At 42.4% G+C, this 288,358-nt stretch overlaps 1 protein-coding gene, 2 long non-coding RNA genes and 1 pseudogene across 3 annotated transcripts; 2 read left to right on the forward strand and 2 right to left on the reverse strand.

Annotated features, from left to right (window-relative positions):
• The first annotated feature begins 22,241 nt into the window (after positions 1-22,241).
• LOC116780039 (guanine nucleotide-binding protein G(q) subunit alpha) lies at positions 22,242-230,120 on the forward strand. The gene is made up of 7 exons (XM_032674548.1): positions 22,242-22,377; positions 70,535-70,719; positions 132,113-132,267; positions 203,764-203,892; positions 204,866-204,995; positions 223,778-223,931; positions 229,930-230,120. Exons 1-7 carry the CDS (start codon positions 22,242-22,244, stop codon positions 230,118-230,120), a joined length of 1,080 nt encoding a protein of 359 aa, XP_032530439.1.
• On the forward strand, positions 101,241-111,832 carry LOC116780064. Its single transcript, XR_004354307.1, has 3 exons — positions 101,241-101,367; positions 105,131-105,135; positions 111,822-111,832. It is a non-coding gene; the product is annotated as an uncharacterized LOC116780064 (long non-coding RNA).
• Positions 182,427-187,955, reverse strand: LOC116779959 (annotated as a pseudogene).
• A 41,678-nt stretch (positions 230,121-271,798) lies between the features above and the next one.
• On the reverse strand, positions 271,799-285,381 carry LOC116780060. Its single transcript, XR_004354303.1, has 4 exons — positions 285,371-285,381; positions 282,175-282,178; positions 277,917-277,921; positions 271,799-272,026 (listed from the first exon to the last, which is right to left on the reverse strand). It is a non-coding gene; the product is annotated as an uncharacterized LOC116780060 (long non-coding RNA).
• Between the last annotated feature and the right edge of the window lie 2,977 nt (positions 285,382-288,358).

Consider the following 288,358-nt stretch of genomic DNA (forward strand, 5'->3'; position numbering starts at 1 on the left):
GTGACAGAATATTTGCAGGGAAAATGCTGTGGCAACTCCAGAGAGGAGCAACTTATTGCAGTGTGCTGGGCCCCGGTTACTATTTATCAGACACTGCTTGTCACTAGACATCACCCTTGGGGGGAGGAGGAGGAAAGCAGACCAACAGGCACCGAGGTCACTCAAGTTGCAGTTGAACCAGAGGAACAATCCATGCTGGTAGCAGTCGCCCCTTATACAGAAGAAATCCAAGACCAAATCAGTTCACATAGTGAGGGATGAAGAGGAAGCAGGGTCCTCCCAAGAGGAGGAAGAGGCAAGGCCAGAGATAATCACCTGATCCCTATTCCTGGGTGAGCTGCGAGATATGCAAAAAGATTTCAGCCGCCAGTCAGGTGAGCCCCTGGTGACCTGGATGCTCTGATGCTGGGATATTGCAGCCCATGATATGAAACTGGATAGTAGTGAAGTCAAGCAACTGGGATTGTTGCCTAAAAGTGGCAAGAAACCTCTAAGACTCAGTTTGTGAGTTTTAGAAATCAGGCATTCTTTAATCAGTGCCAGGTATAGACGATGAAGAAATGAGGCTGCACACATACCATGATTCGTTTTTTTGGGATTCTCCACTGAGCTCTCTCAGTGTTTCCCCTTTATCAGGGTTCTTTGGTAAACAGCACCTGGTGTTGTCATTCAGTTAACTAGAATTCCCCAGAGTTTTTGCAAACACTCCTTCTAATCTTCAAGGTGGAAACACTCCCTTTTGATTCTAATTAACTGAATGCAGGTGCTGCTGGCTTAACTTGTTCCCACATCTCCTCCTTTTTTGTTTTGACATGTGGAGTTCATTGCGAAGAGGGCCAGGACCTGGGCTTCTTGCCTTTGGGTTTGTCTGATACGCTTCCAGAGGACTTGAAATATTAAAAACAGACAGATTATTAAAAAACCTACTATTGATGCTGACATATTACCCAATACACAAGGTAGATAAATTTGATCTCACTATTACACAAAATCCTGTGTGGATTTCCAAACCAAACCAGGGAGGAATCTCTTTCACAAGCTGCAGTAATCAAAGAGGAGACACAGATATTCCAAATTATGCTTGCAAAATGCTGCCAAACTGCTGGGACAAAATATGTACAAATATAAACATTGCAAACGTCAAAACAATCAATGTAGTAAAAACAATATGAGGTTTCAGTTCTGCTGCTGGATCATCTCCTTATGGGACACCTACAACAGGAGAAAACTCGGTCCCACTTAGATCTGTTAGAAAGAGGCAGCAGTCTGACAATTAAATTGACAGTAAAAGAAGCCTAAAAGGCAACAAAGGACAGAAAATAACAAAAATACAAAAGTCATTGCAATGTCCGGTGTTTTGACAGTGTTATTCAAATTGGAGTCTGATCCTTGTATATACACCACCTTTGGAGGCCACAAGCTGATCTAAAGCCACTCAGTTCTTGTTAGAGGTGCCTTTGGAGAGCTAGTAACTTTGTTTTACAACAGTTCTTAACTGTGACAGAAGCTTTCCCACAAATGGGTCTTTCTTGTTTACTTACTCCTGACCTAAGCATCTCAAGAATTCTTGTTACAGTCCAAAACTTTTGTCTTGGTGTATCAGATGGTTTAAGGCCTCTTGTCTTGATTACTTCACTTGCAGTTGTTAAGGCATGTTCTGTTATTTGTTTACTTCTTCACGAAGTTGTTTCCATCCATATAACTCTCAGCCTGGGTTTTCTGGTGGCACATCCTTAGAGTCTGTTTGCTGGAATAGACTTTCTGCAAACAGTCACATTCTAATACATTATTAGTTCATGTTGAGGACAAAAACAATGGCCCCTTCTTTTGTTCTGCCACAGCCCCCTGAGCTGAATCAGGGCACGGAGGGCAGAAATATTCACTACATGCTACAAGCCTGGAGCAAACCCTGAACACACAGGGGCCAATATAGATAGTCCTTTATTTGGATCAGAAGGTGGTAATGCTTCCAATACAGCAATTAACAAGCAAACCTCCTCCACCCCCCACTCCCCTTTTCGTCTTAGCCAGTCCAGCGGGAGGGGGGAGGGGCTGCAACGGGGACCGGCTGGTCTATTGGACAGTGCCCCACAAGGCTGGGGTGATAGCCAGTCCTGGGCGAGCTTCTCTTGGGAGGCCCCCTTGTCTTCCCCGTTGTAACAAATATCTTTTCCTGCTTTCGGCACTCTATTGCCATAGCAACCACAGCAAACCGGGAGTAGGCAGGGCGATGACACGGGCGCGGGGGCTGCCCAGGGCCGGACCACTTCTCCCGCCGCTTCCCTCTCCGGGTCAGAGACCAAGGTTTCCGTGTGCCGCCAGACCTGGTCAGTGGCTCCACCCACGGCGGCTCCGGGGGTCTGGGGCCGGGCTCCCCGTCTGTAACGGCGGAGGAAGCGGGGACGGCAGAGCCACTCCCGACATCCGAAGTAGCAACTGTTTTAGTGCTAGCCACAGCTAACCCCCCTTTCGCAGCAGGAGCGGCGGTGCCTCCGTCCGGAGCGCCCGAAGTGCCGCCCGCAATCGCGGCGGCTCCCGCTTCGGCAGGGGCAGCACCCGCCTCTCCGCTCGCGGCGGTGGCGGTGCTGCTTGTAGCGGTCGCGCCCGAAGCTGCTGCAGTGCCAGCTCCTGCCCCCGCTGGTCCCGTGCTATCGGCAGCACCTGGAGGCCTCCCCCGTCATATATTCGGAGCGACTAACAGGTCTAAATACTTGCTGGTCGGGCTACTAGCATAGATCTGACTGGTGGGGGAAACACCTTTCATGATGTTTCCTTTTATCTCCCTCTATGACCTACAATTCTATCTCTACAGGAGCCTTCTCCGTTGGGATCTCTTGTTCTGTGGACTCCATGCAGCCCATAATTAATAACTATTAGGCAGGAAAGAAATGGCAGCCAAAACTTCCAGGCACCAGATTAGAACATTCAGCCTAAGGATCACCAAGTGAGCTCTGTATACTGCATGCCACCAGTGATTTCAAGGTAATGCAGGTTACACAGGAGAAGCCTTAGAGAGAGGGTGTCCCCTTTCTCTTTTGGTCATACCAAGCCAATAAAAAAAAACCAACCCTGAGCAACCAGCAATGGTGTGATCTACGATCCACCGACCCTTCCTTGCCTTACAGAAGCCACAGGGGAGTGTTCCACTGCCCCCCCCCCCTCCTTAACCAAGGATGGGCCAGTCAAACCGCAGCACCCGCCTGGGCGAAATGCAAAGTGGAGAAAAACATCTGGGACTTAGCCACTCCACAAAAGTGGAAAGCTTCCCACTTTCTCCACCAAACAGACCCCTACAGTGGGCTGCCTAGCCACTCTGGGGTCACGTTTTCGCCCACGGACTAGGAAAAACAACTGACTTTCACAACACCTAGAGATCCCACAAGAAAGTTGTACCCCAGTCCTAAAACAAGTACTCCCAATTTCCAGAAAAAAAACACTTTACAGTTGCTAGTAAAATTAACCAAAAAGAGCTGCTCTTTAGCTTACCTCTGTGAGTGGTCCTCAAGAGCTGGGCTTCTCAGGATTGGTGTGCGGGGAATTCTCCAAAATATGCCGGCAGAAGAAGAATTTCTCCAAGGATGAAATTTCCCGATCCGAAGAAGTCACAGGTCCCAAGATTTCTACCTTTTGGGTGCCAGGTGTTGCCTAAAGATCGGGAGCCAAAAAAACTCCAGGCAAATTTAGTAAAGATAATAGAGCAGGTCTTTAATGAAGGCCTTCTGGCGCAAGGAGTATGAATGGCATGTACACCATGTCCAGTGGTTCTACAATTTTATAGTATTGTCCATCCAATCCCAGAACTATCCGCCCCCCAGATCCTCCCCTCGGCATGCCTCTTCAGAATTGAGTCGGGGCGTCCCAAGATCCCTTTCTTCCTCATATTCCTCTTCTTCATGGCACGTACTTTCTTTGGAGCTTCTCCAAGGTTCCGGTCTTGAAGGTTGCTTTGACTATAATGGCATCTTGTTCAGGTCTGAGGTGCAAATGTTCTTAAACAGAATATGTTTACTATAGTCCTGCCTTGAAAAGGAACCTAAACGATCCTAAAGAATTTAGAAAATATGATATGAAATGGGGGATAGTGTTGTTGTTGGGACGGACTATGACATATAATATTCAGCACGAAAGTTTATTGGAAAGAATAAGGAAGCAGCAGCAACCACGAGCTCTCTCCTGCTGCTCCTCTGCTCTCTCAGGATGCATCAGTACGTTGTCAGGACCAGGGCCTCCATTCTCAGCCACCTTCTCGCTCCACCTCAGGGGCTCGGTCCAGCCGAAATTCCCCACAATTCCCCCTCTGTTTTGTATTTGAAGCAATTGCTTCAGGGTACCATACATCATCTCCACAATAGCCTGTCCTGTAGGAGAACGTGAGATAGCCGTAACATGAGTGACCTTTCACAAGGCAAAGAAAACTTGGACAGATTTACAGACACAAGGTAGTTCATTGTCCGCCCACACCTGAGCAGGCACTTCAAATGCAGCAATGACACCATGACCCTTTTTGTGTAGTATATGTATTAACAACCACCATGTGGGAAGACATGCCAATGGACACATGGACATGCTCCAAATTACCAATTTCATTGACTTGAATCATCTGATTGCCAAATCTGTAAGGCTGTAAGACCTCGAGGGTTAGTACTAAAATAGACAGTACAGGCACTACGATAATCTGGACAAGAGACAACAACCGAGCGAGCAATAGAATGAATTAAGTTAAATCGACATCAGAAGGCTTCTGCATGCTGTGCTCTGTCCTCAGCTCCCACAGGGACCACAAGATCATCAGTTTGGAGGAGGCTTTTGGCAAAGCACAGCGTGTTTTTCCCAAAACTCTAAAAGAGGTGAAAAACTATGAAGCTGCACTGGATCGAAGCATAGGAAACCTGCTGAAACAAGCCTTTGCAAAGGAGTTCTTTAGAGTACAAACAACACTTGAAAAATAAGACCTGGAAATGGACAATACAACACCACCTGATCAAGTCACTGTAACAAATTAACAACATATGCAGAATCAGCAATAACATTCAAAGGTTGATTAGGAAATAACTGAAAAGCAAGGGTTACAGTTCGATGCTCCACAAGGTGAGGAGAACTTTCTTGATGAACAATTTGATGCTGTCAGCCAAATTTTATTTTCCACACTACTGCGGCTTTACCTGTCTTCCTCAAGACTGTAAGACCATCTAGGGGCTTTTTTTTTTTTTTTTTAAGGTTGTTCTTGCAACAAATCCCAATTGCCTATACTCTGCCACATAACTTTACAAAACGACTTCTTCAGGGGTCTGAGGCTGGCTGCTATAAGGCTGGCCTCACTGCCATTTAACAGAACTCCCACCAGACAGGTATGAAAAGGCTGCTCGAGCCATGCAAGCAAGGTACAAATGGTGGTTTGGTTCAAGGCCTTCATTAAGGTGACCCAGACATTGCACTCCTTCTATGGACTAATGAATGATAAGAAATTTGGCCGTGGAACCCAGCTAAAGTAATTAGCACTTCACACCACTCAAAGTAATGAGAGTGTACAGGTACAACAATGCGAACTGGATCTCTGCCAGTACTCTCTACGCATCTTTTTCTAGCCTTAATGGTGATTTGAGCTATGTGCTCAAACAATCCAGGAGCAGGTTTTTGACAAAAGGAACTCTGTGATATGCAAAAATGAAAAATTAAACAATTTGACAATGATCAATGTGTGAAACAAATTTAGAATGTAAAGCTTGCTCTACTTGTTAGATGGTTCAAACTGCTCTGATAGTCAGTTCTCTCAGTCTGTTCCCTCAGTTCTTGAAAATTGTCAGAATGTTTGAGCAGGTCAAATAGAGGTGCCAGCTGGGTGTTTGGCAATTTCAAGTATGATGCAATCTAATTTAAAGACCTTAATAGCTACTGTATGTCAGTAAGAGTTTTAACATTAATACCCAATTGAACTGGTTGAGGAATGACTGCTTTTTGTGTACGTGAACCCTAAATATTTCCAGGGTACCTTTCACTGCATCGTGTCAGGAGCAACTACTAGGCCAAAGAATTGTAGATTCTTTCCGGTTTCAGCGTCCAGCACACCCAGCTGATCCTCAGTGGCTACAGCCAGCAGAAATATGATCTATATAATGACAACAAAAGACAGTCAGAAAATCGCATTAGTACAGAAAATAATGTTGGAATCATAAACCACTATGGATAACACTCGTAAGGTTCTGAAAATACAATTTCTCTATCACTGGGGTCTAACTGGATTGTGAAAAAACAACCTGTCAAATTAATAATAACAATAGGTCATTCAGCAGAAAGCACAGAAGGGGCCAATAAACCAATGTTTACATGGTAACCATGACTGCACCAACCCATCTGAGATAAATTTGGAACCGGGTCTAATATTAGTGCAGAAACCAAGTGGTCTGCTCGTGCATTACCTTCAGTGAAAAAACCTGAAAGAAAAGTATGGCTCCTGATATGGAAAATGTAATAAGGATGTGAACGTTTCTGAATGGTCAACCATAAAAGCTTCAGCACAGCAAACAAGAGGGCATTAGACACAGCCCCCAAAACAACCTTGTCAAGTCGTTGAACCAAACCAGCTACATAAGCAGAGTCAGTGACAATATTTACAGGAATATTAAAATGTTGAAAGACTAACAAAACAGCACTGCTTGGGGAACATAATTCACAAAAGGTATAAGTTGAGTTATTTGTGTCTCATTTAGAAATTATCAGTGGTGGATAAGGTATGAAAACTATAGCAACACGAACAAAAGGTCTTGCAAGTGTGCCATTAGAACAACTGATTAACAAGGCACTTAACTCCTGTTGTCTTCGTACAACCCTAAACATTCACTAGTCAAATTATGCAAGCAATACATCTGGTATGAAACAAGCAGCAGTCACAAGTAGTGAGGCTATTTTGCTGAGAACACAGCTGCAATGGGCAGGGCACGTCTTAAGGAGGAAAGACTAGCTGTTTTACAATGAATATTGCTACCAGTTGTTGTATGGGAGGGGTTTTGAAGATAATATATAAGGACTCTTTAAAACAACACTTCAGCTCTGGTCACACTGATCAACGTAACTGGTCTGCTCTGGCCTCCAGCCAGGAGGCCTGAAGACACACTATCCACAACACTGCAGATGTTTTTGAGAAGGCACGCAGGATGGCCTTGACAGTCTGCAAGGGCCTCCCTGCAACAAGCTGAACAAGCAAGGCAGCAACATTGACAACTCCTGATTTAAATCTTGGAAAACACAGAAAAGCTCAAACGACCCTCACTACTGCCATAGTAGATGCAAATGCAATTATTTGATGGTCTAAGGACCCCACCCCAGCACAAGCCTGCATCACCGCACCAAGGATAGTACTTTTTGACAGTCTGTATTGGCATTATCTCTAGCTAGTTGTGTAACTAGCAGCTTCTGTAACTGAGTGTCACAAAACCTCTTTCTCTACAGCATCTTGCAGCTTTTCCACGAATTGTAAGAATGGTTCCCAGGCACCTGGACGCATAGTGGTGCACCTTGCTCTGGGCTATGCTAACCCTGCAGTCCGCACTAATGCTTACTGGCTTATGGTTTTTACTTACTCCAAAACTAGTGGTCTCCTGCACAGCTCGCACAGCTAAGAAACAGCACCAGTGGAAAGATTCCACCTGAGATTTAACTTCCATAAATTTCATACAAGGTTCAAATAGAATACCAAATTTTTGTAAGAATCTCTTATTTAACCTCAGTCCTATCACCTTCTAAAAATCTCGACACCGACGGAAAGTATTTTTAAGTTTACACAGTTACACACTCATGTAGCTTTTCTCTTTCACACAATCTTTTTCCATACACTCTTAGGTGGCCACCTCAGACACTCTCATCAATCACACACACATTTTCAAGTAGCCATTGGCTGTGCACTTATCAGTTTCATAATTCAAAGGAAATTTATGGCATAGCCACCAACAGCAATCTGCAAATCCTGCATAATTCTCCATGTAAAAGACAAATACAGCAAGAAAGAACAGGATATTGGAAATCTTCAACCCTTCTCATAGAGCAATGACATTCTGTCATAAAGGCAATAAAACTATTTCTGCGGGGGCAAGACTACCCCTTTTGTCTCATCATTCCGTCTGCAAACTTTCTACCTGCCCCCGGGGGAAACAGCTAAATTTCATGTAAGAGACGCAAAATGGCGAACTATGGGAAATTTTTAATAACTTTCTGCAATATGCAAAAAGCTAAGTACGGATGTTGCGTTATTTTTAATCTTGCTTCAAGGGATTTTTCGTCAGTCTCCCTTTCTGTTTTCGAAGAAAACGTTTGAGAATGCCATGAGCATGCTGCATGCGTAACACCTATTACTGTAAAAACAGTGCAATCTTATTTGATTTATAAGTTGGGGTATCGTTAGTTTTAAGTTGGTTTTCCCTTTTCCCTTTTTTTCCGTCTTTTGCTGTCTTGTGCCCCCCCCCCCACGCCCCCCATTGCCGAAGGACGAAGGAGGGGGAAGAGGGGACGGGCTCACCCAGAGAAAATCAGCAGAAGGAACTAGCAACTTAATCACAGAGTCTGCTTAAGAAACGACAAAACATAGGAGAGGGAGAAAACAGCTGCAAATAGGTACGTTTCAGAGAGGGGGTGGTTGGTGTAACGAGGAAAAAAGACAAACAGCTTCCCCCCTCCCCTGACTGCACCCCCCGAAGCCGTTGCTACCGTCATCAACTCGCTACTCTAGGAAGAGGAGGGGGACGAGGGAAAAAACATTCGCTGTAAAGAAGGGGAGGGAAACCTACACCTCTTGGGACCATGGTTGTCAGCAGTGCAAGGGAAACAGAACCCCCCCGCCGTCCGCTGCGCCCAGGGCCTCCGGCGTGCACACGCGCGGGCGCACCGCTCCGAACCGAGACCGCGTACGGCACCGCGACCACCGCCACTGCCCCGCTGCCCGGTGCCGCTCCGTAGGCACCCGCCAAAGGCGGACAGACCCGGTGCCGACAAGGGTTCACTTGTCATGGCGGCGCAAGCACCCAGGGCTGTGAACGCAGCCACAACCGCGCGGCGCAGCCCCGCAGCCCAGCTCAGATGAAAAGCAGGAAGTTTCTTAAGGTGGAACTCAGTCGCAGTGTTCGTAAGGTCGTCTCCCAGTCCATCAGCAGCACTTTCATGCCGCAGCCATCGTCCCTGATCGTCCTGGATACACACTGCCGAGACGCTAGTACCGCGTTCATTTTGGTGGGGCCACTCGGCTGTCCCCGGCCCTGCTCCGTGACCTCTGGTCCCGCTCCATCTCCCTTCGGCTCCGCCCGACTCCCTTTTTTTCACGATTTCTCTGTATGATGGTATCTAGTAGCATTCTAATGTCCTCAGACTGTGCTTTAACGTCTTTTACTGTTCCAGATAACAATCGCCAAGTTGTAAGGAGGGAAGCAGCAACTTTTTCTCCCTTAGAGGTAGCAGTAAAGAGCTTATCACTAAGTTCTTTCCAAGTAGAGATAGTAAAGGCAGTTACAGTGTTCACTTCATATCCCTGGCCCTTACACAAAAGTAGCATCTGTCGCAAAGTCAGTTCATCTAATTTTTCTCCCTTTTTTAAGCAGGATAGACTTCCATATAGATGCAACATTAGATCCCTCTTTTGCTAAGAGTTGTCCCCTTGTTCTCAGTGGCTCACCTGTCCAGGTGTCTTGTCTGGTTGGCCTGGCAGCTTCTCCACCACTCTCATGCTACACTGAGCTCCGTCCCCGCGGCAAAACCTCCCTGCCGCCCGTATCGGCTTCTCTGCCGTCCGAAATTTACGAAGATGCAGCATCGCGTCGGAGTCACCAAATGTCGTTGGGACGGACTACGACATATAATATTCAGCAAGAAAGTTTATTGGAAAGAATAAGGAAGCAGCAGCAGCCACGAGCTGCAATTTACAGCCTCTTAAATACAGTTCTTTTGGTACACGTATATTACACAGATAGGTCAATTTAAACACGCAAACTACAATTCTTACAGCCAATAGGTGGATTTTAGTTGGACCTTCTCAGTCCTACTTTCTCACAACATTTCTGTGCACCTGTCCCTGTTTTCCTTTGTTTATATTTTTCTCAGTCACTGTTCAAAACAAGTCCTCGTTCTCATGAGACAGTGTTCCCCGTTCCCACGGGACAGCTCTCTCCTGCTGCTCCTCTGCTCTCTCAGGATGCATCAGTGTGTTGTCAGGACCAGGGCCTCCATTCTCAACCACCCTCTTGCTCCACCTCAGGGACTCGGTCCAGCCGAAATTCCCCACAGGATAGGGTTTAGTGAGTGTTAACTACAATTCTAAAGTGTGACAGACTACATAGCTACTTTTAAATCTACAAAAAGCTAAACATTCTAAAAATATTAAGACATCAGAAGAAAAAAATGGAATGTAAGAGGCATTAAGCAAATGGTAATAACTAGTATCTACAGTTTATAACATAGAATTCAAATAATAAATAGAACTCAGTTCAGTGCTTGAACCAGAAATCATAAAGGTATAAAGAAAAAGTATAACTGGGTACTTTTGCAGGAGAAAATCAGAATTAAAACTGCAATTCATTTTTACTTTATGTGATAGAGGATACAGTAAATTTGTGAATCATCTGAGGTTAAAAACAAATTACTTCTTTATGAACATTGGAGAGAGATCTCTTTAATGAAATCTCAATGTGGGTGTGAAACAGGAGGCTAGACCCAAAAGAGTTAACTAAGAAATTTGGGCTTGCAAACAAGTTACCAACATCCAAAACGATCTGTGCTCGTTCTGTTCTACTTACTGGACCGAAGCTTCAGAGAATAGTACAAGAACATGTAATAGACCTAGAAGCAATAAATTAGAAATATAACAGGATCGGGTAGACATTTGAATAGGAGAAATAGGCCTGGAGCCAGGGCTTTTTCCAAGTTTCAGTGAGCAGGTCAAGAACAATGGAAAAGAAGAAGGGTCAGGTTGAGGAAGATGAGTTGAAGCCCCCTGCCCCATGGAGGAAGGTCGGAACTACCCTCCGAAATGGGGAGTCAAGAGAAGCACTGCCCCAAGCCCCGCCTGAGCTCCACCTATACTCTGCCTATTATTAATATGCATTGATAGATGTTGTAATCATTTGAATATGCATTTAATCACATCTGAAAATTGTATAAAAGTGTTGATTTTCTGAGAAACCGGTGAACAAGTTTTTCCAACAATAACTGGCTTGCTCCCAGCACTGCTAATAAATACCTTTGCTGCTCAAAATATCAAAGTCTCTGAGCAGTTTTTCGGACCTGTTTTTTGGATTCATTTGGTGACCGCGGCAGGACAACTTCTCCACCCGGCTGCAGAGACCCTCGGAGGACGGGACCCCCTGGGCGCCCTTTGGTAAGTCTTTCTACCTGAAGGGGCTCCCTCCTTTGGTGGTCTCTTGCGGGGGCTGGACAAGAACACTGCCTATTGATAAAAGGTATTTATATCTGGTTTCTGGTTTTGTTTATTCTGGTTCTGGTTATTCTGGTTCTGGATGCCCGTAAGTCAAAAACGGGACACTGTCTCTCACAGAGAACATGGGAGAGGACTCTCTTCCTGGGGAATATCCCCTCTGGGCTGGTATGTTCTGGTTTTGTCTGTATTTGGGCTAATAGTGTTTACATCGAGGAAAACAAAGCGCCTAAGTTTCCTTTGGTTGTTCTTTTGTCTATGTTTTAAAGTTATGTACTCTTGGAAAATAGCAATTGTTATAGCAGTTTGTGTGTGCTATATTACTCTGCTAATTTTCTGTTTTCTTGCTTTGTGCTGTCGGCAATTTCGAATTCCTGAAGCCTCTGTTCACCCTAAACCAACCATAGAAACATCTTGTTAAATCTGTATGGGGAGGGGGTCTGAAAAATTGACTGTGAATATACCACACAGCTTAAAACCCAGAATTAAGATCTGTCCATTTTGCAGTTGTTCATTGTATGTGCGTGCTCTATGTAACAACTGTTTTAAGTATATTTTAAGACCCAGATCTTCCCAAGAAATAAGGTTAGGTTGGACTTTAAATTTGTATTGTGTTAGATGTGGAAATAATCAAACTCTAGAGGAAACTAGGTGCGTCCGGTATTATTGTTGTAGGATTCATAAGCCAGTGTTTCTTTCAATACGCCCAGAGTTTTAACATCTGGTTTGGATTTTGTGTTTTGAGTATACAGATTTGTTATAAAGTATGCGCTCAGTGGTTAACAGCAGTATTTTGTGGATTTGTGTGGATATATAGGCTCGTTGTGGAAGCCAGGTGTATTTGTGGTCTAAGGGTGACATCTTGTAGATTTTTGTATTAGTGCAAGTTGGTTACAAGAACTAGTAATTTTTAGAAGCTGGTTATAAAGCTGGTGATTTTAGGAAATCTTTGGTGAAAAGTAATATTAGGGTTTGGTGGTTGAATATTGTTTGGAATACAGTAGTTGTGGTTGTTGGCATATTCTGGATCTAATTCCCTATTTTCGTAATGGGAATCAGTGCAAGTAAGGAGATAAATTCTAAGACTCCCATAGGATGTATATTGAGTCATTGGAAGGAATTGGGAGGAACCCCTGGGGGTAATCTGAGTAAAAAGACCTTTTTAAAATATTACCAGAATTGGTGGCCTTTGTATACTTTAGATGATGGCGAAAAATGGCCTCCACAGGGGAGCATTAATTACAATACCATTTTACAGTTTATGTTATTTCTCCGTAGAGAGCAAAAGTGGGATGAAGTCATGTATGCAGACATGTTTTTCACGTTAAGAAATAAACCAGAGTGGCAGAAAAGTTGTGGAATTAATGTAACCCCCCAGGACCCTCTTGTGCTGGCATTAGAAAGACATCAGAAAAATAGTAAGCCGAGAAAGCATTGCTGTGATGCCTGTAGCATAGGTCAGAGGTGTCTTAAGCTGGGAAGGAGAGAGAGTGATGGAGATAGTATCTTGGATCCTCAGGAATTACAGTCAGCTTATTTTAGAGGACCGGAACCAGCTAGGTAAGGACCAGGCAGCCCGCAGGAATCGGGATTAGGGGCAGATGATTCTAGGAGTATAGCTGAGAGTATAGATGACCCCGAGGAAGGGACAAGTAGCACTCATCGTGGTCAGACTTCGGCACAGAGTGGTAGAAGGAGGAGCGGGGTCAAGACAAGGGCTCAAACAGCAGGGACTGGTCACATGTTAGTGCCTCTGCGTCAGGTAATAACACCTACAGGCATGCAGGCAAAAGTGAAAGCACCCTTTTTGGCTAGTGATTTGAACAGCTGGAGAGAGGAAGCTAAGTACTTCAGGGAAAATCCTGAGAAAGTGGTTAAGAGATTTGAATTAATTGCAAAGAATCAGGAAATAGATTGGACTGATATTGATTTGATGTTATCAGAACTGACAGAAACAGAGAAAGAACTGGTAATAAAAACAGCTAGATGAGAGGCGATGAGCCAGATTGCCACGGGAGTTTTAACAGGGGATGGAGATCAAATTTTTCCATTGCAACAACCTAACTGGGATCCAAACAACTCAGAACATTATAGAATGTTGATGAAATATAGAGATTTGATTAAGGTGGGATTACAAAATGCTATCCCTAAAGCAGTGAATTGAGCAACCGTGTATGACGTAAGGCAGGGACGAAGTGAAACCCCCACAGAGCTTTTGGATAGACTGAGGGCTGCTATGAGAAAATAAACCACCTTAGATCCGTCATCAGAGGAAGGTAAACTACATTTAGTGGGGCTACTGATGGGACAATGTAATCCTGATATTAGAAAACGATTGCAGAAAATAGATCACCCTGCCAATAAAGATTTAGAGGTTTTGATGAATGAAGCCTGGAAAGTGTATAACAACAGGGAAAAGAGGGAAGATAAAAGGCTTACAAAAGCAATGATTGCAGTTTTAACACAGAACACGGTAACAGTTGGACGATATTACAGGGGTCGTGACCAGGGACAAGCAACACGGGGAAGGGGAGGTTTACCCTTCAAGCAAACAGAGATAGGTCAAAATCAATGTGCTTATTGTAAGGAGGGACACTGGAAGAGAGAGTGTCCCACGCGGGGAAATAGAAATTCAGGGGGGGCTGTCATAGCCCATCTCAGAGCGAGGTATTCTACTTTCAAGACTGCCTGTGGGAAAAAGGGACTCCTTCATTTCTGACTGTGGGCATACGCGGTTGCGAGTGGCTTTTTGAACAGTCGGGACAGTCCTGCCTCCCCCCCCGGTCGCCACGGGTTTCTTCCCCCCCACCTGGGGATTTGGGACTTTGTTTTGTTTCTTCTGAAAGTTTTTGATTGCACCATTTGTTGTTTATTCAGATTTTGTTAATAAAAAGCTGTTTCTTTTCCTTTTCCACACTTCCACCTGAAGTCTCTTGATTTTTAAGTTGTAATCTTGTTAAACTAAGACATATAATTGGCGTCTAATGTGAGGCCTGACCAGAAGAAAGGTGGAAAAGGAATAAACCCTCTTGTTTAATCACCTGTGTATTGCATATAGAGACACCATTAGGCATCATGTGGTCCAAATTCTTTTGGCATTTGGCAGTGTATATGGTCTTTCCATTTAGAGATCACTGCTTAAAGACGGACACCATGGCTGCAATAGTTGTGGCTGCTATTAAGTTTGTAAATTGGTACCAGTGGCTGAAAAATTCTGGCCCCGTAGTTCTCTTTTGGAATATATATACATGGATGCATTACTACCACAACCCAGGTTCCTATTTTTGGGGTTTTACTGATAATGGTACCTATTTTGGGGGAGGAATGCAGGCAAATGCTTTTTCCCAACCCTTCATGCACTTCTCATATGGCCCTACCACAGTAGCTTCTGAAGGGTTGAATTTTCCCCTGGACATTAAAGATATTCTATTTTTGATGATGTTTTTGCTGTGTTTGTTCAGTGTGGCCTACCCAGCATTTAGAGACAGGGTGAGGTTGTCTTTGGTAACTGCCCCAAGACCCACCCCAGACACTAGGGACCCTACCCAGGAACCTGTCCAACAGCCTGCCACTGTCCAACCACCTGCCACGGTCCAACTACCTCCCACAGTCCAACCACCTGCCACTGTCCAATCACCTGCCACGGCCCAACAGCCTGCCATAGACATAAATCACTCTGATTGGATGGGAGTATGGGAGGAGATAGGCCAGGTGATGAAGGAATACTCTCCCCCGATTGTTTGGAAGCTTTCCCCTGACCAAACACAGATCCCCTGTAAGGTTGCTGAGTGCCTGAAAGAACATCGGTCCATAAATTTCAGACATGAACAGCTTATAGCAATGTACTGGACCTTAGCCCATGCTTACTGCACCATGGTATGGACTGTGCAACACCACCTACAGTCAGAAGGGAAAGATAGTGGAGCAGAGAAACCAATAGACATCACAAGTGCTCAGTCCCCAGTTAAGCCAGAAGGGAAGTCACAGCCAGTGGAAGTGGCTCCAGTGCAGAGGAAGAAGTATAAAGCCAAGTCAATACACCCAATTAATGAGGACGGTGAACCAGGGCCTTCACAACCAGTGGAGGACCCAGAGCCTGAGGTCATTACCGAATCCCTGTCATATGACCAGCTCCGCAATATGCGGAACGACATTACTCGACACCAAGACGAGCCCATTTTGACCTGGCTGATTTGAGTGTGGAACCTTATGGGTGAAGGCTTGCCACTTGATGGCAACGAAGCAAGGTATTTGGGATCCCTGGCCCAGGATGTGGGTATCGAGTAAGCATTCATGAAGGAGTCAAAGCCCCTTTCTCTCTGGGAGTGACTTCTAACAGGTGTGAGAGAGAAGTTTCTTTACAGAGACTTCCTGCAGAAGCACCACTATGAGATGGCCTGGAAGACCATGGAGGAAGGTATCCCATGCCTGAGAGAAATGGCACTGTTAGAGGTACTTTTTGAAAAGGATGGGCAACCCAGCCACAGCCCCGATGACGTCAGGTGTGCATCACAGATGTGGTGGAGCCTTTCACAGCAAGGGCCATCCGTATACACCAATTTCTTGGCATCATTGCACTTTGGAGGAAACAGAGAGACAGTGAGCTCTGTAACGAATAAACTCAGGATGTACGACAGCATGGTCCACACTCCATTGTGGGTCCATATCTCCACTATAGAGACAGTGGTTGAGAGCCTCAAGGCACTGACTAGAGAAGTAAAAGATGAACAGAAGAAACTTAGAGAGGAGATGAAGGAAAACAGCTTCCACGTGTCACCAGTGCGAACCAGAGCCTCTGAAGTCAGAGCCAGATGTTCCCCAGTTAGAGAGAGCGGACAGACCCCAGGAACCGAGCTGTGGTATTTCCTTGTCGGTCATGGAGAAAACATGAGACGGTAGGACAGGAAACCTACCCGTGTTCTAGCAGCCCAAGTACAAGAGTTGAAGGAGAGATAAAAAGGGAAGCCCATGAGAGTAAGTGCAGTACCGGTATCTCATGGACAAGGATCTGACCGGTTAGAAGGTTCCTCCTGAATGTATTCACAGGGAAAGAGCCGTGATGGCCCTAACCAAGACCGGTGTTAGAGAGGCCCTGCCTTTAGCCAGGTAGAGGCATGGGAGAAGCGTGTCTATTGGACTGTGTGGATCCGATGGCCTGGCACATCAGATCCACAAGAATACAAGGCTTCTTAAACAGAAGGAAGGTCTACCTTGAGGGAAGTCTAAACAAGCTGAGGAATTTAGAAAGTTAGATATGAAATGGGGTAATAGGGTTGGAAAAATGTGTAAACTACTGTGCTAAAGGGTGAGCTAACTACAGCTATTTCTAAAATCTACAAAAAGCTAAAAATCAAAAAAACCCATAGGCATCAGTGGGAAGCACTTTGCTCCCCCAATCCCTGTCTTGCAGTCCATCCACTCAAGAGGTGTGGGAAGAGAGGTTGCCAAAATGAAGACTGAGACAAAATGTTGTTGTGTACCTCAGCCTTCTCCTCAGTTTGTCAGCCTTCTTTGATGTTTCTTTTCTGGTTGACATACCTGTAGAAGCCCTTATTGTTATTGTTTGCGTTCCTGACAGGTTCAGTTCCAGCTTCACCTTGGCCTTCTTTACTTCATCTCTCCACAACTGTACTACTTCTCTATACTTTTCCCAGGTCACTTGTTCTAGCTTCAACAGTGTATGCATTTGCCTCTTGCCCTTTAGTTTGACCAGCAGGTCCCCACTCATTGCCTTCTCTTGCCTTCCTTGCCCAATTTCTTGCTTCTAGGGATCACTAGCTCTTGAGCTCTATGGAAGACATCCTTAAAAATAGGCCAGCTCTGTTCTGCTCTCTTAACCCTGAGGGCAGTCTCCCAGGGGATCCTATTGACTAACTCCTTGAAGAGCTGAAAGTTTGCTTTCTTTAAGTTCAGGGGCCTAACTTTACTCCTTACCTGACCCATGTCATTCAGGACTGCAAACTCCACCAGTGCGTGGTCACTGCAGCTCAGGCTGCCTCCAGTCTTGATGTCTCTGATTAGCTCACTTTCATTGGTGACCATCAGATCCAGTATTTCATCTTCTCTGGTAGGACTGTCTATGACCTGGCTCAAGAAGTTACCCCTCATGCATTCCAGGAGTCTCCTAGATTGCCTACAGCTCACCATGCTACTTTTCCAACAGATGTAGGGGTGGTTGAAGTTACTATTCCCACTTCAAAGAAAGAATAGGAACAGGAAAAAGTCAGGGTTGCCATATGTACCTTGGGCACTGTTCTCTCTCTCTTTCTTCCCCAGCCGGGGAAAGGCAGATGGCAGGGAAGCCGTGCTGCCCGGGGCAGTGGCATGCCTTCCAACTGGCAGGTGGTGCCGCAGCTGCACTGCAGGGGCATGGCACCTCTTCAGTGCCGTCCCTCTGTGGAGACTGGCTTCACTTCTCCCTCAAGGAGGGGCGCCCAGGGGCGCAGGTGTCACCCCGAGGGAGGCACATCAATAACATCCATCAATAGACAACCAGTAGATACAATTTGTTCTTCTAAAAAAAACCAAACTATTAGGAAGACATACTGGAGGGGTAATTTGCTCTACTTGTACATACTGATGGCCTCTGAATTAACTATAAGCACTCAAAACTCAGACATAATTGTGCGTAGCACTGTGAAAACATCTTCCTAATGTACAGTGTCAATCAAAAAGAACTTGTAAGATATTCCATTGCTTAAGATGGGATGCTGGCTAACAATAATAATCAACAATGTTGTTATATATGGTCTCCTGGTTTACTGTCATGTGAATAGCAAGTTCAGATGCTAGTTGCAATTTTTCAAAACATCACAGAAAACATATCTCAAACAATAAGTATGGAAGAAATGAAGACTGAGCTTGCTTAGTACAAAGAAAGATACAAAGATGATAGAGTGATGGTTCCCCAATCTTTTTGAGCTCATGAGCAAGAATACTGAAGGTGCAACATGTTTAATATCATACTTTGCTCCCTCTGACAGTCTCACTTTTAATTTCTTGTGACAGTGAGAAACATTAAAACATCACATTGTCAATGGGTTTGCTATAAGATATGACTACTTGGATAGAGGAATAAGAAATTATTAATGGTACAGGGAAGGTTTATCAGGAAATATGGAATCATGGAATGGTTTGGGCTGGAAGGGACCTTTAAGATCATTTAGTTCCAACCTCCCTACCAGAGTGGGGTGTACCATATCTGTACAGGATTAGGTAACAGTATGCATAATATCTATGGATAATAATTATCTGTATGGGTAATAATTGTATCTGTCATTTACTGACAGGTCTTATAAGGATAAAATATTTATAAAGAATGTTTCACGTTTCAAAACAAAAGCCAACCATTATGGAGATGAGGGCTGAAAATAAATTCCTCATAGGTTTATTATCACATAATTGTCCATTACAGGGGTTCTTCTAACTTCCACTAAGTCACAAAGCAAATGGGTAAAACAGTGTGTAATGGCTATCGAGTGATGCCTGATTCAGGACTAAATGGTTCATATATTAAAAATACAAAAATATTTATTAAGTAGTGATTTTGAATCCAATTATGTCAATGGGAGTGGTACATACAGATTAAATTTATGGGGTGTCTTTTCTCACTAAAAATGCAAAATTAAATTACAGTTTCACATTTAAGGTACACACATCATTTATGCCTTCTACACTGAGCATGTAAAAGAGTTGGTTAAGAAAGCTGAATCAGACTTCATCTACTGGGGAAGGTTACAATGCTGTTTGAAGTATGTAGTTTTTTTCGTAGGACTGCTGTGCCCTCAATTTGGGGAGTGTGCAAGTTTCGAGCTGGCTTCCCACCAAGTCTCCGAAACTTGACAACAGGGTCTGCTTCCCAGAGAGGGAAGAAAAAACCAAGCAGCCAAAGCTATAGCAAAAATATATATTTTACATATGAAACAGATATATACAGCGAGAATATTATATACCTATAACCCCAGAAACCCTAAATAGCTTCCTAAAGGGAAGAGGGGAAGGGAGAAGGGAAAAAGGACAAAATAGGATGAAAAGGGACAAAAACAAAACAGGTCTACACAATCTAAAAACCCGGTAGCCAGCAAACTGAAGAACTGGCAAAATCTCACCACTTCCCTTGAGAGAAGCAGGACGGTTGGACACAGCCCAGCACTCTCCCCTCACACGTGGCAGATAACAGCAGTCTCTGTAGGCCTCAGCTCCAGATAAGCCAGACCAAGACAGGGACCCATTGTTCTCGAACCTCGCCGGAAAGGAAGAGAGAGAGGTCCCTCCCATTGGCTTTATTTATACCTCAAGTTACATAAAGGAATAGCATGGAATACTTCCGTGGTCACCTTTCTAGTTCCTTCCTGGTTACAAGCTGGTCTCCAGGAAGGCCTAGATTGAAAACTATCACAGGGAGGGATTTTGATCAGTTGATTGATATGTCACAAATTCATTGATCCATTCATATCCTTTCTTTAGACTTGATGCCAGATGCTGTTTGCTGTGGACTTGAACTCAGTGCAGCAATGTTTCAGGCACAGAGCAGTCACACATCCATTGCACCACAACCTGCAACACACACCAATTTTCAACTTTTTGGGCCACAACTTTTAGGAGGAAATTCTGATATGCTGAGAATTTATTTCATGAAGAAAAATTTTTTCCCCTTTGGTTACTTATTTTCATTTTTATATTTATCATATTTGTAATTCAATGTATAGAAATGTTTATTACTGAATACATCTGGGACCATAAGATAGAGAAATATATACATATACCTACATACATATGAATTTTAAAATCCCCATCAGGTAAATAAAGCAGATGCTTTTACTGAAATATAATTATTGATTAATAAATAGGATTACAGAGTTCAGAACAAAATTCACATATTCATTTACTGGAATAAACATACTTAAAAATATTCAAAATTTTCTTAAATGCTTTTATACATTATACATAGAAAACTGATATAGATCTAAACAAAAATAATGCATTTTTTAAGTAATGAAAGACATTTTCATGCTCTAAAAACTGAGAACTATATTATTCTATTGACTATTACATTTTAATTTTTAAATTTCCTCTTAGTCTTACACCTTATGGAGGTCTCTACTTAATTCATTTTGTCAACATATATGAACAGTTGTACGAAAGAGCACATGATGTTCAAAACACATGACAACAGGTGCTGGAGAGGACGTCACGTGAAACTAAAAGATGGAGAGTGATGCACCCTCTACCTACTTAATACACTACTATGACTTCCCTGGGAGATTTTGCAATATTCCCAGATAGATAATTTATTATGGAGGTGGGAAAATGCAGGGCAGCTGTGGGAATTTTGAAATGTTTTATAAATCCACAAAAACTAGAACTTAATATGTCCATCAAATTGTGTGCTATCACACTGGGAGCTACTAAAGGCTATGTTAAAGATAGGCTTTCTAGTACTGGAATTGAAGGCAAGCTGGTCTGGGTTTGTGAAAAATGGTGGTAGTTAAAAGCATTGGTTGAATAAAGGTCACAACAACAGAATATAAAATGCAATATGTCGATGCCTTGAAATGACAGAATATTAGGTTCTTACAAGCAAGGGAAGTATCCTACTGTTTTTATCTGTTGCAAACATCTTTTATTTCTTCTATATATGACAGAACTATTCAAATACCATTTTCAGGATTACCGGAATAAAAAAATTTACTAGTGTCTAGTATATTTTTATCCCCTACATTTTAATTTCTATCTGAAGGCGGAGAAGATACTTCTCCCCTCATGTAAATTATATTTTTCCCCTTTCCCTATGAACCGAAGGCATCTCTTCTAGGAAAAGAATTCAAGGGTATAATAAAAGTGTGCATTATCGACTAAAACCAAAGGTGGCAAAAGCAAATAAAACGAGTATGGTCGAGGGCTGCATCCCGGGAATTCCTGGCTCCGCCAGCCACTTATTCCCATCGCGCAGCGGCGCAGGGGAAGAGTGGGAGAGGCAGCGAGAGAGACCGCCATATTTTTATCTCACCACGCCCGCATAGACAAGCCATTGAAAAGCCCGTCGAGCTGGGCTTACGGTGTGCATATCCCAGTCTCTGCCTGCCTTTTCTTCCTCTCTCGTCCCCCCTTTCATACTTTCAGGGCAGGAACGAGCTGCGACAGCTCTTCAGCAGTAGTTCTCGTGAGAGGGGCAAGCGTGACTGGAAGAAAGGTTCACTGTAAGGAAGTTCTCCCGCTAGGAGCACGTTGAGGTTGCCGGGCGGCGGCCTTACCTACTTTCGGAGGAGCCGAACTCTCGCTTTAGGACAGAAGGAGCGTCAGGGAAGTGTAATTAAGAAGGAGGGGAGGGATTAACGGCCATTACCATTTCCGTGGGGGGTGGTTATTCTGGAGGGCGGTGGGGGTGTAGTTTGCGAGGGACACTCGGGCGGCGGTGGCGGCGGCGGCAGCGGCAGCGGCAGCGGCAGCAGCAGCAGCAGTAGTAGTAGTGGTGAGGGAAGGAGGGAGAAGGGTGTCTGTGCTGAGCAGCTTGGCTCGCGTAGACAGCACTAGTGCAGCCACGGCTGCAATGGTGGATTGTTTTCGTGTTGCTTGGTGTATAATTTAGAGGAGAGGAGGAGTTGGAAGCAGCGACTATTTGAGGCAGGGAACGGGGGAATCTGTGCTGCCAGGGGCCCACTCTTTCTCCTTGTACGTGTGTGTCATCGAGGCAGCTCCCTGCCCTTGTCCTGCAGTGCCCAGGTGGGGCTTCCGGGCAGAGAGCGTCTGTGTCCCCCGGGGCTGGTGCTCTGGTGGGGTGTGTGTGCGCGCACTTTTAGGGTGGGGGTTGTGTCTGAACCAGTTAGGAAGAATGACTTTGGAGTCCATCATGGCGTGCTGCCTGAGCGAGGAAGCCAAGGAAGCCCGGCGGATCAACGACGAGATCGAGCGGCAGCTGCGCCGGGACAAGCGGGACGCCCGTCGGGAACTGAAGCTGCTGCTGCTGGGTGAGTGCGGGCCGCAGTCAGCACACACGCCTTAAGCACCACGGGGGGGTGCAGCCCAGACATCGCCGCCCCGGGCTCTGTCCGGCTGGTCCCACTGGTGCATTACATGGCGTGATCGGTTCGGTTTCCCCTGGGCGCCTGCCACCTTTGCGGGGTGGCCGCGGCGATGGTGGCAGTGACCCGCTCGTCATTCCTCCGCCACCGTGTTGTGTATGCACGCTCATGTGCAGGCTTCGCCGAGGTGCTTGTAGCTGGGTAAATAACCGTGGTTCCTATGGGTGGGTTTGATATGGTAGGGAACTCGGTCTTCCAAAATGGAGAGGGAAAGGATGGCTGGTCAGTAGAGGGGGTTTGGGGGGAATATCGGCGATGATGGGTGTAGGACAGTGGTGATAAGGAGCAGATTAATGAAAGAACTTGCAGGGGGGTTTCTTTGCAGATTGATGGTGACAGGCTTTTAATATCTGCATTGTTCTGTGAGTCTTAGGTTGTTGGGTCACCGGTTTCATTTTTTAAATTGTGAGTTTTATTTAATGAGACAAAATGGGATAAGAGGCTTATGCCGAAATTGTAGACTGACTTTTAAAGCAAAATGAGAAAGAAACCATAAAGACCCAGATGCACCCATGAAGCTGAAGAGTAACCTTAAGCATACTGGTGGATTGCAGGATCTTTAATACCTTTGGAATCCACCCACTGTTCAGGAAATAAAACCTATTGTATCATTTATCTTTTATTAAAACAGGTTGTTATTTTGGAGCCACAAGTGTGCAAAGGCAATATTTGTTTAATAGGAATTTGGCTTGTGTTAAAATAAGCTTTTTGAATTAAAACACATTTGTCTGTATCTGATGTGCTCTACTACACTGTGTAGGAGTTGTGGTAATACAGCTTCTGCCGTAAACTAGCAGGCCTTGAAATATGTCTGCACCAGTGTTTGGATGAATGGGAATGTTCCAAATGGATGTGGAGTGTTTATGCCAAAGACTTTTGTCTTGGGTTATGTATATGAAACTAATGATTTATATTGGGGTAATAAGCTGCCTTTTCAGTAAGGTAAGGAGATTTGAAAGAAAGTCAGAATTTATTTTAATGCTTGCTTACTAATGTGTTATTTCCTACTTTAAATAATACAGTTGGTCTTTTGTATATGGAGAAAGGTATTGGGATCCTTAACTGATGTGGAAAAAGGAAGGGTGGAGACAGATACGATGCTACCAGTAATAACATTCTGTCTCATTTTGGTATAATCTTTGGTTGATGGAAGTGTGTGCTGTGGCTATTTCATGATGCAAACCCAAGATAAAATAGAGGACAGATAGCTTACATTTTTTAAATTTTATGGATGTTTAAGTACTTAACTATATGCATTTGCTACAGGAGAGGCAGTTGATATTTGACTTGTTACTCAGGTCCAAATTGTTGCTGCATTTCATGGTCTTCTTGCAGCAATGCTAGAGGTTTCTCCCAAGTTTTTAAAAATGAATGAAACTTACTGAATGGTAACAACATATACCACCCAGAGAAGGAATTCAGAGATTTGGTTCCACAATCAATAGTGCAGATCTTGTATTGTTTTATAAGATCCACCCACTGGTAATGGTAAGGTATGCATAGGTAATGGTAGATTAGGGCCTAATTGTGGCATTACTTTTCGACCACATGAAATAAAGTATTTTCAGGGCAAATAGATAAGAAACCATCATTTAGCTTTGAAGAAGATGCACTGATTACCTGTATGAATGTTTACTGCATATATCAGTATCTGTATAAACCATGCTTCTGAACATGTAAGCATGATGTACACAGAACCGAGATAAATGTTCGGCTTCATACTTAATAGCATATCTGTATTTGAGTAGAAATCAGTGTAGAAATTGTTACTGTGTACACATTTTTTGTGTTGTACGTTGTCAACCACAGTCACATATTTGATTGAAAGTGTTTGTGCACATGCAACTGTTTAACAGTTAATATTGTAAAATGCAGTATAGCAGTAAACCACTGAAGTCATGGGGTTGGATAGAGATTCAAGTTTCAATTTATTAAAAAAAAAAACCCAACCTTTCTAAAAATTTGTTTTAATTAGTGGGTTTCTCTTAAGTGTCTGACAGTACTTTCAGTCACTCTCACTGCTTCCCCAGCAGTCATTTGTTCAGTTCTTAACTCTGTGTTATTTGTTTGAGTAATTCATATGGTTGAGATGGACAAAACCATTTTAAAAATAGGAAAATAATAATTAAAATGGTGAAACTGGGAACATACTTGCCATCCATTTTTTTAATTGACTTGACCTTTACTGTCCCATTACATATCTTTATCCCTCAAAACTTAAAGTAACAGTATTGCTTAACTTTATTTTATGTAAACGTTAGGTAAACATTTTTCAAAAGTGCCAACTTCTCAGTCCCACTTTGAAAAGTGTTGTTGGACTTAGAAGCCTAAGTGGATTAAAGGCTTTTGAACAAGGTATCCTTTTGATCACAAGGAGATAACACGGCTTAAACTGAGCTGTGTTAACTGACCACATGTACTCTTTGAACTTGCTGTAAGTGCGAAGTAAGAGGTATTAAATAAAAAGGTTTTAAGGAAAAATGAACATATCTATGCCACTTTTTTTTCTTGTTTAAAAATTAGATGTACATACAAAGGCACACATGTAGCAAATATAAATAAAAAGTTCTGGGTCAGAATGGAGGATTTTTTCCCCTCTTTAACTTGTAGAAATTATAGTGCTTCCTTGCAAAGTGAAATATTTCCCTCTTAACTGTGTTGGTTACTGTTACTGTGTGACACACATTATGCTGTGTGCAACTTTCTTGTGCATTAATGATATGTTTTTACTTCTCATGGGATCAAAGAGTTTAAAATGTTGAAAATAATTTCTGGAAAACTTTTTGCATGGTAAGATTATTTTAAATTATTAGTTAAAAAATATAACCTCTCCATGATTAAACATTAAAATACCACTTTTAGGTGCTGCATTGAACATCATTGTCCTGTTCTAATCTATTATAAAATTAAACCAAGTACCTCTTATTATTGTAATTCTAAAAAGTGAGGACTAGCATATGCACTGACATGTATTACAAAGACATAGTTATAGCACAAGTTGGTTGTAATGGTTTAATGTACTTTGGAGCAAATTCAGTCTTCCACTGAATCTTGTTTTCATCTCTTATATTTTTGAAATTCTTCTGTATTCCATTACTACTGAACATTTTGTAAAACCTTATGATTGTTCTCCAGAGCATAAAGTTGTTAATAGCCATTTGTTGTTTGCTGTTGTAAATACATTTATTGCTATAGTACCAAAAAAAATTATACGTTTTTAGTGTTGTATATTGATATGCACCAAACACTGTACATATTCTGTGTACTTGTGTTTTAAGCATGTATATACATATTTATTGTTAAGTAGTAAGAGCCATGCACTCTAGCTTTCTATGTATATAATTTTGACTGTCATCAGTGGAAGTTTCACTTGGTCTCAGAAAGCAATGTTTGGACCTAAAAGTTTGTTGCCATAAACCTTAACTACTGGACATACTATGTCTGTACACTGTATATACTTGTGTTATGCATTATTTTCTCATCAGGAGTATCTAAGAAAATAATCAGCAATATTTGGCAAGGTATGTCTATATATCTATAAGCTTTGGCAAAATTAAGTATTGGAGGGCTTGACAGTGTGTTTACTGTTTTGTATCACGCTTGCAGGTGTTGTGACATGCAAAACATGGGTCTTAAGGCAAAGGTGTTCTTTTCATTTGAAATAGCAAATGAATCAGTGAAGCAAGGTGTCAAACATGAGTATCTTTTCATTATCTATATGATAAGTAGACCATTTGAATTTAGCATGAATTGCAACTAGTCTTAAGTGGAAACCTTTTTTTCGTTCTCCAAACCTAAAGGATATATATATATGTTGTGGGGTTTTTTATATACCTGTTGTAGCTGAATGAAAGATTCGTGTACAGAACTCTGTGAATTAGCAAAGACTTAGACTTAACAAACCTTGAAGAGGAAGTGGACCCATCAAGCCAACAATGAATCTTCTTTCCCTGCTGTAATCTGCAATATGTATGCAAATAGACAGTCTCATCTACTTACATAAGTAGATAAACTGATACTACGCATGTTTCATTTTTTTGTGCACAATTTAAAAATGCTGATATTGATTAGCATTTTCAAATTGACTATTTTCTTTGCTCTTTATTAAAGCTGAAAATATAATTATTTTGAAAGAGATTGTAACCTTTTATTATCATCTTGCATTGATCCATACTTGCACTGAACACTTGAAAATAATTTTATTTAGTTACAGCAGTATGTATTTATGATTAGATAACAAGCAAATACTTAAGATATATCTTGATGATGCATGTTGAAACTAGATTGGTAAGTATATCTTACTTTGGAGAAACTGTTTCTAAGGTTATCTAATTTGATTCTGCATGACAAACCCTGATCTATTATATAGACATATACATTCATTTATAAAAAGAACTGGCTTTGAGGAAAACATGAATCATCATCTTGATATCAATGCGATATGATTTCACATTTGCTGGAAAAGAGCATATTAATTTTTTTAATGCATGATAAAGGAATATTTTATTTTCAGCTCTTATAAAGGATTTTCTTTTGGGTTGTTTTGTTTTGGTTTTCCTTCTTTAGAAGTGATCTACTGAAGTTAATGGAAATTATCTTAGAAGCTCAATAGTCAAAGAATTCTATCTTAATTTTGCTCATATGTCAAAAAATCAAGGGACCCCAAATTTGTACTTCCCTTTTAAAAATATTACCGAATTTGTATAGGACGGAAACATATATCCATCCACAAGAAGAGCCAGAAGGAAGATCTGAGAAACTGCAGACTGGTCAACCTGACCTCAGTTCCTGGCAAGGTTACGGAGCAGATCATCTTGGGTGCGATCACATGGCACCTACAGGACAGCCAGGGGATCAGACACAGCCAGCACAGATTTAGGAGGGGTAGGTCCTGCCTGACCAATCTGATCTCTTTTTATGACCAAGTGACCCACCTGGTGGATGAGGGGAAGGCTGTGGACGTAGTCTACCTGGACTTCAGCAAAACCTTTGACACCGTCTCCCATAGCATACTCCTGAAAAAGCTGGCAGCCCGCAGCTTGGACAGGTGTGCTCTCTGCTGGGTTAAGAACTGGCTGGATGACCAGGCCCAGAGAGTGATGGTGAATGGTGTTGCATCCAGTTGGCAACTGGTTGTAGCCAGGTGGGTATTGGTCTCTTCTCACAGGCAACCAGCAGTAGGACAAGAGGGCACAGTCCTAAACTGCACCAGAGGAGGTTAGGTTAGACATTAGGAAGAAGTTCTTTACAGAGAGAGTGATTGGGCACTGGAATGGGCTGCCCAGGGATGTGGTAGTCACTGTCCCTGGAGGTGTTTAAGAAGAGACTGGATGTGGCACTTAGTGCAATAGTCTGATATATCAGACTGAATACCAGAGAGATCAGCACCTCCCTCTCCACTTCCCCTCCTCTGGAAGCTGTAGAGAGCAATAAGGTCACATCTCAGCCTCCTTTTCTCCAAACTAGACAAGCCCAGAGTCCTCAACCACTCCTCACAGGACATGCCTTCCAGCCCTTCACCAGCTTTGTTGCCCTCCTCTGGATGCATTCAAGGACCTTCACATCCTTCTTAAATTGTGGGACCCAGAACTGCACATAGTGCTGAAGGTGAGACTGCACCAATGCTGAATACAGAGGTATAATCACCTCTTTTGACTGGCTGTGTTTGATGCCCCCCAGGATGTGATTTACTCTCTTGGCTACCAGGGCTCACTGCTGAGTCCTATTGAGCCTGTTGCTGACCTGCACCCCCAGCAGGGCTACTCTCCAGGCACTCCTCACCCAATTTATACTTGTGAGAGTATTCCAACCCTCAAGTCTTTAATCTTAATGTTAATTCTCTTGATCATGTTAGAGAACGTTGGATAAGAATGTCTGAAACTACTTCAATCCATGTTTCTGGGTAAATGGGATTCGGCCAGAAAGTCAGACCAGAAGGTTTCCATAGCAGCAAATGCTAGCTTTATAAGGCCAGAAAAACTCAAATGCATTAAAGTTGGGAAAGATGCCATTATTCCTTGTACTTTTAGGAACCTATCAGGCTTGGGAAACTGAGGATCTAATATGGGACCTCTTTTTTTTTTTTTTTTTAACACTCTGATATTGGCTTTACTAAGCATTATGTGTGCCACTTCATCTCATAGACCAGGGCAATACTAGCAACAAAAAGTAAATGCGTGTACTGTATCTGGATGGGATGGAGTTAATTTTCCTCAGAGTAACCTTTATTGTACTGTGTTTTGGTTTTGTGACTAAACTATTGTTGATATCTCCAATGTTTTGGCTATTGCTGTGCAGTGCTTTCACAGTGTCAAGTTTTTTATCTTTTTTTTTTTTTTTTTTCCCACTCTGTCCACACCCTTTCCCCCATTCCCAACCTCAAGTCAATAAGGGGGGAGGTAGGATGTTGTGCTCAGCAATAAAAACTCTGGGAAAGAAGGAGGAAGGAGGAAATGGCATTTGTCTTCCCAAATAACGTTGTATATGCTAAGGCCCAGGAAGTGACAAAGCAGTGAATTTTTGCTATTTGCTTTGCTTACACCTGTAGCTTTTGTTTCACCTATTAAACTACCCTTATCTTGATCCACAAGGGCAAAAAAAGCAGTCTCGAGCCACAAACTCTTACAGACCGATGTGCTTGCACAATTCTTGGTATGTTATAAAAAATAACTTTCCCCTATGAAACATTGTCCCTGTTCTCAGCTTGAATTTTTCCAGATTTGCTTCTAGTCACTTGTTATATTTTGTCTATTTTGACCTCTGATGTTAGATATATGACCCACGTGCACTTAGAAACTGAGACCAAGATAGTTGTTAATGTTTGTATCTATCATGAAGCTAAATTAATTGATTTCCTCATACTAATTGTTGGGTGAATTTTTGAGTTCTTTAACTATTCTTATAGTTCTCTTTTTAATCCTTTCCAACATTACTTCTGAATTACAGACGATGAGAAATGAACACTGAGGTTGTGGGGGTTTGAGACCCCTCATAAATCCAATTTCCAAGCCCTCCTCCCACAATTTGCTTCAGTGTGAGAGGGTTTTCAGATAAAACACAACTACTCAGCATTGGGGGAAGGGGAAAATGCTTACAAGGTTTATTTACATACATATATATAGGTAACAACTATCTCTTCTACGATGAAATAATATATTTACATTAGATTAAATTTCTCTTTTTCTTCAACAAGGACCAGGAAGAAAAGAGAAAAATCTTTGTCACCTTTCAGGTCACAGTTCCTTCAAATTAGTTTCTGTGGTATTAGTTAGTGTCCTTTATTTTTAAGGCAGCAGATTTGAGTATTGCAGTCAGAATCTTTCTGTTCTTACTTTGTGAAAATCCCAATCCCTCGAACCTGAGCCTTTGGGGGACTTCCTTAGAGGCTTTCACTCTTCTCCAGTGCTGCTGCATTTCAGAATTCCCTTCAAATGGAAATCCACCCCTCTTTCCAAAAGAGGGTCTCTAGAAGGGGTTTTGGGGAGATACAATTCAGTCTTACCCCCAAAACAGTCTTCATTGAGTTTGTTCTGTTGCCAGCTCTCCCTCGTTGCAGGACATCTCTCTGCGTCTTTGAGCCTGGCTCCACGCCATTTCGCTGCTGCTGGCTATCTTTCTGGCTTTCAGCCATTGCTGTCTCTGTTCAACTCTGCAAGCAACAGTCTTCTTTCCCCCCCACTGAGGAGGGGAAGAAGGTGCGATCCAGGGGTCTCTCCGATTCTCTCGGAGTCCCCCTCGATCACCAGCCTCGGGGGGGGCTCCACTCAGCTACTGCGCTGCTCCAGGCCTCCCAACCAGGGGCTGGAGGGGAGGGCCTACTGACCCTCCCTCCTCATGGCTCACAACATGGCTACAACTTTTTTCAACTACTTCAACTTCCTTCTCTTCCAGCCTGTGCCATATGTTGATTTTTACAGTAGCAAAATGTAGCTTCTGATTGGCCCTGGCACACCAGGAACACCACCCCCTGGGGTTAACCACTTTTTGTCCCAAGACAGAGGTGTATATATTCTTTACTACAACTGCAGAAGTAAAATTTCTCTTCTGCTAGTTGAGATGCCACTGTTGAGATTTGTACAAGGAATACAATAACCTTTTTAGTTATGACATCAAACTCTTTGGGTTTTGATGACTATCTACCATAACTAAAATATTCTTCAAAATAATTGCTTTTCAGGATGGGTTCATTCACCATTTGCAACCTGCTTTCTCTATTCCTGTATAGTTAACCTTTCATTTAGCTGTATTCAGAAGCACAGTCTCTGTCTGTTCCTGGCTTACAGGTTATTCCAATTACTTCACATCATCATCTCCTCTTTGTAATTTACCAGTTCACAACTTTTGTGTCGCCTACAGGTATTGTCAGTAGTAAGTTTAGACTTTTTCTATCTCGTGGATAAAGATATTTAAGTTTCTTATCAGGATGGGGGTATCACTGGGATCCTATTAGAAACAAAGCTGCCTGAGGGCTTTCTCTTATATAATTTAATATTTACTGCTTCAAGAACTCTAATGTGTGCTATGTTTGTTGTATGACACCAAATCAGTTGCTTAGCGAAACTCTAGTTCCTCAAAACTGCTGCATTTATAAACCAAACCACTAGAACTGTTGTAACCGCATAACTCTTGGTGTGCATACTCTCACTTGTCCCATTCCCTTCCCTGTTGGGTGGGGTTTTTTGTGTATTTCAAGATTTATAAGGCAGAAGGGCTTCTCAGTCAGTTATCTCTTTGATAACAGGTGTCTTGACCTGCTGAGTAACAACAATGTTCTAACTGCTCTGTAACATCTTCACTAACTGCTGTAGTGGAAACTCTTTCATTGTCACTTTAAATATGACTATGTGTGGATTTTTTGGTGTTAATATGAAGAACCATATCCATTTTGTAGAGGACCAATGCTGGTTTAAGTTTTTTTTTTTTTTGGTGTGAAAATATGAAGTTTAAAAAACAACAAAAAAAGACCCTCCCCAATATTTGGAACCCTTTAGTTCTTCATTTGACTTCCCTCCCTCCCCCCTTTAAGAATTTTTAATACTTCTGAAGGTCTTGGCTTACCTATTTCAACTTTGTCTTTTTACATCCCCTCTTATCCAAACTTCTTTTACCGTTTTTCAGGTTTCTTTGTTTTGTGGAATTGAGGCTGTCTAGCTATTTAATGAAATGTTATGAAATGCCTCTCAGTTGTTCCCATTTTAAATTTCATTGCAGTTGTTCTCGCTCCTAATTCTGTCATCTTTTGTTCAAGTATCTCTCATGAAACAAGAAATATTTGTACTACTAGTTTTGGGCTTTTTTTGCTTGCACATAACAAATGTAATCAAGTCATGATCACATCGTCTAAAAGTTACTTTTTACTTCAGTTTTGCCACAAGTTCTTTTTCTTAATATGATAAGATGTATTTCTGTATGGTGCTTTTCTGTGTTAGAAAACTATAATTTTTGAAATACAGACATTCCAAGGTCATTTACTTGAGACTTTTAGCATCAGTTATGTTACCCTGGGTGACTATTACCTCCTTCCTTTTTCATTAAACTATTTAAAAAACCCGACTCAGTTGTCTGTCAAATCAACTGTGACTTGGTCATCTGACATGGCTCTAACTTTTGCGTCAATTCTTTTTATCTATTAGAATTTAAACTTAAAACCTTAAAGATCGCTGGCTAGAAGCCAGTTTTGAAGCACAGAAATGTTAATCGCTGCACTTTGACTCATGTAAATCTTTGCTTCAGTTATACCTCCCTGTTTAAATTTAATCTGTATATGAGCAAGTTTTTGGGTTTACAGCCTACACATCTAACATTTTTCTAGACAGTTGAATTTCCTCTTCAGATTTGATGCTTTTTAAAATTTTAATCTTATTTTTATTTTTTTCTGCTAAATAAGTACACTATTGTTTTCCTCTCATCCTTCTCTTTCAGTAATGAAATGATATTCTGGCCTCTTTGGCCAGTCTGTCTGAATGTTGTTCATTTTAACAATGAGAACTATCCAAACTCTGCAACTTCATCTTCCACATACATCCAGTGATGTTGTATATTCTTTACCTGTCCAGGAATTTACCTTTGGGTGTAGAATAGTTTGACTCTATGTTCTGAGGCAGAGGTTTATTTCCGCTTGAGGTGGGTGCCTCCAGAGAAGGACCCTGAACAAAGAAATCCCTAAACCTTTATACCCTCACAGTCTGTGCACCCGATCTTCACACGCTCTTCACATGCCTTGCACCTGCCTCTTGGTCCAATGGTGATTTATGGTCTGGGGTCTTCTAACACCTCATTGAATTTTCTCCATGTCTGCGTGGGCAGGCCATTAACTGCTCTTATCTTCCAGCTTGGGCCAGTCTTGGGGCCCTCCAGGGTCTCAGTCCTTATCTGAAGGTATCCAGTCTTTCTCTGTTTCCTCCCCTGTTTAGTCATTCATGCTAAAAACCAGTTCATTTAGAGTTCACCTACGCTAAGTTTTGAGCAGAGCCCACTCATGCTAAGCTGTAAGCAAGTTACAATTAAACTTAAACCGACACAATTCCTAACATTCTATAAGTAAACTTCTTTTAATCCCCAGCATTTACAATATGCCTTCTGTCTTTGATCATAGTCTAGCTTTTGGTCATGGCCAGACTTAATCTTACCAAGATGAGGATTTGAAGCTGTGGGACTACACTGTCATATGTGCTTGTGGTAACCAGCAGGTTATGTATTATTTTCAGATGTGAAACCTCTGACTCATTCTGCTTGGAGTGCAAGGATTTTGAGGTTAGTGAGTCCCCAGTGAGCATGCTGCAGCATCATCTTGCAGATGTGTATGAGCTATGTTGTCAGTTCACCCAGACATTTAATTAGCGTGGCTGGAATCTTACTATGCTTCCCCTCACCTATCAATTTCTTGTGTACTCAGATTTAGAAAAGATTATTTTGCAGACACTCCTGGACCACTGTGACTGGCTACCTGAGGAAAATCAATGAAATCCTTGGTTCTGCAGTTTTCAGGGCTTTCAGCACACTTCTCAGGGAATAGCAACCTCTGTGCTGGCAGTCTATCATGTGGGGTAGACAGCAGGATATCTTGTTGTGCTGGTTTAAAAGTTAACCAGCAGGGGAAACCAACCCAACTCAAAAGAGAGATTACAAGTCAGAATAACAATTAAATAAAATAATACAATAAGTACGACCACACGGACAAGCAACCGACCCTAACCCACAAAGCCCAAAAGTGCAACCCAACACCCTGGGGCACAAAGAAAGCGGTACTCCCTGGGCCCCCCCTTGAGTCCAAAGCAAAGGGAGAGGGGAAAAACCTGCTGGTGGGAGAGCTGCTGCAGTCCAGCCAACAGTGGTGATTGCAGTCCAGTTGAGGGTGGTGGTCTCAGTCTGGTTAAGAGCGGTGAGCTGCAGTCTGGTTGAGAGCAGTGAGCTGCAGTCTTCCTCTGGATCCCACGAGTGGTAAAAAGGTTCCGAATCTCCAGGTTTATATACTCTCCAGTTCAGGCAGGAATGTTCAGTCCTCCCCTCAGAGCGGGGAATTCCATAAAAGAGTGTTTAGTCCTTCCCTCAGAGCGGGGAATTCCATAAAAGGGTATGAGGATGCTCATTCCATAAAAGGGTATGAGGGTGCTCAGGAACATCCCCCCCCACACCTCGCAGGTCTCTACTGACAACAGTTTCTGGGAAAATGGCATGGAAGGCTATAGAATACATAGTTTTGGGCTACACCCATCCAGTGATGAATTGGTCCCAACTGTTCTAACCAGGACATTATCCACCCCTTATTCTATGCCGTCCATGTCATGCCCAAATTAACCCCCTTAAAAACCTATGTCTCCTTAAAACTATATACACTTATATATATATATATATATATATATATACAATGAAACATTACAGACCATTCTCACTCAAAACTAGGTCCCCTTGTGGTACACAACGTGTCTCCCCATCTTTTTGCATTACCCACCAGGTGGAACCAGGTCCTTGAGCAAAAACAATCCCTCGGATGGGTTTGCCTTTGCTTGAGGTGGGAGTAATCCAAACAGTCTTCCCTAACATTCCTCTCATATGCACCACGGGGACTTTATCTCCATCTACAGTATGCAAAAGTACTGATTGGGTAGGACCAGCTCGATTGATGGAACCTCGGGTGTTGACCAACCAGGTGGCCTTTGCTAAATGCAGCTCCCAGTGTTTGAGAGTCTCCCCACACAGTGCCTTCAGGGTGGTTTTCAGCAGTCCGTTGCACCGCTCAACTTTTCCAGCCGCTGGTGCATGGTAGGGGATATGATACACCCACTCGGTGCCGTGCTCTTTGACCCGGGTGTCTACGAGGCCATTCTTGGAATGGGTCCCATTATCAGACTCAATTCTCTCCGGGGTGCCGTGTCGCCACAGGACTTGTTTTTCAAGACCCAGGATGGTATTCCGGGCAGTGCAATGAGGCACGGGGTATGTCTCCAGTCATCCAGTACTTCCTTCTACCATGGTCAGTACGTAGTGCTTGCCTTGGCGGGTTTTGGGGAGCGTGATGTAGTCAACTTGCCAGGCTTCCCCATACCTGTACTTCGACCACCGTCCACCATACCATAGAGGTTTCACCCGCTTGGCCTGCTTGATGGCAGCACATGTCTCACAGTCATGGATGACCTGTGAGACAATGTCCTTGGTTAAGTCCACCCCTCGGTCACGAGCCCATCTGTATGTTGCATCTCTCCCCTGGTGACCGGAGGCGTCATGGGCCCATCGAACCAGAAATAAATCTCCTTTGTGCTGCCAATCCAGATCTACCGGAGAGTCTTTAATCCTGGCAACTCGGTCCGCCTGCTCGTTGTTACGATGCTCCTCAGTAACCCGTTTCTTGCCTACATGAGCATCTACATGACTGACCTTCACACTCAGCTTCTCTACCCGACCAGCGATGTCCTGCCAGATCTCTGCCGCCCAGATGGGTTTCCCTTGGCTCTGCCAGTTGGCCTTTTTCCATCGCTCCAACCATCCCCACAGAGCATTGACCACCATCCATGAGTCAGTGTAGAGATAGAGTTTTGACCACTTCTCTCGTTCAGCTATATCCAAAGCCAACTGAACGGTTTTAAGCTCTGCAAACTGACTTGACCCACCTTGTCCTTCAGTCGCTTCTGCAACTCACCGTGTGGGACTCCACACGGCTGCCTTCCATTTTCGGTTTGTCCCTACCATGCGACAGGAACCATCCGTGAAGATCGCATATCACCTTTCATCTGCTGATAGTTTGTCATATGGTGGGGCCTCCTCAGCCCGTGTCACCTGTTCCTCTTCTTCTTCAGAGGATAGTCCGAAACTCTCACCTTCAGGCCAATTGGTGATAATTTCCAGAATCCCAGGGCGATTAGGATTCCCTATCCGGGTTCACTGTGTGATCAGAGCGATCCACTTACTCCATGTGGCATTGGTGGCGTGATGTGTAGAAGGAACTCTTCCCTTGAACATCCAGCCCAGCACTGGTAGTCGGGGTGCCAGGAGGAACTGCACTTCGGTACCAATCACTTCTGAGGCAACTCGAACTCCTTCATAAGCAACCAGGATCTCTTTCTCAGTTGGTGTATAGCTGTCTTCAGATCCTTTGTATCCCCGACTCCAGAATCCCAGCGGTGGTCCTCGGGTCTCCCCAGGCACCTTCTGCCAGAGGCTCCAGGAAGGACCATTCTTCCCGGCTGCAGTGTAGAGCACGTTCTTCACGTCCTGTCCTGTCCTTACTGGCCCAAGGGTTACCGCATGGACAATCTCCTGTTTAATTTGTTCAAAGGCTTGTGGTTGTTCAGGGTCCCACTGGAAATCATTTTTCTTCCGTGTCACAAGGTAGAGAGGGCTTACAATCTGACTGTACTCGGGGATATGCATCCTCCAAAAGCCCACAGCGCCTAGGAAAGCCTGTGTTTCCTTCTTGCTGGTTGGTGGGGACATGGCTGCTATTTTGTTAATCACCTCCGTTGGAATTAGGTGGCGTCCATCTTACCACTTCACTCCTAGGAACTGAATTTCCTGAGCAGGTCCCTTGACCTTACTCCGTTTAGTGGTAAAACCAGCTCTTAGGAGAATCTGGATTATCTTCTCTCCTTTCTCGAAGACTTCCCCCGCTGTGTTCCCCCATACAATGATGTCGTCAATGTACTGTAGATGTTCTGGAGCCTCGCCCTTTTCCAGTGCAGTCTGGATCAGTCCATGGCAAATGCTGGGCCTGTGTTTCCACCCCTGAGGCAGTCGATTCCAGGTGTACTGCACACCTCTCCAAGTGAAAGTAAATTGTGACCTGCACTCTACTGCCAAAGGAATGGAGAAAAAGGCATTGACAATGTCAGTGGTGGCATACCACTTGGCTACCTTGGACTCCAGCTCGTACTGGAGCTCCAGCATGTCCGGCACAGCAACACTCAGGGGTGGTGTGACTTCATTGAGTCCACAGTAATCCACTGTCAACCTCCACTCTCCACTGGACTTACGCACTGGCCATATAGGGCTATTAAAGGGTGAGCGAGTCTTGCTGACCACCCCCTGGGTCTCCAGGGCACGGATCATCTTATGTATAGGGGTCACAGAGTCTCGGTCGGTGCGGTATTGCCGACAGTGCACTGTTGCTGTGGCTATCGGTACCAATTGTTCTTCAACCTTCAGCAGTCCCACAGCAGAGGGGTCCTCTGAGAGACCAGGCAAGGTGTTCAACTGTCTAATTTCTTCTGTCTCCACAGTAGCTATGCCAAAAGCCCAGCAAAGTCCTTTTGGGTCTTTGAAATCCCCACTCCTCAGGTAATCTATGCCAAGGATGCACGGGGCCTCTGGGCCAGTCACGATGGGGTGTCTGTGCCATTCGTTCCCAGTCAGGCTCACTTCAGCTTCCAGTACAGTCAGCTGTTGGGATCCCCCTGTTACCCCAGAAATGGAGATGGATTCTACCCCTAAGTATCTTGATGGCATTAAAGTACATTGTGCGCCGGTGTCCACTAAGACCTTATATCTTTGTGGTTCTGATGTGCCAGGCCACCGAATACACACTGTCCAATAGACTCGATTGTCCCTCTCCTCTACCTATCTAGAGGCTGGGTACCCCTAGTCCTGGTCATGTTATTCATTGTGCTCTTCTTTTGAGTGTGACCTGGAGGTCCCTTCAAGAGGATCAGATGTATCATCATTCCTGTACCGTCTGGAGTCTTGCCCACGAGAGACTGGAGCAGCATTTACCCTTGAAGAGTTCCTTGTGGTACTTGTTCCTCTTTTCAGTTCACATACCCGTGCTGCTAAGGAAGAAGTGGGTTTCCCATCCCACTTCCTCATATCTTCTCCGTGCTCACGGAGGTAAAACCATAGATTGCCACGTGGAGTGTACCTTCTCTCCCTAGCTGGGGAACGCTGGCTCCTAATAGCAGAGACTCTTGTTTGTCCTGGCACGATATGGAAGATCCCTTCCTTAATTTCTTCTCTTAGCTTCTGGTGTCCCTCTTCAATCTTCTCTTCCAGGCTTCAGACATGTTCGACCAGTTTGGTTTCCACAGATGAGACGTGGGCTCGTAATGGGGCGGTGACAGTGTCTTCATAAATCCTGAGTTTACTGACCAACGCACCCACCTTGTCCTCTCCCTCCCTCCATTGCAGCGTTGCTAAATAGCGGGAATACATTTCTGGCCCGAGTCGTGCAAACTTTAACCACATCTGGGATGTGCACTGTACGCCATCTGGACTTTTAGGGAATCTTTCGTCCTCTGAAAAGATTATCTCCAGTACAGCTAATTCTCTTAAGCACCGGATACCTTGTTCCATTGTGTTCCACTGTCCTTGCTGTACGTGGAGGTCCTCCTTACAAAGGTATCGCTCCCTCACACTGGACAACAGTCACCGCCAGAGGCTGAGAGTTTCCTGCCTCCTTCCAATCCCCTGATCAATGACTACATCTCGAGACAGGGATCCCAGTTGTCTGGCTTCACTCCCATCTAGGAATGTATCATTAGCTGCGGCATTCCAGATTCGGAGCAGCCGGGTCACAATGGACTCATTCGCCTGTCGTGTGAACTCTCTCCGGAGCTCATGTAGCTCACCCAGGGATAGGGACCGAGTGATTATTTCTAGCTCTGTCTCCTCCGGTGCATGTGCAGGTCCTGCCTCTTCATCATCATTCACTACACGGACTGATTTAATCTTTGATTTCCTTTTCTGGACAGGGGCGACTGCTATTGGTTTCGGTTGTTCTTCTGGCTCCTCGATGGTTTGTGTGGACACGGCGCCGGTTGATTCATTTCTTTCTCCCTCTGACTCAGCTGTGGTTTGGGTGGACATGGGGTCTGTGGATTTGCTCCTTCTCTCCTCCCCCTGACAGTGCTGTACCATGTCAAGTAGTGTCCGGTAGGCAGTGGTCAGGACCCAGCAGGTTGCTGTGAACTGACCATCTCTGGAGCTGCCAGAGCATTTTCCCTTCACCAGTCTTATCATGCTAACAGGATCCTGCAGTTGTTCAGGGGTGAATTTCCAGATCATTGGAGGAGAAAACTTCTCCAAATACTGGTCGATGTCCTCCCACTTCCCGTGCCACTCAGCATTCTCTGTTCCCAGGGCAGGCGTCCAAACAACCTCCCTAGAAGGCCCTGTTCTGACCCTAAACATGGTGTAGACAGTACATAGCAGACAAAGTAACACTAACAATAACATTATACTGTCCTTAACATCAAAAGGGAACTCAATATTTTCAAAAACTGTTGTAGCAGGCCTGAAAGGGAAGAAGGAGGTGAGAGGCTGGAAGCAACCATTCCCCCCTGTTTCCCCAAAGGGCTGGGTGCGATTTTTAATGAGACCCCAGAGGTAGCAACCCAAACCAGGACAGGCAAACAGGACTGAATACACATTTACAATGAAACTCATTGCTTCTGATGTTATGATGACATAAACATAGTATACTAATAAAGCAATTTGGATCCCTCTCCCTGGTCTTAAAGAGAGCATCAAAACAGGCAAAAAGTACCCTATCTGTAGAAATATGAACAGGTTCAGATACAACATCCATGTGAATGCATCAGACAACATATCCAAATAGACAAATGTTTAAAATGCAATTGTGATTCTGACTTCTCTCTCTGCCCCACGTTGGGCGCCAAAATGTGCTGGTTTGAAAGTTAACCAGCAGGGGAAACCAACCCAACTCAAAGGAGAGATTACAAGTCAGAATAACAATTTAATAAAATAATACAATAAGTACGACCACACGGACAAGCAACCGGCTCTAACCCACATAGCCCAAAAGTGCAACCCAGCACGCCGGGGCACAAACAAAACGGTGCTACCTGGGCCCCCCCTTGAGTCCAAAGCAAAGGGAGAGGGGAAAAACCTGCTGGTGGGAGAGCTGCTGCAGTCCAGCCAACAGTGGTGATTGCAGTCCAGTTGAGGGTGGTGGTCTCAGTCTGGTTAAGAGCGGTGAGCTGCAGTCTGGTTGAGAGCGGTGAGCTGCAGTCTTCCTCTGGATCCCACAAGTGGTAAAAAGGTTCCGAATCTCCAGGTTTATATACTCTCCAGTTCAGGCAGGAATGTTCAGTCCTCCCCTCAGAGCGGGGAATTCCATAAAAGGGTGTTTAGTCCTTCCCTCAGAGCGGGGAATTCCATAAAAGGGTATGAGGATGCTCATTCCATAAAAGGGTATGAGGGTGCTCAGGAACATCCCCCCCCACACCTCGCAGGCCTCTACTGACAACAGTTTCTGGGAAAATGGCATGGAAGGCCATAGAATACACAGTTTTGGGCTACACCCATCCAGTGATGAATTGGTCCCAGCTGTTCTAACTAGGACACTTGTTACTCTTTATTATGGACTCTGTTGGGTAAACTAGGGCTATGTTTCAACTGTGCCCTGAGCATCTACAGGATTGAAGCAGAATGTAGCTTCAAGTAGTTGACTGTAAACCAAGGGGCATTCAGAACTGACCTGGTGTCAGTATCCCCAGTGTGGTCAGCATCATACCAGGCTAGTACCAACACGTCCTGATAAATAATGTTTGATCGTGATGTCTCAGTCTGATGAGACTGGAATGTTTGCTAAAGAGGATGAGTTATGAGATAAACCGAACTCCTCTCTCTCAGCAATTGTAAATTCAAAATTAAGGGACTCTAATCCAGGAAGTGTGGAAAAAACAGAAGAAATAACAACCCTTTATTAAAAGATATATGTATGTTGGTAAAAACAGTAACAGAGCACAAAAAAACCTAGACAGTAGTCCTAGGAAAACAAAAAGTCTGAAGGAATACTTCTCTGTCCTTTAGCGCAGTTCTAATCGTTGCCTGCAGGGGGTGCTGTTGGATTACTAGAGGTGTTGGGCCTGCAGTACCCCTGTCATTGCCTGCAAGGAGCGCTGTGGGATCACTGAAGGTGTAGGGCCTGCAGTACCCTGTCGTGGTCAGCAGGGGGCACTGTTGGACTCACCACGCGGGGAGAGGGGGTCTGAAGGGAGCGGTCCCGACCCATGGGAGAAGCCGAGAAGGAAATGGGGGATCCTTCCCTCAGTGGGGAAGAAAGGGAAGGAAGGCAGTCCACTCCCACGGGACTCACTGTTGTCTCAAGTGACGACGTCTCAAAAAACTCCCCCCTTCTCTCCCGCGGGCATGCAAACTCTCCGATGAAACACAGCAGATCCGAGGAGCGGGATAGCCAGGCAAGTCGGGGCCAGCAGTCCGAGCTGACCAGGATGGGAAACCAGGAAACCAGACTCCCCAGTCCCTCTTCCCAAAATTCCTGCACACGGTTCCCCCGATTCCCTCCAGCAGCCAACAACGCAGTCTGCCCAGTTCTCTGTCTGGGCGGCCAACTCCACCCAGCTTCTGATCACCCATTAGCCAGGCATTCGGCTAGATCCTTTGTAATGCTAATTGACTCCCTTCCCCCTTTTCCACTATTCGAACTCTGTTTCTCTTACAGGGAAAGCAGGGAAAGAGAAAATTCCTCTTTCAGATTTATAACCTAGAACATGTGATAAGAAATTCAGCTCTTCTGCCCAGTGCTCAGAGGCTCACTGTCTACTGCCAGTACATTCCCTTTGGCAGAAAACAAAACCTTTTTTAAGTAACACAAGGTAAAAACATTCTCTTCTCTTTCCTTCTAAACACTCACTAACGTAAGTGTGCTACAAAGTCAGGAGATCTTGCAAAGGACAAGATCTGTCTGTAGGTTCCTTTTTTAATGTGAAATGACTTCTCAGTGCCTTTTTGGTAACCAGGCAGTGAAATCCTTGAAGACAGTTAGACCTCAACAAATAGGACATTTTTAGCCTTCAATTAATCATGCTTGGCTCTTTGCCATTATTTTCTAAAAAGGGTAAGCAGACTTCTTATTTTTCCTTTTATATCCCTGTGTTTTGTTTTTATCTGTAGTGGTCTTCTGAGCCCTCAATCTGTGGAACTACATTGCATCTTGAGCTAAAAAAGCAAATAGCGACAAGTAATTTCAAAGGGTCTCCTTAGCTGATTCCCATAATGGCTACTAGTCGAGTTGACTTTGTGATGCTATACTATTTTCTTTCTGAAAATTCATAAATTATAAGGAAAAATCCATTTGAATACCGGCTTATCTTTTTTCTGTCCTTTTCCAGTAGCCCACTTCAAATGTACTAATGCCTTTGTTTGCTATAAAGATTTGTCTTTCAGTCTCTCTTTCTCTACAGAATAAATTGTATAAAAAAACCCTCCACACAAAATAATTTCCATGTTATTGAATAGAAGAAATGGAAAAAACCTTCAAGATTTAGGTGTGGACTTTTCCTCCAACCAAGTTGTATCAGGGTGAATTTATGCTGATACTTTTGGTCTGTGTTTGGCCCCAGCCACCTGTAGTAGTTTATATTCTCCCTGCCAAATTCACTGATAAAACAGTGAATTCGTCCTTGGAGGGAGAACTTCTGTATAAACTGTTTTAATTGGTGTTCTACTATTGGTTCATTGTCTGCCAAGGGCATTTGAAGGAGAAACTGAAGAGGAGGGGAGGAAGGCTCGACCCCCGACTCAATTAGGAAAGACCCCCAAAGCATACTGTGCGTGCGTTAGGGGATTTCCAAAGTTCTCACCCATGCGCAGAAGAGATGCACTTACATAACCAGAGGGTGGGACAGAGGGCCTCTGACTGGGCGGTGATGACCACTCCTGGCTAGGTTGAGGTCACTCAGTTAATTGTATAAAAGCAGATAGTGCTTTCTTGGAGGGGAGCTAGCTTCACCTCAAGGACAACGTTGCCTTTGGCGGGGTCGCCTGCCAGTTTGTGAACTTACTGACTTTCCAAGGATGCAGTTTCTGCTATTGGTAATTATAGGCATGCTAGGTCGGTAAGATAACTTAATGGGCAACAACTGGGTAACTGGGGAGGTCGTGCTGGGGGCTTACTTCTCTCCTCCTTCCTCCCTTTTGGGTTTGTTCGTTTTGTTGACCACCTCTTGGTAATAAATATTGGTTTTGTTGAGCTTGCAACGGTGTCATGGTTTCAAGATTTCAGTATGTTTCAAACCCTCCCTAATATACAAGTATAGTGATCCTGTTAATTTTCAAATATGTCTTCTATGATGAAGTATTCTAGAATATCACAGGTTCCCTTCATTGAGAAGGGAATGTGGAAGTCTAGTGGGATGGGTTGATGCTGGCTGGATGACGGGTACCCACCAAAGCTGCTCTATCACTCCCTCCTCAACTGGACAGGGGAGAGAAAATATAACAAAAAGTTCGTGGGTCAAGATAAGGACATGGAGAGATCATTCACCAGTTACCATCATGGGCAAAGCAGACTCAACTAGGGGAAATAAACTGAATTTATTACTGATCAAATCAGAGTAGGATAATGAGAAATAAACCCAAATCTTTAAAACACTTTCACCCCACCCCTCCCTTCTTCCTGGGCTTAACTTTACTCCTGATTTTCTCTATCTCCTCCCCCCAGCAACGCAGGGTGATGGGGGATAAGGATTTCAGTCAGTTCATCACACATTGTTTCTGCTGCTCCTTCCTCCACAGGGGAAGGACTCCTCACACTCCTCCCCTGCTCCAATGTGGGGTCCCTCCCATGGGAAACAGTCCTCCATGAACTTTTCCAACATGAGTCCTTTTCATGGGCTACAGTTCATCATGAACTGCCCTAGCGTGGGTCTCTTCCACATCACAAATGACTGTTTTAGGTCACTTAAAGAATCACCAACAAAGGTATCAGCAAAAGCAGGTTTAATATAAAAGTGAAAGCGCAACAAAGTTCGTTTGAAAGGTTCACTCTACTAGATAAAGCACAGAGAGAAAAAGCAAACTAAAATCTAAAACCAAAGTCAACCCAAAAATTATCTATGTAGAGGCTGGGGCGGAGGTGGGGGTGGGAAAGGGTGAGGATGGGAAAGAGTAAGGATAAAAAGGAATAAGGGAGACCTTCCCATTGAGTCACAAGGCTCAGAGTGGAACCCCTTGCCAAACTTAGCCCTGGACTTGACCAACAGTTTATGCCTAGAGGTTTAACAGCATTTCATCGATAGCTTAAGTTAAACAATTTAACAAAAATTCGTATAGAATTTACTATAGCACAACAGTAACTCACAGGCCTAACTTATTTACAAATCTAAAGTACTTTAGAATCTAGGACAGCAACATTCCTAGTACATTTGCTATAGCATATTCACAACTCGCATGCACACGGACCTAAAAGAGTATATACAAGGTATATACCTGTGAAAAATTCAATGGCCGAAGGGTTGAACCTTGAGGAATGGGGATATCAGCCCAGGATCCATCATCATGGAGTAGTGGTAGTCCTCCAAATATAGCAAACTTGAGAGTTCGCTGGCTCTGAGAAGCCCCACTCAGAGGAAGGTTGCTGGTCACAGCCCACTGCAGGTCAGGAGAGCTCAAAGGGTCTCAGGACCGCTGTTTATAGGGTTGCAAGAGAGTGGGCTTTAGTCATAGTAATTTTCCATCCCAACTGCAATTTGAGTCTGTAACTTTCTTTGAAACTTCAATAACAAAAATGTTATTCCACTTGTGTTGTTATTCAGGCAAGAAAAATAAGTTTCCAAGGCTGTTTGTTAAAAAACGAGCTTGTTATCCAGCACTAGTTCCTGGGAACAGAGCGTGTCTGATAAGCTGAAGGGGAGCTTAGTTCAAGTGCTGTTCCTCAAGGCTGAGGCCTAAGGAGCATTTTTCAGATCATAGTGCTGCCTGAGGGGGGGTATGATGCACCACCACACCACAGGGTCCATTACTTCAGGAACGGACTGCTCCAGTGTGAGCTTCCTACTGGGTCACAGCCTCCTTCAGGCATCCACCTGCTCCAGCGTGGGTTCCTCCACAGGCTGCAGGTGGATCTCTGCTCCACCATTAACCTCCATGGGCTGCAGAGGGACAGCCTGCTTCACCATGGTCTTCACCAAGGCCTTCACCACAGGCTGCAGGGGAATCTCTGCTCTGGCACCTGGAACACCTCCTCCCCCTCCTTCACTGACCTTGGTGTCTGCAGAGCTGTTTTTTCTCACATATTCTTACTTCTTTCTCCAGCTGCAATTGTACAGATTTTTTTCCCCTTCTTAAATACGTTATCACAGAAGTGATAACATTGCTGATTGGTTCGGCCTTGACCAGCAGTGGGTCCGTCTTGGAACCGACTGGCATTGTTTCTATTGGACATAGGGAAGCTTGTAGCAACTTCTCACAGAAGTCACCACTGTAGACCCCTGCAACTAAAATCTTGCCTTGCAAAACCAATACATCTAGTAATTAAATTTAGGTTTGTGTTTAGAAATGGTTTCCTTCCTGCCATTGTTCTTTTTAATTTAATTGCCTTACTAATGAATCCTCTTTCTGGAGATTGTAGGTCAGGATCTTTTTCACTCTTTTCCAATTTGGGTAGTTTAATTGAAGAGATTAAATCAATAGGAAGGGGTGACTTAAAACCAGACAGGAAATACTTAATTGTTTCCCTTAGCATTTTCTCTGGGAGCAGAGGGGAAAATGATTCTGAATGATTTTGAAGTGAAAGACCTCCCTGACCAATTAATATTGCAAATTCAAGCTTTTAATGCTTTCACAATAATCTTGTTCTGGATTTGGGCAGACCTTTAAGTCTGTCAGCAAACAAGGTAGATTGTTTTTCTAATAATGCAGACTATTGCAATTCTGTATTGTGACAGAAATGTCACCTAGGAGTGTTTCTTCTTTTCTTAAGCTAACAGTATGTCTGTAATGATAAATATCGTGGGCCTTATCTCATGGAAATTATAGTTCTTCAGAAAAATGTTGGAAACAACACTAGGTTTTGTTCCTGGATCAATTTAATGAATCCACATTCACCATCATTTCTCAAACAAAACACTGATTCAAGCTGATCTAGGTTTTGGGTGTTGGGGGTTTTTTGTGGTTGTTCCCTCCCCCCCCATTTGCTTTATAGTGCATTTGATGTTGTAAATCATCAGATAGTCAGACAAACATTGCTATTTGTCTTTGAACCACTTAATTACTATGGTTTGGATCCCGCTGAATGATTCTGTTTCTAAATGATCAGGAGTTTGCCTTTAACTGAGGACTATAGATCAGTATTTTCATATAATAACTTTACTGTTTGGAAAAGTATCATACTGACACTAAATATTCAAGTTGGGGGAGGAGAGAGAAGATATTACTCTTGTAGATGATACTGTTCCCTATCTATCTTATTGTCCAATTTATAGGTGTAGTGGCTTGGATCTTGTTTTCCCCCCAGAGGTTAAGAAAGTGGTAGACCCCAAGGGTGGTAACCCCTGGAAGTTTTGAAGTTCTGTCCAATGGGCGCTCCTGCAAAAATGTAAACATATCACAAGCACCGGAAGAGACGAGTTGTAGTTTTGGTTGTTAGAAGAAGTAGCCATGTTGTAGAGCCATGAGGAAGGGGGCTCTGAGCCCCTCGGGGCCTTTGGTCCCCCCCAGCCCCCGGACTGGGGGAGTTGCAGGGACCTGGAACAGCATAAAGCTGGGTTAAGTGCCTGTAGTTATGCTGGGAGATGTTTTCTCTCCATCGTGGGTAGGAGTAGCGGCAGACGCAGCATCCAGAGACTCTGACTAAGAGCCAGGACAGATAAGAACTGAACTGGAGAAGCAGCAGAAGCTAGCAGCAGAGCTACAGAGTTCTTGGGGGTAAGAACTGATTCCAGACCCCCCAAAACTCCTTTGAGACATCCGAGAAGGAGGAATAGATGGACTCCTATTTGAGAGGAGCCCTGGAGTACATGCAGCAGCAGAGAGAGAGAGGAGCTGAGAAGCTCGGTCTTCCTGAGAGCTGAGCCAGGATGGTGTGGGAGGTTGGTCTTGGGGGCCCTCCCTTGCTGCAAGCTACAAAGAAGTTCGCAGCCTGAGACAGGGCACAGAGGCCCTGCAAGGAGCTTGAATCTCCTGGAGATACCAGACCGTCACGAAGACCCCCTGCGTCTTCGTGGTATGACGTGGTGAAACGACCTTGTCTGGGGTTACGAAGACCATGGAAGACCCCTTTGCCTGTGTCAAGGGGCCGAGGGAGCTTGGATACCTCCCTCGTGAGTGCTGGCAGAGATCCAACAACAACTGCATGCATGAGAGAGAGATAGACTGCTACTCTGAAGAAGCTGCTGCCCTGAGAGACTGGAAGGGATCTGTCCTTCTTTCCCTCCTGGACTTTTATCTGGAGGGGAGAAGAGATCTGATCCATTGTAAATACTATATGTCATGGTAGAGATAGTTGTAATCGTGTGTATAATGTATTATGATATTTATTTGTACAGTCATTGTAATATATTCCCTTTCCCCCACTTTGAGTCTGGTGTGTTTTGTCTGGAAAACCCATCTCACATTGGGTTGAGATGTTGGAGGGGGAATGGAGCTAGGGAATTGGATTTTGGGCTATCTCAAACCATGACAATAGGTTGATATGGAAAAGAGACAAAGGTACCAAAGTGGTAGCTTTTTCCTAACTTATGTGGCACTAGAAATGCTGCTGAGGAGTAATAAGATTTTTCATGTTACCCAGGCATAAATGTTTGAACTAAGCTTCACATTTAAATATATTGGGGAACTTGTTATAATTCCATTAAAAAAATTACTATTTATAGGGCTTCCTTGAAAGATGCAACAAAGGATATAAATACAGAGATTTCTGCAAACTAGTTTACATGCATAAAACATCAGAGTAATCCAGCAAATATTGCTTTGTAAATGTTTCTGAACTTAGAAATGTTCATGAAGAATTAGACAAAGTTATGTTTGAAATAAGTTGCAATAGTTCAGAAATGAAAGTAACCAAAATCAGGAAAACAAATGTAATAATTAAATATACCTATTAAAAAGTGAGGGGAAAAGAAAATTTACAGCAGTTTGCAAAACTGCAAGTGACAAAAATGCTTTTCTTCCACTTGTAGCATTGTAAAATGTTTTTATTCCACTTGTAGCATTGTGTGGTTGTGTTGAAAAGAACCTAATTAATCAGCAAATCTACTCTTTCATTACACTGTTAACCTAAATTAAGGAAACTTCCCAGTCTCGACCACTCTGAGACTCTCTGGCAGTCACCTCCCAATGTCAGAGACTTTAACTGCTGGGACCAAAGCCCCTCCACAGCGGGCAGCTCCAGTGACACGACGGGTGCCCCGCTTGACTCCCTACACACCCCGCTCACGCACAGAACAGATTTCCCTACCGGTTGACCCTAGGTTTCCCATAGCAGACTCTCAGCTGTCTCGTTCCATAAAGCAATTTATTCACGGTGCAGTAACACAGAAACAGCCCGAGTTGGTGCCTCTGAGGGGGACTCCCAACAAAGGAAACCCCTTGGGGTTTATACCCTCACAGTCTAAGCACGCAAGTCCCGCTCTTCCTCCTGATTCTTAGGCTCCAGCTGTGTCTCTCAGTGTCCATTCACCTGGCCGGCACCACCGGTCTTCGTGCCCTTTGTTATGCAAAGGGTTGGCAGTTCATGAGTTCTTGTCTTCTCTGTGCTCCCACTTAGAGCTCAGTCTACATCTCGAACTGCAGCTTGCAAACTGAGCTACCTGCACCACATGTATGCCTCAACACCTATGTCAGTTGTCTGACCATAGCTATCTTCCACAAGAGGATGGGGTTAATTTTGCTGCAGCTGAAGAAGTAATCCTAGCTTCAGCACACAGTCTGCTGCGCCCATTGCTGGTTCCGGTACTTAGTAGATCCCTCATTTCATCTGTCTAAACTGGCAGAAAACTTCACCCTTTTGTACTGATTACGGAGCGGTACTAATATTTTTGGTGGCACCACTAGTCATTTATTTTGAAAAATCTTATTATGAGATATTCTAGGCTATGCAGTGTGATAAATAGAAACCCAGTCACTTGATTTCCAATTAGAATTTATTATATGATAAAAGCAAAATCAGGCTGGGTGATCAGGGAGGGGTTTCAACAACTCCCAATGTCTATCATACCCAAAGAAGACAGTTGTTCTACATTTATTTCCAACTAATTCATGAATATTCATATACATAAGCATAAAATTACACATGGTTGTCAGACATTCAACAGATGTTTGCTTGTTATCTATACAAGTTATAAATTTTTAAGAAAGGTGCTATTATCTAGCTAACTCAAACAACATTCCTTCACTATAAATCTTACACAAGGTAAAAGGGAGGTAACTTGTTTTATCTCTTTACAGGGGCCCAATTAAGTTTTACGATTTGTTTTTCTTTCTCTCTCCCGGTCATATTGACCTTACACGATTTCTTTTAATTAGCCCGAATCATTTTCTCAGTTTATCACAGCAGTCATACTGGTGTTTGGAAATAATTTTGACTAATATTTTTTAATGTGTCCTGTCACTGTCTCTTCTAATGTCTGTTTAAAAACCACTGAAATTTAATATGTTTATTTCTGGTACATCTGTCTTAATTTACTGGTTCCTCACACGGCAGCTATTGACAGACTTGCACACCTGAATGCATGCATTTATCTCATCATGTCCCATTGGGTAGATGATGAATCTATTTAAAGAGATTCCAGGATTCCTAGAGAGAACTGTGTCCTCCATCAGGGAGCACTTCAGTGCCTGACTTATTTGCCCATTGACCTGGTTTAGAAGCCTAGGTAGAACAGGATTAGTGAGTAGGCACCATGTATAAATAATAACTGTGAGGTCAATGCAGAATCAGAAGTCAGGATTCTGCCTTTGAACAATGGTAATTTTTTTTCCTTTTGTCTGATGATGTTTCCTACTTTTCAATACATGGAAGGAAGATATACTGCAGTGCAGACTGATAGCGAGTTTGCTTTCTTAAGAGATTGAAAATGTGAGTTTGAATTGTATTAGGCAAATGAGAGAAATGAATTAAAACTTTTCCACATCCAGCATGACTCTGCTAAAGATTAAGCTGATTTATGTAGATGTTATTGCCTTCTCTGTATTGTAAAGCTGAGAAATGCCCTCACACTGTATTGTGAGAAATGTCTTGTTATTTAATTTAGAAAAACACAATTACCTGTGAAACAAGGGAACTGTAATGGCAAGGAAAGTTTTATTTGCAGTGCACGCTGGGTGCCCCCTCCACCTAAGTCCAGGGAGGAAGGGACCCTTTGCGTTTAAAATTTCGCACATTTTATAGTTTAACAAAATCCCACCCTTTCATGTCAGCTAATGCATATTAATTTTTGCCTTAAAAAGTTGTTTATCCTAAAGGGGGGACGTTCCCCTCCTCCCGATTGGCTGCAAGGTATCCCCTGTCAAGATGATGGATCCTCCTTTGTTCTCAGCACATGGGGAGAGACCCCTGTGCTCAAATGGCCAAAAAGGTTTTGATTTACAGAGGTTCTTTCTCTGGTCTTACATTTGTCTAGAATTCCCTGCAAGGAGCCCTAGCACCAGGCCCAAGCAGGACTGGGTACCTTACAACTTCATGATACGCCTGTAAGTTTTCTAACATAATTTGTTTGTAATAAAAACCATATTTTTATTTCTCATAGTATGACAAGCTTGCTTTGGTAGATAAAATGTAGAGAAGTTCCTCTGGGAGGCTAGAAGATGTTTTAGTTTATGGACTCTGGTGTTTAAGAATGTGGGATTAAACCTCTTTGTCTTGTCAACAATGGGATGCTTTAGGATGTCAGGAGCAAAATCCTAACCATCTGGGGAACTTTAATGTCACAAACAGAGGCAGTATGGATTTTGCACAGTAGAAATACAAAGCTGCAGAGCAGATATGTAGAGACTTTGCATTTGTGGAGTTGGGCCTAAATCCCAATCCATTCTCTTGTTGCTGTGAAGGAAAATTGAGACTGAACATATGTCTTACAGTCATTCACAAAGGCCCTGCTAAGGACGATCAGTGAAATTCTCAAAAAGAATGGCAGGATGCACATCTGGAGTGTAAGTCAAAGCCTCAGTTAAGAGCCCTAGTTTCCATGTAGAAAATGTGTTCTCATCACATACCTAATGAGTGACATTTTGTAATAGTATGTGTATTTATTGTTCTATCATCTTCTGACTCACATTCAGGGGTCTGCAAATTTGGATCTTCAAATTCTCAACAGACTATCGCTGTACTGCCAAATCTGACTGACAAATCTTTGGAAACCTAAATATAATGTAAATAGATATGTTAAAGATACTTTTGAAAAAGATATTTTGTTAATTGATATCAACACATTCATTACACAATCTTTGGTCAAATTAAGCAAGAATTAATAAATAGAATAAATTAAAAAAATACTACCTGGCATTTGTTGCTTTGGTTTTGTAGCAATGACATTGAGAAGGGTTCAGTTAACGTTTTGGGGTTTTTTTTAAATCCTGGTTGGTAAGTATTAAATATCCTTCTCAGGTCTATGAAAAACTTTTACTATATAAAGGACAGACTTCTACTTTACAAAGTAGTATCCTAAATAAATGTGATAAACAAAGTCTCGAGTTTCTATGTTTCGAATAATAGTTTATTATATGGTAAAAGCAAGCAGTCGGTTGGGTGACAGAAATGGGACCAGTTTCCCAAATCTGCACACCCTTACTACAGGGTACATTTAGTATTTATCTTAGTTACTTCACGCATATTAATTATATCATATACATTCTACAGGTTTTTGCTAAGTATTTAATATATGGGGTTTCTTATAGCTAAAACTAAAAGGGTTATCTCTACAACCAGTCATTATTCATGCATTCTTGGACGAACAGGCGTCTAAAGATTTAAAGTTCTACTATATTTATTCTTAGGACAGTAAGGAGGTTTTAGGCCTCTTGACCTTGTAAGGGTCTGTTTTATTTCTTTATGAGGGTGTAATTAAGTTTTACAATCCATTTGTTTTATTTTGATGTAATCACCCATTTGTTTCATGAATCACAATATTTATATATCACAATAAAATTTTTAAAATGCGCTTCATGCGTATGTGTCAGAATTTTATCACTTTTTATGAAATAAATATGGTACAATCAGAGTTTAATCAATTGGAACAAAGTTTAACAGTAGAGCAATTGAAGATATTACAAATTAATTCTTGTTTTCACTGTTTTCTTTTTGGATGGTTGTTTCAAACCCATTTAGGTACAGAGAGGCAAAGTGTGCCTCTATCCGTAAATGTGGGAAGGAATTTAAGTTCGAATATACCCAAAAGTGAGATTTAGACACAAACGAGGTCAAATGTTGTATCCAAAATGATAATTCAACTTTATTAACTATAAGAGAGGCAGACAGAGAGAGAAGGAAAAATAGAGAAAAGTGGGGAAAGCTAAGAATAATTATTAGAAGCACAGGAAAGAATATTGCCACCACCAGGATTTAAATGTTGGATCTTGTCCTTGGGATGGGGGGGAGATCTCAGTCAGATCGTTCTCCGGTCTTTTGTCTCTGCAGCATGAGTGATGAGTCGAGTTCCCGCAGTGTGTCCTGGGTCCAGTTGGGCTGGTCGCAGTGCTGCGTAGGCAGTGCCTGGGTACGGCTTGTGTGCAGACACTGAAGTGTGTCCACACGGCGTGTGCCGGGTGGCGGAGTGTGTGTGTGTGCCCGCAGTAGTGTGTGTGGGAGTAGGGTTTCCCTGCCTTAGGGTAGCGCAGCCCCGGCTCGCACCGAATGTGGGAAAATCCCTGTAGCCGAGTTGCAGCGTGTCCCCGCGGCTTGTGTGTGGGGTCTGCGCGTCCCCGTGGTTCATGAGGGGGGCAGGGTTCCCGCCTTCGATCTTCCTCGCTGCTTGGCCCGATCTCCAGGCATGTCTTTGATCTCTCCCCAGGCACGTCTTAGGCACTTGTTTACATAGGGTCAGAGATGGCAATGCCTCACGGCAGGTGGCAACAACGTAGCAACGACACGTTTAACATGCACCGCATGAAGGTGCTGCTATAACAGTCAAGACAAACACAGCAATTGTAAATCCAAAATTAAGAGGTTCCAATCGAAGAAGTATGCAAAAGAAAAATAACAACTCTTTATTAAAGGATATATGTGTATTGGTAGAACAACAAAAGAACACAAAAGCAACTAAACAATAATCTTGTAACCAAAAGTCCCCTTCAAAAAGGAAACAGTCTGATACTTCCTGTCCTTTGGCGCAATTCTAACCAAGATCGGCAGGGGGCGCTGTTGGATTACTGGAGGAGCAGAGCCTGCGGTCCTCGGTGTTGGTAAGCAGGGGGAGCTGTTGGGTTCTGGTGGTTGCTGCGTGAGGCCCCAGTGCACGGGAGAAGCCGACAATGGAGATTTCCCCCCCCCATCAAGGAGGGGAAGGGGAAAAGGGTAAAGAAGGGTGATTTCTTCCCACGAAACTCATGCTGTCTGCGACTGGCTGTGGCCAGGGCTCCCCCCTTTTAAAATCTGAGCAGATCCGGGCTGGGGACAGAGTAGAGCGTAGGCAAACCAAGGCTAGAGAGCAGCCAGATGACCAGGTCAAGAACAAAACAGACTCAGAACTTTTCCAACACACACACACCTTGCCTCCCTTAAGGCAAAAAGTGAAGTACCCCCTTTCAAGGACAGGAGGGAAAAAACCCAACTCATCACTGCCCCCCCCACACCCCAGCCTTAGAGAGGGTCATCAGTTTGGAATGCAGTTCTACCAGCTAGCTCCTTTGTGTAGATCAATCACCCAAGGCAAAAAAACCCCTGCCCTCCCCCATTCAACATCTTTCTCTTATAGGAGGGGCAGGGGAAAGAAAATTCCTGTTTGGTTTTTTTAGAACAAATAAACCTATGACATGATTCTTTGTCAGAACATCAGAATAGGGACTGATTCCCTACGTAAGCATATTCTTAAGTATCTTATTCAATAGCAAATAAAAATGATTAGAAATATATTTGAGTCAGTTCTGCAAAACCAGAAGCAAGTATAACTAATGAAAAGTAGAAATGTTGAAAACATTATAAAACAAAAACCTTAATTAGCCCGTAACTTAAGTGAATTTAGAATTTTTCCTCAGATGCAGAGGTTAAAGGAGGATTTATAATGTCAATAATTTACTCTTACGCCAGTGATCAGCTTGTGGACTTCTATTAAACAAAAAGTCACATAACATTTTAAGAGAGCAGAACTATGAAGAAACTTTGGGAGAGCTTGGTTTTTTCTAAGGTACATAAAACTGTACCTCGGTAGTATAGCTTATTCACTAGAGTTGATGTTGTTTGAATAAAACAGTAGTTGTAACTCACCGTTTCTAATTCTTGCATTTAGTAAGACTTCTTATATTGTAAAAATATCAGTGAGTAGATAGTTTCTGAAAGGCAACAAAGAACATTGCTTATCTATAATTTTCATTGTGTTCTGATTGACATCATCTTATGATTTTTAATGTCTTTTTAATAGGGAGCAGTTGGAGCCTCTAACCTCCTGGTCGGGACCCTCTGCGGCCGGGGGCCGTTCCTGCGGCGGCTGGGGCATGTCCCCGCGCCGCACGGAGCGGAAGCCCCTGCTGGAGTGGGCTCCCGAGCCTCTAACCTCCTGGTCGGGACCCTCTGCGGCCGGGGGTCGTTCCTGCAGCGGCTGGGGCATGTCCCCGCGCCGCACGGAGCGGAATCCCCTGCTGGGAGTGGGCTCCCGAGCCTCTAACCTCCTGGCCGGGACCCTCTGCGGCCGGGGGCCGTTCCTGCGGCGGCTGGGGCATGTCCCCGCGCCGCACGCGCTCCGCTGCGCGCGCGGTTGAGCCCTTGGCCGCAACCATTGCATGATGAGGAGAAACAGGGGGAACCTTGCGCAGGTACTGCACCTCCATGAAAGAGGAGAAGGAAGATTCGGAGCGCACAGAGGTTTGGCGTTCCAGGGTTGGGGGGGAGGGGTTGGGGGGGGGGATTATCGTAGTGTGTCAAGCGGGCCATGGTGGTCCGCCGACTAGCAGGAGGGAGAGTGGCACAATCCCATATGTAATGTCGCAGGTGAGTAGTGTGCCTGAAGATATGTGGAAACACAGTGGGGGTTGGATAAGGTCAGGGTGGATAGTAGGTTCTTTTAGAATAATGGGGGGGCCCCGCCAGGTTGGAGCCAATAAAAGGCACCCCTGCCTGGATGGGTACTGGGGTCAGAATGTTTGCTTTGTTTGTTCTGTCTGTCTGGTTTTGGTTCTCCTGTGACTACTGCCCAGGCTCGGCATGTTCTGGATATACTTGCTTTGCTCTGTTACATCCTGAAACGGTGGACAGGACAAAGGGTTGTCCCTGGGTACCTCCTCCAGTTTATTTATAGGTAGGTGATAATAAAGCAGGAAATGAAAGACTTGCTCAAGGCGTTCTAATAGGAACATAGTCTCCGTTCCCCTGTGTGGTTGCAAACTGTATGGTACATGCCTCCAGTAGGGTCGCCCATGCCAGACAGATCAAAACCGTAGGACCAGATTTAATACATTCTTGGGCAGGATGAGCTCTTTAGCCTCCTGGCAGTCATCCTAGGAGAAGGACAACTCCAATCCCAAACCCGGGCAGATGGAGCTCGCTTAGCCCTGTAAGGCCGTCCATCTAAGAGAAGGTCACTCTAATCAAACCTGCGTCCTGAGGACCTCACTGCCACCGTCCAAGCTCGCTCGACCCTGGCAGATGAACCTCAGGATTAAAGGGTGGGTTCAGTTCCGCGCACACTGTGTCTCACCTAAAAAATCCACTGCGCAGGCTTGAAGGCTTTACCCACGTGCAAAAAGTCCTGTAGCAACGGGCGAGGGTCGAAACGGCAGGTGAAAGGTGCACTGGGAGCCGCAGACCCAACCCTGCATGCAGGCGGTTCAGGATATTGGTCATTTGAGACTGACCGGAGATGACAGTCTCTTGGGGCAGCACCCTGAACGACCAAGCAGCCTTTTCAAGGACAGCACTGCTTGCTCCACTCCGAGAGGGGCCTAGAAAAGGTGGCCTAAACAAAGCTCATCTCCACTTTCACCCGGTTGGTTAACCGCAGACCAACGGGCATCTTCCTCCAATGCGGTCGCACAAAGAGCAAAAGACAAAGGCATGCACCTGCCTCCAAAGGTGTACCTAAATTAACTCTAGCATGTTGGAATATCAGAACCATGCTCGATTATGCGGGTAGCGGACGTCCTGAGCGTCGATCTGCCCTAATTGCCATGAGCTGACTCGTCTCAACATCGACATCGCCGCTCTCAGCGAAGTTCGCCTTCATGAAGAAGGCAGCCTCAGAGAACATGGTGCGGTTACACACTCTTTTGGTCAGGCAAGCCCAGAACCGAAAAACACCTCTCAGGAGTCGGCTTCATGATCAAAAACTCCATTGTTCCTAAACCGAAAATCTGCCGACAGGTCACTCTGACCGCATTATCTCCCTACGCCTTCCGCTAAACAACAAGCAATATGTTGTCATCTTTAGTATATATGCCCCAACTCTCCAAGCTGACCCTGCTGAAAAAGATAAATTTACACTGACCTGCACCTCCTTACCCAAAGGTTCCTGCAGACGATAATATCCTTGGTGATTTCAACGCCAGAGTAGGCAAGAATTTTGAAGCCTGGAAAGGAGTATTAGGCAAGCATGGTGTTGGAAACTGCAACGACAATGGTCGACTTCTACTAGAATTCTGTGCAGAGCAACAACTCACCATCACTAATACTATCTTTCAGCAGAAAGATAGTCTGAGACAACCTGGATTGCACCCCCGTTCTAAGCATTGGCACCTCATGATTATGTCTTAGTGCGACAGAGAGATGCCGCGATGTCCTCCATACCCGCGTGATGCCCAGCGCAGAATGCCAAACAGACCATTGGCTGTGCGCTGTAAACTCAATTTTAAGCTCAATTTCAAACCAAAGAGGGGCAACATCCCAAGGAGAAGACTCCAAGTTAACAATCTCCAATCAGCCACAGTAAGAGACAGTTTCCAGGCAAACCTTCAACTAGGCTCGAAACATTCCCACAGATTCCTCTCCTGAAACAATCTGGCTTCATATTAAAAACAGCATCCTGCATTCCTCTGAAGAATCCTTAGGGTTCTCCCTCAAGAAGAACAAGGACTGGTTTGACGGAAAACAACCAAGAAATCCAAGACTTGTGAGGAAGAAGAGAAACCGTCCACCAAGCACACCTTGCACTACCATCCTGTCACGCAAGAAAAAACAGCCTTTCGTCTCGCATGCAGCAAGCTCCAGCAGAAACTTCGCGACATCCAGAACAAGTGGTGGATCGATCTAGCTGAAAAAACTCAATATGCGCAGATACAGGTGATCACAAAGGTTTCTATGAGGCCTTGAAAACAGCATACGGACCTACATACCAGGTCCAAAGCCCTCTACTCAGTGCTGATGGTCAAACCCTTCTAACAGATTAAAACCTCCATTCTGAATCGATGGTCTGAACACTTTCAGACTCTTTTCAGTACCAGCCGTGTAGTCCAAGATTCAGCAATTCAGTCCATCACACAACAACCAGTAAAATATGAATTGGATACAGCTCCCCACTTTAGAAGAACCCTCAAGGCCATACAGCAGGTAAAAATCAGCAAGGCAGCTGGGGTTGATGGAATTCCACCTGAAGTCTGGAACATGGGGGCCTTGCACTCCACACCAAATTTCACGAGTTTGTGGTGCGCTGCTGGGAGCTCGGTGAACTACCATCAGACCTTCGTGATGCTGTCATCATCACTTTGTATAAGAAGAAAGGTACTAAATCAGATTGCTCAAACTACTGTGGTATTACTCTGCTCTCCATTGCTGGCAAAATCCTGGCAAGGAATACTCTTGAACAGACTAATACCCACTATAGCAGAAGGAATTCTACCTGAAGTCAATGTGGTTTCAGAACCAACAGGAGCAACCACAGACATGGTATTTGTCCTCAGACAACTGCAAGAGAAGTGTAGGGAACAGAACAAAGGTCTCTATGTAACCTTTGTTGACCTCACCAAGGCTTTGATACTGTGAGTTAGAAAGGTCTGTGGCAGATTTTTGGAACATTTAGGTTGTCCTCCAAGTTCCTTAAATGATCATCTACTCCATGAGGATCCGCACGGCCAAGTCAGATATGGCAACACACTTCTGAGCCCTTTTTAATTAAGAATGGTGTTGAAACAAGGTTGCGTTCTCGCTCCTACCCTATTCACCATCTTCTTTTAGCATGATGCTCCAAAGGGTCCACAGCAGACCTCGATAATCAGGACGGCATTACATTCGATACCGTACTGATGGAAGTCTATTCAATCTAAGGCGACTGAAGGCCCACACCAAGACCTTAACCATCTTTCCGGGAGCTGCTTTATGCTGATGACGCTGCCCTTGTTGCCCACACAGAAGCAGCTCTGCAGCGTTTAACATCCTGCTTTGCAGATGCTGCTGGTTCTTTGGGCTGGAAGTCAGCTTAAGAAGACAGAGGGTCCTCCATCAACCTGCACCTCAGGAAGTCTTCCATCATCCCACATCACCATTGGTCAATCGAGCTCAATCAGTCCAACAGTTTAATTACCTTGGTAGCCTCATCTCCTCAGATGGTAAGATCGACGGAGAGAGAGAGACAACAGGTTAGCTAAGGCATATAATGCTTTTGGAAAACTCCACAAGAGAGTATGGCGTAATAAACACTTAAAGAAAAGCACCAAGATCAGTGTTTACAAAGCCATAGTCTTGTCTACTCTCCTATACGGTTCCGAATCATGGGTCATCTACCGCCACCATCTGCGTCTCCTAGAACGCTTCCATTAGCGCTGCCTCCGTACAATCCTTAACATCCACTGGTCAGATTTTTGTGACCAATACATCTGTACTAGAGCAAGCAGTTGTCACTAGTATTGAGGCCATGTTACTGAGAACGCAACTGCGATGGGCAGGGCACGTCTCAAGGATGAAGGACCACCGCCTCCCTAAGATCCTGCTCTATGGTGAACTTGCCACTGGCTGCCGCATGAGAGGAGCCCCGAAGAAAAGATTCAAGGACTCCCTGAAAACCATCTCAGCCTTGGCCATATTGATCACCATAACTGGTCTACTCTGGCCTCCAATCGGGACGGCCTGGAGACATACCATCTATAACGCAGTTGTCTCCTTTGAGAACTCACGCAGGATCACTCTCGAGGAAAAAAGGCAACCCAGAAAGAACCGTATCTTGCAAAATACACCATCTAAGGAGTCTTTCTGCTGCGCCTTTTGCAATCGGATATGTCTATCACGTATTGGCCTCATAAGCCACCAGCGTGCCTGCAGCAAATGTGGATAGTGCCTTCCCAAATCTTCGTTCGCGAAGCTAGCCATGAATAGGGAGCAGTTATTTATTAATCTATCCATTTTTGGTTGATATTTTATGTGTGTGTTTATAAACTCTATAAAAACATTACAAAAGAAATTATAAAACTTTTTGAGGAGTTGCTGATTGGTATATACAAGGTTACATAATCAAATCTAAATAAATATGTACTTTAGGCATATAACAAGTTGCTAGGTAATTATAAAAGAAGAAGCAGCTTTTCTTTGCTGTTTATTAATATAATAATAAATAAACCCACACCAACCCAGTGGTTGGGGGTCCCAACAACCAAATCCGTTATTGGAAGCGAACAGCATCTTTTATATGCACTTTAAAACAACCACCATGGGACTTGCCACTGCCCATGTGTATTAGAGTACATTTTGGGACTACATCTCCCAGGGTGCCTCATCCGGCATCCCTAAACATGTTCCCCACATTTCTTGAAGAGAATGTCGGGAGTATTAGAACCATTAGTTTTGATTTGTCTGAAAAGGCCAGAAGCTGTTTTTCTTTTAGTTACTGAATTAGCTCAGCTGAGCAGGTGGACAGAATGGAGCTGAATACAAGCTAGTGTGGCTGAATGGGCACTACAGGTGAATGCTGTCCGCATAATGTGATGCTCTGTTGTGCTGCTAATAAGAAGAAATGGAATATTATGCTGTTCTTTTCAACCATAGGAAAGCAGTACTTTAAATGACATTCGTATGTTAATACACTGTGCTGTTATGAATGCAAATGCAAGATGAAGTGACCAGATGTTTGACTGATAAAATCTGCCCCCTTTGTCCCTGGTATCTTCTAATCTCATGTTCTTAGTGATCCAATAAAAGCTTCTGTCCTTCCCTTCCCCCAAGATTAAATTTTGTTTTGTTTTAATTTATCTTCATGAGTAAATACTGCATCTGAAAATGACATTGCATTTCAGTAATCATGTAGTTAGCACCAAAATACCTATATGGTATAGTGCATAAGGCTAGCAAGGATGTCCTCCAAGAACTTAGCTATTCAATTTGCTTTCTCTTTTTATTTTTTTTCTTTAATAAAAAACACAGGTTTCTTTGTGTGTGTTGTGCTGGTTTAAAGGTAAACCAGCAGGGGAAATGAACTCAACTAAAAAGAGAGATTATAAGTCAGAATAACAATTTAATAAAATAATACAATAAGTACGATTATACAGACAAACAATTGGTTTTAACCCACAAAAACCAAATATATAACCCAGCACCCTGGGGCATGAACAGAGTGGTGTTCTTTGGCCCCCTTGAGTCCAAAGTAAAAGGAGAGGGGAAAAAACCTGTTGGTGAGAGTGCTGTTGCAGTTGGTCAAGAGTGGTGATTGCAGTCTGGTCGAGAGTGATGGTTGCAGTCTGGTTGAAAAGTGGTGGTTGCAGTCCAGTCGAGAGTGGTGGTCTGCAGTCTGGTTGAGAGCGGTGGTCTGCAGTTTTCCTCTGGATCCCACGAGTGGTTAAAAAAGTCCCAAAACTCCAAGATATACATCTTCCAAGTTCAGGCAGGAATGCTTAGTACCTCCTCAGGGTGTTGGGGGGGGTTCCTTAATGGGTGTGAGGACAAAAGCAACCTCCTATCTTGCAGGCCTCTTAACACCTAGTTTATAGCCTGAGGAGTCAGGCTCTATGTGCAGATAGTGTAAATGGTTCATTGATAACAGTTTCAGGGAAATGACATGGAAGGCTATAGAATACACAGTTTTGGGTTACACCCATCCAGTGATGAACTGGTCCCAGTTGTTCTAACTAGGACAGTGTGTAGAATCTAATTATTATTTTGATTATAAACTTGTTCTTTGATAATATTACCCTTGACCTGTTTTCTTAAATCTACAGAGTACCAGTGGTATATTTGTATCTATAAAGTCTTCATCACTCTGTGTCTATCTACACACGTGAAAGTATACACATAGGTATATTGATATTAAAATATACAAGGAACATGATTAAAACATGAATTTCTTTAATGACTTCTTCTAATGACCTGTCTTCCTAGATTTGAAATGGTTGAAATTAGACTTGGGAGTCTCTCCTGAGAATATAGAAGTTGTATTGTTCCTGTCCAGCAAGAGGTCTGGTTGGCTCTGATTAATCTGTATGGGAACATGACCAGCTTCCATAGGGAGTGCTGGTGAAGGGGAGTTGGCCAGGTTCCCCCCTCTCCTTGTTGGTAGACAAAGTCTGTAGAGGAGCTAGTTTTCTTTGAGAGGGGCTTCTTGCAATGGTTGTGAAGATGTAGAAGTGCAAGAAGACAGCAAAAAATAAATTGTTGGTGACTCTCCAAGGGAAATAGACATTAAAAAGCACTCTCAAGTTAAGGATAACCCACTGTAAGCCACAGGAAACGTGTTACAATATTTGGAACTGGGCTTCCCTCTGTTGCCAGCATGGATTTCTCTGTATGCACACATGTGGGTGAGTGGGTGTTCTGAGAAACAGATAAAACTATGTGACCCTATAAATTCAGGACCAAGAGGGAGTACAAATTCAACATTTGAGTCCTTCTGATTATGTGAGAGACAAAAATAAATGTGAGTAGTGTTTTCATTGTCTCATTTACCATGTCAGAGCTCCTTATTGTGAACTTTCATCTAGTTTGGTCTATGCATACTCACTGGGGGAGAAAGGATGAAGAAATAGTTTTAAAGAACAGGTCTTTTGGGGACATAGCTTCTCAACATTTATTAATATCCTGTGAGAAACTTTCAATTTGAACAGTGGTTTTAGTAAGGAAGAACTATGTTTTGTGCATAGCCAGAAAGCAACAGTTGCACACTTGGAGCATTAATGTGAAGGGAAAGAGGGAAAGGATTTCACAATGCTTTCTCAAGGTTGATAATTGGAAAGTTTTTATACTCTTTAGCCTTACCCTCCCACCTCCCTCCAGTTACCTCTTTTTCTATCCTCTGTTGGAGGTTATGACTGGAATTATCCATATGGTTACTAGGTAAAGTTTCCTCTATTTGTGTGTTTTCTTTATTATTTTATTTTATTTTATTTTATGCAAGAGTGGTTTTGTTTGTTCCTTATCAAATGACTAATACACCTCTTCTTCCCCCCCCTCAAAGTTTAATTGTGTAATCACATGTAACAATACTGAGGCGAATCTCAGACAACACAGTAGCCAGGATGAGAGTATATGGGAGTGAGATGAATGCTCTTTTAAGAAACATCCATGAGTAACCTTGAAACTAGGTAGGTGTAGGTCTAGATAGTTACTGTTTGTTCAGTCTTCTTAATAAGAAAGAGGAGCGTGAAGAAGTTCTATACACTGGTACAAGGAAAAAGGGTTAAATATGAGAAGGAAATATTTATTGAAAGACAATATTTAACTTACATTGTTAAGATAGTATTATGTTTATGGCACTCTCAAGGTGTATTCTCTTTGAAAACCAATAAGGATACACAATGTGTAATAAATATTGTAAGGTATATTATTTTAAAATTCATGTTATCCATGAGGATTCAAGTTGGTGGAAGGCTTTGATTGCAAGACCATGGACTTGTATTTTTGTGTTTGTTTGTGGTTTGTTTGAAGGAAGAATTACTTTATCATTTTAGTACAAGTGCTATGTTTGAGCCTTGAAAGAATCCTTCTTTCAGGTGTAGTTCTGACTGAGTAAATGGAAGTTATGGGCAATGGAAACTATAAGACAAGCATCTAAATACTAATATTTGATATATGATAGCTTTAGGTTTCTAACGTAAGTTGATATATTGAGTATATTATATAGCACAATGAGATCCCAAATAGCTGCATGGGAGAAATGTGTTTAATCTATCATGTTAGAATAACCAGCTTGATCTGCATTTATGTTTTGTACCATCTAAACCCATATGATAATGTTCTTTCTTTTGCATGACTAAACAACATATAAAAAGGTTCAAAATCAAAGTATCAGTTACCAGCAGATTGAGGGAGGTGATTCTCCCCTTCTACTCCACTCTTGTGTGATCCCTACCTGGAGTACTGCACCAAGTTCTGGGGTCCCCAGCACAAGAAAGACATGGACTTGTTGGAACGGGTCCAGAAGAGTGCCACAAAAATGATCAGAGGGCTGGAGCACCTCTCTGAAGGAAAAGCTGAGAGAGTTGGGGTTGTTCAGCCTGGAGAAGGCTCTGAGGAGACCTTATCACAGTCTTTCAATATATAAAGGGGGCTTATAAGAAAAACAGAGACTTTTTACCAGTGCCTGTAGTGATGGGATTTCACAGATTTCACAGAATATTCTGAGTTGTAAAGGACCCACAAGGATCATCGAGTCCAACTCTTACAGGAATGGTCCATACAGGGATCGAAACCATGACCTTGGTGTTATTAACACCAATGGTTTTAAACTTAAAGAACATAAATATAGTTTAGATATTAGGAAGAAATTCTTTACTGTGAGGGTGGTGAGACACTGACTGTCCAGAGAAGTTGTGGATGGCCCCTCCCTGGAAGTATTCAAGACCAGGTTGGATGGGGCTTTGAGCAACCGCCAGGGGGGTTGTAACTAGATGTTCTTTAAGGTCCCTTCCAACTCAAACCATTCTATGATTCTATGAAATATAGGCAAAAACCTAGAATTTGAGTGAATCTCTCTTCTGGAAACAGTGGTCAAAAATTTGTGAGGGGAAAAAAACATGAAAGCACTAATAAGTACTTGCTGTTCTCAGTCTCTCATTTAAGATAATGATATTTAATAATATAGGAAATGTTGCTTGACATAAATACTGAACTGTAACAGAAGCATAACTATTCCTATCACTTCTGTTTTCAGTAAAGAGATGTTTATGCGGACTTTGGTATGATAAAGCAAATAATTTTTAAAGCATTTATACATTCTAAGAAACAAAATACTCTGCAGTAAACTTTGATTTCCTGGATGAAGGCCCTTAATACAAGTGGGAGGTCAAGAGTTAATGTTACTCTGTCAAAAAAGACTTTACAAATGTAAAATATGTGAAATATTAACTCCCCCTTTGGAAAGTGTACTTTTATCTTTTTGTACTTCAGTTTTTAACATATTAAAAATTAACAAATTGCATAACATATCAGGTTTTAATTTGCATTTCTGATGTATACAACCATACATCAAGTATACTTTCCAGATAGTGCTTATTTAAAATATCAAATAGAAAATCGAGCACCAAATATTTTATCTACAGTTTCTGAAAGAAAAATGTACAAAGTTGTATTTCTGTGGTAAATGTGTGGGTTTGTTTTTTTCCTAGATATGTTTTTGTACATGATAATAATACTAGAAAACATCAAGAGATCCAGACTCATCTTTTCCATTTATAATCACTGAAATTTCATTCAGTGGAGAAAAATGTTAATCCGTGGGACTGGAGAGGGAGGACAGGACAAATTAGGAGGAACTGTTGATTCCCTCGAGGGTAGAGAGGCCTTAGAGAGAGAACTTGATAGATTAGAGTGCTGGGCAATCTCCAACCTTGTGAAATTCAAGAACAACAAATGCTGGATTCTGCACCTGAGACAGTGTAATCTTAGGTGTAAGTATAGATTGGGGGTCCAGAGGCTGGAGTGCAACCCTGCAGAAAGGGATCTGGGGGTTTTGGCTGATGGTAGGTTCAATATGAGTCAACAATGTGCCCTGGTGGTCAAAAGGGTCAACTGTGTCCTGGGGTGCATTAAGCATAGTATAGCTAACTGATCGAAAGAAGTACTGGTCCCACCATACTCAGGACTGGTGCAGCCTCACCTTGAGTACTGTGTGCAGTTTTGGGGTCCACAATATAAGGAGGGCAACAAAGATGGTGAAAGGCCTCAACGGGATGAATTATGAGGAGCAGTTGAGGATACTTAGGTTTGTTCAGTTTAGAGAAGAGGAAACTGTGGGGTGACCTCATTGCTGTCTACAACTTCCTCAAGGGAGGCAGCAGAGGAGAGGTACTGAACTATTCTCTGTTGTGTCTGGTGACAGGACATGAGGGAATGGTTTAAAACTGCATTGGGGAAATTCAGATTAGATATTAGGAAATAATTCTTCACTGAGAGGGTGGCCAAGCACTGGAACAAGTTCCCCAGGGAAGTGGTCATGGCCCCAAGCCTGTTGGTGTTCAAGAAGTGTTTGGACAGTGCTCTTAGGTTAACATTTAGGTTGCCCTATGTAGAGTCAGGAGTTGGACTCTATGAGAGAAAAAAGAACAGGTAAGGATTCATGAGCTGAGATAGGAGTTGGGAGAGGTCACTAATTACCTTCACGGGCAAAACAGACTCAGAGTGGGGATAGTACTTAAATTTGTTACTAACAGGATCAGAGACAAAGAGTGAGAAATAAAACAGTCTTAAAAACACCTTCCCCCCACCCCTCCTTCCTTCTGTGTTCTTCCTCCTCCCCTCCAGCGGTACAGGGGGACGGGGAAATGGGGGTTACGGTCAGTTGTTTCTGCTGCTGCTCAGGGAGAGGAGTCCTTCCCCTGTTCCCGTGGGGTCCCTCCCACAGGAGACAGTCCTTGATGGACCTCTCCAGTGTGAGTCTGTCCCACGGGCAACAGTTCTTCTCAAACTGCTGTCCCGTGGGTCACTCCTCCATGGGGTGCAGTGCTTCACGAATGAGCTGTACCGGCATGGGTTCCCCACAGGGGCCACAAGTCCTACATGGGGAAAACCTGTTCCAGTGTGGGCTTCCCTCTCCACAGGTTGCAGGTCTCTGGCAGAACCCTGCTCCATCTTGGGCCTCCCATAGGGTCACAGCCTCCTTCATGCATCCACCTGCTCCAGCATGGGCTCCTCCATGGGCTGCAGGTGGACAGCCTGCTCCACCATGGTCTGCACCACAGGCCGCAGGGGCCTCAGCTCTGGCGCCTGGAGCACCTCCTCCCCCTCCTGCACTGACTTTGGTGTCTACCTTGTTGTTCTCATATTCTCACTCTGTTCTTCCCTGACTGTAATTCTTTCTGCGTCACAACCTTCTGTTCTTAAATATGTTATCACAGAGGTGTTACTATTGCTCCTGATTGGCTTGGCCTTGGCCAGCGGCAGGAAGTCCATCCTGGAGCCGGCTGGCATTGGTTCCACTGGACAAGGGAAACTTCTAGCAGCTTCTAACAGAAGCCACCCCTGTAGCCCCCCCGCTACCAAAACCCAGCCACAGAAACCCACTACAGTTGGTTAGAGCATGGTGCTAATAATGCCAAGGTTGTGGGTTTGATTCCCATACGGGTCATTCACTTTAGAGTTGGACTCAATGATCCTCGTGGGTACCTTCCAACTCAGAATATTCTGTAATAAAAGAAACACTCTGTGATCTACCACCTCTCTGGACATTTTTTAAATTCCTCCAAGGATGGTGACTCAACCACTTCCATGGGCAGCCTATTCCAATGCTTGATAACCCTTTTGGTGAAGAATTTCTTTCTAATATCCAACTTGAACCTCCCCTGTCACAACTTGAGGCCATTTCTTCTCATCCTATCACCTGCTACTTGGGAAAAGAGACTGACACCAACTTTACTACAATCTCCTTTCAGGTAGTTGTAGAGAGTGATAAGGTCTCCCCTGAGCCTCCTTTTCTCAAGACTAAGCAACCCCAGCTCCCTCAACCGCTCCTCATAAGACTTGTGCTCTAGACCCTTCATCAGCTTTGTTGTGCCTCTTTGGACACTCTCCAGTACCTTGATGTCTTTCTTGTAGGGAGGGGTCCAAATCTGAACACAGTATTTGACGTGTGACCTCACCAGTGATGAGTACAGGGGGGCAGGCGATCCACTTTCCTAGTCCTGCTGACCACACTATTTCCGAAACAGACCAGGATGCCATTGACCTTTTTGCCCACCTGGGCACTCTACTGGCTCATGTTCCAGTTGACTGTCCATCACCCTCAGGTCCTTTTCCACTGGGCAGCTTTCCAACCACTCTTCCCAAGCCTATAACGTCTATGGAATTGTTATGACTGAAGTGCAGGATATGTGACACTCCATGCAGTTAAGGAGGGCTGGAAATGTTTTCTTTAGTGTTGCTTCTGGTTTAACCACAAGATCAGTCTGTGGGAAGAAACAGGATGGTTTATTGAGCATTGACCTAAGAAGGGACAGACTTGAGAAAGCACAGAGAAAGGACATTTTTATATATGTATGTCTAGTATTATATTTTCTTTTGTGTGGTTATATAAAAAAAAACATTGACTCCAGTTCTGTTCCCTTACAGACGTCTAGAAAAGCTGAAAATAGGAGTAAAAATAGTTTTAATTCAGCACCATTGAATCACAATTTTTGCAAATTTTAGTATGCCTTTTGATCTCCAAATACAGTTTATTATCTGCCTTAGGTTGACAAAACCTTAGTACAGTGCCACCCAATTAAAGAATCACAAAGAATCACCAACTCCTTTGGGTTTATTTTCTTGTTTGTCTATATATTGCAATTTTTTATAGACTCACAGAGTAAATATTCTGAAGTACTGTTTTCTCTAATGTAATGCAGATGGCTTTATCAGCATGTTTTCTTTTCAATTGTGTATGATTTTAATTGGTACCTAAACTCCCACTAAAGAATTACAAGCTTCAAGTTTTACTTATTTTTAAAACCAAGTAGATGATACAAACATGTTCTTACCATCTCAGTGGTTATATTTTTATTTGTTACTACCCGGCCCAGAAAGGGGGGGGAGGGTAACCCAGGTTCTTATTAATAAATCCCTTGGGGTGGATTAGAGTGAAATGAGACTAAATAATTGGTGTTTGAAAACATATATATGTAGGGTTTATTTTAGAACAATTTTGTTTCAAAGGTAAACAGGTATGTTGCCATTTTGGGTGTTATCATCTATATCTCTCATCTATAGCAGTATGGCATAAAGATAACCTTTAGGGAAAATGCATAAGGGAGAGAAAGAAAAGACAGGATAAGGGTAAGGGAGAGTAAGGGAAAGAAAAGATGAGAGTGGAAAAATGTATATAGTCACCGCCCATGGGGTCCAGCAATGGAACTTGGTAGTTGCAGCTTCCATATCTGATTTTCTTATGTATTAGTTAAAACAAAGTTTTTAATAAGAGTTAATCCTGTCAAAATGCATACCATATACTATTCTGTGCTTTATGGATTCATATTGAACAGACTCTTGTACTAAATGTGGGACATATCTTGCAGGAAAAAATGGAAAATATTACAGAATTATTAAGGCAATGTGCAATATGGTGCTTTATTTCACTTCATATATATAAGAACTTGACTCCATTGTGTAGGTTTCAGAAAACGGGGAAAAACTGGGATCTGAGGGTAGCCTGAAACATTTTTTTTTTTTTTAACATGCAGTAGTTCTACATTGCCTGAGTCTGTAATTTTATAAACTCTTGAAAAAAAGAAATGTTCTCTCCCCTCTGGTAGATTACATCCTGGTGGCCGGTTAATGCCCTGCAGAGATGGTCTGTATATTTGGTGCTTTGCTCTTGATCACAGCAGTCTGGGGATCATAGTGAAGGCTGATTGTAGAAGCAGGTTTGGTCTAACCTTTCAACTCTGGAGAAGTTTCATTGCAGCAACCACCATTTGTGTTTCCACAAAAAAAGTAAAATAGGTCTGTATATAACATTGCGCTTGATTTTCTAGGAATGTGTGTGTAAGGAAGACTTGTGTTAAAAGTTTGGTCTATACATGGGGGAGATGGGGCTGAAGGTTTCAAAACAAAGTCCACAGTGTCACGGTCTGTTTGGATCTCAAATTTTCAGGACAACATACTCTGTGATTTAAACTTTATATCATGGTCTCAAGAAATACAAATGGGCTCAATCCCCTTTTGACCAGACTACTCTATCATGTGAATTCACTTATTCACCATTGAAGTCATAAGGTTTCATAACTTATAACCCATAACTCTTAATATCATGTACCTATGAGCAAAAGAAAAGAATTAGTTACCTAACCGACAGTGAGAGTGCTCATCCTTTCTCTTCTATCATGGTGCGGGCGTCTCCTGTATCACACAGGGAAACATGAAAGCCTCAGCAGTCCAGTTGCTGTTGGAACCACTTAAAAAGATTTTTGGGTAAGCTTGTGTTTTATACTCTCCAGTTTGGAGATTTGGTCTATACTATTTCCATAATTTAGCAGATTCTGAGGAGACTGCCAGACAAAAGATAATGGCTGAAGGAGACAACAATTTGCAGGTGATAATGGTTGTATATTGACCCTTTAGCTCTTTCTGACCACCTATCCTCTGCCTACCTGGTGCTTTGGCTTTGACCTAATGGTGCTGCTCCTAGCATACATCAGGCCTCAGCAGGAGCTGCCTTAGCCAAAAAATTAAGCAGGAGTTGAATGAACAGTCATGCATAGTAAAGACAAAATCTTTTAGGGACTTCAAGGTTATATTTTGTGGTGTACTACCTGAAGTACTTAAGAGTTGCAAGCACAGAATCATGCTTTAGCCTTGCATTGCACTGCTTGTGAAATACACTACTCTGAAACGCCTAAAATATCATGTAAAACATAAGGCTTTCTTTGTCCTAGGAGCCAAGTATGAAGCCTGAAAGCTTTATAAAAATGATCAAAATAAAATCTAGGTTGAAAGGCTAAGAAGTACTGCACACAGGTAAATGCATTACATTTCTTAGGGAGCTAAGAAGCTAGGTGAACATACAGCATTCTGTGCAACTGTTTGCTTTAAATTTCAATTCCTCCTTATAAGTTATTCATATGATTTGTTTGCTTAGATGAGCTCTCCTAATCACAGAGAGAATGAATTGGGCCAAAGGAAAAATGCTGTGTGATATATTTTGTGCGAAATTCCAAACAAGCAAATCTTAACTTTAAATTGTTAAACATGCAGAATGTTAACTTATTTGTACTTTGTGTAAAGTACAAAGATGCAAAGAAATTTAAAGAAAGTAATGACTCCCCATTAACAAATATGAGCCAAATTTTACTTAAAGCTGATTTTATATATTTCTGAGGTTGAAGTTTGCACAACTGTAATTGTTATATTATTTGTCTTTCTAACAAATTTATGTATTGGCTGTATATTGCTGCTTAACATAATGTCCTGAAAGTTGGCCAAGTAAGCTAATTTTTTTTCTTACTCTTAATTTTTGTGATAGAACATCTCATAGAAATTCCCTATAGTTGAGAACTATATCTTCAGGAATGGAAATTTATGTTTATAATTTTAAATACACAGTGGCGTATTCTAGATTTTTTTAGAGTATATTTTGTTTTAGTTATTAGTTTAGTTAGTAACTCATTGCTATCTTTTTTATTTCTACTTCTATTTTGTCTTCAAAATAAGAGTTTCAATTCGTTGTTGCTTCAGTTGTTACTGTGTTACTGCTGTTTTGATATTGAACTGATCCTTGTAGCAAGCACCATAACCACTTGACAGTGTTCTGCCCTGCACTGAACAAACTGTCTGCTTTGTGCAGAAGTCATGTTTGTGTCCAGTGGCTGAAGTATATTCTTATTTGTCTTGCAGGCACAGGAGAGAGTGGCAAAAGCACGTTCATCAAACAGATGAGAATCATTCATGGATCAGGTTACTCTGATGAAGACAAAAGGGGGTTTACAAAACTGGTGTACCAGAATATATTTACAGCAATGCAGGCCATGATCAGAGCCATGGATACCCTCAAAATCCCATACAAGTACGAACATAATAAGGTGAGATTTTTGTTTATTTCCATAGCTGAAACTTTTCCTCTTTTGTCTTTAGGAAATGTACTGAAGGTCTCTAAAAATTATAAATCACATACGAAAAGGGCTTCTTCCAGTCCTGCCTCTAGTTCTCTGCCCTTTGCACTGCTCTGACAACACAGGTGCTGTTCTTAACAAGAATGTCTGAAGGGTTTGTTATAGCAAGCAGGCTGGTGTTTGCCTGTGACAGAGTTGCTTTGAATCCCTTCTTTCACTTCTTTAATTCTCGTGTGCATCAGAGTTCATAAAATGTATGCCTTGTCTGGGGCAAGTAATACTGTGAAAAGAACTGTTATGATTAAGGTATTTTCATACTAATTAAGTTTGTTTCAGGTTGATGACTTTGCAGTTTTCTTCATGTGACCAATAGGGCAGAGTTTAAATTTGGCTTGTTTTGTTTTAGTTAACCTTGTTACCTAATTTGTATACAGTGTAACAATAGATTGCATTTCCATGTTTTGCAAATTTGGAGTTTTTCTTTAATATTTTCAAAATGTAACTTATGTGCCAAGTAGTTTACTTGAAGATGTTCCTCTATTTTTAGATATTATTTTCTTTAATAAACTATGACCCTTTTTTTGAGAACATATGCTCTCAGTATGTATTGTTGGCTGTACAAGTAGATAAATGAGCACTCTTGGGGTGTGCATGTGTTCTTAGCATCTTACCTCCAGTCCTTATCCAGCTTTAGCTATGTTTTTTCCTCTCCTCCCAACTCATGTTCTGACCAGAGCACAGTTAAGTAATTTTTCTGGTTTGTACCAGTACTACTCAAGGTTTTCCATTAATAATATGTGGGAAAAAAAATAAATTATTGGAAAAATAGGTAGGAATATCTGCTTGTGTGTGAGTATATTATGAAATAAAACTTTTGATACAAGGCCTTAGAATAAGCAAGTTCTTTTGAAAGTGATGAGATCATTGAAACTTAGAGAAAATGCATTTAAAGCATTTTGTAAGGTTTATCTTTGATTAACCTAACTTCTTTCAGGTTTTGTTCCATTTAGAAATTTTCCATTCAAAATGAAAAGTGTAACAGGTATAACTAGTATTAACAAGGAAATTTGCATATGTATTTCAGCTCCATGTTTTTGCTGTACACAAAGCACTGAATTTCCTAACAAGTTGATTTGAAAACTTAGTTGTGAAGCACACATTTTTTTTTCAAAATCAGTATTGACAGTCACTTTGCTGTAGTATATGAAAGTCCTAATCATAAATCAGTAAATTATTTTCTTGTATTATACTGTAAAATATATATTCTACAGTTATTGTTCAAATTGAGTGTTGAATGTATATAGGCTGTTTTTATATAGTTGTAGTGAATTAGTTAGATGTGACATAGCTGTATACGTGTGGCCAGACCTTTCTAATTAGAGCTATTCACTTTCTCTCTATCAAAATAACTTCATTTAAAGTACGTGAATCTATCTTTGCACTCAGCTCCTTCACAAGCATTTCCATCAGTTCTAGCTGTGGAGTAAAGTACAACTTGCGAAAGTGTCCAAGTTCTATATACAATTCCTTTAAAAACTTGGGGATTCTTTTAATTCAGGGAAATTAAAAATGCAAACTTGTCTCTCCCCCTCCCCCTCTTTTTTTCCTCCATTGAAGGTAAACTCATTAGCCTTGCAACCTAAAAAACACAGGAAGGGCACTTCCTTTTAATTTGAATCTCATATCAGAAAATTCAACCTCTGGAGAGAATATCTCAAAGTTTGAGTAACAACATATTTTTAGCACAGTACTCATCTTGCACAATAACTTAGGAAACTACAGCTCTGCTGGTTTAAAAGTAAACCAGTAGGAGAAATGAACCCAATTTAAGAGAGATTACAAGTCAGAGTTACAATTTACTACAAAGAGTACAATAAATACAATGATACAGAGAAAACTGGTTTTAACCCACGAAGACATGTATAATCCAGCACCCTGGGACAAGAACAGAACAGTGTGCATTAACCCCTGTGCTGAGCACCACATGATCTCCCTGGGTGCAAAGTAAAAGGAAAGGAAACCTGTTGGTTAGGATAATGATCACAATTCCATTGAAGTAATGATCGCAGTCTTGTCGAGAGTGGCAGTCACAGTCCTGTTGGAGTTCTGGTCCTTCTCTGGATCCCATGAGTGGTACCAGAAGTCCCCAAACCCGAAGATTATATATGCTCAGGTTCAGGTGGGAATGTCCACTACCTCCCCCAGGGCTGGGAGTTTTACAGTGGGTGATTTAACTCTGTGAGTCATGGAATATTCTTAGAATCTTTGATGCTCTAGGTTGTTTCAGCGGCCTATTTTATGCCAGTCCATTATGGACCGTTAGCAGAGGTGACCCCTCAGGCTGGGTGTGAAGGTGCCAATGATTCCCAAGAGGGAAATTATCACAGCTGAGTCACTGATGTGAAGACAGAGAAACACTCCCCTGCCTTGCAGGGTTTCTTTAACACCCAGTTTGTAGCCTGAGGAGTCAGGTGTGCCCTGGGCAGCTGTTGCAAACAATCCATTTATTAACAGTCCATCAGAAATGACATGGAGGGTGTAGAATACACAGTTTTGGTTATACCCACATAATGATAAACTGGTCCCAGCCCCTGTAACTAGGACAACAGCTCGAGGTGATGTTTGTGTGACTAAGCCTAAAGAAAAGAGAGTGAAGTGACGCTCATCAAATTCAAAAAATCCAGTTAAGTAGACAGTTGGGATCTTTGTACAGTGTAAAAAAAAATGACATCCAGGTTGGATTATTTTAATATCATCAGTGTAGGAAGAGGCATGTTTTAAGTTAAGGAAGTTAGTTCTTCCAGTGTTGTGTTGGCGTCATATAATTAAAGAGGTTGAGTCTGAAATTCATTGTCCTATATTATAATGATCTAGGATCTTTGAAATATTTATTATCAGAATAGTGAAAGTCAATGGAGAAATGTAAACATTACTGTTTACATTGTAATGTATTAGAACTGAAAATAAAGCATTGTATTGTGATAAACAAAGTCTTGAGTTTCTATAAGTTTTTGAATAAGAGTTTATTATATGGTAGAAGCAAGCAGCCGGCTGGGTGACAGAAATGGGGACCAGTTTCCCAAATCTGCACACCTACTACAGGGTACATTTAGTATTTATCTTAACTACTTCATGCATATTAACTTATTGATTCGTGATTTTTGATTTTTATAATATTAATTTTGTATATTTTGTCTTAGTTATTGTATACAGTAATAGAGTCAAAAGTTTCTAAAATGTCTTTAAGTTTCCATTTGTTGGTTTATGTCTTAATTTTATTTTAAATTTTCTGTTGGCGATGTTGTCTATGCAGATCTTGGCATTTTCTTGACTTTGGTGTAATGTATTTAAGGAAGTTGCTTTTTTTAATTTTGATTGCAGTTCGTGTAATTAGCATCACTTGATATAGATTTTTCACTTTGGCTCCAGGGGTTCACTTGTAAAAGATCTAACATATATATAATCTCCAGGTATAACATTATGAATTGGCCTCTCGAGGTTACAAGCTTGTTTCGAGGATTAGCTCTTTAACATTTTTAAGTTGCCTTTTATAAATGTACTATGTAATTTTTAATAGTACTTTTATCATGTTTCTGGCTAGATTAGTTTGACAAGGATACGCCTCAGGTCAACCTACAAAAGTGTCAGTGAGAACAAGTAAATATCTATACCCCTCTTTTTCTGGGTAGTTCTAAAAATCGATTTACCATTCCTGTCTTGGATAATTATTTTTTTCTATTTGTCTTAGTTGAATTTTGCTATGCGTCTCCTGTCTCACAATGGTATAGAGATTTCATGTTACTATATTTTGGCTTAGATATTTGTATAGAGCTTCTGCTCCTAACGTATTTTCTTGTGTTCTGTTAAGTGCTCATAAAATAGAAGAGGATATTACTAACCCTGTGGTGTCTTGGTCCATTTGTTTTTCTTCTATTTTTCCTCTTAAATTCTGGATTAACTTTCAGTCTTCTTTAGAGTATCTAGACTCTGTCTTTGACTACTGAATTTGAATTTTACCGTCAGGGATCAAATATTGGATTTTACTTTTTTCTGCTTTTACTGCCCTTTTTGCCTCCAATCATCCATGGCATTTCTTCTTTCATGGTCAGTAACACCCCTTTTTTTCTGGTGAGGTTTTCAATGCATAATAGTAACTTTTCTGGCAACTGAAGTGTTATAATCTCTGGTTTTCGAGTTAAGGTATTGACGGGGAGGGCTCTTGCCTTTATTACTTCTAGCTTTACGTCCTCTTTTCTAGACGAAATTTTTTTCTCTGTGAACCAGAAGTTTTTAACATCTTTTAGGGATTCTTCTTTCAAGTCTGGTCGGCTGGAGTACGTTGCTCTTATTGTCTCTAAGCAGTCATGTGCAACTGTATTTTTAGTGACTTCTTGAAGAAAAAACTGGATTGACAATATTAGTGATTATTTTGTTCAATCAGTGTGGTTTGGTATTTCAGAAAGTGCTGAGGTGAAAGCCAATGATTTAAATCAAGGGCTGGAGCCCTCATCAGTTTTGTTTTAGCTTATGAAAAGTTTTATCAGTTTTTTTACCCCAAGTGAGTATGTTGGACTCACCTTTATGAGTTCACACAGGGGCTTTACCAGAAGTCCATAGTTGTAGATCTATAAACGACATCATTCGGTCATTCTGAGTAATGTTTGGAGCTCTTCCTTTTTCTATGGCCAGGGAGTCTGGCAGATAGTTTCTTTCTTTGCTGTTTCTAGGGTTCGTTGTCTTGCAGCGATTTTGTAATCGAGGTAGGAGACTTGTTGTATAGCTACTTGAGTTTTCTGTGGAGAGACTCAGTACTCAATTGATCTGAGACAGTTTAGTATGTTAACAGTTCATTCAATACATATTATTTTGGACTTTCTTTCTCCTGCAAGGATTTTCTCATTTAAAAGCGAATAGTGATTAACTTTCAGGGGTCCAGGGCAGGCAGAAGAAAGCATCTTTTAGATCCAGGACAGTAAACTATTTTAGCTCTGGTGTTAATTTAGTCAGCAGTGTATATGGATTTGCTACTATGGGGTGCAAACCTTTAGTTATCTTATTTATTGTTCTAAGATCTTGCACTATCTTATACTTCTCATCAGGTTTCTTTACTGGTAAGATGGGAGTCGTAAGTCTCTTCCCAGTAAACAAACTGGTGAGTTTGGCATGTATAAGAATCTGTGGATTTCAAATTGCTTTCCTAATTTGTATTTTAAAGGTTTCAAGAAATGAGCTTTTTCTGTTTGACTCGTGGCTCCCCTTATCGATACAAAACTTACAGCAGTGGGTACTAAAGTTTGATTAATGCTTAAAATGCAGCTCTTGTATTTATTAGAATTTTGCTTCCTGATTTTTGTTCTTTTAGCCTTTTTGTATTGGGGATCTTGGGGCTATTCACAGTCTTTTAGGACTCAGCACAGCCCCTTAGGATTCAGTCTAGCCCTCCCTTCCCCCCGGGTACAAAGGAGTTAATAAATTTACTCCTTGTTCCCCTTTCCCCAGGATAGTTGTAGTAATCAGGAAGTATAAAAGGTTGTTAAACTGTCAGGACAGAATATTTACAAATCAGAAGATAACAAAAGACAAATATAATAGTCATGGTATTATCCAGTGTTTTGATAGTATTATTCAAAATTTCAGTCCGATTTTGTACATGCATCACTTTTTGGAGATTGGTATTTGTTCATTTTTGCACAAAAATCTTTTTCATCCATACCACCTCCAGTCCTAGTTTTGGTGTCTTTGCTTGGTTACCAGGTCTGTCTGCTGAAATGAACTTTTTATAAATAGTTAATTTCCAATATATTGCCAACCCATATCGAGAGTAAAGCAGTGGTTCCCCTTCTTATTTCACTACAGCCCCCCCTTTCTCGTGTTAGCTTGTTTAATGGGTGAGGGGAGGGGTCACAGCAGTGGTTCCTCCAGGGGAGAGTAGGTTGCCCTCAGTAACCGAAATAACTGTCTTGCCAATTACTGTAAAAGCGGTGACTCCCCTCCTCCCCTGTTTCAAAAACATGATTTTCAACACAGAATATTCATTAAAACTATTTTCATGTACATTTCCTAAGACAACGAACAATCTGGCATTGTTTCAGGTTTGTGAGGATCTCTAAAAGTGCCAAACTTGAGACACAGGTAAGCAAAATAATCCATTTTATAACTCGTGAACACATACCAACTCCTCTAAAATCAAATGTTTAAAAGTAAAAACTTCACAACGCTTTCTTTTACTACATTGACAAACACAACCACAGACTCACTACAGCAGGGCTTCCAACACAGCATAAATGAATCACTTTCTCTCCCCCTCCTCCTCTCTCTTTATCACTGTTCAAGACCTTCTCCAATTTTAACTGCAAATATGGGTGAAGACATTCAACTGCATATATATACATACTTTTAGGACCTGGTGTTTGTTGTTCTAAAGGACAAAATATATTACAGAAATAACTTTCCTCTTCTCAAGTCACCAAAATTAAAGTTATAGACTCCCTTGTCCTGCTCCTGCAGGACACCTCTTCAGTTTCCCCCCTTCCCCCCTCCTCCCGCTCGGGGAAGACAGAGCAGCAGTAGCCAAGAGCCGAAGCTAGCAGTTCACTCTGCGACGCCTCTGGGGTGTGTGTCGGGAGGGGACGTCGACTCTGCGATGGCACACAGTGCCCTCAGTTCGTATGCCAGGGCAAGGCAGATTACTCAGCACGGGCAGGCCACCAGTAGCCGGGCTGAGGAGGGGTCTGGCGTTGGTGAGTGCGGGGGGGCACTGGCAGTGTGAGCTCACTCCCTACAGAGATCTGTTTATCACAGGGTTTGGGGCACTGCTCGGACAGGTTGCTAGGCTGATCCCAGCGTGTTTCGTGGGCTGATAGTGCAAAAGGGAAGGTCTAGTCGTTCTCTCCAGTGCTTGAAATACACTGCTAAATTTAAACTTGTTTTTCGAGAGGTATTGTGAATTTTTTCTCTTTGTTCTAATCACTCTGATTGTAGTTTTACTGGCTTTATAATTTTGGGGAACTTTGGTTATATATTTTCGATTAGATTCAGTCTTTACTATGAATTTATATTTTTCACCTTGAGGTTTTAATTCAGTTTTGTCAAGAGCTGGTTACAGTGTGTTATTCTTGGAAAATAGAGCTCTTGACACTTTTAATCTCATTTATTTTATTCAAATAGTTTCAAGTCTCTGTGTCTTTTCAGACAATTTCTTCTTAGAAGACCTTTTCTTTTACAATAAAAACATTTTACTACCTGGAATCTTGAAACAATTTGTTGGGGTCTACTCATATATACTTTTTGTGCTTCTCTCAGTAAGTCTTTGAGCTCCCCCTTTTCCCATCCATCTAATTTTTTTAGTTCTCTTTTAATATCACTCCAGGCATAATTTATAAAGTGGACTTTCAACAATATTAGGCCAGCTGGTGTATCAGGACTAATGCCTAAATATTGCTGTAAATTTTTCTTTAGTCTTTCTAACCAGGTAATAGGGGTTTTAATTTTTTCTTGCTGTTCTTTAAATGCCTTTTTGACATTTTTCTCATGGGGAACAGCCTTTTTGGTTCTTTGGGTCAAGGAAGTACAGTACTCAGTCAGGGCTGAGTTACATTCCCAATCGAGTCCTAAGAATTTGTTTAATTGTTCAGCTACTCCCAAGAGGTCTTCTAGTAGTTTCCCTATTTCTTTCGTTGTTTTTAAACTTTTGTCTTCTTCATCAGAGCTTTCCTGATCTACTAAAAAGGCTCTGACCTTTCTTAGGGCTGTCTGTTTTTTTCTTTGGGCTTTAGTTCTTTTGGGACTTTCATACCCCTGATTTAACAGGGCCGTGAGGTTTACAGCCGAGGGAAGTTGTGGAGAGGGAGGGGGAGTATTTCTTGGGGCTGTGGGAACTATAACTGAGAGAGTTAGTAAACGATAAGAAGGGTTATAGGGGAGAGGTAAGCTACCTAATAGTTCCCATTTCGCTTCTTTTGTTCTCTTTTCTGTTGGCCTTTCTTTGGTTAACTTACCAATACTCTCAATATCTTCCCAATTTTATATCATTACCCCCAAAGGACTGGTTGGGGTAATATCAAGCAATGCCTGCTTGGGCAATGCCTGCTTGCTCCCTTTCATTTTGGGGCTACCTTTCTTACTGAATCCTTGCCCCATAGTTTTCCGAGGTCCCTTATAGAATCTCTCCACCCACTCTCTGGAATCCCTTCTAAACTCTCCCCACTGACACAAAGGTCCCTCCTTAAGACTTTTCCACCGACCCCAGAGGTCCAATCACCAATTCTCTTGCTTCGCCCGGTCACTGACTGTTCCGTTCGCACGGAGACAGAAACACAGTTAAAAGGGCTACCGAAACCGCTTCGCATCAAAGCTACGTCTCATTCACTCATTCACTCTGACCTCTTTTATCCACCCAACAAGGGAATACTCAGTCCCTTGTTCTTCCCTGGGTCTTCATGCACGAGAATTATGAGCCCTTTTGCTGCAGCATTCTGGGAGCAATCCTTGCTTTTACCATATAACCATATAACGTGTTACTCCGGTCCTGTGGAAAATTAGACCCAAAATAGGCTGCTGAATTCAGCGGGGACCCCCCTGTTTCGAGTGCTAATTAACCCAACAGGGCTCAGAGAACATCACGTCGCAGTCACCAATTGTGATAAACAAAGTCTCGAGTTTCTATAAGTTTTTGAATAGGAGTTTATTATACGGTAAAAGCAAGTAGCTGGCTGGGTGACAGAAATGGGGACCAGTTTCCCAAATCTGCACACCTACTACAGGGTACATTTAGTATTTATCTTAGCTACTTCATGCATATTAATTATATCATATACATATACATTCTACAGGTTTTTGCTAAGTATTTAATATATGGGGTTTCTTACAGCTAAAGCTAAAAGGGTTATCTCTACAACCGGTCATAATTCATGCATTCTTGGACAAACAAGCACCTAAAAAAACCATATTTTATTTTATAGGATAGTAGGGAGGTTTAGGGCCCCTTGACCTTGTAAGGGTCTGTTTTATTTCTTTATGTGGGTGTAATTAAGTTTTACAATCTGTTTGTTTTATTTTGATGTAATCACTCATTTGTTTCACGAATCACAATTATTTATTTATCACAGTATCATACTTCTTTCATCACACTTTTCATCACACTTTTTTGTCTTATCAATTTCAAAATATGAGCTCTGCTGAGGTTTAAGATAATTGGTGAGAGTTATCTCTTCTTTCAGGGATGTGACATAGGAAATGGTGACTTACAGACTGGGTTTTTAGTTTCCCTTTGAGTAAACTGTTACTGTCTTTTGATTTTTTTAAATCAGTGCTATAGGTTTACTTGTTCTAAAAAACCAAGCAGGGAATTTTTCTTTCCCTGCCTCACTGTAAAAGAAAGATGTTGAATGGGGGAGAGTGGTTTGCCTTGGGCGATTGATCTACACAAAAGAACTAACTAGTAGGTCTGCATTCCAAGCTGATGGCCGTCCTAAGTCTGTGGGGAGGGGTGATGAGTTTTTTCTTCTCTCCTCTGAAACTGGAACACTTGAAAACTGGGGTACTTTTACCTTAACTCAGGCAAGGTGTGTGTTGGAAAGGTTCCGTGGTCATTTTGTTCTTGGCCTAGTCATCTGGTTGTTTTCTGGCCCCGGTTTGCCTGCGCCCTGTTCTGCCCCCAGCCCAGATCTGCTCGGATTTCATTGGAGAGACTTGACCCATTGCAGAGGAACTTTTTGGGGAGGAGGTTACCCTTTCCCTCCTCTGCTCCTGTGTTTGACAACAGTTTGTGCCGATCAATGAAAGGGGGGAAATCCAGCCACAGCCAGTGTGAGTTTTCGTGGGAAGAACCCCTTTTTCACCTTTTCCCCTTCCCCTTCTCGGTGGGGGGGGAAATCTCCATTGTCAGCTTCTGCACACCAGGGCTCCACACGGCAACCGCCAGAGCCCAACAGTGCCCCCTGCTGACCACCACATAGCAACTGCAGGCTCTGTACCTCCAGTGATCCAACAGCACCCCCTGCCGATCGTGGTTAGAATTGCGCCAAAGGACAGGAAGTATCAAACTGTTTCCTTTTTGAAGGGGATTTTTTTTTTTTGGGTACAGGATTATTGTTTGATTGTTCTTGTGTTCTTTTGTTGTTCTGCCAATACACATATATCCTTTAATAAAGGGCTGTTATTTTTTCTTTCTCCATACTTCCTCAATTGGAACCTCTTACTTTTGCATTTACAATTGCTTAGAGAGAGGAGTTCAGTCTACCTCATAACTCATCCTCAGTAAAACATTTCAGTCTCATTAAACTGAGACAATCAGAAATTTTGAAGTTTTTATATGCATCTTCAGTTTTGGAAAGCAGTTTATAAAATACAGAAAAGCCTTAGGTGTTGTTTTTTTTTGGTCCTGTTTTTTACAGAAATGGACTTAAGGTAATTCTCAAAATTGCATGTCTACAAAGTTTTTGTGAATGTACAATAGTAACTCACGTGCAACCACTGACATTCAAATTCAATTTTTAAAAATCTAAGATATAGATATATATTTTAAATTATTTTTAAAAACTGTCCTTTTAGAAATCTGACCTGTGTATTTATGTTCCTGTCAATCCTTTCAAATTCTGAGTTAAAACATTAATTTTTTTATCTTCTGACATTCCCGATGTTATCCATAGTGGTTTAGAAGTCATTGCTCCAGGTAATGTAGTCCCTCATTTCTCCTTTTCTATCTTTTTTCATGTCTAATGTTCCTGAAGGATGGTTTTTTATTTTTTCTCTCCTGTTGTTACAGAAGTTTTACTAAATAAATGTACTACTGTACTAAAGAACTGCTACCACTTTAACCCATTATTGTTCCCTTTCAATGTAATTTCTCTAAGACAGTTGCCTCTTCTTACAGACTGTCAGGAAGATGTCACTCAACAGTGGATATCAGGCAGGAAATCTTATTTGAATTCATGTCCATAATTTCCCATGAGACTTCTTAAATATTTTTAGCAAGATACCTAATGTAAGATAGTAACAGAACAAGTTACAAGAAACTATAGAGACTGAAAACGTAAAATCACATCTTATTGTAGAGCAAGAATTTTGCTGTAAGTTTAAAGTGGTTCCATTGCTGAAGTTGTTTCTTTATTTAAACCTATTTCCCTATAGGGAATGTTTAAAAATTAAAATAAGTAGGTATCGGAAAATGGTTTTTAAAGTCCAAAATTTTACTGAAATTGTCTTTGAGACCTAGTTTACAGTCCCCTGTCCCCTGTCCCCATCCCTCTGTCCCGTCCCGTCCCCCCCCCCCCCCCCCCGTTGAATGAACCTACTGTAACAAACAGCAGATTTGACTGTAAGTAAGACATCAGGATCAGGTATGGAGTCAAATTACATAAATTCTCATCTCAGGTAGACAATCTGGAATCTTAAATGCTTTGGATGTCTTCAGTGAAATTTCATGTTGAACAACATAGTAGTAATTTCACATAACTTTTTTTCTCCCTGGTTAATGTAGGTGTAAAGTCTAAACATTAGAGTTATATAAACAAATTGGTTGGAGAAAAGGACCTCCCTCATATACCTTACCTGATATGCAAAGAGTATGAAGGATTGGATCCCAAGCAGCACCATGCAAGTTGTGTATGAGGTACATTAACTCTCAGATGATGCAGAATCTGCAGGATTTATAGCCTTCTTAAAAAAGAATGATATTCTTGGGATGTTGAAATTAAATACTTCTAAAGAATAGCTTATTGGTCTGGAACATGCATAATAAAAAACTGAACTGTGCCATTTGTGTAAAAAGTATTCTTCAATGTCTCAAAGCTGAAGCAGAGAGCTTAAAAGTAGGTTGAAGGAAAAAGGGATTTATATTAGTCATGTTAGTACTTCTAGTACTCTGTTAGTTAGTACTTCTAGTACTCTCAGATGTCTTTCCTCCAGACACACAAAAATAAAGAAAAAATACCCAGTAAATAAAAGTTTTGCCAACAGTTAAATGCTTCTAATACTGTGAAGTTCCTGATGCAATTTTTTTTCTGCAAGACATAGACTACCTAAGAGCAAGTCAACATGGAAAAGAGGTGTAGTAAGATTTCAAGTACTGTAATCAATTAACATCTACTCAGATAAAGAAATTAAAGATTACTTCTTTTTTTGTTCAGGAACCTTATTTGTCATGAAGTAAAAACTGGTTCACCAATAGCTTTATATTTTCTCCCATGAGGATTTGCATCAAAGAGCTTTAGGGGCTTCAATAAAGCCGTGAACAATTTTTTCCTCAGCGCTTCATAAAGAATGAACTTCCACAATCCTAAACAGAACTCAGTCTCTCCCTAACCGTTTTTCTTTTTAACTGTCTTCCTCTGTCGGTTATTTACTCCTCTCTTGCCTAACTGGCCTCTCTCCAGTCTTTTTACATTTGACCTTATAAAATTTTTACCTTATAAAGTTTTTATCTGTTTACCTGTGACCATATTGTCTTACTCTCTACTGTTTTAATTTTTCATTACATTTAAAGCAAAATTTTTTCAAAAATCATTATTTTGTCAATGTAGTAACTCCTCCTACTGTTTTGCTTACTTCCCTCTTTCATTTACTTTTTGGTTAGAGTTGAAATTTCTTGCATTTGTCTGTATTGCTCCAATGATTTTGTAAAATATTTGTGTTCATCTCTTATATTCTTCTTTACCAATTCATATTTTATCCCAACAGAAATGACTTTTTGATTATATTTTTTTCCAAGTGTAGGAAAAATGATTGTCTATCAGAGGTAAGGTAGGTTAGCAGAGTCACTCAAAGAGCTGAGAATATCATTTTAGAACAGCTGCAAGCCCCAAAAATTTAATGAATAATCACATGTAAGTTCATGCATGTGCTAATATTTAATTTTGAAAAGAATAGGACCTTGATTATGGAATATATATGCCAGATATAGAATACTGTAGGCATAAATTTGAAAACTCAGTGTTAGCTACTCATATTCAATGCATTAAAATTTCTTCATTCCTTCTTTTATATTTCAAGAGAAGCATTTATGTTTTTTGAAACATAATATTTTAAGCGATTAACTACCCTTTGCTAATGGGAAGTGAGAAGTGATATGCAAAGCATATGTGTGGGGCGTGATGTCCATATTTTATCTTTCCAGTTCCACCATTTTACTGCTAGTAGAGAGAATGGGTGATGAAAATGCTTGCTTACAGATTCTTGTAGATTTTATGATGGCTCCTGCAGGGGTTAAAGGACGATAATTATAGGAAGATGTTTCTAGTTTTCTTTTTTGTTGTTGTTTCTTTTTTGTAAGTATTCTTTCTCTTTTACTTTAGATATGTTTGTCACAGTTATTTTTCTTACTGAGTGTCTGAAAAGAAACATTCATGTGACCATGCATTCTGACAATAAAAATGTGAAACACGCTCAGGGCAACTTTTCTACGTAATAGAGGTCTGGAGTTTATTTTAAAATAACGAGTGAGATGTCACAGTCTTGAAATGATTCTGACTTTTTCCTTTATTAGCAGTAATTATATAGTTATATGAGTATTTATATTATATATAATATAATATGTACAAATATAATTTTTCTTAGGGCAAAATATTTGTTAACTTCCTAATTAGTTCATTCATTTGTACAAATTATGTGTTTAGATAATCCAGCATTCAATTCTGAAATAATTTCAGATTAAAATATTTTCTTAAAATTCCTCTGAAACTTTAGAAAATATTTCCCTTCCCCCAGTAAACATTTTTTGGGAAACTGACTGATCCAGTTTTGTTCCATTTATGTTATGTGAAATTACTAAAAACTTTTCAGTCTTATATCTTCATTGTTCATTCTAACTCACAAGATTTACTTGAAATAAGATTTACTGTCATGAATTAAGAAACCATCAGCTAAAATTGACCATTTTTTTCTAAAGATTTTGTGGTCTCTCTTTTTTAGCTTGCACTTCCTATGTGGTAAAACCATAATGTCCTGAATTGCAAGAAAGCTTCCTCTTATTATACAGTTCAGGTTGGTTTAGAAAATTGGCTAATTGGTAAGTGAATGAGTTGTGGTTTGAAGCCTAAAAGAAAATTCAGGAGAAAAAAAACTCCGAGGTAAATTAGTTTGAAGGTGAGATAAGGAAAGGGTTTATTTGTGCCTAGGCATAAGATTACAAGACGCACACACCTCCATGTCTCAGATGTTACAATTTATAATATTGCGTGTCCAATCCGAGGTTCTCCCACCCTGTGGCTTTTGCCCTGATCCACCCCCCATCCTGCCCCTGGGGAATTGGGGTTGGGGGCTTTTCGAGACCCTTTTTTCATCAATCTTCATCTTCTTCGGGGTACAGTGATGCCAATTTGTGCCCCAAAGAAGGTGCGGAGAAACTGCTCAGAGACAGAATTTCAGTCTATAAGCAGGAGGTATTTATTTACTGCTGGGGAGCAACCCAGGTTGCCCTGGACAAACTGCTCCACTCGAGTAACTTACAACTGAACTTTTTATACACTTTTTGCCAGGCAATTACATCACACATTATGAATATTCATTATATTGCAACATCTACTTTTAATATTCATAACAGGCGGAGTTAGAGGCGTGGTCTTTAATTTGGGGAGAACTTCGGTGGTTGTTCCTGTTTTTCATCTTCAGACTCAGTGTCCTTTCATCATCATCTTCCTAAACTTTTGAACCTTACCTAATTTGGATAGTTCCTGGTGCATTTGTCAGGGATTTCCCAGTGTCTGGCAAGAGTACCTGATTTCTTGGGGTCGTCCCTTTCTTATCTCCCTTGTTTCTCTTCTACATGTCCTTTTGCGTGTGCTAGCATTTTTAGTTCTTTCTGTTCATTGTTTATGTTCTTTCATGTCAGTGTCCTGTATTCTAGTGAATTTATTACCTCCACTGTTTCTTAATACTAAGTTCTCTATGCCTTTGCTTAAAGCCCGCCATTTTGTGTTTAACTCTCTTAATCCTTGTATTGCTCTACTAATTCGCTTTCCAGGTTTTACCTGGCTTCAACAGGGGGCATATATTCACCCAGTTCTTGACTGTACTTTTGCGGTTTAGGCCAAGGTACAAGCATTCTCCAAACAGAACAGGCCTATCTTAAAGAGAGACTAAACATTTCTACTGGAATCCAGGAGTAGAATTGATATGGGGTAATAGGGTTGGAGAGTTTCTGTGCTAAGGGAATGAAATGCTGCTGCTTCTAAATCCACTTCTGCTATATAACTACTTATAAAGCTTATAAAAATTAGAAAATCAAAAAACTAAATGGACCTTAAGGCATCAGGTCCCCCCTTTAGAAATTGGACAAGACTCAAAGATCTTGTTCAATCTCTACTACTTAACGTTATATTAATAAGATGATTAATACTTATAACACTAATCATACAATAAGCTATTATGCAGATTTAGCACTATATACTACTAACATGAATGGCTGTTCTATCCAGGTTTAGTTTGGTAACTATGAAGTAAGTTTGTAGAAGATATCTTTGGAAACTTAATGAGACACTTTTCAGAATTATCCAATATATATAATTCGAAACTTGTTGCCATATTTCACCCAAATCAATAGTGTAAATTCAGCCCTCACTTTCATGAAGAATGTGGGTGCATTTGCTAAAGCCAAATGCAAATTTAGGTTCTAAACTCAATTCATAGTTACTGGTAGTATTAAACAGTACAGACAGGAAAAAACTTAAACATTATTTAACAGTCCTTGTAACAGTCTCTGTTGTTCTACTTGTCTCAGGAGCAGAGGTTTTCTTCTTTTTTGGGTAGCAAATTTAGGGTTCTTGATAATAACTCTGAACACGATGGAGATGGTCTGCTGGATTTGAAACAGCTTTTTTGTTTGTCTTGCAGGAGTTTTAGTCCCATTGTTTAATATAGACTCAGTTCTTGGGCTAGAACAGATGAACAGGAGTGTCCAGTTCCATAGGCTTAGATGACACGATGAATCTCTGCAGTTTCTGTAAAGCGAACTTAAACCATTAAACCATTTCACAAATAAATTTTCTTCTATGTAAATAGGGAGTTGATGAAGTGTGACTCTGCCTGATGTCAATTTCACAGGAATTCTAAATCTTGGAATTCCTGTATCTTCACTGTGTGAGAGGAACTTGTGCTTTTATCACATAAAGTGATTAACTGCCAGTCACAGATTTCATAGGCCAGTCAGGAGCTTACTTGAAATGAGCTGTGTCTGGATGCAAAACAGCACTCTGGCAGTGCCAGTAGCTCATCACAGAGAGCTTATACTCACTGGACAGATTCTGGGTCTTATCGGGGGCAGGCTGTCCTGTTCCCCGCCTGTCCCAGACTGCAGTAGATCATCTTTACCTCACAGAGTGGTTGTACAGGGACCCCTTGCTCCATGGATAAAAGCATCCTCATGTATGAGTTAGGTGCGTTTATATATGCGAGCACCAACAAAACAATAAAGCTAAAAAGCAATTCTAAGCAAAGCATTAAGCAACTTAAATCATCTTAACAACTATGTTACCAGTCTGTTTCAAGATTGCAGACAATGATGTAAATCAGTCTCAGAGTCTCATGGATTTCACAAGACTAGTGTTGTCTCAGCACTGCAGCCATTCTCTCATTCATCTTTTTGTCTTAATGCAGGATTTCTTCTATGCAATTCAGCGTTCACCACACACATTCCTAAGTGACACTAGATAAGAAAGCATTTTAAGGGGTACAAGGTGTATAATATGATTTCACAATCACATGAAAATCTTATATGGACTTTTCATCAAATCACTCCTTTAGGAGGAATTCTTTATAAGTTGCAGTAGCCAAAGAGACACAGATGTTTCAAACAATGTTACAAACTGCTGCCTGGAACAAGATATATGCAAGTATAACATTACAAACTTTAAAACAATTCATGTATCAAAAGCAATATAAGCTTTCAATTTTTCTGCAATTAAGCTAACAATAACAAGAGAAGTTCAAAAGTAATATAGGACAGAAGATAAACAAATACAATAGTCATAGCATTGTTTGGTTTTTGTATATATATGTATATGTACCACTTTTGGAAATCACAGGTTGATCTTACGATAGTTCGTCAACTGTGTCAGAAGTTTTTTATGCTAGTCGTTTTGTTACTCACTCTTGACCCACTTCAGGGATTTTTATTGCAGTCCAAAACTCTTTTGTCTTGGTGTATTTCACTTGCATTTGTAAGGCATTCGTTCACTTCTGCATAAGAAGTTGTGTCTATGCTCTCAGCTTGAGGTCTGGTAGCACAACTTTCAGGTCTGTTAGCTGCAAAAAGCTTTCTGCAAACAGTTAACTTTTGACACATTATTAGTTTACATTCAAAATAAAACAGTACCCCCCCCCTTTCGATTTTTTTATCACAGCTCCCCCTTAAGTGAATTAGGGTAGAGACATTCACAGGTTATGAGCCTGAAACAGTTTTAGAATACAGGGGATACGGGGTCAACAGATAGTTTCACTTGTTGGGGACAAACCAGTTGCTTTCCTTCAGACCTAGACAATTCCTTTCTCTAGTGTCTTCTCCTTTCATAGAAAGAACACCTGCCATTTGTTTCTCCCACAGTTTTTCGAGTTGAAGATATGCTGGTGGTTCTTCTGAGTACAGCCTGTTTCGTCATCAGAGATGTCTGTGTCTGTGTCAGAGAAACACTGCAACTACTGCATATACTGCACCAGGTTTCGGCTTTCGTGCTTGTAGGTGTTGAAAGTTCTATTCCGGCGGGAGGGTACGGATCGTGAAGGGTTGGGGAGGGCTAGAGGGGAGTAAACAGCTCTGTCTCCGCCCCTAATGGCGGAGCCAGAGGCTCCGATGTCGATTGGGGCTGGGACCCCAGTTACAGACGCTGCTCCAGCTCTTTCTGCAGCTTCTGCAGTTTTAGCCGGCATCTTGCCTGTAGCTGCCAAGGTATTATGGATAGTTGTGTCTATACCGGCCACAGCTGGGGAGTGGTCTACCTCTGCGCTTGCTGCGGTCCCCGCTCGTCTGTCGGAGCGGCAGCAGCTCCCGTGCTAACTCAGACTCTAACTGTCCCGCGGCTGGACTTATTTTCTCTGCGCCGGCGGGACTTGCCGCCCCCAGGGTAGCGTCAGCTCCCGCTGCTCCCGAGGGAGCTGCCGCCCCTGCGCTTGCCACGCTGGCCAGAGCTCCTTCGCTAGTTGAAACAGCTGAAACCTCCCCCCCGCCTGTTTAGACAGGCTGGACGAATTCCGCCGCTCCCGGCCCGGCCCCGCTCCGCTTGTTATCAGAGCAGGCACTCCTGTTGCCGTGACAACTGCAGAGTTGTCGGCTGGTTTTAAAACTCTCACAGTGCTTGCACTCTCCGTTGCAGCCCCCGGTGCCCCTGTTGCAACCTGATTTACAGTTGCGCTTGCCATGCCCGGGGCAGTTCTTGGGACAGCAGGGGCAGGGCCGGCTCCCGTCGCCTCCGCAAAGCCAGTGGCCCCAGCACCCCCACATGCCGCCGCACCGAACGGTCCTAGAGCTTTCACAGCACCTGCCTGTGTCACACCAGCGGGGGACAAATCCAGAGCCTCCTCGTCAACCAAAACAATCAGGACAAGCTCTGCCTGTCCCAGTCCCACTGTGCTCGCTCCCACGGTCTCAAGCAGTCCCAGGACCGCTCTCTGCTCGAGCCTCGCTCTCGCCGCTCCTGGGGCTTCTCCTGCTTTCTCACCCTCCAGAATAGCTGGGACAAACTTTGTTTTTGTCCGATTGTGCCCATTCCTATAGCATTAGGAGCAGGCAACTTTGTTTTCTCTGCGCTGGCCAGCTCCGTCGCCGTGGTAACGGCCGTTCCAGAAACCGTCTCTGGGATCAGAGCTGGGAGTCCCGTTGCCACGGCAACGGCTGTTTTTGAAATTGCTCCACTGCCCACCGTGCTCGCAAAGCTTACAGCCCTGGCTCCTGCTGGGGCTGCCGAGTCCCCTCCAGGAAGTCTCTGTGTTTCAATATCACTTGCGCCAATCTCTATTGCTATGGTAACCGCAGAGCTACCGGTCGGTTTTAAAACTTCTACAGTGTTTGCAGTCGCAGCAGCCCCTGGCGCGGGGCCAGCACCCAGTGCCACTCCCAGTGCGGTGTTAGTTAGAATCAGTTTTTCAGCTTCCGTTTCAGCAGGGCTAGTCCTGGCAGAAGCGGGCAGCTCCGTTCTTAAGCTCGGAGCTGCTCTCTCTACAGAGGCAAAGCTAACAGCTCCCGTGCTGTCGTCTGCTGCTCTTACAGCAGCTAATTTCGCCACCCCCCCCCCCCCCCCGCAACTGTCACCAGCAGAGCCAGCGGCTTCAGCGCTCGTCGGTGCCGTCGCGCTGCTCAGTCTCGCAGGCACCCCTGAGGCTCTTGTTATTCCTGGGGCAGGCACCCCCGCCTCGCTGCCACCGTCAGAGCTAGCGACCCCCACGCTTGCCGCCGATATTACACTGGCCGGTCTCGGCGCTGCCCTCGCCGCAGTTTCTGGGGTCTCCGCCGCCGCTACAGCAAACATCGCCCCCGGTCCAGCTAGTTCCACCACACTTGTAGTAACCTCCCCCGGCGCCACCGCACCAAAGCAGCCCTAGCAAAAGCCGATCTTACGGATCTCACAGATCTCACAGTTCCTGTCACGCCACTGGCAAAGCTAACGACTTCAGCTCCTACTTGCCCTGTTGCGTCTGCGCTTGCCCCTGCTGTTACCATGACAACCCCGTCTGCTCCGGCAAAGCCGTCGGCAGCTGCGGGGTAACGGGCTGCTCCCCAGGGGAGTCCTGCTTCCACCGCCCCTGTGGGGCCAGGAGCCGCTCCTGCTGCGGCCCCTGTTGCGACCGGATTAGGCATTACCTCCGAGCTAGTCCGCTAGTTCGCAGCGCCTATAGTAACTCCGCCAGGCACCGCCGCACCGAAAGTAGTTCCAGCAAAAGTCGACCTTATAGATCTCATAGTTCTTGCCACGCCGTATCTAGCCAGTTCAACTAGCAAAATTCTCACCTGCGCTGCTGTGCCTACTCCGGCCAAGCCGGCAGCCTCTGTTCTGTCGTCTGCACCGGCGGGACTCACTCCCGCCACTTTCCCTGACTTGGTGTGGCCCCCCTTTCCCTATGGGGACTTTCTTGTACCGCTTTTTCCACTGAGGCCATGTTAAAAGAAAGAAATAATTCTGCATACTGAATCTGTTCCCATTTTTTCTCTATATATAGAATCATAATAAGTTGTATCATGGTATTTATTTCGTACGTGCCAAATTTTGGCCACGCTACCCCCCTTTGGTTCCCGTATGAAGGCACACATTCATAGATAACCAACACAGTTCTTGCTTTTTTAAAGGTGTTTCAGGTTTAGTTAAACGGTCCCAATGGTGCAAAATTAAGGCTAAAGGGGGAGTCCTTCGGAACTTTCCTCCTGGATTGTGTACTGCCCATGCCGATTAACAGACAAAGAAAAACTTTTCACTACAGGACTCGAACTCACCAGTTCAGGATTACAAACCAGTGCTCTCAGCACTGGACTTAGGAGCCATCCCTGGCTCCCCACAGAAACAGAGCACTCTGAGAGGCGTCCCTCTCTTTCCCAATCGGCCCCCTCTGGCCGAAACACGAACTCAAAACTCGAAACTTCACTGAGTTTACCCCGTCGGCCCAAGACCGAGAACGAAACTGCTCTGTTCAGAATTTAGGCAGTCCAACTGCCTCCAAACTTCCTGGGAAACACAAAAACTTGTTTGCAGCTGCTAACAAAAGGTACCTGTGGTGGGGAAAAAAAGTGTTTTTTCCCCTGGAAATAAAAAAAATGGTACCCCCGAGGGGGTGGTGTCTCTCTTGGTGTTAACCCAATCAGCGCTCCTGCAAAATTTAAACATATCACAGCAGACTGGAAAAGAAGGAGGATGAGGTTGTTGAAGAGAAGTGGCCATGTTCTGAACCATGAGGAGAAGGGGCAGGAGCCCCGCTGAGGGACCACGGCCCCCAACCCCCGGCTGGCGGCTACAGAGACTCGGAAACAGTGTTAAACTGGACTGAGTTCTGTAGCTGAGAGCTGGGGAAGTTTCTCCCTTGTGGTGGGCAGCAGGAACAGCGGCAGAGACAGCAGTGAACATAGGTTGTGGCAGAAAGCCAAGAGATAAGGAGAAGCAGCAGAGATGGCATGCAGCATGCAGAGAGAACTCCTGCAAGGAGAGAGAGAGCCAGCTACAGAGCAGGACTAAGCTCTACAGACAGAGTTTTGGGGTAAGATGATTCAAAGAACCTTTGAACAATCTGAAAAGCACTTTTATTACGGTCGGGGGAATGCAAAGGGGCAGTGCACTCCGCTGAGCCAAGAAATACCATAGCTTTTTATACAGTTCGAAAGTAGCAAGTTTAAAAATTATCTATGCACACACTCTTTTTGCAGTCTGCCTTATCTAAATAGACACTTAGTTTTTACCTCCTATTCTTACCATTATAGAGTAGTTACATAAAGTTTTACTCATTTCAAACAGTTTCAGGTTCCCCACCCCCTCTCTACATGCTAAAAAGCCTTCCTTATTCTCTAAACTATTGTTATCTTAATTGCCCACAGTTTGGGCAGAACTTTTAAGTAGTTTTACATTTTGCAAAGTCACACTTACATAGTTAAAGAGCTAAATTTTATTTCATTTTCTATTTCAATTCCCCCCCTTTTCTTTTAACTAATGCAAATTCTTTTGCATCACTTTTTGTACAGTCCAGAGCACATGTACTTGTTGTGCTATAGTCTTTATTTTCCACCACATCCATGATTGACGATTGTAAGGAGGAGAGTTGCCAGCATCAAAACCAAGATCAGGTGAATCAGGAAGTCAAATAGCTGAGCTGCCGTGGGTGAATGTCTATTGGTTAATCCCAAAAACACGCTCCACCGATGATGTTCTCCAGTCTTGTCACTTCTGTAATGATGTTTTTTATCTCTGTTGTGTCGTGTTTCACTTGCCACAGCATGCGACGTGAAGTAGCATTTACCTTTTCCATCATTTGTTCAATATCAGGGTGATAGAGCATTTTCTGTAGGATATTAATGTCCATGCCTATTTGTAGTTTAGGCACCTCATGATATAACATATATCTATCTGAGATCAATTGCACAGTGGTCACAGGAGCACTGTATCTAAAGTCGCATTCTATTATTTTAGTAAAATTGCAAACACAGAAGTTAGTACCATTAGTTAACTCCTTACAATTATCAATCGTTATACTTGTGCAAGGTGTCCTGATGCAGGCACATCCCTTACCCACATAATACACTTGGGACTGTGCCTGTGTATTTGGGAACATTTCAAATGTACACACACTGTTTTCTGTATCTAAACATAAATCCTCCTTCTCTATTACAGCATTTTCACACACATATCCTAGTTGTTCTCTAGGTATACAAGCCTTTGTGTTGACAGTTTGCCACCTCCCCATGTCCTTGTCATAATGATATGGTTTGAAACTGGCTCCCTGCCAAGTCTCCAAACCTTACCACCAGAAGTGTCGTCCCCCCAAAACCTCAGGGACAAGAGGAGAAAAAACAACCAACTAAGAAACCCGAAACAAGAGAGACAGTTAAAGTGATATACATAAATATATTACACTTATGTTACAATTGAAATATATACAATTTAAATATATACAATTTCACGAGGAAAGGGGAAGGGGGAAGGGAAAGGGAACAAAACCAAAATAAAATATATGTATATATATATATCCCAATCAGTAGCCCGAGATCTAGTAACTAAAGAGTTAGCAAAGAAAATATCCCACCACTCTCCTTGGGACAACCGAGAGTCGCTCCGGGACGATCCGCCTCCCAAGGTCGACAAGGCCTTACCAGGTCTCACTCCCCAACACGACAGACTCAACAAAGGGAACCTGCACCTCCAAGCCTCCGGAAGGAAAGAGAGCGAAGGCCTCTCCTCCTTTCTTCTTATAATCTGGCTTACGTAGAAATCGTAGGGAATACTGGGTAAATCTGGACCCTTCCTTGGTTACAAACTGGTCACCAAGGAAGGTCTAGCCCAAACCACCACATTCTCCACCCCTTATCCATACTATTTTTACGTTACACCTATGTTCATTCGCCTACATCCGCGCTATATATACACATATACATATATAGCCCTTGTTGATCTCTCGACGCAGTTGTCTCGTCGTTGGAAATCAATACTGACATCAGTTCAGTTCAGTCCAGATCTTTGGTCTCCTCAGTCACAATTACAGTTCTGATTTTAGGGCTGTTTTGTCATTCTGAGCTGTCTCATCACTCGATATTGGCATCAGCTTAGTTCAGGTCTCTCTCTCTCTCTCATCTGGTGACTGGTTTCCTGTAAAAACACAACTCAGGACATACAATAGTTTTTTCCCAAGGCTAAATTTCCTTGGGGCACACATTGGATCACTCCAATCCTTCCTCATTATCCACCACGTATGTCCTGGCCCTTGAGCAAAGACAATCCCACGAATGGGTTTGTCTTGGCCTGAGGCAGGGGTAACCCAAACAGCTTTCCCTAGTATTCCCTCAAATGGACTGCTGGAACTTTATCTCCATCACAATGTGGAGGGATTCTGCTTGTGCAGGGTCAGCTCGATTAACAGAACCCTGGTGTAACTAGACAGGTGGTCTTGGCTAAGTTCTTATCCCAGTTCTTGTAAGTTCCCTCACTAGTGACTGTAGAGTCGTCTTCAACAGTCCGTTATATCTTTCAACCTTCCCAGCAGCTGGTGCATGATAGGGAATGTGGTACACCCATTCGATACCATGTTCCCTCGCCCAATTGGTGACTAATTCATTTTTAAAATGAGTCCCGTTGTCCGATCAATAGGTTCTGGGGCCCGTGTCTCCACAGGACTTGCTTTCAAGGCCCAAAATGGTATTCTGGGCCGTTGCGTGGGGCACTGAAAAAGTCTCTAACCATCCGGTGGTTGCTTCCACCATGGTAAGCACATAGCGTTACCTTGGCAGGTCTGTGGCAGTGTGATATAATCAACCTGCCATGCCTCTCCATACTTATCCCATCGTCCACCATACCACAGGGGTTTCAGTCTTTTTGCCTGTTTAATAGCGGCACAAGTCTCACAATCATGGATAACTTCAGAAATTATATCCATGGTTAAATCCACCCCTCGGTCTCGTACCCATCTGTGGGTGGCATCTCGGCCCTGATGACCGGAAGTATCATGGGCCCATCGAGCTAAGAACAACTCTCCTTCTGCTGCCAGTCTAGGTCTACTTGTGACACTTCTATCTGTGCAGCTCGGTCCGCTTCTCTGTTGTTATCGTGTTCTTCATTAGCTCGTTTCTTGGACATGGGCATCTACATGGTGGACTCTCACATTCAGACTCTTCGCTCTGGCAGCGATGTCCTGCCACAAGTCAGCAGCCCAGATGGGTTTTCCCCCATGCCTCCAGTTCATCTTCTTCCATTGGTCTAACCATCCCCATAGTGCATTGGCTATCATCCACGAGTCAGTGTAGAGGTAGAGTCTTGGCCATCCTTCTCGTTCGGCAATGTCCAGGGCCAATTGGACTGCTTTGAGTTCTGCAAATTGACTCGACTCGCCTTGACTATCAGCAACTTCTGTCACTCGTCGGGTGGGACTCCAAACGGCTGCTTTCCACTTCCGGTTCCTTCCTACAATACGACAAGAACCATCAGTGAAAAGGGCATAACGCCTTTTCTTCACAGCTGATCAAATGGCGGAGCTTCTTCAGCTCTGCTCACTGGTTCTTCTTCTTCTTCTGCCAGACTGAAGTTCCCACCTTCAGGCAATTTGTGATAACCTCCAGAATTCCAGGGCGATTTGAGCTTCCCAATCGTACACGCTGCGTAATCAAGGCTATCCACTTGCTCCACGTAGCATCGGTGGCATGATGCGTAGGGGGCACCTTCCCTTGAACATCCATTCAGGACTGGTAGCCGGGGTGCTAGGAGAAGCTGTGTTTCAGATGCCAATCACTTCTGAGGCTGCTTGTTCCTTGTTGCCAATCCACTTCTGAGGCTGCTTGTATGCCTTCATAGACCGCCAGAATTTCCTTTTCACAGGAGTGTAGTTGGCTTCAGAACCCCTGTAACTTCAGCTCCAGAAGCCAAGCGGTCGCCTCGCGTCTCACCAGGCACCTTTTGCCAGAGACTCCAGGAGGGACCTTATCTCAGCTGTAGTGTAAAGTACGTTCTTCACGTCTGGGCCGTTCGAACTGGTCCAAGAGCCACGGTATGTGCAATCTCTGTTTGATCTGTTTGAATGCCTGTTGCTGTTCAGGACCCCATTGAAAGGTATTCTTTTTACGGGTCACAAAGTAAAGAGGGTTCACAATCGGCTATACCAGGGATGTGCATTCTCCAGAAACCTATGGCCCCCAGGAAAGCTCGCGTCTCCTTCTTGTTGGTCGGTGGAACCATGGCTACAATCTTATGATGACATCTGTTGGTATCTGACGTCGTCCATCTTGCCATTTCACCCCTAGGAATTGGATCTCTCTGGCAGGTCCCTTGATCTTATTCTTCTTAATGGCGAAACCGGCATCAAGGAGAATCTGGATGATTTCCTCTCCTTTCTCAAAAACTTTTCCGCTGTGTCCCCCCATACAATAATGTCATCAATGTATTGGATATGTTCTGGGGCCTTGCCCTTCTCCAGTGTGGCCTGAATCAGTCCATGGCAGATTGTTGGACTGTGCTTCCACCCTGGGGCAGTCGGTCCACGTGTACTGCACACCTCTCCACGTGAAAGTAACTGCGGCCTGCACTCTGCTGCTAGGGGAATGGAGAGAAGAATGCATTGGAGATGTCGATGGTAGCATACCACTTCGCTGTCTTGGACTCCAGCTCGTATTGGAGCTCCAACATGTCTGGTACAGCAGCACTCAATGGTGGCGTGACTTCATTCAAGCCATGATAGTCCACTGTCAGTCTCCATTCACCATCTGACTTACGTACAGGCCAAATGGGGCTATTGAAGGGTGTGTCTACAACCACCCCTTGGCTTTCCAACTTGCGGATCATCTTATGGATGGGGATCACAGGTCTCAATTCGTCCGGTACGGTCGCCTATGCACTGTCTTAGTGGTTGTTGGCACTCGCTGGTCCTCAACTTGCAGTAATCCTACAACAGAAGGATCTTCTGAGAGGTCGAGCAGGGCAGATAATCGTTTGGATTCCTCTTCAGTCACCGCGGCTATACCAAAAACCCATCGGTACCCCTTCGGGTCTTTGAAGTATCCTCTTCTGAGGTAATCCATGCCAAGAATGCAAGGGGCTTCTGACCCTGTCACAATGGAATGTTTTTCCCATTGGTCTTCTGTCAGACTTATTTCAACCTCTACCACTGACCCTCCTGTCACCCCAGAAATTGAAACAGTCTCTGTGCTCACACGTCCTGAGGGCATTAACGTACACTGTGCGCCGGTATCTATAAAGTGGTATCTCTGAGGATCCGATGTGCCAGGCCATCGAACCACACAGTCCAGTAACTCTGTTATCTTTCTCATCCCTCTCCTTCTTCTGGCAGAAGGCAGGGTCCCTCTATTGGTTTGGTCGGAGCATTTACCATCGGATCTTTACTTCGGCTTTCAGAGGCTTTCTTGTCATCCTGGAAACGGACTCCAGACCCCCTGCGTCTGGGAGATCTCAGTTTTCTTTCAAAGAAATCTGCATCTACTACGTAGACAACTTTCTTATCGGCTTCCTTGCGTTTTAGTTCTCTCACTCTGGCCTCAAGTCTGGAAGTAGGTCACCATCCCACTTCCTCATGTTTTCTCCATGGGCGCGCAGATAGGACCACAGTTCACTGCGCTTAGATCTACACTTAGGGTTTTCGCTCCTTCTGCGTGTGACGGAAGGAGATCGTGAGCGGGACCGGGACCAAGATCGAGATCGTGGTCGAGACCGGTCTGTGATCTCTCTCTGTAGCGTCTGTCCCTGTGGTCTCCATAGTCATCTTCATAATCAGAGTGCCCGTAAGGTTCATCTCTCAGGTCTTTGTCTGTAACTAGAATCAGAATAGTCTCTAGAAAACTCATTCCTAGATTCTACTGTTTCTTTTAGATGCAGAACCGTACACAGCATGCTCACAGGCGTTTCTGGCATGTTTGGAAGCATTACTCCTGCCGAGATATGGACATATGATGCAGGAGCACCCTGGATTATCTTCTTCCACATGGGCATTGTGCAAGCAATAACCTCTGGGTCATCAGTGACGGGATCATATTGAGGGTCATCATACATAAGTTCCAGCAATGCCAATTCTCTTAGGTACTGGATGGCGTCTTCTATCTTGGTCCACTTCCTCATGGGGCACAGTAAATAGTCTTTAAATGGAAACCTTGTCTCACACTTAAGACAAGTCGCGCCCAAAGACTGAGGTCGGGTTTCTCCTCTGCAATTAAGCGATCAAGTTCACGGTCTCCGGAGATGGAAGTTAGTTGTTCTGCTTCAGCAGTTGACAATATGTGACCTCTAGCCCCACGGTCTCGGCATCGGAGTAACCACGATAGAATTCGCTCACCAGGCTGACGAGTGTAATCTTTTTGTAAGTCCTGGAGTTCTGATGGGGTCATTGACCGCAACTCTGTAGTTTCCATTTTTGGGGGTGGTGCTGCTCGTGGAGGTGGAGTTCTGGCACTGGCATCAGTATCAGTCCCCTCTCCGTTATCTTCTGACCTGTTTGCTCTCCATCTGGTCGTAGGCTTAAAGTTTGGGCGCCGACCCATGACTTCCTTTTCACTACAGGGGCGAGAGGTATCTCAAGTGGTGTAGTCTGGGTTCCGCTTTCAGTGCATGTAGTAGAGGTGGCATTGGTCTCAGGTGGCAGGGTTTGAGTTTCCGCCTCAGCCTTAGTCTTCCGAGCATAGTCCACAGCAGCTCGATAGGCACTCGCCAGGCCCCAGTACAAAGCAAAAAACTGCATATTTGGGTCCTCGTAAGATAACACCCTTCTGCCAGACTATGTGCCACCTCATCAGGATCAAAACACCTGCTCTGGTGTGAAATCTCAACTAATGGGAGGTGTCACACGCCCTACCAATTTACCAAAGTTGACCCAGATTCCTTGCCATCCAGGGACTGGTTTTCTCAAGGCCCTTCCCAAAGTTCCAGCAAATCCCTTTGAGTTTCGGCATTTCCTGCAACAAGAAAAGCAGTACCGCACCACATTTCTAATGTTAAACACCACTTCCATGGCTTTTAGGAATAGTATAACTGTTGCCAAACAATTTATGTAAGGATTGGGGTCAATTTTGATTCCAGGGACCTCAACCACTAGACCTTTGATGTCATTAAGGAAAGGCAGAGATTGGTAGATGCCTTTTGGGTTAGTTCTCACTAGATACCCAGCAGCATATAAAAAAACGGCCAAAATAACCAAGAAAATGAATAAAAAGGCCATGTTATATATTTTTCTCTCTTTGTTCCCAAACAAAGCTATATTTATATAAACAATAGGTTCTTGGCAACTCTCGTCGATGGAAGGGAACGGACAGATGCTCTCAGACCAATATGATCAAGCAATATGTCGGATTTATTAGGAGAAAGACAGATTATAGTGCTCATGATGCTTAGTTTCTTGTTCACACTACATTGGTTACATAAGGAAAACATGTTTGCTGTCCACTGTTAATTGGACCACAACAGGTGGTCATAGGAGATGAGAACACCTTATTCACTTTGCCAAAAGTCCTCCTTGGCATCTGGCATGAATCCACCTTTGTTCTAACTTCAGGCCCTATAGCCATCTTAGTGGCGCAGTAATTTTTACTATCAGCATTCAGCTATGCCAAGGTGAAACACACAGAAATGCAAAGAAATTGCTCACACAATTTCTATGTTACGACAAATCCCCTTTTTCGGTTTCTGAACAATTTGTTTTGCATTTCTGTATTACTCCTTATTGTACCAATAACTTATCAAAACATGATTACATAATAATAATAGTGCATTAACAACTATTAATTTCAAGGTTTGTGCTCTTAAATTTTCTTAAAAGTGCTTTCTAAATATACGACTTATTCTTAAAAATCTTTATTCAGTTTAAAACATGTGGATGGAACTCCATTCTTTTTGAGTTATGTGTCTTCTGTGTTTATTTAAAAATGTTTGTGTATTTGATGGATCAAAACACATTAATCATCATACATTCACACACACATACAAACTCCACAGTGGCCACTGTCAACATTCACACAAGCATACTTTTGAATTCCATATCACTGTGTTTTGTGAGCTAAGAAGTTATAATTCTTTAGTACCTTATAATGTTAAAGCTTCTGACCAAATAGATAAACTTTCTTTTACTAATATATAGTGAATAATCTAAAGTTCACACAACACATTTTCTTAAATTCTAAACTTATATAATTATGTGCTTCTTACCTTCTAGACTTAAGTGTTTTAAAAATATCAAAAAGTTATACTCATAATACCTAAAATTTGTGCTTTTGTAATACTGAGAAAACTGTGCTCAAAAATTGTGCTCTCAATAAGACTAAAAATACTGTGCCCTTTTGGTAATTCACTGTTACCTGCAACAGTAACAACATCAGCTCTGTTTTGAAGAACCAGCTTCTTTCCAGGGTTTCATTTATGTGCAGATAACCAGAAAAACACCTGTGCACAAAACTTAAAACATATAAAACACTTTTGCAAGTCAATAGAGGAAAACTGATATCTTTCTTTCCCCCTTTTCTTTGTGCGAAAGTGTGTTAAAAAATTCTTAAATCACTGATTTCCTTACTAAATACTCTTGTGCTAATAATCCTAAACTTATAACAACTTTATTCTGTAAAAACTCCACTATACTAATTCTATATTTAATAATTCTGAAAAAATTTCTAGGAATGTTGCTGATCTGTTCTAAACTCCAGTATTTTTCTTCTTCATCATCATCAGAACTTATTCTGATTCCGAAGAAGTGTCAGTCTCCACAGACAAAAAGGGTTTTATTGCTGCAGTTATTGCATCAGCTAATAAACTGCTTTCTCTTGTTGGACTATTTTTGCAGCAGTTTCTAAAAACTGGGCTGTATCAGCACCCTTAGGTAGTGTACTCAAAACCTGTTTTGTATTTTCATTAGCATTATTATAGGCTAACATGTCTAAGAATTTTGTTTTCATGTTATTATCTATGTCCGGATCTGAATTGATCGACTCATGTAAACGATCTACAAACTGATTGTACGGTTCAGTGGGTCCTTGTTGATCAAAGTACATGGGGGTCCTGACTTCGCATCCCTTATCATAAGCAATGATTATAAGCTAAATCCTGACTAGTTTGTAATACCTCATCTGGAAACTGTGCTTGTACTTCTGCTTTTTCATACTGACCAAGACCCATGAGTGCATCAGAGGTAACACCGTAGAGAGGATGCCCTTGTTGCCTAGGCTGTGCAGCAGCCGCTGCGCAGCTGGCATTCCATTTACTAAAAAATTGTAATTGCTGGGAAGGAGAAAACGACGTTTTTATAATCATACGAGTATCAAATGGTGTTAACGAATGTGCAGAAAAAGATGTTGCATTATTGATTGTGAATAACTGCTTTTTAAACCATATTGTGAAACAGTTGCCTTTGCCTCTTTTATGATCTTCCAATTTATAGCTTCCCAGGACTTATTTCCTGCATTATCTACAAATACAGGAAAAGCACTAGATTCCAAGAGCTGAAAATCCCCTTCAGAGGCAGCAGCCTGTATAATGTTTTTCCAATTCTGTGCTGGATTAACACTCACCCCCTCCCTCCTCCTCCCTCCACCTGGCAAGGTTGGAACCCCTAAACCAGAAGTTCCCACCCCGGGCACCAGGAGAGGGGTTTGGAGGAGGCACAAACTGTCTCTTGTTAAATGAGATTTAAGCTCTTCGAAGCAGCGTAACAAATTGTTCATTTGATCTTTTGTTGCAAACATCGTAATCTTGTTGCTTTCCTCTTCCGGGCTCTCCTTGTCAGAGACTGAGTTGGGAGACTGGAGTGAGAAAATCGCTGTTCCACGTTGTCGTGATACAGTGTTTCTTTCTTTCTCTGCTGCAGCGTTGGTACGAAGCTGGCAATTTCTCCGCGGTAGCTTCAGTCGGGGTAGCAGCAGTTTTTTTCAAAATAGATCTGGTTACCATAGTAGCAAGTTTCTGAGGGCGTCTCCTGGTTCAGAAGCGTCGATCTTGATGACGTAAATTCAGGTGACATGGTGCTTCCAGGCGGTAGCGGTGCAGTGACATCTAGTGGCACGGAGGTTCCTAGCAGTTCGGTTCCAGGTTGCATATGTGCAGAAACAGTCTGTGACTCAGTGCCCACAGCAGGCGCAGCTGAGGGGAGGCTTGGCTGCACAGGCTCAGTAGAAGATGGTAGTGCTGGCAGAGCAGGCGTAGAGAAGGGCGGTGGCGCTGGCAGAGTGCCAGTGTGGCTCTCCGCTGCTCGTACTTTTCTCACAGTCTCTGCTGGCACAAGTGTGCTGCTAAACTGAGTTAGTCCCGCTGTTTTTATTAGTGATCGCGACTGTGCAGCTGTAGGCACTAGGACCTCCTCGCAAAAAGACTTATCGGCTTGGAGACACGCCGCAGACCCACTGACTCCCAACAAAGTTCCCTGAGCAACTATAAGTTTTTGCTGTTCCATACTTAAGTCTTGCAGCGATTCAACTACCAGACGCCAAAATGGAGGGTATTTTTTAGAGTCCTTTGATCCCTTAGAGATCTCGTCCCATAACTGTTCCTTTATAGTATCCCACATAGATACCTCAAAGGCGGTTTGAGTGGACGGAATTAGCTTCTTAGCTCTCACCCAATCTATTAACCCTTTCAGAGCTTTTTCATCATAATTTGGCTCTCTTAGAGAGACTATACATTGCAGGAGCCTTCCCACAGCTTCTTCATCTTTAGAAAGAGTGGACCCCATGCTCCCGTCAGCTGACTCACCGGGCTAAGGTGAGCTTCCAATTTGACCGTGCACGGTTTTGTTCACAGCACCGGGACTCAGTGCTACCTGTAACAACTGCTTCCTTCGGCTCTTCCGTTTGCCTTACGTCCCGGAGAACTGACGAACTTTGAGTCCCTGTTCGGGCGCCAAATGTCGATGGAAGGGAACGGACAGATGCTCTCAGACCAATATGATCAAGCAATATGTCGGATTTATTAGGAGAAAGACAGATTATATAGTGCTCATGATGCTTAGTTTCTTGTTCACACTACATTGGTTACATAAGGAAAACATGTTCTGCTGTCCACTGTTAATTGGACCACAACAGGTGGTCATAGGAGATGAGAACACCTTATTCACTTTGCCAAAAGTTCCTTGGCATCTGGCATGAATCCACCTTTGTTCTAACTTCAGGCCCTATAGCCATCTTAGTGGCGCAGTAATTTTTACTATCAGCATTCAGCTATGCCAAGGTGAAACACAGAAATGCAAAGAAATTGCTCACCAATTTCTATGTTACGACACTCTCCCGGTAGTGTTCCCAAACAATGGGCAGTGTTTGCACCAACTTGACTCCCTTCCCAGACTTGTTCCCAAACAACCGTGGCAAAACCAAAACAAACCGAGATAACCGGAGATAAACTGGGCGGAAACACCAGATAAGGTGATATGGTTTGAAGCTGGTCCTTGCCAAGTCTCCAAACCTTACCACCAGAAGTGTGTGTGTCCCCCCCCCCCAACCTCAGGGAGAAGAGGGAGAAAAACAACCAACTAAGAAAACCTGAAACGAGAGAGACAGTTAAAGTGATATATATAAATATATTTACACTTATGTTACAATTGAAATATATACAATTTAAAATATATACAATTTCACAAGGAAAGGGGAAGGGAAAGGGACAAAACCAAATAAATATATGTATATATACCCAATCAGTAGCCCGAGATCTAGTAACTAAAGAGTTAGCAAAGAAAATATCCTACCACTGTCCTTGGGACAACCGAGAGTCGCTCCGGGACGATCGCCGGCAACCTCTGCCTCCCAAGGTCGACAAGGCCTTACCAGGCCTCTCTCCCCAACACAGCAGACTCAACAACAGGGAACCTGCACCTCCAAGCCTCGGAAGGAAAGAGAGCGAAGGTCTCTCCTCCTTTCTTCTTATAATCTGGTTTACGTAAAAATCGTAGGGAATACTGGGTAAATCTGGACCCTTCCTTGGCTACAAACTGGTCACCAAGGAAGGTCTAACCCAAACCACCACACATAACTTGCCCAGACATTATGCCCGATAGGTCTAACTGCAATGTCCCGGTGTATTGCTCCTAATGCTAAGACAGGAAATATGGTCTGTTCTTTTGCCTCATGGATGGTAAGAACATATGCCTCTATCTGTTCCTGCTCTGTGTTATATGTGAAGTTCACTAATTGCCACCATGCCTGATGTTCCTTTTCAAATTTGCTTGTGTTGTCTTGTCTGGATATGATCTCTCTTATCTCTTGAGGTAAAATTCCTGAGTTCCTTCTCTTATAATTCCTGCCGATACAGATTGTATCCATTGCTGAGTTGGATACACTGTATTGCTACTGAAACCTTTTTGTAATTTTCCAAAGACATTAGTCACAACCTGAAAGTCTTTAGATGTGTGTTCAGTTAACAAGATCATAAATCTGTAGTAAGAGATTCTGTTTCAGCTATAGTCATTAATGATGATCTGAGCGGTACCTCCAGTTTTCCCAAATCAGAGGTTACAGTGCTGAGCTTATTAATTAACATTTCTTGATCTATTGAATTTAATACTCCTAGTCCTGATCCAAACCATCCCATTAGATCTCTCTGGGCTCTTTCATGATGGGATCTAGTTTTTAACCAAGCATTCCATCCTTTAAGACTTTGGAGAATGAAGGGTTGGCAATCCTCTTTTACAGAGGATATATTTGTTTGTATTTTACTTGGACCTTTTTCAGAGAATATGTAGGGTCCAAGAGTAACTTCTGTTCATTAGATTGCCTAATTACATAAGGTCCTACAAGGGAAAGATTGTGATTCTTTTTGTACATTCTGAGGGTGTATGTGGTGAAGGAGCAGAGAGTCTGTGATGTTGTTGTTGTGGTGTCTATTATAAATTTCTTTGATAGTGTTTGTCTCCTTTCAGAGTAGCCCAAAGACATATTACAGAAACTGGTGTATCTATGGTAAAGTTGTGCCACATTGATCGGACATACAGATGGACTTACCGATCAGGTTTCCTTTTATAGATTCTCTTACAGTGATTTGTGTTTGGGACATTTGTTTCTCATTGTCAGGTATGTTATTCCTCTACATCCTATCTGTGTTTTCCCACGTATTCCGGTTAAGGTACTAAGCCCATTTCTTTTTTCCCAATCAAAACATGGTCTATTTTTGTGCATGACCACAGTGGCCAGGTTTAAATTGGAAATGTTTTCTGGACATACCAGAATATCCAATATAAGCCCTAGACCATGGTCAGTCTAAGGTAATGGCTTGAGCCAGAGTTAGTATACTTATCAAGTTCCAGCAGCTAGTGTGAGTAAACCTGAGGGTGGTGTGGCTACAGGTTCGACGTCCATGTTTCTCGAGGTGCCTTCTTCACTCATGAATAATGAATCCAGGTGGGCTGTTCTTTAATATTGATTGCTGTGTAGGTTGTCAGAAGCACCTGGTATGGTCCTTTCCACTTCTCCTCTAATGGTTGGTCTGAAAAAGTTTTAACATACACCCATTCCCCAGGGGAAATGTTATGTAAGGGCTGGTCTATTCCTCTTGAGCGAGTACTCATTACTTGTTTGTTAATTTTGACAATTGTTTACTTAATGAGATCAGGTATTCTCGTACATATCCTTCTGCAACCTGTATGAGATCTTCTCCTTGATAATAATTCCCATAGGGTCTTCCATATACATTTCAAAAGGGCTCAGCCCTTCTTTAGTTTAGGTTTGACCCTTATTCGCAATAAGGTAGAGGTAAAGCTTGGTACCAATGTAGTTTACTTCTTGACAGATTTTTGCCAATTGTTGTTTTATCAAATGATTCATTTTCTCCACCTGACCACTTGCCTGTGGTCGATATGGAGTGTGTAATTGCCAATTGATTTGCAGAATGCTGCTAATTCTTTGTATTATGCTAGCTACAAAATGTAGTCCTCTGTCCGAGGAGATGATCAGGTACTCCAAACCTGGGGATAATGGCATTGAGTAGTACCTTGACAACTTCTCGAACCTTATTGCTTCGAGTCGGGAAAGCCTCTGGCCAATTTGAGAAAGTATCTGTCAAAACCAACAGGTATCTGTAACCTCCTTTCCTAGGCAACTCAGAGAAATCTATCTGCCAGTGTTGCCCTGGGAGATTACCTTTGCCAATTGTCCCTATCTCGATTTTATTGGTTGTGTGAGGATTATTTTGAAGGTAAGTCTTGCATTGTTTAGTAACCTGGATTATTGTAGTATATAAATTTCGTCCTATAATTTGTTTCCTTAGGTATTTGTGTAGTGCATCTGCCCCCAATGAGTTTTGTTATGTTCTGCCTGTACAACTTTCCATAGTACCCTTTCAGGTACCACTATTTGCCCTGTTTCTAAGTAGTACATGTTACCTTTGCGTTGAGTTTGCTGATCTTTTATTAATTTTAAGTCCCCTTTGAATATGATACATTAGGGCTTACCTCTATGATTTTGCCATCAGGAATTGGGAGGCAAGTTCTACCTGGCTGTTTTCTGCTGCCTTTTTCACCTCTATCTGCCAATCGATTGCCTTATTCTTGGTCTGTATTCCCTTTTTGATGTCCTCTACAATGCATAATAGCAAGCTTTTTCGGTAACTGGACAGCTTCAAGTAATTTTAAGATTTCTTCTGCTGTATCTGTTTTCCTTGTGATGTGAGTAACTCTCTTTCTTTCCACACTGCCATGAGCATGAACTACCCAAGGCATACTTTGAGTCGGTCCAAATATTAATGTCTTTTCCTTCTAGTTGCAATGCTCTGGTAAGGGCTATTATTTCTGCTTTTTGTGCAGAGGTGCCAGCAGGGAGTGTTTGTGCTTCAATGACGTGATCTGTGGTTGTTATCGCATAACCAGCTTTGCGGATTCCATCTTTCATATAGCTGCTTCCATCGGTGAACCACATTTCTACCTCGGGCAGTGGTGTATCTTTCAAGTCCGGTCAGTTGGAATATGTTGCTTCAATTGTTTCAATGCAATCATGATACACCGTTCCTCTGTGGTTGTTGAACTTGATAGGAATGTTGCTGGATTTACGATATTAGTGGTGACAATTTCAACATCATCTTGTTCTACTAGAGTGGCTTGGTATTTGAGAAACCTGGAGGGCGAGAGCCAGTGACTGCCTTTCTGTTCGAGCACTGCTGAAACCACGTGTGACACTAGAACAGTCATTTTCTGTCCCATTGTGAACTTTCGGGTTTCTTGTATGTTCAGTACTACTGCAGCTACGGCCCTCAGACATCCTGGCCATCCTTTGCTCACTTCATCTAACTGTTTAGAGAAGCATGCCACTGCTCAGCGATATTGTCTGACCTGCTGGACCAGGACCCCCAGTGCAATTCCCTACCTTTCATGCGAAAAGAGCAAAAAAGGTTTCGTTACATCTGGGAGGCCCAGTGCAGGTGCCTGCATTATTTTCTTAAGCTGATGGAAGGTTTGCTTAGCTTCTCCAGTCCATGTTAATTGTTGACCCCCATCCTGTAGAATCTGGTAGAGGTTTGACTATTAGTCCGTATTTGTAGATCCAAAGCCTACACCAGCCAGTCATTCCCAAAAATGTGCGAAGTTCTTCGGAGTTTGGGGCAAAGGCATTTTACAGATAGCTTCTTTTCTTTCTGGCCCAAGTCGACGTTGTCCTCCTGAGATTTCATATCCTAGATAAGTAACTTCTTTCTTGACAATCTGGGCTTTATTTTTAGATACTTTATATCCTTTCAGCCCCAGAAAGTTTAATAAGCTCACAGTCCAGCTTTCACATTCCTCCTGTGTCTTGGTTGCAATTAATAAATCGTCTACATACTGCAAGAGGACTCTGCTGTCTGAAGGTGCAGTCCATTCTTCAAGGTCTTTGGCAAGGGTCTCCAAAAATGGTTGGACTGCTTTTATATCCTTGTGGAAGAACAGTCCATGTGAGCTGTGATCGTCTTCCTGTATCTGGGTTTTCCCATTCAAAGGCAAAAAATTTTTTACTTTTAGGGTCCAAAGGCAAGCAGAAAAAGACATCTTTTAAATCTAAAACAGAAAACCAGACATATTCATTTTTTAGTTTAGTTAGAAGTTGTCGCTGATAATGCCGGAACGGCCAATGCGACATAAATATCAGAGTCAGACATAGTCCAGGTGCAAGGTGATCAGGAAGCTGTTTATTACTCTCAAGTGTTTCTTTTATATTCTTTGTACACTATCGTGTCACAACACAATTGGTCAAAAGTCTCAAGCATAAGACACTGCACACACTCTTATTGGTGACACTGAAGACACTGTGCATGCTGTGACATGCTATTGGTGACACTATACACATTTTGATTGGTGACCTTTGGTCTGGGCTGCATTACGTTTGTTCCATCCACCATTACAGTAAATATTTCCTAAAAGTTGTTTAAATTCTTCATCACTATTGCCAGGCTGCTGACAGGTTCTCTGTCAACCCTGACAATTCCCCTCTTTTTTTTATTTTATGCCGCAAAGATGGCTTTGACAGTCTGCTGCAGGGCCCTTTGCAACAGGCTGATCAAACAAGGCATCAGCATTGGCAACCCCTGATCCAAAGCTAAAAAGAACACAGCAACATCTCACCAAGAAAGAATCCAGAGAGCTCATCCACTATTCAAAACAAGGATCCGCTACAGTCCGAGAGATCCGTGTAATACATTACCCCAAAGTCTCAACACTCCAATACAAAAGCATTGTTAAGTTTGCACACACAGATATTGTCACACATATATCTACATAGTCTCTCTCTCTCACACAATCTCTCTCAGTCATTCATTGGTGGCCACCTTAGTCGCTCTTCATTCACACATAGCTGGAATTTCTATTATACTTTTACATTTTAATTACACAGTTTACTTTTTAAGTAGTTATTGGCTGTGTACTTCTCAGTTTGTCATCTTTGGCAGTCACGTCTAACAACTGTACCTGGCTTGAAAAGGAATACATACAAGGAATATAAGGCCTAACAAATTTAAATGAGATCTATTCTGATTTAGCATCTGTTTGTGCGCCTGCATAGTCTCTTTCCCCCCTTTTTTATATTTTAAAATGTTCATTTGATGGGTAAAATTCAGGGTTATGTTATTTATTAGCACATCATCTAATTCTATATTTTTGTTCATCCTTTAGCAACATGCTGTAAGAGCTGTAAATTAATACAAATGGTATTTTACTTCTTGAATTTAGTTACTCATAATTCACATCTTGATTGAACTGAAGGAATATTGTATGAAATATGGATTAAATTAGCCTGTACAGTACTTTATCATGGGATCATCTACTCAATAGTGTTAATACTGAAAGAGAATTTCTGAACGTTTACATTAGGTATACTAAGAGAAGCTTCTCAGCAGTAGTCACTAAAGGAAAAAAACAGGTATTAGAATTCATGCAGTACATTGCAAATAATTCTGTTAAAGAGGTTCATGTCCTCTCACACTGAGTACAATGTAACTTTTAGAGATTTATGCTGGATGTCTGCAGCGTGACGTGCACTCTAACCTGCAAGAATTGTTTTAGTTCTGAAAAACCAGTAAATTACAACATTACTTGTCCTTACAGTTTTTCAAAACTTCCTAAATTGTGGAGAAGTTAAACCAATGTCTGAGTTACGTGAGTAATGTGTGATTGGCAGCAACACATGATTTCTGTCTATAGTCAGTACCTAGAAAAATGAAATATAAATCACTATTACAGTCTGCTAATACAGCTTGAAATTCAGTGTCTTCTGTGAGAAGTCAGTCCAAGTTGTCTCTGATGTCTGGGACGTAATTAACTCTCGGCTCTTGTTCATCTGCTTCTTGTAGTTGTTCTTCACCTTAATAGAAAACTCACAAATTTGTTATTAATAGTTCAGTCAGTTTTAAGTGGGTATTGTGGGTAATTTTGCAGTTTTTCTTTGAAGCTGAAGGCCTAGTGATGGTTCTTTGCAGTGTAATTCTCTCTGTTGGAGATAGGTTCCATGGCTTGGTTCTTTGAATTTTCCCGGAGCATTCTTCAATCCTGCTTCTCAAATAACATTGGTTAGAACAATTACATTTAGTTTTAGCTCATCTTTTTAGGTCTCTAACTTCTGTATTTCCTTTTACTTTGCTTTTATCATTTTGAGCAGCATTTTATCATGTTGTACTGCAGAAAAATTCTCTCCTATTGTAAAGTAAAACACACTGAATTTCAGGAAGGTCACTGTAACTTCAATAAAAGCAAATAGCAGCTTTCATTATGAAGAAACAATTGACTGTTCAAAATCCCAACATATGGAAATCTTTCAGAGGATGGGATTACTGATTTTGATAAGGGTTTTAGTTGCATAATTGGATTAAATATAGGTTTGCATCTTTTACTTTTCTTTTATCAAGCCACACATGGCTTGGGATTTGAACAGGATTCACAAATTCATAGGGCAGATTCTTGCCTCTCTGAATGTAAAAAATGAAACTGGAGAACAGTCACGTCCTTTTACAACTTAAGGAGTCTCACCCAGCCTCTGAAACTATATGATCAGCTAGGATTTATAAGCAGCTAAATCTGAATTTTTGCTGATATTTATACATTTTTCTGGGATATGCACGAAAACTTTAAACATCTTATTTAAACAAAATAGATGTAACAGTTTAACTTACATCAATGTATTTAAGAAGTTAACACTTGTAAAACAGTTTCAACTTTAGCAATTTACATAAAGCCACAGTAAAACTCACTCAGGGTGCTTTAAACTAGGGTTTTGCTCATAAGAGTATACCAGGGGATCCAGAATGCACACCTGCAAAGCAGCAACAGTTCTGGTTTAAGCTTGTCCTGATAACAGGGACACACCTCTGCTGCTTAGCACAGAGACTAGGACAGATGCAGTTTAAACTTGAAACGCTGTCTGTTGTTAGGCAGTTTCCTGTATTATTCTTTAGATTTCATCTCTCTTTCCACAAAGGTGGAAACTTCCAGCTAGAAACAGTTTATTTATTTTCCTTTTTTTCTCTGGCAAAAGCTGCCCCTGTCAAATAAGATATTTTTGAGCTAGGTGTTCCACCAAATAAGTCTATCTTAAAGCTTCCTCAACAATCTCAAAAAACCTATCTGTAAAATACAGAAGCAACAAAAGAATGTTTACAGAGCTGTTTGAACAGGGGGGGAGAGGGAAGGTAGAGCAGCTGTGCCCAGCAGCTCTGCTGGAGAATCTCTCCCCCCACACGTCTTGGAATTTCTTATCACAGGCAGTTGTCAGCAGTTACTTTAAAAAGTCTATTTCTCCATTACATTTATGTATGTATTTTAAAACAATTTTGGTTATTTTAATGAACAACTTCAGAAAACAGTAAGACTGTGTTATGAAATTGTAAGACAATTTCTTTCTCCAATCAGAAGGTTACAAAGTTGCAATTTTACAAAGTAGGAGAGTTTCACTCCTGCTTAGTTACCAAGCAACAGACCTTCTCTATCATGAGAAATACACACTGTTTTTTCTCCCTGGCAAGGTTGAATATTTCAAGGGAGGGCTTTTTACTTTTCTTTTTCCCTTTTTGTCCTGGCAAAGAACTTTGTTTCTTCACATACACACACACAGTAACAATAATATTGTGAGCTCACAAAAACATTCAACAGACACTACAGTTAACACAAGAATTAACAGAAATATCAAAAGGCAGTTTTTTGCCCCCCTTTTCCCCCCCCCCCAGTAGGGATCGTCGTCTTCAGGCTTCCATGACACCAAACTTGATTTGTTGCATATTTTTCTGTGTTTTATCTTACACACATTGTGAGACTGAAACAGCCAATTAGTACATGAACAAAAAATAAGTAACTCAGGCTGCGAAGAAGTTCAAAGGCTTATACAGGGATGGGCCTTGCTGTCTTGTTTTCTGCCCAGCTCCCACTGTTCTAATTTATCTCTGTCCCTCTCCATTCGCTTAAATATCTTGACTTGAATTTCTTTTCTTAGTTGTTTTCTCAGTGGAGTTATCTGGTGGAAAAAAACCTGCTTTTTCTGCAGCGGTGGCAATGGAGAGGGGGGGTCCTTACTTCTTTTCTGTCTCCGTGAGTGAATTATTAAATTTTTCTGCATTTTTTTGCTTGGAGGTGTAGTTCAAGGACAATTTGTTACATCGGCAACCTGCTTATCTTTCTGGGCAACTGCGTTTCAGAGTTTTAGTTCTTATATGAATTATTGCATAAATTGTTGCCTCCCGTACGCTTCTAAATCTTTCAGAGTCTCACGGAGCAAGTGTCAGGCAAACACACGAAATGCAACTTAACGTAGTAGCTTCAAAGCCTTATTTTCAGTACTATAACAGCACACGTCGTAAATTAAATTCAGCAACCTTGACATTCTTTCAATTAAGGAGGGATTTCCACGTAGATAGAACTACACTTTCCTCCTTCATTATATGCTGATCCGTCGTTAAAATATAGTCCCCGGTGGCACCCCCGTTAGCTTACCTAATGAGGGTTCAAAAAGTTCAGGTCCGGACTGTTTGGCGGGAACACCCACTCTCAAGCTTCACCGGGCTCCGTTCCCCTGTGCCTCGCCCCACAGGTCCAATCTCTCTCTAGGAGAGAAAATCCTCTGCTCTTTCCCCCTCTAGGAGGGAAGTCACGGTAGCCCCTCTCTCTCGGAGAGGAATCCCTCCAAACTCTTTCTCGGAGTTGGAGATAAATCCTTCTTCAACGCTGTAATCACGTCGGCGTCTCCATATGTCGCTGATAATGTCGGAACGGCCAATGCGACATAAATATCAGAGTCAGACATAGTCCAGGTGCAAGGTGATCAGGAAGCTGTTATTACTCTCAAGTGTTCTTTTATATTCTTTGTACACTATCGTGTCACAACACAATTGGTCAAAAGTCTCAAGCATAAGACACTGCACACACTCTTATTGGTGACACTGAAGACACTGTTCATGCTGTGACATGCTATTGGTGACACTATACACATTTTGATTGGTGACCTTTGGTCTGGGTTGCATTACGTTTGTTCCATCCACCATTACAGTAAATATTTCCTAAAAGTTGTTTAAATTCTTCATCACTAATTGCCAGGCTGCTGACAGGTTCTCTGTCAATCCTGACAAGAAGTGTATATGGGTTAGTTACCACTGGGTGGAGCTCTTCAACAATTTTATTAATAGCCCTGAGGTCTTGAACTAGCCAATTGCTCTTGCCATCTGTTTTACGGACTGGCAAAATAGGTGTGTTAAATTCTGATTTACATTCAATTAGTAAACCAAATTTGATAAAATTGTCAATTATTTCTTTAATTCCTTTTCTCTTCTAGTTTGAGAGGATATTGTTTAATTCTTACCGGTCGTGTCCCAGGTTTTAGGCTTACTGTTATAGGTTGAGCGTGTCTGGTTCTTCCTGGGGTCCCGTCAGCCCAAACCCCAGGGTAGATTTGGTCATAGATTGCTGGTGGTACTTCCCCCCATATTGTGGCTGGATTACAGTAAGACTTAAAATTTCAATTAATTCATTTTCTTTTACTTTAATTTGCATATCTCCATTGTTGAACCTAATTTCTGCATTCAATTTTTCTAATAGATCCCTTCCTAAAAGTGATTTAGGTGCATGAGGCATATAAAGGAATTTATGTATACCTAAAGTCTTACCTAATTTAAAACTTAGTGGTTTCATAAAAGATACTTTTTCAACTTGACCAGTGGTTCCTATCACATTCAAAGATACATCGTCCATAATGCTTAATTCCTGATTTAACACGGAGAATGTTGCTCCAGTATCTACTAAAAATTCTATTTTATGTTTATTTTTCCCCAGTTCCATTATAACCAAGGGATCCCTGGGGGCAAACCCCTCAGTCCCCGTTAATCCTGGTCCAATTCTGCCATTAAAATAGGTTTTGTTTCCTTTGAGGGCATTCTCTTTTCCAATGTCCATTGTTTACAAATTGCACATTGGTTTGGTCTCAACTTCTGATGGCCACTACTTCCAGGGTGCCATCCAGGTCTCCCATAGTGATGGTCTCTTTATCCAGGGCGGCGATGGTTGCCTTTGTGACAGTTTTACCTAATTTCTGTCTTTCTACCCCTTCCCTGTTCCTGTATACCCGCCACACTTCTTCAATTAATGTTTTGATATTTCTCTGATCTTCAGTTTTAATTTTTGTAGTTTGCACCTAGTGTCATCTGAAGATTGACCCAAAAACAGTGAAATTAGTTGTTGTTGGCCCTGGTCCCTGATGGGTCTAAGGTGGTGTAAGTTCGCATTGCTTCCTTTAATCGATCTATAAATTCAGTAGGGGTTTCTCCAATGTTTTGTTTTACTGCATAAAGAGAACCCCAGTTCACAGCTTGGGAACTGCATTTTCTATTCCGTGAGCTACCCAACCCCGGTATCTCTTTTTGCAGTCTGCCTTATCTAAATAGACACTTAGTTTTTACTTCCTATTCTTACCATTATAGAGTAGTTACATAAAGTTTTATCACTTCAAACAGTTTCAGGTTCCCCACCCCTCTCTACGTGCTAAAAAGCCTTCCTTATTCTCTAAGCTATTGTTATCTTAATTGCCCACAGTTTGGGCAGAAACTTTTAAGCATTTTTACATTTTGCAAAGTCACACTTACATAGTTAAATAGCTAAATTTTATTTCATTTTCTATTTCAAAGAACTGAATCAAAAATCCCCCAAAACCCTTTTGAGACCCCTCCTAAGTGGAGGGGATGGACTCCTACTGGATGGAAGTCCTAAAATGTAGCATGCAGCAGAGAGAGAGGCGCTAAGAAGCTCAGAGGCGTCCTGGAAGCTGGACCGGGACAGCCAGATGGAATGTGGAGGGGGTGACCTTTGAAGTCAGCAGCTGATGCTAAAGAAAAACCTCAGGAACAGTTAATTGAGGGTGAGATAAAGAAAGGGTTTAATTTGTGCCAAGGCATAGATGTTACAGGACGCGCGTCGGTTGTGCCTGAGATGTTACATTTTATAATACTATCTGTCCAATCCCAAGTGTTTCCACCCCGTTGCTTTTGCCCTGGTCCTCCCCCGGTCCACCCCTGGGAATTGGGTCTGGGGGCTTTTCAGGACCACCTCTTCATCACCATCACCATCTTCAGAGCACAAAGGGTACACGGTCACCCGGTTCTTGACTGTATTCTGTTGTCAGGCCAAGATATGAGTGTTCTCTAAACAGTATAGGCCTTGCCTTGACAAGAGACTAAAACATTTCTACTGAATTCAAGGGTAGGATTGATATAGGGAGCATGGAATGGGGTAGGAGAGTTGAGGAATGTGTAAACTACTTGTGCTAAAGGGTGAGGAATTAATATAGCTACTTCTAAAATCTACTTTTACTATAATTACATATAAAGCTTGTAAAATTAGCAAAATCAAAAAAACTAAAAGGGTCTTAAGGCATCACCTTGCTCCCCCCCGCTGCTGCCACCAAGCTGGTAGCCTGAGACAGAGCACAGGAGCTCTGATGGAACTCTTGAGGCAAAGACTTTCAACTGAAAGCTGCCCAAGACGTTCTGACTCAGAGGTAAACCCCCTGAGGAAAGAGACTGTCATGAAGACCCCTGCACTTCGTGATATGACGTGGTGAAGCGAACCTTTGTCCCGGTTATAACGCAGTCCACGGAAGAGAGAGAGACCTTCGCTTGGAATTGAAGGGTTGAGAAGGGGTGAGAGGAGACCCCCTTGTGTGTAACGGAAGGAGATCCAGCTACAACTTCAACTACAATTGCTGCATGGAAGAAGAGAGAGACTGCTGCCTTAAACGTGGAAAGGATCTTTTCCTTCTTCCTCCTGGACTTTTATTGGAGGGAGAAGAGATTTGATCCAATGTAAATACTGCTTAATCATAGGAGAGATAGTTAAGATTATGTATATGATGTATTATAATATTTATTTGTATAGTGATTGTAATATAATTCCCTTCCCCCCATATTGAGTCTTGTGTTGTGTCTGGGAAACCCATCTCACACTGGGGTGAGATGTGGGAGGGGGGTTTGGACTCAGGAATTGGGTTTTGGAGGTCTCAAACCACCGCAGTACCTTTTCCCCTTATTTCCACCTTCTCTTACCTCACCTCCGTGTGGGGTTCTGGGGAGTTGGCTTTCTCAGACCGGTGCGGGAACTGTCCCAAATAAATGCCGGCTTTTAGGATTCCTGCATGATGAAATGTTCGATCTGAAGAAGTCCAGGTCCGGTTTTCCCTGTTTGGGCCCACCAGATGAAGCCTAAAAGAAAATTCAGGGAGAAAAAAAAACTCCGAGGTAAATTAGTTTTGAAGGTGAGATAAGGAAAGGATTTTAATTTGTGCCTAGGCATAAGATTACAAGATACACGCGTCCCTGTGTCTCAGATGTTACAATTTATAATATTGCCTGTCCAATCTGAGGTTCTCCCACCCTGTGGCTTTTGCCCTGATCCACCCCCCATCCCACCCCTGGGGAATTGGGGCTGGGGGTTTTTCGAGACCCTTTTTTCATCAGTCTTCATCTTCTTTGGGGTACAGGGGGCATATATTCACCCAGTTCTTGACTGTACTTTTGTGGTTTAGGCCAAGGTACAAGCATTCTCCAAACAGAACAGGCCTATATTAAAGAGAGACTAAACATTTCTACTGGAATCCAGGAGTAGAATTGATATGGGGAGCATGGAATGGGGTAATAGGGTTGGAGAGTTTCTGTGCTAAGGGTAAGGGAATGAAATGCTACTGCTTCTAAATCCACTTCTGCTATATAACTACTTATAAAGCTTATAAAAATTAGAAAAATCAAAAAACTAAATGGACCTTAAAGCATCATTCTTAAAAAAATAGAAATTAACCAATTTTTTTTTAATCAAGTGTTTGATTTTTTATTAGTGGTAACACTAGTAGTTTTGTATTTATACTGGGATGTATTGCCAGATAGAGGTATTCCCATAATTACTTTGTCTACTTTTTTCTTGCATTTTTTTTCCCTTGGTTAAAGTAGGTATAGATTCTAAACATTAGAGTTGATTACATATTCACACTATGCAATTCTGATCACATGCCTACTTGATTTCAGAATATGAACCTGTGTACCTGCATTCTTACAGTAAAGTAAATACAAAGTCTAACTTCAGGTGACTACCTAAAGGTGAGACATGAGACAAAGGACCAGTGTTTTATTCCTGGAACAGGAGGTAGGCAAAGAAAAATTTTAGGTATGACATTATTGGTGCTTATTTTAATTCATTTTGACAATATGCCTTTCCAGAATCAAAGGACAAAGCCTCTGTCACATGCCTCAGTTTTGGAGAAAAGTATATACATTTTGACTGGTTTCTGTAGATTATTTAATATAATGGTGGACCTAAGATATTGGATAAGAAGAAAATGATTTGTTATGAGCAAGTGACTTCTGTGAACAGCCTTCAGTTTGACAAAACAGAGTTTAGTATTGGGTTGGAAGGGTAACAGAGTTGCTTTGAATCCCTTCTTTCACTTCTCTAATTCTCATGTGCATCAGAGTTCATGAAATGTATGCCTTGTCTGGGGCAAGTAATACTGTGAAAAGAACTGTTATGATTAAGGTATTTTCATACTAATTAAGTTTGTTTCAGGTTGATGACTTTGCAGTTTCTTCATGTGACCAATAGGGCAGAGTTTAAATTTGGCTTGTTTTGTTTTAGTTAACCATGTTACCTAATTTGTATACAGTGTAACAATAGATTGCATTTCCATGTTTTGCAAATTTGGAGTTTTTCTTTAATATTTTCAAAATGTAACTTATGTGCCAAGTAGTTTGCTTGAAGATGTTCCTCTATTTTTAGATATTATTTTCTTTAATAAGCTATGACCCTTTTTTTGAGAACATATGCTCTCAGTATGTATTGTTGGCTGTACAAGCAGATAAATGAGTCCTCTTGGGGTGTGCATACATTCTTTGCATCTTGTCTCTAGTCCTTATCCAGCTATTTTTTGTTGACCAAAGAACCAAGTGCTGTCAATTGTACGGGTTATACAAAAAGTAACTGTCACTGGAGCATAAAAAAAGTCTTAGGCACACTTGCTTCCTTTCTGAACTCTGGTACAACCATATACTGGGTGAAGAGAGAATGGAAATATGCCATGGAGTAAAGAGGTATTAACACTGCAGTTGTGTAACCCTGGTGAATCCCATAGCAGTCTTTGGGGTGCCAATTGTACCACTTCATGGCTGTTTTGATATTTTGATTTGTGTTTTTCCAAAAGAAGAAAAACACAGAGATCAAAATTATTGACTTTGGATTTTGTTTGGCCATTTGTCTTACCTAGTCTATATCTATTTGTAATCTATAGAGGTTATGTTGTGTATGTTGTAGAATAAAAGCACCATCTTGACCTTGTGGAAAGTCTGACAGCAAACTTGTTTTTTCCAACTGTACCAGTTATAGGGCCAGACTATGTAATTTTACATTTGTTAAGAGGAAATCAAAATGGAAATCAAATTTTTGTGTGCGCATTTCTATTAGTGCGTTTATTCAATTATGATTATTTTTGAGGTAGTCTAGTAGTTTATTCTTGTATTGGGTTTGTGTGGCAAGGTTTTGGTAGCAGGGGCGGTACAGTGGTGGCTTTTGTGAGAAGCTGCTACAAGTTCTATGTCTGATAGAGCCAATACCAGACCGCTCCAAGACAGACCTGCTGCTGGCCAAGGTTGAGCCAATCAGTGATGGTGGTACCACCTCTGGGAAAAAATATTTAAGCAGGGAAAAAACCCCTGCACAACAGCAACTGCAGCTGCAACCAGAGAGAGGAGTGATAATATATGAGAGAAACAACTCTGCAGACACCAAGGTCTGTGGAGAAGGAGGGGCAGGAGGTGCTCCAGGCGCCAGAGCAGAGATTCCCCTGCAGCCTGTGGTGAAGACCATGGCTGTCCCCTGCAGCCCACTGAGGTTAACGGTGGAGCAGAGATCCACCTGCAGCCCGTGAAGGAACCCATACTGCAGCAGGTGGATACCTGAAGGAATCTTTGTGGGAAGGTCGTGCTGGAGCAGGCTCCTGGCAGCACCTGTGGAGAGAAGCTCAAGTTGGAGCAGATTTGCTGGCAGGACTTGTGAATCTGCAGGGTAGCTGTGTTGGAGTAGGCTGGGGAAGAGTGTGAGGAGTCCTTCCCCTGAGGAGGAAGGAGCAGCAGAAATAATATGTGATGAACTGACCACAACCCCCTTTCTTGTCCCCTTGTGCCACCGGGGCAGGAGATACAGAAAATTGTTAGTAAAGTTAAGCCTGGGAAGAAGGGTGGGGGGAGATGTTTTTAAGATTTGTTTTTATTTCTCATTATCCTGCTCTGATTTGATTTGTAATAAATTAAACTAATTTCCCCAAGTTGAGTCTGTTTTGCCCATGATAGTAATCAGTGAGTGATCTCTCCCTGCCCTTATCTCAACCTACAAACCTTTTGTTATATTTTCTCTCCTCTGCCCAGCTGAGGAGAGGGAGTGATAGAGATGCTTTGGTGGGCATCCAAGGTCAACCCACCACAATTATTGCTGGTTCTGCTCAACTAGGTGCTTGACACTGGAGAAATATGGTAGCTCAAATAATTCAAAGCTCCTTCAAGGATCATTTAAAACACGAATCTGCTGAGTACAAAACAGGTATAGCCTTTACACCTGCAGGGTGCACTCAGACTACACTAGAACTTGTAGTTGCGCAGAAACAGAATTTCTGTCTCATCTAAGTATTTTAATGGGTGTTCTGACATAACAACTTTTCTGCAGTGTATTCCAGTATTTCTTTTGAACTGGGTGTAGACTGAAAGGTAATATGTTATCAATACACTTTTTTAGAAACTTAAAAGATGTGAATAGTTTGGTTTGGAAAGGTTCTTTATTGTTATGATTTTTATTAAGTGTTAGAATCATGATGATACTCCATTAAAAGAACCCAACACCCTCCATTTCTATGTCTAAGCCATAATGTCATATGTTGATATATTATTTGGTAATAAAGGTAAAAAGGCCAGAATAATTCATTGTACCAGTCTCTGAAAGCTAAACTTGCTTCTTAAAGGCATATCACAGTCAAATAGGAAGAATCTTGTGTAATTTTAAGCTCTTGAACAGTGGGGTTTTTTTGCTTAACTCACAAATCAGATAAAATTGTGTGTTTTCTGAGATGAAATATTTATTTTTAAGAAACATTTAATATACATTTTTAATGTTTTCTTTGATGTTCCTATGCATTTTTTTAAAGATGGTTTCATTCAAACTCTGGATTGAAAAGGGACTTTTGAAAGCTGAATTCTCTTGAGGAAAGGCTTTCAATTACTTTTTCCCCATGAAACTAGTACCTCCTGGGTTTCATTTGGTTCTTTTTTTCTGCCTTTCCTTTCCTCTACTTTCTTTGTCAGCTTGGAACTTTTTAATACTCCCTTGGCCTTTGAAAATTTAAAACATTAAAGGATTGAAAATAAAGTTACTCAAACCAGCTCAAAATATACTGGATATTTCTGGTGGGTTGATCCTGACTGGATACCAGGTGCCCACCAAAGCTGCTCTATCACTCCCTTTCCTCAGCTGGACAGGGGAGAGAAAATATAACAAAAAGCTCATTGGTTGAGATGAGGACTAGGAGATCACTTGCTAATTACTGTCACAGGCAAAACAGACTTGGCTTGGGGAAATGAGTTTAATTTATTACCAATCAAATCATAGTAAGATAATAAGAAATAAAACCAAATTTTAAAAAACCTTTCCCCCATCCCTCCCTTCTTCCCAGCCTCCACTGCATTCCCAGTTTCTCTACCTCCTCCCCCTGAGTGGCGCAGGAGGACGAGGAATGGGGGTTGCAGTCAGTTCATCACATGTTTCTGCCACTCCTTCCTCTTCCTACTCTTCCCCTGCTCCAGCATGGGGTCCCTCCCAGAGGAGACAGTCCTTCATAAACTTCTCCAACATGGGTCCTTCCCATGGGTTGCAGTTCTTCACAAACTGCTCCAGTGTGGGCACCTTCCACAGGGTGTAGTCCTTCAGGAACAGTCTACTCCAGTGTGGGTCCCCCGTGGGGGTCACAAGTCCTGCCAGCAAACCTGCTCCTGCTACCAAAACCTTGCCATACAAACCCAATATAATTTTATAAATTCTCTTGCAGTCAGTCTGTGAGGAAATGTTTTAACATTTTTCAAAAGTAGTTTGCAGAGCATTTAATTTAGATCTACAGTAAAAATTTGGGGAAGAAAATCATTTCAACATTTATTTTCTTTTTAAAAAGTTTTTTCAGCTACTTGCTATTTTATAACTAGCATGTGTTTTTAAACCCTTTTCTGTAGCGAAAAAGTTAACTGGTTCTGTGGTAATGCAGGTGCCAACAGTATCGGACTGAGATATCACTAAAAGATATGGAGACCATTTGACTAGTACATGTTTGTACTGTGGCAGACTATAAAATGGATTTTTCTAAAAGAAAATTGGAGTTACTTCTCTGTTTCAAATTTTCTCATGGGGAAAGGTGTTTAAGGATATGCATGAAGAAATTAAGGAATACGTGAATGGACAGATCTTTTCAGGAGTTGCAAAGGAGTCTCTTGCACCATGGGATGTCTGCGAGGGAGAACAAAGCATTCGGGTAGTTTCTAAACTACGTTCAGGAAGTTTCTAAGAACCCTATCTGTCTGTTTTTGGATGCTCATCATCTTTTGTGGTCTTTCTGCAGAGTTTTCTGTGTGCTGTTCTTGGATACCATATGAATCATCAGTGTGTGTGGTGTTTATCCATCTGACAAATAAAGCTGCAGCAACAATATTTTTAATATTCTTCATTGAGATTGGGTCTATTAAGAGAACTGCTTTCTTAAGTTGCACTGGAGTTAATTTATGTGACCCAGTAGGTCTTTTTTTAATTTCTGTCATTTACTAGTTAGGACAGGCAGTAGAAAACAGCCTTTTATGAATGCATCCCAAGCAGATGGTACAACCGTCTGGGTGTACTGAAACAGATGCCATATACAGAAGCCTTTTCTACATAAAATCAAATCATGGCTGTTCCATGTTATAATGTAAGTTTCTTCGTGTCCTGCATTGCTGGATTGAACTACATAAGAATTGAATTGTATGATTTCTTTCACCTTGGGAAAGGAATGAAAATTAGATTGTTCATCTGAAGCTATCCCAATGAGAGGAAATATACATAAATATACTTTGGAGGGGATTTGACAGTATAAAAGTAGTGATATAGTTGAGATGCAAGTTGAATTGTCCAACCTACTTTTAAGGTCAGGGTTAATGCCTGAATAAGTGTATTCTGTAATGTTTCTCCAGTGTTCAAATGATCTCATTAAGTTATTATTCCTTAAGCATGACAGTTATCTCTCAGAAGGATATCAAATTAATTTTTTTCACTAAACACCTGTGCTGGTTTTGGCTGAGATAGAGTTCATTTTCTTCACAGTAGCGAGTATAGGGCTGTGTTTTGGATTTGTGCAGAAAAAAAGTGTTGATAATACAGAGAATACAGAGAAGTGTTTGTTACTGCTGAGCAGAGCTTGCACAGTGTCAAGGCCTTCTTTGCTTCTCACCCCACCCACCAATGAGTAGGCTGGGGGATGCACAATAATCTGGGAGGGGACACAGCTGGGAAAACTGACCAAAGGGGAATATTCTGTACCATATAGTGTCATGCTCAGTATGTAAAGCTGGGGAAAGAAGGAAGAGGGGGATGCTCAGAGTTATGGCATTTTGTCTCCCAAAGTAACTGTTACATCCTAGAGATGGTTAAACACCTGCCTTCCAGATGACGTGCACAGCTTTTGCTTTCCCTATTAAATTGTCTTTACCTCAGCCCATGAGTTTTCTCACTTTTCCAATTCTCTCCCCCATTGCACCAGGGGGCTGTGTGGTGCTTAGTTGCTGGCTGGAGTTTAGCCATGATAACCTGTTTTGCCTATTCTGGATTTGGCGATTAGATCTCTTATCATGGTAGGGTTGTGTGTGTGTTGGTGGTGATTTGGGGTTATATCAGCTTCAGAGTTTTAGAGAATTGTAATACGATGTTTATTAAAATAAGTATGCTAAGTGACTGTGGAACCAAACAGAAAACAGTGTCATAATTTTAGGCTTTAGAGTTGATGATATTGTACAAAATACAAAACATTCCTTTTATAAGGTATGTGTAAAGAAGAAACAGTACCTTTTCCCTATGAAGAGTAAAAATGTAATGCATACTCTTACCATTAATTAATTTTGTCTCAGAAAATGGAGTTTCTAGATATTTGATATGCTGAATAAAATGTGCTTAACCAGAACTATATCACACCCAAAATTCAGACATCTATATTTATCACCATCTCCTAATTATGTCTCAGTGCATCAGCAGATGAATGTAATGAGTAACAAGATGTGGTAGTTTGGTCTGGGCCTTCCTTGGTGACCAGTCTGTAACCAAGGAAGGGTCCAGATTTACCCAGTATTCCCTACGATTTTTACGTAAGCCAGACTATAAGAAGAAAGGAGGAGAGGCCTTCGCTCTCTTTCCTTCCGGCGGTTTGGAGGTTCAGGTTCCCTGCTGTTGAGTCTGCCGTGTTGGGGAGCAAGGCCTGGTAAGGCCTTGTCGACCTTGGGAGGCAGTTTACCGGCGATCGTTCCGGAGCAACTCTCGGTTGTCCCAAGGAGAGTGGTGGGATATTTCTTTGCTAACTCTTTAGTTACTAGATCTCAGGCTACTAATAGGGAGATATATATATATTATTTTGGTTTTGTTCCTTTTTCCCTTCCCCCTTCCCTTTCCCTTGTGAAATTGTATATTTCAATTGTAACATAAGTGTAAATATATTTTTATATATTGCTTTAGCTCTCTCTCGTTTCGGGTTTTCTTCGTTGTTTTTTTCTCCCTCTTCTCCCTGAGGTTTGGGGGGGGGGATGGACACGACTTCTTGTGGTGAGGTTTGGAGACTTGGCAGGGAGCCAGCTTCAAACCATATCACAAGAATAAGTCTGTTATATGTACTGGTGCCAGCACTGTTATAGTTCATAAATAAATCAGTAACTGAGGAAAGTATTTTTTCTGCACTGTTTAGAATTTTTTCTTCAGCATAACCAATTAGAGAATAATGAAAAGGCTTGTACACTTAAAAATGTTTTTTCTGTTTTGTTGGAGTATTGCTATTTTGAGTGTTAGTCTGTGCTATATTTCATGCTTTTACAACATCTTGCTATTCAGCAGCCCAATGCTGTTAGAGGCCAATGGGTAGGACTGAAATATTAATATAATAGACTTTAAAAAGAAGAAGAGTGCTGGAAAAGTGTTTAAAGCTTTATCCAAAGATTATTTCACAGAATCACAGAATATGCTGAGTTGGAAGGAACCCACAAGGATCATCAAGTCCAATCCTTAGCCCTGCACAGGACCATCCCCAAGTCATACCATGTGCCCGAGAGTATTGTCCAAACACTTCTTGAACTCTATCAGGCTTGGTTCTGTGCCCACTTCCCTGGGGAGCCTGTTCCAGCACCCAACCACCCTCTGGGTGAAGAACTTTTTTCTAATATCCAACCTAAACTTCCTCTGACACAACTTTAGGCCGTTCCCTTGGGTTCTATCACTGGTCACCAGAGAGAAGAGATCGGTGCTTGCCCTTCCGCTTCCCTTTGTGAGGAAGCTGTAGACCGCAATGAGGTCTCCCCTCAGTCACCTCTTCTCCAGGCTGAACAGACCAAGTGACCTCAGTCGCTCCTCATACGGCTTCCCCTCAAGACCCTTCACCATCTTCCTTGCCCTCCTTTGGACACTCTCTAATAGCTTAATGTCTTTCTTATATTGCGGTGACCAAAACTGCACACAATGTTCAAGGTGAGGCCGCACCAGTGCAGAGCAGAGCGGGACAATCCCCTCCCTCAACTGGCTGGTGATGCTGTGCCTGATGCCCCCCAGGACATGGTTGGCCCTTCTGGTTGCCAGGGCACACTGCTGACTCATATTCAACTTGCCATAGACCAGGACCCCTAGGTCCCTTTCCACAGCACTGCTTTCCAGTGTCTCATTCCCCAGTCTGTCCATACATCCAGGGTCACCCCATCCCAGGTGCAAAATCCGGCACTTGTCTTCATTAAACTTCATATGATTGGTGATTGCCCAGTCCTCTAATTTGTCGAGGTCTCTCTGCAGGGCCTCTCTGTCCCTGAGGGAGTTAACAGCTCCTCCCAATTTTGTATCGTCTGCAAACTTGCTTACCATCCCTTTCAGTCCTGCGTCCGAGTCATTTATGAAGAGAACAGGGCCTAAGATGGAGCCCTGCAGAACCCCACTAGTGACAGGTCACCAGTCTGATGTTACCACATTCACTATTACCCTCTGTGCCTGACCCGTCAGCCAGTTGCTCACCCACCGCATGATGTGTTTATCTAGCTGTGTGCTGGACATTTTGTCCAGAAAGATACCATGACAGATGGTATCAAAAGCTTTGCTGAAATCCAGTAACATCAACTGGCTTCCATTGATTTTAATGTAGACCTCTTCTTCCCCTCCCACTGAATGTTGAACTATGGCACTATCCACTGCCTCAGCCTCTGCATCCCTTGTCCTATTTTCATACTCATAAGGAGCAGTCCCAGAATAACCTAACATTTGATTTACCATGCAGAGTCATGAATGGAAAGCAGCAGTAGCATGCCCAGCACATGCTGCCTTGGATTACCATGAGGTAAAAAATCTCTTTGGAACTATGTCTTCTTTGTGTAAATAATGCATAGGGGGCTGTAGGGATCCTTCCATCTTCAATCCGTCTCTGTCAACAACTCATGTGACCATAAGAAAGTAAATTTTGCCATAAATGTTGAATATACTTGTTAAATTTGGGTAATTCAATCTAAATATCCTGTAATAATGCCTTAATTATTTTACTTGCTTTACATATTTAGTGCAGCATATGCTAGCTATTGAAATTGATGTACTTATTGACAGCTGAGAACCTAAATATAGATCTTGGATTAGATCCTATAGTATTTAAATTCACATTAATGTTTTTACTTTAAAGCTATAAAACTTTTAACAAATAAATTGGAATATAATTGTCTCTTTTATCCCCCTCTTTTCACCTCTGTGTAAAACAAAGTTGTTTCCTCCCTTTATAACTTTATTGTACTGAAGTGTTCATTGTACTAGTTTGGGGTTGCTGCAAAACCTGTATGAATGTAGAAGTGAATGCTGGAATCATGTATTTGTGGCTCAGTGCCTTGTGCCACTATGCAGGAATACAGAAATACATGCTCTGTATATATAGGAGACGGTTCAGCTCTTGTAAACGAGTCCTAATTTTGGAAATTGCAGGAATGCGCATAGTCAATTTGTAATAAATAAATGTTAATGCTTTCCCTTATCATCCTCCTTTTTTCCCCATCTTACCTTTCTCCTCTATTTAATGCACTTCCTTTTAACTTTCCACTATCACATTTTCAATTATATGAAAAAAATAGGATAGTTTTTGCAACTGAATAGAAATCAGATGTAACTGTTAGGAATAAAAAACTCCTTTTCATCATCTTCCAGCTCTTTTAATTGAAAGGTGTTAGCCAGAAATAGATTTTTGCCTGATAGATGGGCAATGGGAGTACAATGAACATACTGAGGAGATTCCTCTTTTTAATTGTACCATCTGCCTAACACAGGTAGAAAGAGACTGACTCAGCTCACCAGTATTTTCCTCTACCCCATTTGTGTTTTCAGTGTTTATGCGCAATATGTATTGATAGTGCATGTGACTTCCATACAGATAGTACAATCACACAAATGTAATCTTTAGTACATAGGTAGGTCAGTCCAGTTGGATGTACTGACAGAGTAGGGTCTACAGGGCAAGCACAATAAGCTGATTCTTGCTAGGAAAAACACTCAGTTCAATCACCCAATTTCTACATATTTAATTTGCAGTTACTTGGTTGGTTAGTTTTTTTAAATCAACATCCCACTACCACCCCAGACCAGATGTCTGTGATTGATCTGTGTGAATTGCATGCAGTTAACAGGAAGGGATAGTTTACCCCAGAGCTCTTTCTCACATAGGAACCCTTTGATTTTTATGAAGATTAGCTGTTGTGAGTTATTCTTTGCAGTTAAGAAGTACTCATCCTGGACCCCCAGTACCTGCATTTCAGATTAGAAGAGAAAGAATGGTTAAATGCTTTCCTACTATTAACCTCAAAGCAATAAAGATGAAATATGTAATTGAATCACAGAATCACAATTGTAACTAAAAATGTGAGTGCTCTTGCCATGTATTCACTCTGCAGAGTCCCTCTTGAAATATGTCCCTTCAAGCATGTTTCTAGTGGAAGCCTCAGGTAAAAACCTTTCTGTTAAAGTAATTTGAACGAATATTTGAAGAAATCTTTAAACTTTTAGTACAAATTGAACTAGATTTGGCCCATATATTTTTTTCTACCCTAAGGGCATGCATGATTCAATGCTGATTATGAGTTCAGTGGTTGTCATCCTAATCAAGTTGACAAGCACTTGCTCAAACTAATACCAGATTATTCACATAAGAACTTATGAAGATGTGGTTAAAGAAATTTTGGAACAAACTGGATAAAATGATGACAATCCTAAATTATCTGTGTTAAAATAATTTTAAGTTGGTTGTGTTTCACTATTGTAATAAAAAAAATTTGGTGTCAGATGATATCAGTTAAAAGCATAGAGAACGCATGCCTTCAGCTCTCTCTGTGCATTCTGAGAAAAACAGAATAGAAATAAACTTAGGACCTAATTCTGGTTCATTTTTTAAAAAAAAATCTACATTAAGTTATATGACATTACATATCAATATCATCAGATATTATGCATAATTTGAAGTGCTTAAGGAGTTAAAAAATGTTCTAGGAATGAGAAGGAAAAATAATTAGTTAATTATAAATTATGGTATAAATAATCAGGACAATTTTTTAATTTATTTTTATGCAGTTCAGTAGTCCTGCAAAAATGGCTTTTTGCTTCTCCTGTACTGAACCTAATGAAAGTAAGTGTAGTGAGTTGGTTGGTTTTTGCTTTTGGTTTTGTTTATGTTTTTTTTGTTTCTTTGTTTGCTTAGGGTTTTTTGGGGATTTTTTTAGTGCAAACTAAAAAAAAGAGGGAGAAGAGGGTGAAGGATATAATTAGAAGTCTCACAGGAGTTTGGGGGCTTATATTATACAATAATGAAACTTTGTATAGTTACATCACTATATAATGTTGTCCCACCAGTGGAGTGCTGATTATTTAATTGCTGTTCAGGGAAACCATCCTAGATCTAAGCATCATCCTAGATCTAAGCATTGGCACCTCATCGATTATGTCCTGGTGCGACAGACAGATGTTCGCGATGTCCATCATACCCGCGTGATGCCTAGTGCAGAATGCCAAACAGACCATCGATTTGTGCGCTGTAAACTTCAATCTTAAGTTCAAACCTAAAAGGGGCAGTATCCCAAGGAGGACACTCCAAGTTAACAATCTCCAATCAGCCACAGTGAGACACAAATTCCAGGCTAATCTTCAAACTAGGCTTGATAACCATTCCTCAGATTCAACAGATACCTATCCTGAAACACTATGGCACCATATTAAAAACAACATCCTGCAATCCTCTGAAGAATCCTTGGGGTTCTCCTTCAAGAAGAACAAGGACTGGTTTGATGAAAACAATCAAGAGATCCAGGAATTGTTAAGGAAGAAGAGATCTGCTCACCAAGCACACCTTGCACTGCCTTCCTGTCACATCAGAAAAACAGCCTTTTGTCTTGCATGCAGCAAACTCCAACAGAAACTCCGTGACATCCAGAACAAGTGGTGGATCAATCTAGCAGGAAAAACTCAATTATGCGCAGATACAGGAGATCACAGAGGATTCTATGAGGCCTTGAAAACAGCAAACTGGCCTACATACCAGGTCCAAAGCCCTCTACTCAGCGCATATGGTCAAACGCTTCTGACAGATAAAACCTCCATTCTGAATCAATGGTCTGAACACTTTCAGACTCTTTTCAGTACTACCTGTGTAGTCCAAGACTCAGCAATTTGGTCCATCACACAAAACCGGTGAAGAATGAATTGGATATTGCCCCCACTTTGGGAGAAACTCTTAAAGCCATACAGCAGATGAAAACGGGCAAAGAGCTGGGGTTGATGGAATTCTACCTGAAGTCTGGAAACATGGGGGCCTTGCAGTCCATGATAAATTTCACGAGTTCGTGGTGCTTTGTTGGGAACTAGGCGAACTACCATCAGACCTACGTGACGCAGTCATCATCACTTTGTATAAGAAGAAAGGAGATAAATCAGACTGTTCAAATTACCGTGGTATTACTCTGCTCTCCATTGTTGGCAAAATCCTGGCAAGAATACTTTTGAACAGACTAATACCCACTATAGCAGAAGGAATTCTACCCAAAAGCCAGTGTGGTTTCAGAGCCAACAGGAGTACCACAGACATGGTGTTTGTTCTCAGACAACTGTAAGAGAAGCGTAGGGAACAGAACAAAGGTCTCTATGTAACCTTTGTCGACCTCACCAAGGCTTTTGATACTGTGAGCAGAAAAGGTCTATGGCAGATTTTGGAACATTTAGGATGTCCCCCAAGTTCCTTAAAATGATCATCTCACTCCATGAGGATCAGCACGGCCAAGTCAGATACGGTGATGCACTTTCTGAGCCCTTTCTGATAACTAATGGTGTGAAACAAGGCTGTGTTCTTGTGCCAACCCTATTCACAGTCTTTTTCAGCATGATGCTCCAAAGGGCCACGGCAGACTTTGATGATCAGGATGGTATCTACTTTCGGTATCGTACTGCTGGAAGCCTATTCAACCTAAGGCAACTGAAGACCCATACTAAGACCTGATGACGCTGCCCTTGTCGCCCACACAGAAGCAGCTCTGCAGCGTTTAACATCCTGCTTTGCAGACGCTGCTGAGCTTTTTGGGCTGGAAGTCAGCTTAAAAAAGACAGAAGTTTTCTACCAACCTGCACCTCAGGAAGTCTTCCATCATCCCCACATCATCATTGGCAAATCAGAGCTCAGGTCAGTCCAGCAGTTTAATTATCTGGGAAGCATCATCTCCTCAGACGGTAAGATTGACGGAGAGATAGACAACAGGTTAGCAAAGGCGTATAGAGTTTTTCGAAAACTCCATAAAAGAGTTTGGTGAAATAAACACCTGAAGAAAAGTGCAAAGATCCGTGTTTACAGAGCCATTGTACTGTCTAGTCTTTTATATGGGTCTGAAGCATGGGTCATTTACCGCCACCACCTGCGACTCTTAGAACGCTTCCATCAACGCTGTCTCCGTACAGTCCTAAACATCCACTGGTCAGATTATGTGACCAATACGTCTGTTCTAGAACAAGTAGCAGTCACAAGTATTGAGGCCATGTTGCTGAGAACAGAGCTGCGTTGGGTGGGGTACGTCTCCAGGATGGAGGACTCCCACCTGATATAGTTTGAAGCTGGCTCCCTGCAAGTCTCGAAATCTTACCACAAGAAGTTCCCTTCCCCGCCCCCAAACCTCAGGGAGAAGGAGGAAAAAAAACAACAAAGAAAAACCAAAATGAGAGAGAGAGAGCTAAAACAATATATATAAATATATTTACACTTACATTACAGTTATATACAATTGAAATATATATACAATTTCTCAAAGAAAGGGGAAAGGGAAGGGGGAAGGGAAAAAAAAGGAACAAAACCAAAATAAAATATATATCCTGAACAATAGCCCAAGATCTAGCAACTAAAAGAATTAGTAAAGAATATATTACTACTCTCCTTGGGACAACAGAGAGTCACGTTGGAGCAACTGCCGGCAAACTCTGCCTCCCAAGGTCGGCAAGCCTTACCAGGCCTCACTCTCCAACCCGACAGACTCAACAGCAGGGAAACCTGCACCTCCAAAGCTGCCGGAAGGAAAGAGAGAGCGAAGGCCTCTCCTCCTTTCTTCTTATACCCTGGTTTACGTAAAAATCATAGGGAATACTGGGTAAATCTGGGCACTTCCTTGGCTACAAACTGGTCACCAAGGAAGGCCTAGACCAAACTACCACACGCCTCCCTAAGATTGTGCTCTATGGTGAACTTGCCACTGGCTGCCACAAGAGAGGAGCCCAGAAGAGGAGATATAAGGACTCCCTGAAACAATATCTCAGCTTTGGCCATATTGATCATCATCATTGGTTTACTCTGGCCTCCAGTCGGGAGACATGGAGACACACTATCTATAATGCTGCTGCTTCTTTGAGAACACATGTAGAATCATTCTTGAGGAGAAAAGACAATGTAGAAAGAATCGTGTCTTGCCAATACCGCCTAAGGAGACTTTCTGCTGTGCCTTTTGCAACTGGACTTGTCTATCTTGCATTGGCCTTTTAGCTATCAGCCCGCTTGTATCAAGCGTGGATAGAATCCTTCTCAAATCTTCATTCGCGAAGCCTAGCCATGATGATAATGAGTACAGACCCTTCATGATCTGTCCAGTTTTGGGATGGGTGAACATGATGTTACAGAAAAAATATACTTTGTTAGAACTAAGAGACTTGGGTTCTTATAATAGAGGCATATGTTCTCCATATCTTGAAGACAAACATTTTTCATGTTGAACTTAAGGTTCTTGATGTCCACACGGATAGACAATAGTTGCAGGTATAAAATTTTGTTCAATAATGAGTAGTAGCATTCTCCTGGACTGTCTAAAAAGAGGGGTGACAGGTTGTATGTGTGTAAACAGGATAAATTACTTTAAAATAACAAAACCAGTCCTTTTTGTATGCACTTACCTGATTTAAAATGCAAAGGGGTTTGTGTCCTTGCTGATATGTGTCTAGTCTGAAATGTAGACTAGTTTGGAGAATAGAATCCCTTGTTCTTTTTTCTGACTGCTTTCATCTGTTCTTTTTCTCTCTTAATGTATGTATATAAATGAATCTCTTTAAAAGACAAATTTTCTCACTCCTTTCCATTCTTTTTGGTCCCATCAGTCTTACTCTGCCAAGGTGTTTAAGTGGTTATCATTTATTTAAAAGCAAGTATATGCCCTAAAATTGTACCTGAAAAATGAAAGTTTTCTTTAAAATTAGCTTAATTAAATATAAATTTTCATGTGAACATTTTATCAATTTCAGCTAAATAATACTGGATTAGGATAAGCTTATTCTGAAATAAGGGCCCGTATACTCATTTATTAATTCACTTTCTCTCATATCATCCTATTACTATTTTCTTAGTCTGAACACACCTTAACATCATTCATTCATAACCTCACATTGGTGAGATGGCCAGTCTGGAAAATTATTCCTGGTAATCACATTCACAATATATGAACTATTTGTAAACATAGAAAATGAAGTAAATTTAATTGTTTTCTTTGTTTTAAATTAGGCTCGTGCACAGTTAGTTCGAGAAGTCGATGTAGAGAAGGTGTCAACTTTTGAGAACCCTTATGTAGATGCACTGAGAAGTTTATGGAATGACCCTGGAATCCAGGAATGTTATGACAGACGACGAGAATATCAGTTATCAGATTCAACAAAATAGTAAGTATATAGTGGTTACAAACAACTGTATCTTATTTTCTGTTCTTTCTAACAAATTAATTCTTACTTTTTATCTTTGTATACTCTATTTTGTGTACATACATGTACAGCTTTTTGTGTGTGTGTGTACAAGTATCTGTGTGTGCATACATATTCAGCACAAACATGCACTTAATAACGTGAATGCAAAGGTTACTCTAAGGAAGGTAGTGTTTGTTTCCCAAAACATAAGCCTATGATAATTTGAAATCTTACATTAAGTTTATACTAGGGAACTGCAATCAAGGGTAGACCTCTATGCAGTTCATAAAAATTGCAATGCCCTTGAACATGTTTTCCTAGTTTTTTCCTTTTCCCTTGTCTTTCCCTTTCCCCCTTTTTTTTTTACTTTTTCCCTTTCTCTTTTGTGATCCTGATGATGAGGTAAATAGTATCAAGCAAGTGCTCTTGTGTTTTGTTCAACTGCCTTTCCCTTGTACGAACAAGACCTAATCTTGAAAGAATATGACTGCCAAGAAGGCAAACACATAACTGAAAAGAGACTTCAATTTGTAAAGGGTGGAAAGCAAAGCATTTTAAGTTAAATCCTATTTGTTATAGATCAATAACAATGAAAATGCATATGTGACTAAGCTTGTACTCTCTTGTGGCAGGATTCTGATAAAATAGCAATGGAATTTACCATTGTACCCTGAGCATTGTCTAAATGTCGTCTTCAAGAAATTCAGTTGCTCTGAGTTATATAGCTCTGATAAAATTTTTCATCTGCTAAAAAAAAAAAGGATTATGGTAGAGTAGGATGATCTTTTGGTATTGCCCACTAGAAAAAGAGTTAGCGTACTTGGTTATTAAAGTTGTGGCAAAAACTTCCATGGTCTCCACTGGAACTTTTAGATTAGCTATGAAAATCAATCTTATATACATAAGAAACTGAAAGGCATCATGAAGGTCCCATTAAAGTCAATGGAACGTGGCCATACACATAACAGAAGTCTGGAGTGAGATTTATCTGCACAGTAGTCTTGAACAGACTAATACCCACTATAGCAGAAGGAATTCTACCTGAAAGTCAGTGTGGTTTCAGAGCCAACAGGAGCACCACAGACGTATTTGTCCTCAGTCAACTGCAAGAGAAGTGTAGGGAACAGAACAAAGGTCTCTATGTAACCTTTGTCGACCTCACCAAGGCTTTTGATACTGTGAGCAGAAAAGGTCTGTGGCAGACTTTGGAACGTTTAGGTTGTCCCCCCAAGTTCCTTAAAATGATCATCTCACTCCATGAGGATCAGCACGGCCAAGTCAGATATGGCAACGCACTTTCTGAGCCCTTTTTAATTAAGAATGGTGTGAAACAAGGCTGCGTTCTCGCCTACCCTATTCACCGTCTTCTTTAGCATGATGCTCCAAAGGGCCACAGCAGACCTCGATGATCAGGACGGTATCTACATTCGATACCGTACTGATGGAAGTCTATTCAATCTAAGGCGACTGAAGGCCCACACCAAGACCTTAAACTACCTTGTCCAGGAGCTGCTTTATGCTGATGACGCCCTTGTTGCCCACACAGAAGCAGCCCTGCAGCGTTTAACATCCTGCTTTGCAGATGCTGCTGAGCTCTTTGGGCTGGAAGTCAGCTTAAAGAAGACAGAGGTCCTCCATCAACCTGCACCTCAGGAAGTCCCCCATCATCCCACATCACCATTGGCCAATCAGAGCTCAAATCAGTCCAACAGTTTAATTACCTTGGTAGCCTCATCTCCTCAGATGGTAAGATCGACGGAGAGATAGACAACAGGTTAGCTAAGGCATATAGTGCTTTTGGAAAACTCCACAAGAGTATGGCATAATAAACACTTGAAGAAAAGCACCAGATCAGTGTTTACAAAGCCACAGTGTTGTCTACTCTCTTATATGGTTCCGAATCATGGGTCATCTACCGCCACCACCTGGGTCTCCTAGAACGCTTCCATCAACGCTGCCTCCGTACAATCCTTAACATCCGCTGGTCAGATTATGTGACCAATACATCTGTACTAGAGCAAGCAGCTGTCACAAGTATTGAGGACATGTTACTGAGAACGCAGCTGCGATGGGCAGGGCACGTCTCAAGGATGAAGGACCACCGCCTCCCTAAGATCCTGCTCTATGGTGAACTTGCCACTGGCTGCCGCATGAGAGGAGCCCCGAAGAAAAGATACAAGGACTCCCTGAAACAACATCTCAGCCTTGGCCATATTGATCACCATAACTGGTCTACTCTGGCCTCAAATCGGGAGGCCTGGAGACACGCCATCTATAACGCAGCTGTCTCCTTTGAGAACACACGCAGGATCACTCTCGAGGAAAAAAGGCAACGCAGAAAGAACCGTGTCTTGCAGATTACACCATCTGAGTCTTTCTGCTGTGCCTTTTGCAATCGGATATGTCTGTCACGTATTGGCCTCATAAGCCACCAGCGTGCCTGTAGCAAATGTGGATAGTGCCTTCTCAGATTCGTTCGCGAAGTCTAGCCATGATGATGATGATGAGTCTGAGGGTCCTTATCTTGCACAATCCTTTATACATAATTGAATCAAGACAAACTTAATATCTTAATGGACAGTTCAGGCAGCTAAAGAGCTACTAGTGCATGAATTAGGTCTGCTCAGATTTGCTCCAATACTCTGTTATTACCACCACATTCTGCTTCTGCTTTATCAGCCTCACATACAGGGTTCCTATTGTTCTATGCAATATGCTGTCCCATAGAGCTGGTTACCTTCCCAGTTGTTATCGTTTACTTTGGCTGAACGCCCGGTGTCCACCGAGACTCCGCCCAACCTCCCCCAGAGGGAGAAGGAGGAGGGAAGAGGGGATAGGAAAAAAAACAACTTTGCAAAACCGAGGCTGCTGAGAAAGGTGGTTTATATTTACACAGAGAAGAAAAAGAGAACTAAGCACTATACATATAGTAAAACTAACAATAAAGTCTACTTCCCCACGAAAGGTGTTTTCCTCCCGAAACAGTCGTCTATCCCGCTGTTATAGGTTATAATCTGAGAGCAGAATTTTCTCTTTCCCTGCTTCCCTGTAAGAAAAAACTGAGTGAATGGGGGGAAGGGAGGTCATTAGCTTTACAAAGGATGTAGCTCGCTAGCCTGCATTCCTCGCTAATGGATCATTCAGAGGCTGGGGGGAGCTGGCCGCCCAGATGGGGAACTGAGCAGACTGCGTTGTTGGCTTCTCGGAGGGAATCGGGGGCTCCGTGCAGGCATTTTGGGAAGAGGGACTGGGGGGTCTGGTTTCTTGGCTTCTCATCCTGGTCAGCTCAGACTGCTGGCTCCGACTTGCCTGGCTGTCCCGCTCCCCGGATCTGCTGTGTTTCATCGGAGAATTGCGTTGCCCGCGGGAGAGAAGGGAGGAGTTTTGAGACGCCATCACCTGGGATAGCAGTGAGTCCCGTGGGAGTGGACTGCCTTCCTTCCCTTTCTCCCCACTGAGGGAAGGAGTGGACTGCCTTCCTTCCCTTTCTCCCCACTGAGGGAAGGATCCCCCATTTCCTTCTCGGCTTCTCCCGCGGGCCGGGACCGCTCCCTCCGGACCACTCTCCCCGCGTGGTGACTGCCGGAGCCCAACAGCGCCCCCTGCTGACCACGATATAAGTGATATAATATAAGTGATAATTTTTAGGGTACATAAGTAGCAAAAGAACTTTTAGAGACAAATTAGGCTGACTATACTTTCTGATTGTTTTAATTTTGAAATGAACAGCAAACATAAGGTGAAAGAGAGCTTTTCTTATACTTTGAATTTGTTATATTTGTATGTCCTAACTTTGATTCCATGATAGATATAATACTGATTTCAAAATTGAAATACATACATATATTTTAATGTTTGCCTTAGGAATACGATAAAAATAGTAAAAATTAGTAAGTCTCCAAAGTAGGAAATAAGCATCTGATGCTACTTCAGATCAAATTGTGCTGAAAACCTTAGTTTTGACCTAGTTCTAATGAAATCATCACCATAGTAGATCTTTTGAGTAGTATTAAAATAGTACAGCTCATTAATGAGCTATAGAAACAAAATTTTCAAGCATTTTCTTCCAAAAGGGAAATGTACTAGTTGATTGGTTATTTTTAAAGCTCAACATATGTAACCATTTAACAACACGATTTATTTCAGATTTTGTAGATTTTAATTATAATAGATAAGAGTTTATTTTGTGGTGTTCTGCAAAAATTGTTTTAGAACAAGTAATAAAACACTAGAATTATGAAACACTATATATGAGTCTTTATACGATTGCAAGTAGAGTTTCTTTACATATGTAAGTCCAGGAAAAGCAATTAGCAGAAACCAAAGAAGCATTGTTTAAAAAATACAATCCCCATGTTTAGGGAAAACACTGTCCTGGTTCCGGCCAGTACAGGGTTGATTTTTGCAGTAGCCAGGAGGGGCTTTGACCAGGACCCTGAGGCTCACCACTTCACCTCATTGCTGGGGATGGGGGAAGGGACTCGCTTCAGAGAAAGGATTTGAAGTGTTGTATAAGGCAAACCCCACTCGAACGAGTGCCAGAGCAGAATTAAGGTTTATTACAAAACACTTAGGTTTAAATACAGCGCTTAAACATCACATGATCTTCCAACCAATGACAATCAAGTACTGATTGAGCATGCGTGAGAACCCGGGAAATTACAACTCTCATAATTCCTTGCCACATCTCCCCCTTCTCTAAATAATTAACAAGTTATAAAACAATACATTTTTTAAACATTCTTAATGTAACCAATTTTATCTTAACTGTTTATAAAAACCAGGGCCTGTCGTCACAAGGCCTTTATTGAACTGTTTACAACTTTATTGGTTCGTGCAATATTCAAGCAACCTTAATTACCCAGGGTTTGTAGATGTGTAGAACCTTTTATCTGAGGGTGATTTTGTGTGATTGGGTAAAGGCACCTTTATTTGAAAGGGAAATGTGTTGGGTTGTAGATGTTGTGTTTGAAGTAGTGTTGGTTGAAGTAGTGTTGTTGAATGAGTGTTTAAGATGTCTTGCCATAAAGTGTATTTGCGTTCACACACATACATATCTCCACTCAGCTTTCTCATTCATATCTGATGGCCACCATTCATTCTCTCCTCACACATGCATTCTTAAACCCTTTATTGGGTTTGAATCATGGAGTTTTGGTTTTGTATTGGTTACTGTTTGGGTTTTTTTGGTTTGTTGTATCATTTATTGCTTCTTTGTGATTGTTCCTGTTTTGAAGAAGTGTTAATGTAATTTACACATATAGGGACCAGACCCATATCTCTTTCCCCCCCATTTTTGTGTTTTATAGCACGTTTCTCAATGTGTGGTGTGTTCCTTTTGCTACTGTTGATTATGTTTCTTCAAATCCAATTTCTTCACTCATTTTTTCTGGTGATTGTTTCTGTTGTGGGGGAGGGCCTGACACATTTAGAAGGGATCCATTGTAATTTGGTACCCTTGGATACACAGGCATATATCCTCCCTCAAGTTATGAGATCTACTGGTCCTGATTATTGCCTAGATACTAGATTTTTAATCATAACTGGTGCTTTGGAAGATGAAAGTATTTGAGTTTTATGTTGGTATTCATATCTGCTATGGTTTGTATCATCACAGTTTAAGAAATTTAGAACATGTGATGTTTTCTATAAGTGTTCCTGGGGGTTATATACTGACTCCCTTCTTTTTTGCCTTTGAAACATTTTTTTTTGTGTGTTGTTGTATTATTTTATATGGAATGTGTGTGGTGGATGTGTCTTATGTAAGAGTTAGATTTTGTGTGATTAACAAGGAATTATGTGGTGTGTATTTTTCTAGGTAAATGAGGGTTAGTGAAATCTCAAAGGAAGGAGGCTTCGAGATGTGAAAGTAACTCTATAGCATAGTATGAATCAATTATAACATTCATAGGTTAATTACAAAACAATTTAAATGTCTTACGTATATGAGTAAGTTGTAAAACTTATATAGAGTCCCGGTCCACATTTGTACCTTATTGTTCCATTGTCTTCTTTTGTCTGTCCAGATGTAGATGGTCTTAGTGTCCCATTTACTTATTTTTTGTAGTCATTCTTTACCTTTAAAAACAATCTTGGCAAACGTTAATAACAGTTCAGTCCATTTCAGATGAAAAGTGGGCAGGAATAGATGTGAGGATCAGGTGAATCTGTAGTTTTTGAAGCAATAGCGGTGAGTCACTCTATGTTATGGTGTCTTTTGCTTTTGGCTGAAGGCTTTAAAGATGATTTTTCATTGTGTAGTTTTCTTTGTATTGGAGATTCCATTGTTGGTCCTGTTAAATTTTTTCTGGAACGTTTACAGTCCCCATTTCTTAATATCAGTTAGAGCACCTGTAACCAGGTTTAATTCAGTCTCTCAGGTAGTTGTGATTTACAAGCAGCTATTTTGCACTCTTGATGACATTATGTATGTTGTTCTGTGATAGCAAAATGTTTTGAGAATGTTTGAAATGCAACAAATATGGGGATGTTTAAGATTCTATACTTATTTTGAATAACACTGTTATGATAATTGCATGTATGTGGATGTATTTGAGAATTTAATAACTTCTAATAAACTTTTTTTATAATTCAAAAAAGCTATTGGGAAATTAATGAAAAAATAGGGAAAAATTTTTAAAGCTGTAGTGTTTTGGTTTTGTGTGGAGATAAATGTTTTGGTTAAAATGACACCAATTTACATAGTGAAAGACAATAGCAAAAGCTTTTAGGCAACAAGGAGAATTTTTCTCTCTTTTTATTCCATGAAACAGAAGGTTTCAAATCCTTTTCTTTATCTTGAGTCCAGCAATTGATTGGTAATTAGCATGCAATCTATGCTGAAACAATCTGTGGGTAAAATTTAATTCAAATTTAGCTCCCTAGTAAACTGCTTTATAGCTCCAGTTTTTATAATATGTGCAGCAATTTTGTTTGCTGACTGATAAAGGTTTATCTTGCATTCTTGAGCATGGCTAGAAGAATATGAAACTGCTAAACCTAATAAAGGTTTTGATCAGTCAGTTTTATATTTAAAAAATCGAATTAATGAATATATTGGGCTTTAAAATGGTGAGATGTTAAATTTTATTTCATGTGTAAATGTTTTTAAACTATTTCTACCCTTTATTTCTATTGTTAAGAATTTACAGTACTTTTAAGAAAACTGATTTGAAAACAAAAAAACCCTACAAATGTTACAAAAATTTATATCTTCTTGAAAATGTAAAATGCAGTTATGAGTGAACAGTTAATAAAGTTTTAGTTCGCTATGTTTTGCTTTCTTTTTCCCATATTAGCTAAAGAGTTAGTAGAAAAGTTTTTATAGGAACAGGAATAGTGGTAGAAAATGACAAAATCTAATTCCACCCAGTTGTTAAGCAGTAAACCATTGTTATTATGTTTGAGGGGCAACACATTATTTTTTTTCGCAAAGGCAATAATGTAAAAAGTGTTTTTTACGCTTTTCTTTAACTAAAAATTTGTAAAATCTCAGTTTCAAAAACTTCATTCTCTTCTAACTCTGAGATGGGGCAAAAAGTATGAAAATCCATCTTTCTCTAGGTTTGAGAGATTGATAGATTAGTGAAAGGGTTTTTGTACATAGCGAGGTCGTGTTATATGGTTTTTTTTAGTAGTGTATGTAAATGCATTACCTCTGTTTTAAGGTAAGGTCACTGTATCACGGATTTAGGGTTATTTGTTTCTTGGGTCAATTGTAGGTTTAGCTGCAATAAAGTTGCCTTTGGGAAAAATCCGCTGTTAATCGACTTCCTCTTTGACTGAGGCAGTCTCTGTTCTACAGAATGAGTGAGTTCAGTGGGTCCAATGGAAACAGAGTTAATGTCTGGGTTATTGCTGGTTATAATGTCTCTGTTTTGCTTTGGGAATGCTAGTTTAAGAAAGCTTGTTAAATAGGTTTGGGTGTTTTTTAAGGGCCATTGTGAGGTTACATCTGTTCTGCTGTTAAAAATGTTGATAATCCTGTCTTTGCCTCCCATTCTAATTGTTTAATTTGGGTATTGGCCAATTTATGCATGTTTGTGTTTTGAATGGATTTGGAGGTGTGTATTGCTGTATGTTGTAGCCTTGTGGGGTGTCTTTGGGTTTGTGTTGTATGAGGGATTTGTTTGTTTTGCTTTATCAAGGCTCTTGCAGTGACTGTGTTAAAGGGTTATGTGTTTCTGCAGTTAAAATTGTAACTGGTTGTTTCTTTGCTACTTGTTTAGGTTTGGCTTTCCATGTTGTGTATGGCATATGTCTAACAGCATTTTAAAATAGTGAGAAAAATACTCGATTTGGGGCCCCTCCTAGTATTACTATTCTTCCTCCGTAACACAAAAGAACCTTTTATAATAGCAGAATCTGTCAATTAGTAAAGTTGTCCTTTTGTGACTTAGAAAGTTAAATATGGTAGCTGATAGTTGTATGTCTGCTGTGTTTGCAATGTTACCTTTAGATTGTTGGTCGTGTCAGTAGGTGGACTGTGTTGTTCCAGCTGAAATTCTCACATAAAGCCAACAGCTGCTATCATTAGTAATGTAGCCAATACATATATTGTCCATTTTAACATCGGTAGCTTTGACTTCACTAATGGTCTTGGCTTGGGCAGGCATATGTTCTGTGTGCTTTCCCAGGCTGTATTCTCTTCTTCAAGCTGAAGTAGTAGCTGTTGCCATGTTTGCTGTTCTTCCTCTTCTGCAGGATCCAAAACTTCTTGTCTTTTTTCTGGTTCTCTCGTCTCGCTGAGTTCAGTTTGCCACAGCTCAGCTAAGATTTCTAGGGCGTCAATTTCTTCTTCCTCTTCCATCAGGCCGTCTTCGGCGTAGAAGTTCTGAGGCTGGCGAGGGCTGTGGGTTGGTTTCTTGGTAGGAGTGCCACGGTGGTGCTTTAACGGTTGTGCATTTGTTGCGTGTTGGTTGAACTGGTGGTGACGGAAGAGGCACTTTCACTTCCGCTTCACGGCAGGAGTAAGATGGCTGTGTCCATGTTGCTGCGTGGTTGTTCTGCAGCGGTCTCAAGGCCGCTGCGCAGCCAAAGGGAGTTAGTGGACCTCCCGACCCCCGCAACAGCAGACCGTCCGTTGCCCCCCCGTTGCAGCCCCGCTGCTGCTGGTGCCCTAGCCCCGGCCCTCGCCCGCCCAGCTGCATCCCCGCACTCGCTCCGCGGTGGTCTTATGGCCACTGCATAGCCAAAGGGAGCTAGTAGATCTTCTTGACCCCCGCAATAGCAGTTTGCCGGTTGCCCCCGGCTACAGCCCCCACAGTGCCGGCGCTAGCGGTCTGTACCTCCGCCAGCGCTCCGCTCTGCCGCGGCTCAGCCGCCGCCACGCCGCTCGGTCCGGGACCACCTGCGAGCGACCCCGCCACCGCTTCGCTTGGGCCGGCGCTCAGTGCGGGGTGCGCCGCCGTAAGCTGCATGATGGCGACCGCAGCCACGGCTGCCAGCATGAAGCTGGCAGCTCCCCATGCCGCTACCGCCCTGGCTCCAGGCCGTCCCGGCGCCGCCGCAAACGCCGCCGCTGCCGCGGGGTTGGAAGTGCTGGCGCATGGAGCACGGCGGTCGGTCCCTGCAAAGCCAGCAGCTTGCGCTGCCGCAGCTCCAAGGGCAGACAGCACGGCCGGGCGGCTCCACAACGAAACCGCCCGCTGGCCATGCTGTCACCCGGACGGCACGCCCGGCCAAAATTCCCGTCGCTGAGCCCGCGCCGCCACCCCCCAAGCCCAGGGGGTGGGGCGCGGCCGCCAGCAGCTCCGCCGCAAACCGGTCGGTCGGAGAGGCGCGGTCCCGGCAAACATCGGCACGGCTGGCTGCACAGCCGCCGAAGCCCCCCGGCACCCCCGCGCCACTCAGCGCACGGCTCCGTGGCAGCTCCGGCCGGCAGCAGCCCCGCCGCCACCGCGGCTGGGCTTGCCGCGGCAGAAAACCCTCGGCTGCAGGCATGGTGGGGGGTGGCGAACGCAGCATATGGCTGTGTCGCAAACCCAGCACCATGCCTTTCTATACCACACGCTGCCGCTGCACTGTCCCCCCCAAGGGCTCCCCCCCCCCCCATCCCCCCCGCCAACGTGCATCCCCCCCCACGCCATTGTTTTCACGCCACGCGGTCGGTAGGGGGCTGGGGTTGAAGGGGGGGTGAGGGGAAAGGAGTGAGGGGGGGAAGAGTCTATTTTCCCGGGTACATTTGCCTTTTGTAGTGCACATTTAAAGCTATCGTAATGTCCTTCCATGTAGCTAGATTTTTGAGAGCGTCCGTTTTTCCTTCACTGGCTTTTTCAATGAGTTTGTTCCCTATTTTCTCCAAGATGATATTTGATAAGGTCCAGTTAGAGGTAATGCAGGTTCATGCAAAGAAATCCAATAAATAAGTCACATAATTTACTTTCTTCTATGTTTCTGTTCTGTTCTTGTAAAAATCGAGTGATAGCTTCAGCTGTTTGTTTAATTTCTGAAGAAAATTGCCTCCTGACGGGTTAGCCACCCTCCCATATCGCCACAATGTTTTGGTTACCTCTACTTTCGTCCTTTTTTCTTCCTTTGTGTCCCTTTTTTGCAGAGGTAACCCAGCACGCTAAATTCTTCCTTTTCTTCCTTTTGATTTTGGCGATATGGACACCTCTGGACAGATTCCCCAGAGCTTGCTGTTCCTAGTTCCCGGTAACTGCTGAAGTCCCTGTTTAACGGACGGCCATTTGGGATGTTGTATAAGGCACGATCCCCACTCAGACACGAACGAGTGCCAGAGCAGAATTAAGATTTTTTACAAAACACTTAGGTTTAAATACAGCGCTTAAACATCACATGATCTTCCAACCAATGACAATCAAGTACTGATTGAGCATGCGTGAGAACCCGGAAAACTACAACTCCCATAATTCCTTGCCACAGGGTTCCTTCTGGTCGAGCAAGCATGGCGGATGAAGTGGTCAGGGTGGGGTGGTGCCGTCTGCGGTTTTGTCTGGTAGGGCTCAGTGAGCATTTTTGCATGTGAATTTCTCTCTTTCGTACACTTTTGTTGTTAATATTGTTGCTCTTACTATTGGTTTTCTTATCTCATTGCTGTTTCCAGTAAATTGTTCTTATCTCAACCTGTGATCTTTGCCTTTAGTGCCTCCAATTTCCTCTCCGGCCACCTGTGGGGGTGGAAGAAGGGGAGAGGCAGCAAGCGAGTGGCAGTGTGTTTTGGCGAATCTCGGTGGGAGAACTAAATTGGGGAGTACCATTCCTAAACCAGTACAAACATTTAAGGAAAATTGCCAGCTTTAAGTCCCTATGTCACAAAACAGCAAAACATAATGCTTAAAATTTACTACTGGGATTGGCAAAGCACTTAAAAGGAAATAAGCATGTAGTGCTCACTGACTTGGTGAGACTTCAGTAATTTCATCTGACTTGAATATAAAACTGCAAAAATAGTTTGTTGTCCATCAGATCTTTTGTATGTTTTGAAGCATATGTGTCAATTTCATGCTGCTTCTTCCTTCATCCCTTTCTTGAGTCTCTCTTTTAGTCTTGTCAGGTTTTTTCCCCCACCATTTTTACAGTAGTAGTATTTTTAATTACCTAGGTAGCCTCATCTCCGGATGGTAAGATTGACGGAGAGATAGACAACAGGTTAGCAAAGGCATATAGTGCTTTTCGAAAACTCCACAAAAGAGTTTGACAAAATAACACTTGAAGAAAAGTACCAAGATCAGTGTTTACAAAGCCATTGTGCTGTCTACTCTTTTATATGGATCCGAATCGTGGGTTCTACCGTCACCACCTGTGACTCTTAGAATGCTTCCATCAATGCTGTCTCCATACAGTCATAAACATCCGCTGGTCAGATTATGTGACCAATACATCTGTTATAGAACAAGCAGCAATCACAAGTATTGAGGCCATGTTTCTGAGAACACGACTGCATTGGGCAGGGCACATCTCAAGGATGAAGGACCACCGCCTCTCTAAGATCATGCTTTATGGTGAACTTGCCACCGGCTGCTGCAAGAGAGGAACCCCAAAGAGAAGATACAAGGACTCCCTGAAACAACATCTCAGCCTTGGCCATTGATCACCATAACTGGTCTACTCTGGCCTCCAATCGGGAAGTCTGGAGACACACTATCTATAACGCTGCTACTTCTTTTGAGAACGCACGCAGGATCAGTCTAGAGGAGAAAAGACAACGCAGAAAGAATCATGTCTTGCCGAATATATCACCTAAGGAGTCCTTCTGATGTGCCTTTTGCAACCGGACGTGTCTATCTCGTATTGGCCTTTTTAGCCACCAGCGCGCTTGTGACAAACGTGGGTAGAGCCCTTCCCAAATCTTCATTCACGAAACCTAACCATGGTGGCGTATTTTTAATCTGTTCCATGTTACTTTTTCCCCTCTCACCATTAGTAGATGTTGTCTTTCTAAATCTCCCTATATTTCTGTTTCTGTTGTTTCTAAATTCTGTTGCTAGCTTCTAATATATCCTGTAAGTTTCTATACTTTCACTTTCTGTCATCTTTTGAGCTGCTTTGTCATTCTCAAAAACACTTTTGAAGTTTTTACACATTGCTAGTACACTGAAAGAATACATCTGATAGATGTGTATTTACCAGAGGAGGTGAGAAGAGTGTCTAAAAAAGTAAGGTTCCTGAAAGGTTAGAGTTGATTTAAACCTCTTGGTAGCTCAGCAAATGCATTCTATTCTTTCCCCTTACCATGGGATGCATCAATGGTTGTATGTTCATATTGGTTTTTAAGTAATTTCTAGACTTGTATCTGCAGTAAAGTCAAGAGCACAACATATAAATTGACATTATTCACTTCTCACATACATTACTGAGTGACTTACCCACTTATTTACCACTAAACCATTTCCATTTATGGCTTCAAAGATACCGTTCACAGTGTGAGAGATGTAAACCAACACCACAGTGTGGATAGCCTGAAATAATAGCTGGGTGAGATTATATCTTTATATATATACTCTACAGACCTTAACCCAAATAGAAACAAGTTACTAGTCAACAGTTTGATTATATCATGGTTTTTCAAAGTCTAAAGGGAAGACAAACAACAGTCTTGCCAAGAAGATAAAGTTGTTAGAAGTAGCATTTCACGTTCATGTTACAACTTGCAGAATTTGGGCTATAACTAGATTTTGTGAAGACTCATTACCATAGGAAACATTTATAATGTAACTGGAAAACTTCCCATAACCTTGCTAAAAATCTTCACCTTCATTACCCCATTAGATGGAAGAGTAATGTCATTGTGTACCTCCAACCAAGGGTTTTCTAGTTGTTACACAAGCACTGAGGATATTTGTTCAGCTTCTTTTCCCTGACTGTGTTGTATTACATTTCAGATAATTAATACAATTCTCCCTCAAGTTCCTACCCCACTTTATCTATACCAGTCAGTATTAATGCATTATCCTTAGTCATACAGACATGCTTATCCTATCATGCAATAGGCATACTAAATATAAAAGGAAGATCTGAACAAAGATATGGAGTTTGCTTTGTAGTGGTGCTTCCTGTAGGAAAACTGAAGATTAAGCAGTGAACTAGGGAAATTCAGACAGGGAAGTGAGATTGCATGAAACTATATAGAATGCATTTCTTTCAAGACTTTTTTTGATGCAGTACTGAAGATGCTTTTAATATTTTCATAGTTTTTTAACCCCATTTCCCATTTAGAAGTTTTGAAAAATTTGCACAAGTGTTTTTGGTTGATGACTTCAGTTTTTAGCTGCCTTCTAATTTTGGTTTTAACCACGTAGAAATTCTAAATTGAGAGAGCCAATCAGGTAGGATTTGGATGGGATAAGAATAAAAAGAAAACAGTACATCTTTCTTCTTCACCTACTAATCTTAGATTTACTACATTATTTTACTTTAGACTACGATTGAATAATTCTGGAAACTGGTAAACATGACTCAACTTTTTGCCAGTGGTAAAGAGACTCAGAGACACAAACATCCATAGAGATTCTGAAAATGCATTTAGCTTTGCTCACAGCTCGTATTACTGCAGTGGTAATTGATTTCATTTACTCTGTTGTGTGTTCCCAAAGAGGATGCTTGTCTCAGTTAATCTGGGAACTCTGATGTAGGAACAACTCCTGCTACAACTACTTTAACATTTTGCTTATATGGAGTTTGGAGACAATAGTTATATGTATTTTTCAAAAGTGCATAAAATCCCCATTACCTTTCAGAAATTATTGTTTTCTAGCACATGGACAAAATTACTGCTTGTTTTGGGTAGTACAGTCATCAGTCAGTACAGTTTTTTGCAAAAAGAAAACTAACAGAACTCCCCCACCAAACCCCAACAACAACTCAATAAGGGTAACTCCATCCAACAGGCCCCAAAGAACAGAATAATAAATCAAATTAACCAAAGCTTACAACTAAGGCTACTTAATCAGACTGTTTTGTGTTTTTTTAACTTGAACTGTCAGTACATGTGTATAAGACAGGTAGTTGTAGAGAGTGATGAGGTCTCCCTCAAGCCTCCTTTTCTCCATACTAAAACAACACAGTTCCTTCAGCTGCTTCTCGAGACTTGTTCTCTAGGTCCTTCAATTGCCCTTGGCCCATCAATCCAACCTGTTTAGATCCCTCTGCAGAGCCTTTCTACCCTCAAGCAGATCAACACTCCCACCCAACTTGGTGTCATCTGCAAACTTACTGAGGGTGAACCCAAACCCCTCATTACACTGATAAAGATATTAAACAGGACTGACCCCAGTACTGAGCCCTGGGGAACACCACTTGTGACCAGCCTCCAACCGGGTTTAACTCCATCCACCACAATTCTTTGAGTCCAACCTTTCAGACAGTTTTTTACGCAGCGAAGAGTATACCCGTCCAAGCCACGAGCAGCCAGTTTCTCCAGGACAATGATGCGAACAATGATGTCAAAGGGTTTACTAAAATCTAGATAGACAACACCCACAGCTTTTCCTTAGTGTTCTCAGATGCTTCCGTGGTTTCTAATGCATTAACACCTTGTGTGTTTACTGCCACATGGATCTCCATCCTTTCCCTCCGCTGAGATGGCTAAGGTGTTGTGCACATTAATATAGGGACATTTCAAATGTGCACATGTACTCAGCATAAATTGGAGCAGACTGAAGGACCTCGCTAGCACACTGCCCTCAAACATTGGCATGCTGACCCCAGGCTTATCTATAGCAAGCCTGGTTTTATCCCTTTCCCTCTTCAAATCTAGTTTAAAGCTCTTACAATGAGCCCTGCTAACTCTTGCACAAACATCCTTTTTTTCCTTTGAGAAAGGTGTATCCCATTTGTCATCAGCAGGCTTGGAGTCATGTGGACTGACCTGTGATCAAAAATCCAAAATTCGCTCGTGATATCAGTCACAGAGACAAGTATCAATCAACTGACTCTTCCTGTTTCTTTCCACATCATTCCCTGCAACTGGAAGGACAGAGGAAAACATAGGACCTTTTGTTCCCCACAAGAGAGTCTGCTATGACAATGACCTGCCTTTTTTCTTTATGGTGATGCTGTGGAATGTTGATGCTAAAAAATAACTCAGGAGCAGTTAATTAGGGGTGAGATAAGGAAAGGGTTTAATTGTGCCAAGGCAATAGATGTTACAAGACGCACGCCGGCTGTGCTTGAGATGTTACATTTTATAATACCATCCGTCCAATCCCAAGCATGTCCACCCTGTAGCCTTTGCTCTGGTCCACCTCGGGTCCACCCCCTGAGAATTGAGTCTGGGGTGTATTTGGGACCACCTCTTCATCAGTCTCATCATCCTCAGAGCATAAAGGGTACACAGTCACCTAGTTCTTGACTCTGTTCTGTTGTTCAGGCCTAGATGGGTGTTCTCTAAACAGCATAGGCCTTGCCTTGACAAGAGACTAAACATTGCCACTGAATTCAGGGGGAGATTTGATATGGGGAGCATAGAATGGGGTAAGACGGTTAAGGAATGTGTAAACTACTTGTACTACAGGGTAAGGGAATGAGGGCTGCTGCTTTTAAAATCTACTTCTACTACTTATAAAACTTATAAAACCTGCAAAAATTAGAAAAATAAAAAACTAATAGGGGCTTAAGGCATCAATGGAAGTGTTTGGATGTGGTGCATAGGCTGATTTAACCTTGATGACACTTCCAACCTAGATGGACCATCATCATCATCATTGTTTGGTTCCACTTGCAGACCCTCGTACCTATTGTACAAGGACACCTGGGAAGGTGAGGTAGTCACAGAGGAGATGCTCCTGCTGTGCCAGGCAGGAACTTGTTGCCATCCCCCATCTCTTAAGTCACTGCATTCTGCCAGGTGGAGACAGCATAGGGAATCCTTGATATCATGTGTCCTATCTGCCTGACAGGACTGTCCCAGGGAAGGTAGGGTGCAGTTCCAGTAGCTGATCTCCTTCTTAGACTCCCTGCCTTGATAGTCCTTAACCTACTTACCTCCACCCTGAAATCTCCTGAACAAACTTTCTGTTAAATGGTAAACTTAATTTCTTGGATTTTGTCCTTGCTCTCTTCTCCTGTACTCCCATTCTCCTCATATAGATCAAGAAAAGGTCTAATTGTTTGCTGACTGTTGTAACAAGTCATTTACTAGTCTTAGATTAACCCTTTTACTAGTGTGAATAATCACCTCTATCTCAACAAATTTATTTTTGTTTAGAGATTTCTTTTGGAGGCTTTCTAGTGTGGTGCCAGTCACATTCCTTCTCCTAAGCAGTGCATCCCCCAAGAATTTCTCCTGTGTTCATAAGGACTTCCAGCAGGATTCCTTCTAAGCATGGGGTTTATTAATATGTCAGTGAATATTAATTTAGTATCTTGCTCCATCAGATTCCCTGAGTTTGGGAAGAGGTACTGGGCAGTATTCCTGAATGAAACAATCTTATTCTTGGCCTTGGAAAGGAAAAGGAGTCTTAGAAATAGATAAAGGCTATAGCTATCTACCTTTGCCCATCCCTTAGTGCCTTCTCTTGATTAATTGGACTGTATACTAAATTGAGTTGAGAGTTACAGAAATTCATAGAATCATAGAATGGTTGGATTGGAAGGGACCTTTAAAGATCATCTGATTCCACCACTCCTGCTGTGGGCATCTTTCACTAGAGCAGGTTGCTCAGAGCCTCATGCAACCTGACCCTGAACGTTTCCAGGGAAGGGGCATCCATAGCTTCTCTGGGCAGTCTATTCCAGTGTTTCACCACCCTAATCATAAAAAACAACTTCTTTATAGCTAATCTAAATTTTTCCTCTTTCACTTTAAAACATCTCTCCATCTTCTTATAAGCCCCCTTTATATACTGAAAGGCCACAATATGGTCCCTGAAGCCTTCTCTTCTACAGGCTGAACAACCCCAACTCTCAGCCTTTCCTCATAGGAGAGTTGTTCCACCCCTCTCATCATCTTTGTGGCTCTGGACCTGCTCTAACAGACCATGTCTATCTTGTATTTGGGGCCCCCTGGTGGTCTAGTGGTTAGGATGCGGCGCTCTCACCACCACAGCCCGGGTTCGATTCCCGGTCAGGGAAGTCCTCTGGGCAGATGGAGCTCGTCAGCCCTGTAAGGCCATCCATCTAAGAGAAGGTCACTCTAAACAAACCTACGTCCTGAGGACCTCACTGCCACCATCCAAGCTCGCTCGACCCCGGCAGATGAACCTTAGGATTAAAGGGTGGGCTCAGCTCAGCGCACACTGTGTCTCACCTAAAAAAAAATCCACTGCGCAGGCTCAAAGGGTAAAGACCTTTCCCAAAATCTTCGTTCGCGAAGACTGGCCATACATACATCTTGTATTTGGTCTGACTGAGATGGAGTTCATTTCCCCATAGCAGCCCTCACAGTGCTGTGCTTTGCATTGGTAGTTAGAAAGGTGTTGATAACACACCAGTGTTTTGGCTACTGCTGAACAGTGCTGGCAAAGCATCAGCGCTGTCTCTCAACATTCCCCCCCATCAGTAAGCTGGGGGTGGGCAAGATCTTGGGAGGGGGCAGAACTGTGACAACTGACCCAAAGGGATATTCCATACCATATGACCTCAGCTCAGATAAAAAGCTAAGGAAAGGAGGAGGAAGTGGGGGCATTTTTTATTTACAACATTTGCCTTCTGGCGCAACCGCTATGCATGCTAAAGCCCTGCTTCTTGGGAGGTGGCTGGACATCACTTGCTGATGGGAAGTAGAGAATAAAATCTGTGGGTTTTTCCTTTGCTTGTGAGCACATGTGACCTTTCGCTTTTACTTTAGAAAACTGTCTTACCTTGACCTACAAGTTGTTTTCCATCTTATTTCTCTCCCTTGTCCAGCTGAGAAGGGGAGGTGATAGACCACCTGGCGTCCAACCAAGGTGAACCCACCACACTTGTGTTGGGGGCCCCAGAGCTGGAAGCAGTACTCCAGGAAGTGAATGAAGAGTGGAGTAGACAGGAGAATCACCTCCCTCGACCTGCTGGCCACACTCCTTTTTATGCAGTCCAGGATATGATTGGCTTTCTGGGCTGCAGGTGCACATGGTTGACTCATGTACAATTTTTCATCTACCAGTACCCCCAAGTCCTTCTCTGCAGAGCTGCTCTCAATCCATTTATCGCCCAGTCTGTATTGATACTGGAGATTGCCCTGACCCAGGTGCAGGACCTTGCATTTGACCTTGTTGAACTTCATGAATTTTGCATGGGCCCACTCCTCAAGACTGCTAAGGTCCCTCTAATCACAGAAACACAGAATCATCAAGGTTTGAAGAGACCTTTGAGATCATCTAGTCCAACTGTCAACCTAGCGCTACCATAACCACCCCTAAACCATACTCCCACCAGGCCACATCCAGATGCCCCTTGAACACTTCCAGATACAGTGATTCCACCACCTCCCTGGGCAAATTGTTCCAATACCTAACCACTGTATCAGTGAAAATTTTTTTCTAATACCTAATCTGAACCTACCCTGGCACAATTTAAGACCATTTCCTCTTGTCCTTTCATTTGAGACATGGTAGAAGAGACTGACCCTCACCTCACTATAACCTCCTTCCAGGTAGTTGTAGAGAGCAATGTCTCTCCTGAACTTCCTCTTCTTCAGAATAAACAACCCCAGTTCCCTCAGCCACTTCTCATAAGATATATTTTTTAGACATTTCAACAGCTTCATTGCCCTTCTCTGGACACACTCCAGCACCTCAATGTCCTTTCTGAAGTGAGGGGCCCAGAACTGAACGCAGTACTCGAGTTGCAGCCTCACCAATGCCAAGTACAGGGGAATGATCACTTCCCTAGTCCCACTGGCCACGCTATTCTTGATACAGGCCAAGATACCATTGGCCTTTGTGGCCACCTGGTCACACTGCTGGCTCATGGATATGAGTTGGCTGTCAACCAGCACCCCTAAGTCCCTTTCTGCTGAGCAACTCTCAGGATATTCCTCCCCAAACCTGTAGCATTGCATGGGGTTGTTGCGACCCAAGTGCAGGACCTGGCATTTTGCCTTATTGAACCTCATGCAGTTGTCCTCAGCCCATCTATTCAGTCTGTCAAGATCTCTCTGTAGAGTCTTCCTGCCCTCAAGCTGATCAACACTCCCACCCAACTTGGTGTTGTCTGCAAACCTACTGAGGGTGCACTCAATCCACACATTCATATCATCAATAAAGATGTTAAACAGAACAAGCCCCCAGTACTGAGCCCTGGGGAACACCACTTTGGCTGCCAACTGGATGTAGCATCATTCACCACCACTCTCTGGGCCCGACCATCCAACCAGTTTTTTTACCCAGCAAAGAGTACACCTGTCCAAGCCATGAGCAGCCAACTTCTCCAGGAGAATGCTATGGGAGATGGCATGAAACGCTTTACTGAAGTCTAGATAGACAACATTCACAGCTTTTCCCTCATCTACTAAGTAGGTCATTTTGTCATAGGACAAGATCAGTTTGGTCAAGCAGGACCTTCCTTTTATAAACTGAGATCAGGCTGACAGACCTGTAGCTCCCCAGATCGTCTTTCTGACCCTTCTTGTAGATGGGTGTTACATTTGCTAATTTCCAGTCAACTGGGACTTATCTTGTTAACCAGGACTGCTGGTAAATTATTGAAAGTGGCTTGGCACACTCTTCCGACAACTCCCTCATTGCTCTCAGGTGCATCCCATAGACTTGTGGGTGTCTAATTGGCATAGCAGATCACTAACCATTTCCTCCTAGATTATGGGGGCTTTACTCAGCTCCCCATCACCAACTTCCAGCTCTGGGAGCTGGGTATCCTGAGGACAACTGGTTTTGGTATTAAAGACTGAGGCAAAGAAGGCATTAAGTACATCAACCTTTTCCTCATTCCCTGACACTATGCTACCCTCTGCATCCAGCAAAGGATGGAGACTCTCCTTAGCCAGCAAGATGGCATCCCTTCCCTGAAGTGTATCAACTGTACCATTCAACATGATGTCATCTGCAAACTTGCTGAGAGTGCACTCAGTCACACTATGTCATTAATAATGATATTTAACACTAAAGGTCCCAATATTTACCCTGAGAGATACCACTTGTTACCAATCTCCATTTGGACACTGACCCATTGCCCTTTGTGAAACCATGTGTGAGAAATATCTCTAATTAAAATTTCGGAGATGGCCAAATAAAGTGAAACAAAGAACTTTATTAACAGCAGGCTGGGTGCACCGGACTTGTGACCAGGTCTGAACATGCCCCGAATGGGAGAGACGAGCCCTTTTAAGACCCTTTGATTTACATAACCACCCTCACTCCTCCCATGCCAAACCTCGCTCTTTTCTTCCTTAAAAGGTGATATAGTCTTCTTCTTGCAGTCCATTGGTGTTTTAACCAACCTATCAAGTTGTTTCCCTGCCCCCGGCCGCATGGTCCCTTGGCAGTGAGCCCAGACTGGTCTTACTGCCTTACATACTTTCCGACCCACCTTCACACTGCAACTTTAAGTAACAGTAACTGTAAGCAACCCTGTAAGCAGAATACAATAGGTAACTGTAAGCAGAACAGTAAGCAACCCACCAGTCCTCGGCCACAAAAATGGCTCCCCAATCCCCCAAATAAAATGGCCTCCAGGGATCTCTGCACGAGGCAACCATGGAAACCCCTGCTTGTAATAAAACAATCTTATTCATTTCTCTAATCACCTCTCTGTCTTCTATGTTTTTTGACACATCTTCCAGGATGATCTGTTGTCTTAGTTTAACAAGACACAAATGTTTGCTAAGGAGGATGGGTTAGGAAAAAAGAAACCAAATTCTTCCCTCTTAAGTTATTATAACTTTGAAATTAAGAGGCTTCAGGTGAAAAGGTGTGGAAAAGGAAAATAACAGCTCTTTATTAACATATATATATATATATATATAACAAACCCAAACAAGCAACAGTACTGTAACCAAAACTTTCAAAACAAAGTCCTTCTTCCCTTCTCCGTGTAACCATAAACCACCCCAAGCAGGAACCACTTGCACGTTTCGGAAGGCGAGGAGTGCAGTGACTCACTGGCAGGCAGCAAGGAGGTGTTAGCGGGCACTGGCGAGGTGGTTCTCGCTGTGGTTCACTGTGGTTCTCCTGTGACAGTCAGGGGCTGTCTGCGGGCTGTTCCCAGCGGCTCCACAGCAACTTACGACCACGTGAGCACTGACAACCTTGCAGCAAACAATGGAGGGGGTGGTTCCCTCCAGTCCCAGGGGTATAGGCGCGGTCCTCAACAACATCTTGGGGCTCCCTGGCTCAGGAAAAATAACTGACTGCAGCGGCAGGCGGTGGGGGCCAGGCAGCCACCGCAGGGAGATGCTCTGATATGCGGCACTGGCGCAGGGTGTGGGCTGCGGCAGGTACCTCGCTCCGAAACAGTCGGTGGCTCTCCCAGGCTTATCCTGGCAGATATATAATTCATTAAAAGTAAGTACTTCTTTCTCAACACTGACTAGGAGGCAAAAGGTGATTCTTTCAGCGTTGTCTTTCTCCTCTAGAGTGATCCTGCATGCGTTCTCAAAAAAGCAACAGCGTTATAGATTGTGTGTCCAGACCTCCCAATTGGAGGCCAGAGTAGACAAGTTATGTTGATCAATATGACCAAGGCTGAGATGTTTCAGGGAGTCCTTGTATCTCCTCTTCGGGGCTCCTCCCATGCGGCAACCAGTGGCAAGTTCACCATAGAGCACAGTCTTAGGGAGGCGGTAGTCCTCCATCCTTGAGACATGCCCTGCCCAATGCAACTGTTTTCTCAGCAACATGGCCTCAATACTTGTGACTACTGCTTGTTCTATTGGTATTGGTCACATAATCTGACCAGTGGATGTTTAGGATTGTACGGAGACAGTGTTGATGGAAGCGTTCTAGGAGATTTGGACCCATATAAAAGACTAGACAGCACAGTGGCTCTGTAAACATTGATCTTTGTGCTTTTCTTTAGGTGTTTATTTCGCCAAACTCTTTTATGGAGTTTTCTGAAAGCTCTATATGCCTTTGATAACCTGTTTTCTATCTCTCGTCGATCTTACCATCCGAGGAGATGAGGCTACCTAGATAATTAAACTGCTGGACTGATTTGAGCTCTGATTCACCCATGGTGATATGGGGATGATGGAAGACTTCCTTAGGTGCAGGTTGATAGAAGACTTCTGTCTTCTTTAAGCTGACTTCCAACCCAAAAACTCAGCAACCTCAGCAAAGCAGGATGTTAAACGCTGCAGAGCTACTTCTGTGTGGGCGAGGAGGGTTGCGTCATCAGCATAAAGCAGCTCCCGGACAAGATGATTTAAGGTCTTAGTATAGGCCTTCAGTCGCCTTAGATTGAATAGACTTCCATCAGTACAGTATCGAATGTAGATACCATCTTCTTCGTCGAGGTCTGCTGTGGCCCTTTGGAGCCTCATGCTGAAGAAGATTGTGAATAGGGTTGGTGCAAGAACACAACCTTGTTTCACACCATTGGTTATTAGAAAGGGCTCACAAAGTGCATCACCATATCTGACTTGGCCGTGCTGATCCTCATGAAGTAAGATGATAATTTGAGGAACTTGGGGGACATCCTAAACGTTCCAAAATCTGCCATAGACCTTGTCTGCTCACAGTATCGAAAGCCTTGGTGAGATCAACAAAGGTTACATAGAGACCTTTATTCTGTTCCCTACACTTCTCTTGCAGTTGTCTGAGAACAAACACCATGTCTATGGTACTCCTGTTGGCTCTGAAACCACACCGGCTTTTGGGTAGAATTCCTTCTGCTATAACGGGTATTAGGTGTTCAAGAGTATTCTTGCCAGGATTTTGCCAGCAATGGAGAGCAGAGTAATACCACGGTAATTTGAACAGTCTGATTTATCTCCTTTCTTCTTATACAAAGTGATGATGACTGCGTCACGTAGGTCTGATGGTAGTTCTCCTATTCCCAAGAAAGCACCACGAACTCGTGAAATTTAGCATGGAGTGCTTAGCCCCCACGCTTCCAGACTTCAGGTGGAATTCCATCAACCCCAGCTGCCTTGCCAATTTTCACCTGCTGTATGGCCTTAAGAGTTTCTCCCAAAGTAGGGGCAATGTCCAGTTCATTCTTCACCGCTTGCTGTGTAATGTACTGAATAGTTGAGTCTTGGACTACACGGCTAGTACTGAAAAGAGTCTGAAAGTGTTCAGACCATTGATTCAGAATGGAGGTTTTATCTGTCAGAAGCGTTTGACCATCTGCGCTGAGTAGAGGGCTTTGGACCTGGTATGTAGGCCCGTATGCTGTTTTCAAGACCTCATAGAATCCTCTGTGATCACCTGTATCTGCGCATAATTGAGTTTTTCCTGCTAGATTGATCCACCACTTGTTCTGGATGTCACGGAGTTTCTGTTGGAGCTTGCTGCATGCAAGACAAAAGGCTACTTTTCTTACATGACAGGATGACTGAGCAAGGTGTACTTGGTGAGCAGATCTCTTCTTCCTCGACAATTCCTGGATCTCTTGATTGTTTTCATCAAACCAGTCCTTGTTCTTCTTGAGGGAGAACCCTAAGGACTCTTCAGGACTGCGGGATGCTGTTTTTAATATGGTTCCAAAGTGTTTCAGGAGAGGGATCTATGGAATGATCTTCAAACCTAGTCTGAAGGTTTGCCTGAAAGCTGTCTCTCACTGTGGCTGATTGGAGATTGTTAACTTGGAGTCTCCTCCTTGGAATACCACCCCATTTAGGTTCGAACTTAAGGCTGAAGTTAAGTTTACAGCACAAGTCGATGGTCTGTTTGGCATTCTGCACTAGGCATCACGTGGGTATGATGAACATCGCAAACATCTCTGTCGCACCAAGACATAATCAATGAGGTGCCAATGCTTAGATCTAGGATGCATCCAGGTTGTCTTCAGACTATTTTCTGCTGAAAGATAGTGTTGGTGATGGTGAGCTGCTGCTCCACACAGAATTCTAGCAGAAGACGACCATTATCGTTGCAGTTTCCAACATCATGCTTACCTAATACTCCTTTCCAGACTTCAAAGTTCTTTCCTACTCTGGCATTGAAATCACCAAGGATAATGATCTTATCATCTGCAGGAACCTTTAGGGTAAGGCAGCGCAGGTCGGTATGAAATTTATCTTTTTCGACAGGGTCAGCTTGGAGAGTTGGGGCATATACTAGAGGACAACATGTTGCTTGCTGTGTAGTGGAAGGCGTAAGGAGATAATGCAATCAGAATGACCTGTCAGCAGATTTTCAAGTTTAGAGAGAATAGAGTTTTCTATCATGAAACCAGCTCCTGAGAGATGCTTTCGGTTCTGGATTTACCTGACCAAAAGAGTGTATAACCGGCACCATGTTCTCTAAGGCTGCCTTCCTCATGGAGATGGACTTCACTGAGAGCAGCAATGTCGATGTTGAAGTGTGACAGTTTGTGGGCAATTAGGGCAGAACGACGCTCAGGACGTCCACTATCTGCAGAATCAAGCATGGTTCTGATGTTCCAGCATGCGAGTGTCAATTCGGGTACACCTTTGAAGGCAGATGTGTACCTTTGTCTCTTAATGTTTGTTTGACCGCAGTTAGAAGATGCCCGTTGGCCGCAGTTAACCAACCAGGTGAAGGGTGGAGATGAGCTTTGGTTAGGTCACCTTTTCTAGGCCCCTCTCCATGTGGAGCAAGCAGTGTTCTCCTTGAAAAAGGCTGCTTGGTCATTCAGGATGCTACCGGAAGAGACTGTCATCTCCGGGGTCAGTCTCAGGCGACCAATGTCCTGAACCACCTGTATGCAGGGTTGGGTCTGCGGCTTCCAGTGCACCTTATCACCTGCCGTTTCGACCCTCGCCTGTCGCTACAGGGCTTTACAGATGTGGGTATAACCCTCAAGCCTGCACCATGGATTTTTTAGGTGAGATGCAGCATGCACGGAACTGGACCCAGCCTTTAATCCTAAGGTTCATCTGCCAGGGCCTAGCAAACTTGACGGTGGCAGCGAGGTCCTCAGGATGTAGGTTTAATTAGGGTGTCCTTCTCTTAGATGGATGGCCTTACAGGGCTAAGCGAACTCCATCTGCCTGGGTTTGGAATTAGAGTTGTCCTTCTCCTAGGATGACTGCAAGGAGGCTAGTGAACCCATCCTGCCCATGAAGACATTTTATCTGACCCTTCAGTTTTGACCTTTCTGGCATGGGAGACCCTGCCGAAGGTATGTACCATTGCCAGCATAGCTCGCAACCTCATAGGGGCACACAAGCTACTTCCCTACTAAAGTGGTTAGGGCAAACCTTTCATTCCCTACTTTTCCCCCAACCACCTATACTCAAACCCAGGGATATTCCCAGGGACATTCCCTTGCCCTGAGCATCCTTTCAGAACGCTATACTTCCAAAACGAACCATTCCTGGGCAGTAGTCGCAGGTGAGCTAAAACAAACCGTTCCAGCACCCACGCGGGGCTCGGGAATCTCCCACGGCCCCAGCACAACCTAAGCCCCCCAACCCCTGGAGAAACTCATTACCCACCCTGACCTTACTTTCCACCACCGTGTTACTATAGGTCTTCCCTCGCAGTGCCCACCCACGACCCTCCAAGCAAGACTACCTCGCCTGCCCTCCTGCCGGTCCGGGGACCCCACGGTCCGCCAGACCCCCTCCCCCTACCCCAAATTGGACTGGCAAACCTCTGTGCACTCCGAAGTTCTTCCTCTCCCCTCCCCTGGGGGGGCCGCCGGGAGCCCCCACCTGGCATGGCTGCCTTGCGGACCCGGGAGTCTACCCCGCCCAGCGAGGCTACCTGCCTCACGGGCCTGCAAAAGTAATTATAGCTATAATTAACAACTTAAAATTTGTCTGTGGTGTAAATTTACTCAGTGCTATGTTACTGGGGTTTTTTAAAAGTAACTTTATACAATTTTCCTTTGTTTTTGTTCCTTTGTATAATGCTTAGCTGAATAACTACCATTTGGGTGAGAGATCATAACTAAAATATGTCTCATCAAAATAAGATTTTTTAGCAGGTGATAAAAATAAAGTCATAGTGCCATATACTTCTGTCCTAAATTGTTTGCACAGTTGCTGCTAACTGTATAACTGACTCCCCAGTAATGACTGTGATTATCTGGTTTGGGATTCCACCCTATGACAATGGCCAGGATGTTTCCAGTATCCATATCTTCAGTATAATTTTGAACTTAATAAACTAATAAAACATCTGGGTTTGGCAATTGTTTGCAACACTTTTTGTGAAAGTTCATGATTATGACAAGTTTCCTTGTTTGTTTGTAAGAGTGCATGTGTGTAGTGACTTCTTGTGTATACTGAACAGGCAGTTGTGTCACAAAAACTGATTGCAGAATTTGTGCATGCATGTATGTGGTGAAGCTTCTAAGGGCTTGCAATTTTATTTGGGTTTTGTTTTTTTTTTAGTTAGATCCTTATACTAAAATCCCTTATGCATGCTGTTATGTGATTAAAATTTTTATATGTACCTTTTCTCATGTGAGTACTGTATTTGTCAGTAGTTTTGATTAGAACTGCAGTAGATGAGTGCTTTAAAAACCATAGTGAATTGTGTCTTTAATAAGTAATGATACAAAAAATAATTTAAAATATTCCTTTTCTGACAGTGTTCACTTTCACTCTTCATTCAAAGTAGTCTGAATTCAGAGACTCTCAAGATATTTCATGTAGCCCTATAATTTTGTTAGATGTCTTCTAAATTAAATGTCTTCACAAGTCCTCTTCTTGTTGCAAATAAACCAGTGGAAGAGGTAACTTCATCCTGTTTCTCTGTTGGAGAGACTTCCCACATCCAGTCTGTATCAGTGAAACAAGTTGGCTTAATTTGAAAAATTTCCATAGTGTTTGTTTGCTGTTGCAAATAATTTTCATAGAAATAGGTTATGGAGACATTGAACAAGCGCAAGAGCTAGGGATGGACTGTGACTTTTGGAAAAAGGTGCAGTGAGAAGCAGCTGGAGTGAGGATTTGACCTGCGCAGTTGCAGTTGGAAAAGATGTTTGATATTTTGATGTTATATTTAAAGTTACTGTTTGTGCCAGAGTCAATACAAATGTGATTCTCATTACTGTTCTCTATTATACGCTCACTGTCAGGATGCTAGGCATCCTCAAGTGTCAGGAAGGAATATGTGGATTGAAACCAACTCAAGCCTGTTGCTCTCCTCAAAATTCTTTTGCTAGTCATTCAGTTCTTATACTCTATATTGAGCTTAGCCAGGTATGCATTCCTCCCATGCTGGTCTGGCTAACTCAGAGAGAAATTCACGCTCAATGAACTCAGAGACAAACATTTACATCACCAGTTGATCCACTCTACTCATTGATCCAACCCTTTTGATATGAAGAAACATTGAATATAATTCACTGCAATAATAAGACTTATAAAATATGATAAACCAAACTATGATAAACCCTTTATCAAAGGGTTATCAAGGGTGTGACCTCAACTTGAGAACTGTGTGCAGTTCTGGGGCCCACAATTTAAAAAGGATGTTAAGGTCCTTGAATGTTTCTAGAGAAGGGCAACAAAGCTGGTGAAAAGGATGGAAGGAATGTCCTATGAGGAGTGGTGAGGACTCTGGGTTTGTCTAGTTTGGAGAAAAGGAGGATGAGGGCTGACCTCATTGCTTTCTAAAGCTTCCTGAGGAGGGGAAGTGGAGAGGGAGGTACTGATCTCCCTGGTATCCAATGACAGGACATGTGGGAATGGTTCAAAGCTGCACCAGGGAAGGTTCAGATAAGGAAACATTTCTCTATCGAGGGGGTCAGACACTGGAATGGGCTTCCTAGAGAGGTGGTCTATGCCCCAAGCCTGTCAGTGTTTAAGAAGCATTTGGACAATGCCCTTAATAATATGCTTTCAGTTTTGGTCAGGCAGTTGGACTACATGATAACTGTAGGTCTCTTCCAACTGAACTAGTCCATTCTATTCTAAAAATATAAAATTCTAAATGTTATTGTAACAGACATAATAATAATATTTGAAAATTGTGTGTGCTGGTAGTGTGTTTAAGTAATAATAACATTCCAGTTGTCTTTTCCTTTTTATGTAAATATTCACTTTTGTTCATTTACACTTTCCATATTCCCTCTCAGCATTTTGAAATATTCTGTCAACCCAATAAGTTACTTTAAAAAAATTAAACCCCATACCTCTTAATCGAAAATGTGTATGCAGTTCCAGAAACATAAAGTATACACCTTACGCAGCTAATACAAAAGTCATTATATTGGTATTGAGCATGTCTGTTGATTTGTCTCACTGGCATTTTGGGAAGATTGTACATGACTAAAGAGAAACAATTAATTTCTGCTTGTTATTGTTTACTTTGGCTGAACACCAGGTATCCACTGGGCCTGCACCCAAGTCCCTCCGGAGGGAGGGGGGGGAAGGGGGGAAAAGAGGGAAGGAAAAAAAAAAATACTAGATTGGAGTTGCTAAAAAGATCATTTATATTTACACAAAGATAGATAGAAACACTATAAACAATATGCATACAGAGAAGAACTAAAAATAAAGATACTTCCCCACAACCAACGATCTCCTCCCCCAATGGAACTGCCCGACCACTCCACACAGCTACCCCGGAAGAGAAGAGACCAAGTTCACTCTTCCTCCCCCTTTTTATATTTTAGCTGACCTAACATGGTATGGAATATCTTCCTGTTTGAGTCAGGTGACTTATCCTAGTTTCCCCAGAAAAAGAAATGTTATTTAGCTACACAAACCCACTACAATCTCCACCCCTTATTCCATACCATTTATGTCACACCCATATCCCCATATTCACCTATATCCCCCTCTTGTAGAGGTCTTGTCTTCTACAGTTGTCTCTTCGTTGAGCCTCAGTGTCAGCTTAGTTTGGGTCTTCCTCATCTGGTGACTTTTCCTGCAACACACAACTCAGAATACAAATTAGTTTTTCCCCAAGGTTAAATCTCCTTGAGACACACACTGGGTTTCCCCATCTTCTCTCATTATCCACCAAGTATATCCAGGTCCTTGAGCAAAGACCATCCCACGAATGGGTTTACCTTTGCTCGAGGGAGGGTTAACCCAAACTGCTTTACCTAACATACGTCTCAAGTTAATTACTGGGACTTTGTCTCCATCCACAGTGTGAAGGGACTCTGATTGGGCAGGACTGGCTCAATTGACGGAACCTCTAGTGTTGACTAGCCATATAGCCTTTGCTAGATGCTGATGCCAATTTTTGAAAGCCCCCCCCCAATGCCTTCAAAGTATTTTCAGCAATCCGTTACATCGCTCAGCTTTTCCAGCAGCTGGTGCATGATATGGGATATGATATATCCATTCAGTGCCGTGTTCCCTTGCCAAGTAGTAACTAAACTGTTTTTGAAATGAGTCCTATTGTCTGACTCAATTCGCTCTGGGGTGCTGTGTCGCCACAGTACTTGCTTTTCAAGACCCAGAATGGTATTTCTGGCAGTTGCGTGAGGCACTGGATAAGTCTCTAACCATCCAGTGGTTGCTTCCACCATGGTGAGCACATAGCGCTTACCTTGGTGAGTCTGTGGCAACCTGATATAGTCAACCCCGTATCTATACTTATCCCAACATCCACCATACCATAGGGGTTTCACTCTTTTTACTTGTTTGATGGCAGCGCATGTCTCAAAATCATGGATAACCTGGGAAATAGTGTCCACAGTTAGATCCACCCCTCGGTCTCGTGCCCATCTATAGGTGGCATCTCTGCCCTGATGACCTGAAGCATCATGGGCCCATCGAGCTAGGAACAACTCTCCCTTATGCTGCCAGTCTAGGTCTACTTGCGACACCTTGATTGTGCAGCTCGATCTGCTTGTTTGTTGTTGTGATGTTCCTCATTAGCTTGATTTTTGGGTACATGGGCATCTACATGGCAGACTCTCACAGTCAGCTTCTCAATTCGAGTGGCAATGTCTTGCCATAAATCAGCAGCCCAGATAGGTTTTGCTCTACGCTTCCAACTGATCTTCCTCCACCGATCCAACCACCCCCATAGAGCATTGGCTATCATCCATGAGTCAGTGTAGAGGTAAAGCCTTGGCCATTTCTCTTGTTGGCAATGTCCAGGACCAATTGAACGGCTTTGAGTTCTGCAAATTGACTTGATTCACCTTCTCCTTCAGTAGCTTCCGCCACTTGTTGGGTAGGACTCAAGACAACTGCTTTCCACTTCCAATTTTTCCCTACAATATGGCAAGAACTGACAGTGAAGAGGGCATAATGTGTTTCTTCTTCGGATAACTGATGTATGGGAGCTTCCTCAACCCTATCCACTTGTCTTCTTCTTCCTCATCGGCCAAACTGAAGTTTCCCCCTTCAAGCCAATTTGTTATGATCTCTAGGATTTCAGGGCAATTTGAGTTTCTGAATCGGGCATGCTGTGTAATCAAAGCAATCTATTTACTCCATGTAGCATCAGTGGCATGATGCGCAGAGGGCACCTTTCCCTTAAACATCTAACAGCACTGGTACTCGGGATGCCAGGAGGAACTGTGCTTCTGTGCCAATCACTCTGAGGCTGCTTGTATTCCTTCATAAGCCACTAGGATTTCCTTCTCCCTGGGGGTGTAGTTGGCTTCAGATCCTCTGTAGCTTAGGCTCCAGAAACCGAGTGGTCGGCCTCGGGTCTCACCAGGCACTTTTTGCCAGAGGTTCCAGGAGGGACCATTATCCCCGGCTGCAGAATAAAGTAGATTTTTTACGTTTGGTTCTGTCCTGATGGTCCAAGTGCCACGGCATGTGCAATCTCCTGCTTAATCTGTTTAAAGGCTTGCTGCTGTTCAGGACCCCATAGGAAATCATTCTTCTTACCGGTCACTAAGTAAAGAGGGTTCACGATTTGGCTGTACTCAGGAATATGCATCCTCCAAAAACCTATGGCTCCTAGGAAAGTTTGTGTTTCTTTCTTGTTAGTTGATAGACCCATCGCTGTGATCTTGTTGATGACTTCTGTTGGAATTGATGGCGTCCATCTTACCATTTCACCCTTAAAAATTAATCTCTTTGGCAGGTCCCTTGACCTTACTCTTTTTGATGGCAAAACAGGCTTTGAGGAGAATTTGGATAATTTCTTTTCCTTTTTCAAAAACTTCCTCTGCTGTGTTCCCCCATACAATAATATCATTAATATATTGTATATGTTCTGGAGCCTTACCCTTCTCTAATATAGCCTGAATCAGTCCATGGCAGATGGTGGGACTGTGTTTCCACCCTGGGGCAGTCAGTTCCAGGTGTACTGCACGCCCCTCCATGTAAAAGCAAACTGCAGCCTGCACTCTGTTGCTAAGGGGATGGAGAAGAACGCATTTGCAATGTCAATAGTGGCGTACCACCTCGCTGCCTTGGACTCCAATTCGTACTGGAGCTCCAACATGTCTGGTACAGCAGCACTCAATGACAGGGTAACTTCATTCAAGTCACGATAGTCCACAGTCAATCTCCATCCTCCATCAGATTTACGTACAGGCCAGATGGGGCTATTGAAGGGTGAGTGGGTCTTGCTGACCACCCTTGGCTCTCCAGCTCTTGGATCATCTTATGAATGGGTATCACAGCATCTTGGTTCATTCGGTATTGTCGTCTATGTACTGTTGTAGTGGCCGTTGGCACTTGTTGATCCTTGACTTGCAGCAATCCCACAACGGAAGGATCTTCTGAGAGGCCAGGCAGGGTAGATAATTGTTTAAATTTCTCTGTAGCCACTGTGACTACACCAAAAGCCCATCCATACCCCTTTGGATCTTTGAAGTATCCTCTCCTGAGGTAATCAATGCCAAGGATGTAAGGGGCCTCTGGACCAGTCACAATGGGGTGCTTTTCCCATTTGTCCCCTGTTAAACTCACTTCACCTCTAGCACTAATAATTCTTGACTTCCTCCTGTCACTCCAGAAATCCAGATGGGCTCTGTGCTTTTATGCCCTGATGGCATCAAGGTGCATTTTGTGCCAGTGTCTACTAAGGCTTTATTCTCTGCAGATCCGATGTGCCAGGCCATCGAACCCACACAGTCCAGTAAACCCTATTGTCCCTTTCCTCCTCCTGTATGAAGGCAGGGCCCCTCTATTGTTCTTGATCAGAGTATTCGCTGTCTGATCTTTGCATTGCCCAATCAGAGGTCCCCTCATCAGGATCACAGGAATCGATCTGTCTTTCTGCATCCCAAAGGTTGCTGATCTCTTTAAGGGACCTCTGCATCAACTATGTGGATGGCCTTCTTACTAGGTTTCTTCCCTCTCAATTCTCTTACCCAGGTTTCAAGTTTGGATAGGTTCACCATCCCACTTCTTCATGTCTTCCCCTTGGTCACACAGAAAGAACCATAGCTCACCACGGACCTGCTCTTGGGGTTCCTTTCCTTCTGAGTGGGACAGAAAGAGACTGAGACTGATCTCTTGGGTTGTCTCTGTGGTGATTCTCACATTCGGGGCACTTGTAAGGCCTCTCCATCTCTCCCCAGTGTTTGTGCCGGTGGTAGAGATCGGAGCTGTCTCTGAAATCTAACTTGCTGGCCCATGGGAGTGAGGAGGCTTCCATACCTTCTGCTATATTCCGTATCCAGGCACACATCGTGTCCACAGTTGGTTCATCCATCCTTGGATGATATATTGTTAACAAGTAGTTAACATACGATGCAGGGGCACCTTGAATTACTTTTCTCCACATGGGCAGCGTGCAAGGAATAAACTCTGGAGTTAGGAAGTTGTTATCGTCTGGGTCACTGTAAATCATTTCCAGCATGGCCAATTCCCGCAGGTACTGGACGCCTTCCTCTACAGTAGTCCACCTTCTTGGGGAGCTCATTAGATCTTCCTTGAACGGGTACCTTTCTCTCACACCGAAGAGGAACCGGAACCAAAGACTGCGAATAAATCTCTCCCTTCCAATTTCCTGTTCAATTTCATGATCTCTAACAATGGATCCTAGTTGCTGTGCTTCATGACCTTCTAACAGGTGACTTCCAGTCCCATTATCTCAGCATCAGAGCAGCCAGGTAAGAATTTGTTCACCAGACTGGCAGCTGTAATCTCTCCACAAGTCCCGAAGTTCTGATGGGCTCAGGGACCAGGTAACTTTGCATTCCTGTCTAATTTCCTCTCTGGTTGATCAACCTTCTATTGATGAACTGACTCTTTGTGAACTGGCTCTTTGCCTCACCTCCTCTTCTTCTCCTGTTATTACTTCCATTAATTCTTCTCTTGGAGGCATGGGCGGGGTAGATCCTTCTCCTCCTTCCTCCTTTACTAATCGCGGAGGTAGGCCTGTAGGTCCTGTAGATCTCCTTATCCATGTCTTCTTTTCACTACAGGGGCAATAATGACTTCATATGTTGTAGTTTGGGTCCCTGTCTCAGTCATAGTCTTTTAGAGTATTGAACTGCAGCTCGATAGGCACAGACCAGGCTCCAGTACAGGGTGAGAAGTTGCTGGTTTTGATCGGGGTAGGCAAGGCATCCTTCCATTAAACGACATGTCAGTTTGTTGGGGTTGAATACTTGTTCTGATGTGAAGTCCCAAGCAACAGGGGGTGTTAGACACCCTAAGAACCTGCCTAAATTCATCCACATTCCTTGCCATCCAGGAACTGGCCCCTTTAGAGAACATCCCAGTAAATTCTCTCTCGAAATTGGTTTTGTCCTAACACAAGGCAACAAAGACAACACTACCTTCCCCACTCCCCATACTGTTTTAAGAGCATTGGTTATAAGCAGCAACATAGCTAGACAGCTCAGGTAAGGATTAGTAAGGATCACGTGTGTCTTCATTACAAGACCCTCTATGTCAACATTAAGAAGGGAGAAAAAATTGATTTTATCCCCTTGTAGGTCCTTTAGGGGATAAGTTCCACTTCTCAGCAAAAGTGTTAGTAAAAGTACCAGCATAGCCACTAAAACTGGGCATATAGCCATGTTTATGTTAAATGTTCCTGGGTTAGCAAAAAAAACAGATAAGTGAGGCAGTTGTTTATATAAACAATCCTTCTTGGCAGTCCTCCCGGGTTTCAGCACCAAATTTGATTGTTTACTGTGGCTGAACACCAGGTATCCACTGGGCCTGCACCCAAGTCCCTCTGGAGGGAGGGGGGGGAAGGGGGGAAAAGAGGGAAGGAAAAAAAAAATACTAGATTGGAGTTGCTAAAAAAGATCATTTATATTTACACAAAGATAGAAAACACTATAAGCAATATGCATACAGAGAAGAACTAAAAATAAAGATACTTCCCCACAACCAACGATCTCTTCCCCCAATGGAACTGCCTGACCACTCTGCACAGCTACCCCAGAAGAGAAGAGACCAAGTTCACTCTTCCCCCCCTTTTTATATTTTAGCTGACCTAACATGGTATGGAATATCTTCCTGTTTGAGTCAGGTGACTTATCCTAGTTTCCTCCCCAGAAAAAGAAATGTTATTTAGCTACACAAACCCACTACACTGCTATATTCCAAAATATTCAGATGTGGTACAAAGCAGTGGATGCAGTAGAGCAGAAATACCTTGATGACAGTTGTTATGATACAGACGCTTACCCAATGATGATTTTTTTAAATGAATTATATTACTTTGGATCAGAGGGAACATGAGTTTTAAAGAGAAATATAAGGAGATCTTATTGATTTAGAGTCTTTTGAAAGAAATTTTGTGTTACTGATGCAGGTAAAACTTTCAGACTGATTGTCAGAAACATGTTTGATTCCCTCTAAGTTGATGAAAGAATGGAAAGTTATCTACTGTCATGGTTTAACCCCAGCTGGCAACTAAGTACAGTCCAGCTACTCACTCACTCCCCTGCTTTCCCTCTCTCCAGTGGGATAAGGAGGAGAATCAGGGGGAAAAAAAGTAAAACCCATGGATTGAGATAAGAACAGATTAATAATTGAAACTAAGTAAAATAATAATACAACAACAACAACAATAAAATAATAATAATTACAATAATTATAACTGTAATAAAAAGGGAGAGAGAAAACCCAAGAAAAACAAGCGATGCACAATACAATTGCTCACCACCTGCTGACTGATGCCCAGCCTGTTCTTGAGCAGCAATTAGCCCCTTGGTTGACTCCCCCCAGTTTATATACTGAACATGATATTCTCTGGTGTGAAACATCCCTTTGACCAGTTCAGGTCAGCCATCCTGGCTATGTTCCCTCTCAGCTTTTTATATACCTTCTCACTGGCAGAGAGTGAGACACTGAAAACTCCTTGACTCAGTGTAAGCACTGCTCAGCAACAACCAAAACATCAGTGTGTTATCAGTATTATTCTCATACTGAATCCAAACACACAGCACTGTACCAGCTACTAAGAAGAAAATGAACTCTATCCCAGACAAAACCAGGATGCTACTAATATGGTAAGAGGAGGAATGGCTAATCTGCAAAAATGTGAAATTAAGTAACATAAAATATGGTCATGAGAAGAATTTTAAGAGAAATCTCTATTCCTTTACTTCAGAGCAAGATTGTTCAAATTCTATTCTAATCTGATTTCCAGCCCAAGTAATTCTTCTACACAATGGTTATAAAAAACAAAACAAACCAGTTAAGCAGATATGGTGTGATGACCCCAGACAGCAACTAAACACCCACCTAGCTGCTCACTGACTTCTGCTTTCAGTTTAAAGCTGTTACCCCTTCTATCGCTAAATGCCCTTGTGAAAAGTCTCTCTCCAGCTTTCTTGTAGGCCCCCTTTAGGTACTGAAAAGCTGCTATAAGGTCTCCCCAGAGCCTTCTCTTCTTCAGGCTGAACAACTCCAACTCTCTCAGCCTGTCTTCATAGGAGAGGTACTCCAACCCTCTGATCTTCTTCATGGCCCCCTCTGGACTTGCTTCAAGAGGTCCATATCTTTTTTATGTTGGGAGCCCCAGAGTTGGATGCAGTACTCCAGGTGGGGTCTCATGAGAGTGGAGTAGAGGGGAAGAATCACCTCCCTTGACCTGCAACTGTCGCGAATGAGTTTTAAGGTCGCTTAAAGGATCACAGCAAAGGTATCATCAATAGCAGGTTTAATATAAAAGTGAAAGTGTGGCAAGGTTCACTCTACTACTAACTAGATGGTTAAAGCACACAGAGAAAAAGCAAACAAAAACAAAAAGCAATCAATCTAAAATCAAAATCAACCAAAAATTATCTACATGGAGGCTGGGGGCAGGGGGAAGAAAAGGGTAAGGGTAGGAAAGGGTAAGGATAAAAAGGAATAAGGAAGACCCTCCCATTGAGTCACAGAGTCCAGAGTAGATCCCCTTGCTAAACTGAGCCCCAGACTTGACCAACAGTTTAGACTTAAAGGTTTAACAGCACTTAATCAAAAGCTTAAGTTAAACAACTTAACGAAGGATTCATATAGAATTTACTATAGCACAACAGTAACTCACAGGCCTAACTTACAAATCTAAAGTACTTAAGAATCTAGGAGACCAACATTCTTAGTACATTTGCTATAGCATATTCACACTCAAGCACAGACATAAAGAGTCTGTACAGAATCACAGAATATGCTGAGTTGGAAGGGACCCACAAGGATCATCAAGTGGTTATGAGCCCAGGATCCATCACTGTCATTACAGTGATCCTCCAAGAATAGCGAACTTGAGAGTTCAGGCTCTGAGATGCTCCACTCAGAGGGAGGTTACTGGTCTCAGCAAGAGAGAGCTCAAAGGGTCTCACTTAAGACCTCTGTTTATAGGGTCACAAGAGAGTGGGTTTTAGTCATAATAATTTTTCAATCCTGATTGCAATTCGAATCAGTAACCTTCTTTGAAAGTTTGATAACAAAAATTTTTTTCCACTTGTGTTGTTATTCAGGCAAGAAAAATAAGTTTCCAAGGCTGTTTGTCAAAAACCAGGAACTTGTTAGTCAACACTAGTTTCTGGGAACAGACAGTGTTTCTGAGAAACTCAAGCGGAGCTTAGCCCAGATGCTGTTCGTCAAGGCCAAGGCCTAATAAGGATTTCTGAGATCATAGTGTGGCCTGAGGAATGTATAGGGGATGCACCACCACAGTGGCCCAGGATACATTTGATTATCTGGGCTGCAAACGCATTCTTGGGTTATGCTGAGCTTCTCATCCACCAACACTCCTAAGTCTTTATCCTTAGGGCTGCTCTCAATCCATTATTCGCCCAGTCTATATTTGTGCTTGGGATTGCCCTGACCTAGATGCAGGACCTTGTGCTTGGCATTGTTGAACTTCATGAAGTTGACATGGGCACACCTTTCAAGCCTGTCAAGGTCCCTCTGGATGCCATCCTTTCCTTCCAGCATGTCATCTGCACCACACAGCTTGGTGTTGATGGCAAACTCATCGAGGGTGCACTCAATCTCACTACCAATGTCACTGACAGAGATTTTAAACTGTGCCAGTCCCAATACCAACACCTGACGACGCCACTCGTCACTGCTGTCCCCCTGGATATTGAGCTGTTGACTGCAACTTTTTGAGTGCGACCATACAGCCGATTCCTTATTCACTGAGTGGTCCATCCATTAAAACCATGTTTATCCAGTTTAGAGACAACGATGTCATGCAGGACAATGTCAAATGCTTTGCACAAGTCCAGGTAGATGATGTCAGTAACTTTCCCTCATCCACGCATGCTGTAATCCCATTGTAGAAGGCCACCAAATTTGTCAGGTATGATTTGCCCTTAGTGAAGCCATGTTGACTGTCACCAATCACCTCTCTGTTTCTACGAGCCTTAACATAGCTTCCACGAGGATCTGCTCCATGATCTTGCCAGGCATTGAGGTGAGACTGATCAGCCTGTAGCTATCTGGGTCCCTATGGGAAGACACACATTTTCCTTAGTCTTCCTTTTATCATCAATGTACCTATAGAAGTTTTTCTTGTTGCCTTTGATGTCCCTGGGCAGATTTAATTCTATCAGGACTTAGATTTTTCTAACTTGATGCCTGACAGCTAGGACAATTTTTCTGTATTCTTCCCAGGCTCCCTGTTCTTGCTTCTAGCCTCTGTCATCTTCCTTTTTGTGTTTGAGTTTGTCCAGGAGCTCCATGTTCTTCCTTGCAGGTCTCCTGGCATTTTTGCCTGACTTCTCTTTTGGGATGCCTTGCTCCTGAGCTTGGAAGAGGTGATCCTTTGTTATTAACCTACTGTCTTGGGCCCCTCTTCCTCCAGGGCTTTATCCCATGGTACTCTATCAGGCAGATCCCTGAAAAGGCCAAGGTCTGCTCTCCTAAAGGTCAGGGTAGCAAGCTTGCTGTGTGCCCTCCTCGTTGCCCTAAGGATCTTAAACTCCACCATGGTCACTGCAACCAAGGTTGCCCTCAAGCTTCACATACCTCCAGCTCCTCCTTCTGGTCTAACAGAAATGAGCTGTCAGTCACCAAGGGAAGCTGCTCTGGAGCAGGCCTGATCTGCAGCAGAATGGCAGATTTCGGTGCACAGGGGTTTTCCCTCAGGGAGGGAAGCCCCAGAGCAGTGGAGAGACCCACCAGAAGCCACATGGTAGCCGATTACAAGGCTTGGGCGTTGCCAGAGAAACAGCAGATTTAAACACCATCTAACCACCCCCATGCCTATAATAACCAGGCTAAGGTTTTAAGGAAATGTTTATTTTCAAAGTCAGAGACCCTAATACACTGCAATACATCCCTGAATGCTCATGCAGCAGAGTGGGGGGGGGGAAGCAAAGCAGGAAAACTGTTTTGATGCTTGTCCTAGTTAGAACAGCTGGGACCGATTCATCATTGGATGGGTGTAGCCCAAAACTGTGTATTCTATAGCCTTCCATGCCATTTCCCAGAAACTGTTGTCAGTAGAGACCTGCGAGGTGGGGGGATGTTCCTGTCCTCATGCCCTTTTATGGAATTCACTACTCTGAGGGAAGGACTGAGCATCCTTTTATGGAATTCCCCGCTCTGAGGGAGGGACTTAGCATTCCTACCTGAGCTGGAGAATATATAAACCTGGAGTTTCAGAACCTTTCCACCACTCGTGGGATCCTGCGGAGGACTGCAGCTCATGCTCTCAACCAGACTGCAGCTCACCGCTCTCAGCCGGACTGAGACCACCACCCTCGACTGGACTGCAATCACCACTTTTGGCCGGACTGCAACAGCTCTCCCACTGGCAAGTTTTTCCCCTCTCCCTTTGCTTTGGACTCGGGGGGGGGCAGGGAGCACTGCTTTGTTTGTACCCCGGGGTACTGGGTTGTACATTTGGGTTTTGTGGGTTGCTTGTCTGTGTGGTCATACTTATTGTATTATTTTATTAAATTGTTATTCTGACTTGTAATCTCTCCTTTGAGTTGGGTTGGTTTCCCTGCCGGTTAACTTTTAAACCAGCACATTTTTGGCGCCCAATATGGGACAGAGAGAGAGAAGTCAGAATCATAATTTCATTTTAAACATTTGTCTATTTGGATATAGAAACTCCTGATCACCATGTTGTTTGATGCATTCACGTGGATGTTGTATCTGAGTCTGTTCATATTTCCACAGATGGGGTACTATTTGCCTGTTTTGATGCTCTTTTAAAACCAGGGAGAGGGATCCAAATTGCTTTATTAGTATACTATTTATGTCATCGTAACATCAGAAGCAATGAGTTTCATTGTAAATGTGTATTCAGTCCTGTTGCTTGTCCTGGTTTGGGTTGCTACCTCTGGGGCCTCATTAAAAATCGTACCCAGCCCTTTGGGGGAACAGGGGGGAATGGTTGTTTCCAGCCTCCACCTCCTTCTTCCCCTTCAGACCTGTTACAACAGTTTTTGAAAATATTGAGTTCCTTTGATGTTAAGGACAGCATAATGTTATTGTTAGTGTTGCTTTGTCTGCTCTGTACTGTCTACACCATGTTTAGGGTTAGAACAGGGCCTTCTAGGGGGGTTGTTTGGATGCCTGCCTGGGAGTGGATATGTTGAGTGGCACGGGAAGTGGGAGGACATCGGCCAGTATTTGGAGAAGTTTTCTCCTCCAATGATCTGGAAATTCACCCTGAACAACTGCAGGATCCTGTTAGCATGATAAGATGGTGAAGGGAAAATGCTCTGGCAGCTCCAGAGATGACCAATCACAGCAACCTGCTGGGCCCTGACCACTGCCTACCGGACACTACTTGACATGGTACAGCACTGTCAGGGGGAGGAGAGATGGAGCAAATCCACAGGCACCACGTCCACCCAAACTACAACTGAGTCAGAGGGAGAAAGAAGTGAATCAACCGGCACTGTGTCCACACAAACCATCGAGGAACCAGAAGAAAAACCCAAACCAATAGCAGTCGCCCTGTCCAGAAAAGGAAATCAAAGACTAAATCAGTCCGTATAGCAAATGATGATGAAGAGGCAGGACCTGCACATCCGGAGGAGACAGAGCCAGAAATAATCACTCGGTCCCTATCCCTGGGGAGAGCGTGAGTTCCGGAGAGAGTTCACACGACAGGCAAATGAGTCCATTCTGACCTGGCTGCTCCAAATCTGGGATGCCGCAGCTAACGATACAATTCTAGATGGGAGTGAAGCCAGACAGTTGGGATCCCTGTCTCGAGATGTAGTCATTGATCAGGGGATTGGAAGGAGGCAGGAAACTCTCAACCTCTGTCAGCGACTGTTGTCCAGTGTGAGGGAGAGATACCTTTGTAAGGAGGACCTCCACGTACAGCAAGGACAGTGGAACACGATGGAACAAGGTATCCAGTGCTTAAGAGAATTAGCTGTACTGGAGATAATCTTTTCAGAGGATGAAAGATTCCCTAAAAGTCGAGATGGTGTACAGTGCACATCCCAGATGTGGTTAAAGTTTGCACGACTCGGGCCAGAAATGTATTCCTCTACTTAGCAACACTGCAATGGAGGGAGGGAGAGAACAAGGTGGGCGCGTTGGTTAGAAACTCAGGATTATGAAGACACTGTCACCGCCCCATTATGAGCCCTCGTCTCATCTGTGGAAACCAAACTGGTCGAACATGTCCGAAGCCTGGAAGAGAAGATGAAGAGGGACACCAGAAGCTAAGAGAAGAAATTAAGGAAGGGATCTTCCATATCGTGCCAGGACAAACAAGACTCTCTGCTATTAGGAGCCAGCGTCCCCAGCTAAGGAGAGAGGGTACGCTCCACGTGGCAATCTATGGTCTTACTCCGTGAGCACGGAGAAAGATATGGACACCGGCGCACAATGTACTTTAATGCCATCAAGATACGTAGGGGCAGAATCCATCTCCATTTCTGGGGTGACAGGGGGATCCTACAACTGACTGTACTGGAAGCTGAAGTGAGCCTGACTGGGAAGGAATGGCATAGACACCCCCATCGTGACTGGCCCAGAGACGCTGTGCATCCTTGGCATAGATTACCTGAGGAGTGGGTATTTCAAAGACCCAAAGGACTTTGCTGGACTTTTGGCATAGCTACTGTGGAGACAGAGGAAATTAGGACAGTTGAACACCTTGCCTGGTCTCTCAGAGGACCCCTCTGCTGTGGGACTGCTTAAGGTCGAAGAACAATTGGTACCGATAGCCACAGCAACAGTGCACCGTCAGCAATACCGCCCCTACCGAGACTCTGTGCCCCTATACATAAGATGATCCGTGCCCTGGAGACCCAGGGGGTGGTCAGCAAGACTCGCTCACCCTTTAATAGCCCTATATGGCCAGTTGCGTAAGTCCAGCGGAGAGCTGAGGCTGCGAGTGGATTACCGTGGACTCAATGAAGTCACACCACCCCTGAGTGCTGCTGTGCCGGACATGCTGGAGCTCCAGTACGAGCTGGAGTCCAAGGCAAACAAGTGGTATCCACCACTGACATTGACAATGCCTTTTTCTCCATTCCTTTGGCAACGGAGTGCCAGACCACAATTTACTTCCACTTGGAGAGGTGTGCAGTACACCTGGAATCGACTGCCTCAGGGGTGGAAACACAGTCCAGCATTTGCCATGGACTGATCCAGACTGCACTGGAAAAGGGCGCAGGCTCCAGAACATCTACAGTACCTTGACGACATCATTGTATGGGGGAACACAGCGGGGGAAGTCTTCGAGAAAGGAGAGAAGATAATCCAGATTCTCCTAAGAGCTGGTTTTACCACTAAACGAGTAAGGTCAAGGGACCTGCTCAGGAAATTCAGTTCTAGGAGTGAAGTGGCAAGATGGACGCAGCCTAATTCCAACGGAGGTGATTAACAAAATAGCAGCCATGTCCCACCAACCAGCAAGAAGGAAACACAGGTTTTCCTAGGTGCTGTGGGCTTTTGGAGGATGCATATCCCCGAGTACAGCCAGATTGTAAGCCCTCTCTACCTTGTGACACGGAAGAAAAATGATTTCCAGTCGGGGGCCCCTGAACAACAACAAGCATTTGAACAAATTAAACAGGAGATTGCCCATGCGGTAGCCCTTGGGCCAGTAGGACAGGACAGGACTGTGAGAACGTACTCTACACTGCAGCGGGAAGAATGGTCCTTCCTGGAACCTCTGGCAGAAAGGTGCCTGGGGGAGACCGAGGACGACACGCGGGATTCTGGAGTCGGGATACAAAGGATCTGAAACCAACTATACACCAACTGAGAAAGAGATCCTGGGCTGCTTTATGAAGGAGTTCGAGCTGCTCAGATGTGATCGGCACCAAAGCGCAGGTTCCTCCTGGCACCCCGACTACCAGTGCTGGGTGGATGTTCAAGGCAAGAGTTCCTTCTACACATCACACCACCGATGCCACATGGAGTAAGTGGATCGCTCGGATCACACAGCAAACCCGGATAGGGAATCCTAATCGCCCTGGGATTCTGGAAAATTATCACCAATTGGCCCGAAGGTGAGAGTTTCGGACTATCCTCTGAAGAAGAAGAGGAGGCAGGTGACACGGGCTGAGGAGGGTCCCACCATATGACAAACTATCAGCAGATGAAAGGTGATATGCGATCTTCAACGGATGGCTCCTGTCGCATGTAGGGACAAACCGAAAATGGAAGGCAACCGTGTGGAGTCCCACACGGTGAGTTGCAGAAGCGACTGAAGGACAAGGTGGGTCAAGTCATGTTTGCAGAGCTTAAAACCGTTCAGTTGGTTTTGGATATAGCTGAAGGAGAGAAGTGGCCAAGACTCTATCTCTACACTGACTCATGGATGGTGGCCAATGCTCTGTGGGGATGGCTGGAGCAATGGAAAAGGCCAACTGGCAGCGGCCAAGGGAAACCCATCTGGGCGACAGAGATGTGGCAGGACATCGCTGGCCAGGATAGAGAAGCTGAGTGTGAAAGTCGGTTCACATAGATGTTCATGTACGCAAGAAACAGGCTACTGAGGAGCATCGTAACAACAAGCAGGCGGGACCGATCTGCCAGGATTAAAGTCTCTCAGGTAGATCTGGATTGGGCAGCACAAAGGAGAATTATTTCTGGCTCGATTGGGCCCATGACGCCTCCGGTCACAGGGGAGAGATGCAACATACAGATGGGCTCGTGGACCGAGGGGGTGGACTTAACCAAGGACATTGTTCACAGGTTCATCCATGACTGTGAGACATGTGCTGCCATCAAGCAGGCCAAGCGGGTGAAACCTCTATGGTATGGTGGACGGTGGTCGAAGTACAGGTATGGGGAAGCCTGGCAAGTTGACTACATCACACGCTCCCCAAAACCCGCCAAGGCAAGCACTACGTACTGACCATGGTAGAAGGAAGTACTGGATGGCTTGGAGACATATCCCCGTGCCTCATTGCAGTGCCCGGAATACATCCTGGGTCTTGAAAAACAAGTCCTGTGGCGACACGGAACCCCGGAGAGAATTGAGTCTGATAATGGGACTCATTTCAAGAATGACCTCGTAGACACCTGGACCAAAGAGCACGGCATTGAGTGGGTGTATCATATCCCCTACCATGCACCAGCGGCTGGAAAAAGTGAGCGGTTGCCAACGGACTGCCTGAAACCACCCTGAAGGCACTGTGTGGGGAGACTCTCAAACACTGGGAGCTGCATTTAGCAAAGGCCCACCTGGTTTGGTCAACACCCGAGGCTCCATCAATCGAGCTGGTCCTACCCAATCAGAACCTTTGCATATGTAGATGGAGATAAAGTCCCTGTGGGCATATGAGAGGAATGTTAGGGAGACTGTTTGGATTAGTCCCACCTCAAGCAAAGGCAAACCCATCCGAGGGATTGTTTCTGCTCAGGGACCTGGTTTCACCTGGTGGGTAATGCAAAAAGATGAGGAGACTTATTGTGTACCACAGGGGGACCTAATTTTGAGTGAGAATGATCCGTAATGTTTCATTGTATGTATATATATATGTGTATGTAGTTTTAGCTGTCACTAGTATTGAGGCCATGTTACTGAGAACGCAACAGCGAATGGGCAGGGCACGTCTCAAGGATGAAGGACCCACCGCCTCCCTAAGATCCTGCTCTATGGTGAACTTGCCACTGGCTGCCGCATGAGAGGAGCCCCGAAGAAAGATTCAAGTACTCCCTGAAACAACATCTCAACCTTGGCCATATTGATCACCATAACTGGTCTACTCTGGCCTCCAATCGGGAGGCCTGGAGACACACCATCTATAACGCAGCTGTCTCCTTTGAGAACTCACGCAGGATCACTCTCGAGGAAAAAAGGCAACGCAGAAAGAACCGTGTCTTGCAAAATACACCATCTAAGGAGTCTTTCTGCTGCGCCTTTTGCAATCGGATATGTCTGTCACGTATTGGCCTCATAAGCCACCAGCGGCCTGCAGCAAATGTGGATAGTGCCTTCCCAAATCTTCGTTCGCGAAGCCTAGCCATTAAAATGAAAAATAGTTTTAAGGAGGACACAGTCTTAAGGGGGTTAATTGGTCATGACATGGATGGCATAGAATAAGGGGTGGATAATGTCCTAGTTAGAACAACTGGGACCAATTCAATCACTGGATGGATGTAGTCCAAACCTGTGTATTCTATAACCTTCCATGCCATTTCCCAGAAACTGTTGTCAGTAGAGGCCTGCGAGGTGGGGGGATGTTCCTGTCCTCATGCCCTTTATGGAATTCCCACTCTGAGGGAAGGAACTGAGTATCCTTTTATGGAATTCCCCACTCTGAGGGAGGGACTTAGCATTCCTGCCTGAGCTGGGAATATATAAACCTGGAGTTTCAGAACCTTTCCACCATTCATGGGATCCAGAGGAGGGCTGCAGCTCACCGCTCTCAGCCGGACTGAGACCACACACCCTCGACTGGACTGCAATCACCACTTTTGACCGGACTGCAACAGCTCTCCCACTGGCAAAGTTTTTCCCCTCTCCCTTTGCTTTGGACTCGAGGGGGGCCCAGGGCGCATCGCTTTGTTGTGGCCTGGGGTGCTGGGTTGTACATTTGGGCTTTGTGGTTAGGACTGGTTGCTTGTCTGTGTGGTCGTACTTATTGTATTATTTTATTAAATTGTTATTCTGACTTGTAATCTCTCCTTTGAGTTGGGTTGGTTTCCCCTGCTGGTTAACTTTTAAACCAGCGCAATGCTTTTATAGCAACACCTTTCACACGTTCATAACTTTTCAAGGCTGTATTCTCCCTGTGTTTTATGGCCTGCCTGACTCCCAGCAAGGACCCCTAGGAATGTCTGTGAGAATTTTCTCTCTCCTTGCAGCAGGGGAGTTGCTTCTTTACAGAGAGAACATACACAGCCACCATTCATGAGAAAGAACTCTTTCCCACACTAGGTCTTCCCAACTGCAGAAGCTCCCTGTCTTTCTTTCCTCACCAAAATCTTCCATTTTCTTCTCCTACAACAGCTAAGACAAAAAAAAGAAAGTGTATGACCCGTGAAAGCACAGTCGGTGACATGGGAAGAATACAGAACTGCTGCTTACTACTGTAGGGAGAAAAATGCACGCTGGTCAAAGCTTAATTGGAGTTGAAAATGGGCAGTTACTGCGGGGGACAGTAAAAAGAGTTTTTTTTAAATACGTTAATCGCACAAGGCACTCAGAAATAACTTGGTCTTTACTGATGAGGCTGATCACCTCACAAACAGGGAACAGAGAAAAGGCAGAGATGTTTAATGCTTTCTCCCTTTTTTCTTAACACTGATGATGGGCCTAAGGGGGTTCCAGAGCACTGAGCTGGAGGACCCATGGATGTGAGAACAATAAACTCCAGTCAACCCCTCATGGACTTGCTGTGTGAGTTTGCTGTTCCAGTTGGATCCCTATAAGTCTATGGGATTCATCCAAGAATACTCAAAGAACTGGTTGATGTCATTGTGAGGCCTCTCTCAATGATTTTTGAATTGTCTTGGAATCTGGAGAGCTCCCAGTTGACTGGGAGCTGCAAAAACACTGTCCAATTTTCACTAAGGGCAAGAGGATATACCTGGTACTACAGGTCTGTCAGTCTCATGTCAGTGCCTGGAAAAATTATGGAGAAGATTATTCTGGCAGTTATTGAAAACACACTTGAAGGACAATGCAGTCAGTGGTCACACCCAGTGTGAGGGGACAAGTCCTGCTTGTCAACTTAATTTCCTTTTACGAACAAGGTAAACCACCTATTTGATCAAGGGAACGCAGTATAATGTCATCTTTTTGGATTTCCATAAAGCTTTTGATACTGTCTCTCATAGGATCCTTCTGTACAAATATCCAGCACACAACTGGATAAACACATCATGCGATGGGTGGCGAAACTGGCTGATTGGGTTGGGAGCAAAGGGTAATAGTGAATTGGGGTAACATCATGCTGTTCAGACAGCTCAAACGACGAATCTTCTTTCAAAGTAGGGACAGGATAGCAGAAGGCTGGAAGAGCTCTTTATTGCAGCAGGTTACAGACATTTATACTTTTTACACAACACACATGTCAAATTACTATTGGTGTCTCATATAACATACATCAGACCATACACGTCAGTTTACTATTGGTACTTTTCATGTACACATATATCAGGTCATACACATGTCAATCTACTATTGGTGTCTTCATGTATAAATACATCAGGATTGGTTGCAAATAGTAAACTCGTGCTGACACTGCTTTTGTCGTCATGATGATTTTGCAAAAGTCCAGGAAGTCTGTTTTTTCTACTTCCTGTCTTCCATCTTCTTACTTCCTTCTCACAGACTTGTTAAAGCTGACATTCCCCCTTTTTTTGTTTTGACAGTCTGTTGCAGGGCTTTTTGCAACAGACCGATCAAGCAAGGTATCAGCATTGACAACTCCTGATTCAAAGCTAAGACGAAATACAGTGTCCTATAATAAGGATGGATAACAACACTTCACCAAGAGTTCATCTATCATTAGAATAAGGATTCACTATAGTCTGACAGATTTATGTAATACATTCCCTTAAAGTCTTATACTCTAATATAAAAGTATTTTTAAGTTTGCACACATATATTTGTGACACATTCCCTTAAAAATCTTACACTCTATTACAAAACCTTTTTAAGTTTGGACACATATATATATCTACGCAGTCTCTCTCTCTCATATAATCTTTCTTCAATCATTCATTGGTGGCCACCTCAGTCATTCTTCACTCACACACAATCGGAATTGCCATTAGACTTCCACACTTCAATTACACATTTACATTTCAGGTAGTTATTGGTTATGTACTTTCCAGTTTGTCATTTTTTTCGCAGTCACGTTTATCAACTGTACCTGGTTTGAAGAGGAAGGAATATAAGAAATATAAGACCTAACAAACTTAAATGAGATCTATTCTGAGTTAACCTTTGGTTTATGCGCATATATAGTCTCCTTTTCCCCCCTTTTTTTGTTTTTAAAAGTGTAAAATGCTTTTCTGATAATAACTTGGTTTATGAGGTGAGGTAGAAACTTCTACATATTTGGGTTTAAAAGAACATAAAAAGTAATGCCCGTTACACTTTTAATTTCTAATTGAACTGCACTTACGTTTTTTATAACTTAATTCTATACTATGGACTATTATCAGTTATCATTCAAAGTATTATTGCTTCAGAAAAACACACCATACATCTTTATGTTTTCAGATAAATTCACCCGTATTTGTCATTTCTAGTTATATCTCAAAGGTGCACTAAATTACAGTTTATGGCTTTAATTGTATGCTTTGTCTACAGGCACGTTGAGAACATAAGAGAATTAAACTGACAGTAGGAATATTCTATGGCAGCTCTGCAGTGTTCTGCCAGTTAAAGAACTTATCAAAAAAACTGAGGTAACAACAGTGGTCACACTACTCAGCTGAGAATTTCTCAAATTCTTGGAAGTTTTCAGAAATTCAAGTATACAAACACTTGTTGGAGAACAGAAATTGTGTGAACAATTTCTATTGCATTTCTGAGACCTTTACCTTGGCATGGTTGGGTGCAGACAGTAAAAAATACTGCACCACTAATATGGCTGCAGGTCTTGTGCCAAGGTGAAGGAGGAGTTCTTTTGGCAGGAAACAAGTTTTATGGACACCTGCTGTTATCCAATTAGTACTGTACACCACAGTATGTTTCCCTTATGTATCCAATGTAACCTAGGGAAGAATCACGTCTGTGTGTCACAGGCAGCTTATAAGCTGTCTGTCCTCTAATAAAGCAGGACATTTTTGCCAATCATATTGATTTGTGTGCATTTCTGTCTGATCCCCTCCGCCGTTAAACACTAGCTGCAACTTATCAGAATACTAGATAAATTAGGTTGACTGCATTTTGTTAGTCTATTAGCTGGTGTTCACACAGCTCCCTGTAAATTCTTTTAGTCATTCGTGTCATATCTTCTTGGGAGAACTGAAAGGCTGGTCTAAGGCTAGGCACTTGCAATACTGGAGCACAGAAACTCCACAATCACTGTCATTTTTCTGCTGTGGAATACACTTTGCCACAGCAGTCTGCCAACCTGAAGGAACTCGGGGTGATTCTTCTCCTTTCCTTCAGTCAGCAAATATTGTTGAATGTTTTCCACACAAAACTGAAAATGAATGCCTTGGGAATCATAAAATGAAATAATTCAACTGGGATGTTCACAACAATGAGGAACCAGTGGACCTTCCAGGTGAATAGGAATTAATAAGAGAGTCTTTTTGAATAAGTCTATCTTTTTAGTCCATCATTTTACCCCATTATATCCTTTGGTTATGAGCTGTCTATGAAAAACACTGTTTAAAGAAATTAATCTTTTCAGGACTGCATCCATTATGAGTTCACCATACATGTTAATTATTTGGTCATTCAACCAGTTTTGGCCTTCCAGTGTAGTTAAATCATCTATATCCAGTATGTGTTTATTATAGGAGATTTGAAAATTGCAAGTGGAGGGTTTTGGATGTTTTTCCTTGATATTCATGATTTCTCTGGTGATAAAAGATTTTCTGTGGGAGAAATCTTCATTAAAGATTTCTTCTAATCTCTTCAGGACATCTTTTTCACAGAGTGGTATTAAACTGCCATATTTCTTTATAAATTCATCTATAACTTCATGAACCACGTTACCAATTGCTCATCAGTTACCCGAGAAGTTTTTTGACTGTCTTTTTTGTCTCTTTTGTGAGTTCTTGATTTCAGTCCTGTGCTTCTGGTAAAGGCTTTTCGAGAGGATTTTTACAGTAAGGGTGATCTAGTAATATTGAACTAAAAATGTTTAAGGAGTCTTTTATTTCCCTTTGGTAGGGTTATTTTCATTTTGTGTCGGCTCCATGGATAAGAGCCCATTTGTATGATTGGATAAAATATATTTTTATCTCTTTTATTTTTCTATTATCAAGTCACATACAACTTGGGATCTTCTAGTCTGGATCTCATTTGCACAGGAACACTGTAAGTGCCAGTTGGTTCAGTTATATTCCCGAGCTTGTCACTGAAGGTGACAGTACTGTCAGTGAGGTTGAGGGTGGTGGTGGTGCAGGACAGGTTTGCGTGATGTGGTATCATGTTTTGGGTGTAGTTGTCCAGCACAGACTCCTGTTCGATGACTGTGTTGATCATATCAGGGGAGTAAAGGTTGTAGATGGAGTAAGGAACAGTCCCGTATGCTTGAGCTTGCATCTCAAGTTTCTGTATTCTGAGCAAAAGGTGGTCGTTGGCATGTTCTAGTTTCTTCAGGTTGTTTTCTAGCTCTTTTGTGCCTGCAGGTCTCTTTGCAGTTTACGGATGTTATCAACTGAGGCTTTTAGGATCGTTGTTTTATCCCAGCGTATATTTGGGTCATTGGTTATTAAAGTGTGTAGTTCTTTTAAATGATTATTAATATTAAATCTTCTTCTTCGGTCATTAAAGTTGTGGTTGTCTTTCTTTTGTCTCTTTTTAACTAACACCCTTGCTTCTGCGTCTGTGAACTGCCTTTTTACATTAGGGAAGATTAACTGGACACGAGTTGCTGATGTTTAGTCTGGAGGAGGCATGCTTTGGTTGTCTGAAGGTTAATTAAATTGTCAAACACAGGCAACGTATTTGTCATTTTTAGTGTAAGGATTCACAGTAATTTATAGGATAGAATACTGTCTCTCCTGGATGCAAAGAATGAAACTGGAGAACAATCACGTTCCCTTCAGATATAAGCAGTGTTATTTAGCATTAGGTTGCTTTAAATCAGGAACTTGCTTATAGGAGCACGTCAGGGGATTAGGGATGCTTCTTGGGAAAGCAAACAGCCTTGGTCTAAGGTTGCTACTCACTTCCATTGCTTAGCACAGAGACTAGAACAGATGCAATTCAGGACAATTTTAGCTACTTTTTAAAATATGCATATTTGTAATTTATAGAATCTGAGCAAGGTAGAATTTGTCTTTTGAAATTCCCAAATATAATAAACTGAAACAAATTAATGCAAGGCTATAATTAATAATTAGTTGTGTCTTATTTTTGAGTTTGGTTATTGGTACTGTTATCTTTTTTAGCAAAATATTTTGGTGGTGAAGAGTATTTAGACTCTTTGTTTCTCTTTCTAGAAAACTTCACAGTTCTGAAAGCATCTGAATTGGTTTTAGCAACAATTTGCATTAAAAAAATTTGACTAAAAACAGTTTCTACCTCTCAGTCTTTCTGACATATGCTTTATGGAGAAGAGAATAGAAAAATTAAGATTATCAAAGAAGCTTACATAGTTTCGTTTGTTGCTCATGCTATAAAAGTTAAAAAAGGTTTTGATTTTCTCTATTCACTTACTAAGCAACAGTTCAGATTTAAAAAGCCATGTTTTTGTTAAGCAGTTCTCTGTGTTGTCTCTTTAGATCTTATCTCTCTCCTCACAAAGGTGGAAACTTCAAGCTAGAAATGGTTTGTGTTTTTTTCTTTTTTTGGTTTTTTCTTTTTTCTCTGGCAAAAACTGCTTTTGTCAAATAAGATATTTTGGAATTAGGCATTCTACTAAATAAGTTTACCTTAAGCTTCTTCAATAATCTCCAAAAACCTGCCTGTAAAAATACAGAAGTAATGAAAGAGTGTTTACATAGCTGTCTGCGCAGGGGGAAGGCAACACAGCTATATTTAGCATTATTTCTGTTTCGCTTCTGGTGGAAAGTTGTTCTTTGCAGGACACTGTGGAATTTCTTATCAGTAGTCAAAGAACTTTAAAAAACTTTACTTTTCTATTTTATTTATGCATGTATCTTAAAACAATCTTGGGTTATTTAACTGAACAACTTCAAAAAACAGTAAGACTATATTATGAATTTGTAAGATAATTTCTTTCTCTAATCAGAAGGTTGCAAAGTTACAGTTTTTATAAGCGGAGAGTTTTATTCCTTCTCTAGCTCCCTGAGAAATGTTGTAAAATTTTTCGTGGATTTGGCTGGGGGGAGATTTGGGCTCCTGTTTAGTTGCTAATAACAGACTGTCTCTATTGTGTAATACATTTTCTCTCTCTCCCTGGTAAAACTGAATTTTGCAAGGGAGGGCTTCCCACTTTTCTTTTTCCTTTTTCTCTCAGCAAAAACTTTGTTCATTTTTTCACACACAGACACATGCACAATGACATTGGTAAACATTGTGAGATCACAAAAACACATTTGACAAACACGAGAGTTAACATGAGAATTAATTAATTTTTTTTTTAGTCTGCTATCCCTTTTCTTTGGCAGGGATTGTCTTTTTCAGGCTTTAATTACATTAAACAATCTGTTACATATCTTATGGTTTTGCCCTACACACATTGAGAGACTGAAACAGTCAATTAGTACATGAACAAAGAACCGGTAATTCAGGCTGCAAAGAAGCAAGAAAAGAAGGTGGATGCCGATGGCTCGTGCAAGGGTTTTGCTCTTTTGTCATCGCTGTACGAGTTTCGAGCCTGGCCTCCCGCCAAGCCCCCGAAACCGACAACAAGGACCCGCTTTCCCAGAGAGCGAAGAAAAAACGACCCAAAAACCAAGCTACAGCAAAAAAATATATATATATTATATGAGACAGACACACACAATGAGAATGCCACACACACAACAGAACCCTAACAGCTCCCAAAAAGGGGAGACGGGAAGGGAGAAGGGAAAGGACAAAAAGGGACCAAGACCAAACTAGTCCACACAATCCAAAACTCAGCAACCAGACAAACCGAAGGTGAACCAGCAAAATCTCACCACTTCCCTTTGAACAAGCAGGATGGCTAGACACGACCCCAGCACTCTCCCCTCACGCGTGGCAGATAACAGCAGTCGCTGTAGGCCTCAGCTCCAGATAAGCCAGACCGAGACAGGGACCCACTGTTCTCGAACCTCACCGGAAAGGAAGAGAGCAAGGTCCCTCCTGCTGGCTTTATTTATACCTCCAGTTACGTAAAGGAATAGCATGGAATACTTCCGTGATCACCTTCCTAGTTCCTTCCTGGTTACAAGCTGGTCTCCAGGAAGGCCCTAGAGTGAAACCATCACATTCTCCAACCCCTTATTCCATACTATTTCTTTACGTAACACCTATATATTGTGTTTATCTATATCCCGCGCATATACATATACATATATACATATAGTCCATGTTTGGTCTCTCGGTGCAGTTGTCTCGTCGTTGGAAATCAATACTGACATCAGTTCAGTTCAGTCCAGATCTTTGGTCTCCTCAGTCACATTTGCAGTTCGATTTAGGGCTGTTTCGTCATTCTGAGCTGTCTCATCACTCGATATTGGCATCAGCTTAGTTCAGGTCTCTCTCTCTCTCTCTCTCATCTGGTGACTGGCTTCCTGTAAAAACACAACTCAGGACATACAATTAGTTTTTTCCCAAGGCTAAATTTCCTTGGGGCACACATTGGACACTCCATCCTTCCTCATTATCCACCACGTATGTCCTGGTCCTTGAGCAAAGACAATCCCACAAATGGGTTTGTCTTGGCCTGAGGCAGGGGTAACCCAAACAACTTTCCCTAGCATTCCCCTCAAATGGACTACTGGAACTTTATCTCCATCAACAATGTGGAGGGATCTACTTGTGCAGGGCCAGCTCGATTAACAGAACCCCTGGTGTTAACTAACCAGGTAGCCTTGACTAAGTTCTTATCCAGTTCTTGTAAGTTCCCTCACCTAGTGACTGTAGAGTCGTCTTCAATAGTCCGTTATATCTTTCAACCTTCCCAGCAGCTGGTGCATGATAGGGAATGTGATACACCCATTCGATACCATGTCCCTCGCCCAATTGGTGACTAATTCATTTTTAAAATGAGTCCCATTGTCCGACTCAATATGGTTCTGGGGTCCCGTGTCTCCACAGGACTTACTTTTCAAGGCCCAAATGGTTATTCCGGGCCGTTGTGTGGGGCACTGAAAAGTCTCTAACCATCTGGTGGTTGCTTCCACCATGGTAAGCACATAGCACTTACCTTGGCGGGTCTGTGGCAGTGTGATATAATCAACCTGCCAGCCTCCCCATATTTATACTTCTCCCATCGTCCACCATACCACAGGGGCTTCAGTCTTTTTGCCTGCTTAATAGTGGCACAAGTCTCACAATCATGGATAACTTCAGAAATTATATCCATGGTTAAATCACCCCTCGGTCTTGTGCCCATCTGTGGGTGGCATCTCGACCCTGATGACTGGAAGCATCATGGGCCCATCGAGCTAAAAACAACTCTCCCTTCTGCTGCCAGTCTAGGTCTACTTGTGACACTCCTATCTGTGCAGCTCGGTCCGCTTCTCTGTTGTTATCGTGTTCTTCATTAACTCGCTTCTTGGACACATGGGCATCTACATGGTGGACTCTCACATTCAGACTCTTCGCTCTGGCAGCGATGTCCTGCCACAAGTCAGAACCCAGATGGGTTTTCCTCATGCCTCCAGTTCATCTTCTTCCAGCGGTCTAACCATCCCCATAGTGCATTGGTATCATCCACGAGTCAGTGTAGTAGGTAGATTCTTGGCCATCCTTCTCGCTCGGCAATGTCCAGGACCAATTGGACGGCTTTTGAGTTCTGCAAATTGACTCGACTCGCCTTGACCCTCAGCAGCTTCTGCACTCGTTGGGTGGGACTCCAAACGGCTGCTTCCACTTCCGGTTCCTTCCTACAATACGGCAAGAACCATCAGTTGAAAAGGGCATAACGCCTTTCTTCATCTGGCAGCTGATCAAATGGCAGAGCTTCTTCAGCTCTGCTCACTGGTTCTTCTTCTTCTTCTGCCAGACTGAAGTTCCCACCTTCAGGCCCAATTTGTGATAACCTCCAGAATTCCAGGGCGATTGAACTTCCAATCGTACACGCTGCGTAATCAAGGCTATCCACTTGCCTCACGTAGCCTCGGCGGCCATGATGCCGTAGAGGGCACCTTCCCTTTGAACATCCAATTCAGGACTGGTAGTCGGGCGGTGCTAGGAGAAACTGTGTTTCAGTGCCAATCACTTCTGAGGCTGCTTGTATGCCTCATAGGCAACCAGAATTTCCTTTTCCACAGGATTGTAGTTGGCTTCAGAACCCCTGTAACTTCAGCTCCAGAAGCCAAGTGGTCGCCCTCGCGTCTCACCAGGCACCTTTTACCGAGACTCCAGGAGGGACCTTTATCTCCAGCTGTAGTATAAAGTACATTCTTCATGTCTGGTCCCGTTCGAACTGGTCCAAGAGCCAAGGCATGTGCAATCTCTTGTTTGATCTGTTTGAATGCCTGTTGCTGTTCAGGACCCATTGAAAGGTATTCTTTTTACGGGTCACAAAGTAAAGAGGGCTCACAATCTGGCTATACCAGGGATGTGCATTCTCCAGAAACCTATGGCCCCCAGGAAAGCTTGCGTCTCCTTCTTGTTGGTCGGTGGAACCATGGCTACAATCTTATTGATGACATTGTTGGTATCTGACGTCGTCCATCTTGCCATTTCACTCCTAGGAATTGGATCTCTCTGGCAGGTCCCTTGACCTTATTCTTCTTAATGGCGAAACCGGCATCAAGGAGAATCTGGATGATTTCCTCTCCTTTCTCGAAAACTTCTTCCGCTGTGTCCCCCCATACAATAATGTCATCAATGTATTGGATATGTTCTGGGGCCTTGCCCTTCTCCAGTGTGGCCTGAATCAGTCCATGGCAGATTGTTGGACTGTGCTTCCACCCCTGGGGCAGTCGGTTCCACGTGTACTGCACACCTCTCCACGTGAAAGCAAAGCCTGCACTCTGCTGCTAGGGGAATGGAGAAGAATGCATTGGCGATGTCGATGGTAGCATACCACTTTGCTGTCTTGGACTCCAACTCGTACTGAAGCTCCAACATGTCTGGTATAGCAGCACTCAATGGTGGCGTGACTTCATTCAAGCCACGATAGTCCACCGTCAGTCTCCATTCGCCATCTGACTTACGTACAGGTCAAATGGGGCTATGAAGGGTGAGTGTGTTTTACTAACACCCCTTGGTTTTCCAACTTGCGGATCATCTTATGGATGGGGATCACAGCGTCTCGATTCGTCCGGTACTGTCGCCTATGCACTGTCTTAGTGGCTGTTGGCACTCGTTGGTCCTCAACTTGCAGTAATCCTACAACAGAAGGATCTTCTGAGAGGTCGGGCAGGGCAGATAATCGTTTGGATTCCTCTTCAATCACCGTGGCTATACCAAAAGCCCATCGGTACCCCTTCGGATCTTTGAAGTATCCTCTCCTGAGGTAATCCATGCCAAGAATGCAAGGGGCTTCTGGCCCTGTCACAATGGAATGTTTTTCCCATTGGTCTCCTGTCAAGCTCATGTCCGCCTCTACTACTGACAATTCTTGAGACCCCCCTGTTACTCCAGAAATAGAAACAGTCTCGGTACTCTTATGCTCCGAAGGCATTAAAGTATACTGGGCTCCAGTATCTATCAAGGCTCGGTATCTCTGAGGATCCAATGTGCCAGGCCATCGAACCCACACAGCCCAGTAAACTCGGTTATCTTCTTGGTCCCTTTCCTTCTCCTGGCAGAAGGCAGGGCCCCTCTACTGGTCTTGATCAGAGCATTCGTCGTCGGAGTTTGACTTCGACTTCTTAGACTTTTTGCCATCGTCGAAGTAGACCTCCACCTTCTTGTGCTTCGGCGATTGCAGTTTCTTTTTTAAGAAGTCTGCGTCTACTGTGAAGACAACTTTCTTGTCAGTGTCCTTTCGCTTCAGCTCCCTCACTCTAGCTTCAAGCTTAGAAGTGGGTTCACCATCCCACTTCTTCATGTTTTCTCCTTTGCTACGAAGGTATGCCCATAGTTGGTTACGTGACCTACGCTTAGGGTTCTCTTTCCTTCGACGTGTAAATGACAGGGATCGTGAGTGAGATCGAGACCAGGATCGAGGTCTAGGCCGAGGTCGTCTTCGTCGATCCCGCCGTGATCTTCCCATTGACCTTTCTCTGTAATCTCTATACCTTCTGTCATCTCTGTCTCTAAAGTCGTCCTCATATCTGGAGTAGTCATAATCTCTCTCCATTCTTTCCCTATCATTGGTGCGTCGGTATAGGGGATCAAAGGAGTCTTCCATATTTTCCTCTATGGTTCTTATCCAAGTACACATGGTTTCCATGCTTGGTTCCTCCATCTTTGGATTATATACGGATATCAAGCAGGAAACATACGGTTTAGGGGCACCTTGAATTACCTTTTTCCACATTGGTTGTGTGCAGGGAACATTCTCAGGAACTTGGATATCATAATAATCTGGATCAGAGTAGACGATCTCCAGCATGGTCAATTCCCGTAGATATTGGATGCCTTCTTCCGCAGTCCTCCACCTTCAGGGACTCCTTAAATGGGTATTTCGCTCTCACCACATGGAGGATTCGGAGCCAAAGACTGTATGCCATTTTGTCCCTTCCCATTTCTTGTTCTATCACGGGGTCTCGGGCAATGGATCCCAATTGTCGTGCTTCATCACCTTCAATTATGTGACTATCAGCTCCCTTGTCCCAGCATCGCACCAGCCAGGTGAGGACTTCTTCACCAGGCAAGTGCATATATATATGTATGGCCAGTCTTCGCGAACGAAGATTTGGGAAGGGTCTTTGCCCTTCGAGCCTGCGCAGTGGATTTTTTTTTTTTTTTTAGGTGAGACACAGTGTGCGCTGAGCTGAGCCCACCCTTTAATCCTAAGGTTCATCTGCCGGGGCCGAGCAAGCTTGGACGGTGGCAGTGAGGTCCTCAGGACGTAGGTTTGTTTAGAGTGACCTTCTCTTAGATGGATGGCCTTACAGGGCTAACGAGCTCCATCTACCCGGGGGACTCCTCTGACCGGGACCCGAACCCGGGCCGCGGCGGTGAAAGCGCCGCATCCTAACCACTAGACCACCAGAGGGCCCCGAGTGCATATAATCTCTCCGTAAATCTCGAAGCTCCCTTGTGGTCAGTGATTGCGTAATTTCACTTTCTCGCATTATTTCTTGTCCATCTCTCCCACGTAGAATCTTTTCCACCTCCCTCTTTACTCTTCCGCTCCTACGTGGAACTACTCCCACCTCCTCCCTGTATCTCTCACGTGGAGGTGGGGACTGAGCATGCTGTGGGGATAAGTTTCTATGTCGTTCATGGCGTGGAGATGGACTTCTACGCCATTCACGCCGCGGAGATGGTCTTCTACGCTGCTCACGCTGTGGAGATGGACTTCTATGCCATTCATACCATGGAGATGGACTCCTACGCCGTTCACGCTGCGGAGATGGACTTCTATACCATTCACGCCGTGGGGATAGACTCCTGCGTCGTTCGCGATACCCAGCAGGTGGAGGTAGTGAGTAGTCTTTCGGGTGCTGAAATAAGGGCCTCCTCCTCCAATCATCCACACCTCCAAGAGAAGGTTGGGTCTGGAGGGGTAGGAATAATTCTCCCTCAGATTGAGGGGGATGTTTTGGCTCCTTCTTTGCATCCTTTGTAATACTGAATGTATAGTCAGGATATAAATCATCCAGTGACAATATACCACGGGTCATTTGTACTGTTGCCTTCTTTTCTCTTGATACTGCTCTACTTTCCTTTGACGTGCCCCTAGTTCTTTTGGGTGTGCTCCTTGTCTTGCAACCATTCTTCCTCTCTGGCAGCTGCTTCTTCTCTTGCAATCGCTCCTTCCTCAGTCACAGCCACTTCTTCCTCTCTCGCAGTTGCGCCTTCGTCCATTGCTGTTGCGCCTTCGTCCATTGCTGCTACTCCTTCATCCATTGCTGTTGCTCCTTCATCCATTGCTGCTACTCCTTTGTCCATTGCTGTTGCTCCTTCGTCTACTACTTCCTGCGTGGATTGGATAAGTTCTTCTGCTCCTTCTTCTTCTTCTTCTCTTTCTTCTTCTCTTTCTTCTGTGCGTTCTGGTTCCGGAGATGGGTCCGTAAGTTCCTTGATCTCCCTTACCCATGTCTTCTTCTTCTTAATAGGGGCAACAATGACTTTCCGGTTCTTAGCTTGAGTCCTAGTTCTAGTGGACTTAGTAGAAACAGCATTGACTTTAAGTTCTGTTTGGACCCCGACTTCTGTGGACCTAATAGGGACATCACTGGTTTCAAGTGGCGTGGTTTGGGTTTCTGTGTCGACCTTAACCCTTTGAAGGTGGTCTATGGCGACTCGATAAGCATTAGCCAGGCCCCAGCACAAAGCGGAGAATTGCATATTCGGATCTTTGTATGAAAAGCACCCTTCTGCCAAACAACGGGCCATCTCACCAGAATCAAACATTTGTTCTGGTGTGAACTCCCAATTAATGGGGGGTGACACACGTCCTACTAATCTACCAAAATCTACCCAGGTTCCATGCCACCCGGGGACTGGCCTGTCCGCAACCCTTTCCAAAGTTCCAGTGAGTCCCTTTGAGGCATGATCTTTCCTACAACAAGGAAAGCAATACAACACCATTCTGCCAAGTTTAAGGAGTACTTCCAGTACCTTTATCAATGACAGGACTGTTGCAACAAAATTTAGATAGTAATTAGAGCCAATTTTAACCATGGGGATGTCCTTTACCAAACCTTTGATGTCAAAATTAAAGAATGGAAGCAACTCATTCCATCCCTCCTCAAGGTCTGGACGTCTCCCTATAGGGTAGCCTAAAACAGGTATGAAGATGGCTAGAATTATAAGACAAATTAATGAAACAACCATTGTTTTTGTTATTATTTCTTCTTGATCCCAAAACAACTCTTTGTTTATATAAACAAAGTTTTCTTGGCTGCTTTCCCAGACTCTGGCAGTGTTCCCAGACCTGTTCTTAAAACTATAGATTGGTTTTGCAAAATATCACCGAGCTTGACTGTCTTCCCGGAAAATGTTTATCAAAACAAGCCAAACTTAACCAAAATATCCCACTTCTGACACCAAAAATGTTGTACGAGTTTCGAGCTGACCTCCCGCCAAGCCCCCGAAACCCGACAACAAGGACCCGCTTTCCCAGAGAGCGAAGAAAAAAACGACCCAAAAACCAAAGCTACAGCAAAAAAAAAATATATATATATTATATGAGACAGACACACACAATGAGAATGCCACACACCACAACAGAAACCCTAAACAGTTCCCCAAAAGGGGAGACGGGAAGGGAGAAGGGAAAAGGACAAAAAGGGACCAAGACCAAACTAGTCCACACAATCCAAAACTCAGCAACCAGACAAACCGAAGGTGAACCAGCAAAATCTCACCACTTCCCTTTGAACAAGCAGGATGACTAGACACGGCCCAGCACTCTCCCCTCACGCGTGGCAGATAACAGCAGTCGCTGTAGGCCTCAGCTCCAGATAAGCCAGACCGAGACAGGGACCCACTGTTCTCGAACCTCACCGGAAAGGAAGAGAGCAAGGTCCCTCCTGCTGGCTTTATTTATACCTCCAGTTACGTAAAGGAATAGCATGGAATACTTCCGTGATCACCTTCCTAGTTCCTTCCTGGTTACAAGCTGGTCTCCAGGAAGGCCTAGAGTGAAACCATCACAATCGCCTGGCCCCTGCCCTCTAGTTTTCTGTCCCTCTCCATTTGCCTATACATCTTGATTTGAATTTCTTTCCTTAGTTATTTTTTCGGCGGAGTCATCTGGTGGAAAAACTGTTTCTACCTTCAGGAGTGAATTATTAGGTTTTTCTACAGTTTTCTGGCTTGTAGGTGTGGTTCAAGGACAGTTCGCTATATTTTTAATACACTGGCAACCTGTTTATCTTCTTGGGCAGTTGCATCTCAGAATTTGGTTCTTATGTGAATTATTGCATAAATTGCTGCCCCCTGCATGCTTCCAAATTTTTCAAAGTCTCACAAGCATCAGGCAGACACACAAAATGTAACTTAACATGGTAGATTCAAAGTTTTATTTTTCCAGCACCATAACATCACACGTCGTAATTCAAAATCATTAACCTTGACACTTTTATGCTTAAGGAGGGTTTTCCATGTAGATAAAACTACATTTTCGTCTTTAGTTCTATGTTGTCCCATTGTTAAAAGTTTTTGTTCCCAGTGGTACCCCCCAGTAACTTACCTAACAAGGGGTCGACAAAGTTCTCAGATCCGGATCTTTTTTGTGGAATCCCACTGCTCTCAAGCTTCACCGGGCTGCCGTCTCCCTCGTGCGTCAACCCACAAGTCCCCCTCTCTTTAGGGGAGGAATCACTTGCTCTTTCTCTCTCTAGGAGAGAAGTCACTGCAAAAATTCTTTCTCTCTCGGAGAAAAATCTTCTTTGAACTCTCTCTCGGAGATAAATCTTCGGCCTCAGCAATCATGTTGGTGGTCACCGAATGTCACTGTTAAGTTGAGACAGCCCAAGCGACTTCTTTCAAAGTAGGAACAGAATAGCAGAAGGTTGGAAGAGTCTTTATTGCAACAGGTTGCAGACATTTTTACTTTTTACACAACACACATGTCAACTTACTATTGGTGTCTTCATATAAACATACATTGGTGTCTTCATGTATAAATACATCAGGATTGGCTGCAAAATAGTAAACTCGTGCTGACACAGTTTTTGTCGAGTCATGATGATTTGCAAAAAGTCCAGGAAGTCTGGTTTTGTACTTCCTGTTTTCCATCTTCTTACTTCCTTCTGACAGACTTGTTGTTAACCCCGACAACATCAGACTGGCGACTGGTCACTAGTGGGATTCTGCAGGGCTACATCTTAGGCCTAGTTCTTTTCAATATCTTCATAAACTACTTGGACATAGGACTTGAAGGTATACTAAATTGGGAGGAGCTGTTGACTCCCTCGAAGACAGAGAGATCTTGACAAATTAGAGGGCTGGGCAATCACCAACTGTATGAAATTTAAGAAGGGCAAGTGCCAGATTCTGCACCTGGGACAGGACAACCCTGGATGTATAGACAGACTGGGGAACAAGATAGTGGAGACCAGCCCAGCAGAAAGAGATCTTGGGGTCCCAGTCAATGGCAAGTTGAATGTGAGTCAGAAATGTGGCCTGGCAACCAAAAGGGCCAACCATGTCTTGGGGTGCATCAAGCACAGTGTCACTAGCAGCTCAAGGGAGGTGATTGTCCCGCTCTACCCTGTGCTGGTGTGACCTCACTGTGTATAGTTTTGGGCGCCACAATATAAGAAGGATATAAAGTTATCAGAACATGTAGGAAGGAGGACCATGAAGATGGTGAAGGGTCTGGAGGGGAAGCCATACAAGGAGCAGCTGAGGTCACTTGATTTTTTCAACCTGGAAGAGACTGAGGGGAGACCTCATCATGGTCTGCAGCTTCCTCACGAGGGGAAGCAGAAGGGCAGGCACTGATCTCTTCTCTCTGGTGACCAGTGACAGGACCTGAGGGAATGGTCTGAAGTTGTGTCAGGGAAGATTTAGGTTGGATATTAGAAAAAGAGAGGGTGGTTGAGCACTGGAACAGGTTCCCCAGGGAAGTGGTCATGGCACCAAGTGTTTGGGCAACACTCTCAGGCACATGGTGTGATTCTTGGAGTTGTCCTGCGCAGGGACAGGAGTTGGACTTCAGTGATCCCCGTGGGTCCATTTAATCTCAGGATATTCTATGGTTCTAGGAGAACAAGGTCCAGCATAGCACCTCTCTTTGTTGGTTCCTCTATCCTTTGGAGAAGGAAGTTATCATCAATGTATTCCAGGAACCTCCTGGATTGCCTATGCCCTTTTGCGTTGTCCCTTCAACAAATATCAGGGTGGTTGAAATCCCCCATGAGGACCAGGACTTGTGAATGTGAGGCTGTTCCCATCTATCTATAGAGGGCTTCATCCACTTGGTCTTCCTGGTCAGGCAACCTGTAGTAAACCCCCACTATAATGTCACCTGTCCCCATCCTCCCTTTAATTCTCACCGATAAGCTCTCAGTCAGCTCCTCATCCATCCTCAGGTGGAACTCCATTCACTCCAACTGGTCACTGACATAGAGGGTGACACTCACTCCTCATCTTCCCTGCCTGTCCTTCCTAAAGAACCTGTATCCTTCCATTCCAACAATCCAGTTATGGGAACCATCCCACCATGTCTCCCTGATGCCAATAAGATCATAATCCTGCAGATGTGAACATGTCTTTAACTCCTCCTGTTTATTTCCAATGCTACATGCATTTGTCTAGAGGCATTTAAGTTGGGTCCCTGATGAAGCCGAATTACTGGCTAGAATTCCTTTGTGCTGCCCTTCAGGTGCTCTCCTGCTGACCTGCAATCCCTCTACAGGATCTGAGCATCTCTTGTTGGCCCTGGCATCACACTGGTAAGAGTGGGATGGACTGAGGTTCCCCTCCCACAGAAACTTTTGTTTAAGGCCTTCATCAGCTTGGCAAACCTATTCTCTTCCCCTTCTCTGACAGATGGACCCCATCAGCCTGCAGTAGACCAGGTTTCTCAAAGCAAGTCCCATGGTTCAAATAGCTGTACCCCCGGCTGTGGCACCAGTACTGTAACCATTTGTTGATTCTCCAGATTCATCTTGCCCTTTTAACCCCCTCCCTTTGACTGGGAGGATTGATGGAAAAACTACCTGCACTACAGGTAGTTCTGCTGCTCCCAGGGCTCGGGAATCCTTCTTGATACTGCTCAGACTGCTCCTGGCTGCATCACTGGTGCCCACATGAAACAACATCAACAGGTAATAGTCAGTGGACTTTATGAGGCCAGGTAGTCTCTCAGTGACATCCCTGATACAAGCCCCCAGTTAGCAGCACTCCTCTCTAGAGAGCACATCAGGTCAGCAAATGGGTGCCTCCTTACCTCTCAGAAGAGTCTCCTACCACAATCAACCATTGCCTTTTCTTAACTGGGTTGGTTGTTATATGGGTGTGATATATAAATAATTGTGATTCGTGAAACAAATGGGTGATTACATCAAAATAAAACAAACGGATTGTAAAACTTAATTACACCCCCATAAAGAAATAAAACAGACCCTCACAAGGTCAAGAGACCTAAAACCTCCTTACTATCCTAAGAATGGAATATAGTAGAACTTTAAATCTTTAGGCGCCTGTTCGTCCAAGAATACATGAATTATGACTGGTTGTAGAGAGAACCCTTTTAGCTTTAGCTGTAAGAAAACCCATATATTAAATACTTAGCAAAAACCTGTAGAATGTATATGTATATGATATAATTAATATGTATGAAGTAGCTAAGATAAATACTAAATGTACCCTGTAGTAAGGGTGTGCAGATTTGGGAAACTGATCCCATTTCTGTCACCCAGCCGGTTGCTTGCTTTTACCATATAATAAACTATTATTCGAAACTTATAGAAACTCGAGACTTTGTTTATCACATGGGGAACAGATCAGGCTGTCTTGCTCAACTCATGTCTCTCCTGATGTGACAGGTCTTTCCTCTTCAGTCTGCAGAGCAGTGAAGCAGTTCTGCAAGGGCATCTCAGGCTTTAGGCCAAGTCTTTTCCTTCTGCTATGAAGAAAGTTAACTCCATCCCAGTCAGACCCAGTATAGTGGAAAAAGTTCTTTTTATTTTTAAACATTTCATTGAATATTTTCTATATGCCCATGGCAGGAATATAAAAATAATAAAAGATTGAAAAGTAAGGTTGTGTAACAAAGAACTTTTAGTCTATTTTCATGACTACAGTGATATATTTATTAAGTTTTAAATTAGTGAGAAGGAAAAGTGGTAGTGACCAAGTGTTGCTGGTTCCAGGTAAAGTTATGGAAGAGATCATCCTGAGTGTTGTTGCATGGCACATACAGGACAACCAGGGGATCGAGTCCAGCCAACATAGAACCATAGAATCATAGAATCATAGAATCATAGAATCATAGAATCATAGAATCATCGAATCATCGAATCATAGAATCATAGAATCATAGAATTGACTGGATTAGAAGGGACCTCTGAGATCATCAAGTCCAACCCTTGGTCCACTACCACCGTGGTTACTAGACCATGGCACTAAGTGCCACATCCAGTCTTATCTTAAAAACCTCCAGGGATAGAGAATCCACCACCTCCCTGGGCAACCCATTCCAATGCCTGATTACCCTCTCTGTAAAGAATTTCTTCCTAATGTCCAACCTAAACCTCCCCTGGTACAGCTAAAGACCATGCCCTCTTGCCTTGCTGATAGCTGCCTGGGAGAAGAGACCAACCCCCACCTGGTTACAACCTCCTTTCAGGTAGTTGTAGAGAGTGATGAGGTCTCCCCTGAGCCTCCTCTTCTCCAGGCTGAACAATCCCAGCTCCCTCAGCCTCCCCTCATAGGACTTGTGCTCAAGTCCCTTCACCAGCCTCGTTACTCTTCTCTGGACCTGCTCCAGCACCTCAATATCCTTCCTGAACTGAGGGACCCAGAACTGGACACACGGATTTATGAAAGACGGGTCCTGCTTGACCAACCTGATCTTCCATGACCAGGTGACCCGCTTAGTAGATGAGGGGAAGGCCGTGGATGTTGTCTATCTAGACTTCAGTAAAGCCTTTAACACCATCTCCCACATCATCCTCCTATAAAAACTGACTGCTTACTACTTGGACTCTTCGATGGGTAAATAAACTGGTTGGATGGTCAGATGAATTTCTTATGGATTCCCCCTCCAGCAAATTGATGCTCAGCTTATCCATTTTGATTTTTGTGTAAAACAACTAAGGCCAGATGAAATGCTCAGATTTTCAAGTCATTTTTTCTATTGGTAGAAAGTAGTCAGGGTTCTGAGAAAACATTTTCAGAGCAGTAACTTCTGAATATAAAAATTTTTCTGAGATATATGGTTCAATACATCTTTCTGAATATTTACAATATTCCCACATTCAACATTTACTATCAGTTTAATCTTTCATCAATAAAATCATAATAATTGATAATATTTTGGGTCCCTCCCAGAACTGACAAATTAATTATTCATATTTTTGCTGTAAAGTAGAACTTGAAGCCAGGTAAAACCTGGAAAGTGAATTTAGTAGAGCAATGTAAGGATTAGAGAGAGTTAAACACAAAGACTTTAAGCAAGGCATAGAGAACTTAGTATTAAGAAATAGCGGAGGCAATAAATTCACTAGAATACAGGACACTCTGACATAAGAGAACATAAGTATGAACAGAAAGAACTAAAAATGCTAGCACACACAAAAAAGGACATATGGAGGAAAAACAAAGGGAGATAAGGAAAGGGACAAACCAAGAAATCAGGTACTCTTGCCAGATACTGAAAATCCCTGCCAAATGCTCAAGGAAACTACCCAAATTAGGTAAGGTTCAAAAGTTTATGAAGATAATGATGAAAGGACACTGAGTTCATGATGAAGAAAGACAGGAACTACCACCAAAGTTCTCCCCAAATCTGTTTCTGTCATTATTCATAACAATTTACTTTAACTATTGCATAACAAATCATTCAAACCTCTGTGTGCTCCGAAGCTTCCTTCTCCTCTTTCATGGAGGCGCAGTACCTGCCGGCAAGGTTCCCCCTGTTTCTCCTCTCTCCTGCAACGGCTGCGCCCGGCAGTCAAGGGTCCTGGCCACCAAGAGGTTTGGCGTTCCAGGTTTGGGGGGGGAGGGGTTGGGTGGGGGGGAGGATTAGCGTAGTGTGTCAAGCGGGCCATGGGGGTCCGCCGACCAGCAGGAGGGAGAGTGGCACAATCCCGTATGAAATGTCGCAGGTGAGTAGTGTGCCTGAAGATATGTGGAAACACAGTGGGGGAAGGATAAGGTCAGGGTGGATAGTGGGTTCTTTTAGAATAATGGGGGTCCCCGTCAGGCTGGGGCCAATAAAAGGCACCCCTGCCTCGATAGGTACTGGGGTCAGAATGTTTGCTTTGTTTGTTCTGTCTGTCTGGTTTTGGTTCTCCTGTGGCTACTGCCCAGGTTCGGCATGTTCTGGATATACTTGCTTTGCTCTGTTAAATCCTGAAACGGTGGACAGGACAAAGGGTTGTCCCTGGGTACCTCCTCCAGTTTGTTTATAGGTAGGTGATAATAAAGCAGGAAATGAAAGACTTGCCCAAGGCGTTCTAATAGGAACATAGTCTCCGTACCCCTGTGTAGTTGCAAGCTATATGGTACAGATCAAAACCGTAGGACCACTCCCAGTGAAGTTCGCCTTCATGAAGAAGGCAAGCTCAGAGAACATGGTGCCGGTTACACACTCTTTTGGTCAGGTAAACCCAGAACCGAAAAACACCTCTCAGGAGTCGACTTCATGATCAAAAACTCCATTGTTCCTAAACTCGAAAATCTGCCGACAGGTCACTCTGACCGCATTATCTCCCTACGCCTTCCGCTAAACAACATGCAACATGTTGTCATCCTTAGTATATATGCCCCAACTCTCCAAGCTGACCCTGCTGAAAAAGATAAATTTTACACTGACCTGCGCCTCCTTACCCAAAAGGTTCCTGCAGACGATAAGATCATTATCCTTGGTGATTTCAACGCCAGAGTAGGCAAGAATTTTGAAACCTGGAAAGGAGTATTAGGCAAACATGGTGTTGGAAACTGCAACGATAATGGTCTACTTCTGCTAGAATTCTGTGCAGAGCAACAACTCACCGTCACTAATACTATCTTTCAGCAGAAAGATAGTCTGAAGACAACCTGGATGCACCCCCATTCTAAGCATTGGTACCTCATAGATTAGATTAGAGATGCCCGCGATGTCCTCCATACCCGCGTGATGCCCAGCGCAGAATGCCAAACAGACCATCGGCTTGTGTGCTGTAAACTCAATTTTAAGCTCAAATTCAAACCAAAAAGGGGCAGCATCCCAAGGAGAAGACTCCAAGTTAACAATCTCCAATCAACCACAGTAAGAGACAGTTTCCAGGTAAACCTTCAAACTAGGCTCGAAAACATTCCCACAGCTTCTGCAGATTCCTCTCCTGAAACAATCTGGCACCATATTAAAAACAGCATCCTGCAATCCTCTGAAGAATCCTTAGGGTTCTCCCTCAAGAAGAACAAGGACTGGTTTGATGAAAACAACCAAGAAATCCAAGACTTGTTGAGGAAGAAGAGAACCGCCCACCAAGCACACCTTGCACTGCCATCCTGTCACGCAAGAAAAACAGCCTTTCGTCTCGCATGCAACAAGCTCCAACAGAAACTCCGTGACATCCAGAACAAGTGGTGGATCGATCTAGCTGAAAAAACTCAATTATGCGCAGATACAGGTGATCACAAAGGTTTCTATGAGGCCTTGAAAACAGCATACGGGCCTACATACCATGTCCAAAGCCCTCTACTCAGCGCTGATGGTCAAACCCTTCTAACAGATAAAACCTCCATTCTGAATCGATGGTCTGAACACTTTCAGACTCTTTTCAGTACCAACCGTGTAGTCCAAGATTCAGCAATTCAGTCCATCACACAACAACCAGTAAAGTATGAATTGGATACTACCCCCAATTTAGGAGAAACCCTCAAGGCCATATAGCAGGTGAAAATCGGCAAGGCAGCTGGGATTGATGGAATTCCACCTGAAGTCTGGAAACATGGGGGCCTTGCACTCCACACCAAATTTCACGAGTTTGTGAACTACCATCAGACCTTCGTGATGCTGTCACCATCACTTTGTATAAGAAGAAAGGTATTAAATCAGATGGCTCAAACTATCGTGGTATTACTCTGCTCTCCATTGCTGGCAAAATCCTGGCAAGAATACTCTTGAACAGACTAATACCCACTATAGCAGAAGAAATTCTACCTGAAAGTCAATGTGGTTTCAGAGCCAACAGGAGCACCACAGACATGGTATTTGTCCTCAGACAACTGCAAGAGACGTGTAGGGAACAGAACAAAAGTCTCTATGTAACCTTTGTCGACCTCACCAAGGCTTTCAATACTGTGAGCAGAAAAGGTCTCTGGCAGATTTTGGAACGTTTAGGTTGTCCCCCCAAGTTCCTTAAAATGATCATCTCACTCCATGAGGATCAGCACGGCCAAGTCAGATATGGCAACACACTTTCTGAGCCCTTTTTAATTAAGAATGGTGTGAAACAAGGCTGCGTTCTCACTCCTACCCTATTCACCATCTTCTTTAGCATGATGCTCCAAAGGGCCACAGCAGACCTCGATGATCAGGACGGTATCTACATTCGATACCGTACTGATGGAAGTCTATTCAATCTAAGGTGACTGAAGGCCCACATCAAAACCTTAAACCATCTTGTCCGGGAGCTGCTTTATGCTGATGACGCAACCCTCCTCGCCCACACAGAAGCAGCCCTGCAGCATTTAACATCCTGCTTTGCAGATGCTGCTGAGTTCTTTGGGCTGGAAGTCAACTTAAAGAAGACAGAGGTCCTCCATCAACCTGCACCTCAGGAAGTCCCCCATCATCCCCACATCACCATTGACCAATCAGAGCTCAAATCAGTCCAACAGTTTAATTACCTTGGTAACCTCGTCTCCTCAGATGGTAAGATCGATGGAGAGATAGACAACAGGTTAGCTAAGGCATATAGTGCTTTTGGAAAACTCCACAAAAGAGTATGGCATAATAAACACTTGAAGAAAAGCACCAAGATCAGTGTTTACAAAGCCATAGTGTTGTCTACTCTCCTATACGGCTCCGAATCATGGGTCATCTACCGCCACCACCTGGGTCTCCTAGAACGCTTCCATCAACGCTGCCTCCGTACAATCCTTAACATCCGCTGGTCAGATTATGTGACCAATACATCTGTACTAGAGCAAGCAGCTGTCACTAGTATTGAGGCCATGTTACTGAGAACGCAGCTGCGATGGGCAGGGCACGTCTCAAGGATGAAGGACCACCGCCTCCCTAAGATCCTGCTCTATGGTGAACTTGCCACTGGTTGCCGCAAGAGAGGAACCCCGAAGAAAAGATTCAAGGACTCCCTGAAACATCTCAACCTTGACCATATTGATCACCATAACTAGTCTACTCTGGCCTCAAATCGGGAGGCCTGGAGACACACCTTCTATAACGCAGCTGTCTCCTTCGAGAACACACGCAGGATCACTCTCGAGGAAAAAAGGCAACGCAGAAAGAACCGTGTCTTGCAGAATACACCATCTAAGGAGTCTTTCTGCTGCGCCTTTTGCAATCGGATATGTCTGTCACGTATTGGCCTCATAAGCCACCAGCGTGCCTGTAGCAAATGTGGATAGTGCCTTCCCAAATCTTTGTTCGCGAACCCTAGCCATGATGAACAAATCATTCAGAGTATCTAGAAGTAATCTAATTATTCCTTGTGTGAATTTATTTAAAAAAGAACACTTTGAGTAATAACTATGAAGAAAATAATTCAGAGTTTAGTGATATTTAATGATTTGATAAATTGTTACCCTTCCCCGGAACGAATCAGGGCAACCTTATGTTATCTTAACAGTAGCTAAATGTGACCAACTAGGTCATTTTTGCACTTGGAAATCAAATACACAAAAACTTAATTTCCTGCAGCAGTCTTTTTCCCAGGCATCTACCATGGGGAGAGCCCAAGATGTCTGGTGCACTGAATTCATGGAATGTGCAGCTCCTGGACCCAAACAGGCGCGTTGATATATTATCTCTCTTTTTTGAGGCATCTCTTACGAAAGTTAATTAAAACCTCCAGTGCAATGCTGCTTTATACTTGAAAACCACCATTAAGCAATAGCAGAAGAGTTGTGTGTTGCAGTTGACAAACCCTTACAAGCAATTTTATTACAGTTTCAGATTATTTGGTAATTGACTGGATTTATTTCATGTAGTGAAGGTTTATTAACTTGATCAGAAGTTTCAGTCTGGATGCAGGAATTTCAGGTGGAGAGTTTTTTGATTTGTCAGTGTGGTATTTTTTTCTTTTATCTACAAAGAGTGCCATTTATCCTCCTACTGTTTTGAAACTGATAATTAATAGTCCACTAGGGAGATTCATGTTTATATATCATTTGTAAACACTGTAGAGTAATTATCAAGAAATATGTTATAGAATCAGATAAAATTAGTCTTATATTTTGTACACATTTTATCATATTATTTGTCTTTAATCAGAATTCAATAATTGAAAATTTTGAATTGTTGGTGATTCAACATGTGAAAACCAAACAAATTTATATGAAAATTATAATAATCATGCTGTCCTTTTGTAGAACTTATTTAAAGCTATGTAAGTTACCAGAAAGGGAGAATGGAGCACTCCTTTATATTTCCTTCCCTCTTTTATGTCATTATTGCACTTTTTTCTGTTGCACTTCTTCCTATCTCACACTCCATTTCTTTTCCTAATACTTCCTTTCCCTTTTCCTCAATGGGATTACGGTATCATTGTCTTGCATTCCTGTTGTTTCTCCCCATTTATAGTTACCTTAACGACTTGGACCGCATAGCAGATTCGGCCTATCTACCAACTCAGCAAGATGTGCTTAGAGTTCGAGTCCCAACAACAGGGATCATTGAATATCCATTTGACTTACAAAGTGTCATTTTCAGGTAGAAAAAAAGTTTAATGCCCATTTGCTTTGTTTCTTTTGTTTTCTTTTACATTACTAATACTGTGTATAGGATATTGGTTAAAAGTAAAAATTATTCAATGTTTTTAAAATTTGAGCTTGTTCATTTTATTTTCATGTTTTTGTCCATATATGATTAGCAGCTGTTGTTAAAGATGTCAAGAGGATGAGAGACAGATTTGTCTTTTTCTGAAGGTAGTTATTATTGGTAGAAAACCTGGAAGTCATTTTTCAATAAAATTAGTATATCAAATTTATTATGAATAATAAATTATGAGACGTAAAAGTACCACTTCTGTACTTGATTTTTAGAGAGAAGTGACATTTTGTAAATTTAATACCATTCCTACAAATAATTTTCCCCACAACTCATTTTGAGGTCAAATACAATTGCTTAAAGAATAACTATGCAGTTACAATTTCAATTTAGACACCCAAGTGTCTAGTTACATTGAGATCCATAATAAATCGTGAGTACAGTCTGCCAGCAAATTTGAGGTTTTACTTTGACTATTAACAGCTTCAGTAAATACAGATTGTATTCTATTTATACTCTTGAAATTAAGCAGCCATGACAAGTTTGGAATTTTGATTGGTAATTTCTTGGGAGAAAGGTAGACCACCAACTTCATTCTGTGGACATGTGTTTCTGCTGACTATACAAGGCGTACATTCTAGAATCATGGCTCAGAACCATAAGCGTTTTGAATATCAGAAATCTGAGGACTTTGAGATTTAAATTCAGAAAGCACATCAAACTAAAAAGCAAATATGATAACCTGTTTATTTACAACGCATTCCATTAGTCTTCAATATGAAGGGTAAAGTTTTTTAAGAAAAACAAACCAAATTGTGTTTTCAACTAAATTCTTAGAATCAGTGTTTCATATGTGTTTGTATGTTTATCTGCAAAGGTATTTCTGGAGTTGATGTGATCATTGTTAATTTTGCAGAATGGTGGATGTAGGAGGGCAACGATCAGAAAGAAGAAAATGGATACATTGCTTTGAAAATGTTACATCTATCATGTTCCTAGTAGCTCTTAGTGAATATGATCAAGTGCTTGTGGAGTCAGACAATGAGGTAAGCAAGCATCAGCATAAATCACCAGTTTTTAACAAACAATACTTTCACTAAAATTAATTTAAAATATTATTTACAAATTGATTAAAGCACAAGTTTGTAGAGAGCTTCAGTGTGTGTGTTTTTACATGTTTATTTGAATATTAAATTTTTTTGACCAGTAAAATATAATGATAGATTGAATACTTCATGCTAAACAGCAAAACACAAAGTCCTTAGTCCTTTTTTAGACATTTTCAGAGCAGACTGGCTTGTCCAGTCCTTGTTGTTTTCAAAATGTCTACCAGCAGTTGTATTCAACTACATGTAATGAAATGAGAATTTCTACAGGGATTAAGAGGTTAATCCTCAAATAATATGACACAAACTGATCTCTTCCATGGAGGGTCAGTGGAACCCATCTATTTTGTGTTAAAAGTAGAATAGGTGACTATAGAGAAATGTTCTTATTGTAGCTATTTGCATGGTTAGTGTTGTGTAGCAAAGCCATAAAAATACAGTGGGAATTAAAACAAAATTCATAGGTTCTTTGCTAGAACAGACCTAAAGTAGTAAACTTCATTTCATTGACTTAAAGTATAGGATTTATATTGGCTTATATTTCCTACTTGTGTTGCTATTTTAAAGAATAGCAGAAGTAAAAAACTCATGGGTGGTGATGTATGAACTAATCAGGCAAAGTGCAGTAGTACCCAGTGTTTTGTATACAGTTTTACAAAGTGGGGGAGAATTTATTATTTGGACTTTTTTCTTTCGTAAAGACTATTCCTGTTATTCATCAAACTTGCATGAGTTATTCCCCAACACTGTTCTATGAAAGTTTTTAGCATTCATTTACAAAAGTTAGATGAAAAAAAGAAAACATTTTAATGTTCTTCATGACTGTGTATATACTTTGATTTCATTGTTTAAGAGAAGGGTTGACATAGCAAGGTAAAACAGATGTCCCTGGGCAGTCATGATTGTATTCTCAACTTTCTTCAATATTAATTTTTTTAAGAAAGACTAGGAGTTCTGAAAGCTTTTAAATTTATACTTTTCCCGTAAAAGAAAGAAATCTCATTACAGTCTTTATATCATCAGACATCTCCTTAAAAATACAACTGTTACAAAGAAGAAAATTTCAGTTGCTTATATAGTGAATACATCTTGTAATTTATTTTTGCATTCTTTTAACTTGGCAGGTATCAGAATGTTTTTTTTTTTTTGTTTTGTAAGGCATATATCTTTGATGTTCTGGTCCAAACAGTAATGGAGTCTGACAACATGTTATAAAACAAAACTTTATTGAGGAAGTAAGAAAAAATTCCAATTCCCCCATATAGCAACTCACACAATCACCAATAGCAAGCACAGGATCATAAGTGATGCCATGGCTCTGGTGGACTGCTAGGGACATTTGGTGTCTGGGTCATCTGGCAGAAACAAACAATTATGCAAATGTCTTTTAAATGTGGAGAAGAGTCAGGGCAGAGTATTGGCAGTCTGTCTAATATTGGTCAAGGGACAGGGTGTCAGAAGGCAAGGTGTCGTTTCCACCCCGTGATTCTCTCAAATCATCACTTGACACGGAGTTATAGATGAGGTTGTTATTTTGACGGGTTGTTAGTTATATAATTGACTAGATGAGGTTGGTGTTCCAACACCTGCAGGGTATAAGTTGCACAGTCAAAAGTTGAAAGCTGGTGCATCATGAGATAGGTACTGTAGAATCACCTCCACCAACTATCAGTTGTGCAGGCATCTGGAAGGTCATTATTACTGCATCTTCCCAATTGCTATAAGAGAGGTTGTGAAAGAGATTACAACCAGCCTGTTTATATCTAGTAACCCCAACCCCGGTCAGGGAGTGGTTTGACCATGACTGCAAAAATGCTTTACAACAGTCTACAACCCCATCCACTGATATGCAACAAAACATAAATAATTACATAAAGTAGATAATTACAAAAAGTGCAGTCAAAATATTTTGACAGATGCCCTGAAATATGGGAACCAAGAGGTAAGCCATGACCACAATTCACCAATTCCCCAACTGATATCTTCAGTTGCCACCTGGTGCAAGGGCTTTAGTTGTTCCTAGGTTTTCTTAAGGTCAATCTCAATGCATCAATCTTGGTTGACACAAACATAGCAGGTAATTTATACTAATATGCAAATGCCACCTTGTGTAGCCATCAAGTACTCTAAGGCTAGTGGTTTTAAACAGAAGTCTATGGTACTTGAGCAACTTCTTGCTGCAGTGCTTGGATGGCATCAATTGTTACATTTTCTATATTTTTCAGAGTAGCAGAGAGATTGATGATCACTTTCTCCAGCTCAGAGACCCCAACCAAGGAAGGAGGGTGTGGATAAACTGGTGAAATATGCATCCTCGTTCTATCAAAGGGTTAAAACCACATCAGTGTTGCAGGGCATCAGGATAATTGTGGACATGGGCCATGGAGAGGTTTACTTCAACATGCATTGCAGGCACTATTAGTCTGGGTGTATAGACCTCCTCTCCATGGGAAGATTTTCATGGCTCAACTGCTGCACAGCCAGTATAGGCCAGGGGCACCTATTGTGATAAGGTCCTAGCAGCAAGTGGTGTCTTTCAGGCAATTGTCAGTATTGACACAGTAGGTTTGCATGGTGTAGGATGGGCCCTGCCACATGGTTTGTCATTGATCATGGGACAGATCATAGCCCATAAAGTTTTGGAGGACGTAGAATTCTGATCCATGCTTTACCAAGGCGGCAGTGGGTAGTCAGTGTTTGAGAGACTAGCCTGAACAGAGTAATATCTGACAAAAATTTTAGGTGTACAGCCCCACAATTCCACCAATACCAGCATTCCCACCACAGGAAACCCTTGGTTCACAGATGCAGGATGCTATGTACAAATCCAACAGTCAGTTCCCTTTCTGACATTCACCAGTGCCTGAGAGAATTAACAAGTTGGGATACCAACCAGCAAGGTTCTGGTAGACCTCTTGGGGAAGAGTGGTTGGAAAGCTGCTCAGCAGAAAAGGACCTTGCGGTGTTGGTCACCAGTTGGCTGAATATGAGCCAGCAGTGTGACCAGGTGACCAAGAAGGCCAATAGCATTTTGGCTTGTATGAGCATCGTGGTTTAACTCCAACCAGCAACCAAGCACCATGCAACTCCTCACTCATTCCCCCACCAGTAGGATCAGGGAGAGAATTGGAAGGGTAAAAGCTAGAAAACTCAAGGGTTGAGATAAAGACAGTTTAATAGGGAAAGCAAAAGCAGCACACACAAGCAAAGCAAGTAAATCATTCACTGCTTCCCATAGGCAGGCAGGTGTTCAGCCATCTCCAGGAGAGCAGGGTCCCATCACATGTAATGGTTACTTGGGAAGACAAACGCCCTCACTGTAAATGTTCCTCTCTTCCTCCTTCTTCCTCAACTTTATATACTGAGCATGATGCCATATAGTATGGAACACCCATTTGGTCAGTTTGGTTCACCTGTCTCCTCCCAGCCTTCCATGCACCCCCAACTTCCTTGCCAGTGTGGCAGTACAAAAAGCAGAAAAGGCCTTGGCTCTGTTTAAGCACTGCTCAGAAATAACAAAAACATCCCTACTATCATCACTGTGTTCAGCACAAATCCAAAACATAGCCCAATACCAACCACTGTGAAGAAAATTAACTCTACCCCAGCCAAAACCAGCACAATCAGAAATAGTGTGGCCAGCAGGACTAGGGAAGTGATTGTCCCCCTGTACTCGGCACTGGTGAGACTTCACCTTGAGTACTGTTTAGTTTTGGGTCCCTCATGAAAAAACAGGTACTGGAGCATGTCCAGAGAAGGTCAATGAAGCTTGTGAAGGCTCTAGAACACAAGTCTTTTGAGGAGTGGTTGAGGGGTTGTTTATCCTGGAGAAAAGGAGGCTCAAGGGGAGACCATATCACTCTCTAAAACTACCTAGGAGGAGGTTGTAACAAGGTGAGTATCAGTCTCTCATTCCTTGTAACAAGCACTAGAACAAGAGAAAATGGCCTGAAGTTGCACCAGGGGAGGTTTAGATTGGATATTAGGAAAAAATTATTCACCAAAGGGGTTGTCAAACATTGGAACAGGCTACCAAGGAAAGTGGTTGAGTCACTATCCCTGGAAGTATTTAAAAGATGTGTAGATGTGGCACTTAGGGACATTGTTTAGTGGTGGAGTTGACAGTGCTGGGTTAATGGTTGGACTCAATGATCTTTGAGGTCTTTTCCAATCTAAATGATTCTATGATTGTCCTTAAGAACAATATCCACAGTATATTCAAAAGAAGGGCTTGCTCAGAATAACCAACAATAGTACAAGTAAAACAACTACGGTAAACAGCAATATAGCAGGAGGATTTTTCCAGATTGTTATGGTTGAGATAAAGACAGTTTAATAGGTAAAGCAAAAGCTGTGCATGAAAGCAAAGCAAAATAAGGAATTCATTCACTACTTCCCAGTGATAGGCAGATGTTTAGCCATTTCCAGAAAAGCAGGGTTCTATAATGTGTTAACAGTTATTTGGGTAGACAAATGTCATAACACTTAACATCCTTGATCCCCCTCCCCTCATCCTTTCCCCATATTCTTGTCCACCTCAGCCTACTCACTGGTGGGGCAGTGTGAGGAGCAGAATAGGCCTTGGTGCTGTACAAACACTGTTCAGAAATAACTACAACATCCCTATATTATCAACACTGTTTTGGTCACAAATCCAAAACATAGCACCATATGAGTTGCTATCAAGAAAATTAACTCTATCCCAGCCAAAACCAGTACATATATCAGTCTGTTCATCCAGGGTGGTCCAGTAGTGGGGTTGAGCGAATGGCTTCTGGTTCATTATGTATATTATCACTTCCAGAAATGTAAAATCACTTTTAGGGCAACCCAAAGGGGAAGTCTGTGGATCCAATGACTACCAACCTGTCAACCTCACCTCCATGCCCAGGAAGATCATGGAACAGAACCTCCAAGAAGCTATGCTGAGACACATGGAGAACAGGAAAGTGATTCAAGACAGCCAACATGGTTTCCCCAAGGGCATGTCCTACCTGATCAACCAAGTGGCCTTCTATGACTACATCAGTGGACAAGGGAATAGCTACAAATGTCATTTATCTGAACTTCTGTAAGGCCTTTGGTACAGTCCCCCACAACAACCTTCTCTCTAAATTGGAGAGCTGTGTATTTGATGGCTCAGCTATTCAGTGGATGAGGAATTGGCTAGATGGTTGCATCCAGAGGGTAGTGGTGAACAACTCAATGTCCAGATAGAGACCAGTGACAAGTGGCATCCCTCAGGGGTCCACATTGGGGCCAGTGCTGTTTCATATCTGCATCAGTGACATAGACAATGGGTTTGAGTGCACCCTCAGCAAGTTTGCAAATGACACCCAGCTGAGCGGTGCAGTTGACACACCTAAAGGACAGGATGCCATCCAGAGGGACTTGAACAAGATTGAGAGGTGGGCCCATATAAACCTCCTAAAGTTCAACAAGACCAAGTGCAAGGGCCTGCACCTGGTTTGGGGCAACCTCCAGTACAGGCTGGGGGATGAAGGGATTGAGAGCAGCCCTGAGGAGAGGGACTTGAGTACCGGCAGATGAAAAACTGTACATGAACTGGCAATGTGCACTTGCAGCCCAGAAAACCAACTCTATCCTGGGTTACATACAAAGAAGTGTGGCCAGCAAGTCAAGGGAGGTGATTCTCCCTCTCTACTACACTCTCGTGAGACCCCACCTGGAGTATTGTGTCCAACTCTGGAGTCCTCAGTACAAAAAAGACATGGATCTGTAAGGGCAGGTCCACATAAACAAAGTGTATTTTTCTCAGAATGTGGGTGCGGCAGAAATAAAAAAATGTTTAAAAAGTGTTAGTTCTCACCTTAAATTAAGAAACTGACAATAAATATTATTCCTCACTGTGATGTGTCAGGTTCATTAAGGAAGGCAATAATTGAACTTGACTGCTTTGATAATCAGTCAATGGATATTTTTTTTACATGGTATAATTCAAATAAACTTTGAACTGTGAAAGACTATTAAAATTTCAACACCAAATTGTGTATAAATACCCTACTTTTTTCTTACAGATAGCATCAGTGTGATACTATGATAGAATCTAATCCTTCTTTGATACTTGTGCCTGTCAGCTGTGTTAGAGATCTGACTCAAAAACTTGCAGTGTTCTACTGCTCCTCTTGCATTGCTTTCATGGTCAAATTAAACAGTATGAATTTTGAAAGATGTCCTACTTTCTTTTTCTAATTAGTCCATTGCATGATATTATCTGAAGGTTTTTTCCTTGTATGCTATGACAAAGAAAACTACTTTTTGACGTATTTGTGCAATTCTTTTCAGTTAATACATTGTTTCATTAATCTTATTTTCATGTATAAATATAAATCTATAAGGATTATTATTTGCAATTCAGTTCATCTGTGTTTGTTTATATGACCCTTCATCATTCTGAAACTGTTTTAGAGTTCTTAAGCCTCAGCTTTGTATTTTCAAAATGTAGTGCATGATAGACTTTCTACTGTAATCTGTTTCTTTCCTTGTTTAGGTTATTCAAGAGAAATACATTTGGATTATAAATCAGATGAGACTATAGTAAGTTGAGAGGTTTCACTAGTGTATCTCAATGGTTTTTACTTACTGGGTATGTGTGAGATTGAGTTAGACACCATTTCTGAATTCATATCCTTAGAGGAGTTAAGTCTTCAACTACTCTGTAAGGGGACATCATGCATAGAAATAACGCAAGTGTTCAGACTGTTTGTCTTTCAGAACTCTGTATAGGATGATGCTTAAATGATATATCCATGAAATTGCAATCCAGATCTGCAAATAACAATTTGGAGGTTTCAAATGGGAAAAGCATGGATAGCTACCCAAGTTGTATCATAATTATGACTCCTCTAACAACCAATTCTCAGAAACAATGTCATCACATGGCCTTGAACACTTCCAGGGATGCATCCACAACTTCTCTGGGCAACCTGTTTCAGTGCCTCACCACCCTCACAGTAAAGAATTTCTTCCTAATATCTAAAACTATCCTCTTTCAGTTTAAAATCATTACCCCTTGTTCTATCACTACATACCCTTGTAAAATGAAGGGATCGGCTCTCTGATAATTCCCTGATGTCCTATAGGTCAAACTTTCCCTGAGTTATATCAGTGGATCTAGAGAAACTTGCAGTTTTATCAAAAAGCAGAGTTTAAAACTTATTTTTAAAAAAGTTCAATTTTAAATAAGTTAAATTTCATTTTAAATTAATTTATTTAAAGTAACTTCTTTCCTTAAATAAAGGGCTTTTCCTACATAGAGTATATTATTATTCTATATGCCAGGAAAAGAATTTCAGGCAAGGAAGGCAAGAGACCAGCATGGCTGAGTCGAGACCTGCTGGTAAAACTAAAGGGCAAGAAGGAAATACATGGGCAGTGGAAGCAGGGAGAGGTATCCTGGGAAGAGCATAGGGACACTGTCTGGTTGTGTAGGGATGGGCTCAGGAAGGCCAAGGTGCAACTAGAGCTGAACTTGGCAAGGGATACAAAGAAACCATGTGGTGCAGTCAACATGCTGAAGGGAAGGGATGCCATCCAGAGGGACCTGGACAGACTTGAGAGGTTGGAATGTGTGAACCCCATGAAGTTCAACAAGGCCAAGTGCAAGGTCCTGCACATGGGTCAGGGCAATCCCAAGTGTAAATGCAGGCTGGGTAGAGAACAGATTGAGTGCAACTCTGGGGAGAAGGACTTGGGGATGTTTGTAGACAAGGAACTCAACATGTCTCATCAATGTGCACTTGCAGCCCAGAAAGCCAGCCATATCCTGGGCTGCATCAAAAGAAATGTGGCCAACAGGTCAAGGGAGGTGATTCTGTCCCTCCACTCTACTCTTGTGAGACCACACCTGGAGTACTGCATCCAGCTCTGGGGCCCCTGGCACAAGAAAGACATAGACCTATTGGAACGAGTCCAGAGGAGGACCACAAAGATGATCAGAGGGCTGGAGCACCTCTCCTATGAAGACAGGTTGAGACAACTGGGGTTGTTCAACCTGGAGAAGACAAGGCCTTGGGGAGACCTTATAGCAACCTTCCAATACCTAAATGGGGCTTACAGGAAGGCTGGAGAGTGGCTTTTTGCAATGGCAAGCAGTGACAGGAGAAGGAGGAATGGCTTTAAGTTGAAAGACGATGGGTTTAGATTAGATATAGGAAGAAATTCTTTACTGTGAGGATAGTGAGGCACTGGAACAGGTTACCCAGAGAGGTTGTGGATGCCCCATCCCTGGAAGTGGATGGGGCTTTGAGCAACCTGGTCTAGTGTCCCTGCCTATGGCAGGGGTGTTGGAACTAGATGATCTTTAAGGTCCCTTCCAACCCAAAGCATTTTATGATTCTATGAATAACAAAAAGGGCTTCTACAGGTATGTTAACCAGAAAAGGAAGGTCAAAGAAAGCGTACCCTCCTGATAAACACGGACAACAAACTGGTAACAATGGATGAAGAGAAGGCAGAGGAACTCAACAACTTTTTTGCCTCAGTCTTCATTGGCAATCTCTCTTCCCACATCTCTTGAGTGGATGGACTGCAAGATGGGGACTGAGGGAGCAAAGTCCCTCCCACTGTAAGTGAAGATTCAGGTTTTTGACCACCTGAGGAACCTGAACACACATAACTCTGTGGGACCTGATGAGGTGCATCCCAGAGTCCTGAGGGAATTGGCTGATGTAGTTGCCAAGCCACTCTCCATGATATTTGAAAAGTCATGGCAGTCAGGTGAAGTCCCAGATGACTGGAAAAAGGGAAACATTGCACTCATTTTTAAAAAGGTAGAAAGGAGGACCCTGGGAACTACCAACCTGTCAACCTCACCTCTGTGAGGTAGACCACAACAAACTGTTGCTGCTGTCAAAGGGGTTGCTGTGAAGGTTGGCATGACTTCTGTGAAAGTCTGTCAGTAACTGAGAAGCCTTGAGCCAGCTCCAGATGCACATTTCTATACATTAATTATTCACAAGTTTTTGTCTGCAGTGTCATGGTTTGAGAACCCCCGCCCCGGAGCTGAAAGATGGGTAGCTCCAGGGATGGATTTCCGGTGCTGAGCCAATGGGAAGCTTGGTACGCCTCTGCGGAATTACATATTTGCTGAAACCAGAAAAGAAACACTGTTTGTGCAGTTGGAATTAGAGACCACGAGGAGAGAGAGAGTGGGGTCGTATGGCCCACGGGGGCCAGGGTTTTTCCAGGGACCCGGCGCAGCTTTGTAGCTGGGCTGGGTGCTGGGCTAAGACCCCGCCGCCCCCCCACTGCCAGTGAGAGGCGGCGGTGTGGGACCCGAGTGGCCAACCAGGGTTGGAACCAGGTCCCTGGTAGGTAGGCATGGCACTAGAGCCAGGTCGACACGGGTCAAGGGGTGGCCCGGTGCGGCGTTGGAGCAACCAGGGATGAGCTGGACCCCTAGCCAGAATATGCAGCAGTCAGAAAGCAAGAGAGAGACTACTCCAGGAGTTTCCCGGCCAGCCTCGTCACCTTCCCCCCCCTTGCCCCATGGGGGAGGCGCAGTAAGCAAACTGGTTGGGCCTTACAAGGAAGCGACGGCAGCCACAGCAGCTCAGAACGAGCAGAGAGGCCCTTCTGAGGAGCGAAGCAGACCTGAAGCAGCAGCAATGCACGGCATGGAGCATGTAGGGAGCGGAGTGGACCTGGAGTGGTCCAGACAATACCAACAACCAGCTGGAGCCGGGCGGAGAGACGCGGTGATGCCCTGTGGAGAGAACTTGCAACAGAGCAGAGAGAGAGATAAGTCTGTTGGAACGTTCTTGGGTAGGGACTGAGTCAAAAAACCCCAGAACCCTTTGACCCTGGAAAGGAGGGGTGTCCCCCAGACTTAGGGGGGCCCTCGGAACTCCCATGGAAGGAAACCTCCATGGAGCAGAGAATAAAGACTTTAAGTTTTATCTCCCTGTATTCCGTGGTGACAACATGGTGATTACGAGTGTTTCCCTTGAAGTCCATGGTGAACCCTCAGTGGGAACTGAGTGGCTAGAGGTGGGGTACTAAGATCCCACACCCTAGAGAGAGAGAGAAGATTTCCCAGCTACGGCGAATCAGGGCTGTAATCCTGAGAATGAAGGAGAGACGACTTCTCCTCCTGGACTTTATGGGGGAGAAGGGGTGATTTTTGTCAATACATAGTTTGTTATGATAGGAGAGACTATTTAGAATTGGTGTATATATTATTTTATAGTTTTTATTCTGTTAGTAATAAATTTTGATACCATTTCCTGTCGTTGTTAAAGTCAGAACGGCCAAAACGACACAGATATCAGACGTAGTCCAGGTGTAAGGTGATCAGGAAGCTGTTTATTGCTCTCAAGTGTTTCTTTTATACTCTTTGTACACTATCGTACCACAACACAATTGGTCAAAAGTCTCAAGCATAAAACACTGTATATACTTTAATTGGTAATGCAGAAGACACTGCACACACTCTTATTGGTGACACTGAAGACACTGTGCATGCTGTGACATGCTATTGGTGACACTATACACATTTTGATTGGTGATCTTTGGTCTGGGTTGCATTACGTTTGTTCCGTCCGGCATTACAGTAAATATTTCCTAAAAGTTGTTTAAATTCCTCTCGGCTCTTGTTCATCTGCTTCTTTTTGTTGTTCCTCATCTTTATAAAAAACTCGCAAATTTGTTATTAATAGCTCAGTCAGTTTTAAGTGGGTATCATGGGTAATTTCACAGTGTAATTCTCTCTGTTGGAGATAGGTTCCATGGTTTGGTTCTTTGAATTTTTCCTGGAGCATTCTTCAATCCTGCTTCTCAAATAACATTGGTTAGAACAATCACATTAAGCTTTAGCTCATCTTTTTAGGTCTCTAACTTCTGTATTTCCTTTTACTTTGCTTTTATCATTTTGAACAGCATTTTATCATGTTGTACTGCAGAAAAATTCTCTCCTATTGTAAAGTAAAACACACTGAATTTCAGGAAGGTCACTGTAACTTCAATAAAAGCAAATAGCAGCGTTCATTATGAAGAAACAATTGGCTGTTCAAAATCTCAGCATATGGAAATCTTTCAGAGGATGGGATTACTGATTTTGATAAGGGTCTTAGTTGCATAATTGGATTAAATATAGTTTTGTATCTTTTCTTTTATCAAGCCACACATGGCTTGGGATTTGAACAGGATTCACAAATTCATAGGGCAGATTCCTGCCTCTCTGAATGTAAAAAATGAAACTGGAGAACAGTCATGTCCTTTTAAAACTTAAACAGTCTCACCCAGCCTCTGAAACGATATGATCAACTAGGATTTATAAGCAGTTAATTCTGAATTTTTACTGATATTTATATATTTTTCTGGGATATGCATGAAAACTTTAAACATCTTATTTAAACAAAATAGATGTAACAGTTTAACTTACATCGATGTATTTAAGAAGTTAACACTCGTAAAGTAGCTTTCAACTTTAGCAATTTACATAAAGTCACAGTAAAACTCACTCAGGGTGCTTTAAACTAGGGTTTTGCTCATAAGAGTATACCAGGGGATCCAGAATGCACACCTGGCAAAGCAACAACAGTTCTGGTTTAAGTTTGTCACCTGATAACAGGGACACACCTCTGCTGCTTAGCACAAGAGACTAGGACAGATGCAGTTTAAACTTGAAACGCTGTCTGTTGTTAGGTAATTTCCTGTATTATATCTTTAGATTTTATCTCTCTTTCCACAAAGGTGGAAACTTCCAGCTAGAAACAGTTTATTTATTTTTCCCTTTTTTCTCTGGCAAAAACTACCCCTGTCAAATAAGATATTTTTGAGCTAGGTATTCCACCAAATAACTCTATCTTAAAACTTCCTCAACAATCTCAAAAAACCTATCTGTAAAATACAGAAGCAACGAAAGAATGTTTACAGAGTTGTTTGAGCGGGGGGGGAGAGGGAAGGTAGAACAACTGTGCTTAGCAACTCTGCCAGAGAATCGCTCCCCCACATGCCTTGGAATTTTCTTATCACAGGCAGTTGTCAGCAGTTACTTTAAAAACTATTTCTCCATTACATTTATGTATGTATTTTAAAACAATTTTGGTTATTTTAATGAACAACTTCAGAAAACAGTTAGTAAGACTATGTTATGAAATTGTAAGATAATTTCTTTCTCCAATCAGAAGGTTACAAAGTTGCAATTTCTACAAAACAGGATAGTTTCATTCCCCTCCCAGCTCTGAGGGAGTGAATAAAGTTTTTGCTTCATTACCAAGCAACAGACCATCTTTATCATGTGAAATACACTCTGTTTCTTTCCCTGGCAAGGTTGAATCTTTTCAAGAGGGGGCTTTTTACTTTTCTTTTTCCTTTTTCTCCTGGTAAAGAACTTTGTTTCTTCACATACACACACACAGTAAAAATAATATTGTGAACTCACAAAAACACATTCAACAGACACTAGAGTTAACATGAGAATTAAAAGAAATATCAGAAGGCAGTTTTTGCCCCCTCTTTTCTTCCCCCTGCGGCAGAGATCGTCTTCTTCAGGTTTCCATGACACCAAACTTGATCTGTTGCATATTTTTCTGTGTTTTATCTTACACACATTGTGAGACTGAAACAGACAATTAGTATATGAACAAAAAATAAGTAACTCAGGCTGCGAAGAAGCAAGAAAAGAAGGTAGGTGATGACTTTTAAGTTCAAAGGCTTATACAGGGACGGGCCTTGCTCTTTTGTTTTCTGCCCAGCCCCCACTGTTCTAATTTATCTCTGTCCCTCTCCATTCGCTTATATATCTTGATTTGAATTTCTTTTCTTATTTGTTTTCTCGGTGGAGTTATCTGGTGGAAAAACTGTTTTTTCTGCAGCAGTGGTAGTGGAGAGGGGGGGGTCCTTACTTCTTTTCTGTCTCTGGGAGTGAATTATTAAATTTTTCTGCATTTTGTTTGCTTGGAGGTGTAGTTCAAGGACAATTTATTACATCGGCAACCTGCTTATCTTTCTGGGTAACTGCGTTTCAGAGTTTTAGTTCTTATATGAATTATTGCATAGATTGTTGCCTCCCATAGGTTTCTAAATCTTTCAAAGTCTCACGGAGCAAGTGTTAGGCAAACACACGAAATGCAACTTAACGTAGTAGCTTCAAAGCCTTATTTTCAGTACTATAACAACACACGTCGTAAATTAAATTCAGCAACCTTGACATTCTTTCGGTTAAGGAGGACTTTCCATGTAGATAGAAATACACTTTCCTCCTTCGTTATATACTGTCCCGTCGTTAAAATATTGTCCCCGGTGGCACCCCTGTTAGCTTACCTAATGAGGGTTTGAAAAAGTTCAGGTCCGGACCTTTTCGCGGGAACTATCCCCACTCTCAAGCTTCACCGGGCTCCGTTCCCCCTGTACCTCGTCCCACAGGTCCAATCTCTCTCTAGGAGAGAAAATCTCTACTCTTTTCCCCTCTAGGAGGGAAGTCACAGCAACCCCTCTCTCTCGGAGAGGAATCCCTCCAAACTCTTTCTCCGAGTTGGAGATAAATCTTTCTTCAACGTTGCAATCACGTCGGCGTCTCCATATGTCAAAGTCAGAACGACCAAAAAGACACAGATATCAGATGTAGTCCAGGTGTAAGGTGATCAGGAAGCTGTTTATTGCTCTCAAGTGTTTCTTTTATACTCTTTGTACACTATCATGCCACAACACAATTGGTCAAAAGTCTCAAGCATAAAACACTGTATATACTTTAATTGGTAATACAGAAGACACTGCACACACTCTTATTGGTGACGCTGAAGACACTGTGCATGCTGTGACATGCTATTGGTGACACTATACACATTTTGATTGGTGATCTTTGGTCTGGGTTGCATTACGTTTGTTCCGTCCGGCATTACAGTAAATATTTCCTAAAAGTTGTTTAAATTCCTCGTCACTAATTGCCAGGTTGATGACAGGTTCTCTGTCAACCCCGACAATTTCCCAATGCTGAGTCTGTTGCCTGTCTGAAAACTTCTCTCACATTTGAGCAAATTTGTGGGGGTTTGAAGAATTGGTCTTTGGGTCAAACCATGTCAGCAACCTTTTCCATTGCAGCTGAAATAGGCTTTTGCTGGAAGCAATTTGATGAGGTAGAGTTGACTCATAAAATCAGAGCTTGAATGAGATATTAAATGTTGCCTTGCTCCCCACCGCTCCGACACTCTCTTCAAAGAACCATACTGTCTTGCTTGGTTTGACAAGGCTTCCTTCACACTGCATCTGATAAGGTCAGATCCCCAGTGCAGGTCTTACCCTATATTTCTTGTTATCCCATTTCTATTTCCAGAACTAGTTCATATTTCTTTAACTGTACAAACAGCTAGTTTAGTTAATGTGTTTGTAGGCAATAGCTTTCCCTTGGAGGTTAGTTTAGCACTGGAAAAGGGAACCCAGAAAGGTGGTGAAATCTCCATTCTTGGAGAACTTTCCTAGACAAAGCGATGACTGACTTGGTCTTGTGTTGCCAATACTTCAGTGAAAGGCTGGACTAGATGGGATTCAGAGGTTAATTTCAGCTAACACTTCTGGTATAATATTCTGCTGTCTGCAGTGGTGTTTCAGTGGGAGATATGTGAGTACTTACAGATGTTTACATTTAAATGGATTAAATATGTGACCATTGGTTATTCTATGGTGCCTAATGGTCTCAGCAATCAGTATCCCTGCTACACAGTCACATTCTCTATGTTCTCTTTGGTTTTAATGTAACTGCTCTCATCTAACTGCAGTGTTTTACCATTGACAGACCTAATCCTTACTCTGAAACCACCCATGTAGTCAAACTCTGCATTTGGTAGGAGCAGTAGTATTGTATGATAAGTCTGATTCTGGAAATAAACTGTAAATTCCTGTTCCTAATTTTATAATGAGTAATTTCTGGTGAAATAAAGGGAAAATTCTCCAAATGTAAGTGTCCCAGTATCTTAGTGCAATCTTGAGATGATCTAGTCCAACCTCCCTGTTCAAGCAAGGTCAGCTAGTGCAAGTTGCCCAGGAATAATAATAAGACATTTATAACAGTAAGAAATTAATTCTCCTAATATTTATTTTGTAGGCTTAAGCTGAATATCATCCACCCCAAAATAAATTTACTCCACTTGCTCCTCATTGTAAATGAGTGACAACTTTAACAAAAACAATCTTTAAACTCATAAATTCAAATTGTAATATTTTCCTTAAAAGTCCATTACTTTCTATTAGTATTCTATCAGCATTTAAGCTATAACATTTCATCTTTTTGCTTCTTTTGTTATCCCTCTACTTTCTTTTAAACTTTCTGATTCTATCAAACAAACTACAAAAAGCAAAAGGTTTTATTCGTGTGAACCTTTCAATAGAAACAAGAGGCTAATAGTTTTTCATAATGATACATTTTAAATTCAGATTTACAGTGGTGGCTTTTGGGGTAGTTTTTTAAAGCTGCTGAGAGTTTAATATGTGTTTAACGAAATCCTGTCAACCTTCCTTATAACAACAGGGAAAGGGAAAAAGCCTGATAAACATTTTTATTTACTTCCTAAGGAGGGACTCAGTTTTGGAAAGACCACCCACCTGAAGGTAGCAATTGCAGGGATGGAATGGAAGAGTTAAATCCTACAGGATTTATCATTGCTAAGACATCAGAAGAAGATACAGGTATGCTCTTGTTTTTAGAGCATGTTAGGTATTTTATTTTCTCAAACCTTAATAGTTAGAGATACTATTGTCCACAGTGTGAGTGTAGTTTGTGACAGTAAAAAACCCAAACAAAACCACAGAAAACAAAACTGATTAAAAAAACCCCTCTATGAATTTAGGACATGTACTTCATTTTTTCCCCTCCTCTGACTTCCCTCAAGTTTTAACTATGATATGGTTATTAGGTCTGTATATTAGAAAGTTATAAAAAAGGAATGGTCATGATTGTGCTTTAACAATTAACCTAAGAGCTTATGTTTTGTGCTCAACTTTGTTGATATTTCAGTTTTTCTCCTTTTTGAATGAAATTCTTGCACCATTGAAATCAATGCAACTGATTGCAAAAAATCAAAGATTTTACTTCTCTGCCTTAGTTTCTTCATCTATAAATTTGTCTATTTACTTTCACTCACTGCTCCAACATGGTGTAAAGTTTAATAAATTGCTTGAAGATTCTGTGGTGATACAAGATAACTAAACTATCAACTTCTACAGAATTGAATTTTTTAGATGGTGAACTTTTTTACAGTCCCTATATTCCATTCTTAGGCAGGTCACTTTAAAATGTAAATTAATACAAGTGAAAATAAACTTATAGTAAAACTGTCAGAGTTTTCTTACAGAATGATACACACATTAGCAACAAAAGGAGGGTTAAGAAGAATCTCTATCCTTTATTGGATGCAGGCAGAAACATAGTGACAAAGGATGAGGTACTTAATGCCTTCTTTGCCTCAGTCTTTATTAATAACAGTTGTACACAGAGTACCCAGACTGCTGAACTGGAAGACAGAGACAGGGAGCAGAATGAAGACCCCATAATCTAAGGGGAAAGGGTTAGAGACCTGCTACACCATTTAGACACACAAATCTATGGGGTGGATAGGATCCAGCCAAGTATACTGGTGGCAGGTTCTGCTTGACTAACTTGATCTCCTTCTATGACAAGGTGACCCAGTGGGGATGTTGTTCATCTGGACTTTAGAAAAGCCTTTGATACCATTTCCCACAACATTGCCCAGGAGAAACTGTCTGGACAGGTATATTCTTCGCTGGGTAAAAATCTGGCTAGATGGTCAGGTCCAAAGACTTGTGGTGAATAGCGATAAATCCAGTTGGTGGCCAGTCACTAGTGGAGTTCCCCAGGGCTCAGTACTGGCAACAGTTCTGTTTAATGTCTTTATCAATGGTCTGGATGATGGAATTGGGTGCACCTTCAGTAAGTTAGCAGACAACACCAAGTTGGGGAGGAGTGTTGATCTACTTGAGGGTAGGAAGGCTCTACAGAGGGATCTGAACAGCCTGGACCAAGGCCAATTGTATGAGGTTCAACAAGGCCAACTGCCAGGTCCTGCACTTGGGTCATAACTCCATGCAATACTATAGACCTGGGGAAGAGTGGTTGGAAAGCTGCCCAAAGGAAAAGGATGTGGGGGTATTGGTCAACAGCCAGATGAATGTGAGCCAGTAGCGTGCCCAGGTGGGCAAGAAGGCCAATGGCATCTTGGCTTGTATCAGAAATACTGTGACCAGCAGGACTAGGGAAGTGATCATCCCTTTGTACTCTGCACTGGTAAGGCTGCACCTTGAATACTGTGTTCAGTTTTGGGCCTCTCACTACAAGAAAAACATTGAGGTGCTGGAGCACATCCAAAGAAGAGTAACAAAGCTGATGAAGGATCTGGAACATAAGTCCTATGAGGAGTAGCGTAGGGTAATGAGTTCTTTTAGTCTGGAGAATAGAAGGCTCAGGGAAGACCTTATTGCTCTCTACAGGTATTTGAAAGGAGATGTCAGTCTCTTATCCTATATAACAACCAACAGAATAAGAGGAAACAGACTCAAATTGAACCAGGGAAGGTTCATGTTGGTTATTAGGAAAACATTCTTCACTGAAAGAGTTATCAAGCATTGGAACAGGCTGCCCAGGGAAGTGTTAGTCACCATCCCTGGGGGTATTTAAAAGATGTGCAGATGTGACACTTAGGGACATGCTTTAGTGGTGGACTTAGTAGAGTTAGGTTAACAGTTGGACGTGATAATCTTCGAGGCCTTTTCCAACTTAAACAATTCTATGATTCTATGGCTCAACAACATCAGAATCCGCAAGATTCACTTAGATTTTGTTCTCTAGAAGCCTGTTTGATGGTGAAACTCTTGTTTTCAGGAGGCAACTCCTTAAAAAAACTTCCATAGGTATCTAATCAGGACTGCCTTAGAGTTTTCAAATAATAAAGAAGTAGAGTTAATTCCTGGTTCTGAACTCAATTTGTTCTGACTCTGTATTAACCGCATCATGTCAGATTAGCAGTTCTTCAGAATTGTGTCAAACCACACAGAATTTTACAGTATCAGGAAGCCCTTGCAAACAGAACCGTATGCTTCACTTATTTACATTTCCTCTATCATGCAAAATGCTTTGCAGGAGCAATTAAACAAGGCTTAAGTAAAGGTTAACTCGATGTTAGAAACAACTTTACCATTTGTAAGATTTTATGTCATAAGCTTTTGATTTGGACAAATATTCTCAGGTTATCAATGAGTAAATTCTAAATTTACCTGGAACTATTTTAACTCTGATCTCTTTCAAAAAATTAAGGTTTACTTGAATTTAAAGTTCAGGAAACTCATATAAAATAAATAAGGTTGTTAAAACTTGGTTATTATGTCTTGTTGTACACTTATCTATGCCTTGAACCACATGCATTTCAGTACCCATGAATTTATTGGTTGATCAGAACTGTGCATAGTCAGTATTTACAACAGTACCTGTTACAGGTATGGTGTCCATGACCTGTGTTCTCAAGAATCATGCTTGTGTCGTTGAGTTTGCAAAAGGAAATTGCCTGCATATTTAATATACCTCTTACCTATGAATTGTAAAGGAATCAGTTAAATCTCACATTTTGGTAAGAAGGTGGAAAATGTGAAATGGATCTGTTTATCAAATAAAATGGAATTGCATGTATTGATTTAAAAAAAAATAAAATATTTCACAACTGCATACATTTATCTCTCTTTTTTTTTAATTCCAGAATCGAATGGAAGAAAGTAAAGCACTCTTTAGGACAATTATCACATACCCATGGTTCCAGAATTCTTCGGTTATTCTGTTCTTAAATAAAAAAGATCTCTTAGAGGAGAAAATTATGTACTCCCATTTAGTTGATTATTTTCCAGAGTATGATGGTAAGTATATTGCCACCAGAGTTCATGCCTCATTTAAACTGCAGTAATGACAAAATGTAATAGTCTTGCCCTTACTTTGCTTAGAGACTCTTAGGACAATCACCCATTCTTCATTACGCTAATTTTCTTCTTTACAAATTGTACTTAGTACACCAAATGGTTAGTTTGTAGTTGAATGACTTACTGTTCATGGTTTTTTAAAAATTATATAAAAAGTAAAAAATTAATAAAATAACAATTGTTAATTCTCCAAATTTTTAAAGTCACTGAAGTCTTGTGAAACTTTTTAGATTTTTCAGGATTTCATCTTGTACCTCCATTAATAGTGGATAAGATGGTAGTACCTTTCATGTGAAATTATTGATTCTAAATGAGTAACATAATATTAGCAATGGACCTTATTCTGTCCTTGTTCATAAGTTGGGGTGAGGATTTGAACTGAAGTATAAAGCTAAAATTCTATAAAAATACATTTCTTATTCTGCACATTATTTTTGTTTTCTACACATTAATTTTTGTTTTGTTTTGTGCTTGTTTGTGCTTTGCTGCTTTTTTGTTTAAGGTTGGATATCTGAAGAGAAGTGTCATAAATTCTCTGTGACTGTCAAAGAAACCAGTATCATTCTGCCCCCCCCCCTTTCATTGTACCATTTCTTTATTGTTTCCATTATTTTAATTTTATGTTACTTATGTGAAGCTTAATGGGCTTGTCCCAGAAAACATTACATGGAACAAACAGCTGTTTCTAAGGAAGCTGTACTTACAGAAAGTTCTGAGGTGAAAAGTTAGGTATTCTAAGGTAATTGAGTGGAGGCTTTGGTAACAGAGAAAAAAATCAAATTCATATAATAATATCTCTTTTGTCTCACCAGAGAGTGAAAAGCAGATTCAGAAGCTACAAAAAAAGATTAAACCTCTCATTTTCAAAACTAGATAGTGATAAAAGAAAAAAGTTTCAGGTTTTTCCTGTTTGAGAGGAAAGGATGTGTTCACAGTGAACAGCCTGCAGGATCAGACCATACTTATTTATGAGTCAGTGTAAGTTTAGTTTGATAGTACTAAACAGAAGAGAAGTGACAGTTTGAATAGAATATATTCTTGTCTTTTCAAGTTACAAGTGTGACAGGTGCCTTAGATGACATCCTGCAGGTGAGAAGGCTGTATGGGTCCTTCTATTATGAGCACTCAAGTGGAGATACACCTGTGTTAAATGTTTGTCCAGAAAAAAACAGACAAAATTCATACAAAATTGAGGTTGGAAGGGACCCCTGAAGATCATCTAGTCCAACCCCCCTGCTCAAACAAGGTCACCTAGTGCTGTTTCCCAGGAATATGTCCAGATAGCTTTTGAATATCTACAACCTCTCTGGGCAACCTGTCTCAGTGCTCAATCACCCTCACAGTAAAAACGGGGTTTCTGATGTTCAGATGGAACCTCCTGTGTTTCATCTTGTTCCCATTACTTCTTGTCCTGTAACTGGGCACCATCAACAAGAGTTTGACTCCATCTTCTTTGCACCCTCCCTTCAGGTATTTGTACACATTGATGAGATCTCCATCTGAGCCTTCTCTAGGTTAAACACTCCCAGGTTCCTCAGCATTTCCTCCAGTCCCTTAATCATCTTAGTGGCCCTTGGTTGGACTTTCTCCAGTATGTCCGCATCTTCTTGTACTGAGGAACCCAGAACTGGACATAGAACTCCAGGTGTGGCCTCACCAGTGCTGATTAGAGGGAAAGGATCACCTCCCTTGACCTGCTGGCAACATTCCTCCTAATGCAACCCAGGATACCATTAGCCTTCTTTGTGTCAAGGGCACACTGCTGGTTCCTGTTCAATCTAGTATCCACTAGGACCCTCAGGTCCTTTTCTGCCAAGTTGTTTTCTAGTTGGGTGGTCCCAGAATATATTGGTGCCTGGGTTTGTTACTCTTGAGGTGCAGGACTTGGCACTTCCCCTTGTTGAACTTCATGAGATTCCTGTCAACCCATTTGTCCAGCCTGTTGAGGTCCCTCTGGATGTAGCCACTCCACTCTGTTTTGTGTCACCAACAAACACGCTGAAGGTACACTCTGCTCCCTTATTCAGATCATTAAAGAAGACGTTAAACAGGACTGGATCCAGTATTGACCACTGGGGTACCCCACTAGTTACTGTCCTCCAACTAGACTTTGTGCAACACCGATCACCAGACATTCAGTCAGTTTTCAGTCCCACTCACTGTCTGCCATCCAGTGCATACTTCATCAGCTTCCCTATGAAGATCTAATGTGAGACAATGTCAAAAACCTTACTGAAGTCCAAGTAGACAATATCCACTGCTCTCCCCTCATCAACCAGGCCAGTTATTTCATATTAGAAAGTTGTCAGGTTTTCAATCAGTCAGCTCAGAGAAACCCTCTTTCTCTTCTCCTTTGCCATGGGTAAAGGAAACAAAAAAAGATTATGGACAAGTAGGACCATAACCAGTAAGCCAGACCTGAAAGTCTTTCAGTGTCTTACTCTAATTCTGCAGATCTTGCTGGACTTAACCCCTTAGACAAGGTTATGGTTTGATTTGATTTCTTTTGGTGGAAAGATGGGGTGGGTGACTGCTGTGGTTTACCCCCAGCTGGCAACTAAGCATCATGTAGCTGCTTGCTCACTCCTCCCTTCCTGGGGAGAAGAATCAGAAAAAAGTTAAACCCCATGACTTGAGATAAAAACAGTTTAATAATTAAAATAAAGTAAAATATAGTAATAATACTAACAATAATAATAATAGTAATGAAAAGGACAGAGAATAAAAACAACTGATGCACAATAAAAGAAATTAATATAATTGCTCACCACCCAATGACCAATGCCCAGCCCATCCCCAAGCAATGATTGGTCCCTTCTGGCTAACTTCCCCCAGTTTATATACTGGACATGGCAGTCTATGATATGGACTATTCCTTTGTCCAGTTCGGGTCAACTGTATTGACTGTGCTCCCTCCCAGCTTCTTGTGCAACTCCTCACTGGCAGAACATGAGACACTGAAAAGCCCTTGACTCACTGCTCAGCAACGACCAAAACATCAGCGTGTTATCAGCATTATTCTCATACTAAATTCAAAACGCAACACTGTATCAGCTACTGTAAGAAAATGAACTCTATCCCAGCCAAAACCAAGACAGTTATACAGTCTTTGGGTTGCACAGGTCACTGTGTGGTCCTGTCTGCTGTTCCAACACCCTGTTTGGAGATGTTGAAGATGGACACATTTGGAGAACTGATCAGAATTAGGTATTTTTTAGATGGATCACTTTTCCCATGTGGGCAGTAAAATGGAGAAAGTCGCATAGGGATGAGAAATGGTAACCAGGATGGTAAGCTGGACTGATTAAACTAAGCAGTTGTACTGCACAATGTCATAACATTGGATGAGAGATTGAAATGTGCTCAAGGGTCAGAGTACCACATGAAGGTATGCTTTCACAGATCATACTAAAAGACCGTCTCAAAGACTGGAATAAAGTGCTGGGAGGGGGAAAAAGACAAAAAGGGGTCATGTTTGTGAAGGAAAGAAGAAAATATCTATCCACAGGAGCACACTCCCCTCCAGAGTCTTCAAAGAAAATAAATGATTACGCTTACCAAGCTAATGTAGGCAAGTTAAATTGTAGTACTTTTTATATAGGACTTGACTATCATATAGAGAGACCCTTTTAAGACTCCTAAATAGGGAACAATGGACAAGAAACCTACTAATTTGTATTAATTCTTTTCCAAGATTATTTAGATCATAACCACTTAGCATTCTAAATCTAGCATTAGTTCATTCCCTTTTTCTAGATACCTGAGGTGGAAAATTTTAATTTTCCATACTTGAATTCCAGTCAGAAAAAAATTAAATTACATTATAATAAACAGACATGTTATTAGGCAAGCAAAATTTGGATACAGGTTTTGAATAGTGCAGTAGATTTTGAGAGGGACAATCCTGCCTGTGCCTACCCACTCTAAAACTGTTTAACAAAATTCTAGGAAGTTGATTAAAACAATAAATGGCTTATTTTGAAGAAATCATTGTCTTTGAAAGTCTAAGAGTCTCCTTTACAAATATTTAAACTTATTAAGAGTAAAAAAAAATAGTAGGGAAATTTAGCTTTACTGCTGTTTCTATAGAATATGTGATGAAGCTAAAGGTTAGAATCTGTTGTGTTTAGAAATTTAAAACATTTTGAAGTCCTCTTTGTCCTAGTTCAGAGAACTTATTATCTGTTTACATGTTCTTTACATCTCAGTGTGTGAACCAAATATATGCAGGCAACCAAGACAACCACAATCTACAACTGAAGTGTGAAGAGTAGATTTATTCCATCACCTTGCTGGCAAACGGGGACACATATGCTGCTAAGCTTAGTCCATTTTAGCAGGGGCAAAAAGCACGCAGGGCTGTTCCTGACCTCAACATAACAAAGGGCCTGGTGCATGCGCAATGCTTTACAAGACTGTGATCTCCTCCGTGCTTTTTATGATCTCTCTCTCTCCCAACAGGAGGTTCAAACCTGTCTGTGAAAGATGCCTCAAGTTTCTGATAGTTTTTATGTTATCTCTACAGAAGTTCTGCTTCTCAAAACAGGCAGAGGGTAATCAACAGTAAATATGTGAAGTTTCCCACACTGCTACAAGGTCATCTTGATCGAAAACAGTTCTATTTTTCTCTCCTTGACAAATCTTACACTTTTCAACCCTTTCCTCCCCACACTCAGAAAATGTGTAGTCTGTGTATGTGTCTATATATACACATACATATTCATGTACATACACCAAGATATTGTAGAATCATGTTCTCCTTCCACAAGGCTTTGCAACTAGTAAATATCAGAAAGCATTTTATCTTCTGTGCTTCCTTTGCTGCCTAATTTGTCCATTTATGCAAATTAGAAATGCTTAAAATTGTATTTAAATATTAAAAATAAGTTTTATTTTGCAGTCATTGAAAGTTATGTGGGCACATACTAACCCCTTAAGTACAGATTTCATAACCAATGAAGGACAGAACTATATAACAACTGAGCCCTGGTATTTATATTGTCATGTAACAAGACCAGGACCAATGAGGAGATAGGAGGTGGCGGCACAGCAAACATACATGTTCTGTAGAAACCCACATTACAGAAACAGGAGGACAAGGGAATAATGGCATATGAAATTTGCACTGGAACAGTATATGTATATACAGTATAGGAAAAAAATAGCTTGTGACTAATGTTCCTGCTTCTGTGCTGCTCTTTTTGCTGTGAACATGAACAAATCCTCATTCATAGATTGGAAGTCATTATTTTGCCTTCTGCCTTGTGCAAAGCAGAACATGCAGTTTGGTTACATAGACTTTGTGTTCTTCTGAGAATTACAGAGTTTTTTGAAATTTAATTAGATTGTTATGTATAATTTAGATAATTGATTTGTTAAAACAATAATTTTTTGCAATTGAACAGCTTTAACTAGCAAGCATGTATATTTTACCATCACTAAAGTAAATTAAATTCTGTTGGGGACAGTGTCGGACCAGGTTAAGATGTAACTTGATTATGCTACATTTTAAAAGAACGTACTTAAGTATAGTTTAAATACAGTAGACATAGACTGTAAATGGGCCAAATCTATTAATTTTTAATATATTTATGAGTATAAAGCAACTAATTCTTCTGTTGTTCATTTTGTGGGATTATAGATCATCGATTTCATCTCTTCATTTTAAACATCTTATGGAAGAAATATGATAGTCAGAAGGAAAAGAACAGCTCTTGTATGATCAACTTCTGCAATTTCCTTCCATTTTTATTTTTTAATGGTTCCTATTGGGAAAAAATAGTATATGGTAGTATTTATTAGTAAAATTTTTCTCTTCCTCTCTTATACAACGATCGCAGACTGTTTTCTGTTTTCTACTCCTGAGGTTCCCCTCCAAAATAGGTTCAAATATTGAATTGACTTTAGGAGAAACTGACTTTTTCTTCTTCATTATCAGGACCACAACGGGATGCACAAGCAGCACGAGAATTCATCTTGAAGATGTTTGTAGACCTGAATCCAGACAGTGACAAAATTATCTATTCCCATTTCACTTGTGCTACAGACACAGAGAATATACGCTTCGTCTTTGCTGCCGTCAAGGACACAATTCTACAGTTAAACCTGAAGGAGTACAACCTGGTCTAACTGTGCCTAAGAGGCCCTCCAAGACCACCTTTGCGTGATTGAAGATATACAAGAGGGACTGCATTATCTGTGAAAACAAATTGCATAATACTAATTTATTGCCAACCGGCACTCTGTGAATGTTCACAGAGTTTTTAGTTAATATTATGATTCTATTTAAACTATATGGCGGAAAACCAAAAGATGCTGAAGTACATTCACAGTACATTTTCTTATTTTTTAGGCAAAATCTTGTGACTCAGTGGTTTTTAAATTCTCAGTCATACACTCACAAAGGATAACAGGTTTTTGCTATTGAAGTAAAATCAAACTGGTTTCCTCTTTCGTCCCCCCCTTATGTTTTTAAAGATACAGTGGCTGTTTTACTAGTTGCATTCCTTGATAAAATATTTTCTGTTGAGTGATTTGGTCAGGAAAATTGCTATCATCAGAACTGAAGTTATCAGTCATTCAAATTCTACAGAATGTGCTTTCTCTGAAGGATCAAAAGTACTGATAGTGTGATTTTTTAAATTCTTAAAATGAATATTCTCATTCTGTCTTCACTTCTGAGAGTAGAATATTGGGAACTGAAAAATAGAAATAGTTGTGTATGAATTTAGAATTTAAATATACTTTCACAGTTCAGAAAGATGCATAGAAGACAGTAATGAAAGACACAAAGCTGGGATGTTCATGGAATATCATAGAATCTCTTTTTAATTGCTGTGTGCCATTATTATCTCTTTTCTTTATTCACAAATACCAAACAGAAATGTCATGGACACTACATTTTCCCCAGTGTCTACAGCCTGAAACGGGGGTGGGGTTTTATTTTTCAGTTGTGTGCACATTTTTTTAAGTTAGAGCTTTTTTAAAGTGTGTTTTTCCACAGTAGAAAAAAATATTTTTTGTTGTATAAAATCTTGCCAAATCTGGTTTTTTATAAAATAAATACTTTCGAAACATAGGATACCAATGGAAATGCCAAACTAATGAATTGGGAACTGACCTGACTGAGTCAACTGCCAAATGATAAATAAGCATAGTTTCAGCTCATATATTCCCATTTTTAGAAAGTGTTCCATTTTCTAATGCCAAAAACAACAGTGTGAGTGAATATGCTACTTGGTATACATGTATAGAAGACAGTTTAATTTTCTTCTTATGTCAGAGATGGCATGAGATTTCATACAATGTTTTCTCTAATAATATCAAAGCACCTTTGTACAGCATGAAATTATTGATGAATGATCACATTAAGAAACCTTTCTTCATAAGGTTGTTTCAACTGATTCACAGACATTTGATAGGTTTCATGCAAAATAGCCTTTCTTGATGTTCTTAAGAAAGATTTCTTAATGTAAATCACTCTTGAAATTTAAACATGCAAATTTTTACTAACAAAAATGTAGCACACATCAATGAGCAGCTTAGGTTGAAAGGTATTTTTTTAACCAGGTGCATGATTGCTAGCAAGCTACAGAGAACTCTGAAGTCAGACATAATGGATTACTTACAACACCAAGTAGCAATAGGGTGCACTTAGCACAGAAATTGCTGCCTCTCAGCAGCAGAGGAGAGGTGGAAAAAGAATGGTTTGTTACTTGAGTAACAAAGTTAACAATAAATACTAATGAGGTGTTTTTCATCCTTAACCCTCCCAACTCCAACAACAATAAGAATAGTTGCCATTTTTGTTCCCTCATAAAACACCTTATAATTGAAAACCTATTGTAGGTATAATGCAATTATGAATGCTATAGTCATTGTACATACATATATATATATATATATGTCAGTATCCATACTGGCTTTGTAATCATTAATTTTTTGCAAATTGAATGTGCTGTGTTAATATGTATCTATGTAATTGTATCGTATGTCTTATAACTAATTCACATTTGAAATAATGTTATTTCATTTACTTTTTTAAAAGAAGAATGTAAATGTTTTTCAGTTTATTCCTGACTATGTATTTGTTGTTTTTATTTAAAAAGCAAAAAAAAAAGTACAGAGTTGTACTAGCATCATGCTATATAAAATCATTTGTACATTCCTTAGTAAAAGTAAATTGGAGACACACAGAGGACATTCACAATCAAAACAATGCTTAAATCTTGTCAGGGATTTATATGGATATAGAAGTTGTTTTTGTTGGAGGAATTTATACCATTATATCTAGGATTAGAATATAAACTCTTAAATATGAATTTGTATTTGGTAGATTCAACTTCAGTTAATTTTACCTTTCTAATAACCTTTCTTAGAAAAGTGAATTTAGAAACATTTCAAACCACTGAACTTAAGTACTAATGAGTATATGCTGTTTCCCTAAAAATATAAAGAAAAAATGCAAAACATCATATCAGTTAAACACTATTTCAGAAATTACAGAAACCTTAGCTCTAACAATAACAAAAGTCACTAGTGTTAAAAATTTTAAGGAGTTAAAGAATTTTCTTTAATACAGCTAAAGCAGGTAGTGGAAGGTTATAAAAAGTGACACTGGCATTCTAAATGCATCATCAGAACAGCTATTCTTGTTTTATATGTAATTATAACATTGGTCCTCATCTTGCTTATAAACATAACAAATCTTCTGTTTCCACCGTTGACTCTGGAGGGTGTGATAATATCCCTTCTTTCAACCTGTGAATACATTGACCACCTCAGATTTAGTGATATAAATAGAACTGTAGGAGGGGGGAAAAAACCAGTGTTGCCTAATTAAGGTTTGGGTTTGTTTTGTTATTGGATATTGGGGGGGTGGGTGTATGGGGTTTTAAGTTTTAATATAAAAAAGTTTTGTATAAAAACAAACCAAAAGTTTACTCATGCTTTATAGATATACTGCGATTGCAAAATTCAAGAGTGTGTGCCACTGGGCTACTTCTGGTATATTTTGAGTTGAACCTGTGGCAATGTTTAGATAGTTTGTGCATATTCTGAAAAAAATATCTAGTCAACATACTAATGCAAGTCTTACATGATTCACCTAACACAGTATTGCAGTGTGACAGTGTTTACAAAAACATTTCCTTTTAAAATGACAGGTGTTCTCATTTGTACTATATTCCATTGCTGTTGCTGTTTTAATTGGGGATTTCCACTACACCCTATAGTGCTTGAGTCCAGAAGTATGTGCTCTAACATGAAGCTGAAGGCAAAATAAGACAGAAACCTTTTTAACTTTGCAAAATTACATTATTTCATTGAATGTCATAAATGGGAGAGGAGAGGAGGAAACCATCTTGGGAAACTGTGTATTCTACGTGTTCACTAGTACAAGAAAACTGTAATATGTGTTTTACAGAAACCTTAAACTTGCTTTTTTCACTGAGTAGCTGACACCTTCTTGACATACATAGGATGATGAAACTATAAGGGCACTCTTATAATTCAGACTCTTGAGTTTCAAAGTGTATGAATTGTAATTTTAAATCATACTGTCACATGATTGCGAAACACTTTTTAAATTTTGAAAGTGGAGAAGAGGTTTTTATGCTGGCTATCAGTCAAAACTGACTGCATGATTTGCAAAAACTTTAAAAGGGGGTAAAAGGGCTGCATATGAAGATATTGCTAGACTCCAATTTTTGGTTATAAGATGCAAAAGACTCAGATTCCTCAACCTAATGGCTCTTCTGTTGTTATGCATTCTTCACAAAATAATGAAATAATAGGAGAAAACAGAGACGTGTTAACCCATATGTAAAAAACATAATGCCCAAATAATTTATTATATGTACTGCTGTAAATGAAGGTCTGCGCATGGTTATCCTGAATTACATTAGTAAACTAATGAAGTGTGCACAGTATATTAACAAGGCCTACAAATTACCCACCTTTAGTTAAGAAATCAATTAATTAAGTATGTTTTGGAGAGTCACAAGTGAGGAAATTAAAATGACCTGTTGTAGATATTTAATGATTATTTTAGACATTCACACTTTAGCAGATACAGTCCCTCTATGGACATAAACAAGTAAGGTCATAAGTCCAATTTGTTAGTTTAGTAGATATCATGAAAAACAATGTGTTTGAAAAGAACTACTAATAACTACTCTTTTTTGTTTTGTTTTGTTTGGCTTTTATTTACCATTTTATTTATCAGTCAAAACAAACATTTCCATGTAATCAGTAATCCATCAAGGGTCATTATTTATCTAGTTACAGGGATTTTACTGTAACTTTCACTCAAGCTTTTTTACAGTAGTCATGTTGCAGGAAAGAAAATAATAGAAGAGTTATTTGGGCAAAGTTGATGTTGAAAGTAGTGTCAAAAATGCAAGAGAATTCAACCAGATCAATTTTATTCTTGGGATTGCTGTTTTTGTGGTGGTGGGGTTTTTTTCTCCCAAAAGATGGTCTAAACTGGTCTATTGGTGGATTTCTTATTTATCATGCTACAGGAAATCTTTATTTTGACAATATAATGGAGGGGGTGTCATACATTTTTTTAATTTGCAGTGTTTAATAAAATAAAGATCATATTTGTAATTCTAAACTGTCATTTAAATGCATGTATTGTCTATTGTTTTGGGGACAAAAATAGGTGTGTTTTTTTGGTTTTCTGTTGAAAAAATTAATGCATAAATGCTGGTCCTCAAAAATTGTACTGGTTAAAAATACAGTACTTTTCACCATAACTTTGTACTATAGTATCTTCATTCCTTGACATTTAGCTTTTCTGGAATGTATTTGGGCTTCTTGTTCTCCCAAAATATTTCTTATGATAAATATCAAATAGATGTATTATTCCAATAATTAGTTTTTAAATTATACATGCTCTGTTCTTATTGTCCATATATTAACATTTCCTGAATATTTTTATTACAGTCAGAAAGTTCAAAACATTTAAGGTTCAGTACAGTGAATACAGTTAGTTGACATTATTACTAAAAGTTTTTTTGGCTTGTGTACAACAGAAACTCAGAAACATGGGGAAAAATAAATAATAATCTATGTCTTTATTAATAGAAAACTTTCAGAAATTGTAGGCTGTTAAGTGAATTTCTTAAGTATTTTACATGATTACAGTAGTACTGCGAAAGCAGAATGTTTCTTTGATATTTTTGTTTGTCTTAGTGATGATAGAAATAACAGAAAGAGACCTACATATTGCTTTTCAGGATTCTGACATACTTGAACAGCAATCATTGCATCTCACATCCTTACTACTGAAGAAATGGAATTTCAGGATACTTGCAAAAATGACTTTTTTCTCTATTATGTGATCACAAGTTTAAATAAGATTCTTGGAATGCAAATAATTTTCCGAAGTAAGGACTTCAGTGAATTACTGTTGCAGAATGTAAAGGAGAGGGATCAGTGAGGAAGGATTCCTTTTACCTTTATGTCTCAGTGAGAATAACATCAACAAAAATACAAGTGCAAGTTATGATATTTAGATATGTAAAACAGATGCTGAAACTGCATTTATGTGATAAATTGTGCATAGATGTGACATAAACTTACATCACATACTATATTCATATGACCTGACTGTAAAACCATTTTGGACTATACTGTCCCAAACACCTAGGAATTTCAGAGTATTTGCAAACAGAGAAAGATTCATCTGCCACAAAATATGCAGTTGCCTGTTTCTCACGAACACTTCTGGTATCAGTGACAGTTCACAACTGATCCAATTTCATAGCTCATTGCTGCCAAAATGAACCACTCTCCTCCTCAGTTCCTGGATCTCAGCTACATTGTACTTTCCCTCTCCCTTCTGTCAGCCCTTGGTACTTGGCAAACCAGTAAACTGGGTGAAAACAACATTTCTGCTATTCTTGCTTGACTAGTTTAGTATTCTAATTTTCCCTTTTTTGAACCAATTTGGCTAATCAGTGGTTCAAACAAGTGCCAAGCTGACTAAAGGGAAGAGGTATAAGTGTGTGGCCAAAAGAAAGGCTCACAAATTAGAAAACAAGTAAGACTACCGACTACCCTCCTCTTAAAATCTAACCCTCAAATTTCCATGAACAGTGGGCAGTATCTAAACCCCTCATTTTAAGCATGTCATGGGCTACTAGGTATTCTGGCTTGGGAGAATTGCCTTTTTCACTTTGAAAGGTCTTGATTTTATTCAGAAAAAAAAACCTTTAATGAAAATGGTAAGACAAGAAAAACTTTTTTTGCTCTCCTGTAAGAATAACAAGTTTGTGTAAATATGGACTAAAACCAATGGTATTCAGACTGAAACCAACAAGTCATGCTTGGTTTTAGGAAAGGAAAAGTATAACAATTGGGCTTTCATTTGTCTCATAGAAAAAAGAAATCAAGTTCCTGTTTATTTCCAGTAATATTTTAAAAATAAAAAATAAAAATAAATGTCTTCCTTCTGAAGATATTAAAAATACCATGTCACTGCACATGACATTCAAGGTTACCGTCTCCTTGACCAAAACACTCCTTTCTTCTCCCTTCACACTCGTCTATCATCACACTGATTAATTGCTTCCTGCCATGCAAGGAAAATATTTTTACAGTACTGGTCTATGTATGCACTTTCTGGAATAGTTTCTGATCCTTCTGAATTTAGTGTAAATTACTCTTCTAAAACTGAACAATAGATGAAGAATAGTACAGCTGAGAAATAACATTCTTGCTTAGTCTTCTGTCATCTTCCTTCTACCATTTTCCTCTGATTATTTTTCTATATCTTTCCTTTATGCTGTTTGTCATAAAGAGAAGGTTGCTTAACATATCAGATTCAGTTCTGGTAATAATTACAGAACTGTTTATACTGGCTAAATTAAAGATAAATTGTGACTAAGAATAGGATTAGAAAGTTCTGGTAATTGGGGACAGTTGCTATGTGGACACCCATTTTACAAAACAAAACTAGTATAACAAAATAGTTATTACACAGCCCACTGAAGCATACAATGGGTTAATATGGGTCAAAATAACTCATTGAAATTAGTCATTTCACACTGTCAACAGAGAATTGTATTTGCTAAAATGTTACTGAAAATTTGCTTTTTTTTTTCACAGTCCTGTATGAGGTGGTTATTTCAATGATCAAAGACTGGTACTCAACTGAAGAAATGCATTCATTCAATACATTCAATTGTATTCTTGCAGAGATATGTTATTAAATGAAATTAATTTATATGATGCCAGTAAAATAAGATGACTTGCATGCAGTAAACATTAAACATTTAAGATATGCATTTATTATAAAGAAAAAACACTCTCTCCCTATAAATAAAATTCCATTGATCTCCAAATGAAGTATTTGGAGTCTCTTGACAACGGTCAGTTAAATGTGCTCAAAAGTTTGATTATTGTATGCTAGAGGTTAATTGATTATCACATGCTGTAGAATATTTGTTTTATTCTAAATGCTGGTTTTAGAAAGTTGGAAGAACATTGTGCATTAATATCTTGATTGCTGCTTTTCTCAGCATGTCTTAGGAGAATACGGAAGGCACACCTTCACAGTTACTGATAAGACCTGATTTACTTAAGGTTAAGATGATAACTGAAGTGTAAAATCTATGATTAAGGTTTTTATTTTTATTCAAATACTTCAGAATTTCAGTGTTTTATCTGAACTCACTTAAGCAACCTGAGTATTATTGTGGTGTAAAAGGCCAGATGTATACTTAATCAAATTTGATACTTCCCTTACTGTACTGGGTTTGCATGTCCAAGTTTTGGTAGCAGCGGGGCTACAGGGGTGGTTTCTGTGAGAAGCTGTTAGAAGCTTCCCCCATGTCCAACAGAGACAATGTCAACTGGCTCCAGGATGGACCTGCTGCTGGCCAAGGCCGAGCCAATCAGGAATGATAGTAACACCTCTGTGATAACATATTTAAGAAGGAAAAAAGTTGTTGGGCAGATGAAATTGCAGCCAGAGAAGAGTGAGAACATGTGAACAACTCTGCAGACACCAAGGTGAAGGAGGTGAAGGAGGGGGAGGAGGTACTCCAGGTGCCAGAGCTGAGGTTCCCCTGCAGCCCGTGGTGGAGACTATCATGAAACAGGTTGTCCCCCTGCAGTCCATGGAGGAAAATGGGAGTGCAGAGATATACCTGCAACCTGTGGAAGAGACCCAAGCTGGAGCAGGTGGATGCCTGAAGGAGGTTGTGACCTCGTGGGAGGCCCATGCTGGAGCAGGGTCCTGGCAGGGACCTACTGACCCATGGAGAGAGGAACCCATGCTGGAGCAGGTTTTCCTGGTAGGACCTGTGGCCCTGTGAGGGACCCACGCTGGAGCAGCCTGTGCCTGAAGGACTGCACCCTGTGGAAAAGTGACCCATGTTACAGCAGTTTGTTAAGATCTGTTGCCCATGGGAAGGACTCACGTTGGAGAAGTTCTTGAAGGACTGTCTCCTGTGGGAAGGACCTCAAGGGAAACAGGGCGTAGTAGTTGTGCTTTCAGAAGAATTTGTAACGGGAAAGCTAGAAACTCTGTTTTCGCTTTGGAAGCCTGCAAAGTGCCTTCTCAACAGGGTTAGATGTTTTTATTCCCCTTCTGCAGTCCAGAGGGGGTTGCAGAGAGTGCTGTGTTATCTCTCTCCTATGACGGAGAGACATAACCCTAACAGACCCTTGGGAAGGTGGGGGGAGAAACAGAGAGGATAAAGAGGCCCTGGAGAGGGCGGGAACTTGCCTTTTCTCCCAAGGTCTGGTGCTTCAACAAGCACTGTGAGGTATTTGTAAGTTTCCCATGTTCTGACCTTCCAAATAAACTTTTAAATTCTTTCCACTGCCTTGGCATTTCTGGGGATACCTGCGTATCTTACTTTACACAGGGGAAGGACTACTCTCCCTGAGCAGTGGCAGAAACAACCTGTAATCAACTGACCGTAATCCCCATTCCCTGTCTCCCTGTGCTGCTGAGAAGGAGGGAGGGGTGGGGGGAAGGTGTTTTTAAGATTTATTTTACTTGTCATTATCCTACTCTGATTCTGTTAGTAATAAATTTAATTAATAACCCCATTTCGAGTCTGTTTTGGGAGTGACAGTAATCAGTGAGTGATCTCTCCCAGTCCTTATCTCAACTCATGAATCCTTCATTATATTTTCTCTCCTCTGTCCAGTTGCAGAGGGGAGTGGTAGAGCAGCTTTGGCGGGTACCTGGTGTCTAGCCAGGGTCAACCCACTACACTTGCCTAATTATCTTTTGGTTTAATACAGAATAATATGTTTATAATCTAACTGATGGAGCGACTCTTCTTGAATTGCAACAGACTACTGTGGTAATAAGACAAAAAGTCACTTTTCCTCATTTTAGGTACATAATCATATAATTCAAATTCTTACCCAGCTGTCAAAAGTGTTTAAATAATGTTATGATTAATATTTGTAAAAAAAACCAACTTCATTGTTTTTCAGTAATATTTAATATAGTCTGGAAAATGGTTGAATTACACCTGTTGTAGGAAGATGTAGAAATGATAACACAAGTGGAAGTTTTATGTGGGTATGGATAAAGTGTATCTCTTTTGATATGTATTCATATTCATACATGTTGATTTCATTTCTGCTAATATGAAACAAAAGCAACTCTACTGAAGACAGAAAGATGTAATTCCATTTAAAACCAGAATAAAAAAATATTACAAAGCTCCAGATGAATATAGAAGTCATCCTAGATGATGGAGTTTAGTAGAAATGAGAACATCAAACTTCAAAGCAGAGAAAAACCTAACTACAGCAAGAAACTATTTTTTAATGGTTTAGATGTTTACCTATTCAAGGTTAATGGAAAAAAAAAAAGCTAAAATTGAGCACGAGATACTTTGTTAGCATGTCTCTTGGAGCATATGTCATAGGCATGTCCTCTGAGGTGTGGGTGAGGACTGTCTAGTTTGGAGAAAGGGAGGCTGAGGGGCTACCTCATTGCTCTCCACAGCTTCTTGAAGAGGGGAAGTGGAGAGGGAGGTGCTGATCTCGTCTCCCTGGTATCCAGCAACAGGACAAGTGGGAATGGTTCAAAGTTGTCCCAGGGGAATTTTGGACTTGACATTATGTTCCAGTTTAACAAGATTTCAACTCAGAAATTAAGAAACTTCAGGTGGAAGTGTGGAATAAGGAAAAGAACAGCTCTTTATTAACAAAATCCGAATAAACAACAAATGGTGCAATCAAAACTTTCAGAAGAAACAAAACAAAGTCCCAGTTCCCCAGGTGGGGAGGAGAAAACCCACGGCAACCGGGGGGGATGGGGGGAAGGGGGGGAGAAGGCTGAAGGCAAAACTGTCCTGGCAGCTCAACAGCTGCTCGCAGGCATGTGTGCTCCCAGCAGCCGGCAGCCAATGGCTTCGCAACCAGCAATGAAAGAGTCCTTTTTGCCACAGTGTGGTGGGTTGACCTTGGCTGGATGTCAGGTACTCACCCAACTGCTCTATCACTCCCCTTCTCAGCGGGACATGGGAGAGAGTAAGGTGGAAAAAACAACGATGATCGGCCGCTCCCGAGAAGCAGGGCTTCGGTATGCCTGACGGTTTCTCAGCAGGCAGCCATTGGAGACTGAATGCCCACCCTCCTGCTCCTTGCCTCAGCTTTTTATATCTGAACTGATGTCATATGGTATTGATGCCTAATGGTGCTAAGGAAAAAAAACTGCGAAGCAGTTAATTGAGGATGAGATAAGAAAAGGGTTTAATTTGTGCCTAGGCATAGATGTTACAATTTATAATACTGCCCGATCAATCCAAGTTTTGTCCATCCTGTAGCTTTTGCCCTGGTCCACCCCCTGGCCCACCCCCTGGGAATTCAGTCTGGGGGCTTTTCGGGACCACCTCTTCATCACCTTCACCATCTTCAGAGCACAAAGGGTACACGGTCACCCAGTTCTTGACCCTGTTCTGTCATTTAGGTCAAGATATGAGTGTTCTCTAAACAGCATAGACCTGCCTTGACAAAAGACTAAACATTTTCTAGAACTGATATGGGGAACATGGAATGGGGTGAGAGGGTTGAGGAATGTGTTAACTAAAGGGTGCTAAAGGGTGAGGAATAATGGCTGCTGCTTCTAAAATCTACTTTTACTACTTAACTACTTATAAAACTAGGAAAATAAGAAAAAAACAGGTGGACCTTATGACATCAGTATGGAATATCCCTTTGGTCAGTTTGGGTCAGCTGGTCTACTTGGCTCCCCTCCCAGGATCTTGCCCTCAACTAAGGAAGGAATGTTACAGTGTTGGTGCTGTGCTCAGCAGTAGTCAAAACACTGGTGTGTTATCAACACCCTTCTAGCTGCCAATGCAAAGCACAGCACTGTGTGGGGAAATGAATTCCAGCTCAGCCAGACCCAATACAATCTGGTACAGTCTCAAAAACAGAATACCTCACTCTGAGATGAGTTGGTCTCGCTCTCAGTCATCCTCCACAAGGTGTCCCATGGGGAAAAAACTTCCCCTCAGGAAAAAAAAAAGGAGACGACCGAAACCGGGCCCCTGCTTTGTCCTGTCAGTGGACAAAACCAAAATTATCCAGACAAAAGACTCCCAAGGCATGCCCCTGGCCCCGTGCTTCCAGGGAACATCCCCCTTCCCCCACTCCTGCGTTGCCCAGTGCATGCAGTTTTGCTCCATCCCCCCCCTACTGCCCCCATCCAGGAAGAAACAGATGGGGGGGAGGGGGGAACGGGACACTAGGGAAAAAATTCCAACATCTCTTTTCAAACCTATGGCATCATCCACCCCTGAATTTTTCCATACTAACATGCGATATTGGATTCAACCTTTCCAACCATATACATGCATACATTACCCTAACTGTATACATATTACAAATATTTACATGCACAATGTTATGGGAAATTCACCCAAAAATGAGGTCCCCTTGAGGTATACACTGTGTTTCTCCATCTTCCTGCATTACCCACCACGTGGTACCTGATCCTTGAGCAAAAACAATGCCACAAATGGGTTTACCTTTGCTTGAGGCAAGATTAATCCAAACTGTTTTACCTAACATACCTCTCAAGTGAATTACTGGGACTTTGTCCTCATCTACCATGTGAAGGGACTCTTATTGGGCAGGGTCGGCTCGATTGATGGAGCCTCTAGTGTTGACTAGTCATGTAACCTTTGCTAGGTGCTGATCCCAGTGCTTGAAAGCCCCTCCACCCAACGCCTTCAGGGTGGTTTTCAACAGTCCATTACACCGTTCAACCTTCCTGGCGGCTGCTACATGGCATGGGATGTGATACACCCACTTGATGCCGTGCTCCTTCGCCCAGATGGTAACTAAGTTGTTCCTGAAATGAGTCCCATTATCTGACTTGGTGCGCTAGGGGGTGCCATATCACCACAGGACTTGCTTTTCAAGGTCCACAATGGTATTTCAAGCAGTGGTATGGGGCACCGAATGTGTCTCCAACCATCCAGTGGTGACTTCCACCATGGTGAGCACACAGCGCTTACCTTGGCAGGTTCGTGGCAGTGTGATATAATCAACCTGACAGGTCTCTCCATACCTGTACTTACTCCAGCATCCACCATACCACAGGGGCTTCAGTGTCTCAACCTGTTTAATGGCAGCGCATGTCTCACAATCATGGATAATCTGGGAAATAGTGTCCATGGTTAAGTCCACCCCTCAGTCTCGTGCCCATCTATAGGTGGCATCTCTGCCCTGATGACCTGAGGCACCATGGGCCCATCAAACTAGTAACAACTCTCCCTTATGCTGCCAGTCCAGATCCACCTGTGACACCTTGAGTTGTGCAGTTCGGTCTACCTGTTCATTGTTGCAATGTTCCTCATTGGTTCGATTTTTGGGCACATGGGCATCTACATGGTAGACTCTCACAATCAGCTTCTCTACTCAGGCAGCAATGTCTTGCCACATATCAGATGGGTTTCCCTCTATGTTTCCAATTGGCCTTCTTCCATCTATCCAACCACCCCCACAGAGCATTGGCCACCATCCACGAGTCAGTGTAGAGGTAAAGCCTTGGTCACTTCTCTCGTTCAGCAGTGTCCAATGCTAACTGGACAGTTTTGAGCTCTGTGAATTGATTCACCTTCTCCTTCAGTAGCTTCTGCAACTTGTTATGTGGAGCTCCATACAGCTGCTTTCCATTTACGTTTCATCCCTACAATGCGACAGGAATTGTCAGTAAAGAGGGCATAGCGTGTTTCTTCTTCTGGTAGTTGATTGTATGGTGGGGCTACTCTCCTTCTTTTTCATCTGCTAGACCAAAATTCTCACCTTCTGACCAGTTTGTGATGATTTCTAGGATCCCAGGGCAATTCGGATTTCGAATATGGGTGCGCTGCGTGATCAGAATGATCCACTTACTGCATGATGTGTAGAGGGCGCCTTTCCCTTGAATGTCCAACTCAGCACCTGTAGTCGAGGTGCCAGGAGGAGCTGTTCTTCTATGCCAATCACCTCTGAGGTAGCTTGTACTCCTTCATAAGCTACTAGGATCTCCTTCTCTGTTGGGGTGTAGTTGGCTTCAGATTCTCTATAGCTTCAGCTCCAGAATCCAAGTGGGCGGTCTCAGGTGTTGCCAGGCACCTTTTACCAGAGACTCCAGGAAGGACCATTATCCCCGGCTGCAGAATAGAGTACATTCTTCACATCTGGTACTGTCCTGACTGGCCCAAGTGCTACAACTTGGGCAATCTCCTGCTTGATCTGTTCAAATGCTTACTGCTGTTCAGGGTCCCACTGGAAATCATTCTTCTTGCGGGCTTACGATTTGGTTGTACTCAGGGATGTGCATCCTCCAGAAACCCATCGCACCCAGAAAAGCTTGCGTTTCCTTCTTGCTGGTCGGTGGGGACATTGCTGTGATCTTATTGATGACTTCTGTCCGGATCTGACAACGTCCATCTTTCCACTTCACCCCCAGGAACTGGATGTCTTGGGCAGGTCCCTTGACCTTACTCTTTTTGATAGCAAAACCAGCTCCCAGGAGAATCTGGATGATTTTCTTTCCTTTCTCAGAAACCTCCTCTACTGTGTCGCCCCATAGGATGATGTCATCAATGTACTGCAGTTGTTCTGGATCTTCACCCTTCTCTAGTGTAGCCTGGAAAAGTCCATGGCAGATGGTGGGACTGTGTTTCCACCCCTGGGGCAGTCGGTTCCAGGTGTACTGCACTCCCCTCTGCGTGAAAGGGAACTGTGACCTACACTACTGCTATGGGGATGGAGAAGAACACATTTGCAATGTCAATGGTGGCATACCACCTCGCTGCCTTGGACTCCAACTCATACTGGAGCTCCAACATGTCTGGCACTGCGGCACTCAGTGGCAGGGTAACTTCATTCAGTGCACGATAGCCCACAGTCAATCTCCATTCTCCATCAGACTTATGCATAGTCCAGATGGGGCTGTTGAAGGGTGAGTGGGTCTTGCTGACCACCCCTTGGGTCTCCAGTTCACAGATCATCTTATAGGTGGGGATTACAGAGTCTCTGTTAGGTACTGCCGACGATGCACAGTTGTAGTGGCAATTGGCACTCGCTCTTCCTCAACCTACAACAGTCCCACAGCAGAAGGGTTCTCTGAAAGGCCAGGTAACAAATTCAACTGTTTAGCCACCTCTGTCTCCACAGCAGCTATTCCAAAAACCCATCTATGTCCCTTTGGGTCTTTGAAATACCCATTCCTGAGGTAGTCAATGCCCAGGCTACATAGGGCATCTGGACCAGTCACAGTGGGGTGTTTCTGCCAGTCCTTCCCAGTCAAACTCACCTCAGCTTCCAGCACAGTCAACTCTTGAGACCCTCCTGTCACCCCAGAAATGGAAATAGTCTCTGGTCCCACATGTCCCGAGGGCATTAACGTACACTGAGTGCCAGTGTCAACCAAAGCCTTGTGCCAGGCCATCAGATCCACACAGTCCAATAGACACGCTTCTCACGTGCCTCTATCTGGCTAGAGGCAGGGTCCCTCTAACACTGGTCTTCGTAGGGGCCATCACAACCCTTTCCCTGTGAATACATTCAGGAGGAACCTTCTATAGGGTCAGATCCTCGCCCATGAGTTAGCAGTACCGCACTTTCCTTCAACTCTTGTACTCGAGCTGCTAGAGCACGGATAGATTTTCCTGTCCCATCATCTCATGTCTTCTCCATGATCAACGAGGAAATACCACAGCTCAGTTCATGGGGTCTGTCTACTCTCTCTAACTGGGGAATGTCTGACTCTGGCTTCAGAGGCTCTGGTTTGCACTGGTGACACGTGGAAGCTGTTTTCCTTCATCTCCTCTCGAAGTTTCTTCTGTTCATCTTGTACTTCTCTAGTCAGTGCCTTGAGGTCCTCAATCAATGTCTCTATAGTGGAGATATGGGCCCATAACGGTGTGTGGACTATGCCGTTGTACATCCTGAGTTTATTCGTTACAGAGCTCACTGTCTTTCTGTTTCCTCCAAAGTGCAATGATGCCAAAAAATTGGTGTATAGAGGCCCTTGCTGTGAAAGGCACCGCCACATCTGTGACCAACACCTGACATCATTGGGGTTGTGGCTGGGTTACCCATCCTTGCCAAGAAGTATCTCTAACAGTACCATTTCTCTCAGGCATTGGATACCTTCCTCCATGGTCTTCCAGGTCATATAATGGTGCTTCTGCAGGAAATCTCTGTAAAGAAACTTCTCTCTCACACCTGTTAGAAGTCACTCCCAGAGAGAAAGGGGTTTTGACTCCCTCACGAATGCTTGCTCGATACCCACATCCTGGGCCAGGGATCCCAAATACCTTGCTTTGTTGCCATCAAGTGGCAAGCCTTCATCCATAAGGTTCCACACTCAAATCAGTCAGGTCAAAATGGGCTCATTTTGGCGTCGAGTAATGTCGTTCCGCATATTGCAGAGCTGGTCATATGACAGGAATTTGGTAATGATCTCAGACTCTGGGTCCTCCACTGGTTGTGAAGGACCTGGTTCCCCGTCTTTGTTAACTGGAAGTATTGACTGGGCTTTATACTTCTTCCTCTGCACTGGGACCACTTCCACTGGCTGTGACTTCCCTTCTGGCTTAACTGGGGACTGAGCACTTGTGATGTCTATTGGTTTCTCTGCTCCACTATCTTTCCCTTCTGACTGTAGGTGGTGTTGCACAGTCCATATCATGGTGTAGTAAGCATGGGTTAAGGTCCATAAACTATAAGCTGTCCATCTCTGAAATTTATGGACCGATGTTCTTTCAGGCACTCAGCAACCTTACAGGGGATCTGTGTTTGGTCAGGGGAAAGTTTCCAAACAATCGGGGGAGAGTATTCCTTCAGCACCTGGCCTTTCTCCTCCCATGCTCCCATGTCTATGGCAGGCTGTTGGACCGTGGCAGGTGGTTAGACTGTGGTAGGCTGTAGCACAGTGCCGCTGTTGCACACTGGCAGACTGTTGGACAGGTTCCTGGGTAGGGTCCCTAGTGTCTGGGGTAGGTCTTGGGGCAGTTACCAAAGACAACCTCACCTTGTCTCTAAATGCTGGGTAGACCACACTGAACAAACACAGAAAAAATATCATCAAGAATAAAATATTTTTAACATCCAGGGGAAAAATCAACCCTTCAGAAGCTACTGTGATAGGGTCATATGAGAAGTGCATGAAGGGTTGAGAAAAAACATTTGCCTGCATTCCTCCCCCAAAATAGGTACCATTATCAATAGAACCCCAAAAATAGGAACCTGGGTTGTGGTAGTAATGCACCCGTTCTGTCCTGTCAGTTGACAAAACAAAAAACGTCCAGACAAAAGACTCCCAAGGTGTACCCCAGGCCCCATGCTTCCAGGGAACCTCCCCCTTCCCCCTCTCCTGCGCTGCCCAGTGCCTGCAACTTTGCTCCATTCCCCCCCCCCCAACTGCCCCCATCCCAGAAGAATCAGATGGGGGGCGGGGAAGGGGGAGGGAATGGGATACTAGGGAAAAAATTCCAACATCTCTTTTCAAACCTATGACACATTAGGAAACATTTCTTTACCAAGATGGTGGTCAAACATTGGAACAGGCTTCCTAGAGAGGTCTCATAGAATCATCCAATATGCTGAATGGGAAGGGACCCATTATGATCATTGAGTCCAACTCCTGATCCTGTGCAGGACACCCCAAGAATCCCACCATGGGCCCATGAGCATTGTCCAAATGCTTCTTGAACTCAGACAGGCTTGGGGATGTGACCACTTCCCTGGGGAGCCTGTTTCAGTGCTCAACCATCCTCTGGGTGAAAAATGTTTTCCTGATATCTAACCTAAACCTCCCCTGACTCAGTTTCATGCCATTTCCTCGAGTCCTGTCTCTGATCATGAGAGTAAAGAGATCAGTGCCTGCCCCTCCACTTCCTCTTGTGAGGATGTTGAAGGCTGCAATGAGGTCTCCCCTCAGTCTCCTGTTCTCCAGGATGAACGGAACAAATGACCTCAGCCACTCCTCATAAGGCTTCCCCTCCAGACCCTTCACCATCTTCATTGTCCTCCTTTGGACGCTCTCTAATAGCTTAATGTCTTTCTTATACTGCGATGACCAAAACTGCACACAGTACTCAAGGTGAGGTCACATCAGTGCAGAGTAGAGCAGGACAATCACCTCCTTTGACTGGTTGGTGATGATGCCCCAAACCTGTCAGTGTTTAAGAGGCATTTGAACAATCCCCTTAATTGCATGCTTTAACTTTTGGTCAACCCTGAGAGGGTCAGACAGTTGGACTAGATGATCATTGTAGGTCCCTTCCAACTGAACTATTCTATTCTATTCCATTCCACCCCATTCCATTCTATTCTATAGACTCCTTTAAACATTTCTTGTCTAGTTTTTCACAAAAGATATAAAAGTAATGCAGGTTACTTTCTCCCTTACTATCATATTCTGAGTTCTGAGTTCAATAATATATACTGCTCAGAGTGTTCAGAATGACAGCTCCAAAGTGCAACAAGGGGAACAGTGCAAGGCAACAAGACACAGAAGAGTAATTGTGCATCCTGAATCAAGTAAATGAAACTAATTCTAATAAATGACCTAAAGAATATGCATAATTTGATTATTTGGTAACATTATTCTTAATTATTTATTAATAGAAAATGTAATTCTTATTAGAAAATGCAATTGTGACTTCGGTAGCTTAACTGGTTATCTTAAGTCTTAATTATTTTAATTTTTCATTCAATTATTTTAATTAAAATATAAAGGATAAGAATTACCTTATGCTAGACTATAAAAACTGGAAGATGAATTCCTTTACCCAACCCTCCAGCACATTATATGCATTGATATGTTTTCTTATAGAGACAAATATGTCCTTTATTCATTCTTTTATTGCATAGAAAGTAAAAAGTCAGGTCTTTCTCATCAGAAATTTAATTAAATGGTATACATATCAGCTGTTCCCAACTTCATTTTCTGCCATCTATTAATATTCTTTAGTTTTTGCTTTCAACATTTTAATAGAATCATAGAATCCTAGAATGGTTTGATTTGGAAGGGGACCTCAAAGATCATCTAGTTCCAACCTGCCTGCTGTGGGCAGGCACATCTTCCATTAGACCAGGTTACTCAGGCCCCCATCCAGCCTGACCTTGAACATCTCCAGGGATGGGGCATCCACAACCTCTCTGAGCAACCTGTTCCAGTGCCTCACCACCCTCACAGCAAAGAATTTCTTCCTAATACCCAATCTAAACCTGTCATCTTTCTGTTTAAAACCATTGCCCCTTGTCCTATTGTCACTGGTGGGAGTAGAAGGCTTAGACAAAGTTATTAAAAAGCAAAGCCTTGCCAGTGAGTCTCCAGGTACAGAAAGGATTCCCTTGTTTTCTAAACCCCTTCTTCAGAGAGGAGTCTAGGTGTGGCTAAACCCAGTCTTAGCCTTGTTAATGGTTCAAATTTAAGGAATTATAGAGGTATGATTGAACCACTTTTGTCCCATAGGTTTTAATGATTGGCAAAATGAGAATATTTATATAAAATGAATAATTTATTTTATACAAATGATCAGACAAAAGATCTTAATCTGAATTATTTACTACACAATATAAACACTAAAAATCTACTAGTAGAGTATAATATAGCATAAAGTAGTATAGTGCACTGTAACAAAGCAATTATTGAAGCAGTTATATTAAAGCTAGCAAAAAGAAATAATTATTAAATAGAGTACTAGTCACACCTTTACAGGCCAACTATCAACTTATCTGCAAATCAGACTTCAGAAAGCAGGGTGTATATTCAAAGTTTGATGAACCAGGATGGTTTTAGCATAATTAACATCAAGGCAAATTGGATTCTGGGCTGCATCCACAGGGGCGTTTCTAGCAGAGATGGAGGCATGATCAACCCACTCTTCTCAGTGTTTGTCAGACCGCACCTGGAATACTGTGTCCATTTCTGGTTCCCACAATTCAAGATGCAGAGAAACTGGAAAGAGTCCAAAGGAGGGCCATGAAGATGATCAAAGGTCTGGAGAACCTGCCCTATGAGGAAAGACTGGAGGAGTTGGGTCTTTTCTCCCTGGAGAAGAGAAGGCTCAGGGACAACCTCATCACAGTGTTCCAGTACTTAAAGGGCAATTACAAAGAGGACCAAGACTTTCTCTTCACTAGGAGCCACATGGAGAAGGAAAGGGGCAATGGGTGCAAGTTCCACCAGGACCAGTTTCATCTTCATACAAGAAAGACATTTTTTACAGCAAGAACAATCAATCACTGGAACAACCTCCCCAGGAATGTGGTAGAGTCCCCATTGCTGGAGGTTTTCACTAATCTCATCCAGGTTCCCTTCCCCATGAAAAGTTGGACCAGATGATCTTTCAAGGTCCCTTACAACTTTAACTGTTCTATGATTTTGTGAAATTAAGATTGTTGTTGTACAGAGTTGGTGAAAGGCTTACTGGAATAAAAAACTTGTAGAAATGGAAAGTCGACAATTGCAAATAGAAAACGTGACAGTCTTGATTACTTTCTTTTTAATTCTTCTCTTTATTTTAAAGTATAATTAGTTGAATAGTATGAATAGTTGTCCTTGTAGAATTGGTAGGTCAACACAAGAGAAGAAAACAATAATAATCATTCTGAAGAGGCATGGTTCAAATATTTTACATACAGTAATATATGAGAGAGAAATCCTCCATGCTACAAGGAAGTTTTTTATTTCTTGCATTAAAAGTACTCTTTCCCTTTAAATCCCTTTTTGTCAAACCCAAGATATGACCAGAATAATATCCATATTCATGGAAGCAGACCTGCAGACCTGCAAACCTGCAAATTGGCAGTAGATTGAATCTCTTAGGTGGAGATGCAGTCAAAATGGGCAGCACATTTTTATGGCTATACTTCAAACTGTCTTTAATAAGTAGGCAGTTGATGTTTTTTAAAATTAACTTTTATGTAATACTGAAAATAACTTTAACTCATACTGAGTGGCATAAAGACATCAGATATCACCAATAATGATGCCAATAACTGATTTCAAAACATGATGACACAAATACCACAAGAAATATTGTACCTGTAACATGTTCTCCTAATTTTATTTTTATTACAAATTTATTTTAAACATATTATGTTCTGTTTATAAGCTAACTTTGTATTATTCTGTTCACAGGAATAGTTATCTCCCACTACATATATATATATATCTCACTATCAGAAATATCTATTTTATCCTGAGACCCTCAAAGGAGTACTCTGGAAACTGCTATATCTTCCTTGATCCTCCTTCCACACTAGCTAGCAATTTATAAGTTGAACTTTTGTATTATCAAGGGTTAAGAGCATTGCACATATTATTCTGTTATTTTATGAAACTTATTCTGGTCACAAATGCATCTAGTCATAATCTGAGTTACATTTCAGGGAAAACAATTTAAATATGATTTACAGCTATTTATTTCACTACTGACCCTATTAACCACAATATTTAGCTATTTCAAAATGTAATGGGCAGAACTTAGAATCACTTGACATTGCTGTTTCTTTCCCAGTCATCATTCAGTCTGATAGTAGGTATGTTTCTCCAGTTTTGTCTGTCATTTTTTATAATCTAGTTCCTTAACAGATTAATACATTTTTAATAGTTGAATGAGTCGTCCCCCCCGGAACCGCACGGGGTTGCCAGGGCTCCCCCCCCCCGGAACTGCGCGTGGCCGCCAGGGCTCCCCCCCTAGGAACCGCCACCCCCAGACCCACGCGAGGCCACCCCCAGCAGGGGAAAGGAGAGGGGGAGCTTCACCGGCATGGTTTCGTGGGAGAGGAGAGGGGAAGCCTCATAGCACACAGAGGTTTACCGGTCCAGTCTGTGGGAGGGGAAGGGTGCCAGGTTGGTCGTGGGGGTCCTCCAACTGGCAGGAGGGCGGGCGGGGTAACCCTGCATGAAGTGTCGCAGGTAAGCAGTGGGTGGGAATATATGAGGTAACACGGTGGGGGGAGGATAAGGTCAGGGTGGATAATGGTTTCTTCTGGGGGGTTGGGGGTCTCAACTGGGCTAGGGCCTTGAGAGGTACTCGAGCCCCAGGTAGGTATGGGGGCTGGAACGATTTGTTTGTTTCTTTGTTTTTGGTTCACCTGCGGCTACTGCCCAGGTTCGGTATGTTCTGGATATATTTGTTACATCCTGAAAGGGTGGTCAGGACAAAGGGTTGTTCCTGGGTATTTCCTTGGGATTGAATATAGATAGGTGGCAGAAAAGTAGGAAGTGAAAGACTTGCCCCAATCATTTTAATAGGAATGAAACCTGTGTACCCCTATGTGGTTGTGAACTATGCTGGTGATGATACATGCCTTCGGTAGGGTTGCCCATGCCAGACAGGTCAAAACCGTAGGGCCAGGTACAATACACCCTTGGGCAGGATGAGCTTGTTAGCCTTCTGGCAGTCATCCTAGGAGAAGGACAACTCTAATCCCAAACTCGGGCAGATGGAGTTCTCTTAGCCCTGTAAGACCATCCATCTAAGAGAAGGTCACTCTAATTAAACCTACATCTTGAGGACCTCACTGCCAACCATCCAAACTCGCTCGACCCTGGCAGATGAAAGGTGGGATTAAAGGGTGGGTTCAGTTCCGCGCATACTGCATCTAACCTAAAAAATCCATTGCACAGGCCCGAAGGCCTTACCCACATTTCCAAGGCCGTGTAGCAATGGGCAAGGGTCGAAACAGCAGGTGAAAGGTGCACTGGAAGCTGCAGACCCAACCCTGCAGGCAGGCGGTTCAGGATATTGGTTGTTAGAGACTGACCGGAGATGAGAGTCTCTTCTGGCAGCATCCTGAATGTCCAAGCAACCTTTTCAAGGAGAGCACTACTTGCTCCACTCAGAGAGGGGTCTAGAAAAGGTGACCTAAACAAAGCTCATCTCCCCCTTCACCTGGTTGGTTAACCGCAGCCGATGGGCATCTTCTACTAATGTGATCACACAAAGATCAAAAGACAAAGGCATACACCTACTGCCAAAGGTGTACCCAAATTAACTCTAGCATGCTGGAACATCAGAACCATGCTTGATTCTGCGGACAGTGGACATCCTAAGTTTCATTCTGCCCTAATTGCCCACAAACTGTCATGTCTCAACATCGACATTGCTGCTCTCAGTGAAGTTCGCCTTCACGAGGAAGGCAACCTTAGAGAAAATGGTGCAGGTTACACGCTCTTTTGGTCAGGTAAAACCCAGAACCGAAAGGCATCTCTCAGGAGTTGGTTTCATGATTAAAAACTCTATTGTTCATTCTGATTGCATTATCTCCCTATGCCTTCCCCTACACAACAAGCAACATGTTGTCGTCTTTAGTATATATGCCCCAACTCTCCAAGTTGACCCTGCCGAAAAAGATAAATTTTACACCGACCTGCGTCGCCTTACCCTAAAGGTTCCTGCAGATGATAAGATCATTATCCTTGGTGATTTCAACGCCAGAGTAGGTAAGAATTTTGAAGTCTGGAAAGGAATATTAGGCAAACATGGTGTTGGAAACTGCAATGATAATGGTTGACTTCTGCTCGAATTCTGTGCAGAGCAACAGTTCACTATCACTAATACTATCTTTCAGCAGAAAAATAGTCTGAAGACAACCTGGATGCATCCAAGATTTAAGCATTGGCACCTCATCGATTATGTCTTGGTGCTACGGAGAGATGTCCACGATGTCCACCATACCCGCATGATGCCTAGTGCAGAATGCCAAACAGACCATCAACTTGTGCACTGTAAACTTAACTTCAATCTTAAGTTCAAGCCTAAAAGGGGCAGTATCCCAAGGAGAAGACTCCAAGTTAACAATCTCCAATCAACCACAGTGAGAGACAGATTCCAGGCAAATCTTCAGACTGCTCCTGCAGTCCTCTGAAGAATCCTTAGGGTTCTCCCTCAAGGACTGGTTTGATGAAAACAATCAAGAGATCCAGGAATTGTTGAGGAAGAAGAGAACCACCTACAAAGCACACCTTGCACTGCCATCCTGTCACGTAAGAAAAATAGTCTTTCGTCTTGCATGTAGCAAGTTCCAACAGAAACTCCGTGACATCCAGAACAAGTGGTGGATCAATCTAACAGGAAAAAACTCAATTATGCGCAGACACGGGTGATCACAGAGGATTCTATGAAGCCTTGAAAACAGCATATGTGCCTACATAACAAGTCCAAGGCCTTCTACTCAGCGCAGATGGTCAAACGCTTCTGACCGATAAAACGTCCATTCTGAATCAATGGTCTGAACATTTTCAGACTCTTTTCAGTACTAGTCATGTAGTTCAAGACTCAGCTATTCAGTCCATCGCACAACAACCGGTGAAGTATGAATTGGATACTGCCCCCACTTTAGGAGAAACCCTTAAGGTCATACAGCAGGTGAAAATTGGCAAGGCAACTGGGGTTGATGGAATTCCACCTGAAGTCTGGAAGTGTGGGGGTCATGCACTCCATGCTAAATTTCACGAGTTCTTACTACGCTGTTGGGAACTAGGCGAGTTACCATCAGACCTCTGTGATGCAGTCATCATCACCTTGTATAAGAAGAAAGGAATTAAATCAGACTGTTCAAATTACCGTGGTATTACTCTGCTCTCCATTGTTGGCAAAATCCTGGCAAGAATACTCTTGAACAGACTAATACCCGCTATAGCAGAAGCAATTCTACCTGAAAGTCAATGTGGTTTCAGAGCCAACGGGAGTACCACAGACATGGTATTTGTTCTCAAACGACTGCAAAAGAAGTGTAGGGAACAGAACAAAGGTCTCTATGTAACCTTTGTTGACCTCACCAAGGTTTTTGATACTGTGAGCAGGAAAGGTTTATGGTAGATTTTGGAAAGTTTAGAAACGTTAAAGTTCCTTAAAATGATCATCTCCCTCCATGGGGATCAACAGGGCCAAGTCAGTTATGGCAATGCACTTTCTGAGTCCTTTCTGATAACTAATGGTGTGAAACAAGGCTGCGTTCTCGCACCAACCCTATTCACAGTCTTTTTCAACATGATACTCCAAAGGACCACGGCAGACCTCGATGATCAGGATGGTATCTACATTCGATACTGTACTGATGGAAACCTATTCAACCTAAGGCGACTGAAGGCCCATACTAAGACCTTGAACCATCTTGTCCGGGAGTTGCTTTATGCTGATGACGCTGCCCTTGTTGCTCACACAGAAGCAGCTCTGCAGCGTTTAACATCCTGCTTTGCAGACGCTGCTGAACTCTTTGGGTTGGAAGTCAGAAGTTCTCTATCAACCTCAGGAAGTCTTCCATCATCCCCATATCACCATTGGCAAGTCAGATCTCAAATCAGTCCAGCAGTTTAATTACCTAGGTAACCTCATCTCCTCAGATGGTAAGATTGACGGAGAGATAGGCAACAGGTTATCAAAGCCATATAGTGCCTATGGAAAGCTTCATAAAAGAGTTTGGCGAAATAAGCACTTGAAGAAAAGTACAAAGATCAGTGTTTACAGAACCATAGTGCTGACTACTAACGGATCTGTGTGCGAACTCTCTGCTCGTTTTCCCAGAGTGGAGCTCGGTTGCGCTGTCCCCTTTAGCAGGGGAAAGAAAGACCAAGTGTCCCGGTGAGTTCCGTGGCAGAAAGAGTTTTAATCTTAAACCCGCACATTTTATATGGGTTCGGGGGGAGGGCAGGAAGGAGGGTTGTGATTGGGTCGAGGTATGGGGGGAGGGGAGTGGCTTGAGAGCCCACTGATCAATGGGAGATACAGGATGATCGTGTTCCAGTAACCGACAAGGATTTGGGGAGAGGCGGGTACAGTAAAATCCACAATCGGGGGAGGGGGAGACTGCATGGTTGTGAGTGGAGGGGTCGCATGGACTGGGGAAAGTACATAATTCAGGGAGAAACCATTACAATAAAAATGCAAGGAGTTGTTTTTTTCTGCTTTACCTGATTCCAGAGAGCCACCGCTGTAATGAACCTGTTTCTAAAGCTGTTCTTTCCAGCTTTCGTAATCCTGTTGTTCACCCACAGACTACTCTCTTATATGGATCTGAATCATGGGTCATCTACTGCCACCACCTGCAACTCCTAGATCGTTTCCATCAATGCTGCCTTTGTTGTTCCTAAACATCCACTGGTCAGATTATGTGACTAATACATCTGTTCTAGAACAAGCAGCAATCACAAGTATTGAGGCCACGTTGCTGAGAACACAGCTGTGTTGGGCAGGACACATGTCAAGGATGAAGGACCACCGCCTCCCTAAGATCTTGCTTTATGGTGAACTTACCACCAGCTGCCACATGAGAGGAGCCCCGAAGAAAAGATACAAGGACTCCCTGAAACAACATCTCAACCTTGACCATATTGATCAACATAACTGGTTTACTCTGGCCTCCAATTGGGAGGTCTGGAGACACACTATCTATAACGCTTCTGATGCTTTTGAGAAAACATGCAGGATCACTCTTGAGGAGAAAAGACAATGCAGAAAGAATCATACCTTGCAGAATATACCACCTAAGGAGTCTTTCTGCTGCGCCTTTTGCAACCGGATGTGCCTATCTCTTACTGACCTTTTTAACCACCAACGCGCTTGTAACAAACGTGGGTAGAGCCCTTCCCAAATCTTCATTTGCGAAGTCTAGCCATGAGTGAGTGAATATTTGAGTTAAATTAGATTTGGTTTTTTTTCTCCTAGAAATAAATAGTATTGTCAGAACTTACCATTATTGAAGGATTTGGGATATAAGTCCCATGAAGAGTGACTGACAGTATGAGGCTTGTTCAGTCTGGAGAAAAGAAGGTTTAGGGGAGACCTTATCACTCTCTACAACCACCTGAAAGGAGGTTGTGGCAGGGTGGGGGTTGTCCTCTTTTCCCAGACAACTAGGAATAGGACAAGGGAAAATGGCCTCAAGTTGTGCCAAGGGAGGTTCAGGTTGGATATTAGGAAAAATTTCTTCACTGAAAGAGTGGTTAAGCATTGGAACAGGCTCCTCAGTATTGCCTAAAGAGACCGCGGAGAATAAGACTCCAGGTCAATTTAGTGTATAAGATAAAAAGAGCAGGTCCTGTAATCAGGCTGCAGACCTAGGGAATACACATGACGTGCGTGCACCCAGACAGTGGTTCCATGATTTTATAATAACACCCATCCAATCCCAGGTCTATCCACTCCCGGTTCTGCCCAGTTCTGCCCTCTGACACACCCCTTGGGGAATTAGGTCTGGGAGCGTTTGGGACCCCTTCTTCCTCATCTTCATCTTCTTCACAGAACGTATAGTCCTTGGAGTTCCTCCAAAGTTCTGGGCTTGAAGGTTGCTTTGTCTGTGTGATATCTCCTGGTCCAGGCCTAGAGTGAGATGTTCTTTAACAGAGGTACTTTTCTACAATTCTACCTTGAAAAGAAGACTAAACACGCTAACGGAATTTAGAGGGATTGATAAAGGGTAAGGGATATAATGCAACTACATTAAAATCTACATTTACTACTGTCTCAGTTTAACGAGACTGAAGTGTTTGCTAAGGAGGGCGAGTTATGAGGAAGATCGAGCTTCCCCCTCTAAGCAATTGTAAATCCAAAATTAAGAGGATCCAGTTGAGGGAATGTGGAGAAAGAAAAAATAACAGCCCTTTACTAAAGGATATATGGGTATAGGTAGCACACCAAAAGAACAAAAGCAAACAACAATCCTGCACCCAAATTCCCACCCAAAACGAGTTCTTTTTGACTTTCGGTGCAATTCTAACCATGACCAACAGGGGACGCTGTTGGATCTCTGGAGGAGTGGAGGCTGCAGTTGCTCACCGATGACCAACTGGACCACGACATAAACTGCCGAGGGCTTGGCTGCGACATGCTGAGTGTAGGGAGGGGATGACCACGCAGGTCGGTCTGCTGTCCGTGGGAGTAAAGAATGGAGTTGTCTGTACAAAAGGCTTCGAGGCACCTTTCGGCTCCTAAGGCCCCACTGCAAACTCAGGAGGCACCACCCCCAGAGACTGCAGCATGGACTAAGCAAGGTGTGCAGAGGAAAACTGAGGAGAGAGGGCTCTAGGGAAGCATCTGTTCCAGATGGCACTTACTTCTCTGATGAAATCCCAGGGAAGTCCGGGCTGTGGGCAGAACAGGGTGCAAGAGAACGGAGGCGAACCAGGGCCAAAGGCAGCCAGATGACCCAGTTGAAAACAAAATGAATCCCTGAGTTCCCCCTCCACACACACACCTTCAGGGCAAAAGTGAAGTAAGGAGTTACAGTTTCCCCAGGAGAAAAAAAAAACCACCTCCCCCCCCAGTCTTGGAATGTGGGGTTACTGGCTAGCTCTTTTGTGTGTGTCTAGCCATCCCCATCTCCCTCCCTTGTTCAACACCTTTCTTTCACAGTGGCGAAAGGGAAAAAATTCCAAGCTGGGTTTTTTTTTAGAACGAGTAAACCTATGACAACTAAACAACTACTTCTAAAATCTACAAAAGTTAAAAAATCCAAAAAGCTCTGAGGCATCACCCGGAAAGTGGTAGAGTCACCATCCCTGAAAGTGTTCAAAAAACAAGTGGACGTGGCACTTCGTGATATTATGAGAAATAAATAACCTGGTTTTATTACAAGCAAATGAACTGAGTAGAAAGGCGTAAGGGGGGGGCTTTTATTAATCAAAGAAGGTTTTTTTTCTTTTTTAATTAAAATAGGCATGGCGTGGAGTTGTAAGGTGAATGGTTCTGTCTGAACTTGACACCAGGGAACTTTTTGAGGTCGGGAATAGGGAAAAATACAAAAAATAAAGATGTATCTTCTCTGCCATGTGGCAGTCTATTGTGTACAGGGGGACAATCAATGTATGTGCATGTCACACTCAATCAAAAAAAAGGGTAACACCCCCCCCCCAGTTGGAGAAATTACCTTTTAAGGTAAAAAACGGTTTTCAATGAATATATAACAGTTTATGTAACCGAGACAACTACAAAAGGGACGGATTTCAAACGAGTGGTGTGATTCCAGACCCTAGTGGTTTTGAAACAAAACCTTCCATTACGCTTTCTTTGTCCTCTTCTAAATTTGAAGGAGGAATTTTTCCCACAAATTTGGGGGCTCATCTGGGATCTGACGTCCACCAACCCTGAATGCAGGGACTAGCAATTAGGGCAGAACGACGCTTAGGACATCCTCTATCCGCAGAATCAAGCACAGTTTTGATGTTCCAGCATGCTAGAGTTAATTTGGGTACACCTTTGGAGGCAGGTCTTTTGATCTTTGTGTGACCGCATTAGTAGAAGATGCCCGTCGGCTGCAGTTAACCAACCAGGTGAAGGTCCAGAGGCTTGGAACCCTCCTTCGGGTTGACTGCGATGAAGGACTCAGGACAGACAACTGTGAAACAAAGAAAACAAGAACCCAGTAAGACACAAAAGGGGCTATTTTAATTCTTATTGGGCAGATTGGGTAAAAGGAGTGTGTGTGTGCACGAGTGAGACATATCAAAAGGTGCAAAGCAAAAGTGTAGTTCTTTTAACCATGTTTCCATTCTTCTACGAGGAAGGTGGTTGGTGACCGGAGGAAGTGACCGTTGAAAACTGAGAACAGAATACTCCTCTGGGTGGAAAAGGGGGGGTAGGGATCAAAAGGGAGGTTTCTCTGTGAAATAAAGAAATTCTCCACACAGTTTGGTGGTAGGGAGGGAGTCGCAGTGTAAAAAGTTATCCACGTGCCGCAGCGGCGGCAGAGGCAAAAGCGGCAGCAGTGGTATGACTTGGGTTTTGGCTTTGAGCAGTGCGGTGGGGTTGTCCCAGGGAGAAAAGAGAGCGGGTGTCCACGCACCGCAGCAGTGACAGGGGCAGAAGTGGCAGGCGTCTGGGTTTAGGTCACAGGGGGCGGGGTCTTGCCACGTGATGTGGTGGGTGTCGGGTCAGGTACAGTCCCAGTTCTGAGTTTAGGTCGCGGGGGTGGGGGGTTCCGGGGAACAAAGGTTCTCACCAGGAGACGTGGCGGCACCGGGACAGGCACAGCTTTGAATTTCGGATTTGAGCTGCAGGGGGTGCAGGGTCCCGGGAGAACAGTTTTCTGAATAACGACAGTATATTAGTAACACCAAATATTTCTAGTATTTTATTTTTTGCAAAAAGTGTGATTCAGATTTGGGGTTTTTTTTAAGTGCATGTGTTAATAAAGAATTGAGTTCCATTGTGTTTGTGTGAAAGAGTGTGGTCTTAGAAGATTGTGTGAGCAGGCATTGTTGTAAGGGGGATAAAGCAAGTAAGAAAGCTGTAGGAAAGAAAGGAGAGAAAAAGTCAGGAAAGACCCCCACTGTTCCTAATGATAGCCCCTTCGGTAAAGTGTTAGATGACTGGGGCGAAACAAGGCGGACTCTGAGGAAGAATAAGGTAACCATAATTCAAATTTGCAGGTATGAATGGACAAAGGGACCAATAAGGTCAGATTATCTTTATTGGCCCCAATTTGACTCATTTGAGGGTTGGATTTGTCAAGTGCTGAATATCTATGTGAATGGGAAAGAGCCATTTAACCCAGAAGAAAGTGCATATGCTGCCTGCTGGGTGGGATCTATAGGACTATTTCCAGTCTCTATAACCAACAAAGCAAATAGTAGCCAGACAAAGAGTCCTAAATGGGATCCCATAGAGACCCTCTTAGACAATCCCCCTCCCTATAATCCTGAAGAAAATAGGGATAATGAGGCATGAAGCCCAGGCAGGACTCCTCCAAGTCTCCCTCGGACGCGAGGGAGGACCAGGAGCGAACAAGAGCCAGAGATGCCTGAAAGGCTCTATCCCCTTAGGGAAGTTCCAGTGCACAGGGCACAGAGGGGGATGGGATATGTGAATGGTCCTTTGACCAGCACGGAAGTACAATAATTCCGAAAACAAATGAAAAAATTATTAGAAGACCCATTGGATTTTTGCCGTCTTTCTAAATTCAAAGGAGGAATTTTTCCCACAATATGCTTTAGTGGGCATGGTGGTATTAGGTCAAAGGTTGGACTTGATGATCTTGGAGGTCTTTTCCAACCTTAATAATTCTATGATTATCAGCAACTCTAGTGTTTTCCATTTTACAAAATTAGCAATCTGTATTCTAATCATTTTTAATATAATTTTTGAAGTCAAACTTTCTTTTATGTATCATGTCTAATTCTTTTTGAACGTTTACCTTGAACATTTTCTGAAACTCTGACTGATTTAAAAGATGATTTCTTTTCTTAATTAATTTCAACTGAATGTATGCAAAAGCCTGTCTTCACTAATGTTTCTCAGTCTTCTGGTAATTAAATTGGGTAGGCAATCATTTGTTCTATTTCCACTGCCTTGTTTGTAGAACATATTGAACCATAAAATGTTTTATTTTAAAGAAACCAACAGTGTTGTCTTTTAGAGACGAACCTGTATATTCATAAAATGCAGTATTCATATTACTTTCTATATAACTTATGGATATAAATAACAGGATTTTAATTGTTTTCAATATTTTATGAGTTTGATTCAGTGGACTTTATTTCCAGACATGAACATGATTTTGTTTTGTTCCTAATCTGTTTCATCCAAGGCTGTGAAGATTATTTTGGGAGAGAATTTAACTCCTACTGTGGTATAAAAATTCAGTGTTTCCTGCAACCTCTGATTACAGCTTAGATTTTGTCCAAAATTCAGTTACCCAACAGTTCAGACTATTATTTCAACTATCCCTATGTGATCCCTTTAATTAAATGCTGTCTGTTAAACCCAATTTAAAATTTTAACAGTAGATTGCAAAGCTCTTTATTTAATATGGTTTGCAGCTTATATATGTTGATTTTTGTAACTTATACCTCAAGGAATGTATTCATCTGATCACAACCTATGTGCTAAGAAGAGTGCATAAAACAGGTCACTTGGCATTCTCCGTTAAACACCATTTCTAAGTCTTTAGTTTCTGGTAACTCAAAGCTTTAAGGATATTAAATGTACAGAAACACATGCATTAACTAAAAGAAAAAGTTAGTAGAGTTAGGAAGAGAGGGGCAAACGATGTTATAAACCATTGACCTAAAAAAGAACACAAGTAATTACTTCCAAGGCTCCTGTCTGTAATGTGTTAGAAAATTTTGTTTGGAGTGGACATTAACCTCTTCAATAATAAAATCTAATTTCTTTTCCTGAAAATTATATGCAGAAACTTTTAAAGCACAAATACTTTGCTGACAATCTGAAGTGACCTTTTTAAAAAATGAATTAGGATGAAAAAAATTAGTCATCTGATCAGAAACTGGTTTTATAAATAGGTTTCCTGTTCTCACTCTGCCATAGTTGTTGTATGATCTAGTGGAAATTGATTAATTTCTTTCTTCCATTTCCAATTGGGATGGTAGAGTAGAGAAAGAAAAAAACCAGTCTATTCGAACGGGTTTTTCTGAGACGTGATGTATTAATGTTAGTGAAGTTTAGACTGTGCAATAAAAGATGATATAAAAATGCAAAACCCTCCAAGGATACTCCTGCAAGGATACTCCTCGAGGTTGAGAGAAAGAGATCTCCCCACAAGTGTTGGTATGGGTGACTTACATTAGATCTCTACTTAATAATTATTTCTTTTAGCTAGCTTTAATATATTTGCTTCAATAATTGCTCCAATATAGTGCACTATCCTATCTTATACTATATTACTAGTAGTTTTAACTTTTATATTGTGAAGTAAATAATTCTGATTAAGATCTTTTGTCTGATCATTTGTATAAAATATTCATTTTATATAAATATTCTCATTTTGCCAATCATTAAAACCTGTGGGACAAAAGTGGTTCAATCGTACCTCTATAATTCCTTAAATTTAAACCGTTGACATAATCCAAGGCTAAGATTGGATCCAGCTGCACCTAGACTCCTCTTTGAGAAGGGGTTTAGAAAGCAAGGGAGTCCTTTCTGCACCTCATGACTCAACAGCAGGGTTTTTTAATAAATTTAGTCTAAGCCTTCTACTCCCACCAGCGACAGTGACCTAATTGCCACCTTCCAGTATCTGAAGGGAACTTACAAGAAAGATGGGGCAAGACTATTTACAAGGCCATGTAGTGACAGGACAAGAGGAATGGATTCAAATTGAGAGTAGGTTTAGATCAGATATTAGGAAAAATTCTTTACTGTGAGGGTGGTGAGGCACTGGAACAGGTTGCTCAGAGAAGCTGTGGTGCCCCATCCCTGGAGGTGTTCAAGGCCAGGCTGGATGGGGATCTGAGCAGCCTAGTCTAGTTGAAGGTGTCCCATGGCAGGGGGTTGGAACTAGATGATCTTTGAAGTCCCTTCCAACCCAAACCATTCTATGATTCTATGAAGAAACACTGATCTAGAATCCTTACCCTGCTACACATAAGACAGGAATCTGTGTAGCTTCTCTTTTTCTCTCCCTTCCTTTGCCTGTTACATTACAGTGCATTTTCAAAGAATCATTGATAAGGTAATTGGGGTCCTCATGTTTTTAAAAAGAAACTTTACTGCTACTTCTTAAGAACTGAACAGGTGTATTTCAATGGAACCAAGTAGAAAACTTCATATAGCACAGTCCTGAAAAATCTTCTGTAGATGCTTATTTTTGCCTTTGAGTAACACCAATAAAGGTAAGGGAGGTACATTAAGGCAAAATTTGGATTACAGAGACTTTGAATATTTCCTTAGAGAACCAGTACTAATATGGAAACAGATATGATGTGAATTTCCAAAGTTGTAAGGGCAGTGGGAATTGTACTACTGTGTACACCTTTCTGTAGTTCATAAAGAAACCTAATTCTGTCATCTATCTCAAACTGTTTGTACTAGTCAACAAATATTGTTTGACAAGGCAAATGCTAACCTGCACTGGCAATGAATAACATTATTCACAAATCCACCACATTTCTATGAAACTCCAGAATCCTGACTTCTTTAAATCCTTCTCACATTCTTTCTCATATTAGGGAGATATTACAAAAAGATACTTTGAAGAAAGATTACATACAGGTACCCCCAGGACCAGGCAGTGGAAGAATTTAGGATAATTTATTTCCAAAAGCCGAGAATGCTAACATGATGGCACTACCTGCATAGGACATGAAAAAAAGTACCCGCAGGTTTTTTTCTGGGCTTATTTATTATTCACCTGACCTCCCCTGCCGTGGGGGCCTTCAGGCATGTCTGCAAGGACTTATCTTCTCTCATACCAGGGAGTCAACTTCTCTGGAATGCAGGAGAAGAAAACACATAAGACTTATCCCTGGGAAGATGTCTTTTTCCAAGGCAACAAAGTCTTCTTGAGTGACATAAACCCTCGTCTCCTTGAAATGAATCTTCTGGAAGATTCTTCTATACTTACAGATGCTATTACTAAAAGTACAAAAATATTTAGCTTTCAAATTATGAAGTAACTTCTTTATAATTGCTTATTCTCACATATTTAATTAGTGAAGGTGAATATATTTTTGTGGACCTTGAAATACATAGTTTTATCTTTTAAAAATATTTTGAGTTTAAAACATAAACACATATGTTTATGAGTTTAAAACATAAACACATATGTTTATGAGTTTAAAACATAAACACATATGTTTATGAGTTTAAAACATAAACACATATGTTTGGTCAAGAAATCAACAAATCAACCAGTTATTCTTATTTAAATAAATATTTACTTATTGTTCTAACAGATTCACCTATCACTGTTGCATAAACTTTGAGGCTTGTTACTGAATGCATTTAAAACATTGCAAGTGCAAAAGCTCAAGTACCATTACTTGTTTTGTGTTTTCTTCAGAACAAACCAGAAAGAAAATTAGAAGGGCCAAAGCCCAGCTAGAACCTAATTTGGCTACTACTGTAAAAGACAATAAAACATGCTTCTACAAACACATTAGCAACAAAAGGAGGGCTAAGGACAATCTCCATGCTTTATTGGATGCAGGAGGAAACACAGTGATCAAGGATGAGAAAAAGGCTGAGGTACTTAATGCCACCTTTGCCTCAGTCTTTAATAGCAAGATGAGTTCTTCACGGGGTACCCACCCTGTTGAGCTGGATGAGAGGGATGGTGAGCAGAATGAAACCTGCATAATCCAAGGGGAAATTCAGGCAACAAGTGACAGGACAAGAGGGTGTAGCCTCATTCTGCACCATGGGAGGTTCAGGTTGGACATCAGGAGGAATTTATTCATGGAAAGGGTTGTTAAAGATGATTGGAACAGACTGCCCAGGGAGGTGGTGGAGTCACCATCCCTGGAGGTGTTCAAGTTGAGCTTGATGATCTTGGAGGTCTTTTCCAACCTAAATAATTCTGTGATCCCATGAAAGGGTTAGGGATCTGATACACCACTTAGACACACACAAGTCAATGGGATTAGATGGGTTCCACCCAAGAGTACTGAGGGAACTGGCAAAAGTGCTCACCAACTTTTAATCTTTTACCAGCAATCTTGACTAACTGGGGAGGTCCCAGTTGACCAGAAGTTAGCGAATGTGACACCCATCAACAAGATGACCAGAAGAAGGATCCAGGAAACTACAGGTCTGTCAGTCTGACCTCAGTGTTGGGGTAAGTTATGGAGCAGATCATCTTGAGTGCCATCACATGGCATGTTGTAATAGGGAGAGTTCGAAAGGATGCCGTGATTGAAACCATACACCATTGAAAGCTCAAAAAATCCCCAATATTTATTACAAAGAAGTGGCCAAGTGAACGGGAACCCGAGAGAAAGAGAAACAATGAGGGAATACAACACCCTACTCACTCAGGTGTCACTTATGAGGTTATCTTACCTACTCCGAATGCCAAAAATCCTCTGTAGCAGCTGTGCTCTCAGAGGGTTAGCAGGCTCACACATAGCAGGCATCCCCACAAAAGGCAACGTGGTCCTTCGTGTGAAACGAGCTAGCCCAAAATGAGCTATCTGCTTTTTATACAATTAATTGGTGATGTCTACCTGGGCAGGTGTGGCCAGCACCGCCCAGCTAGAGGCCTTCAGTCCCACCCCTAGTTATGCAAGTGGCATCTCTTCTGCGCATGCGTGGGTACCTTGGAATTCCCCTCGAACATGTGCGTTATACCTCAGGGGTCTTTTTTAATTGAGTCTGGGGGCTTACTTCATCATACTCCTCTTCACTTTCTTCTTCAAACGCCCTTGAAAGGCAATAAACCAATCATAAGACAGCAGTTAATTTCAGTTTATACAAGATGCTTGCTTCAAGGATGAAGTTCTTGTTTGTCAGTGTTTGTTTTTTCATAAATTGACAGGAAAAGAACAAACTTTCACAAGTGGCTGGACCAAACACAGACCAAAGTATCAACATCTAATTAAACCCCGATACACATGTATGGACAACCAGGTGATCAGGCCCAGTCATCATGGGTTTAGGAAAGGTGGGTCTTGTAGACTAATGTGATTTCCTTCTATGACAAGGTAACCTGATTAATGGATGAGGGAAAAACTGTGGATGTTGTCTACCTAGGCTTTAGTAAAGTGTTTGACACCATTTCCCGCAGCATTGTCCTGGAGAAGCTGGCTGCTCATGACTTGGATGGGTGTACTCTTTCTCGGTAAAAAACTGGTTGGATGGCAGGGCCCAAGGAGTTGTGGTGAATGGAGCTAAATCCAGTTGGCGGCTGCTTTCCCCAGGGCCCAGTATTGCAGACCTTTGTATCTTTATTCAAGATCTGGATGAGGGGTCAAGTACACCCTCATGAAGTTTGCAGAGGACACTAAGTTGGGCAGGAGGGTTGATCTGCTTGAGAGTAGAAAGTCCCTACAGAGGGATATGGACAGACTGGATCAATGGACCAAGGCCACTCATATGAGATTCAGCAAGGTCAAGTGCCAGGTCCTGCACTTGGGTCATAACAATCCCATGCAAAGCTATAGACTTGGGGAAGAATGACTGGAAAGCTGCCCAGCGTTGGTCAGCAGCTCGCTGAACATGAACCAGCAGTGTGCCCAGGTGGTCAAGCAGGCCAATGGCATCGGTTTGTATCACACAATCACTTGCTCACTCCCCCCTGGTGGAGGAGTTAAATAGGTAAAGCAAAAGCGGTGCAAGCAAGCAAAGCCAAACAAGGAATTAATTTACTACTTCCCATCACAGGCAGGTGTTCAACCATCTCCAGGATAGCGGGACTCCATCATGTGTAATGGTTACTTGGGTAGACAAAACACTATAATTCTCTTTTTCCTTCTTCCCCCAGCTTTATATGCTGAGCATGATGTCATATGTTATGAAATATCTCCCTCTGGTCAGTTGGGGTCAGTTATCTCAGCTGACAAGTAGTGACTTGTTCACTCTGGTGGGATGGTGTGAGAAGCAAAAAAGGCTTTGACTCTGTGTAAGCGCTGCTCAGCAATAATGAATACATGCCCGGGTTCTCAACGCTGTTTCCAGCAGAAATCCTAAACATAGCCCCATACCAGTGTAGTGGGTTTCTGTGACTAGGTTTTGGTAGCAGGGGGGCTACAGGAGTGGTTTCTGTTAGAAGCTGTTAGAAGATTCCCCTGTCCCATGGAGCCAATGCCAGCCAGTTCCAGGATGGGTTTCCTGCTGAGGGAACAGTGGTTGTTTAGCCTCGAGGAAAGGAGGATCAGGAGAGACCTTATTACTCTACAACTACTTGAAAGGAGGTTGCAGCAAGATGGATGTTGATCTCTTTTCCCAAGTAGCAAGTGATAGAATGAGAGGAAATGGCCTCAGGTTGTACCAGTGGAGGTTTAGATTGGATATTAGGAAAAATTTCTTCACCAAAAGTGTTGTCAAACATTTGAACAGGCTGCCCATTGAAGTGGTTGAGTCACCCTGGAGGTTTTTAAAAGACATGTAGATGTGGTGCTTATGACATGGTTTAGTGGTGGACTTTGTAGTGTTAGGTTAACAGTTGGACTTGATGATCTTCAGGGTCTCTTCCAACCTAAATGATTCTATGACTCTGTAAAAGAGTTGTTATCCTGGACCACTCTCTGTCCAGTCATGTTTTGTCTCCAAAAAGTGGATCATTCAGGAGTGTTATGAGTGACACAAATATGACTTTTCCCCAGCCTGCATTTTTATCCTTCAACTAAGCAACAAGAAATCATCTAGTACTTTTTGTTCGCCTAAAACAAGTTATTAGATTTTTTAGGTGTACTGGGTCTATCTAGAATGGAGTGAATTTTCTTCGTAACATCCTGTTTTGTATTTGTGACTAAAATAATGTTCATAAAACACCAGTGCTTTGACTATCACTGAACAGTACCTGCACAGTGTCAAGACTATTTTTTTCACACTCCCCTCCCCTGAGAGTAGGCGGGAGGTGGGCAAGAAGTTGAGAAGGGACCCAATCTGGACAGTTGACTCAAATTCACCAAACGAATATTCTATGCCATGGAATGTCATCCTCAAGAATAAAAGCTGAGGAGAGGGTATTTTTTGCAGAGGCAACCATTTCTCAGAGACTGACTGAGAATCAGTCAACTTGGAGGTGGTGAGTAACTGCCTTTGCATCACTTGGTTTGTATTGTTTTTTCCTCTTTCTTTTGTTTATTGAACTGTCTTTATCTTAACTGTGATAAAGGAAACAAGTGATTCGTATAATATTTATACCATGCTTAATACCTTGTTTTATAAAGCTGATAGTCTCGGTTGTACAAGGAATGCAAATGTCAACCATACCCATTAATCAAAAAACCACACAAGGTACCAACATGTTATTAGTCACCAAAACTTCAACTTCCCAAGATAAGGAAAATGTCAAATTAATACTGTCGAAAATGGAACAAAGGACACGAATCAATAATTCCATAAAAAAGGTGACAGCATCTCAAAACTCCTCCCTTCTCTCTCACTGGCATGCAAACTCTCCGATGAAACACAGCAGATCCGGGGAACAGGACAGCCAGGCAAGTCGAAGCCAGCAGTCTGAACTGACCAGGATGAGAAGCCAAAAACCAGATCCCAGTCCCTCTCCCCAAATGCCTGCATGCAGACCTCCTTCTCCTTCCGAGAGTCAACTCCACCGTCTACCCCTCTCCCCTCCGAACAGCACCAACCACCTCCCAGCCTCTCAGACGACCCATTAGCAAGGAATGTAGTTCGGTTGGCTACATCCTTTGTAAAGTTAATGACCTCCCTTCCCCCTTCCCTATTCGAAACTCTGTTTCTCTTACAGGGAAGCAGGGAAAGAAAAAATTCCTCTCACAGATTTATAACCTATAACATTATCCACCACTAATTTTTCTTTCCCGTGTTGCCACACTTTATCAGATTAAGTCTTTAAACTTCATACGTACATGCATTATTCTAACTATGTACACATCTACTAGTAGGTAGATACAAATACAGGTACAGATACAGAATTACATACAGATGCAAATATACAGTTACAGCCAGTTCACCCGAGAATAAGGTCCCCTTGAGGTATACACCGGGTTTCTCCATCTTCCTGCATCACCCACCAGGTGTAACCAGACCCTTGGGCAAAAACAATCCCACGAATGGGTTTGCTTTTACTCAAGGCAGGGTTAATCCAAACCTTTTTACCCAACATACCTCTCACGTGAATCACTGGGACCTTATCTCCATCCACGGTGTGAAGGGACTCTGATTGGGCAGGACCGGTTCGGTTGATGGAACCTCTGGTATTGACTAACCATGTAGCCTTTGCTGGATGCTGATCTCAGTGCTTGTATGTCCCCCCACCCAACACCTTCAGGGTAGTTTTCAACAGTCCATTATGCCGTTCAACTTTCCCCACAGCTACTGAGTGGTATGGGATATGGTACACCCACTTGATGCCATGCTCCTCTGCCCAGGTAGTAACTAAGCTGTTCCTGAAATGAGTCCCATTATCTGACTCGATGCGCTCGAGGGTGCCATGTCGCCACAGGACTTGCTTTTCAAGGCCCAGGATGGTATTTCGGGCAGTGGCGTGGGGCACTGGATGTGTCTCCAACCATCCAGTGGTGGTTTCCACCATGGTGAGTACATAGCACTTACCTTGGCGGGTTCGTGGCAGTGTGATGTAATCAACTTACCAGACCTCCCCATATCTATACTTACTCCAATGTCCACCATACCATAGGGGCTTCAATCTCTTAGCCTGTTTAATGGCAACGCAGGTCTCACAGTCATGGATAATCTGGGAAATAGTGTCCTTGGTTAAGTCCACCCCTCGGTCTCGTGTCCATCTATGGGTAGCATCTCTGCCCTGATGACCTGAGGCATCATGGACCCACCGTGCTAGGAACAACTCTCCTTTGTGCTGCGAGTCCAGGTCCACCTGTGACACTTTGACTTGTGCAGCTCAGTCTACCTGTTCATTGTTGCGATACTCCTCACATGGGCGCACATGGGCGTCTACGTGACGAACTCTCACAATCAACTTCTCTGTCCGGGTAGCAATGTCTTGCCACGTATCAGGGGCCCAGATGGGTTTTCCCCTGCGTTTCCAATTGGCCTTCTTCCATCTGTCCAACCATCCCCAGAGAGCATTGGTTACCATCCACAAATCAGTGTAGTTGTAAAGCTTTGACCACTACTCCCATTCAACAATGTCCAATGCTAACTGTCCAATGTCCAGTGCTTTGGGCTCTGCAAATTGGCTTGATTCTCCTTCCCTTTCAGAAGCTTCTGAAACTTGTCAGGCTGGGCTCCATACAGCTACTTTCCATTTACATTTCATTCCTACAAGGCGACAGGAACCATCAGTGAAGAGGGCGTAGCGTGTTTCCTCTTTTGGTAGTTTATCGAATTCTGGGGCTTCCTCGACCCGTACCACCTGCTCTTCTTCTTCTTCATCTGCTAGACTAAAACTCTCACCTTCTGGTCAGTTTGTGATGACTTCTAGGATCCCAGGACGATTCAGATTTCCAGTACGGGCGGGCTACTTGAGCAGGGTGATCCACTTACTCCATGTAGCATCAGTGGCATGATGTGTGGTGGGCACCTTTCCCTTAAACATCCAGTTCAGCACTGGTAGTCGAGGTGCCAGGAGCAACTGTTCTTCTGTGCCAATCACCTCGGAGGCAGCTTGTACTCCTTCATAAGCCCCTAGGATCTCCTTCTCTGTTGGGGTGTAGTTGGCTTCAGATCCTCTGTAGCTTCGGCTCCAGAACCCGAGTGGGCGACCTCGGGTCTCGCCAGGCATCTTCTACCCGAGGTTCCAGGAGAGAATTTTATTCCCAGCTGCAGAATAGAGTACATTTTTCACATCTGTCCCCGTCCTGACTGGTCCAAGTGCTACAGCGTGTGCAATCTCTCTTTTAATCTGTTCGAATGCTTATTGCTGTTCAGGGTCCCACTGGAAATCATTCTTTTTGCTGGTTACCAGATAGAGAGGACTTACGATTTGACTGTACTCTGGGATGTGCATCCTCCAGAAACCTATGGCACCCAGAAAAGCTTGCGTTTCCTTCTTGCTGGTTGGTGGGGCCATTGCTGTGATCTTACCAATGACTTCTGTCGGGATCTGACGACACCCATCTTGCCATTTCACCCCCAGGAACTGGATCTATCAGGCAGGTCCCTTAACCTTACTCTATGGTAAACCCGACTCCCAGGAGAATCTGGATGATTTTCTTTCCTTTCTCGGAAACCTCCTCTGCTGTGTCCCCCCATATGATGATGTCATCAATGTACTGCAGGTGTTCTGGAGCCTCACCCTTCTCTAGTGTGGCCTGGATCAGTCCGTGGCAGATGGTGGGGCTGTGTTTCCACCCCTGGGGTAGTTGGTTCCAAGTGTACTGCACGCCCCTCCAGGTGAAAGCGAACTGTGGCCTACACTCTGCTGCTAAGGGAATGGAGAAGAATGCGTTCGTGATGTCAATAGTGGCATACCACTTCGCTGTCTTGGACTCCAGTTCATACTGGAGCTCCAACATGTCTGGAACAGCAGCACTCAGCGGTGGGGTGGTTTCATTCAGGTCACGATAGTCCACAGTCAGTCTCCATTCTCCATTAGACTTACGCACAGGTCAGATAGGACTGTTGAAGGGTGAATGGGTCTCGCTGATCACCCCTTGGCTCTCCATCTCACGGATCATCTTATGGATGGGGATCACAGAGTCTCAGTTCATCCGGTACTGCTGGCGATGCACTATTGTGGTGGTGATTGGCACTTGCTGTTCCTCGACTTTCAGCAACCCCATGGCCGAAGGACTCTCGGAGAGACCAGGCAACGAGTTCAACTGTTTAGCTGCCTCAGTCTCCACAGCAGCTATTCCAAAAGCCCATCTATGTCCCTTGGGGTCCCTGAAGTACCCGTTCTTGAGATAGTCAATGCCCAGGATACATGGGGCATCTGGACCAGTCACAGTGGGGTGTTTCTGCCAGTCTTTCCGAGTCAAGTTCCCCTCAGTTTCCACCATGGTCAACTCTTGAGACCCTCCAGTCACCCCAGAAATGGAAATAGTCTCTGGTCCCACATGTCCCGAGGGCATTAACGTACACTGAGCGCCAGTATCAACCAAAGCCTGGTATTTCTGTGGGTCTGACGTGCCAGGTCATCTGATCCACACAGTCCAATAGACACGGTTGTCCCGTACCTCTACCTGGCTAGAGGCAGGACCCCTCTAACACTGGTCTTCATCCTACCAGTCACTGTTTTCCTCTTGTGAATACCGACGGGAGGTACCCTGCCCGCAGGATACTGGTACGGTACTCACTTTCTCAGACTTCTCCTTTTCTTTCTCTTTCAACTCTTGTACTCGGACTGCTAGGGCACGGGTAAGTTTCCTGTCCCACCTTCTCAGTGTCTTCTCCATGGTCAGTTAAGAAGTACCACAACTCAGTTTGTGAGGTCTGTCGACTGTCTCTAGTTGGGGGGCGTCTGGTTCTCACTGGGACCATATGGAAATTGTTTCCCTCAGTCCTCTCTTTCAACCCTGTAGTTAATTCCTTGAACTCATTAATCATTGTCTCTATAGTGGAGATGCGGGCCTGTAGTGGTCCTTCAATCATACTGTCATACAACCAAAGTTTATTTATTACAGACATCACTGGTTCCTGCTTCTCCCCAGCCTGCAATGATGTCAGGTAACCTTTATGTGTGGACGATCCCATACGTGTGAAGCTCCATCACATCTGTGATGTACACTTAACCTTGTCAGGATTGTTAGTGGGTTGCCCATCCCCTCCAAACAGTACTTCCAGCAATGCCATTTCCCTCAGCTGTAGGATTCCTTCTTCTACGGTCTTCCAGCCTGTGGTATAATGATCTGCCTACAAGGAATCTCTGTAAATGAACCTCTCCCTCACACCGTCCAAAAGCCGTGCCCAGAGAGACAGGGACTTCGATTCCCTCACAAACGCCTCCTCAATACCCACATCCTGGGCAATAGACCTCAAGAACCTCACTTCACCGCCATCAAGGTTTACGACATCACCTGTAGAGTCCCAAAATCAGATCATCCAGGCCAGAAAAGGTCATTCGGATGATGCGCAATGTCTGTCCATAAGTTCCGGAGGTTGTTATACGATAAAGACTCAGTGATGATTTCTGGCTCTGGAGTAGCCGCCTGTGAGGATCCTGCCTCCCCATCATCGTCAACTGGGCAAACTGATTTGGTTTAATATTTCTTCCTTTGGATAGGGGTAACCTCCGTTGGTTTGGTCTGCCCCTTTGATTTGGTCGTATCCTGAGTCACCTTGGTATTAGGCATTCTGTTTTCATCTTTTCCTTTCCCCTGGAAGTGCTGCACCATACCGAGCAACTTCCTGTAGGCAGTGGCCAAAACCCCACATATGCAGCTGCCAATTGCCTTTCCATGGATCCATCACGACCTCTCTCCCTCATGGTTTTCATTATTTTTTTAGGGTTCAAGAGTTATTCAAGGGTGAACTTCCATGTTATGAGAGTTGAGCAACTTTCTAAGAATTTACCCATGTCCTCTCCTAATCTATGCCACTCGAGGTTTTCCACCCCTGGGGCAGGCTCCTGGAGACCTTCTCGGTAATTCTTGGCCTTGGTTTCATATATTAGGTATACAATAATGGTACAAACTAGGATGAAAAGCCCAGCAATTGAAACGTCTCTGACATCTAAAGAGGATTTAAACTTCCCATAGACCATTATATTGTGTCCAAAAGGAAACTGAATAAAGGGTTGGGCGAATACATTCCCCTGTGTTTCTCCATAGGAATGGGTGCTATTATCCTTAAAACCCCAGAGGAAACAGTTTAGCCTAGAACAGTAGTGCATTCTTGAGGACATATTCCGGATGAAAATCACAGGGGCTGAGTTTGCCGTATCATAAACCCGATGCACAAACTCAAAGGTACTTATCGCAATGACAGTACTAGTATCTGAACTGAAACACATTGACAGGTGGGACAGATATCTTGGCATGGTTATATGCCAGAGGAAAGCAACAACCCCTGACATCATGGTGCCTACAGGTTCAAAATGCATGTCAATCACACAAGGGGTTCCAAACGTGCGTAACTCACACAAAGGGTAGTTATTCTTTTTCCACCTTTCCTCTTTCCAGGTCCCATGTTGGGTGCCAAAAATGTCTCAGTCTGAGGAGAATGGAATGTTTGCTAAAGAGGATGAGTTATAAGATAGACCAAACTCCTCTCTCTCAGCAATTGTAAATTCAAAATTAAGGGGTTTTTAATCGAGGAAGTGTGGAAGAAATAGAAGAAATAACAACTGTTTATTAAAAGACATATGTATGTTGGCAAAAAAAGCAGTAACAGAACACAAAAAAAACTAGACAGTAATCCTAGGAAAAAAAAAAAGAGTCTGAATGAATACTTCTCTGTCCTTTAGCGCAGTCCGAATCGTGGCCTGCAGGGAGCACTGTTGGATTGTTGAAGATGCAGGACCTGCAGTACCCTGTTGTGGTCTGCAGGGGGTGCTGTTGGGCTCTGGCGGTCACCACGCATGGAGAGGGGTCCGGGGGGTGGGGCGGTCCTGGACCACGGGAGAAGTCGAGAAGGAAATGGGGGACCCTTCCCTCAGTGGGAGGAAAAAGGGAAGGGAAGCAGTCCACTCCCACGGGACTCACCGCTGTCCCAGGTGACGGCGTCTCAAAACTCCTCCCTTCTCTCTCCGATGAAACACAGCAGATCTGGGGAGCAGGACAGCCAGGCAAGTCGAAGCCAGCAGTCTGAGCTGACCAGGATGAGAAGCCAAAAACCAGATCCCAGTCCCTCTCCCCAAATGCCTGCACGCAGACCTTCTTCTCCTTCCGAGAGTCAACTCCACCATCTGCCCCTCTCCCCTCCAAGCAGCGTCAGTCACCTCCCAGCCTCTCAGAGGTTGGCTACATCCTTTGTAAAGCTAATGACCTCCCTTCCCCCTTCCCTATTCGAAACTCTGTTTCTCTTACAGGGAAACAGGGAAAGAAAAAATTCCTCTCTCAGACTTATAACCTATAACACCGACCCTTCGAACGAATCCAAGTGGATTTCACAGAACTCCCACCTGTGAATAGATGGAAATACCTATTAGTGATAATCGACCATCTGACCTCCTGGGTAGAAGCAATACCTACTGGAAGGGCCACAGTGAATTTCATAATAAAAATACTACTCGAAAATATAATCCCCAGATATGGTATGGTGTATAGCATAGATTCAGACAGGGGCACTCATTTCACCTCAAAGATACTCAGAGAAATAATGATTGTGTTAGGAATCAACTGGAAATATCACTCCCTGGCATCCTCGGAGTTCGGGAAGGGTCAAACGAATGAACCAGACTCTGAAGTAAGCCCTAACAAAATTGATGATTGAAACCCAGATGTCATGGGTTAAATGCTTGCCACTAGCCTTATTACCTATCCGAACCCAGCCCAGAGCGGACCTTGGTCTATCACCATATGAAATGTTTTATGGAATGCCTTATATCTGACTAAAAGATGTAGTAGGTGACTATAATAATATTGACACTAAATTGAGGCCATATATACAAGCACTTACAAAAAGATTAACAGAAATAAGAGAGCGAGGAGCCTTAGCCCAAACGGCACTATTAGATTTCAAAATACATAAGATAAACCCTGGGGATTGGGTCTTAATAAAAAAATGGAAAGAAATGTCTTTATCCCCATATTGGGAAGGTCCTTTCCAGGTACTGCTCACAATGGAGACCGCGATCTATACAGCAGAACGGGACTGGACCCACGCAACCAGAGTAAAAGGACCAGTGGTTCCACCACACCTGAAAGAGTGGGCTGTGTAGTTGATGCCTGGGGGCTTACGACTTAAACTTCAGAAACGGCCTTTATGAATTCATCACCTGAATGGAGGAGACACATTGAGGACTGGAATGAGTTAACCCCTGAACAGAGAGACTTAAGAGTCCGATAGGTATTTCCTGAGATCCTGGTTTCGATTATCCCCAGGACAGACTCTTAAGAGAGTGCGGTTTGTTTCATGGAAAGAGGGAGCCATCCTCTGGCAAAGGGGAGGGGCAAGTGTGTATATTACTGATCGTCTTGATACCTAATCAGAGCTGAGGAAAAAAAATACTGCAGAGCAGTTAACTGAGAATGAGATAAGAAAAGGGTTTAATTTGTGCCTAGGCATAAAGATCACAAGACGCGCGTGCCTTCTGTACCTGAGATGTTACAATTTATAATCCAAGTTTTGTCTATCCCATAGCTTTTGCCCTGGTCCACCCCTTGCCCACCCCCTGGGAATTGGGTCTGGGGTCTTTTCTTCATCATTTTCATCTTCTTCAGAGCACAAAGGGTACACGGTCACCTAGTTTCTGACTGTGTTCTGTGGTTCAGGACAAGATATGAGTGTTCTCTAAACAGCATAGGCGTTGCTTTGACAAAAGACTAAACATTTTTTACTGGAATTCAGGGGTAGAATTGATATGGGGAACATAGAATGGGGTAAGAGGGTTGAGGAATGTGTAAACTATTGTGCTAAAGGGTGAGGAATAAGGGTTGCTGCTTCTAAAACCTACTTTTACTACTTAACTACTTAAAAAGCTTATAAAATTAGGAAAATAAGAAAAAACTAAAAGGGTCTTAAGGAATCAGTCTAATTACCCCATTTCTTGCGTTAGCTTGTGATCTTGAGAAAGAAGATTCCCTAATTCCTGAACCGCCACTACCAAATCAAATACGTTATATAAAACACTCAGAGTCCGAGTACGATGGTTGGGTAGAGTGTCAGTGTAGACACTGTCACTGTATATGGTCCTGTGTGGCCTATAATTGACACATACATTGCCCCGAGTGTCATAACACGCACTGGGATCGACACCAATTAGAATCAGTACAAATAAATAAGTTGTTCTGTGGGTGGGAATTGTTATTACCAGTAAATTGGGAGATATTTGAAACAGACTGGTATACAGCATTAGGATACTGTACAAAGAAATTTGCTTGGGAAGTGGTCCAAATTGGCTGTCCAATAGATGACTTTAATTTTATAGACCCCATATAAGGGATGTCGCAATGGTTGAAAACTTCTGTATACTGACCAATTAGTGGGGATAGGGAAATTGCTGAAGAACACAGTTTTTGCAAGATAAAGTGAACGTTTATCTGGAAACAGGAAAACTGGGTCTTGATTAAATTGGAAGACCTAAAAAGGGGCAAGACCAGGTTAACCTCTGAGCCTGCCACTGATAGCCAGCCATGGACTGCAACCCCATTCTGGGCATGGACCATGGAGGCTTAAGTTATGCTGGACCCTTTTGGGTACTCTACTGCGTTTGGGCTCAAGCCCTTTCCGATGAATGTGCCAAGTGTTACCAGATTACACGGTATAAAGGCCGTATGATTCAAAACTTAAATTACCATTCATTCGTTAACAAAGTCTGTTATGACCCTGAACAGCTAAACACTTGCAACACAGGTTCTCGGCAACTCTGGGTAGCCCAAAATTTAGGAAAAGGGGGAACGAGATTGGGACTTAGGTGTCCTAAGGGAGAAGAATGGATTTGTTTCACTCAAAAAGACCATTGGGACATTTCTGACGGGGGTGGAGTACAAGATTTGAAAAGAGTCAAACAAAAAGTACAATCGATGTCAAAGGGGACTATGCAAGAAAAATCTCCCAACAGGGGTGACTTATACCAAAAATTGAAAGACAAACTAGGAGAAGATTGCCAACTCCCAGGTTATGGGACTAACCTATACATCAATTTAATGGAACGTATTATTCAGACATTGAGTCTATCTAAGTGCTGGATTTGTAGTGGACCCTTAATGACAGAAGAGTGGCCCTGGAAAGGGACTGGCCTCACCCCATGGGAAATCTTAAAGTGGAATCACTCCCGGAGGGCGTCAGAGTCTAGACCCCAAGGTTGGATATTGACTTCTGACATAGTAGGGCAAAAATGCATTGAAAGGAGAGGTAGGGAAACCTATAAGACTAAAGTAGGAGAGTCTCCATGCCTCTCAGTAAAACTTATAAATACCACAGGGGAATTTTGGATCATATGCCTTCAGGCAGTGATGGAAATAGTAGCTAATAAGACAGTCCAAACCCTAGATCTAATCACAAGTCAACAATCCAAAACTCGAGCTGCCGTGTATCAGAATCGACTTGCTTTAGATTATCTGTTAGCTGAAGAACGAGGAGTGTGTGGGAAGTTTAATACCTCAGACTGTTAATTACAAATTGATGATAATAGGCAAGCAGTTATGGATATTTCAAAGGATATCAGAAAACTGACTCACGTATCCATACAAAAGTGGAACTCTATGTTAGATAGCAGCTGGTGGGATAACTTATTAGGAACAACTTGGTGGAAGAAAGCAGGATTCCTCTTATTATGTGTCTTAGTTAGTATATTTATACCATGCTTAATACCTTGTTTTATAAAGCTGATAGTCTCGGTTGTACAAGGAATGCAAATGTCAACCATACCCATTAATCAAAAAACCACACAAGGTACCAACATGTTATTAGTCACCAAAACTTCAACTTCCCAAGATAAGGAAAATGTCAAATTAATACTGTCGAAATTGGAACAAAGGACACGAATCAATAATTCCATAAAAAAAGGAGGAGGGAATTGTGATAAATGAAACAAGTGATTCGTGCCAAGATGAGAATGAAGGAGGTCAGTGTGACCTCGGGAAGGAAGAAAAAGATTCTAAAACTTAATTGCCCCTTATAAAAACATAAAACAGACTATCTTACCTTATCTTGTACATGAGTTATAGTTGAACTAGGCTTAACTAGCAGGATGTTAACACTTTCTTGTCAATAAACACGAGAATTTATAGCCTGTTGCATAGATAACAGATTAGTCTAGGTAAACATCTGTTGAATTCTTGAAATAACGATGTAAATGTATATGCATATGTGTAATGAATATGTATGAGGTACCTGAAATAAAGTGTCCAGCTAATGTCTGTTTTGGGTGACAGGCTAGGAGTGTTTACCTCCGCCTCTCACCCAGTGCTGTTTGCTTTTACCATATAATAAATTCTAATTCGAAAAACTATTTATCTAACGATGGAGGGGCATGGACAGAATGCTCACAGATCATTATGGCTGGCAAAATGTCGGTTTTATTAGAAGAAGGACAGTTTATATATCGTTCAGGATGCTTAGTTCTTGTTCACACTGCATTGGATGCATAAGGAAAACATACTTTGCTGTCCACTGCTAATTGGATCACAACAGGTGGTCATAGGAGATGAGAAAACTTTATTCACCTGCCAAAACTCCTCCTTGGCATCTGGCAAGAATCCACCTTTGTTCTAACTTAAGCTCCTGTATCAGCGGAGGGGCTCGGACAGAATTGCACACAAATCAATACGATTGGCAAAAATGTCCCCTTTATTACAGGAAAGGCAGCTTATATGCTGCCTGTGGCACAGAGACATGTGATTCTTCCCCAGGTTACATTGGATACATAAGGGAAACATACTGTGGTGTACAGTACTAATTGGATAACAGCAGGTGTCCATAAAACTTGTTTTCCTGTCAAAAGAACTCCTCCTTCACCTTGGCACAAGACCTGAAGCCATATTAGTGGCGCAGTATTTATTACTATCTGCACCCAGCCATACCAAGGTAAAGGTCGCAGAAATGCAATAGAAATTGTTCACACAATTTCTGTCCTCCGACAAATCCCCCTTTTGAGTTTTGAACAATTTAAATTGCATTTCTGTAACGCTCCTTATTGTACCAATAACATATCAATAAACATGATTACATATAACAATAGTAGTACCATTAACAAACTTAACCTATTAACTTCAAGGTTTGTGCTCTTAAATTTTGCTTAAAAGTGTTTTTCTAAATATAGGATTTATTCTTGAAAATCTTTTTTCAGTCTAAAACACTTCTGGAAATGGAACTCCATTTAATTTTGAGTTATGTGTCTTCTGTTTTTATTTGATCAAAACACATTAATCATCATGCATTCACACATGTACACACATGCAAACTCTCACAGTGACCACTGTCAACATTCACACAAACATACTTTTGAATTCCATATCACTGTGTTTTATAATCTAAAAAGGTTATAATTCTCTAGTACCTTATAATGTTAAAGTTTCTTAACCAAACAGATAAAATTAACCAGACAGATAAACTTTCTTTTACTAACACCCAGTGAATAATTCAAAATTCATACAACACACACTCTTAAATTCTTAACCTCTATAATTATATGCTTCTTAACTTCTAGACTTATGTGCCTTAAAAATATCGAAAAAACTGTGCTCATAATACCTAAAAATTGTGCTTTTGTAATACTGAAAATACTGTGTTCTTTTGGTAATTCACTGTTACCTGCAACAGCAACAACATCAACCCTGTTCTGAAGAACCAACTTCTTTCCAAGGTTTCATCTATGTGCAGATAGCCAGAGAACACCTGTGTGCAAAAAGCTTAACACATGAAACACTTTTGCAGGTCAATAGAGGATAACTAATATCCTTCTGTCCCCCTTTTCTTTTTGCAAAAGTGTGTTAAGAATTTCTTGAATCACTGATCTCTTTACCAAATACTCTTGTGCTAATAATTCTAAACCTATAACAACTTTATTCTGCAACAAACTACACTGTATACTAATTCTATTATTTAATAATTTTGAAAAAAAAATTCTAGGAATGTTGCTGATCTGTTCTAAACTCCAGCATTATCTTCTTCTTCGTCATCATCAGAACTTGTATCTGATTCTGAAGAAGTGTCAGTCTCTACAGACAAAAACAGTTTTATTGCTGCAGTTATTGCATCAGCTATACAGAATGTTCCTTTCTGCTCAACCATCTTTTCCACAGTCTCTATAAATTTGAGTCAGCACTCTTATGTGGTATGCTTAATATTTGCTTTGTTTTGTCATTGGCATTGTCATAAACTAACAAGTCTATGAACTGTGCTTTTATGTCACAATCTATGTCTAGATCTGAGTTTATATCTTGACGCAAACGATTCACAAATTGACATGTGGTTCATTAGGTCCCTGCTTGATCTTAGAATATGAGGGTCTTGTTCTTACATCCCTTACTGCAAGCAATGACTGATAAACTAAGTTCTGACTAGTTTGTAGCACCTCATTTGAAAACCGTGTTTGCAAATTTACACTGTTGTACTGACCAAAACCCATGAGCATGTCAACAGTAACACCAAAAAGAGGGTGTCCTTTCTGCTTAGATTGTGCAACCATTGCTGCACAACTGGCACTCCATTCGTTGAAAAATTGCAGTTGCTGGGAAGGAGAAAGTCATGGTTTGGTTTCGAGAACGAAGATTTGGGAAGGCACTATCCACTTTTGCTACAGGTACGCTGGTGGCTTATGAGGTCAATATGTGACAGACATATCCGATTGCAAAAGGCACAGCAGAAAGACTCCTTAGATGGTGTATTTTGCAAGACACAGTTCTTTCTGCGTTGGTTTTTTTCCTCGAGAGTGATCCTGCGTGTGTTCTCGAAGGAGACAGCTGCGTTATAGATGGTGTGTCTCCAGGTCTCCTGATTTGAGACCAGAGTAGACCAGTTATGGTGATCAATATGGCCAAGGCTGAGATGTTGTTTCAGGGAGTCCTTGAATCTTTTCTTCGGGGTTCCTCTCATGCGGCAGCCAGTGGTAAGTTCACCATAGAGCAGGATCTTAGGAAGGTGGTGGTCCTTCATCCTTGAGACGTGCCCTGCCCATCGCAGCTGTGTTCTCATCAACATGACCTCAATACTAGTGACAACTGCTTGCTCTAGTACAGATGTATTGGTCACATAATCTGACCAGCGGATGTTTAAGATTGTACGGAGGCAGCGCTGATGGAAGCGTTCTAGGAGACGCAGGTGGTGGCAGTAGATGACCCATGATTCAGAACCATATAGGAGAGTAGACAACACTATGGCTTTGTAAACACCGATCTTGGTGCTTTTCTTCAAGTGTTTATTATGCCATACTCTTTTGTGGAGTTTTCCAAAGGCACTATATGCCTTAACTAACCTGTTGTCTATCTCTCCGTCGATCTTACCATCTGAGGAGATGAGGCTACCAAGGTAGTTAAACTGTTGGACTGATTTGAGCTCTGATTGGTCAATGGTGATGTGGGGATGATGGAAGACTTCCTGAGGTGCAGGTTGATGGAGGACCTCTGTCTTCTTTAAGCTGACTTCCAGCCCAAAGAGCTCAGCAGCATCTGCAAAGCAGGATGTTAAACGCTGCAGGGTTGCTTCTGTGTGGGCAACAAGGGCGGCGTCATCAGCATAAAGCAGCTCCCGGACAAGATGGTTTAAGGTCTTGGTGTGGGCCTTCAGTCGCCTTAGATTGAATAGACTTCCATCAGTACGGTATCGAATGTAGATACCGTCCTGATCATCGAGGTCTGCTGAGGCCCTTTGGAGCATCATGCTAAAGAAGACGGTGAATAGGGTAGGAGCGAGAACGCAGCCTTGTTTCACACCATTCTTAATTAAAAAGGGTTCAGAAAGTGCGTTGCCATATCTGACTTGGCCGTGCTGATCCTCATGGAGTGAGATGATCATTTTAAGGAACTTGGGGGGACAACCTAAACGTTACAAAATCTGCCAGAGACCTTTTCTGCTCACAGTATCAAAAGCCTTGGTGAGGTCGACAAAGGTTACATAGAGACCTTTGTTCTGTTCCCTACACTTCTCTTGCAGTTGTCTGAGGACAAATACCATGTCTGTGGTGCTCCTGCTGGCTCTGAAACCACACTGACTTTCAGGTAGAATTCCTTCTGCTATAGTGGGTATTAGTCTGTTCAAGAGTATTCTTACCAGGATTTTACCAGCAATGGAGAGCAGAGTAATACCACGGTAGTTTGAGCAATCTGGTTTAATACCTTTATTCTTATACAAAGTGATGATGACAGCATCACGAAGGTCTGAAGGTAGTTCACCGACTTCCCAACAGTGCACCACAAACTCGTGAAATTTGGTGTGGAGCGCAAGGCCCCCAAGTTTCCAGACTTCAGGTGGAATTCCATCAACCCCAGCTGCCTTGCCGATTTTCACCTGCTGTATGGTCTTGAGGGTTTCTCCTAAAGTGGGGGCAGTATCCAATTCATACTTTACTGGTTGTTGTGTGATGGACTGAATTGTTGAATCTTGGACTACACAGTTGGTACTGAAAAGAGTCTGAAAATGTTCAGACCATCGATTCAGAATGGAGGTTTTATCTGTTAGAAGGGTTTGACCATCAGCACTCAGTAGAGGGCTTTGTACCTGGTATGTAGGCCCGTATGCTGTTTTCAAGGCCTCATAGAAACCTTTGTGATCACCTGTATCTGCGCATAATTGAGTTTTTTCAGCTAGATCGATCCACCACTTGTTCTGGATGTCACGGAGTTTCTGTTGGAGCTTGCTGCATGCGAGACGAAAGGTTGTTTTTCTTGCGTGACAGGATGGCAGTGCAAGGTGTGCTTGGTGGGCGGTTCTCTTCTTCCTCAACAAGTCTTGGATTTCTTGGTTGTTTTCGTCAAACCAGTCCTTGTTCTTCTTGAGAGAGAACCCTAAGGATTCTTCAGAGGATTGCAGGATGCTGTTTTTAATATGCTGCCAGATTGTTTCAGGAGAGGAATCTGCAGAAGCTGTGGGAATGTTTTCGAGCCTGGTTTGAAGGTTTGCCTGGAAACTGTCTCTTACTGTGGTTGATTGGAGATTGTTAACTTGGAGTCTTCTCCTTGGGATGCTGCCCCTTTTTGGTTTGAATTTGAACTTGAAATTGAGTTTACAGCGCACAAACTGATGGTCTGTTTGGCATTCTGCGCTGGGCATCACGCGGGTATGGAGGACATCGCGGGCATCTCTCTGTCGCACCAAGACATAATCAATGAGGTGCCAATGCTTAGAACGGGGGTGCATCCAGGTTGTCTTCAGACTATCTTTCTGCTGAAAGATAGTATTAGTGACAGTGAGTTGTTGCTCTGCACAGAATTCTAGCAGAAGTAGACCATTATCGTTGCAGTTTCCAACACCATGTTTGCCTAATACTCCTTTCCAGGTTTCAAAATTCTTGCCTACTCTGGCGTTGAAATCACCAAGGATAATGATCTTATCGTCTGCAGGAACCTTTTGGGTAAGGAGGTGCAGGTAGGTGTAAAATTTATCTTTTTCAGCAGGGTCGGCTTGGAGAGTTGGGGCATATATACTAAAGATGACAACATGTTGCATGTTGTTTAGCGGAAGGCGTAGGGAGATAATGCGGTCAGAGTGACCTGTCGGCAGATTTTCGAGTTTAGGAACAAAGGAGTTTTTGATCATGAAACCGACTCCTGAGAGGTGTTTTTCGGTTCTGGGCTTGCCTGACCAAAAGAGTGTGTAGCCGGCACCATGTTCTCTGAGGCTGCCTTCTTCATGAAGGCGAACTTCACTGAGATGTTGGATGCATAAGGAAAACATACTTTGCTGTCCACTGCTAATTGGATCACAACAGGTGGTCATAGGAGATGAGAAAACTTTATTCACCTGCCAAAACTCCTCCTTGGCATCTGGCAAGAATCTACCTTTGTTCTAACTTTCAGTCCTATAGGCATTTTAGCGGCGTAGTATTTTTTACTGTCTGCGCCCAGCCATGCCAAGGCAAAAATCTCAGAAATGCAATAGAAATTGTTCACACAATTTCTGTCCTCCAACATTTATCTGTTTTTCACATTGACCTATGAGTTTTCTCACTTTTGCTCTTCTTATTGTGTCTTCCATGCCCCTGCAGGGGGAGTCATCAAGCAACCGGGTGACAGCTTAGCTACCACCTGTATCAACCCACAACAACAAAGAACAAATTCATCTTTGTGAGTAGGAAAGTTCTAGATGTGCCAACAAGGTAATTTTTTCATGCCACTGTGAGATATCGGATTCAAATCTCACTGAGTTATATATTTTTATGTGGGTTGGAACCAACTCACTGTGAGTGTGCGTGTGTGTGTGTGCAGGAAGGGCTAGGTCTGCAGACACATGGTTAGACCTGCCCACAGAAAGCACATGGCAGAGACAGAAGACTGCATGGGACAACTGTCCATCAAAAAGACCAAACTGGTAGCCCACCCACACCATGCCCCCTGGAGCTTGTGATTGGTTACAGCACACCCCACTCTAGCCTGGAGAGCACTGGGTGGTCAATGACCTGAATGTCCCATCTGGGAGGTGTGGTCACACTGACCAAACCACATAAATGCAAAGCATGAGGCCCAGGTGGGGTTTTTCCATTTTGGCCCCTTCCTCGTAGCTCTACAACATGGCTACCTCTTCTAACCCAAAACTACAACTCTTCTCTTCCGGTGCTTGTGATATGTTTACATTTTTGCCACCTCCAAAACCTTACCACATAAATGAAATACATTAGAAGTATTAAGAGATACTATCACTAGGTCATTTGTTATTCTTACTGGCAGCAGTAGCAGAAGTTGAAGTAGTTCAGCTATCCAAGAAAGGTAAAAAACATCTTAGAGGCCTGCTGTGGTTTAGATTTTCTTGTTGAATTTTTCCATGCCACCATGCATCTTTGGGGGGGGGAGCAGTGCTGGGAAGGTTGAATGGTGTAACGGACTGTTGAAAACCACTTTGAAGGCATTGGGCAGGGGGACTTTCAAGCATTGGGATCAACACCTAGCAAAGGCTCCTTGGTTAGTCAACACTAGAGGTTCTGTCAACCAAGCTGGTCCTGCCCATTCAGAGCCCCTTCACACTGTAGATGAAGTCCCTGTAGTGCACCTGAGAGGTATGTTAGGGAAAAGAGTTTGGATTAGTCCCACTTCAAGCAAAGGTAAACCCATTTGTGGAATTGTTTTTGCTCAAGGACCAGGTTGCACTTGTTGGGTAATGCAGAAAGATGGGGAAACACGGTGTATGCCCCAAGGGGACCTAGTTCTTGGATAAACTGTCTGTAACACTGTGACTGTATGGATATATTTGAAAATGTGTATATAAATGGAATATGTATGTATGTGTATAGCTGGAAGGTTTAAATTGGATGTAACATGATGGTATAAAAAATTTGGGGTAGATAATGTTATAGTTTAGTCAAATAAGGAAGATTTTTTGTTGAATTTTTTCATAGCATCATATAGTTTTGGAAGCGTGAGGGACTGCCCCTGCCCCACCAGGCTGGGGTGGGGTGGGGGCAAGGGGGTCCCTGAAGTGAAACACCATGAGAACTTAGGGGGGAGAGGATAAAACCTCCGAGGTGTTTCTGGAACCGCTCTCTGTCTTGTTCCGGGAGTGAGTACCAAGGCAGGAGTGCTGCCAGCGTTTTTCTCATTGTGGTTTCTGCACTGGACACTTGGAGGAGTTCCTGTTGCCACTACTGTTCACTGCATTCTTCCCACCGGGCAGGAGTTCCCATTGTTGTGGCTCCCATGCAATGACTGCTTGAGGGGTGTGGATGCTGCCACCAACCGCCGCTGCAGCCATGTTGAAGGAACCCGGGAGTTTCCCTCTGTGAGCTGCACATGTCATACGGTCTCCCTGTCCCAGTACCACTCTGGTTCCATCTCTGTCACATTACATGGTCTCTGTCAGGATCCACGCTACCATCTCAGTGACATTAGGACTTCTTTTCTTCTAACAGAATATTTTTCCAGGTTTTTCTTGTTTTAACCAAAGGGGAGAGGGGTGGCAAGGGGACATTTGTTCTGCTATAGTTTGTTTTTGTTTTGTTCTACTTTGTTCTCTGTTTTTTAGTAAAATTGTTATTGTTTTTCCTCCTTCATTCAGACTCTTTGTAACTTCAAAAATTTGTCAATTTTGAAGGGAGGGAAAAAGGTAAAAGAGAAGGGGGGTTTTACCTCATCAGAGGTCCCACCTCCTGAACATATTGTCATTAAACCAAGTGTGGTAGTTTGGTCTGGGCCTTCCTTGGTGACCAGTTTGTAACCAAGGAAGGGTCCAGATTTACTCAGTATTCCCTACGATTTTTACGTAAGCCAGACTATAAGAAGAAAGGAAGAAAGGCCTTTGCTCTCTTTCCTTCCGGCGGCTTGGAGGTGCAGGTTCCCTGCTGTTGAGCCTGAACATATCCAGTACATTGATGACATCATTGTATGGAGGGACACAGCGGAAGAAGTTTTTGAGAAAGGAGAGGAAATCATCCAGATTCTCCTTGACACCGGTTTCGCCATCAAGAAGAACAAGGTCAAGGGACCTGCCAGAGAGATCCAGTTCCTAGGGGTGAAATGGCAAGATGGACGACGACAGATGCCAACAGATGTCATCAATAAGACTGTAGCCATGGCTCCACTGACCAACAAGAAGGAGACGCAAGCTTTCCTGGGGGTCATAGGTATCTGGAGAATGTACATTCCTGAGTACAGCCAGATTGTGAGCCCTCTTCACTTTGTGACCCGTAAAAAGAATACCTTTTGATGGGGTCCTGAACAGCAGCAGGCATTCAAACAGATCAAACAAGAGATTGCACATGCCGTGGTTCTTGGACCAGTTAGGACGGGACCAGAGGTGAAGAACGTACTTTACACTACAGCTGGAGATAAAGGTCCCTCCTGGAACCTCTGGTAAAAGGTGCCTGGTGAAACGCGAGGGCGACCACTCTTGGCTTCTGGAGCTGAAGTTGCAGGGGTTCTGAAACCAACTACACTCCTGTGGAAAAGGAAATTCTGGTTGCCTATGAAGGCATACAAGCAGCCTCGGAAGTGGTTGGCACTGAAATACAGCTCCTCCTAGCACCCCGACTACCAGTCCTAAGTTGGATGTTCAAAGGGAAGGTGCCCCCTACACATCATGTTACGTGGAGCAAGTGGATAGCCTTGATTACGCAGCGTGTATGATTGGGAAGTTCAAATCACCCTGGAATTCTGGAGGTTATCACAAATTGGCCTGAAGGTGGGAACTTCAGTCTGGCAGAAGAAGAAGAACCAGTGAGCCAAGCTGAAGAAGCTCCGCCAGTTGATCAGCTGCCAGATGAAGAAAGGCGTTATGCCCTTTTCACTGATGGTTCTTGCCGTATTGTAGGAAGGAACCAGAAGTGGAAAGCAGCTGTTTGGAATCCCACACTAGGAGTGGCAGAAGCTGCCGAAGGTCAAGGTGAGTAGAGTCAATTTGCGGAACTCAAAGCTGTCCAATTGGCCCTGGACATTGCCGAACGAGAAGGATGGCCAAGACTCTACCTCTACACCCACTCGTGGATGATAACCAATGCCCTATGGGGATGGTTAGACCAATGGAAGAAGATGAACTGGAGGCATGGAGGAAAACCCATCTGGGCTGTTGACTTGTGGCAGGACATAGCTACCAGAGTTAAGAGTCTGAATGTGAGAGTCCACCACGTAGATGTCCATGTGTCCAAGAAGTGAGCTAATGAAGAACACAATAACAACAGAGAAGTAGACCGAGTTGCACAGATCGAAGTGTCACAAGTAGACCTAGACTGGCAGCAGAAGGGAGAGTTGTTCCTAGCTCGATGGGCCCATGATGCTTCCGGTCATCAGGGCCGAGATGCCACCCACAGATGGGTATGAGACCGAGGGGTGGATTTAACCATGGATATAATTTCTGAAGTCATCCATGATTGCGAGACCT

This window comes from Chiroxiphia lanceolata, chromosome W, assembly GCF_009829145.1.
Source record: "Chiroxiphia lanceolata isolate bChiLan1 chromosome W, bChiLan1.pri, whole genome shotgun sequence".
Lineage (NCBI taxonomy): Eukaryota > Metazoa > Chordata > Aves > Passeriformes > Pipridae > Chiroxiphia > Chiroxiphia lanceolata.

Coding starts and splice junctions, on each gene's coding strand:
- LOC116780039 (XM_032674548.1), top strand. CDS start 22,242: ATGACTTTGGAGTCCATCATGGCGTGCTGCCTGAGCGAGGAAGCCAAG. Junction 22,378..70,534: donor ACTGAAGCTGCTGCTGCTGG/GTGAGTGCGGGC, acceptor TTTGTCTTGCAG/GCACAGGAGAGAGTGGCAAA. Junction 203,893..204,865: donor TTACAAAGTGTCATTTTCAG/GTAGAAAAAAAG, acceptor TTAATTTTGCAG/AATGGTGGATGTAGGAGGGC.